Genomic DNA, 288,358 nt, shown 5'->3' with positions numbered 1-288,358 from the left:
AGATAAAATCTTGCATATTTTGATTTTATAAAACGATTTCGCAATACTAGATCTTCATAAATTACAATCCACTTAAACGTTCCACCACTAATGTATTTATAAAATAAAACTAAAACATTACTGGAAATAAGCAATGATTGTAGAAATATTATGCAAATAGTCATGTCTTACTATGCGTTATCTGATTAAAACTCGTAACCTCTTCTCCTTGGTGATAATTCGATATGGTGAAAACAAAATAGTAACATTTTTGAGAACAGACTGCTTTAGAAAATTTTTCAGGGGGGGAAATCAGGGGAAAATCAAAAAGAGGGTCCTGAATTTTCAACTTAGGGAATTCTCCTATTTTTCGTCTGACTTAATGAATAATGACGTCATAAAACAGTGACAGTATGACGTCATAGAATGGTGATTGCAAGACGTGATAGAAAAAACCCAGAAACAGCCAAATACGTCCAGTAAAAGCGAGCACGTGCGTCGTCGACAATTTTGCAATTTTGGTTTCGCATTAGATTAAGACGCGTGACCCAATTACTTTAAAAGCACGCCGCTTCGAACAGTTTGTTAAACCATGACAAAAACGATAATATCACTTCCAAAAAGGGGGTAAGAACTCCCACCCCTGGATACGCCCTTGCAATGGATAATGTATAATATTTTTAACCTTCATATACATATTACACTTATAAATAATACTAATAATCGCATTTTGAAATTCCAGGGGGGGGGGGTAAGTGCCCACCCTTGCCCCCCGTGCGGGCGCCCATGTGGTAGACTAATCGCTTTCACACTGAAAATCCAAAATATCGTAACAAAAATAATGTAAATTTATATTAAGTTTATTATTTTGTGTATGGCCTGCGCTTAAAACGTGGTAGTTTACTTACACTTATATAAACTGCGCGAAATGAACAGTGGCTTAAAGTCTGACTTAAAGTCTGACGGTGAACTTTGCACCGCAGCAACTCACACAAAGCGTTTACAATCGGGTGGCGTGACGCGTCAAGAGCGTGTGCCACTTGAGAGAGAACAACAATAAACTTTGTCTCTTTCGTTTCAATTTAGATGCGGTAGTGACAAGATGGCGTAAAATAAAAATAGCTTCGATCTTGTCGAAAGATATAATTAATGACAGACCCATAAATAGATTTATAGATCGCTCTTTAGACTATTTCTGATCTACAGTTGCAGTGTTTATAGGTTAGGATCATTGTCTAAAACGGGAAAAGCTGAGAAAGTAAACGCACTTACTTCGTCAAAACAAGTGTCCGTAAGTTGTGTGAGTGGTTGTTGTTCAGAAGGAAACTAGGTTGTAAGGATACATTAGCAACATCGGCCAACGTTTATACGTAACTATTTAATCACGAAACTAAAAAGTTTAACTTGTTAAAGTTCGTTGGAGGAAGATTATCAGGTATATGCATTAGTAACCTAGCAGACTGACGCGTATTAACGACAATGTTGCAAATAGTGTTGACAGCTTCTAACGGAAGCCTACTTCGCATTGTCGAATTAGAATTAGTATGAAATTACATACAAGTTAACCATTCACTAATACAATTTGTAAAACCAGAAGTATAAAGAATAGAATGCAATTGCAACTTAACTGAAGCCTAATTGGTTTAAGGCTCCATTAACAAAAGTAGGTTTAATGTTTAGGCCGCCAACCAGGATGGAGTACTGAAGGCTTACTTTACACATAAGTTTGCCTATGGCTACGGTTTTTTAAGCAAAGACCCTTGAGCAGCAAATACAACATCAGTTTATTTTTATTAGTTTAGATATTTATTAATAAATATTATGTAATGATTTCTGATGACGATACAAGTACGTATCGAAGCGTCTTTATCAAAATGATGTCGATTATTTCTACCTTTTTGGCTTCGAGATTCATTATCAAGCAAATATTATGAGCTATTTGCAATACAAATTGCAATACGAACTTGAGAAAACAGTATAGTAGTCTGTTTGCCTTGAAATCTATGTGCGTCTCGCAAAAATAAAATGTTTTGTAGTTGAGTAAATAAGGCTGCATAGACATTTTCAACTGGAGAGTGCAGCAGTTTAAGTTGTATACACAGTAAGACACTTCGGAAAAACAGCCTTGTAAGCGTTAGATCGTAATGATGGTTGTTGACCCAGTGGTCTACTTTCGGACTGTTCTTGTAAAAAATGATAAACTTCCTATAATGAGGATATTGTATGGAACATTGTATTGCTGTACTTATTATCCATTCTAGACTTGAAAACTAGTACAACAGTTACGCCGTTTCGTATATATTTAGTGTAGAAATGTTTAATTAAATAATATTGGCGCCAAATAACAAGGTGTGCCAAGTGCACTTGTGCCAGCGGCAGATAAGAGATTGTTTGTACAACTTGTCGCTCTTAGTTACTTTACGTTACACAAATTCGGGAAAAGTATATCACTTTCTTTAATTTAAATTGCGCAATGCGAATCTATTTTGAAATAAATATATTGAGGTTTTCGTATCAGCGCTTTATGGCATATATACAGTTGTAAATGGATGAGTACTATGCGACCCAATTACGCATTACAAAGGATTGTAATTTGACTCAACTTTGGCGAGCATTAGCAACGAATGTCCGAATGGGAAATAGTTGTTCATTAACCCTTCTTATATATGTTTTAATTTCTAATTTAAAATGGTACGAATAAGGTTATTGCAAGTAAATATCATTTATTTTAAAGTAGCACGCTTGTAAAGTTTATGTTTTGTTATGTAAAGAACATTTTTTTGTGATTTATTATATATTTCTACGTGTTCATTAGTTGTTTATAAGTTGCGATTTAAACTTGTTTATAAAGATATTATTGTAATGCGTTCTTGATATAAGTCGTACAAGCCAGATAAATGCAGTAATGTCTTCTAAAAGCTGTTGTCCTTACATAAACTAGCGACGAACACATAGATCTACTTACCTATTTCACAATATGTTTTAGATTAATACATAAAAATGGCCTACAAAGTTACTAACCGGCGAAAAAGCAAAATCGACCAGATCAAAAGATCACCTGATGGAGGTTGGGGCTGGGTTATCGTCATGGCCTCAATGGTTGGGATGTCCAACTGGTCAGCTGTTTCGAGGTGCTATTCTGTATTCTACATTCCACTAAAACGGCAATACGACACAGATTTCGCCGACGTGGCATGGCTCAATGGATTATTTCAAATCGGCTACGGAGTTTCGTGTAAGTTATTTGAAATATTAATGTTTTTTACTCTGTGACGTGACCGAATTAGAACCTTTAAGTTGACGCACGCCTTTTTGCGTTCTAAAATATTCCCGATACCCTTACTTTAGCAAAGTAACCGGTTCTAGATATCTTGATTTAATGTTTAAAAAAACGTATTTTTCCTAAATAATTCGACTTTTAGGTACCTTTGCTCACGTTCTGATTGACCGTTTTGGTTTTCGCACACTGACGATGGTTTCTGGTTTCATTGCCGGCTTTTCGATTTTTATCGGTTCCTTTGCTTCTGAGTTGCGACAAGCACAGCTATTCACAAGTCTTTTACCAGGTAGCAAGACGCAATTATTATTATGAAGTAAAAATCAGCAAAAATGCCTAACTTATTTATTTTAATTACAGTTTGCTTGAAATGTGTTGTAGTTCTACTTTCGCCTTTACGTTGATAAAATAGGTCTAAAAGGCCGATAAGGAAAATAAAGTGCTTACTTCCTCGCAGTCATTTGTTTTGCTAAGAAACCGTATTTCTTTTTGTGTCCTTTGTTTTTCCTTTACTCTTGAATTGTAATCACGAAACAATTGTAATTAAATTTTGTTTACAGTTCATAAACGTTTTATAAAGATACTATAATAGTGTGTAATGTCTTTAACATGTTTCTTTAGGCATTTGTATGGGCCAGGTTTCGGTCAGCTGTTTTACGATCGTAACAAGGTACTTCGACAGACGATTAAACTCCGCCACACAGCTGATGTGCGTCGGTATCACACTAGGGGCGTTTTTCTACTGTCCCATTTATCAAACCTTGATAGACACTTTTAGTTGGCGAGGCGCATTTCAGGTGAGTTTTTTTTATAAAAGTTAATAAATATGCTGTTCCTACCAGACATAGCATACTAAAAATAAGTTATTCTGGTATTTATTTGTATAGTATACTACCAGCAGAACTTATTATATAGAAATGAAATAGCAAAATTGTGATTTTTATTTGGACATTGAAGTAGAATGCAATAAATAGAGCAGAACAACTCTTACATTTTTTTTTCGAAAACAAAAATCGATCATTTTCTGACTTTAGGATTTTTTGTTTTTAGATAATCGCTGGTTTCTTCCTCAACATCGGGGTGGTAGGTTCTCTGATGCGACCCCTAGTGCTGAAAGAGGACTTCTCCCCGGAGTTGCTGGAAGCTTACGAGGAAGCAAAGAAACGAGTCCAAGATCGAAACAACAACGTGGAGTCCGAAATGGAGGAGCGAAACAAAGAGTGGTATGATTTCTATGAACCTGAGACTCCTTCAAAGCCCTTACAGGTACTAGGGAATATAGTGAATTTCAATACAATTATGACCGGTATTTCTTTCTTGGAAATCCTGGCTTATTGGTTGAACTTCGCTTGATGCGTTTAATTGTACTCAAAATTCAACACAGGTATTAATACTGCTTGTTGAATATCTTTATTTACTTACCACTTAATGTTTTGTACGTATTGTCATCCTATTTATGCAACACATATAATTTTGATTTCCAAAGAAAGACCTCAGATAACTTTCTTCAGGTGTTGTAATACAAATGAGTATATATAGTTCAGTTAATAAATGTTTGTTATAACATTACACGTCGTATTTAACCTGATTGCCTCTGGTGCCATTTCCCAGCTTTAAGCGCGAAAAATAGGGTACTTAATATAAGTTACGAAAAAACTATGGTAACTATTAGAAATACAACAAACATTTGCTAGCAAACGTTCAATTTATGTTTACGGCAAAAAAATGTCAGTTCGAAGCAATGCCGTGATACTAAAGTGTATATTTGTCCTACAGAAGGCAAACTACTGCAGGGCTTAACACGTTCTTTATACGCTTCGACTATTAAGTCTTTCATCAAACCTTTAATCAAACAGTCGAAATTTCGCCCGCGCATTGACATTAAGGCAGACTTTGTCAACAAAGGTTAAAAGGCAAACACAGTTGTTTTATGCTGCAGCATGTCGCCCGAACGTTGCGCCACACCGGACAAAGACCGCGCCGTGGGCGATGATGTATTACGCTATCAGAAGCAACAACAACAAAAGGCTCTGGCGAACTTGTCCAGAACCCAGCGTATCATCAAGCTATGCGTGGATCTGAACCTGAACGTTTACGTTATGTCCAGCTTCTACAGTTACACGTTTGCCTGGGTTTTGTTCGCGATGGCCTACTTCTCAACGTTGAGCTACCTCGTTCCATACGGCTCAAAGGGTATGATTGCTTAGTCGATAAGCGCACAGGACAAGCCCTTTGTCTTTTACTCGCCATTGATTTTTCATTTGTTGACTTACTTGCAGGGGATGACGACTTTATTATGGGTATAAAGACTTTTTCCAAGTGTTTTCATCAAATATTATTTAGTAAAATGTCGTAAGTTATCTAAATTTCTGCTTTTAATACAGTTTTTTGCTATATGTCCCGTTATTTTTGTTTGCTAATCAAAGATTCGGTCAGGATCGTACGAGTAAATTTAGTAGTTTAACGTTTTAACAATTTTGGTAGTTTAGCATTTAATGTGAATGGAACTTGAATTGTTATGATAAAGACTTGAAAAAACCTAATACCAATTGCAACTGATGGTTTTTTACCATTCATCATGAAAATGGTCCAGTATGACATCAATTTTTAAATTTGGCTATGGCATTTAAGAGTGACCAGATGTAGACGGTAAAGCCCACAATCGCAAAACATTTTATACCTTGATGATACAATGCACAACGTCGCTATGTGACGTCAGATGTCTTAAATATTTATCTTAAGGTAAAGTAACCATTCGAACAGGACAATCGGCTAAAATTGTGCCTTGTAGAGCTGAAATCGGTTCCATACAAAATAAAACTGTTGATCATGAAAAGTTTTAAGGCTTAATGTCACAAAATTATTTCATAACAAAATGTCCCAAAGCAAGAAACTCGGCTAGATCTGATATTCCAGGTTAAAGACATGCGTAAAAGCGAATAAATCTAGTCTGAAAACATCAGTTTAATTGCGGCAAAGGTTTAATTGCGTGTGATTACGTTGGCGACATATTCGCGTTGAAATAGCCATTAACCCAAATCTGTATTGCCACACAAAAACGATGTTGGAGAATCGCGCAAAACAGTATACTTTTATCTTTGTTTTTAGGGGAAGTTCCTGACACAGTTCTCCTCATGAATCAACAGAACTAAATTTAATTCTGTTTTAATTTGTTTGATTTTTTCACCTTATTTTTTTAAACCTACCATTTTTGGACGTATGCTGCCATCGATATCTATTATTAGTAACTTGACTCACTCGCCAATGCCCCACATGCTAACAACTTTAGAGTATAGGATTCGCATAGCAAAACCTATTTGATTTCTCATTACTTTTAATAATAATTATAGTTATGGGTCTCACCGACTTGGAAGCTTCCTCGTTGGTATCGGCTTTAATGGCTGGAGAGCTGCTATCCAGAATGGTGTACGGAGTTACGATGGATAGAGTGTCAAAATCACAACGATTCCTAGTGGCTGTAAGTACCTGAATACTTTAAAAGTATTATTAAAAAAAGTTTTTTGCGATTTCTCCCCAGTCAGAAATTATCTTGTTATACCTTGGCCACATTTATCATCTTGGTTTATGTTAGAATTAACAGTAGACAAGAAGATGTTTTGGCACATAAATATTAGTTTTGTTGTAAATGCAAAATACGGTTTTCAACTGTTTCTATGGTATGCTATGTCTCTATGTGATAACCCACAGGTAAATTGAAGATAGGCAAATTATATTGTCTGCGTTGTTTTTATTCTCATATCAACCCTTTCAAACAAAATAGAAAGATTTTGCGACATAAGTAGGTGTTTTTGTTGTAAGTACAAAAATTGCTAAGGTTTTTGTAAACTGTTTAAATGATAACCCACGTGTAACTCCAATATAGGCCAATGACATGTCCTGCATGTTTTTCAAGCTCATATCAATGATACTATATAACCTGATATGTAGTATCATTGCTCATATCAATCCATTTTTAAACAAAATTCAATACTTTATATTAATTGTGCAACATGCATTTTCATTTTTGAGCTTTAAGTTCGAAAAATCTAGTTTTACAATAAAGATAAGCTCAAACGGGTGATAATAAACTATAGTGGTGTCGAAAACTTGTGGTTTTACCAATGTGTTTTCTGGACCAAGCATGATAATGTTTATGTACTAATAATACATAACATGTTGGACACTTAAATTGACTGAGACTCCAGTAAGGGCATTGATTTTCAAATGAAAATCGACCGAGCGTAGCGGAACTAATTCGTCTTGACCACTACCATTGTTATTTATTTGAATGGTTTATAAATTATAATCCTAAAAAATACAAAAACTTTAGTTAAGTCATTTGAAATACACAAATTTTAAAAATACCGCAAACACTTTCAACTTAAGAAAAACTTGGCGCGAAATGTTACGTCACAATCACAAACGGCGTTGTTCGACCTATTTCAAAAAAAATGAACTGTTATCTTTTAAAAAACGGATGCACTGAAAAATTAGCGCAAGGATCTAAGTTTTTTTCTAATCAGAAAATTGTTATGAAACTAAGTGCAGTTGTAGCACAACGAAATTTACTATGTAATTAAGTGAAGTTGTGAGTCGCTGCTAAAATTCCTTTGAAAAGATTAGCAAGGTGAAGAAATGTAAAGTACACCTCAAACCATATCCACCTATGGTAAGTCAACATGCCTTTTGATTTTCACGATAAATTTGTATGTTAATGTGTTGTACATCGTTAAACTAGAAAAATACCCCAAAAGCACTTTATTTGCATTGCATCATATTATATATTAAAACGGATGTCAAGTCTTAGTTGGAGCTATTATGAGTTGATACGCTTGATTTTAGGTTTCAGTTTTTAAAGCTTATTTTCAAAAGAAAATTACTAAGTATAAAAATATACGTTCAAAAGGTGTTTCATATATAGATTGTGACTGTTTGTGTATTTTAAGAAACAATCATAGCCTACTCTTAATAATGGAAAGCGAAAACCACCTCAGAAAGAATTACAAAAAGTATGAAAGGTACTTAAAATTATGTTTTATATTTTTGTTATTATTTCAAGTCTTGTTTTTGATATTATGAGATAGATTTCTGGATTAAAGTGCTTGTCCCTCCACACATATTACATTGTGTTTATTCGCCAAATACTACCATAAGTTTATAACTCTACAAAAATATATAGCCAAGTCTGGAAAGTATGGCACGTTTTGCAACTTCACAGCCGGAATATTAGTGTTGACCGACTGCATCAAAAGTGCACCCCATTTGTGAATTGTACAGGCAGCTTGAGTCTGTTAATAAAAATTGTGTGTCGACTTGCCATACTTCAGTGACATATGGTTAAATACGTATGTCTGGGTGATTATTTGGAAGGTACAAGCACATCATTTATGTATAAATTGCAGCAGTTTAAATTGTTTTTGTTTAGTTTAGAACTTGACGTGCACCACTTTAACAAAAACTCATTTACAGACAAGCATTTTTACAACAACCATTTTGCTAAACAACATACTTCCTTCACAAAGGGGATGCAAGTATTACACAAATGGTATCAAAGAATAAAGAACAATTGACAAGTTACGGATTTTTTTTTAAATAAAGTGACTAACATAAAAATTTATTTTATATACCGGTCATGTTTAAATGGCGGATCGCGATCCGGTTCCGGATCTTTTCAGCGTTTTGTGCGGACCTTCTAATGTAGTCTTAAAAAACAAACTTTCTACAGTGTTTTTATGTGAATACCAATTGTCAGTGCTAATGAATTTTGTAAAAAATCAAGCATAGAACGAGGCTTCCAAATGCTAATCTTTGTAAGCGTTTGAGGATATCAGTCAGCGACAGAAACCCCCAACTCGATGCTAAGTCTAAAACAGGGGTTGGCAACCTACGACCCGCGGGCCGGGTGCACCCCGCCTATGTAATTCATTCGGCCCGACGCCTCTTTGACAAACTGGATACCAGTCCATTTCAAATACTTTTTCACTATTTTAACTACGTAAGTGCGAAAAATTTTCCCGCTTCGCGCGAATCATCTTTCTACGTCCGGCTTGTTGACGTTTTGATACGGTATTTTGAACTAGATCAGCGCTTCATTACCGTTAATGGAAAACTTATTCAAAAATATTGGACATAAATGTTTTGAACATTTTGTATTTTCGGCAATGTAATAAAAGCTTGCAAGAAATGTAAAAGAAATGCCGGTATACCTAAAAAAATCGCACTCGCTTCGCTCGCCACGTGCGCCCTGACTTAGAGAGATTAACAAACACTAAACAAGATTAACTATTAAAGTTATCGCGTTTACATAAATAAAAAATTAAAGCGTGTCCAATATGTTTACTATTCGTATTTGGTGGATTATCATGTTGTCAGGTTTGGCTGTGATGGATCATGGCAAAAATCATTTGAGCACCCCTGCTATGTACTAACACAAATTATATTATTACAGCTGTTACATATCCACACTCAACACTCGTAACTATGTTTGTAACTACCAAGAAACAATCACAAGTGGAAAAAAAATCAAAACTGAGGCATATACTGCATTATTATGCGTTCACTGTTCACTGATGAGTACTGTCAACAGTTACATTCAGCCATTAATTGTTTTACGAACCTCTTGGTTAGGCATTTTCATCAACTTTATTTTCTGTGAAAATAATGACCATACTTTTTTATTTTGAGCTAATTGTTCATTATTTTGCAGCTCATGTGATGTGCTTTATAAAATAGTTCTTTCCATATGTTTTTTTCTTTATTATTACAACAGTGTTTTTCAAAATTTAATTTCTAGTTGTGTTGTATTTAAATATTGCTATATTTTTAAAAGTTATGTTTTTTAAGCCATTTTCTTTTTTTTTCTTTAATTGACAGTTTAAATATTTGGTACGTGCTTTGTGCACCTGCGCTCGTCGATGTCAATAAATGTTGTTGCTTGCTATTTTTAAATTGGTGTAACGCAGTCTACGCAGGGATAACTTTGGTCAGTGTAATTTCACGTTTGACCCTTATATGGGATGCCACGTATGGAAAATCAGCGAAAATCTAACATGGGCTGATGTTTACCTTTCCGGTCTCCCAGCTGGTATATATTTATGAGGTTTTTATCAGGGCTGAGAAGTCGGTTAAAAACAACCAGAGTCCGACTCCTACCAAATGTATGGTTTCGTCGAGTCCCTAGTCCGGTTGCCACTCAACAGCCTGTATTTCACCTGTTTACGTAACTAAATAAAGCAAAATATCCTCCTTATGCTACTCAGCCTTTGCAATTTACATTTGGCGGCAAACTCAGTTGGTACTGCGCATGCGCACGTCGGACTCGGGGGTAGTTTTACGTGCGGTCTTACTCGAGTCCGACTCCGCATCCCTGGTTTCTATGGTAATCTGGTAGTGGGCCACAACACCAAAGATAGTTCCAGTAAGGTCCGCTTCAACATTACTGACTGGGTCAGTAATGTTGCAATTAAGAACATAGTTGATCGCGTGAACTTATACTCCAATAAAAAACTGCAGGATTGTGAGGTTTTATCACGTGACGCCCTTTTCGGCGATGAGTTGCTAACAGTCTACACAATAAAACATCTATATGTTTAATTAACAAACTGGAAAGCGGACAACTATTTGTGAATTCGCCTAATAAGTCATCACTCGTTAAACGAGGGGTATTTTGTTGTAGGACATTTTACAGCAATCGGGAAATTTTTCATTCCAGAGCGTCGTCATGCTGTGCGTTGCCGCCATTTTCTTGGTTCTTCCGTATCTGAAAAGCTACGCGAGTCTGCTGGTCGGGTGTGCAGCACTTGGAGCGTCCGGCGGAGGGATGGACGGCCTGTTTTCCGTATTTGCCGTCGACCTGTTCGGCATCAACCTGTACGCGGCAGTGTTCGGTTACGCAAACATCATCATCCACTCGCTCGGCATGTTAGCTACTGTGCTGACAGGTGCGAATTTTTATTGTAGTGTGTTCCGTGTTTTATTTTAAATTGGCAAGTGCGAAGCAAAACTGTCGCGCAGAGGTGTATATATCGCGTTGCCGCTCATAGCGTCACTGCAATTTTCGACAAGTGGCGTAAACAAACTAAAATAATAGGAGTTTATCGGGTTGTCGACGCATTACTAAATGTTGAATAATTGTTGTTTACATGATTTCAATATGTTATTGTGCTGAACAAAATGTACATATATTGCATGTTAGACTACTTACTAAGCAGTTAAATAGCGCCTGCTATACCTAAGTATATTTTCACTTTTTAGCGACCATGCAGAAAGAACAAAACCAGAAGAATTTGTACTTTTGTGACAGTTCACTTTTCGGCAAAACAATTTGTGAGACGACTTAGTTTAAGCCAGTGATTTTTAAACATTTCATGATTCGTGGTCCTCAGAAAATTCTCGGCCCAGTCGTGACTGCCAAATGTAATGTTCTTGAAGTTTTTTAACTAAAGCAAAAACAAGCAAGGCAAATCAAACTCGAATAGTTTTTCACCCGACGCGACTACTTATATCTTACCTATTCGATATTTAAGGCGAACAGCAACCAGCTGCTGATCTACTTCTAGTCGATCGTACGACTCGATGCGGTCACGTTACTCTACTTGATTTTGATTGATAACGGTTATTTTGTTTAGCTGAGGAAGGAAGTGCGAAATCCAATGTCCGATGCGGTACCCAGTAAAAATAGCTTAAAGCAAGTAACACAAATAGGTCTTTGTTGTATGAATTGCGTTTAGAAGTAAATTGCGCCAAATTAACATTTCTATTCATGATTTATGCCGTTCTGCATAAAACATATGGCCTACTTATTCTATCAGCGTAGGCCAGTATATAACGGCAGCTATATGCTTTATACAGTCACTGTTTTCAAATGACTTGACTTAGCCATCTGGGCAAAATTACTTGACTTAAGTCTTCTGGACAAAAGACTGGAGTTAAAAGGAAATGTCTCATTAAGTATAGTTTTTATAATATTGAGCTACTTATCCAAATTATTGCACATCAAACAATTTGCTTGGTATATGTTGCGTTTATAAAATCTTTTAATTGAGATATTGCTTATAATTGGACGTGTTTCAGTTTAACGGTATAATGTTTGAAAATGGCTTGACTTTCTCCAATTATGAGTTGATTGGGGACTTGACTTACGCAACTGATGAATTGGAGTGGGACTTGACTTAGATTTAAAAGACTTGACCGGAATTTAAGTCGTTTTAAAATATTACTTTTTCGTTTGTTTGTGAAATAACTTTTGCAGTCAAAATAGATTTTCAAAGGAAACCTGCTCTTTTGTTAGGTAAATGCGTGGACGCAACAGGAAACCTCGCTTCAGCCTTCTACATGGGCGCAGGCGCTGCCTTTCTTGGAGCAATGTTCACTCTACTAATGAGGCATCAAGCAATTAAGCGAATGAGGTTGGAGGAAGAGGACACCAAGGACTCCCCACAAGTCTAGTTTCTTAGTCGTTAAATACATATTTTTGTAGTAAGAGACTGGCGCCATATACGCCCCCAGCACCACTAGCCTACATCCCTCGTCACATCCTGTTTAGTGCTGTGGTCTGCTAAAATGCTTTGCGCTGCGTTGCCTTTTTAAACAAGCTATACACCGATGTTGTTGGCAAATGCATAACAACATTTAATTATAGTGTAGTGTTTTTTTTGGGGGTGGACTAAAATTATTCTTTTCTTTGTTTGTGTCCATACGTTTTAATAAAAATAAAACCGACTTACTTTTTCAATAATAAAACGTGCAATATAAAAAAGTAACTGAAAAAAATCCGCAGTTTTTACGTATTACTGTTTACCATTTAATCTTCACTTGCTATTAATAAGCGTTTTTGTAAAACGTCACTTTTACTATATTCCCTTACAATATAGGAAACAATGTTTCACATGTAGCCTGTTTTGAACTGTTTGGCCAATATTTGGCCATTATGAAGCCTTAATCAGGGCTGCAACCATTACGCGGCAAAATTACTTTTTTTACAGTCTTGCGTGACAAATAAATACATGAATATGCTATTGCTGCCAAGCATTGTTTCAAATGTAAAATGGTTCTTACGGCAAATTTTCTTAAATTGCCAACGTTTCGACCACCTATTCGGGCAACCTTCAATATGAGAGGGAAAAAAAACGTTGGTAGCCTACCGGTTACTTTAATAAAATTTTGCCGGACGAAAAATTTAAAAATTGAAATAAATACATTCGGCCCAAATAGGCTACCAGTGCTGACACAGCCAATGGTCGATATGCTTATAGTTATATGTGCGACCGGAGCCTTGGTTTTGTCCTGTAAAGTACATTGTGTAGATAAATGTAGCCTATGCCAAACATGCGTTAATTATTTCGTACATTTGCTATCAGCGACAATTTTTGTGGACTAAATTATTATTTCAACAAATTTGTTGCTAGCCATCATTGCTGTTGCACGTAGTGACTGTTTAAAATACCACAAGTAAAATTCTCACGATTGTAGAACATTTTAACTACTCTTTGTTACTGTGTGAAATTATAAATAAATGCATAATTTAATAAACTTTGAGCTTAGCTTTGTCATCAGTTGTATAACATGGAAACCGACTATGCAAATATCTTCCTCAAGTGGGCTATAACATTCTTTAGCGAAAACCTAACAACGCTAATTTCTTAAACAAAAAAAACTTTAACTTTGCTTTCCTGATAAAAGGTCTTCAAGTATTAGTTTGGCATCAAGTATTAGTTTGGCCTAAATTCGTTAATTTATATAAGACTTATGTAATACTTACAATGCAGTGTATATTTGAACCTCCTCTTTCGTTGACAGAAAGTAAGATAAAATAGCGTTTTTTTTTCATATTATTAATTAATAAAGCACAACAATTTCCAAGGATCGGATGTTGTCCTATTTCAGCTCATATCGTAACATACCACTTAAACAGAAGATGATTAACTATTTTTATAAATAACTGTTGATTTAACTTACGTTATATAACCCAACACACTTTGTATGCGACAGCGAACAATGGCTTCAGCTTTCATTTGCCATACAGTATACACAGAGTTTATCGTTCTCAAAATCACATCAAGAGAAGGGGTGGACAGTTATTTTTGACAGGGGTCGCATTGACATATAAAGTGTCATGGAGGCCGGGTCAGACATAAAAACAAAATTCGTTCAAAGGCGCGCTTCAGGCAAAAAATTGGACGTAAAGCTAAAATAAGACTTTATATCAGCGCCTAAACACGTCATTTATTGATCAGCAGAAAATATAATTCATTGGGCCATAATAAACAGCAGATTCAGGATTTTTTTAGGTGAAGCATGAAAAGTTTTAGAGATGATGGCCACAAACGTAAACAACAAATCATTGCTGTTCTTTGATTTGGTTAAACAATAACTAAGAGCATAGTTAAATTAGGAGTGGCGCATTAAGCGTACAAAAATAGTCGCATATTGCTAATTTTAGCCTATTTATTACTTTGACCTAAAAAATCACTTTTATCTATGCGTTGGGAGCAAGGCCATGTCACCCACAAACTAGGTCGTTTGCTCACTTTAACTACTTAAATGTCGCACTTTTCGCGCTTCGCGATAATATTATGAGCTTTTTGTATTGATCCAACTTTTAAAACAAGGTAAATGTAATGAATAGTTTTGCGATTTATTCGAAGCTGTGCAGTCAAAACAGTTCACTCTTAATGTGCATAATGCGTCAAGCTTCCTTCATAGGGAGTTGCTCGAAATAAAGCAATTTGCATGCCCTTTGTAACCGTGCCGTGCTTTTTGTATTGGTTTTAAGTTCACTAAAAGCAGGAGTAAACATAAGAATATGGTTTTACGGGACACAATGCAAATGTTCATGGATGATGTCACAAAGTTACCTCATTATGTGGCGTCAATAAACAGGCGACCTCTTAAAGCCTGCTGTTCTCGATCGAACCGTTGGTAAATAGGCAGCTGAATTCTTAGGATAAATATATTCAAGAGATGACGAAAAAGCATTTTGGCAAAGCGAACATTCGTTTATTGCATTTTTACTCAACTGGCGGACCACGGGTCCATATACGAGCCTTTGAAGTATTGATTGTAAACCTAAAAAATAAGTTAGTTTTAGCCAGGTGACAATACTCGCCTATATCGCAACATCTAACACAACTCGGGCTGCGCGTGCACGCTAAGACCGCTGGACGCCATGGTCGCACGGTCGGTGTGTTTAGCATTCCTACTCTCAACATTCTACTTTCGTTTCTACATATTTGATAATAGACAGAATAGGCCTATCAATGGTTTATGGGGTTATATTGCCAGGAAATTAATTAACAAGAGAAAACCACGAGAAAGTATAACGTATAAGTGCAAAAAAGCGTAGTTACAAAACTGTGTCATCTTGGAAAGTGCAATTTGCGCACGGGATTATGAGCAAAAAATATTATTTTAATAAAGGGTTAAACATACCAAAAAGCAAAATGACATCGCGCAAAAAAATTAGTTAGCGTTAGTCAGTGTTATTTAGCGTTAGTTAGCGTTTGGCAACTACATAACTAAAGTAGACCGAAATGGCATCGTGAAAAGAAAATATATTTTTACTGGTATTACGCTGTCCTGGACCGTTCAGATTTCACTTTCACTAGTGATTAAAAAAAGATCTTAAAAAATTAAGAGAATGATATATTTGCCGTATAAAAACAGGCATTGTCAGTTTATGTAAGAGTGAGCAAGTGGTAGAATGCCAAAAAATGTATTTAAAAAAATAGCTAATATTATCATAGAATTATATAATATCAGTTAAAATAGGAATTTTACTAAAACTGGAGAATTATATAATAGGCCTATAAATAAAATAGGTCTGTTATAAGCTGGTAACAAGCTTATTCGCGACGTTGAAGATTGTATGCACGAAAAATGTAAAAAAATGCATATCACAATGCAATTATAAAAAAAATCCACATTGTTTCACTTGAGTGCCCCCAGTCAGAAATTACCTTGGAGTTATCCCTGGGCCTTACTAGGCATGTTCGAACTAGCAGTGGCCTATCTTAGATAAACTAGGCATGTTCGAATTAGCAGTGGCCTATCTTAGATAAATTAAGATAACTTATCTTAACGAAATTTAGTGTAAGATGTTGTGTAGTACATGTTTTGATACATAAACGTTAGATTTTTGTTGTAAATTCAAAAATTGCTAAGATTTTTATGAGCTGTTTCTATGATATTCTATGATAGCCCACGGGTAAATCGAAGATTAGCCCATGATATTTCTTGCATGGTTTTTAAGCGCAAATAATTCACTTTAAACAAAGTAGAAAGATTTTTAGCGACAAAAAAGTTGTTTTTTATTGTAAGTGGAAAAATTGCTGAGGTTTTTGTAAACTGTTTCTATGATACTCTATGATAACCCGCGGAAAAATCGAAGATAGGTCAATGGTATTTCCTGCATGTTTTTTAAGCCCACATCAATGACTTTAAACAAATTGAATATCTAATATTACTTGTTCATCACGGGTTCCATTTTTTGAGCTTCCTAAGTTTTACCAAATTACGATGAGCTCAAAAGGGAGAGGATAAACTAGTTTTTTTGGAAAACATGTGATATAACCAATGTGTGTTTTATGGATCAAGTGTGAAAATGTCATTGTACTAATAATACCAAACATATTGGATACCTAAACTGTTCTTAATGAGACTCCGGCAGGAAATCGATTTTTAAATAAAAATCGACCGAGCGTAACGTAACATTTATGTGTAAGCTCTTGGCCACTACCAGGTGTAACATTTTTATTTATTTAAATGTTTTATAATCTTAAAAAAAAAAATTCGTCGTTATAAAATTTAAAATTACCAGCAACACTTTTTAAAATCACCGTTAACAAATTTAAAATTGTTGGCGGGAAACGTTACGTCACAATGACAACCATTGTTGCGGGTTATTCGACGTTTTTCAAAAAGTGAACTGTTTTCTTTTACCAAACGGATGCATTGAAGAAGCAGCGCAAGTTTTTAAGTTTTTGCGTATCGTGAAAATGTTATGAAACTAAGTGCAGTTGTAGCTTGTGGACAACGAAATTTGCTATGCAGCTAAGGAAGGTTGTAGGCTCGATGCTACATTGTCTTTGAACAAAAAAAATGATGAAGAAAGGTAAAGTCCATCTCAAACCAAATCCCCATATGGTAAGTCAAAATGTCTGTTGTTTTTCTTTTTTTTAATGTTAAATTTGTCTGTTAAAATGTTTAACTTGAAAATATCCCAATACCACTTAAAACTATATTGTTTCATCTTATGAGTTTTAGCTAAATTATGAGTTAATCCACTTGATTTTAAAGATTTTTTAACAGAAAAATACTAAGTATCCATAATGAAAGTTCATAAAAACTATTACTATGCCTATAAAATGAAGAAATAATTCTTACAAGGACCTCGTTTTAAGTTATAATTAAAGCAGTTTACACAAGAACAATTATTTTACTTCTGTATAAAAATATACATTCCTTAGATATTTCATGTATTTATTTTCAGAAAGTGGAATACTCTTTATAATTGAAAGCCAGAAAAAGGAATGAAAGGTACAAAAAGGTATGGTTTATTTTTTTGTTACTGTGAGGATTATTCCAAGTTTTGTTGTTTTATATCATTATATAAATATTTTGATTTAAATGATTGTCTCTACAAACATAATATATTGTGTTAAATGTGTTTATTGAATTTTTGGGTTCAATATAACCTACTCTGGAAAGTATGGCATGTTTTGATGAGTTCTCACAAGTGCACAAAATATTAAAATTCACCCCACTTATGAATCATAGGCAAATTGGGGTGCAGGTTAGGTCTATTAAAAAAATTGTGTGTACACTTGCCATACTTTCTCGAGTGCTATATTGTTAAATATGTGTTTTGTGTAATTATTTGGAGGGTACAACTAAGTCTACAAGCACATCATTTTTATATAAATTGTGGCCATTTAACTGTTTTTGTTTAGAACTTTAAGTGCACCACTTCAAAAAGTCATCTACAGACAAGCATTCCTGCAAGCACTATTTTGTTAATCAGGCTACATCCACACAGGGATGCAGAGATTACACGAATGCTATCAAAGAACAAAAATAAACTGCCAAGTTAAGGATTTTTTCTAAAATAAAGTGACTAACATAAATTTTAAATTATAATTACATGTTTTAAGAATTATTTTTATTAAGAAAAAGGCTTTGTTTGGTGTGTTGCTTTTGTAAACATAGTTAGTTCAAACGTTTTACTAGCACATAATTTTAATATATATATATATATACATGTATACACATACATTAACACTAATTATGTTATTACAGATGTTCCATATCCTCACTCAACACTCAATATTGTGTTTGTAACCACCAAGAAACAATTACAAGTGGATATGAAAACCAAAACTCAGGCATAAATTGCATTAATATGTGTTTACTTATGAGTATACTGTCAACAGTTACATTTAGCCATTTATTGTTTACGAACCTCTTGGTTAAGCATTCCATCAACTGTCAAAACTCTGAAAGAATTGGCCATAACTTATGATTTAATTGTTAAGTATTTTGCGGTTTGTAACTCGTGTGATGTCAAAAGTTCTATCCATGTTTTTTTTATTACAGCAATGTTTATAATTCTTTTTTTCTATTTGTGTTTATATTTAATCATTCCTAAGTTATTCTTTAAAGCAGTTTTCTTCAATTGTTTTTAACTTTTTTTTTTTGAATAACCGTTTGATATTTTTGTACGTGCTGTTATTGTGCTTCTGTGCGCGGAAATTTAGTGACAATAAATATTGATTGCTTGCTATTTTAAAATTGATGTAAAGCAGGAATATATTTGGCCAGGCTAGTTTCACGCTTGAACCATATGTGGGATGCCATGTATGGGAAATCAAAGAAAATCTAACATGGGCCGATGTTACCTTTCCGGTCTCCCAGCTGGGATATATCTATGGGGTTTCTGTGGTAATCTGGTAATGGGCCATACTAACACCGATGATAGTTCGAGTAAGGCCCGCATTAAAATTTTCTGACAAGATTTTGAAACTAACCGCGATTTAGCGCAGCAAGCTGATGCCTTATTTCTAGCAGCCCGAGAAAATACCTCACAACTTTCAATTTGCAAACTACAACGTCAAACCCCTCGATCAAGACTGAAGCCACTACGCGAACAAAGTGTAATTTGCTTTTATCATCGACGATTTAAAGGCAAAGCTCATCGATGTATCCCCCCCTGTTCATTCTCCCAGGTAAACTGGCAAGCCGACCATGTTTAGCTGCTACAATGGCCGGCCAAGCTACTAGCAGCCTTTTCTTTGTTTGGGATCGCTTAGCAGGTCGTAATTTTTTAGTGGATACGGGCGCAGAGATTAGCGTTTTGCCTCCCACAGGACCTGAGCGTCGCGCGAATCCTTCCGACAAAACTCTTGTCGCTGCTAATGGCACCAAAATTCGAACGTACGGTTCTCGTTCGATATCAATGGCTTTTCCTTCAGGCAGATTTAATTGGAAGTTTGTTTTGGCTGATGTTGCTCGGCCATTACTTGGCGCCGATTTTCTGAGGGCCCACGCACTACTCGTCGATCTCAAGCGCCAACGCCTAATCAACGCTGAAACGTTCTGCAGCTCTCCAATCAGAAGGGCGCCGCAATTAGCGCCTCGCCTCAATGCAATCGCTTCGGGCACATCAGTCTACACACGAATTTTGGCTGAGTTTCCAGGGATTGCAACGCCACACTTTTCGCAAGCACTACCTAAGCATGATGTACAACACTTCATTCCTACAAATGGACCACCGGTGCACTCTCGCGCTCGTCGACTGCCTCCCGAGAAACTCGCCCTCGCCAAAAAGGAGTTTCACAGTATGCTTCAAATGGGCATAATTCGACGTTCGTCTAGCCCTTGGGCATCGCCGTTACATATGGTTCCAAAGTCTTCAGGTGGATGGAGACCGTGCGGAGACTTTCGTCGACTAAACGAAGCTACAAGACCTGATCGCTATGCCATTCCTCACATTCAGGATTTTTCGGCGAGATTAGCAGGTTGTCGAATATTCTCAAAAATTGACCTTGTTCGAGGATACCACCAAGGTCCTGTAGCACCAGAAGACGTACCTAAAACTGCAGTCATCACGCCGTTTGGGCTTTTCGAATTTCTTCGAATGCCTTTTGGATTAAAGAATGCGGCGCAAGCGTTTCAACGTCTAATGGACACTGTCTGTCAGCCATTGGACTTTGTATTTGTTTACTTAGACGATATTTTAGTTTCAAGCAAGTCGCCTGCTGAACATATACATCATTTAAAGAAGCTTTTCAAACAACTTACCAATTATGGCCTTGTCATAAATTTAGGCAAGTGTCAATTTGGCTTACAACAACTTGATTTTCTTGGTCATCGGATAGACACGAACGGCGCAAGGCCACTCCCTAGCAAGGTGGAAGCAATTCAACATTTCCCGCGGCCCACATCAATCAAAGGACTCCAGGAATTTGCCGGTATGATTAATTTTTATTTCCGTTTTATTCCTGAAGCCGCACGTATTATGTCGCCTATATACGACGCACTCGCGGGAAAACCCTCAAAACTTACCTGGAATGACCGTTTGTGTTTGGCTTTCACGGAGGCTAAAAGCGCCCTTGCCAGTGCAACATTATTGCATCACCCTTTACCCGAGGCACCCACCGCAGTGACAACCAACGCTTCGCAGCATTCAATCGGCGCAGTTCTTCAACAGTTCATCGATGGTGCGTGGCAGCCATTGGCATTTTTCAGCAAACGACTGCGAACTCCTGAGCAAAGGTACAGTGCATTTGACAGGGAATTACTGGCATTACATCTCTCAATACGCCACTTTCGTTACTTTTTAGAGGGTAGAGTATTTACAGCTTACACAGACCACAAGCCGCTTACATTTGCTTTCTCTAAGGTTTCAGCTCCGTGGTCTGCACGACAGCAGCGCCATTTAACCGCAATCTCCGAGTTTACAACAGATGTTGTGTCACATCGAAGGCAAGCGAAACCATGTCGCCGACGCGCTCTCCCGCGGTTCCATCAGTACGTTACTACTCGACATGGACTACACCGCACTCGCGCGTGCACAGCTTGAACAGGAGGTCCAAGCTTACCGCACCGCAATTTCTGGTCTCAAACTGGAAGACATCCAACTTAACCAGTCCGGAACAACGATCCTGTGCGACGTATCCACCAAATCTCCGCGCCCTATTGTACCGAAGTCATGGCAACGAAACGTTTTCGACATAGTTCACGGACTTTCGCATCCTTCGGTTCGGGCTACGCTCAAACTAATCGCATCAAAGTTTGTATGGCACGGCCTGCATCGTCAAGTTGGTTTATGGGCTAAACAATGCGTGGACTGTCAAAAGGCCAAGGTTCACCAACACGTCCGCGCACCTTTGGTTAATTACCCGCTTTGCAAAGCTCGGTTTGCTCATGTCAATATCGACATCGTCGGTCCCTTACCACCTTCACAAGGGAACAAGTATCTGTTAACGATGGTCGATCGTTTTACTCGATGGCCGGAAGCCGTTCCCATGCCGGATGCGACAACCATCACGTGTGCACGAGCTTTCGCCTTCCACTGGGTTGCTCGATTCGGAGTTCCCTCCGACATCTCGTCAGATCGAGGTTTGCAGTTCATGTCGGAGTTGTGGACTATTTTCAACGAACTACTGGGCATCCGGCTACACCGTACGTGTTCATTTCATCCGCAAGCCAATGGATTGGTGGAACGCTTTCATCGCCACATGAAAACCGCTCTCATGTCACGACTAACAGGTCCTGAATGGATAGACGAGCTCCCATGGGTTTTGCTTGGTATCCGGACTACCCCGAAGGAAGATTTCCAAGCATCTTCAGCAGAGCTGGTGTATGGCTCGCCTATCGCCGTTACGGGTGATTTGGTAAGAACCAGGCAAACAACGCCATCGCCTGCTGATGTTTTACCATTGGTAAGATCCACAGTTCGTCAACTGACTCCAACACCGATGTCTCGCCACGGTTTTGTTCGAGTGAACATCCCGGAATCGTTGAACTCCAGCGCCTACGTTTTTATTCGCAGAGACGGTCATCGTCCCCCGTTAACCCCTCCATACGATGGTCCATACAAGGTTATCAAAAAAGGCGCCAAAGGGTTTACCCTCGACATGGGTGGCCGGCACAAACTGGTGAGCATCGACCGGTTAAAGCCAGCACATCTGGATCGTGGCTCAACCTCCACGCAGAGGGCGGCCAACAAAACCATCACCTCTACCTGATCCGCCACCGCCTTCAGATGCCCAGCAGCCGATGTCCGTTCGTCAGCCACCGGAGTCGTTACCTCCACCCTCGGACGAACAGTTCTTACGCACGCGCGCTCGCAGTTATTTTCGCTTTCCGTCGTCGTGATTTTGTATTCGCCTATTTTATGCAGTGTTATTGAGTTATTTGTCCGTTTCTGGAGGGGGGTTATGTAGCGGCGCTCTATGTTTACCGACGCACACAGTAATACTGCACCGAACCGGACATATTGCCTTTTTCCTTTCGTTCTTTTCCTCTGCATTGCAATGTGTAATCGTCTGCCCTTTTTCGCTGAACACGAACTCGAAGCAACACAGAAAGCGTCTCGCTTCACTATGTTATTTTTTGGAATTCCATAAATACGCTACAACAGTTCTGTATTGGGCAAAGCGTAGCGTGTTACAATAAAAGCCGTTCATTGATTCAGCTGATAGCAATGTTGTAATATAATGACAACTTACGATTTTGGTAGGCGAGGTCAACAGGTAGGGTACTTCTATTTTTACAAGATATGAGAGAAGTTAGAAGAAAAGTCATTTCTGATGACCCAAAACTGTGCTAGATTAAACTGGGTTTCACAGCAAAAGATATCTATACGATTGTACATCATCAATAATGGCCAACACAAACCGAAGCGCAAATTGAATTTAACATTGTCTAAAATGGTGAAAGCATGGTACAGATAAAATTTGTGCGAAATTACTTTAAAAGTTTAAATTTTCAACAGGATATTTAAGTTATTTTAAATGTTTTAAAATGAAAGTGAATTTAAAACACTTATTTGTTCTTGTTATAATCTTGGTATTGAGTTCATGCTGTAGAAGTAAAATCACTGTAAAGAGAAAAGGTGAGATAAAAGGACTAAGAAAAATCGAATATGTAAGATAAATATGACCTCTGGATATCTTATGTATAGGCCTATAAACATTCGCCGAACAAAAGTGTAGGCTAAGCGCTCCAATTTCCTGTTCGAAAAGACGTACCGTATCCTAGTTATTTTTTAGTTTAATGTCTGTAAAGGCGCCCCTTGTCCCCTGAACGCATTCAAGAACAAGGCTGTATATGGATATCAAGGGATGGTTGTACGAGTAGAAGAATACTTCATACCGTCTATGGTTCTTTTAAGCAAGTACGCTCAGGAATGCAACGTGAAGGTACATACGTAATTTTAGATACTGATTGTTGAATTCGTTAGGTGAAAGAGATTTTTTTTATCTTGTAGGTTGAGTAGCTTGCTTATTGTCACTGAAAAGAAATATGCCTCCTACCGATATTTACACATAAAGAAGCAATTAAATTATAATCGTTTGTTCATACCAGTGGTCGGCAAACTTTTTTTGTCGCGACCCAAAGTACTCTTTTCAGACCTATTGAAGGCTCACTATGTAAGATCAGTACAAAACAGTGGCGGATTCAGGATATTAGATTTTAAGGGGAAATATTACACGGCACCTTCATGCCTAGAACATTGCTATACCATAATGTAAAACATACTATAAAACTAAGAATATACGCGCGAAGCTCGAAATATGTTTCAGTTACATATAGTTTAAGTTGGCAGAAAATATAGTTCGACAGGCTTTTAAGACAACATTAGACAGGTGGGCCTTTCCAAGCTGAGCCAATTTTAATATTCTATGTCACACCAACTTTTAAAATAAAGAGCAATGATTGTGCGGCTATCACGAAAACTCGCGGCCCCTAAAATGGCTCTGCGGCCCACAGTTGGAGGTATCGCATTACTAACCCTTATACAAGCGCTTAATTTGCCTTTTTCGAAAGTTTGTGAAATGCCACAACTGTTTTTTTGTAAATGTTTGCCAAGACACCAGCATCCTTAGCCTTAAAGGCTGTCGTTGATTTCGTGCCATAGGCTAACTGCTGTCGTTTCTTATATTTAGGTATTAGTAACCAGTTCGTATCGAACCTATGGGGTTCCCATCAACGGTTCAATAGTACCACAAGCAAATCACTCAAACCATTACGTGGGTCATGCAATTGATATGAATCTTCTAACTGAAAATGGATTATGTAACTCCGTTTGTTTGAGATGTGAGTATCCTTTACCGCAGTTATAATTCGAAAGCGATTTGAAGTAAGGAATTGTCTTATTAATATGCTTTAGATACCTACTAGACTAGACTAAAGACTAAAATGATATGAATTTAAATGACCCTTTCTTAAACAGATAATAACTTCATAACAAGGGTTGTATCAGCCAAACCGCTTTCTAATAGTTAAAAAGTTCGCAGAATCGGTTCTTCACCAATTCCTTTGAGTAGATCAAATTATTCTACTATATAATCACGATATGTAGGGTTACCAGCTGTGCAGGGGCGCCCGCAGAAAATTTTCCAGGGGGGGGTGCAATCAGGGGCGTAACAAGAAATCAAAAAGGGGGGGTCCTGAATTTCCAACTTAGGGAATTCCCCTGTTTTTCGTCTGACGTCACAGAATGATGATTGCAAGACGTGATACAAAAACTAATCAGAAACAGCCAAATACGTCCAGCAAAAGCGACCACGTGCGACGTCGACAATCCTGTCAGGCGCCAGCTGCGAAACCACGGTGTACAATCGTTAACTTCAGGCAAAAAAAACAACACCAAGACCGTGAAATATGTGTAATTAATTGTGGTAGAATCACACATAATTCGACTATCAGCAACGCAGGTTTCAAGTTTCATGAACGGAACGAGCGCTAAATTACAAGCACGTCTTTCACCACCTGCAATACTAAACGAAGATCGTTTTTTCCGGGTGTTATTATGCCACGATTAGCGCAACATCTGCGCCGAGCTGTGTGCCAAGTCAGCTAAATTACAAGCTGCGGTTGAGGGGAAATAAGTTGTGTCCATTGCACACTTAGTACGTGGTCTTAGAGTATGCTTAAAGAGCATAATTTTGCGTTAACCATCATTACTTAAGAATGGAGACTTTGAAACGCGCACGACAGTCACCATTATACCTCCATTTAAGAATCTGCTTCAGTTAAACAAATGCCGATGTTACACCAACATCGGATATTAGCGCAGAGACCGAACAGCGAGGAACACTGCGTATAACTCGTTTTTTAGCGAGAAAAAAAGAAAGAAGGTTTGACTTAGCGTTGTCAATTGTCGAATACACACTTGCTAAGCATAGTCAACCTAAACAAATAACGAAAGAGAAAAACTTCCAGCGTTTACGGTCGACCAAACAAAAGACGAAAAACGGCGTTTTGCGCTCGATTTTGGTTTCGCATTAGATCAAAACGCGTGACCCAATTACCTAAAAAGCACGCCGCTTCGAACAGTTTGTTTAAATGACAAAAACGAACAAAAAACGATAATATCACTTACAAAAACGATGGTAAGAACTCCCGCCCACCTGGAAACGCCACTGGGGGCAATGGATAATGTACAATATTTTTAAGTAACACATATTACACTTATAAATAATACTAATAATCGAATTTTGAAATTCCAGGGGGGGGGGATGGGGGCAAGTGTCCCCCCTTGCGGGCGCCCATGCAGCTGTGGTATTAGTTTTTAGCCAAGGAGCTAAACTGTAGCCAGGCAATTAAAATTATTACATAAATAATTTCCATTATTAATATCCCTACAAAGCAAATGTTACAAGTTTACCAAATCGTTTATGAGTGTAATGGTTTATTTGTGGCCTAATACGCTAAAATTAGGGGGTTGTTAAGGTTTTCGAAAACTGGAATGGAGGTGGCGATAACAAAGGGTTGAGAACCACTGCTTTAAAGAATTATCGCACTCCTGTCGACTTTCCTGAAAATTAGATATACTATTGACTAATCCAACGGCATCATTTTCAGCGCACACCAATGAATGGGCAAACTGCTTCATCGCAAAAGTAAAAACGAAACTACGATGGGGAGGTGACTTTGAACCGAGCGACCCTGTTCACATCGACGACAACCTTTATCTTACAAACCCAGGAAGATGGTGGAAACTGTACGCAAAGTTGCAGCCGAAGTGTCAAAAAAAAAAATCTAAATTCACGGAAGTGAATTAATCGGATCAAAGAACAGGCATTGAATAATTTAACTTTCCTAAAAGTTTTTTTTATTCTATTGGCCCTATAACTCGCAACTATAATTAAAAATCATTTTAGGTTTTACCTTAATACCTAAATGTGATTTCATAGAGTAGGCCTATATATTTTTTCGTAAAATGTAAGGGTTATAGCACTCGTGTACATATCACATTCAAAAATTTAAAAGCAAGCCTGAAGTAACTACCAGTGATAAAGGGTAACATTTGTAGCATAGCCTAATGACCTATACGCAAGGGTATGCAACTGGTTACCCGTGAACGAAAAAAAGTATATATAAATGTGGCCCGCAGCAGGCTTTATAGTTTTAGGGTAGCAACCCGAATACCCTGACACATTTTTATAGTTTCATGTCCCGTTTAAACAAGACGTAGTAATTGCACATAACATTTCACAAATAATAATAATAGCTTGCTGTAAAATCGACAATTGTTTACCGAACATGGGTGAGCTTTTTCTCAACTGTAGGCTACAAGAAATTCCATCCTCAATCAATACTGACTAATTAACAACAAGACTAGAGCATTGGTCGCCGTGTAGAATTTCAAAAAGAAAATAGTAATAAGAATTAGGCAATATGAACTAAAAGTTTAGCAGTATAGAAGGAGAAAGCGCAACCGCAAGTCTAACGTTTGTCTTTAAGCGTCAGGTGTAGTACCGGTATAGGGCGCTTTAGTTCCAAATTGAAATTTAGGCCAACTTACAATAAAATTTGTGATAGGTTTACAATAGGTTACAGGCAAAGTATTTCTACTTTTCAACGGTATCATACCTTTTTCCAAAACATCCACATAATTCCGGTTAATCAAGTTTTGGTGTTGCAGTTTTGGAAAAAGGAAATAGAATTTACGGAAAGCTTTCTTATTGCACTGCTGTTAACGACTAACCGTTTTGTAAATTTGTAGGGAATTTTGGCCAGTCCCCAATTAACTCCATTAATTCCCTTTTTTGTCCGAATTTCACACCAACAATGTCCTAATCCTAAACCAAGCATCTGGTAACCCTGGCTCAAACCGTAACTTTAGCTTGTTGTTGTGCATAGTACATTTTAGCCAAATTTTAAAACAATCGTAGTCTAGATTTTTTCCCTATTTGAATTTTACTAATTTTAAAATGTGTTTTTATATACTTAAGTTTATTTATTATGCACCAGCACACTTGGCCCGTGGGCTGCTGATCCGAATATAAATATACGCCCACTGGTTTAAAAGGATGTAGAATGTAGACATTTAGTCAAATAAAGTAGGAGCTACACTCAATATTCGACGTTTTTAATACCAACTATTATACATTTTTTCTAAAAGCTTTGTTTTTTGTTAGTTGACCCTTCAGAGAAGGGTCAACAAGTGTGGATTTATATTATCTTTTTATTATTTTGACTTCGAAGATTTTTCTTGTAATGTTCTGTGACTCTTTTTAGACGTGAGTAGAAGGCTCACAGAGCTAGTAATCTACTTTTAGCGTGCAGTAGCTGTTTCGGATATAATTAGAGATTTTCTGTTCTTTGTATTTCAATATGACTCCCTTATATAAATCCTTCATGTAATTTTCTTTGTATTTTGCATTTTTTACGAGAACTAATGGTGCCACGGTTGGTGTGACGCATTCTGTGTGCATAAATAAAGTTGCTTATAGACATTTTAATCCTTTCGTGTTTTTTATTGAATGTCTAAATAGTAATTTAGTTTTATAATATTAAACAAACATAAAAATAACAACATGTTTTTTTAGGGATTACAAAACAAAATTAAAATAGTCATTGATAAACATTTTTATTTTATTGTTTTTTTTCTAAACAATTCGAGAATGTTTGGAAAACTACGTAAAACAGAACGACAATAAACATTTTCGCATTCATAAATATAAAATGCCTCCCTTGAAATTTCTTCCATCTATAATGGATAATTTCCCCCGGTCCTTTCGTGTATAATCAATACAGTACACCAATCGTAGGATTTAAACATTAAATACCATAAAACGTCCAGTTCAGCGCCATAATTAAAGATATATTTAAATCGCAATTGAAGTGAATATAACTTGTTTTGGCTTCCTATAAAAAAATAGTATACCAAAATAGTTTATGCTGATTGTCAGGAAATTTCGTTAGCATTTCATTAAGATACACAGCCAACAAAACCTGGTCAAATCAAATTTTGTAAGCATTTTTATCAGAAATATATTTTTAATTTTGCTTAAAAAGAATAAAATTTAAGGGGAATGTAAACTTGCACTTTTGCGTTTGTACCTGTCGGTACTCTTTTCAGTCTTAGCAACATGTGACCTGTCTTCGCAGTTTAGAAAAATAGGTATAGCAGCACAATTTGTATTTCTAAAAGAGTGTTTAAGTGTGTTTACATCGTGTGACGCACATCAACCATCTTGTTAGACAAGCAGTGAAATACACTTACTAGAAACTTTTACAACATTGTCCTTAGGACTTTTTAATGCTGGTTACTTTTGTGGGGTCAGAGGTGACAGGTATGACGGTGTTAAGGAGTATTTGCTGGCCCTGGCTACGTACCGGAAGTTGCTGGCCATTTCCCTGGACAAACAATGAAGATATTATTAATGAACATTAAAATTAAAAAAATAAAAGATAAATGTTTCAAGTCAATTGGCCCAACCATTTTTACGTATAGTAATTTTTGCCGTTATTTTAATTGTGATAGACGTATTGCTCTAAATATTAATATACGTTTCGTAGACAAAGTAGCCTAAAAACAGGTTTGTGTAAATAGTTTCCCATTTCTGCGATTTTTTTACCCTGAACGTGTCATCTTAACGAAAAACATATCCTAGAATATCACACCTGGAGAATTTGCACTGGCTGGTGAGCTCCGTTGCCGGCACGTAAGTTAAACATCTGCGCACGAGGGTTGATTGTAATTGTCGTCGATTTGTGGCCATCCAAGTGCTGAATAAGCTGAGGTGCCGACCTTGTTACACCGATTGTTCGATGTTGGGTCGGCTGCGACTGCTGCTGTATAGCCGAGAGTCCTTTAAAAAACCGTAACTAAAGTCAAGAATTCCACAAAAGCAAATGATAACAGCGAGTAGGTGCAAAACACAATTTCGGACATATAGCGTATGTCTAACTAACCAAATCTGATTTTAGATACTTTAGTATCCACGGCGTCCTAGAATGCGACCTACCAGTTGTTCCACCTTTGCTGATGATTGTGATGGGCGATGACGTTCCGGAATTACTCAAAGTTACCTGCTGGTGGGTAATCCCCGATCCGGTTAATTTGTCGTTTTGTTGCTGTTGTTGATGATTTACTATAGGACAACAAAAAAACGCATTCTGTCTTTTGTCGACCGTACAGTGAGAAAAAAGTACAATTAGACTCTTGCCACATGATAAAAAAAACATCATGTGGATTTGTCATTCTTCATGTCAATTCGCATGCGTTTTCAACAAAGTGCCATTGGTAAAGTACTCACGCTGAGCGGCCAATTGTACGGCTATGTTTGCAGGAATGGTGACCGTTCCCGAAGACGCCAGTCGTGATCCTGAGGTCAGCTGGATTTGCTGAAAGTTCTGTGAATTGTTTTGTACGTTTCGTCCTCCGCTACAACGTAAAAATCGTATTAACACAAATTAGGCTGGCCTGAGACTATAGCAAATAGAGTTTCTCTGCTAACCCATATTTCAAAGCAGATAACAGAAAAGCGAAATGCGATTTAATTGCTGCAAAATAACCTTGCTTTAACCACAGGCGTAATTAGGAAAATAAATAACGATTACCAGTAAACTTCCAATAATTCAAAGAAAGAAAATTGCTGACATAAATCACTAAATCCGAATAACAAACTTATAACAACAAGGAAACCAAAAATGTGCATTTATTTAAACTCAAATATGTCTTTTTCAACAGCAAACGTCATGCTAATGGCGTGTTACCTTAGTAGATTTAAAGTGGTGGCAGCACTGGCACTTGGAATAGACGCTGGCACCCTGACAATAGTGGCACCTGTCATATGCTGCTGTGCTGCGCCAGCGTTACTGATGTGCACCTTGCCACCTTCGTGTTGCTGCGCGGCAATTGTCATTGTCAGTGGCAGCTGAACACTGACACCGCCAGACTGCTGGTTGAAGTTTTTCGCCTGTTTATACATAAAGAAAAAACATAAAATGAATCGCACAAATCTAGCTTAAAGCTACTCCGACGTAGTGCAAACTTAACAATTTTTCTGCTGCGTATAATATTTTAAGTGCTCACAAAAATGCTTTTTAAAGTCAAAAAAGAGATAAATCAATAAACCAAATCAATAAACAAATACTTTAGAATTGGGCCGATTTTTTCTGAACTGTAACTGAACATATTTAATAATCGAACCAGAATGAAGCAATACAGTAAGCTGGACCTTACCCAACCCGAACCTGTTAAAATTATTATTTCAAGATGACATAACAAGTTACACTTTTATGAGAATCATGTTAGATTGAGGTGTTGTTTCATGCTGGTAAGGATAACTATTGAAGCAATAAGGGTTGTGAATTAACACCTCATCTTATTTAGAAGGTACATTTTGTAATAATTATTCGACAAGTAACTAGAATAACTATTTAAGATCTAGCCTAAATATTTTAAAAGGTTCGATTTTTGTCTAAAACAGTTGTGCAGTACATTTACGTTTCCGTCTAAAAGATTTCGGAGTGTCACCAACTTACCCCATCGACTGAGTGGATGACGTTGCTTAGTTTTTGGCCGCTCTCCGTTAGAAACGACGGTGTTTTGGCTTGGTTGACAACGTTAGTACCCTGTTGGACGCCTAGAAATCATAAGATAAATTAAACAGTGTGGTGTGTGCAGTTACAAATTCCGGAAATTTGTACGTTAATTGTCGGAAGAAAAACAGGTCTTAAAAAATAAACTTGAGATTGTATACATCACAAAGCGACGACCGTCATTTTTTTACAATATTATAAAAAAAATATTTCTGCGAACCTGCTTGGTTTAACTGCTGTTGTTTGGACTGTTGTGTGACAATCGTCAGGCGTGAATTATTGTCCTGACCCGAACCCTGAAGAAGTAACGTTTCGGTGCTCAGACGATGGCCGAGAACCCGAGATAAGGTTGGTGCAGTGCTCGCCGAATGCAGGCTTTGTTGCGCTTGACCTGCCAATTAAGCACTTTATGTAACGCCGCTGTCTAGGTTGGTAATATTGTAACAGAGCAAAACGTATGGTTGTTTCTTTGGATATATCGCGAAATGAATGTACAATCGCAGCAGCATCGATCACAATCTCGATAAACAAGAGACAGAATGCGTTCAGCGTCACAAATCCAGTTAAAGAGATCTTTATGGTACGGAAACACCAGTATGGACAATACTATAACTAACCAATTGAGATAGTTTGTTGGTTTTGGCCGAGGGTAACGGTCTGTTGCTGTTGTGTTTGCTGTTGTTGTAGTTGATGCCGTGGCATTGGAAACATAAACGCACTAAACAAAGACAACAAAAATAGCATTACAATAATTTGTCTTTTCAGCCAGATATGGCAAGCCAACTTCTAAAATTCAGAATACTTTTGGCGTAATTAAAAATATCTTGTAAATAATACCAATCATACCACAACCATTTTTGGCGTTATAAACATACTGAAGGAACTTAAGTTTAAAATTTACAAGACCTCTGAGATCCAGACTGCAAGGTAATGGTGTTCAGCGTTGGAGTGGTTACGATTGAAATTTGTGCTGGACCAGCTGATGATTGTAGCACTTTTTGTTGTTGATGTTGTTGCTGCTGTTGCTGTTGTTGTTGTTGCTGTTGTTGTTGCTGTAGTTGTTGTTGCTGTTTTTGTTGTTGTTGTTGGCGAACCTGGGCATTCTGTTGAGCGATTTGTGCGCGGTGAATATTGTCCTGCGATAGGCACAAAAACAAAAATTATTGTAATTTAGCGAGATTTTATAAAGATGCTCGACTTTACCAAAAGTATACGAGAATAGAACTTCTTAATGCTTCGGACAATGGGGTGTAATATACTGTTTTTCGGTGTCACGCTTTGCACGGAATACATCAGGGTCTCGACTTTTCGTGATTTCCCCATCTCATAGGGTCTTTAAACGGACCCTGCTTATCAATGAAAGCCTAGCTTTGTTTATAATAAATTTGTTTTATTTATTCTCAAATAAATAAAATCAATCGAGAAAGTCAAAAAATAAATGCAACACGTTTATAGAATTATACACCGATTCGATTCAATTCAATTAATGTATTGATATTTTTTAAAGAACGTTGAAAAAATGTAGAATCACAAACTAGTCGATGTAATAAAAACAACAATTTTGTTTTACTGACGAATAATTCATATCGTAACATTAGGGCACAAGAGTATCACGATCGAAGTAGGCTAACTAGTAAAACACGTGCAACCACTCGATATGAGGTAAAGAAGTCTACGACTATCGTAAGGGCTTTGCGATTGGCAATAATTAGGATTGCCAAAACACTACGGCACTACAACATACCAAGCAGGAAAGGTATAGATTCTAGCATAATGCTTCGAGGATGTTGTTAGATAAGGTACAAAATTAACCCTGTTCCCAATCGTCCCAAACCCTGTTCCTATGGTTTTTGATGTTAGGCCATTTATATCTTATTCTTAAGGGTTTAGGTCTTGCCAGCGAGTTCATATTGTATTATGTAGTAGATATTACTAAATAATTAGTTTTAATGCAATGTTGCTGTTAATACTACGGAATAATGGAAATACTTCCGGTTTAAATAATGTTGTTTTATAGGTCCTTTTTTGTACTGTATCCAATACCGCAAACGATAAAGATGTAAACCACAGACGGCTGTTTGCAAACTAAAATGAGAAAATCGTAGCAAGTCAAACCAAATCAAAACATGTTAAACTATCATTTTTAGATGTCAACTATACAAAGAGCAAGCTGCAGCAAAATTCGTTATTAGGTTAATGATCGGAAGTCTCGAACAACTTACGTTTGCTTTAAACTTGGTCCAGTGCTTTACAGGTAAGTTGTTGACCGAGCCCACTGCGTATAGGGCGCGGTCCTGCTCCAGCTGCCAAGGCTGCTGCAGTAGGGGAATCTGATATTTGGTGGTTTGTTGAAGCGGGCGACTCTGCGCAAAAACGGCCCGGTTAGAAAAGTTTGGTTCACAATCCCATGAACGTTTTGTTACTATGAAAAATAAAGTGTACTTTCTTGTTGAACACTATTGAAAATAAGTAAACGCAACGCCAAGACAACACCACTGGAAAAAATCTCTACGTGAAAAAGGGCGCAATACCATACAATAATAAACTACTGTCTCAAAATGTAAAAAAGTTCGCTACTGAATAATTTTGTTTTATTTTAATCAACTAAAAAATCCTATATATTAAATACCTATACCCACATTTAAAATATCATACCAACAAATTACCTAGCAAAGTTTAAACGGGCGAATGTTATTGTTCTGTTTGAAATAAATTAATTTATGTTAGATTGGGCCTTTTAATATAAAAATGATTGGTTTTACGGACCCTCCTTATACAACTTCACTGACTAGGGGTGATACAACTGATTACTATTAACAACTTAATTCTAGCTATTAGCACAAACAATTTTCTAAACATTTAGATACGCAATTTAGATTCTTCAAATAAAAAGGGAATTTATTGTCTCGCACTCTTCAACTAAACACGGGCTACAATGTCCGTTAGTACAATCGAGAAATACCCTAGATTTAAGCCACTGCCCAGTAATAAAAGTCACCAACTTACAACGGCAACAGTAGCGGGTCTCCTACCATCCTCTGCAAACAACTCTTGGTATTGGAGTATGTAAAGGTTTGCGCGATGCTCGGTGCCAAGAGCAAATCTACTGCAAGATGAAAAAACACACATTCGCACATTTCATACACCACTTTAAAAGCTAGCATTGAAACCCAATTTTTATGGATATACTGTAAATTGAAAGATGGTAAGCAAAAGGTCAGGGAAGTGGCTCTCAACCTTTCCCAAACCCATGTGTTGAAACAGTTTGCGCCCCAGCCCCTGACCAGTGGACACTTTTCAAAAAATGTCAAGGAACGTCTAAGGTAAACCTTAACCTATTTTTTTTATTTTAATGCAACAGTTTGGTTTAAGGTTACACTCATGCCACACGGAAGAAGGATTTAACGCACATATTTTTAGATTTCAAATACGCAGTAAAACAGGTGTGTCTTAAAATATATTTCGGGATTTAAAATGAGTAAAAACTATTTCTATTGGTCTCAACTGGCTACAGTGTCATAACCAGAAACAAAGCCGCAAAGATTGGATCTCGAACCTGCAGCTGTTAGCGACCGACGTTCCCTTATCAGCGGTATGCTGCTGGAAGTACTTGTTTGACTGCAGCTTGCCGAAGTAGTGCATGTCTGAGGGACGCTGTAGGATCGTGATGCGCGAGTAGACGTCGCGAGTCTGAGATTCAGACTTCAGATGGATTTGCTGGACTTCGATCTGCGTGTGTAAAAATCTGTTTTCGCTTTGCTGGACTTATAGTTGTAAATGAACCGACAATCATCCCTAAAACAACGCATTTGTGGCAGGTTTAGAATAACAATGGAAACAATTCATCGTTCTTAGTCGTATGTTCCAGTATTTCGCAGACCCGTTTTATAATCTGTTAAAAGCTAAATTACTTAATTGAGAGGCTGTACAGTGTACAATGTACATAGGCCTACACTTACAAAAAATGTATATAAATATCCAGTGGCGTATCCACGCCGTGGAGGGCTGCCAAGTGCGTCGCGGTCAAACGGAAAACGTATTCAAAAATATTGGACATGTTTTCATTTTTTTATCTTTTAGTTTCGGCAATGTACTAAAACTTGCAATACTTTTTTTTTTAATTTCTGGATACGCCCCTGTAACTATCTAAAACTAAAAGACTACCTCTGGCAATAATGCTTTTATAAAAAAATAACTATTTTTATTTCAATCTATTTAACTTTTACACTTTAAACTTAGGTTTGCACGTTTAGTAAAAAAAAAACACCACAATCACAAATATTGGATAAACAAATTGCTTATTTAACTGTAAGACATCCGTACAGTACATAATGACATTGACGTCTTACCAGGTCGTCTGACAACTGGGGTGGATGTGGTGACAACGGTTTGGCGCATTCATGAACCCCTATTCCACTGCTGGGATACTGGTGGGTTGGTGATTCCTTTGGCCACAAGTCTACAACCTAAACAATAAACAGTGTCAGCACAACGAAACAAACTGAAAAAAACTAGGATTGTACTTCGATAGGGCCTTTTTTCGTAGATGTTGGGTTTATATTTAAAAAAAGTAAACAATCGCATTTGCTAAAAAGATTGCCCCATACCAATCTAAAACATATCATAAATTTGGAAGTGGCCTCGTGCCCTTTGGATCCGACACAGTTCACACACGTGCCTATGTTGACCTAGAATTATCATAAATGTTGCACACAAAAATATTGAGTAGGCTATTTTACCGCAAATTGTTAATCACGCTGTATGACTTCTTGAATAAATTTCATTTTGCTGTCGAAGTTTCTAAAATTTATTGATTTTAAATTTATTGAAAAAAGTGGGATGGAACTGGAAAATAATGTTAACTTAGGCAAACGAAGTCGAGCTATATTTTATAAAACAAACTGAAATACAACATGAGCGTAACAGCTGCAAAAATCTAGAACAACATGCGGGTAGCGAGGCCTCGTTTCTAGTGAAGAGAAAGACCGCCACAACGCTATTTGCAGCTTTTTGTTAATGCGTCACCGATAAACAGGCGATTAAGTTCATAAAATTAGAAGTGTTATTCTTCGACGTTTTCTGTGCAATCTATATAGTATTTTATGTGCAATCTGCGGAGTATTTTATATGCAATGTATATAGTATTTTATGAGAAATCAGCCAGCGACTAATTGCGCCTACATTCTGCGGGAGTCTGATGTCGGCGCTTGAGGAAGGCGACTCTTTTGCCTTCTTCGCGTTTCTCTGTTGCACAAAGTCGAACAGCCTCAAACTGGAAGGAGCGGCCCTCTTTCGGCGTTCTTGCACCCTGCGTTGGGCAAGCAAGCCATGGCGACGAACTAACCTGCAAGGCGCAACATAAATTACGATTGAAAAAGTTCCTGGCTTTAATAAAAGTTTTTTACCATATTTAACCTGCTCACTTCTAGATTATTGTAACTTCCTTAAAATGCCACACATTGGCGAAAAAAATAACCTTGTCCTCCAATATAATAAATTACGTCGACGATAAAATTTAATCGAATGATTTAACTCAATTCGGAGAAACTGAAGATGCCACTGGCGAAATACATATTATAAGTTTTTAACATTTTGCTGGCTGATTTTTTTCAAAGCGGTCCATTGCTTAAACTTAACGTTAAATAGCATAATACATTTGCGCAAATTTTAAACCTTGATCACTTTCGCTAAAGGTATTATGCATATGACTACCGTACCTACCTTTTAAAAGGAGTTGAACTGAAGGGGCGTTTACGTTGTTGCGTAATGTTATTCAAAACGGCCACAGCAGGTGTCGGATCCAAACAAAGGGGATCGCTTGTACTGAGGATCATACAGCTTTCCAGTGCCAGCCTGTGGGTTGCAACGTGATGGGTTGTAACGTGATGAGTTACGATTTTATGTCTATATAATCATTATTAATTGCGTTTGAACATGAAACTTTACGCCCCATAGCAAAAGGATGTTTCCCGCACATATAACTATTATGTTTTTTACATACAGTTATTAGCAAATGCCTTGGCATGAGTTTCAGTGAAAATAACATACCACATTGTTAAAAAACAATTTTCATGGTATCAGCGGTTTAAAATATGTTTTTCGTTGTCATTGGTACAACCGATGCATGTAACAACATTTGGTTGAATCTACCATCCCTTTAAACCGGACAAATGTAGTAATAGAAAACATGCTGAGCCAAGCACTACCTGTCGTCGTTATTCCATTGATAAAGGTGAGAAGTGCTTTCTACAACATCATTCACATCGCCGAACAAGGTCTACCAAACAAAATGCTGACCGTTAAATACGACACAAACACATTCCCGTACCACTAATCCTACTTGAAATCGTTTTCTCAAGCAAACTTTGCTTGGTTTGGGCAACAAAAATGATGTTTTAACATGTATATACATGATGTAGGAAAACAAACTTCAATGTGCAATGAGAAGGATTAGGAAAACTATTATTACAATTGTAAGGCTTATATTAAACTTGGCAGACATTAAACATTAAACAATGAGCGGTGTTGGGGAAGAATATCGACAAAGCTGTCATTCACTGCAATTTGTATAGACTACACAATTTGAATAAGGCACAACACGGTGCCAAGTCTAGCTATACAGCGTAACTGGTAGTGGTATTTCAGACCTGTGCAATAACAGTATGTTTTTTGCATTACAGGTAAAATATTTCACATTTACAGCATTGCGTCAGCAATCGATAATTGTCATTCAATCTGTCCGACCCTCTATAGTCATATTTTTAAAATATGGACCGCAGAAATACATTTGTGCCGCTTCTATTGGCCCAACTTGTTATACTCGATATCGCAACATGAGTGGCTTTGAAGTGCTTGTGTAAGTGGAAGAGTTTAGCCATTTTTTCGGATACAAAGTTGGGGCCTGAATTTTCTTGGAACTGGGGGAGATCAATATGAATAATGTTTAAAAAGCACGATTTTATATCATATTAAACTATACATACTTGCAACACATAACCAATGAAACGACATTATTTATGTAAATATATAACGAAGGTTCAAATTGCATTTTTCATTGAAGTATAAACATGAAAACAGCTTGCCAATTTAAGGTTGTACGAATTGTACGCATTTTAGCTAGATTATTTTTGGAAAGGAAAACGTTTCAAAATAGATACAAACAAATTATGATCAAACTCTCACTACAATTCAGGCCTGCTGAAACAGCATTATTCGTATTTCGACAGTTTTCGAGATAAGGCTAACATTTTGAAAAACACACCACCCTCAGGGAAAAAGTTCGATGTACCTCAACGGGCGAGGCGCTACGTATATTAGCGAGTTAGGGATCGGGCTGAATTCAGCGGCCGAGGGTTGATGGTCACACGCCTATTTGGCCGCGTGCAGAAACCTAAGAAAACAAACGCGAGGACAAGCTATTGTGGTCTGCCTTCAAGGTACCGATTGCCGCCTTATCGTCCCGTAAGGAAAATAACAGTCCAGAAAACTTGTAGCCCATAGGATACTGTACAAAACTGACCGGATGTGCGCTTATGTGTTGGTGTTGTGAAAATATCAGTTGGAAGATTTAGTGTTACCGAGGCGGTTCTGTTGTTACAGGTTAGAACGCTAGTTTGAGGTGGTAATGTGTTAAATGTGCCTAAAATTTCTACACTGCAAACACATGCAAAAATTAACCCCTGTAAAACTATGTCAGAAATACCAAAACGATATTGTACCGTAACGCTTGCATTGAAGATTAGTAAACCCAAATAAATGTGTAGGATGTAGAAAACAGCTTAGCAGAGAAGTTAGCACTTCACCAGCGGAGGAAGACATTATAAAAAGCTATTAATATTAAAAAGGACCCAAAAAGGAAAACGCAATCATTTCGTCGTAACTTGATGATTTCATTAGTTGTACGAAATATGTCTAAACAAGTACTTAAAACAAAATTAATTTCAGCAACGTTGTGGAATCGCCTATTTACGAGTGTGAAAAACGTGGTAAAGTTGACCTAGAAGATGACTTATCCAATTGGAATGGCAACGAAATTATATGTGTCAGCAATAACACTGGCAATCTTAACCAGCCTCGCTGGAGCACAATCAACTGTAAACGATAATCTATGTCCGTCTGTGTGCATGTGCGACAATGTTGAGAGGTAAGTTGCACATGGTATAAATCACCTCTCTAAATTAAAATTAAAGGTTTGCTTATTGTCTTGTTTGGAATGATTAACAAAAATATAGCATCCGATCCTTAAACGACTGTGAGAAAGCTTCTACGCTGACACTGGCCATTAGATCGTTATATCCCCTTGCCAGTTAGGACACACGTGTGGATACAGGTTTTTTGTTTTGGGTATCAGCTGTAGCTTAAAAAACATCTGCTGTTCTCTAGCGAGCTCGTACGGAAATATAAACTGAAGTCATGAATTTTCGCGAAAGGCTCAACATATTATCATTTATTTGGTTTAAAACAGCACAATTTTTAATTTACCACAAAGCGTGACCAAATGGGGACATAAAATAGACCGCATTATTGGTTATATAAACGCATTTTTCATTTGGCTGAAAATGCACTTCGTAGAGTATGAGTATACAACAAACAACGTGCGATAGAATAAACGGCGCATTTGGACTCAAAAGATTTCTTTCAAAATGGGAAAGAACGTCACATCAGAAAATACATGGCGCCCCTCTAATCCGCCCACGTTCATAGTGAGGCTAATTAGAGATACGGATAGGAGCCGATACCCGATTTCAAGTGGTACTATTGGTACTCATTCGATACTAGGGTGGTATCGGTGCCGATCGGATTGACATATCAATTTCAGCCATGGTTTTCGATCACAGTGATTCTACCTTAAAGGTATTTTTTAGAAAATAGGATGTTAATACCTTAATGGGAACTAAACTCAATCACATTAAAGCAACTCATGGCGTTATAACCTAGTAAAAATGCCTTTGAACATTTCATCTATATTGCTTGTCTAAACTTCGTAATGACGTCATTGGTATCGGATCGGATCCGTTTTTTTTTGTCCAAAATATCGGGTATCGGTAACGGACTAAAATGGCTAGTATCGGACAACCCTAGTGCTAATTTAACAAAATTTCCTTTCCAGGTACGTAATTTGCGAGGAGAAGAAGCTGTCACATGTGCCCTTGCCCTTGCCAAAGGGAACAAAGCTACTTGGTCTATCTAAAAACCAAATCCGACAACTTAACCCCAGTACCTTTGCCAAAAGCGGTATCGGCGGCAGCCTAGAATCGCTCGTCTTGTACGACAACATGATCACCGACATAGTGCCAAGCGCATTTATCGGCTTCACAAAACTTAAATACTTGTGGCTTTTCGGCAATCGCCTGACCTCGCTACGGACCAACTCGTTCAGCCCGTTGGCGAGCGCTGTCGAGCTGGATCTCAGCAGAAACGGGTTGACCAATATAGAGAGCGGAGCGTTTTCCGGACTCGACAGTCTGCGCATCCTACAGCTTTGGGGAAATCAGCTGGAGAGCCTGGATGCAGGCGCGTTGGCCGGAATGCCCGCGCTTTGCAATCTCACGTTAGGTAGCAATTGGTTTTGACGTTGGTGCTTGTATAGGTCTACTTTTAAAACAATATATCAAAAGTAGGATATATACGTCTGGCGCTTGAAGGATAAGGGTTTTTTAGATAGCCAATAATGCTTACATAATAATTGGGATCAATCGACAAGCGATAGATCAGTGGTTAACAAACTTAAAAAACGTGGTTGGACGCCTTGCGAACGTTAAATAAAGACAGGTGTGAATTGTAAAAAAACGAGTGGGTTAACGCAAGCTAGTATTTTATAACGGTCAAATACCTTTTTAAAATGTAATCACAATAATGCTTAATAACGACGTAGCATCTAAAAACAATCATTTTCTGTAGGAGACAACAAATTTGAGGAAATTCCCACCGCCGGATTTCAGAATCTTAATAACCTAACTTCACTCGAGCTTCTTAACCTTCCAATCAGCGTGGTAAGGACTGATGCATTCAAGCCTTTAACCAACCTGCGTTGGCTACATATAGGGGATTGGCCACTCTTGCAAAGCATAGGTAAAGATTGTTAAAACATTTTTTTTGTCTAGGATATTATTATGCCAATCCAAAAACTATTAAAAAATGAGTAGCACTGGAATGCGGTTCATTCTGCTAATCGCAAAATTTTTCAAAAACAATTCAACTTGCAGACGACAACGCATTCAGAGGATTACATCAGCTGGAGTATATTTCGTTGCATGGGTGCAATCTGAACGAAGTGCCGTACAACGCTCTAGCACACGTTCCAAACTTAAGATATCTAATGCTCAGCAACAACGAACATATCAAACAGTAAGAAAAACATGCAAAACAGTAAGAAAATGAAACACTTCTTTTGACGACGACAGAACAAATCTTCCTCGGGTATTTGGAGTAATAATATAAACAGACGTTGAATTGATGTGCTTGGAAATTGCGTTTACTATAGCTTTTTGGTTTTGGATAACGAAATTAAGAAAAAGAACAATTTATAACTATGTAACACTTTGTTTAATGATTCTTCAACCTTTTTGGGTGTAATTCAGTAGGATACTCACCCCCAGTTTGGAAAGAACTATTTTAAAGTTTGAAAAAACATTGCTATTAACATTTCTAATCTAATGTTTACTGTTTACTGTTTAGCATAATGTCATCTAATAACTCAAGTGTATTTAATTTCAGCCTAAGGGCAGGTGACTTTTTGTTTGGTAAAAATTTGGAATCTCTTTACCTATCAAAAACTGGAATACACACAATCCAGGAAAGTCCTTTCAGAATGTTGACCAAACTGAAGCAGCTTGACTTGTCGCAGAACAAAATAACCACTCTGCCCAACCATGTCTTTTTACAGGTAATTTTGGTAATGTCAACCATACCATACTAAAGTAATCCAACCAACTGCTGAACAGAAAAAATGCGTTGCAGTTATATTTAAAACAAGGGTTATTGAACTTTCTTTAATTTAAATCCTTTAAAAATTGTTTTGGTTCACATTAAGTGTCGTCATGAAATTCAACTAAGATGTCATAAGCCAAGTAGAACAAAAAAACATCTGTTTTCAATCAAACAAAGATCAAACTAAAATAAAGTCTAAATCTATAAAAGGAAAAAGGCGACAAAACACTATTTTTATGCCCCACTATTCTTTAAAAAAATAATTCCATTTTTTAGCAATACACAAAATTTTAACTAGGCCTCCATGGACACTCTAAAACTAGTGCACACACAGACAGTTTTAAGCCCCCTTGACTTAAATAATGTAAGTCGAAGATTTTATCACTGTTAATCTGTTTTTTTGAGAAATTTATTCTTCCAAAATGCGCTATGCATACAATGGCATGTGGCACCACTGTGTGACTCAAACTCTACCAAGTCTTAATTTTAATAAATCATCATAAATGCTGTTATGTTGAACTTCATTTGAATCTCTTTATGTCCCTCATGCATCACATATATGTTTAAGTGAAGTCATGCCACAGCTGTATATTTGCACACCAGTTCTTTTTTTTTCAACATTGCACAATACAAATTTAGAGGACATTCAATAGCTCTTTGAAAGAGTATTTTGGGCTGCAACAAAAAAAGTTTGCTGACCACTTCTCTAAACAACGGTTTTTAGGTGGTAACTTGTAGCACAGCTCCAGGAGTATTGCAAAGCAACAGTTATAGTCAAAGTATTTGTTTGCTTTAAAATTGTTATTATATTACCAGTTGGAAAATCTGCGGGCTCTTAATTTATCGTACAACAACATAAAAGCCCTTTCCTCATCAGCATTTCTGGCTTTAAATCTGTTGAACGAAGTTGACCTGCTACAAAATCCAATTATCTGTGACTGTGATATCAAATGGCTTAAGGCACTGCAGGTGAAAATCGTTAATGAGCACAACAAAAATACATTAGTATATATTATAAAAGTTGGTCCTAATCTAAATAAAGTAATATAAGAAACATCATGACTTAAATCAAAATTCCCATGCTCTTTAAGTTCAATTTGCCTGATTATAAAATAAGAGGACTTTTGAAGATGAAAGTGGCAAATCGTCCATATTTTAAAATACAATATTCAACAGAGCAATGCCATTCGTTTCAAAATTGTCAAAAATTAAAGCTTATAAATAATAAATTTTATTCTTAAAAAAATAAAAAATAAATTGAAGGGACACTAAATCCTATTTTCAGGAGATGAAAATTCGGGAGCATTTTCGCCTTTCGGGCAAATGCAGTGACCCGCTTCTGCTCAATGGAACAGATATAGTGACTTTGTCAGCCAGTCATTTTATCTGCGAAAAGCCTTCATTTAAAAAGGGCGAAGAAAATATCACGGTTATTGTACAAGTTGGTAAAGCATCATGGTTGCCATGTACACCTAAGCACGGTGTACCAACACCAGTTATTCAATGGATTGGACCAAACAAGATTCAAACTGAGGTAAAGAGGTACACCATTTGTTCAACAGCAGGGGCATTCACTTTTAGCTAATTAATAGAAAATCCTGATTATTATATACAACAAAGTCCTAGCGTAAACAAAAATAATTCATAATTACTATAAATGTATAAGATATTAATGTTATATTAAAAGAAGAAATGTTTATTCACAAATGAAATAACACATTAAAATACACTTAGCTGCAACTAAACATTGGCCGTTGTTTTTTGGATAGTGTTATCCGATTTCTCTTTCAGAAAAACATTCACCTTCAACAACTAGCAAACGGAACCTTACGTATTGGTCGTGTTAAATCGAGTGATTATGGACACTATCTATGTACAGCAACTAACAAATTGGGAGAAGCTAATCGGACTGTGGTTTTACTTGAACATCTTCCAGAAGGTATAAAAAACAATGAAAAAGTACAAATTAATTTAGATTTTAGTTAAGAAAACAAATGTTGCCCAGTGCCCAGCTTCCAAATTATGTTGCTGCAATACCCAGAAAAAACTGAAAAATGATAGTAACTATTTATAATATATGTTAAGTTTACAAGAATAAAGGTTTAAAATGATTTCATAATACTGGATTTTTGTGAAGCACATGTCAAGTTTTGCCTGTGTATAAAATCTTGACAATGCCACAAATAATCCTACTTAACGATTCAATTTTGTACTTAATTATGATGATGCTATTATTCCTTATTTTTTTAGATGTAGCTCAAACATCAGGCAGGACTGCCGCAATTATTGTCACCCTTATAATTATCACTGCTATAATTGTGATAATTGTTGTTATTTACAAGAAAAGGTCATACAAAACTTTTCGAAATGGACTATATGGTAAGAAAAACAGCTTACTTTGAAGATTTAAAGAGCAATGCTTTTGTATTTCTTAGAAGTTAGAAGCAATTATATTTAAAGTACAACATTCTAACAGAGCATAATTTTACTTTTTATTTAGATGTTATGCTTGGTGATAATGAATCTCAACACTTGCCAGTGCACAAGCCAAAATCAAGATAGCTTTTACTTTTTATAAAAAATGTTGTTGTGCAATCCTAGCAAAAGCTTTATGGTCATGAAACTCTCTTGCTTTAAAAAACGCTGCCAATATTTAAAATATGTATATTAAAAAAAGTTAATTTTTTTCTTATTTAGAAACAAAATTTTAATGGTTTCCTAATTTGTGTAAGAGGGTAAGTTACAAAGCAGGGAAGAAAAGCACAGCTTATAAGCAAAAAAATATTTTTTACCTGTTGGCTTGGATGGAGAAGGGTATATTTTGTTTGAAAAGTATTTGGTCCAGCAGCAATTCTGTAGTCCCTTATTTCAGCAATAACACAACCAGAGTAAAATATTTCTATTTTCAAAGCTTCCAATGCACTAACCAGCAAGGGGGGGATCTGATTTAAAAAAAAAAAACGTTATAAACTTCATGTGGGTTTCTCAAAACTCGATAAACAAAGTGTACCAGTTTTTAACAATACATACAGAATGTTTAATGTAAAAAAAATATTACTTAATCTTCAATATTTTAGAATAAAGTAACTGAATACACAACATGCTTATTTATTAGTGGTGGCAAACTGTTGATAGTTGTTTTTGTGGTGACAATTATTATTGTCTTTGTGTATGTTTTATAAATGCTATTATGTACGTGCAACCTACTTTCCTTTAACATGAAGTTCTTCCTCAAAACTCATTCAAACACAGAAAAAAAAAAGAAAACTGCTATAAGAAATACAGTGGTCAGAGTTAACGACAGGGATTAAATCTATTGTAGGTGTCAGTATTTGCAACATTTTGTACCATCAAAGAAAAGTTGTTTAATGGCATAAAAAATATGAAAGGCACACAAGCACGCTTTTATAAATTGGGGCCGTTGTATTGTAGCTACAGTATCAAAATATAACTCTGCTAATATATATGCTACACAGTCCTAACAAAACATATTGATTCTGTGACATATGTGTATATTTTAGTAAACCATTGACTTTGAATGACATCAAAGCAATAGTTTTTAAATAAACGAATAGATTTAAAATCAAAATTATAGAGTATGTATATGATACTTAAAAATGGTAGACTTATTAATTTATACCCTGATAACTTAGCATGCATATTTAAACACCTCTTCATTGTCAATGTAGTCCAACATCTCATACTCTTCATAAGGAAGTGATATAGCCTCTGAATAATAATCATCACCCATCTTAAACATCAGCGAGTAGCCATTATTTAATGGGAACAAACTCACAATTATTCTATTGAGGTTCTTGGAAGTTTCACATAACTTTTTCAGAGGTTTGTTTAACAATGAATATCTCTGCAAAATAAATATTTGTATTAAAAATCAGTTTATTTGAAAATTGACAATAAATTTACATGATACATGAAAGTTTATCAAATTCTTTTTGAAATCAAAATGGGTCACAAAACACTCTTAAGTGGGGCCAGGGGCTTTGTTGCTTGTAAATTAGTTGTTGTTCATTTTTTTTGTAAACCCTATGCCTCTTTGTGTCTAAAATAGCAAGGTAGGATCAAGTAGTTAGTTGACACACTCAAAATGCAGAATAAAGAGGAAAATATACCAATGTTAGTTAAAGGTCTGTAAACCATCTCTATAGAAACTTCGGCTTTATTGCTTACATTTAATAACCTAAAGTCAAACGAAGGCAGGATCTTGGAAAAACAACATGCACATGACACTTTTAAATATAAGCTCACCCAATGCAATGAGAAATACAATTAAAATAATAAACTTGCTGGGTCTAGTAAAAGTTAAGTAGTGTACTGTATATGTATTATGTATGTTTAGGTCGAACACCAAAATCTTTAAATTACAAAAAAATCCTTTTAGATATTTTTGGGCACTGACTGGGTAACATTTAAAGGTGGTTGGACATTGTAGCCAAACATTAAAGTTTAAGCAAAATGAAATAAACAAATTTTCACATTGCCTCATTGATATGTAATTATTGAACAACAGTTTATACAGAATTGCTTAGTGGGCGCAAGTCACAGGACAATTTGAAACGCTAGGCAAGATAGAAAAAAGTTTAAGAGCAACAAGTGCAGAGCAGGGTCAACAAACTTTTTTCATAAAGGGCTGCAAAATTCTAAGGACTGGCAATTGCATGCCGAATAACTGTCAAATTCAAATGGGCTGAATAAAAAATTGTGAATTGACATTACCATTAACAAAAACTTATCAAAATATATAGTGAGCCTTATGAAATTTTCATTTAATTTATTATTTTATCAAAATTTGGCTTAGTTTTGCATGTCAAACATTTTTAGTAAAGTATTCATTTCATAACAGTATTTTGGAAACATTACAAAAATATGCCATGAGCTGGAAGAATTAGCCTGGTGGGTTCTAGGCCATAGTTTGCTGACCCCTGGTTTAGAGCAAGCGTCACACAATTTCTTTTATTTGAGCTACGTACCACCAAAAAATAGTCAAATTAGTTTTCTTTTCGAGCTACATACACAAAGAATTGCCCAAATTAGTTTTATTTGAGCTATTTACGGAACAAAAAGTGCCCAAATTTCTTTCATTTGATCTACATACGAATAAAAAATGCCCAAAATTCTTTTATTTGAGCTACGAACGACCAAAAAAGTGCCCAAATTAGTTTTATTTGAGCTATATATAGACAAGAATGTGCCCAAATTAGTTATGTTTTTGCTATGTTACTAGCAAAAAAAATGCCCAAATTAGTATTTTTTAAGCTAAGTACGGAAAAAAAAGTACCCAAATTTATTTTATCCGCACTACGTATGAACAAAAAATTTCCAAAATTAGTTTTATCCAAGCTATGTGTTACGTGTTCACTAACACATTAAACACCTGATTTAATTAATTGCCATAAGCCAAATCTTAGAGTTCATTAACTCATATTATGAATTGATAAATAGAGTTTTAAATTACGCGTTACAGCTTTCGTTTGCCAAACATTTTCTTCAGTTACATAATAACATTTTTGATGACGCAATGTTTCTGTGTTATTGTGCGGGTAAAGCAATTCGTCGATTTAATTGCAAAAATCCTGAGTTTTTGTGCGTTCCCTCGCCTCGTTTTAAACCTGTCATTTAACTTTTAATCTCTTAATCTATAAGCAGTCAGTCCTGCGGGCGGTGTTTTCACACCCTGCAAAACGAGCCACTTGTTTTGCTGGCATCTGATCCCGCTGCAAATTGGCCTTAGTATGGCCGCTGGAATCTTAAAAGAGTGCCTAGCTCTGTTTAAAAAGTTCAGGCCAGTCTTTTATGGCCAAATATGACATGTAACTTTCTCGCTTTTCATGCCGTGTCTCAGCGGTGTTTTAGTGCAGTCTATAGCGCATGTTTGGCACAGCGTTGAGCCGAGAGTGGCGACAAAAGGCCGTCGCTGTCACAGTAACTTTATATCAAATATTATATACGTTCATTAAAGCTATTTGACAACCTTTTACTTCACATTGTAACAATATACTTTTGATTGAAATTGTAGTTGTGGTTATGATAGGTAGCATATCTGACCAGAAACCTTCGCCAACCAATGAGAACTCACGCGGTTGCAACCTGCTGGGCAACTGTATGGGGGCAGGGGCCAGGCCCCAGTACACAAGTCACGGTCCGGCGTAACACTATGTATGGACAAAAAAACTGCCCAAATTAGTTTTATCTTGAGCTATGACCAAAAAAGTGTCTTAATTAGTTTGTTTTGAGATATACTGCGAAAAAAGTGGTTCTTAACTAGGGGAAGCAGGCGCTCCCCCCTAAAAAGTGCGCCGAAAAATTCTCAGGGCATTGCAAGAACGACTACAAATATTTTATATTTGACAGAAAATTTTGGTTACATGTTATGCCTGGTATGATTTTTGCCTTTATTCGGTGTCTTATGGTTTACTTTGAAATTACAATGATGTGTAGTTTCACCTGAATCGTCAGAAATTAGTGCAGTTCAGAGCAAAAATGTCTATGACAATTAGGGCATGCAAGTGTAGGAGACTTTTAGACTTTGAGGTTGTGGCAATGCACTAATTGGACCTTTAGGTAAACTCAAGGCAGAGATAAATTGAAAGTAATGCTCGAAAACTTACAAAAAAACTATGAGATAGAATTAATATTGCTTGATCCACCCGAACCCATCCACTTAACCATCACCCTAACTTAAATAATGTGCGTTGATTTAATAATTATTTGAATGGTGGGAAAAACTCGGGTGGGCATAAGATAATTTTTCATCCAGGTCAACGTTTTGGTTCTGGTGGGTTAAGTATTATTAAATTTAAAAGCAGATTTGTTAAGTCAAATTATTGCATTGTCCAAGACTTAAAAGTCAAAAAGTCAAACTTTTCCATCCTAATCGCGTAGACCATTTTGCTTAGAACCACAGTAATTTATGAAGGATCAGGTGGTAGTTTAGTAACTGCAAAATTTGGTGAAGTTTTTGTGATTGGCAAGATTTGGAGCTACTAATTTTGATAAGTTCACGGTGTCTTATATTCGCATTTTTACGGCGGATTTGGGCTTAGTTTGTCTGAACAATGTAGTACAGTTGACAGGGATCTAAGTTGTGCATATGGGTTAAGACACCAGGCCATGGTTCCAGTAACTGGAATTTCTTGCGATACACGCGAGTCATTCGTTTTACAACTTTCTTTTGTCCTAATTTATATATTTTTGCTCAATGTATATGTCTTTAGCACTGTATGTTTTTTGGTATTGGAAAGTAGTTGCTTCATACATAAAAAACTTCGCGTCGTAATAGCTTTAAACTTTTTCAAATAAAATTATTGCAATTATTTTGCGATCATGCTGTTGTTTAATGCTTTGAAGGTTAGGACTTTCCGAAGACAAAACTTTAGGCTCATTGTTTTGGTAAAACAGTGTACAATGCAAAATGACAATATACCAAAAAAACGCAATGTTGCATGTTGTGTCAACTTAAAGAGTAGCTTGAATTTAATGCTTACTGCTAAAACCGCTGCACTATGCGCAATAATTGCTTTGATCATTGGGCAGTTACACGGCACTATGCTTGACTAAGTCCGCCAGACAAACTACCAAGCGTAATCGTGTCTCAAGCGAGCGCAATACTGCAAATAAAGAGATTTTTATGGCTGGGAGCAAGGGCGTATCCAGAAATCAAAAAAGGGGGTTTCGAATTTTTAACTTAGGGAATTCCCCGTTTGTCCGTCTGACGTTAATGACGTCATAATATAGCGATGGATATGATGTCATGAAATAGCGATTGTAATGACGTCATATGCCTTTCATGGCGCAATGATAAAAAAGCGCTGATCTATTTCCCAAAACACCGTGCAGGCCGTAGGTTGCCGACCCCTGTCTCACACCGACATTTGATATTAACGCGGACAGCAAACAGCGAGAAACATCAGCACCGCCTAACTCGACATTTTTAGCAAGAAAAAGTGTTGCGACGCCCTAGAGGGGACACTGCTCGTGCTTCACATATTGGTTTTACCAAGCTGGTTTTGACAAACATGTTGTGAAGGCATTGACTTTACAGTTGTAAGGCTGCACAGGTACTACGTCAAAATACGGAATCGCAAAAAACTAAACATTGCGTTAATCATGTTTCGACAGATGTGATGACTAGGGCGAATATTTTTTGACCAAAAAAATAGAAAATTTTGACAAATTTTGACCTGATAATAATTTATTTTAACAAAATTTTGACCTGTTAGAAATACATTGATTTAAATAACCTAGGCATCGTTATTCACGCGTTTTTCATACCGTATATTGCTCTAATAAAGATATAATACGGTTAAAATGACTTTGAACTTATATCAAAACTAATTTTTTTTTTTGATGACAAGTCAAAAAATATTCGCCCTAGTGATGACGGATGACACATACTGTAAAGGCTATATATTGCAAATACCATTAAAAAATCATCGTGCAAAAAAATCTGGGTTTTTCCCAATTTCTGATATGTTAAATGTGATGTTTGCGCGAAGGGCAAAATTTTTTCTCAGTTTTGTTGTTAAAATTGGCTAAAACACAGTTAGTGCATAGGGTGCCATGGTGCTCAACCCCTTCGCGCAACTTAGTTAGTAGCTCAAAAGTTCGCAAGTCGCAAAATTATGAATGGTTTTTCCTCAGTTACTACACATGTGTAATTTTGATCTAAAGCATCGGACAACATAAAAGTAAAATAAACAAGAAACACAACATAAAACCAATAATATCATTATAAAAAGTTAAATATTGGAGTAGAGTTCGCACCCCTGTAAAAAATGTTTTATAATATTGATTAACATTTTTTAATACCTTTGAAAACGCTACTTCATCATTCTTGGCATTACTCGTAACAGCTTCAATAAGCATATTTTGCAGTGATTTCCACTTTGACGAAGTTTCGCTACATTTTGTCATGTTGTGATGTTGATTTGCACACTTCATTGTGTACTGCCCAAAAGTAAATTAAAATACATCTTAATTGGCATTACAAATACAGCAGACCTTGTTTTAAATTTGCTTGGCATATAAAAGTTTTGAATAGCATAGAATGCAACAGATAAATACATTGTGCAAATACCTCTGCTTTGTTGATGAATGCTTCCATGGTATTGGTCAAAATATCTAGTCAAGAAATATTGCCAAAGCTTTCTAACAATTATTTTGCCGGATACAATAATTCAGTTTTCTTATTAAAAACTACATTCTTTCTGTAAAAAGATTGGTAGTATAATAGTCTGAAAAACATGACACTTCTCAGTGAGACTTCGCTAACACAAAGTTAAAACTTTATGTTGAAGGTATGCAACCAACCTTAAATGTGATACGCCTGTAAGGGAAAATCGGGCGCTGGTCTAGAATCCTACAACAATGTGCATTATTTGGGTTAGGTTGCGGGATTAGCGTTTGGGTTAAGGTGGGTCAAGTAATATTATTAAATAAAGAATATAATAATACTTGACCCACCCACACCCGAACGCTAACCAGCAACCTAACTCAATTTTGTGCGTTGATTTCATAACTGTGGTAGGATTCTAGACCAGCTCCGAAAATCGGCCTAAATATTAAATTTTGCAGGTTTGGATGGACAAAAAGACCTGCAGGTGTAATTGTCATAAGTTTCTACTGTGGTAAATGTAAGGTAAAACACCCATTTTGTTGTCAGTCTGGATCCTACCACATTTTTAAGTGCAGTAACACAATCAGTATTTAAAGTTGGAATTGAATTGCAATCTGGCAGAATAAATATATTAATAATGTGCATGAACCTATTTCATTTATTTTGGCCATGACTCTAAACCCTGTATTACGCCAATTTACGTAACTAAAATAAAATGGAAATTTAGCAATCCGCTTATAGGGTTTTAGTATAATTTATTCACTCACATACTGACTGCATTCCATAATTTGTAGCCGCCAAAGATTTAGGCCAAACTTTTTTCGACTGAAATCCTACGCCAAAATAGAATGATATGTATGCCAAAAACAACAAATTTATTTGTTAAATTAACTAGGCCGGCAATATTCAACGACAAATGATGTTACTGGTATACTGGCGTGATTTTGTGCAAGCATTCCACGCCAAAGATCTCTGGTGGGAAGGCAGTGGAATGCAATCAGGACTCGACTGACATTACATGGTTTGAAAATTAATGATAAAATGATATAAATACAACACACAATAATTTAATAAACATGATAGTAATTATTTACTATATATTCAGTTAATGTAATTGTTGATCTTGTTGTTGCTCTGGCAATGTCTTAATTGCTGGTGGAAGAGCCTGCTGCATGTCATATTGAATAACACTGCGCAGCCTGTGCATTGTCTTCAGAATCAGAAGTAACATTGTTGAAAACCCACATTTACAACGATATGTTGATGGGAAAGGCAACAGAAATGGCATGACAATTTCATTAAGCTTCAAATTGTTCATGGGAACACCTGCTTCTGCTATAAAGGCTGCTATAGTATAAATAAAAGCGTAAGGGAAAACCCCTAAGATATATAATTTGTTGACATTAATTTATTGTCAACTTTTTTGAGCCAGCAGGCAAGATAAAGGTTTTTGTTAATTCATGACAAAAAAGTCTTTGGAACGCCTAACTCCAGCAAAAATATAGATGTATCTTAAAGAAACACGATATGGCATCATTACTACGTCACAGGTTTTAACTGTGTAAGTCAGTGGTCGGCAAACTCTTTTGTCGGGCCCAAAGTACTCTTTTCAGAACTATTGAACCACATTTGGGCCGCGGTCCACAGTTTGCCGATAACTGGTGTAAGTTAGCACCCGAACCGTTAGAAATTAGTGCATTTCTAAGCAAAAAGGTCTACGACAATTAGGGCATCCAATGGCAGAAAAGTCTAGACTTTTAGACCTTGAGGTCTTGGCAATGCACCAATTTGGACCTTTAGGTAAACTCCCGGCGTAGATAAATTGAAAATATTCGCTGAACATTCACAAAAGATTACGAAAAGTGTGAGATAGCATTAATAACACTTGACCCACCCTAACCCACACGCTAACCCGAACCCTAACTCAAATAATGTGCGTTAATGTAATAATTATTTGAATGCTGGTGAAAAAGCCCAAACTCGGGTGGGCACAAGGCTGCCACTCTAAATTTACATTTTGCCCTACCACACATGCCAGTTTTACCCTACGTTATCCCTACGCTTTTGCGGGTAAATCTAGGGGCCCTACAACAACTCCATTGGCGTAAGTGGGCTAAAAACAAAATAGGAAGAGGCAATTTGCCCGGCAACCCGCTTCCATACTTAAATTTTTTATTTTTTAAAGTTATTTTATTTAATTTTCTATTTTAGAAGAATGAGCCGGTCCCCAAAGCTTGAAATTTAAAGTTCGGTAAACGGCCAGTATAGTGCCTTCTTTCTGTAGGCCTAGTATTTTCACACCAAGTTCTATAATTTAATGTTATTTGGTAAATAACTCCATTGCACGTGTCTAAACCCCATAATTTTCTTTTTTACGAAAATTTTTTTACGAAACCCTACTTTCCCCTACAAAGTACGCTTTTCCCCGTAGGTATTCCCTACCCCCTACTTTAGGTGAAAATGCCCTACCGTAGGGTAATATCCCTACGAGTGGCAGCCTTGGGTGGGCATAAGATAGTTTCTCGTCTGGTACCATAGGATTGTTACGTCACAAATTGAGGTATTGGAGCCTAAAGCGTTTATGTAATTATTAATTCAATGCACGTTATTTAGTGTATGGTGCTGGTTAGCGTTTGGGTTTAGGTAGGTCAAGTATTATTAAACTTAATCTTTTAAGCACATTGTTAAGGCATTTAGTGCATTGTCCGTGACCTCAAAGTCTAAAAGTCGGACTTTTTGATCCCTTTTTGCTTAGAAACGCACTAATTTCTAACGGATCGGGTGAAGTTAAAGTAAAAAAGTCATGCATTAATTGCAAGTAATATTGCACTGTTACCTGAATTGTTTATGATTAATACACTTTTACCATTAAATGCTGCATTTCATTAACTGAACTGTAAAACCGATATAACCGTAACAATTCTAGGCTACATGTGCGTAATAGATCGTTATTTAGTTGCGTCGTTTAACCGCTAAGAAGGTTAGTGTCAATGCTTGGAAATCCGTCGAACCAGGGTTTGAAGTTCAACTTGATTTTTTTGGAAGTATTCCAATAACGTGTCTCAGAAAATTGTTATGGTGTATGGGAGAAAATTCAGGATAGAAAACTTTTTATAACATATTATCCTTAAATAGCGTGTTAGTGTTGTTTTTTTTTCTGAACTGAGTGCAACTGATGGTTATTGAAATCAACGTTTCCCGGTGAAATAATTTATATTTAAATCGTGTTTAATGTTGCGGTCAGCATCACTTGCAACCAATTAAGAAAACATGGGCGGATATCTGCACTCTGATAAAGTGTGTTTACAGTTTTTAGGATGTTTTAAAGAAACGAAACAGTCTCTTCGAGTAGGCCTATAGCCTACTTCTGTCACAATAGCAGATTAGCAGTTAGTATAGGTCGTAGTTGAAATACCTGCGGTTCTGTTGAATTGTTAGTGGTCAACAAAGACAAATTAAAAAATGGTACTAAATCATACCCAGAATTTCAGCAGAAATCAATTTAAATAGATTATTTTAACGCGCGTTGCGCAATTTTTTTACTTGGATTCACATAAATCTTTGCGTCAATGGTTGTTTAAACATGACGATTTCCCCATCGTAATAACATTGCAGAAATCCTTCAAAACAAATTGCATGAAAACGATTCTCTACTGGTGTAGGCAACAACAAGTGGATATTCAATACTACAGTCATAACGCATCTTTTAATGACAATAGGCCTAGCCTATATGATACCTTCGCCCCACGTTTCGTCAGTTTGGTTTAGTTCACTGTTTTAAACCTATAAGCCTTCATGAGGTTTCACACGTGAGGCTAAAACTTTATTAATTCTATATTACCTGAATATTTTCCAAAAAAAAATTGATAAAACTGATTAGTTATTACATAACAGATGATCCGCTATATACAGGGTTACCATCGGTACTTATTTTTAGGATTTGGGCTTATTTTTGAGTTGTGTGCTTGTGTGGCTTGTTTATGAATGTTTTGGGCCTTAATATTTTTTTATTGCATGTTTTTTTTTAAATTTTCTTTGATAATAATCACGTTAATAAAGTTCGACAAAAATATACCTGGTCCGCAATCGTAAATCGTAATATTCCGGCGCTCGATGGCCAGCAGACCTTACAATTATTTGGCCCTCTATGAAAAAAAGTTTGGTGAACCCTGGCCGAAGCTGTAACGTCATCTTTTAAATTAAAAATATTGCCAATTCAACCAAACAAACGCATTTATTTTCGAGCTTCGTGCAAGTAAACTGGCTGCCTTAGGCTGCATTTGGTGCAGATAACAACAGCTGCTTTAGGATTATTTGTATTTGGACCCCAACTCCCCATAAAATCTCGAATTAGCTCCGAGTTGTCACTACCGTGCTTGTTTTTTCGTTGTAGCGTGCTTATTTTTTGGTCTTAGTAGATGGTAACGCTGGCTATACATATGTGGGTAACATAGCACAATTGTGTAGAAGCTTGACACATTTACAAAAGGCAATGTAATTTTGAAACTACAAACGCCGGAAACTTTAATCCTAACAGACACATCGGCTGAACTGCTTGTCACAACGAATCAAAAAAGCCTGAGAGCAAAACCAATTGTTGTTGAACTACTTGTAAAATACCGGTACTAGTTTTAGTAAGATGAAGTAAAATAATCAAGAAGCTTTGTAAGCTAAGGTATTTTGTGACTCCATTAAAATTAGTTTCAACTGTCAGAATTTAGACAAATAAATTTAGTTTTTTTATTTAATATACAAAGTTGTTTTTCTATTTTGCTATATTATTCAGAGGGTGAATTGATGGTTTATAAGTTGTTCCTATCGTGCACGTATGTACGTCATTAAATTGTATATACATAACCGATAAATTTATATTGAAAACAGATAACTTCGATTGATAGATATTTCTTGTGAAGTTTAAAGGTACGATAGTTTGTTTCATGTCGGATGTTTGACAAAGAATGGCTTCGCTGAAGAAGATAGTGATAGCGATGGTCGGAACTTTCTTTTCCGTCACATTTTATCACTTCATATGTTGCTGCAGGTAAGTTTTGTATTATAGAACTCAATTATTTGTGTGCTATTGCCGTGTGAAAGCAAAAAAACAAAACTTACAAGTCATATGTATTATAAGAAGGATATTCAATATTGTGTTGTCAGAAATGAGCCAAATTCGATACCAGGTATTATCGTAAGTTGGGCACAAGTCCGATTTTAAGACTGTTTGCACTACAGCTGCGCTGAGCTGGGCGTGAAATTGTTTACACTAGGCCTACAGCTGAGCTGAGCTGGACGTGAAATTGAGTTTGTACTATGGCTGCGTAATAGTCTAATCAAAATCACGCTTCAATGGCAGTCAAGCAAAGCGTGAAAATCGCTCCTAAACAACTAAAATCGCTCCAACTTTTTGCTAGCTGCACGGGACTTGAGTTTAGCAAAGTGTGAAACGTTCGCCACAATAGAATTTAAATGCAAATCACATTTTGCTCAGTTTAGCGCAGCTTTAGTGTAAACGGGCCTTTTTATGGCAGTCGACTTGATACCAAACTTATAAAGCAGTGGTCTTCAACCTTTTTAACAAGCGACCACAATTTTAATAAAATGAAATCATAATTTACATTGCGACCCCATTTTTGTCAATTACGAATAAAAATATTTCAATTAGTTGTGGAACAAAGTAACTGAAGCAAATATGCGTAAATTAAACACAATTCAAGAGAAATGTGGCTACACATGTGTACCACAATTTTTGTGATATAATTGCCTTTAGAAAGTTTTGGTTAACAAATAAATGGGAATTTATGAAACGAACGAACGCAAAAATTCCAATTTGTTTCAACAGTGAATTGCATTCAAATGCGATCGTTGCGCCTGCACAGCATCCACTAGTTTTTGCAAACGCTGCTCCACCTTGCATAAGCACAACCGCATGTCATGCTTTTTTAACGGAATGAAAATTTCAATAACATAATTAGACAGCGTAGGGTACGTTGATTGCTTCGCATTTATTTGACAGCTCTTAAGAGCTAAAATCAGGAATTTTAAGTAGAAGAAACATAAGTTTGCCTCATTATGTTTATTAGTGTGACGTCATCGTAAAGCAAACAAAATACATTAATCCTACTAAAACAGCATAAATATGATGAGCGATGCCGACCCCACAAAAACTTTAGGCGACCCCATTCGGGGTCGCGACCCATAGGTTGGATACCACTGGTATAAAGGAACTCAAATTATGACTAAATACCATGTTTACGACGAAACCTATGCAACACAAACATTGGTTTCAATTGGCGTTAATTTTTTTGACAAAGAAATCGTGTAATTAGGTATAATAAGAGAAATCTAAATATTTGCGTTTGGGAATCTCCAAGCCTGTCGATTTTTATACTTATTTATAGTTGTGCTGTTATCTAACTTATTATTATCTTGTTGACATTGTCCAATCACGTGAAACTTGACAAACGATTGTTCAAGTCCAAAGTTAGGTGATGTGATGTGTTATGTCAAAAGACTTAGTTTTTAGCGTTGAAACAAATGTAAAACAGTCATTAACGACGTTCCGGCAAAACATGTTCTTTTGTTACTAAGACATGTCTTAGAAGTGTATTTTTGATTATTAATTTTTGGTAGAAAATAATACCACTATATCGAGGAATGTGCGAATATTTTTTGGGTTAAATGCGTTACGTCTTTTCTAGATTTTTGTGGCTATATTGAACTCAATAAACGAACTGTCTTGTCGTTCAAACGCTTTGTATCCATCTCCTTAAATGTAGGCTATTTTAAATTAAGATTTTAGTTTCATATTTGCGCAAAATATTGAACGATAACCTCAAGGTTTTAAGTTACTAGTTTTTGGTCTTCGTGGTATGACGTAACTTTGCTAAATAAAAATGCGTCACGCTATTTTTTTTTCTAGTTTCACCACTGGCCAAAAGTTGTAGTGGTGTTGTCTGTTTTTTGCCTAGTTATATAAACATCCGCAAAGCTTTTATATTAAATGCGAAAACGTTAAAATATTTAAGACCATGACTATTTTTTGCGTTTGGTGTGCTTTACAGATTTCCATCATCGGAAACAGAATCCAAGGTTGTTAACGACGAACTGAAAAATCTTGGCAAAAAAGTGCACAGTTATTTTGATGAAATTCAAGTAGGGAACAAGCCTTTCTTAAGTAAATTTTAAAAATATAAAGCGTATTTTTTATTTTCAGAAAAGCGCTAACAATCCAGGTGGTGACTTTGAAGTGTGTGAAAATATTAAGTGTGGTTTTGGGTGCAATTTACATTCGTTTATTTCCTGCTCCTACCGTATACTGAACGAAGGAAAAAGCTTTCGGTTAATCGAAAACGAAAAATCCTCCATGAATCAAAAGGCTTGGCAAAACGTATTTTACACGAATGTACACACAAGTAACAGAAATGAACTTGAGGGGAAAGGAAGGTATAATCAAGTGGAGAAAAATATAAACTTAAGAAGAAAACGATCGTCCGTGTTACAGGATTACAAGGATGGCAATAGTTTTCCCCGGATGACAAGTAAGTGCGAATGTATTGGTCACAACTTTAGGATGTTTGCCTTTTTGCTTTCGATGGCTCTTATGTTTAATTGTAATTTTTTAAATGGTAGCTATAATTAAGCGTTTTCGGTGCTGTTTTCTTTACGTCCTTGATGTAACGTCAGTTTCAGGTATGTCGACTTTAGCAAGGAACGGTTGCACCGATCCACAAAATATACCTTAAATGCAAAAAAAGATCTAACTAAAAAAAAACTCAAAAACACCATGCCTTCAGAAAAGGCTTACGAGATCACTCGGCTTATTCGGGATAATAGTATACTTTTTATTTCCCAGTATTATACTATTAGCCTGCTATTGTCCGGAATAAGCCGCCTGGTTTCGGTTTTAAGCCATTTGAAGGCATCCGTTGCGCGATATAATGTGTGCCGTTATCGTTGGCCATGGTATGACTCCACAAGGGCCTGGTCGCAGATTCAACTTTGCGTATGTCAGGTGTGGCCAACATATGTTTGATTGAAAAATATTTTTTAAAGACTCACGATCGACCAGTTCGGTAATAAAGTCACAAGAACAAACGCCCTAATGCACCCGTTTTTGTGTGAATCTTGTATTGTAAATAAATAGGTTTCGATTTATTAAACATTGTGAGCGGTAATCTTAAGTACAGTTACTTTGACACGGTTTACTTACTATTTGGTCAAACGAGCAACTGCTGATAGGCTACAGGGCAAGCAAGCGATAAAGTTCAATTTGTTAGGACGTCATAATGCGCTGCATTTGGCTTGTCCAGACACAAAAATTGGGCATTTTAAAGTTCCGCTTGTGCGCGATAGTTACTGTAATTACGTGACCAGTATTTTTCCACATAGCGCATCCGTGAGGTATACGGTGTTATAAAGCATATTGATACAAGCTGGTAGCCCACAGACCACCATATACTATAACTATACGCTATTTGTGCTGCTTGAATTTTCCAAGGTTTATGGACTGTTTTTTGTTCTAATTATATGAATATTGCTTAAAAACGCCTATTTTTGAAATACCAACATAATCAACGCGGTCGAACATCTGACACGTGCCGATCGACTGGTCGATCGTGACCAACCTGTTGGGGACCCCTGGCGTTTACTAACGTTTTAATCTCGACAAATGTATAGGCCTACTTTTTTATTAAGTGTTACAATTTAGGAAAGCATATCTACTAAAGGTTACCGGTTTATCTGGCCATATTGCAAAGTTAGTTAATCTTGTATACAAGTGTTTCAAACCTTTTTTCGCGGCGACCCAAATCTCTTTACTGAAATTTAGAAATCTAATAAATATAGGCCATTTCTTCGGTTTTGTCCCACAGTTTTCTTAATCTTTTTTAGAAATCTTGTTTTGGACCTATCTTAATAAATCTGACAATGTGAACTAACTGCAGTTGGTCACCCTATTTGGGGTTGCAGCCCATAAGTTGAAAAGCCCAGTTGCAGTCCTACCGCTGAGGTTTGAGAGAGCAAATGTGTTTTAGACAAGTTTGTTACAATTTTTTGAAGTTTTAAACTGAAAAAACTGTTTGAAATGGAAAAACAAATTTCTTGTATTTTACAAAGTCTTAAAATGTTTAGACTTTCCAATAATAAAATTGCTGATACATATTTATTTTCAAAACTTTTTATATAACTTTTAGTGAAAGAAATTACCTAAACAAAAATAACTCTAACATTTTAGATACCAACCCAATCGCTGCTCTTCAATTGAAGGGCATTCCTCAATCCGTCCACGACAAAGTAAACTTACTGCACTCTAACCCCACCGCATGGTGGATCGGCCAACTTGCGGGCTATCTACTTAAACTGAAGCCTGAACACCAGCAAACGGTGGAAGCGTTTCGTCGCGGACAGAGTGGACCAATTGTCGGGTATTAGTGTTTAACTTTGTTGAGGATAGTTTCCTTATGCTATACTTTTTGGCGCGTAAAGCTATTTTAATGATCACTTGAGTGCATACCTTGTAAAAACGGCACCAAAAAGATCACTGTTTTAAATTATTTGACTTGACGAAGTCTTTGGGGCAAAATTACTTTGGCAAATTACTTGGGCCAAATTTTTAGGAAAATGACGTGACTTAAACTTGTTTTGAATTAAATGCATTTTAATAACTCCGGTTATATAAGAGCACTATAGTAAATTAAACAAGATTTCAACTTGCTATATGGTTCGTTTTGGGGTAATTTTTTGTGAAACATTGCTTGTAATCAAAGGGATATTTTACTCAGGTTACAAGAATAAATTTTAACAACAATGGTTGTTACTAGTGATTTCCAATGGTATTGGAGCTGATTGTATATATCAAGTGGGTAAACACTAATGCTGGTCCAGAATTTTGTATTCATAGTTGACCTTACGAATTTACGTCTAAACGTGACATGACATAGAAGTTACCTTAAGAACAACATACAGTGTATTTATTTTGTTGACAGTTTTGTCTTATTCAGTGGTAGCAAACTTTGCTTGAGTCTAACGTAATAAATCTTCTCGTCGAAATCATGGCTGTAGAGAATAACGACGCCATTTCCTTTGTCCAGCTTAATTGCAGATGGATCGCCTTATATAAACCTAGATTGTAAAGGGCCGTTTAAAAAAATGTTAAGTATTTATATATGGCCTTCAATATTCCTACTTCGTTTAGTTAAGAATTCAGTTTAAGAAGGCATGGTCTCTCCCTGGTATCGGTTCTAGTGCGATACTTAGGTGGTATCGGTGCCGTTACCTGGAGTACAATATTCTAGTTTAGTTTCCAGCCACTTTTGATAAGTGGAGTTTATCCATTTCATCAATTGGCAATTTATCCCTATATGTGTGTCAAAGGAAGAATAAAATAAGCATAAGATGTACGCATAAAGTAAACTAAGAAGATGACTTTGATGACATTGTAAAATGATATATTTTTCTTAGTACCTTTTAAATTATATGAAATTAATGAAATCTATGTTTTTAATTTTGGTAACGTAAGAAGAGTTTAGTCGTTTATTTGTCTTGTTTTTTTTTTGTTTTTTTATTTTGTTGTGCCATATTTTCAGCATACATGTGCGTCGTGGTGACAAATTAAAACGGGAGAGCGGTTTTTTTGCCGTTGAAGAATACTTGTATCAAGTTGAGAGATGGTATGAAAGACACGAAAAGGTGTTGTCGATCAGGCATGGCCGTATCACTGTGGTTGAAAGAAACCTTTTTGTGGCAACCGACGATCCAACAGTTGTGGAAGAAATCCAAGAGAAGTAACCAATTTATGTTGATTGCCGTATTTGCTTAAGTTAAAATCTGAAAATCAAGTGGCTCATTTCAACAGACACGCGCTTGCAATTACGACATCGTGAAAAAAGCTTAACGGAATATCTGCGCGTAATAAAAAATATTGATGCCATTATTGCTACACTTAATCTTAATTTGAGTTTGGGGTCATATTATGCCGTATAGCACGCTTTCACTTACACCCAACGTGTACGATTGAGCGCAGACCTCCAGTAACGCTTTTTCCACGACCATGCAGGTAAATGCGAGGGCGTGCTTGTGGAAATTTGAGACTCGTATATCTTATCGCTATTTACTCGCGCGTGTGTCTTTATTTGGCGTGTTTTAAATTGCTTTGACACGTACTTTGACCTAAACAACCACGGTTGTGCGAAAGCCCATCAACATTGTAATACGATTTGAAAAAAAAAATTTGTTGAGACCCAAATTATAAAAAATACTTTGTTGAGACCAAAAGGATCACCATTAAGCAAATACTGCCACTTTACCTAAAAAACTAACTTTATTCTGTTTTGATGGGTCTACTGAAGTCTGTTATGTAGCAATATCCTATACTTTTTGTTTTATAGATATCCAAACTATCAAGTGTCTCACGACACCCAGCATACAGAAGTCGCGTCAAACAAAAGCCAAAGGCGATATAGCGACGGTTTGTTGTCTGTCGCTTTGGACCTCTACAAGATGGTTCATTGCGATTTCCTGGTGTGTACGTTTTCCTCAAACGTGAGTTTTGTAGTTTTTTTTTAAATGGTCGGAAAGCTCCGTGTTTGCATAACCGTTCCAGATAAACTTTTGACCTTAATAAATATGTCTGACTTAGCCGTCCATTTGCTAGTCCAAACGGTAAAACTGATATCCTATAAATATATAACGAAATAGTTAAAGTCAAGACGCTTATATACAGAAATGCAAAGTAGTGTTCGGAATTGTCTATTAAAAGTAATGTTAGTAACATTTTGGTTTGCGATTGGTTCTATATATAAAAGTAATCTGGTGTATTCTACCGACAACACAGGCTTCTAACCCTATTTATACTATATGGTTGGTTGAGCAGGCAGTGTACCTAACTAAAACACAATTTTAAACACAATAACTTGTTAAAAATTATTAATAGAATAACCTCATTAAACCCTATCAAACACAAATTGTGTTCTTAAAATTGTCATTATCATTTTGTACAGTTGTGCCGTTTGGCGCTGGAGTTAATGCAAGTCGAACATGGCGACGCGATGCACATGGTGAAGTCACTCGACATTGGTTACAACCTTTTCTATCGACAACAACCCATCTACCACGTGGCTGTATTTGAACAAACCGGCGATATTGAAGGTTTTTGTTTCTTTTTCAGTCTATATTGCGTCATAGTGGAGAAAAACGTTAACGTTTAAATTCTTATCCTTTGCTAAGTAAAGGGAAGTCTTGTTCCCATTCAGCATAAACTTGAGAAACTAAATTTTAGTAGGCAGCAAAAACTCGTCAGGCTTATATCGTACTATAAGTGGTAGGCCTACTGTTTTTGTTAAAATGTCAAACATAATAACTAGTATTTAATCTAAGTTCCACAAAGTATTAAAACAACAAGCAGCTCATTGTTGCAACCTCTTAACAAACAAATAACAAATTTTAGCTGACGAATTTATATTTTTTATAAATTTTTTGTATTGTTGCAGCGTAAATCACTTTTTGCTAGTTTCCGCAAATATACGGGTTCTTTTGTCAAAGACCTTTTTTAGTTTATTCATAAAATGTAGTTCTATAGCTGCATATATCTAATATTTATAACCAGCATAATAAAGTGGTTGGCTAAAAATTAAGACAGCACTTGGTCATAAAGATCCGGTTTGGGTTCGGTTCTGCTTCCTGCTAGAATAAGTTTTGCCTTGCGACGAATAGACATCAAACTTGAACATGCCGTGTTTTGATTGAAAAGGACAGTTTATTTTGCAACAAGAGATATTTTGTTTCATAAAAACCCAATAAGTCTATTCAGCCCAACGCTATGCATACGATGGGATGCTGCACCGGGAGACCTATAAACTCAAGTGCAATTTTCTCTGTAACTATAAAATCCGTTATTTCAAGAAATACTAGAATCTCTTTATGTACCCTATGCGACGTGTCCTTTTCATTAAGGTTTTACTATATCGAAATGAAAAAACTCATTTTTTTATGTTTGTACCTGAGTTTGCTCAACAACAACAGATGCCTTTAGTATTTATTGTTTTATAACGTCACATGTTGACGTAACTTTGTGACGTCATTTTAAAAATGTTCATTTTCCCTAAACAAAAATCCTTAACCCGTTCGTTTGTCGTAGTGGTTTCACGTAGCGGACCTGCAACAGCTCTTAAAAGAGTATTTTGGGCCGGTACAAAAAGTTTACTGCATTGAATATTTAGGTCTTGCAAAGTGCAACTTTCGTTACAAAATACCAAACTAGACCCAGTAATTGCTTGCAAGCAAAACATTAAACGTGACAATGATAATACGTATAAGCACACATTCAATTTAATGTGTAAATAAAACATTTTTTGTTTACTTTAGGAAGGTTAGTATTGGAAATACAAGATACAATAGTCCCGATCCACAAAATCTTCGGCCTTGAGATGTGGTACGGGGAGAATCGGAGGACAGGTGAACGCGGTCGATACCCGGCACACATCGTGGAACCACTATTCAGCTATACCTGAAACTCATTATTATTTAATTGGAATTCAAATAGAGTATCAAAACGCGATGTCTTTTGCGACATTTTTTCTTCATGTTGTAGACTAACCAAGAACTGTACTTTTCTCGTTTTTCTTCATATTGAAAACCAATACCCTGATGAAATCCGATGTTATTGCTTCTGTAGTGAATTAAAGTAATTCTACAGACTAGGGATCTATAATTACCCCCATCAGAGGTGACTTAACATTAATCTCACATTACTTAATACTTTTTTCAGCATTACTAGCACTTAACAAATGCGTTTCGTATCGCAGCCAAAATTTGTCCACTAATAAAAAAACTACACAAGGTAGCCTACACGAGAGGGGAGAAATAGTATATATGCCGTTACGCAAGTAAGAAAAGACGAAGGCAATGGAGTACATCGTACGGCCAAATAGTATCCCTATTTTTACGTTTGCCTAGGATAATATATGAAAACAAGACTCAACTGATTTGTGTAGTTTTGAGTCTATATATTAACCAACAAAAGTTCCATGCCGCCATTGTGGATTCTAAAAATCGACGCCATTCCTTGTCAATTTAACAGACCGTGTAACCAATGGTTTGATCAAAATCGTTGATGAATTGCGTAGAGCAAGCATTTTTGAGAAATACGAATCATTAAGTACCCCTAATCACTTCTATAACCGGATGTATGGCATTTTTCGTCAAGTCGTTTTTGTGCTCAGTAAAAGCGTAACTGAAAAAGTAAAAATTGATGTCTTATCACTAGAGCGATTATTTTTTTACTTCAAAATTTGTCAAAATTTACACGTTAGGTCAAAATTATTTCAAGTCAAAATCGAATATAAATGCACATAAAATCGTTTACAAACCCTATATTCCGCTTTTTGAAACTGTGGTTCAGTTAAAATTTCATCAAAAAAAATTAGTTTTAAGTTATATTCAACGACATTTTAATTGCATTATGTCTTCATTAGAGCAATATACGCCACGGTATACGTGAGCCGGCAGAAGGCAGGCCTTGCGTATCGTTTTATGTTCTGCTAAAAACTTCATTTTTAGTTGTTTATCTCTGATTTAAACAAATGTATTGAACAGTATTTGCTGTCTTTTTTTCGCTTGTGATTTGCCATTATCCCATTTCCTATTTCAATAAGTATAGGCAGAGTTGCCATACCGTCCTTATTTCTAAGATTTGTCCTTATTTTGAAGGGCTAGGTCTTAGAAAACTTAAATGTTCTATTTGTAAGAAATGTCCTTATTTTCGCCTTTTCAGCAACTAAAGAACTTCGATCGTTTTCCCCTGGTAACCAGTGTTGAATAATATCCTAAAATTATCCTTTTGTGCCGAGTTTCAAAAAAATGAAAAGGTACTCCCGTCCCCGTGGCGTAGAAGTCTCAGGATTTTACTGCTAATGAGTGAGATAGGTAGGGCAGTGGTCAGTTTTAGCTGCTATACCAGGATACAGTGACTAACGACATTTTAGCAGTAAACGGCAGTTAGGTACTGCTGTTTAGGCTACAGCAGAATAGGCTGCGGCGAAGGCAGCATTTTAAGTGGTTGATAATGGGGAAATGGGTGCAGTGCAGTCGACACTTCGATTAATCAGTAGAGTTATAACCAGGGGTGGCCAACACTTCAATCGCGAACGACCGTTTAATCGCCACATTTCACCTGGTCGATCGCGTTATGTGTCGGATATTTTAAATAGCGTTCTTTAAGAAACATTAACAGGATTAGACCGAAAAGCAAACCATAAACCTTGATAAATTGCTGGAGCAGATTGTTTCGGGCAAAAAGTATGGAATGTGATATGAAACAGCTCGTATAAATACAATGTATGTCCAAAAACGCTTTTTAAATGCTAATCTAATTTTTCGGTTGTCCTTGTTTTGTGTCCATGTCGATGGCAACCCTGACTATAGGACTAGGTCTTTGTTAATTTTTGGGATTAATTTTTACGTTGCATTTGAACTGTTTACACAACATTTTTCTAAAGATAACAGCGTTTTGCTTTTTTAGGCATTTTTACATTTGTTCGTCTTTTTCAAATGACAAAAATATCAACTAAGCATGTTTATAAGTTTTGCATAAACCCGATAAAATAACTGATTTGCGTTCGTCCGGTAGACAGTAAAACATCAAAAACGTGTGGATGCCCAGACACAACAGCAAAACTTCAAACAACAATATGTTGTTTAAACCAATTTATTTCTAATAGGCCAGAATTTTGTCTAAAAAACATATTTTTAGGTAAAAATTTCTTATTTTTTTCGGTCCAAAAATAATCGCCCTACCTATCACCTAGTCCTTGTAAGAATTATCAAAACCCATACAGAATTAGGTACTATTTAAACGTTACGAATAACTCTTTATTCACTTCCAACATAGTTTTCACCATGTTCAAAATGATATCTACTTCTTTATGGGCTTTGATATTCTTACTGCGTCTTATCAATGTATTATCAGTTTCTTGCATTTTTTCTGTCATATGACTTCCAATAAGGTTGAAATAAGTTGTAAACAAACACCAATGCTTGTGCGTTTGAAAAGTGGAATTTGTTATTTATTCGATTTCACTAGGCAGGTTGTTTATTGTCTAAAATTTTCAGCATAGTATGCACAATCATTTAAGACAAAAAATAATGTACTAAGCCTTTATTGAAAACCTATATTATCAATTTGGTTCAAATTGTCGAAATTGAAACATCTATTCGCACAGCATATAAGGTTTCAATAATTGAAACGTTAAAGGCTACAACAGAATATATATATTTGGAATTGCGGGTTACTTTAATAAGATTACACTGAGCGGGAAACACACAATAAAACCTTGTTAAAACAACACCTATAGCACAGGAGTATTATCTTTTACGTTATCGTATCAGGGTTGCCAGATAAAAAATTGAAAAAAAGCCAAACCGTGAATGAAAAAAGCCAGAAAAAGCCAAACGTTAATTAAATGAGTTCAAAACCCATAAAAGGCTGTTAAATAAACTATAAGTTGATTTGTATGAAAATAAATAACCTTCAAGGTTCAAACTTGTGTGGTATGGCAACATGACAAACATAAATGTTCATAACATACCAACCAAAATGAAAATTTTTATCTTTTGAAAAGCTCAGTTGTCCTACGATCTTTAGGCTGAAAATGTAATATTTTCGTCAAGCTTTCTATTGAAAAATACTTGGTTAGATGAGCTAACCCTAAAGCGCGTTTTTCTAAACCTTTTTGAGATGCCTGCCAAAAGTAATAAAGCGGGACTTTTAATCCACTTCACTGAACTGTTTAAGCGACCAATGCTTTGCGTAAAAATTAAAATTTTAAGTATGAACTATTGGCGCTGGTCTAGAATCCTACCACAGCGTTGCATCAATTTAGCAACACGCAATATTTAGGTTAAGGTGTCGGTTGGTGTTTGGGTGAGGGTGGGCCAAATATAATAATTTAAAAACATTGCCTAAGCCTACCCAAACCCGAAGGCTAACCAGCACACTAACCCAAATATTGTGCGTTGATTTAATAATTGTGGTAGGATTCTATAGAACAGCACCGAGCTATTTTATTTGTATTGCTTTCAATTTCCCAAGTGTGTAAAATATTTTGCTTAGAAGTTTAGAACCAATGCCAATCTGAAAAAATCTAAACGCGAACCAACCAAATCCAACGGGTTGGCAACCCAGGGGCTAAGAAACACTGCGGCCTGTAGAGTGGAGATGGAGACCTATAGTAGCGATTTTATTATATAAAAAATCAGGCAAGATGGGGCCTATACATATCTTAAAACGAATGTTTTCAGAAGAAAAACGTATAGACCTATGCCATTTGACTAGTTTTAGCAAGTTTTTGCAAAAAAAAACAGAAAAAAAGCCAAAAAGATAACCGAATTTTCTGACGCCAACCATGTTTATAAAGAGCCAAATTTGAATAATTTGGCGTCAAAAAAGCCAATCTGGCAACCCTGTATCGTATTACATTCAACGAATAATAAAATCATTTAAGCCTACGTGATAAATATCTATGACGCAATAAGACCTATAGTCGTTAAATTTAGATGAAAGCAGTTTAGGTGCTACTAACATAGATATTATTACGACTGATTTGCTAATCTAGTTTTGGCCTATTTATAATTTGGTTTTATTGAAATATTTGACTCCAACTTCCTCTGATCAAAGCACGACTAAAAGCTATTAAAAGCACGAAATTGAGGCGATAAAATGTAGTCAACCTCACATTTCCGCAGGCACACGATTGGTCAATGCGTGCAGTAGACCGACCCAAATACATGCGTAACCTGGTGGAGGTCTATATGGCTGCATGCTGTGCAATATGGTTCCGTGAAACCCAAATCAACATTTAGCGGTATTCGCATCAATTTTTTACAGCGCTCTTGTCACAAAAATATGAGGCTGACTACAATAATTATTTTTATCCTTTGCGCGTTCGCCTTTATTTCGGGATATAAATGCTTTTACTATTACTTTGATCTGATGAAGCACAGATGTCGAGGCAGGTTATGATTCGCGTCACAAAAGTAGTTACCTGTTTAAGGATTTGACTACCTAACAATTTGAGGTGTGTTTTATTAGCAGATACATGGCTCAGCCATGGATTCTCCTATATCGGTGGTGGTTACCAATATGTTCATTGTTCATGTAGTCTGTCAGGAAACGAGCTTGCGAGACTTTTTTCGACCCACCGAGATTTTGGCGACGCTATGTCGACGACGCTTTCGTCATCGTCAGGTTGAGGCGTTTCTTACGCATTGAACAGCTTGGAACAGAACTATGGAGATGTAGGTTTATGGAAGACTTAATATGGAGATGTGGGTTAATAAAAAATGGAGATGAAGGGTAATGGAAGACAGATGGTAAAGTGATGCGAACGAGTGACGACCACCTGAACTCTCGTGTGTACCCACAAATCCACGAGCACAAAGAGCTACTTGAATTTCGCATCTCACCATCCTGTATATCGGAAGCGGTAAGTGGTGACGACGTTGTTCGACCTGGCTAGACCAGTGGTTCTCAACCTTTTTTCTTTTTTGGCCCATTTACGTTGCAAAAATATTCTGTGGCCCAATACATTTTATGAAAGGAAAAAATGTAAAATAGGTTTAGAACAAAACACAGCAGAACATATTTCAAAACAGAATATTTATTCAACCGTGCATTAGTGAGATACTTGCGGCTGAACAATAAATTTACATTCCTTTTTAATTCCTCCCCAAGCCATTATTCCTGTAAAATTAAATATAGTGACACAAATGAAACTGAATCTAGCTTTTTAAAATTGGTCTGTGGCCCACCTCAAATGTTCTTATGGCCCACCATTGAGCCCTGGCCCACTGGTTGAGAACCGCTGGGGTGGACGGTTGACCTCGAAACTGAGCGCGTTGGAGGAAGAGATTCGACGGGTTCGCGAATCCCTACGCCTCAATGGATATCCATCGTTGTTACTAAGGCAAGAGCGTGTGGTCTCAAGGAGCAAATCGCCGACTAAACTGAAATGGTACATCAGGTTGCCGTATATTCCAGGTTTGATGAACGTGCTGCGCTGTATGTTGCGTGACTTCGGCATCGTAGTTCGTATAACGCCCATCACCACTTTGTGCCACTTGTTGGTGCATCCTGAAGACCCAATCGGCGCGTCAACAACGCAATGGGGGAGTTTATACCCTTGCGGGCGGAGATTGTTCCATGGTTTATATTGGTGAAACAGGTCGTTTGACACACGCCGGAAAGAACACGTTCGCGACGTTAAGAGCAACGACGCCAAGAAGTCAGCTTTAGGCGGAGCATAACAATTTTTTGGTGGTACTGTTATTGCGAAAGAGGGTGACTATCGTAAACGCCTGTTTCGTGAATCGTTGTATATCCAACGGCGGCTGGATACTGTGTAAATATAAAAAACGTTTTATTTCCAGCACTATAAACAGCTTTGTACAATTAACAAATTTTGAATTAACAAATAAAAATTAATTACGAAAAGTTCTAGACCAAATTGAGGTAAATCAAATCAACATTTACCAGTTTTTTTTTACGAATTATAAACTATACTTGCATTTATATCATATTTAAATCGACTGCTAGAAACTACAAATTTTCTCGATATCACATTTATCTGGGGATCCTGGCCAAAATTCGGGATAGATTTGAAGCACTTTATCCAGTCTACACAACTGGTACGGATTTTCTTCGCAGCCCGGGATCGGAACAATTTTCTCGTTCCAAAAAATCTGAACTTGGTAGTCACTTGACTGGTCACAGCGGCACAGAACAAACGACAAGTGACCTCCGGTTGGGGCCATCGTAGCGTAGCGGAACGTTCTGTTGAGTTGGGTTTCAAAGTTGTCAGGGGCGGGCGGTTCACCAAGCTGCGTATAGTTATTTTAACTTTTATTCTCAGGGCAACTCGAGATGTCTGATATTTTAGACAAAAATTATCACGATCCGATTTAAAATGACATTATTATTAGGGAACGATTAAAATTAATTAAAAGTAATTTGTTCTACACTATTATGTCCAAGTTTTCTTTAGTGTAACAAACCATCGATACTACCATTTTGCATCGCGTGTCGGCTCCGATCCGATATTATCGGACACCCAAAAGTACAACGATAAAAATGTACCCCAGGACATTCCGTCATTTTTAATCAGGTTTCACAAAGCAATTGATATAAACGTAACTGAGCCATGAAACCCAAGTTTGGTATTAACTATTATCGGCCCTGCTAAATTATAGGCCTATACCAGGGGTTCCCAACCTGTGGTACGCGTACCACTAATGGTACAGGGCCACACACAGACTAGTAAAATAACTAGAGTCGTCGACGTGCTTTGAAATCACAACCTCGGACATATCAAGGCCGCTCTACCAACTGAGCCCTTAGTTTGTCAGTATCACTTTAGCAGGACTAATCTCAGCATTACTCTTGTTAATTTCATGGCTCAGTTGCTTAACACAGGTCGATATAATCCCCTAACGAAGTTGTAGTACGAATATAGGATGCAGCAGGCAACGGTGCTATGGCCGTTTCTGGACTTCCTACTTGTAAACCTATTTAGATCATTGGTAGACCGTCGGACCAAATATTCCCTTTGGCGTAAGTTTAAAACTTATCGATATATTGATTAACTGATTTCAGAAATAGCCTTTCCGACGGTAGCCTACCTGGGAAATTAAATAGGCTAAATACACGTATGCATTTTAACTATATTGTATTGTTTAGCTTAAACCCTAAAACGGATAATTTAGGACACTGGAAGTCTTGAGAGGGGCTACTAGAATTCAGTCGACCAGTCAAGAACACTTTATCAGACCACTGAAACATCTAGAATGAATTTCCTACACATGTGATCTAGGTACAGCGGAGGTCGTAGTTTAAATCTCGTAGTAGGCTAGCGTTTTAAACATAAGAATGCCTTCCTTTATTTTGTTTTAAAAAAAGTCTACCTCGTAAAGATTTAGACTTGTAGCAAGTGTTCCAACATTAGAGGTGTGCGCCATGACAATCTTGCTGGTGTTGTAATCATCTCCTAATATGTCCGCGTCTCTAGCTTCCATAAGTGAGCCGAAGATGTGTTTGATCGCCAAACAGTTCTTCTCATAGGAAATGGGAAAACCAAATCCCCTACTTTCATGGTTTTTCAGGTCCAAAGCGTATTCCAATACTGTATATAAAACGAGAAGCCAAGCACTAATATCGCATAACATATATGGTACTATTTAAGAACAAGTTATATCGCAAGATGTTTTAAATCAAACCGTACTATCAAAGTCGTGCGAAAATGGAAAACACGAAGGCCCGTTGAAGCCATCAACTTGCTCCTGAAATGCGCAACCACTGTAGCTCATTAGGTCCAATAACGAGGGTTAACTGTTGTGCGGTTGAGACCTAATCTTGCGGAAACTCTATTACCAACTTCTTCAACAAGGATACCTATTACATAACAATCCGTATTACTTAACAAACAGACTTTAAATGCCGTTGAAGCAATAAATAAACAAAACAAATTTTCATCCCCTAATAATTTAAAAGATTATATTGGCAACTAAACCTTTGATTTATTCAAAATTGTATTCCAGTATTGTCAAAATATTTGTAAAGTTCAAAGTTTTGGCCGTCAAACAGTCATAAATCACAAGTGTAGCAAAATAAGTACATTGTGCCATTTAGTTTAAACTTAAAATAGTTTTTTCAACCAACTATTAAATCCTCAATTTTTTTGTAAGTTTATGCCGATAAAAAAAAAAAAATCTTGGTTCTATTTCTATGAGAGCCATATAATAATTTTTAACATCAAGTTTTAGGTTAAACTTTTAAAGGACACAACATGGTATGCATGAAAAATCAATTAGCTAAGTTTTGCGCAACTTTGATTACGGAGTTCCGTTAAAAGAAAAAAAGGTCTTTAGGATATTAAGGGATTCCTTCAAACTGGATAACAGTCTCCAAAAATAAATAGGATTCGCGAGAAACGCCGAAAATTTGCTAGGCCAATTATGTGTGTTAAAAAAAGGGAAGTTCGGAAAGCGGTCGCGGCAGCGTGCAGTTTTATTTGAGATCATGCTGAGAAACAAAAGTTTACATTTTTGTGCAAGCAAGATTCTCTCATCAAAAGAGATATGTCGTCACAAAAAGAGCCATATATGGCTCGCGAGCCATAGGTTCCCAGCCCCTGCTATAGGCTATACAATTTATCAAATCGAGATAGTCGGAGAAATTACTAAGGGTAACAAAAATATCTATTGGGCCAAATCGACTGGTTCAAGTACCTATATTTTTTGCCATTTTAAAGATCTCATGATACACTCAAAAAAAGGAATAATTTTATGCATTGCGCCTAATTTTTAACTTTTTTGAGTAGTTTCACTTTTCCTTAAAAATTAACTTTATAATGTATCACATGTGAGTCTATTGGTTTCACCTAATTGACATTTTCGTTCCAGCTAACTATATTTTTATACAAGATCAACGCCAAGTATTACATAGTTATTATGCTGTTTATATTTTAGCATATATTTGTAATGCTAAATAGTTTTTCACCTTTATTCACACATTTAAACGTGTGACGTAATAACGATATCATTCCCTATAATTACCGATTTACCAAATTAATATTTTGCAGTTGTAGCCTTTTCTCATATGGCCACTTCAAAACGCCTGCTCTAAACGTCAATTATACTGTAACAAGAAAAAAAGCTGATATAACAATGCAGTGCACAAGAAGTGCTTTGCGCGAGGAGGACGACGAGATTGATGTAGATCAAGATTTTGTGCAAGACGAGGTTAGTTCGGACATAATAAGTAGAGATGGTACCAGCTGGTCTGACATTCCAATTAGTAATGGACGAACACCTAAACGAAATATAATCAATACGATACCAGGTGCTAAACGGTTTATTCTTGCACGTGTAGACATTGCTAAAGATGTTTTTCAAGAGTTTTGGGGTCATAAAAATCTTAGTAACATTATTGAATTCACGTTAGGTGAAGCTCGTCGACAAGGAGATAACGCATTCTCTTTCCGCAAAGAAGAATTGGAAGGTTTTTTAGACCTGTGTCTTATTCGGGGAGTTTTGAAAGGAAGAAATGAACCGATACAAATTTCTGGGATACAGAATATGGAAGACCTATTTTTTCAGAAACTATGGCGAGGAACAAATTTGAGTCGATTGTTCGTTACCTACGTTTTGATGACGAACCTTCAAGGCGACTTCGCCGACAATCTGACAAGTTTGCAGCAATTCAAGATTTGTGGAATTCAGTAATGGACAGTTGCCAAAAGTCCTATTTTCCCCATTCTCATGTTACAGTTGATGAGCAACTTTTCCCTTGCAGATCAAGGTAAGCCTCTATATAGAGTTGCGTTTGTATTTTTATGGCCATGTCTTTAGTCTTTGTATTTTTTTTTCAGATGCCCATTCATACATTACATGCCTCAAAAGCCAAATAAATTTGGAATAAAGTTTTGGATGTTGCGTGATGCTACAACCTACTATACGTTTTACGAGCTTTACCTCACGTTGGAAAGGAAGATAGGACAGGTGGACTTGGGGAGCACATTGTGTTGTCGTTGATGGAGGCTTACAAAAACGGTGGGCTCAATGTAACTACTGACAACTTGTTTACATCTTTGGCTCTCACCAGAGAGTTACTTGCAAGGAACACTATAATCGTTAGCACTATAAGATCCCATCGACGAAAAATACCCTCTAATGTTCATCAAAAACACGCCTTTGTACACATCAAAATTCATTTTTACACTTACACCTGGAAGCATAATGCTTCTTAGTTATAAAGCGAAGAAGAACAAGGTAGTGTGAAATGCTTCGGGCTTACCATACTAAGGCAGAATCCCGAAGATAGCCACTTGCTTCATTTTTCAACCTGATAGATATTATGAAACTGGATGCATACATTATATGCAAAGATATGCAAATTACGACAAAAAGAGAAGAGATTTCATCATAGAACTGGCTGAAAAGAAAAGCTGTGCAAAGAAGAAACAGACAAAAGACGGAAAGTTCCTTATGTTTTGCATCTCAAACGTGTTCGAGAAGGTGCTGATGAGGACATACCACCCAATAAAAGAAACAAATGTAGAGTATGCTAGTAAAATAAAACAAGGGTAAAATGTTACAACTGTTGCAAGTTTGTTTGTGGAACTTGTTGTTTACCTGTATGTAAAAGTTGTTTCAAAATTTAATTTAATTGAACAGCACATTAATTTCTGGTTAGGGGTCATTTGACCCGCATGGTAGTTCACCGTTTTCCACTTCAAAACATTGTTTTAAAAAATAAATTCATTTTGTCGAGTTGATGAAAATCTTTCCGTCAAATTAAAAAAGAACCGCAAATGAGTCAATTGACCCGCATGGTAGTTCTAGGGTTAAGATCTCATGCCAGAGACCGACCCGACGAACATATGGCGACAATCGTCTGCCGGATAAACTATCCCATTTGTTAGAAGAGATGCCTCAATAACGATATAATTGGGCCTAACGATTTGGTCAAATATCACATTTTTTGTATAATCTCACTATATTATTAAGATGAGACCGATCTTGAGTTTTTTTGTCACGATATATTTTTCCGGGAAACTTTTTCGGAAAGTTTCGCGCACGGTTTTTGTAATGAATCAGCAAGAAAACTTGTGTTGCAATTTAAGGTTTTTTAAGCAGCAGAGTATAATTTATAATTTAGTTTTAAATTTTCAGTGTTTTGTTTTCTCAAAAACAAACAAACAAAAAAACGTTGAGTTAAGAGAGTTGAGTCGACAATGCTTTGCAGTTATGCTCACCCTTCGGATTTGGGTCGAGAAACACTGCTGTTATAGGCGGTGTTGATGTTGAGCTCCGGTTTTAATTTATTAATCAACAGAGACTTTAGCAAATAATATCTTTTAAGCTTGGTTAAATAAAAAATATCATACTGTGGCGAATCTACTGATGCGTCAACGTGCATTGAAGCATGCAGATCGCCATTTTTCTTGTCTCGCTACTATCAGCGATAATACACCGAAAAGCCATCGCAGACTCGCCGAATCTGTCGATCTATGATGCAAGCAGAGCAAGCCAGAAAAACAACTGGCCTGCAGTGAGGTTCGAACTCACGACCTCCGGTCAAGCCGGGACCGTCGCTCTACCAACTGAGCTATGCAGGCTCAGAGAGGAGCGAGTCGAGAAACAACCATGCGCCAATACTTGCACATTTTGTTAGTACAAGCAACTTCACACTGGGGGATCATCAGTCCGTATCAATCAATGAAAGACACACACAAACATATGTGTTTAATAACATCTGTGATCTAGCCCCCCGGAAGTTGCTTTATGACCAACGATTACGGCTTCCGTATCAATAGTACACAGCGATAAGTGCGTGTTTGTGTTTCACTACCCCTTAACTTTGCCATGTCACAGCAACGCAATAAAGCACCAACCGCTTTACTGGTGACAACGCGTTTCTTTTTTTTAATGTCTTTCATCTTTTCTACCTAGCTTTTCACGCTTTGGGCAACACAGTTAGAATTTTGCCTATATTAGCTCGAAATCCAGTACAGCGCAATCGAAGAAAGCTTGTATTCGGCATATGCGCTGTCCCGATAGAAACACGCAGCGCAGTAGCTAATTAGCATGCCTTCACTTTGGGACAACTATGACGCAATCCTCTTTATTTTAGTTGTTTACACTTTTCCGCAAGGAACGTGCAGTGTTACTGCTCAACTTGCCTACTCACTGGAAAATCAAGACGAAGCGTTCATTACTTTAACTTTCCATCCGTTTCAGGTAGAAACTTACAGGAAAATGTTTTAAGTTGCATATCAATGCTATAGAACAAAAGTTAGGAAAACCACAAACGTTTATAAGAAGGAAACATTGGAGCTTTTATAGAGTGTCCTCACTTTTTTATTTGGATTCGAGTAACGAAATTTGTCACAAATCTTTATATCCGCGAATCGTTTTGGTTCTCACATTTAGCCGTTGTTGTCGATTATAATCGGTGATGTTTACATTAAACTTAAAGGTTTCATTACATACCTCTAGAATAGATCATCGTTACACATTGTCGGTGTCCCAGCCTCACCGATTTTTTGAGCAACTACTAAAAGGTCCATAAGGGCTGTAACAGTCGATTCCCGGGGATATCTTGCTCCATGCCTCATCATCGTATACATATGAACCGGTTTACAATCTGTGTTAGCAGTGATTTAACCACAAAATTATAACAAAATAATATTAAACAATTCCTTTAATTAATAACGCTCTGAAAGTTCTTTCGAGGTGTATTTATGATTCTTGTAGATTTACCTTGCGGAGCACGTTGAGCAATTGTCGGCAATTTTCCTCCAACAAATTTGTACAGGGTTCGTTCAAAATGTAAATCGCAACCATACACAACTTGACCACCCCATCCGTCAGAAATCAGTGCAGTTCTAAGCAAAAAGGTCTACGACAATCAGTGCATTCAAAGGATCAAAAAGTCCGACTTTTAGACTTTGAGGTCTTGGACACTAATTTGCATTAACAAATGTGCAAAAGAAGATTAAGTTTAACAATACTTGACCCAACCAAACCCAAACGCTAACCAGCGCCCTAACCCAAATAATGTGCGATAATTTAATAATTATAACGCTTCAGGCCCCAATACCTCAATTTGTGACGTAATAATCTTAAATACAATGGACGAGAAACCATCCGAGTTTGCGCTTTTTTCCCCAGAATTTAAAGAATTATTAAAATAACGCACATTATTTGGGTTAGGATTCGGGTTAGCGTTAGGGTTTAGGTGGGTCAAGTGTTATTAATCCTATCTCATACTTTTTGTTATCTTTTCTGAACTTTTAATGAATATTTTTAATTTATCTACACCGGGAGTTTACCTAAAGGTCCAAATCAGTGCATTGCCAGGACCTCAAGGTCTAAAAGTCTAGACTTTTCTGCCATTGGATGCCCTGATTGTCGTAGACCTTTTTGCTTAGAAATGCACTGATTTCTAACGGATCGGGTGACTTGACACTCATACTTATGTCGTATGAGGTTACCAATTATAAAGTAAAGCACTACTGTAATCTTAATGTAAAAAGCTAAATGAAATTTAAAAACGGTCTCCTATTTGTAGTACAAATACATATATCATTTGCGGATTTAAGGTTGACTTATTACAACAAGCCCTCCGAAGTTAAAATTTTACATCAAACTAATCAATGTCACAATTGACTGCATGCAAGTATAGAAAAAAGAGAAAAGGTGTCAGATGTTTTGTTACTTTATAAGGAAGTGGTTCTCAAAGTATGGGTCGCGACTCAAATATGGGTCGCGTAGGGTCAACAATGGGTCGCTCTAAGCCACTGGTACTCAAACTGGGGTCCGCGGTCCTTTTGGGGTCCGCAAGACAATGTTCTGGGACCGCGAAGCACCTAACAAAAAATCAACACGACGCTCCTGATGTTTTTTTTGTTTAATAAACTTTTCAGGCGGCTTACTTTTCCAAACCAAGTTGATTATTAGTTGTCCATTGACGTCATTGCACGCTTCATGTTAAATTGTCCATTGTGACGTCATAGTGTTGTTGCGTTGTGCTAATGAGAATTACGTGTTTACAGCTTGCTGCCCTGCCACTGTGGGCCATACGGTCACGGTTTTAATACTGTTGGTGATTGCTTCACTTAATTTAAGTGATTTGTTAGAGGTTAACATAGCCGAGCTGATAGCAAAGAAGCGAGTGCATCCGTCCCATTGTTACCATTAAAAACAACGCGTTATTTTGTGTTAATTTGTGTATATTTTTAAGGGACTGTGGGCAATTAAAAAAATTGCTGGGGGACTGTTGCGTAATTTTTTTTTAAAAGTTGACGAACCACTGCTCTAAGCTAAGGTGATTCAATAAGGTACAGTTTCGTTTCTTATGATGCAAGCTATAGGTTCGCTTCTTTCAATGCGAGCTATAGGTTCGCTTCTTTCAATGCGAGCTATAGGTTCGCTTCTTTCAATGCGAGCTATAGGTTCGCTTCTTTCGATGCAAGCTATAGGTTCGTTCTTTTAATGCGAGCTATAGGTTTGTTTCTTTCAACTAGGTCAGGGATGGTGAACCACTGACTACAGATTTTTAATGACCCACTTGTCTCTTTAGAAATGTAATCAAACATTTTCAGAAAAGGATAAATGTAAAAATAAACAATTCTTTGTTAGATAGCACTGAGTAGGCCTACATTAACTGCATTTCAACAAATGCGTGCAGAAAAGCAGATATCTAAAATAATTTCGTTTATCGCTGTAAAACGGTGGTGATCCTTCAAGTTTAAGGGCTCGCAGATTAAAAATTCTGAAAACCCTGGTTAAACCAATAAACCATGCTTAAAAGCTTTCTGCTGAACTCCTATAACCCCATAAAAAATGTTGCAGCATTGGTTAACTATTTAGATTAGTAATATTTGTGTGAATCCGAATTTGAAATTGTCCAAAAAGTAACATATAACTGAATATATGACTCACCTTTGTAATAACAAATCATTGTTTCGGAACTGTGTAGACTGTAGACTAGGGTTTCCCAAACTGTGGTCCGCGGACCATTGGTGGTCCGCGACGACTGCACAGGTGGTCCGTGACGATATGACAAGAAATTAAAAAGTTACACATATACGTTGTACAGCAGGGGTCGACAATTTACGGTCCGCGAATGTAATTTATCCAACCCGCAGCCTCTTTAACAAACTAGACACGAGTAAATTTCTCATACTTTTTGACTATTTTAACTACATAAGTGCGAAAAGTTTTGCACAAACGGAAAACGTATTCAAAAATATTGGACATACATTTTTAACTTTTAATTTTGAAATGTAATAAAAATTTGCAAGAAATGCCGGCCTACGCAAAAAAAAATAGCGCTCGCTTAGCTCACCAGGTGCGCCCGGACTTAAATACATTAACAAACGCTGAACTAGGTTAAACATTAAGCTTATCGCGTTTTCTCAAAGTGGTTTTATTTCACTTTTCAATATGAATAACGACGTGTGGACTCGAATTTTAAACCAAACAAACGCCTTTTTCCGCTTTGCGTCAACACACTTTACTCTACTGCCTCCTTAAAAGTAGCTAAACGCGTTTTCAAGTGCAAAAATATATCCGAAGGCGGCCTGATTTACAGTTGTTCTAATTTTTAATAACATAATTCTTCGTTAACATTTTGTGCGGCCTGCAGAGACCTTTTTGAGTTTGTTTTTAGCCCGCGACTTGAAAAATGTTGCCGACCCCTGTTGTACAGTATGTGTACGCTTTCAAAGATAATTAAATTGCCGCAGTTATTCACAACTTATTGATTTCGAAAGCTTTTGCTGTCCAGTGTCGTAAATCTTACGTGTAGCGCTTTGAATTTATGATGAATTGATGATTTAAGCAGAGGGAAGGAATCCCATCCGTCCCATTGATTTTGTCAGTTTTGTAAATATATAAAATTTGGATTTATTTATTTTTTGCTTTGTATTGCGGTCCGCGAAAAAACAGATTTATAAATAGTGGTCCGTGGTCCAAAAAAGTTTGGGGAAACCCTGCTGTAGACTGCTACATCTGGTTGTGTGTGTCTTTTTCTATTTCATGCATGTCAGAAAAATACATTTTGATAATATTTATCGATGTTTGTTCTAGCAATTAGACCAAAGTTTCTTTTTAATTTTCTTGTTGAGCTATATTATTTTACATATATTTTACTGATTAGATCTAAGTATTGCATCACATCAAGACAAACACATTCCTAAGCTGTAAATTTAAAAAAAGAAAAGAATGCTATTAACATCTTTGACTATCAACGCGGAATGGTAAAAACACAGACCTCCTTTAACGGACCGGCAACCAGAAATTGGAGTATTGAACAGCGGTACTAGGTAATTTACATTGTTAGTTTTAAATTCAGAAATTTAAGGAAACATAGTGTGAAGCATCACAATTAAGACAACTTATTCAGATGGGCGGTCAAATTTACAAGAAAATTTGCTAAGTTTTATGGAATTATCTTTTACAGTAATCCACAATTGAAAAACTTAGAAATGCAAACTTGTAACACAGCAAGATGTGATATGGTAAGCCTTGAACAACTTTGGGGCAATTTTGTGCTGAAGAAACTATCCCAAAAGGGGATTAAGTAAACAGGACATGAAAATCGCGCAAAGCGCTAAGAATTTTTACACTTATGCTGTTAAACTTGCAAAAATAGTTTTGAACTGGAACTAAAGAAACCTTATGGCGGACCAGAAAAAACATATAGAAGACCAGTGGGTATAGGCTCTTCTTTAAACGATTTATTTTATACAGTAGGACATCTTTGATCAAGATCGACTTTTTTGGGCTTTTTGGCGCACCAATCCTTCATTTTTGTAGGAATGCTTTATCTTGATTACAGGATGTTTTCGTTACATGTTTCCGACTTTCCGTTCACGTTTACAGTTTCTGTTTATATTTCAATTTTTGCTAAATGGATAAACGAAAAAAGTTGTCCCGTTTCCCGAAAGTTTTTTCCTTTGTATTTTTATATGCAGCCTTGAAGCTGGTAAGTCAGTGAATATCACACCATGTTTGTCAAAATCATCCCAATAAATGTCATTATAAAGAGAAATATGCCAATTATTTTATTAATGCATTATGTGTGGAAATCAAAATTTTCCAATAAAACCAAATGAACACTAAATGTATCGCAGCTAGCGCGATTAAGAATTAACCAACAGTTGTTTTTTTAATAATTACTTGTTTTAACGCAAACCCCGCCCTCCTATAAATAGTATGCTTGGACCCGCCCATATGATGTTTAATTCAGTTTGATAAAACCATAGCATATTGATGTATGTTATACAGATTTGGTGTTACTATAAAATTTTTACGCAACACGCGTTCTTGGTATAAAACTTATTTAAAAGTAACCAAATTAAATTAAAACAATTGAAAGCAACAATCCTTCACTGCTTAACAAAACGATTTGCATAATAAAAGCGGCATGGACAGCCTATAAAAAACGTTCGTTCCGGCCCGAGGCCAATACACAACACTTTAAAGCACATCAGTTGAAACCCTCTAATAGCAGTTATAAACTATCTGCCAAACGACGATAAATAAATAACGCGCAAATCCCCAGTAAGCAGTTTATAAAAACATCCCGACGACATTGAAAAACAACCCCGGCGGCTGTTTACTATGCTACACCTAGTGTTGCAAGTTATTTATTGTAAATACTCTTGTGTTTAAAAGAATACAATTCTCACAAAGTAGTCGCATATAGTGAAAGCCTTTTCAATGAAAAAGGTTTACTGTTATGTGCATGTATAGACATTTATTTGTGGCTTTATCTACTAGCCTGTTCTAACTTTTATCGATTATACATTCTTGTCATAAAAAAGGTTTAATTTTGATTGTCGCTAGCACAGTTTGTGTTCTTAGTGAAAATTAATAAAACCATAGTGTAAGATACCAAAAAGGATGATCTTCTTTAAAGCATTTTTTGTCGCATTAGTGGCAACGGCAACGACAGTTAAAGGTAAGATACAAGAATGGATAAAGAAAAGTAAGGTTTCGCTCAAATCAATACTGCCATTAAACTAATTTTAGACCACTTTAAACTCAACAAGTTAAAAAAATTAACGTATTCTCGCAAACTACTCTTTTTACAAAAGTATCAGAACTTTTCTAAATATACCTACGGCGTTTTTCTTATAATTTGTTTTAAATTTTAACTTTAGTTTATATAGCATCGTTAATATCAAATTAACAGATATAAAGTACTTTTATTTTAAATATATATAAAGCGATGTGTTTGATTTCCGCTAAGGCATTTTACGATTACGACAACCTAAATTCAGTTAAGACAGATATATTTGTTTTACTTAGCGCACTATTTTACATAAAAATACTCTTTTAGGATTTTGGCTTAATCCGGATTGCAAACTAAAAGTTTTGTCCTTTTATCATACATTAACGCACTAAAACATTTTGCTTTTTGGCGACAACAACCTACAGGCGTTTTTTTATTAGGCCTGCAGTGCTGGAAATGCGAAAACGCGGTCAGCATGGCTGATTGCGTTACAAGAGGAAACTTGGAAACTTGTGCGTCGGAAGAGGTAAGATCGCAGAAAACAGGCTAATGGACCAAACTAAAAGAAGTAAAAAGGGCTAATACATTCTATATTGTATTATAAATGTGTTTAACTTGATTATTCCTATAAAAAATTGGTTTACTGATTGTGTTTTAAATGTGTTTCTAACCTGCACCATGAATGAAATATTCAATAAATTGGGGTAATGACAACTATGGTTTAGTCAAAATTAATACCCGTAAATGCAAAGTTCATTTTTCGTTTTTTGCTCAAAGTTGTTTTGACTTCTTATTGTATTTGCAGATTTTATTACAAAAAATCGCAAATTGCCTGTATGTTATAGACATAATTTTGTTTAGTGAAACAACATGTTTTGTTACGTTACGCGATTATTTAAAGACAATCATTACCGTTCCAATGTAGAAAGGTTTAAGCTGGTTCACAAACCATGAAACCGAAATTCTAATTGATATCACGTACCGGATTTGTGCTTTGGCATTGTAGTAACAAGTAGCTTAATTAGTCAAAGACACGTAAGACAAACACAAATATTATCGGTATTTTCAACTTTTAAGATGAGCAATCCAATGTTTGTGATTCCCCCTTTTTATTCCAATTTACCGACAATATTTTTTTCCAAAAATGAACCTTAATTAATGGAAGCCAAATTATTCGAGTCAGTGAATTTGTGCAAAGTGATTTGTTCAATAATGTCTTTGTAGAATTTTTTGTAATATGAGCAGGGTTGGATCTAGTAATTTTGCTAAGGGCGCATTAGAAAGTTCAGGGATGATGTGACAAAGCTATGCCAAAACCAATGGCTCGATTATGCAAAAAATACATAGGTCGAAATGATCGTATAGGACTATAGGTATTGCCAATGTGCTTATAAAGGCATCGCATCACAGGAAAGTACAAATTGTATTTAATGCAGGAATCATGCATGTCCTCTGAGCGAAAGGAAAACGGATTGACATTCATCACAAAGCAGTGCAAGCAAGAACAGGCCTGTCGTAATCACATGTTAGAGGTAATAGGTGTACTTATAAACGTATAGACGAAAAACCAGCGTTGTTTGAATTTTTAAGCCAAACAAGTGAGCCATCACATTTACCAGCTTTATTATATAAATGTACTTGTTTTCCTAAGTTTGAAATGATTAAAATTAGCAACGTGAATACATTTATTTAGCTTACCTGTGTTTTTTTCCTGCAACAAATTCACGAATTACATATTTATTTACTGGTAAACCTTAGAGAGCGTTCACTATTTAAGGGCTTAGTTTACCCAAGAACCCTTTCTGTGTTTGTTTTTCACCTTAACTCGAAAAAAAAAAGTATTTTACCCGATGGGAATTGAACATCGGTTATTTGGTGGAATAATAAAAATCGCTTACAGGAACGGGATTGCTGGAATGATAAGTTTTTCTGTTGGAATTACAATTTGAGATCGGTCCACTTGCCTTGTGTCTTTGATTTGCGTAAAATGATAGATACAAAACTGCGTTAATGGCTCAGATGTACAGTATACAATAGCGAAGTTGATTAGGCTACGTGAATATCAAATCCTTTCGTATAAATAAGTTGTTGTGCGGCCGTGAATGCTTGTTTGCTCCAGGAAGTTTTCCTTCATTGCCAACTATAAAGAATGACAGCCGTACGAAGCGGCTTTTAACTACCTCCTGAATACTAAATAAAAGTATGTGTGTTGACGTGTGTGTTTGAGATGGAATTAGGTCGTCTCTTTCATTGCATATCTCAAATGCCCTTTTTCCTTTTGGCGTTTCAAGTGTCAAACGGAACCACTCTGTTTGTCTGGGTCGGTTTACTCTTCTAAGGTTTTTTTAAAAATCGATATAATTTATTTTCTGTTTATTGGCCGGTCAATTTTTTAAGTGCTTTCTAATCGAACTATTGTTGCATGCCGAAACATATAGTGCCATGCTTTTCAACCTTTACAATTTCCATCCGCACTTTTTTATTTCGGTATATTTCCATTTGCACGAAACAAGCTCAGTAAGTTTGCAACGTTTAGTTTTATTTGTGAAATAACATTGAAAGGGTTTGGTATTAAAACCATGTGCATAAGCCTTGACCGATATAAACGATATAAGATAGCTTAGGCTGTATGAACCACTGAGAGACACTGTACCTGTAACGCATAAGGGAGCGCATCAGCTTATTTGATTACTGTATTGCACATAATAAAAAATAATAATAAGCACTATTTTCATCCGCACGACGTTATTCTTCCGCACAAGTGCGTACCATCCCACGGGTTGAAAAGCACTGATGTAGTGCATAATCTTACAATTTATTTCATTTAATTTAAACAATATTTTGAAACGTTGAACCTTTTTTAATGTTAAGAAAATCTAAGTTATTTGGGCCCTACAGATATTTTGAGTAACAAACCATAATACACTTGTTTTACAGTATTTCCTTTTTTTAGAATAAACTACGTTGCAATCCAAGAGACAATGCACCATCAGTTTGCCATTGTTGCTGTGAAACCAACTCTTGCAATATGGGAATGATGGATTGCATGAATAAAAGTATGTGTTTTTCACTAGCAAGCAAACCTTAGCAGTTCCTATAAACCAAGTGGTCTAAAACGCTTGTAATTCTATTTACCACTGTGAAAATAAAATAAGTCAAAGTAAAGCAACAGCATTTAAATGACACAAAAAAATGCATCATAATATCGAAAGAAGATACCAAACTACCAAATCGTTTGTTGATTATTACCTATCATCACAGTATCACACTGTACTAATTACCCTGTCACATCACCAACAATTGTAGTACTAAATATTGTATTTTACCCATTATTTCCTACACAATATTTATATAGATATATCGTTATATGTATGAGCCTCTAAATACGTGTGCATAATGAAAACGGCAAGTTTTCATAGATTTAGGCTAAATGAAACACCACCTAACTTGCCGAAAAGCTCACATCATACATCTTTCTGTTCTTTCTAGCCGTGTTGCGGGACCAATCCTGTCCAACACTTAAGCCTAACTTTCCTCATGGCAATATGCAATGTTCGGGAGGTATAAATGAAACCGGGACCGTTTGTGATTTTCAATGTACGGAGGAAAACTATTTGGTTCATCCCAGCACAAATGATCGCCTCGAATGCCTTTCTAATGGCCAATGGAATAAACCTGCGCCTTGTTGTGCATGTAAGTATAATTTTATGTTTACTGCTGAACTTGTATATCAGAATTTGATATTAGTCAAATAGAAAGACATAGGATACGGTTTATAAATTTTGAACTTTCACGACGTCCCTTTTTTTGTAGAAATGCCACAACGATAAGTAAGTCAATCACTTTATTTAAGTACACTTAAATCCTTGGTTTCAAATGACTTGATTTGGAAGAAACAACTTGACTTAAGTTAGTTTTTTTTGTTAAAACTCTGGTAGTTTACCACACCAATTTCTGCTTGTAAAACACTTTGCTCGCTATATGTTACGTTTTGGGCGCTGGTCCAGAATCCAACCACAGCGTTGAAACAATTATTAAAGTAACGCGCTAAATTTGGGTTAGCGTTTGGGTGTGTATTATTATTCAATAATATTACTCAACCTATACCCAAACTCAAACTTTAACCGCAACTTAACCTAAATAATATTCGTTGTGGTAGGATTTTAGTTCAGCGCCCGATATGTTACACATTTCGGTTTGGCTTGGACGAGCTTACATTTCAATTTAAAGCTCAAGAAATGACTAAGACTAGGACTTGCAGTTGCTTTTGCAGTTGGCATGATAGGACTTTCAAAGCCAGTTTCAATTTTTTTATTACAAAACTTTTACTACAACAAGAATATGCTTTGCTTTATCACCTTACTTTAATTGTCCCCAGTACCTTGTCCTCCCTACGTCCTTTTTGACGTCATTGCCTTGATTCACGCATCCAATAACGAAACGTACAAAGAAATCAGTACCGTTGGTGCAATGGGATACAGGTAAGGATAATTTTGTTCCCAAAGTAAATAGTAATGCATTAATTTTTTATCGTTTAGAGATTTGATAGTTTCACCGGAGAATGGAAACATGTACGCCAAGCTAGACTTTAGCGGAAATGTCCACAAAACAGGCATTATTTCGTTTAATGAAACCTTACTAGGAACGTTTAACCGCGCTCCTCAAGCTTACATCAATTCAGGTTTGTTGCTTAACTTCAATTCAGGTTTGTCCAGCATTTTAAGTGTGGCGTCACGCGAAAATAACATGCAATACATACGATGGTTGAGATTCGTGAGACCCTGTCTAAAACTATATGTGCCTATTTAATTTGGGAATAAGTTTTACACGTTTCGCTCAAATCTTGTCTGGTAATATGTTTATTTGTTTCAGGGCAATATTGTCAGCCAAAAGGCACATTTGCATTATGAAACTCTTTAATACTTATTCCTAATTTGGCAAATGATTTGTTTCAGGCTTCAAGTCGAAAGTTAAAAATTCCAACGTAAATCAGCATATTTGTTAACCTAGACCAGGGTTATCCAACCTAGCGACATCAATGTTAGTCGCCTGCGAAGTATACCGTTGAAATATTGTAACGCGTAGCTTTGAGAGGTTAATCAACGAAATATAAGTGACGGATGAACAGAAAGCATATATAAACTGTTGCTACCAGACATGGTAATATAAATCAAAAACAGCTCCTCTGGTAATTATAATTGCTAACCAACGTTTCGGCAACCTATACAAGCCGCCTTCGTCAGGGTGAATGACACTGAACGCTCGTACAACAAATGGAAAGCAAAAAAAAGGAAAAAAGCAGAAATAAACGCGAGCAACGAAACGATAAGAAAATAATTAGCGACTAAAACAGAAAGCAGAAAAGAGGAACAGAAAGCATGTTTAAATTGTTTGGTTGTAATATATGCGGGTTACACTATTAAACAAACGGGCTTCCTAACGCTCACCAAGTTTGGATCCAGTGAGTGGTAAGAATGTAAGTCGGTTTAAAGTAATGCGCAGTGCGTCCTACACAACACTTTAAAATGTTGTTTTACGAAAGTTATAGGCCTATTGCGCTTAACCTTGTAACGCACATATGTTTTCGACATTACAGACATCACATTTTGAAAATTTTCGCGAGCGATGCTGATGACCTTGGACCACCCTGAGTCCTAGACTATAGAAAATATAAACATTATTGTCTCTATAGTTTCAATTAGATATTTTTCCATAATATCATTGTCTACTCGCTTAAACTCTAAAAAAAAACTACATTTTTTCAAACTAATCCATAGTTAAGAGCAATTTCATTTGACGCTTTTCGCAACAACTTCTTTGCCCAAAACATCTCGCCTTACCTCTAAATAAAAAAGTTAAGCAATATAAACCAAATTACGCGTTTTGCGTGAAAGACCATGAAAAACAGGTTTCATAAAATTGCTTGTTTTTTATGTCGTTTAAAAAAATCACTTACTTTCTGACGTCATATCAAAACACCAATAATGCCTCCCTTCCTCAAACAAATATAGATAGACCTTTACTAACTTTTAAAGCGCACATACAGGCTATTCGCGAGAAACCTGGCGCGAAAAATTGACAAACTCTGTATGAATTATGATTAAACTTTAAGGTGAAGTGATATTTGAATGGACAACATCGAGTCACGCATTAGTTTTTTATGTTATGTAGAATATTCCTGTTGATTTTAAGGTAAGTATTTTCGTTTTGGGAGGCGATGATTCCACAAAAACTTTATGCTAACGCATTAATCACGTGATTAAGTTACCCACTCTGAACGGCCATTGGAGGAAAACATGGTGTGTGAGTGTGCCGCACGCACGCATGCGATTAAAAACGATATTTGTTTATACCAAAACTTGTTTAATTTTTTGTAATGTTGAATAGCTCAAATATTCAAACAGGGTAACTCGACAAGTACTAATACTACTGATTGTTTGAAAATACTGTTCATTGTTACGTCATAAACTACCAAGCTCATTGCTTTCTAATCATTTTTTTTTGCTTTTGAAGAGTTTTTGCGTATTGCGTTTTGTTCTATTAGGCTCAGTTAGAAACTTTTACCTAGCACGTTTTTTATGTTTGTACTGTTGGCAAAACAAACAAGCCTAAACAACATGATTATATATTTTTCTTTTTAGTAAATATGGAGTTGCAGGTAAACATTATTTGACTACCGCTAAACCTACTGTGAAAACTCACTTGTTTAGAGTTGTTTAAAATCTAATTTTAGCTACACACAACATTTTTATCTGGCCAAGCTGTTGTTTATTAGCCGAATTGTTATAATAAACTTGATCTATTTTAAAGATTCGAGCTAAGTTTGTTAAGATCTTAAACTTACTAAGGCTAAGAGAAAATGTAAATCCACGAGTGAAATACAAGTGGATTATCCAAATATCCATGCTTCAGAAATAGTAGAATTTGAATGGGAAGCAGAATGTTTAGATTACAACCTAGCGACATATATCTCAGTTTCATACAAAGGTAGCGCGAATTTCAAATGCACTTCAGTTCTGATAAACTTTGTTATATTATGTAAAATGAAAAGCGCGAAATATGTCTAACCCGTTTTGTTAAAATCAGATCAGCCAGAGTGCGCCGTGCGTCTCATCGCACCATCGAAAATGAAAATTTGGGTAACTTAAACTCTATACAAAGGCATTTTTCATGCAAGACACCATCGTTTCCAATCTTTTAATATTAAAAGTACGCTTTTAATATAAATTTTTTGACATAATTTCAAGGACCCTGATCTGGAGTTGGCCACTGTAACCGCCGTAAATTTGTCAGAAATTCAACTTTAAAATATGGCAACCCTATAGGTTAGGCTAGGTTAAAAAATAGTTACATCCTTGGCATTGATGCAATTTACCTGGAAATAAATTGCTGTTATGCTTATGTTTTTTTATTTTGAAACAGGGTGTGGCGCGAGTTTGGTTAAAATTGTAAAAGGGGGGCGTGTCTCAAAAAGTTTAAGAACCATTTCTTCAGATTATTCATCCTTTATCAAAGAGTCGCAAGAAAGCGGCAAACGAACTTATTTCGGGAAGTTTGTCATTGAAAACATTAAATTACTTTTTTTATGTTGAACACAGCGGACGGTAAGGTAAACATCGGCAACGCGATGAACTGGGCGCTTGACAACATGATGGGCCCTGGCACCGGGGATCGAGTACGTGTCCGCGATATTTTGCTCATTGGAACCGACAGCGCTTCGGACGATGACGTCACTGAAGCTGCAAAAAAGTGGGAAAGTCGAGGAGCACTGGTAAAATTGAGGCCTGCTCCGCAATGGTTATAATTAATTGGCGCTAATGAATTTCTATTTTAGATTGTTGAAAAAAATAAGCCAACGAAGCTTGATTGATAAACGTTTTTTGGAAAGAATACTGTAAACTATTGTGTTTTTATATAGTCTGAAACTACCACAATATGAAGTACATAAATCCTTTATTTAAAATCAAATGTATTGTGATAAAAACTAGGATTTAAAAAACCAAATGAACATTAATTAAACTAAAATTAGAAGTTTGTCGTATTAACAGCGGCAGAGAATGATCAATATCGCAATTTAAAAGTTTTTATTAATCGTCACTGAATCGCAAAACTATAAGCCAAGCATTTCCAGTAAGGGCATCCGCGATTTATTCAAGACTAAGTTTCTTTGATCCCAGCCATAAGACAGTAATCTGAACAAACACAACTTCGGCGCAAATAATTCGGTGCCAAAACACCGGCGTCCCAACGGCACCGTTCAACTTAGGGCGCCTAAACGTCCACAAGAAAAAGGCTGATGCCACACCGTTTCCTCCATTCGTCCCATATCTTCTTCCCACATTTTTAAGCTCATTTGGTTGCCTTAGTCCTTATTTTGATGAATTAGAACTTAGAGACTGGTTTAGGTCTAATTCAGAAGATTTTTGATCCTCACTGTCGGGGATGTTACTGTTTATTTTTAGTTGTTGATTTTTTTTATTATGTCGTTTTGTTTTAGGTCTATGTTATGGTCTTTCCTAATGAAAAAGGTGAATTTCCTCTATACGAGAAGATGCTTGAGATAACCAGAGATCCAGAGCACGTTTACTATTTTGAGCGTGGCAATGTCGACGCAGTAAAAAATATCTTCGACGACACCATTGGACATTTTTGCACCAACATTTGTAACCACGTTCTTCATGACCACGAATAGAAAATTAACTTTTGTGAAAATTAAAACTAGTTATTTTTTGGTTATATTTTTCCAAGATCTGTCGTTATGTTTAAACTTTTTATATAAAGAGTTATGTGTTGTTTATCCTTTTACGTAACAGTAATAATCCTATTTCCTACCGAAAATACGATTTTTTTATTAAATAAAGCAATTTTCAAACTACTGTGCAAGAACTAATTTAGTCTAATAATGAATCCAAACATAGTGTTTTTGTGACAAGTTATTTAGATCATTTAGGGAAGCAACTTCTAGACATAACAAGTGCTTTTATTTTGGAAATAAAACAATTAGAGTTGGGAATGATTTATTTGCGACACCAAGACATCACATTGTAAATAATTTTGCGAAAAGCGATTTTGCATTAACAAATTACACTAAATAAACAAGTTGCCACAAATTTATTTCCCAGATAGTGCGTGATTTTTGTTATAATTTATAGTTAGGGTGACAAAAAAATCGAATTTAAATAGGACTATGCCCTTCACATAAAAAAATTAGATATTTTAAAATTTTAACGCTCTATTGCAGAGCCTCTTAAACTGGGGGCGTGAAGGCTTTGAAAAGGGGGCGACAGGGGCTCGTTCAGAAAGAACATTTTTATACATTTAGTAAAATCTTCGGATAACACAAATCGATTTTTTAATTTTTTCCTCTATAAAACATTAGTTTAGTCCTTTCTTTCTTAACCTGGGGTCAATTTACCCCAGGGGGGAATTTTCTCGTTTTAAGGGGTAAATGAGCTACCAATCAAAATATCCACATCAAGCTGACGGGACACAAAAAATGTGCTAGCTGAAGGCATTGGTGACCTACTTCCCTATTTCAGATTAACTGCCAATTCGAAGTTAGTATCTATATAGATTCTATATAGTATCGGTAACGTTATTTTTGAGCTAATGGACACAATTTTTTAGTTAATTGGCAACATCCTTATTTTTAGTTACTTCATTTTTACGTCATAACTGATGTAATTTGTTACTTTCGTAATTTTACAAAATGAGAACCATTTTGTATATTGGGGGTAAATCTGATATTCATCTTTATTAAACAGGTAAAACATACAAAAAAGGTTAAAAACCCTCGTTTAGTCCAATCACTTAATCTATTCCCTTAGTCATATGAATCTTTTGTCGCCGTTTATTGTATAAAGTTGCAGTGTCCTAATTGTAAAATGACACTTACTATAGGCTACATCAGCGCTTCATAACTGGTACGCCATAGAAGGAGGCCACGTTAGCTTAGCTCACTTCAACGGTACTTTCAATGGGAATACACAATAAAACCTACAAAGCAACAATATCTAATTTATAATACCATAGCAATAAGACTATCGACATAATAAAGCCAAATTTGCAGTAATAACCACGACAGAAGATTTAAAATCGCCATAACAATACCTTGGCCTACACATGTCGGAATAAATTAATCGAAATAAGGCCTAAATCGGACAAAATAATACCTAAGACTGTAGTGTAGGGAGTATGAGATACCTGTCGCTTTCTGGCATCGGCCGATTTGCTGTCGACGTTTTGGGGCCCCAGTTTGAGTGGCGCTTTTTTGGCAACGGATATTTTTGCCCGTGTGGGGTTAGGGCGGGTAATGACTAGGATTAGAAATTAAGTTAGGGTTGAAATTAGTAGGGTAGTCAGCGTTAAAGTTAGGGGTGGGGTTTGGGGTTAGATAAAAGGTGTATAAGCCTGATTCTGGCCCTTTAAGTATTGTTCCGATTTTAGACGTTGAACGTTAACAGGCTGATCAGAAACTTATTAAGTCTCCCTTTGTTGTTAGACAAATGGTATCAAGGAACAAAAATGTTTATAATATTTAAAAACCTTAGGTTGATCAATATGCACAATAGCCGGGCACTATCTGTTTTGTAAAACAAATAGGGTCACGGAATGAAAAAGTTCTGGAACCACTTTAGGGGATGGGTACGGGTAAAACCAAGGTTGGGGAAACCGCGACTTTTCTCCCAACATATATTTTTTTGCCGCGTTTTTCTTTGTAAACGCTTTTTCGCGTTCGAGGACTTTTTTGGCTTTTCATTTTTGGTCAGATTAAGGAATTTTTAGCCCCAACGCGCCGTATACACGTACTCAAGAAGGATAATTTTGCCAAATTAGTACTTTCAGTTGCATGTTAAAGCACTTTAAGATTAGGTGTTTTATGAATTCACAGTATGACGCAACTTTCTGAAATCATCTCTTTATAAAACTGCGGAGATAAAACTACCGAAGATGATAGATAAAGAAAAACATTGAGGTATACTAGTACTAAGTTGTTCGTCAACTATAGTATTAGTACTATATTGGACATAAAATAATAGGTGCTAGTTTACATAATTACATTGTCAAACCAACGTATGCCCAACGAAAACCAGAGATTTCAAACAATATTTGGAGTAATGTTGCAGTTTAGCATTTAAGCGTCATATTTCACACAGCTATGTTTATATTGATATAAATACACTGCCTGTATACTGCAGATCATTATAAATTGAAACTTAGATTTGAAGCACGTGGGCTTTGCACTGAAACTTAACATTCGGAAAGGGGAGGGCAAGATTCGGTAAATAGCGTCAAAGGGGAACGGCCTAAAAAGTTTAGGAGCCCCTGCTGTATTGGTAAGCATCTTTTTACAATTTTGGTGTACGATCTGATTTTACTAATTGCTTTTTTGATTTGCACCCTTATATGTTTTGGGTTTATATGACATTCCTATTACGAATGCAATGCAATGTTGGGCAGTAAAGTTGATGGATTCGGGTCAATATCAGTTAAGTTTAATGATACTTAAAGAGGTATAACCTTGGAGCACATATAACATGTTTTATGCAAATATTTTTCTGGCCGCATAAAAAAATCGAGTTTACTGAACTTAGGCGTAATTACACAGGCTACTTTTCAGAACTTAACGCTACTTTATGTAAACGATACTTTAAATGCACTTAATGCGCAAATTGGCAAATTTTTATTGGCTCAAGATTTTACTTTTAAACCAGTTTATCACTCGTGACATGCCCCGTGGCAATCTATAAATTTCTACACCTTTCTTTGCCAAACGCTTTTATGTTTATATGGGTTGTTTGGCATACATTTGTGGTAGAACTGGGTTGATCAGTGTTGGTGTTACTGGGTTGCTCAGTCGTTTATAGATTTAAATATAAGCCACAAAGTGTTCGCAGAAGAACGTTGTATAGAACGAAAAGTCAAACCAAAGGTGATCGCAAAAAAATTAAACTTAAAGAGCTGCATAAAACATTATGAATTATAAGGGAAGAATGTTTTTTATTGACAAAAATAAAAACTGGACGGAAAATCGAACCGAATGTTACAGTACCGGTTTTATGTTAATGTAAGCTGAACGTTAGTATTAAAACTTTGCATAGTGTTAAAATTATAGATCTTTACGCATTAATTATTATCACACAACAAAGTTAAACGCACCGACAATTGCGCAAACTTTTTTATATTTAATGGATTAAACAGTGTAGATTTATGAGACGACTGTTTTAATATATCTAACTGTATGCTTTTAATTATTATTACCTCTTGAAAAGGCAAAACAGAAGCAAAATACCTCGGAATTATTTAAATAGCCGTTTTAGCTTTAGGATGGGGAATTCTGCGTTTATAGGGTATAGTTAATTTATCCTTCGTCAAAGTCTTGTAAAATCCATGCAACGCACTATAATATTGATGTGAAATATTTTCCGATTTGATATTAGCAAACCTGGCGATTTATATTTAATTCATCGTTTAAGTATATATTTATAATGACGCCAAACTTTCTTAAAATTGTTATACGGTTATCATCTGCAATATTAATGACTTAACTGGCGCCAGATTTCTTGCGGCCTGCAGTGTTTAGTAAGTTTCTCACCCTGCTTTAGAGCTTACTGATATCGAATCCTTTTATGCAAACAACTTGTTACTTTAGAATCAAAAATACTTGCGAAAATAAAAAAAGACAAGATGTTTTTGAATATATGTATTCTGGTTGTCGTGGCCATGCCAACGGTTAAAGGTGGGTAAAATATGTCTATATTAACAAGTGTTGCATGAAAACGTTTATTTGACATTTCGATTTCCTATTTAAATTACCATACGTGCTATAGTTAATGCAAATAATGTAGACCGGTCATGTTCAAATGGCGGATCGCGATCCGGTTCCGGATCATTTCAGCGTTTTGTGCGGATCTTGTAATGTAGTCTTAAGAAAATAAACTTTCTACAGTGTTTTCATGTGAATACAAATTGTCAGCGTTAATGAATTTTATAAAAAATCAAGCATAGAATGAGACTCCCAAATGCTAATCTTTGTGAGCGTTTGAGGATATCAGTCAGCGACAGAAAGCCCCAATTCGATGCTATTGTAAGACCTAAAGTCTAAAACAGGGGTCGGCAACCTCCGGCCCGCGGGCTGGATGCGCCTCGCCAATGTAATTCATTCGGCCCGCCGCCTCTTTGACAAACTAGATACGAGTCCATTTCAAATACTTTTTGACTATTTTAACTGGTAAGTGCGAAAAAATTTTCCGCTTCGCGCGAATCATCGTTCTGCGTCCGGCTTGTTTACGTTTTGATGCGGTCTTTTGAACTAGATCAGCGCTTCGTTACCGTTAATGGAAAACGCATTAAAAAGTGTTGGACATATATTTTTAACATTTTGAATTTTCGGTAATGTAATAAAAACTTGCAAGAAATTTAAAATAAATGCCGGTGTACATTTGAACACCCCTGATGTAGACTGTCAAAAAGCACCAACAAATAACAATTGTAATAATGACACTTGCTTAGTAAATCATGCGTGATTATGACTTTACTACCACTATTGTTTTAATCAATGGTGAAAGCATACGGGGACAGACTTATGGCCTTGTCCAGAATAAATAGGAACGGTGGCCTGGCAATTTGACCAACGAAGACCCTTTGCGACGCTCGATAACTATACGAAAAAATATATTATAAAAAAATAACATACATAGAAACAAGGCTTTCAAATATGTAGACAGAGAGCCATCGCAGACTCACCGAATCTGTTGATCAATGATGCAGGCAAGACAGCTAGGGAACTAGAAACTGCAGCGAGGTTCAAACTCACGACCTCCGGTTATACCAGCACCGTCGCTCTACCAACTGAGCTACACAGGCTCAGAGGGAAGTGAGTCGAGAAAACCCAAACGGCAATGCTTGCTACATTCTGTTAGTACAAGTCACTTCATATTGAAGGTGGATGTACATTCTATAGAACTATATCATAATAAATGAAACATGCACAGTTGCACACACATATCTGTGTTGAAAAAAAAAACTGTGATCTAGCCCTTCTGATGCAACGAGTACGGCTTACATATCATTAGTACAATGAAAGCCATCGCAGACTCTCCGACTCTGTCGATCAATGATGCAAGCAGGGCGGGCTAGAAAAATAACCAGCCTGTAGTGAGGTTCGAACTTACGACCCTCCGGTCAGGACGGTTGAGCTACACAGGCTTAGAGAGAAGCGAGTCGAGCGAACTGAACCTAATACAATAAACCAGGCTTCTGTGGTCAATTCTGCCGGCTCGAGAAAGTCAAAATAATCTCCCTAATAACAACCAACAAGCCAATAGTTATTTTATTACTATAACTAAAAAAATCATATGCTGCTAATCTGCTATGCATATTTGGGTTATGTATATTTGACCTTGTATTGAGTCAATTGATATCGGATCGGCTGTAAAATAGCTTCTTAGTCTATTGTTACGCACTAATGTTTCAGAGGGCAAAAACACACTGCAAGTGTATAGCGATTGCTTACCAATATACATGATACAGATGACTTGCGTAACAACTCTTTTCAAGTGTAGTAATGTGCTTAACAGCAAACGTAACGTTAAAATCTATATTTTTTGCTAAGATAAAAACAAAATTACTTGAAAATATCCAGTAAAGAAAAAATAATCAAGGAAGGAGTACAAAAAGTTTTTCGAAGTATTTACTTAACTTTAACCCACCCCTAATTGTATCAACAAAAAAAATAGTGCAAAAAGTTTCTTATTGGATGTGGTGTTTATTTTTCTTCCTTTTCAAGCTCTCGACTGTTGGAGATGCGACAATGCAATAAGCAACGCTGATTGTCTTACTAGAGGAAGGTTGGAAACATGCACATCTCATGAGGTAGGCTATGAGGTAGTTATCGTAATGCATAACGTTTTGAGAGATGATTCACAAATTTATGTCGTAATGCACCGGTTTCGGTCAGGGTGTCACTTCTAGTGCTCAAGGATGCCGGGAGATATTGTAAATTATTTTGGATTCCAAGTTTTGCTCTATTAGTAAGCTTCTTGATAAATTATAGTGTACGTTTAGAGCGCAATAAATCATGAAAGTTTTTCAACAGTGTGCACGTGATGTGCGATGATTCAATCACGTTTATTTTACCTGGGTCTTTTACACAGCAAACACCTAGATGGTAAAAAAATTAAAAAACTTATACCGCAATACTAAGAATTGTCTATATATTTTTCAAATATTAAATAAAATTATAAAAATGATGAAGAATATTTATATTCAACATTCATATTCATATTTGCAATAAAATGAGAAAAAATGTTTGATCTAAGATTTCAACTAACAAATTCGGGTTGCGCAATAGGGATATAAAACTTTCTATAAGTTCAGAATTTGTAATCCTAGCAACATCCGGCCAAAATGATTCGATACTGCTCACTCCCCCAGTTGGACCTATCTTTTTATACAGACATTTGTCACACCTTTACAACGATACCACATTTGCGATAAACTATTCTTGTATAAGTGGTCCAATCGGCCATAATAGATCTTAATATATCGGGCCGTTAACATTTTACATAAATATAGAGCATTGTTAGTATTGTGGTAAACAGTTTTTCTCTAAATTTTTTTACAATATATGTGCTAACATTGGGTGCTGTACAGCTACATTCGTTTATTTTGACGTAACAGTAGTAAACACTAGGAGGTATTCCGCGAACTATAGTTTCTATATAGGGTGCCACAAGCAAATACGGTTGAAAACCACTGTCGTATATTAGGGTGCATTACAACAGGCAGCAAACCTGATATTCTATACTGCAAACCTTAACCACATCCAAGCACTTCAAAACAAATCAATAAGAATAATTACGAACACCCACATTACAACGCCAATCAAACCTATTTACAATAGACTCGCCATACTCCAAATTCACCAGTTAGTAGAATTATAAATCTTTAAGTTCATGTATAAATTTGAAAAACAAGGCTTACCTTTAGTTTTCAATTCATATTTTTGTCAAACTTCCAACATCCACGGTCATAACACAAGGCAAAATAAATCAAAAAACTATTTCCATCCCCAAATTAAAACCGATGCAGGGAAAATAAGCTTAAAATTTGTTGAAGTTTATCTATGGAAACTCATACCAAACACGGCCAAACAACTACCATACAAAAAATTTGTTTCCTTTATAAAATATGACTTTCTTAATAATTAAACTTCGTAAAAACACATTGTGAGCACGTGTGTTGTCATGGAAACCTGCGCAAGTTAAAAAAATCCTATGCGACAAGCAAATTTTGTTTAATGTTGCTTCTTTCTCCTTATTTCGTAATATTGAGCCTGCTATAATTATTGTTGTGTTTTATCGAAAATCTTTTGTTTGTCATGTTTTCTTTGGTATTTTCTTTTTCTCTATAGTTTTGTGTTTCTTTGCAGTACCCGTACCCGTATACATTATACAATATATCATGTTTTAAGGGGTGGCTGACTTGGTGACCTTCGGGTCTTTCGTCACCCTGCACGATTATTTCTTCGTTTCTTTGAATTTGTTTTCCCAAATCACTACAAAACGTGCAAATAAAATATCTATCTACGGTATCTATCTATCTCGGTCGATCCCGTGCGTAACATACTGCTCAAAACAAAAACAAATGAATTTAAGGAGATGGCGACGAAACATAAACGCGAAGCAATGATGTTCCACTCAACTGGCGGACCTCGGTCGGCTTCCAAACCTTCAATGTATTAAACGCACGCCTAAAAAACTGTTAAGTTTACAGAACAAAAATAGTTATAATAAAAAAAATAAATTATCGTGTGCTATCGTTGCATTCCACAATATTTTAATGTATTAAACTGCAATAACTGAACTTAAATAATTGTCTACTTTCATAATTACTATAATAATAAATAATTAAAAGGGCACATAAGCCACCTAAACAGTTAAGTTCAAAACCCGCTTGGACAAAACTGTTATTTTAGAAAGTGCATTTAGACGCACAAAATTTTGAATTTTAAAAAAGACAAAAACATAAGAAAAACCCAAATAGGATTCGCACAGAACAAAACAAGCTGTCTTTAGATAAATAAAACGCGCAAATATAGATTTTGTACATGGCCACGTGAAAACAGCTTACATGTCCGCCGTTCCGGAAGTAATTGTTTTACCAGGACGCCGTTCTAGACAGTTATGACTTTGTAGGTAAAAAAAAATCGTTTAACTATATATAGCTGTGCATTTAAAACAGACATTTCTAGGTTTCTTAAATTAATTTTATGTTATATCTTTACAGGACACATGTCAGTCGGTGCTGCGTCAGGAAAACGGTATGACATTTATTTCGAAACAGTGCAAGCAAACACAAGCCTGTCACAACAGTTTAAATGACGTGAGCATGGTTATGGGTTGATAAGCTGCATGGCCAAATGTTTTGCACCGAAGATTCAGTATTGTTTTATATTACGGTAAAATTCGGAAAATTGTGAGCGAAATGAATTAAAAAGAAAAAAAAAGTCTATATTGACATTTATATAAAATAAGGTTATTCAATAAAGCTTCAGGTTTTTTTTATTTTACAGTTTTTTAAACCAATAACTGCATTGTTTGCCGATATTTTAAACAATTTAATCATATTCTTTTGTAATTAATTTAAACTTTTGCACGTATCGTTTGTAACTGGATTAAGTTTTGGTATTCCAAAGTTAAAAAGTCTACAAAAAATTGGTCAAAGCAAAACAACATTTTTTTAAACTTTAGCAAAATAAAAATGTTAAAAAAAGTGTGACTTGGGCTGTTTAAGGTAGATCAAGTGTGGCTTCTCTAGTGAGAAAACTTACAAGCCTTCAAAAGATTGTTATAGTTAAGTGCTTTAGACCACTTGCAAAAAAAGTTAAAAATTACAGCTGTATATTAGGATTCTTAAGTTAATTAACAGGTCCCAAAATATGCAGCCTGTGGGTCAAATCCCAATTAATTTTTGTCCAATAAAATCTTTCAGAATGAAAAACGTTGCAATACTCAAAGCGACAATTCATTATGTACTTGTTGCTGCAACACCGATTCATGTAACACTGGAATGTTGGATTGTTTTGATCAAGGTAAGCGGGCGGATCGAGGTGTGAACGTATTTCAGTCAAGGGCGAAATAGAACAGAACATCATTTCGTTTGTTTTTTAATTTCATTTGCTTTCGTAAATGTTTAAAAAAAAAAACTTCTTACTAAGTTTAAAACCTTTTACAAAAGATGTACGACACTATACGTCGATTATGTGTGGGGTTGTGAAGGGGTATATAGACTTTTCCGGTAATAAAATGCTTACAGGTAGTATTATTGCCTGATAGGTGCGTTTGATTTAATTGTATTAATGAAATATATTTAGGCAACAGGCCGTGGCTTCCCACAAATTATTTCTATGCCACCTTTTACTTTACGCATATAATTTTTTTCTTTCAATAATATAGGAACATAACTTCAAAAGGTGAACTTAATATTATAAAAAAATCCCCTGTTTCATAAATTTGTCTTCCAACAGCTCCTATCAAAAAGGTGCTATTGTTATTTGGTGTTTCCAATACGTCCAGTCTACTTGTAAGCCCACTTCCGAGTTTATAATTTTATACTCAATCAATGCCAGCTTTTGTCAATATCGCAAAACTATTGCAAAAGATGGAACCAAACATCGCCATATCTTTGGAAAATGGCCGTTTTTGATGTCCAACGTTTTTATAAACATCTGCCTCTTTTAGGTTTTTTACCCTCTGTGATATTTATTTTACGCCCTAAAGTAAACATTGGTTTACAATACTTTATAAATGTTGTTTACGTTAAAGAATGTTAGTTTTAGGTTTAGTGTGATATATTTACATTGACAAGTCAAACGTTCCGACTCCTCCTTAAAGCTGCTTGTTGGAGCTTTGCAGTAGTAGTGATGTATTGTTTCGCCTAAAACATTTTTACCAAGACATTTTTTGAAACATAAAGTGGTTGAATGATGTCTTAAAGCAGAAATTATTTGTTTTCATAAAAATACGCTTAGTTGGACTGGAGATGGCGAGCCAGATATAAGATTTGTGTCTAACGTCTTTAATTTCAAAAAGTAATTTTTATCAAAACATGTATTGATCGTTATAAAGTGATCGTTTCTACCGTTAAAAAGGTATAAATGGCGACGTTTTATGTCAATGCGTATAATAAAAAACGGCATTCTACAGCACTAACATTCTACAGCACTGGAATTGTCAAAACACTGCCAATCCACCCTTTGTTCAAATATTGCTAAAAGGTAAACTCTGTTAAAAATCCCCCTCGAGAAGTTTCGTATCTAATATTTTAAATAAGTGTCTGTTATTGTTTTCAGATATTTTAGGCACGCAATCTTGCCCCATCATCCGTTCGACTTTACCCCACGGTAAAATGGAATGCTCGGAAGATTCGAACAAACCAGGGAGCGTTTGTCAATTTCAATGCACGGAAGACAAGTATGAAGTTTATCCCAACGCCAGCGAAAGATTGGAGTGTCTCCCTACTGGCCAGTGGAGTAAGCCAGAGCCTTGCTGCGCTCGTAAGTGTTCATTTGATGTATATTAATTAATTGCCGCTTTATTTTGCAATTGCACCACAAAACTAGTAGAGACAAATCTTGTTGACCAGACAAATTGTTTAAAAAAATTTGGTTTCCTCTCTATTCAATGCTAAAGCTATATTTCGAGTTGTGGGAATATTATAGCAACATATGTAAAAACAAATGTGTCGTTCAAAGTCCAGTGATAGATGGGGAATATAAGGAAGTTCTAACATCACTGCAGTTTATACTATCGCCATAACAGTGGCTATTGGTTCTTAACCATAGGTTTGTCTAATAGAAGTAGTTTAGTTTTTTAGTGGACTGACAAATAAAATTGTTTCAATTTGCTTACCTTAATTGTAACTTTATAGGCCCGCGAAAAAAATGTGGTTGTTCGAATGTACCTCAAATATACGTATACGAAGTTTTAAATACAAATTTTTAATATATAATTCCAGACATCTTTCGTACTATTATTTGGACTGATTGCGTACAACTCAGTTTGTAATGATGGTTTGAAATGATTTAATGATTTGAGTTATTGTTTAGCGTACTTTGTTTCTTGTTTTAAAATTAATGGGCCCCGCCATATTTTCAAGTAAGCGATATGTACTAACCAATAAGTGGAGAATCTCTTTTTATAAATAATCATAGTTAAAGTTACAAATTTCATAGTGGGAGGCTGGCATTTGTCACTTTGCATTATGAAATGTATAAATTAATTGCTATTGGAAAACGTGGCGAATAAACACTTATATATGAGTTATATTCCTAAAAACGAAATTTGGTTTTATTTTTGACAGATCTGGGCCTCCGACAAATGTCTTATTACGTGTGTATAAAACAATAACGCAACCAAGTATTTTCGGTAGGCTACCCCTTTTTTGCAGTTAACAAACAATCTGTTTGATTGCTGTGCACATAAACGTTGTCATCTACCAAAACAACACCGATTAGTCCATTTATCATAATGTAAATGCTTCAGGTTTCTCTTTTTTTTGTAAATTGCTACTGGCAAATTAGAGAATGCTGTATATTTAATGTTTTAATTTATTCTATGTACTGTTTTTTTTTTTTTAGCAAAACTCTGTATATTAGAAATATAGCATTTTTTTATCTTTAAGGAATATAGGCCTATGTTGACATTTTTCGCATTTCTTGGAAACCCGACCTTAACATTTTAGATTATAATTTTTGTAAATCGAATATAGGAAATTGTGTCTAGCAATTAACAGAAACAATTCAATTTGCCCAATAAATCACACTTACTTTGTATTTGCAGTACCTTGCCCACCATACGTCTTGTTTGATGTCCTAGTAATGATTCACGCGTCAAGCAACAAAACTTTTATGGAGATCGCTAAAGTCGGTAGGATGGGATACAGGTAAATCTCCCATAGGCAAACCAAGATCCATTAAGTCTCAGATCATATAGTTTGTGTAGACAAGGGGTCACAAATATCAAACTATTGCCTGTAACATATTGTCACTAAAAATATAAAATACCGATGGAATGTAGGGGGATGCATATCCAAATAAAACAATGCTGGATTTTGTAAACTGAACGAAATCATTACGAAGATACGTATAGCTTTAAGAAAGTTTTATGAAAAAAACTTATATCCGCCTCACGACGGTCTATTCTTATATAGTTAGAGTTTGGTCGCTCCTGGTGTAGACCTAAGGCTCTACGTGTTTTGAACGAAATTGGAGGCTATGATCTGAGGCGGATCCAAGGAGGACATGGTCACGCTCCCTACAAACTTTTTTTTTACCTATTTTTAACTGGGTAAATTTCGCGACTTTTGATAACGTTTCTTATACGTTTTACCCAATTTTTTTAACCCAAAGCCGTCGTACGTCTTATAACACCATCTAAAATAAAGCATTTGGCAACTTAAACAATATAAAGACGATTTTGTCGCTTTGTGTGCATCTACAGCACCTTTTTATAAAGTTTTTGTATGAAAAGTAAAACCTCTTCAATTAAAACTTCAACAAAATAAGCGAACTCTGTAGATATTTATTTATGATAAAGTGCGAGATCCGCGCCTGGCTAGAATGCATGACTTATGTAACGAATGCAGAAAGTAGAGTAAATCTTTACCATAAGACTTCGTAACACAATAAAAAACGTGAATAGTTCAATTTTATTATGCATAGATGCTTTTTTCGGGACCCTCTAAATCAGGGATGTCCAGCGCGGGCCGCATTGCGGGGCCCGCCTGATACTTGCGTGCGGCCCACCACTTATTCTCACGTTCAGTAGCCTTTATTCAAAAAAATTATTTCGACTATCGTTTTTGATAAAGGCCTAATCTCATATGTTTTTCTGAGACTCTAATTGAATCTAATGCAGCATTTTAACAGCCATCGAACGCTTGTGCACCCATCATTGCTAAGCAAGGTGTGTGTTTTTCCGAGTGTGTGTTTTTGCGGACCGATTTAAGGAAAATATATCAGCCTAAAGGTGTCGTACCATGGCATGATATGGCATGTAAATTCAATTTGTCGCGCTTTCTGACATTCACTTGCATATTTGCGCACAAGTTCACTCTCGAAGAGAGGATGTTTATAAGTGAAATTCTTTTATGACGTTTTATGTCACGAAATGACGTAGCTTATGACGCCACCTCTTTAATTTAATGGGTTTTGCGGCCCATCTAAATTTCTAAAGTGGCACATTGCGGCCCATTCAGTTAAAAGGTTGGACATCCCTGTTTTAAATCCTTGATTAAAGTATCCCTAACTTTCCAGCAACTCTCCTTGCCATTCGGAACGACGTAGAGTTGTGCATTGCATTGCATTAAAGCCGAGCGTTGTTGATTGTTTTGTTTGCAGTCAACGACACCGCATTTTAAACGAACCGAAATTTTGCCAGAATGCATAAATTCGTTTAGTTTACATACACAAAAGGGATGCTTTTGGGCCTAGCGTTTTCTTTTTTAATGCAGCAATTTAATTGTATCACCGGAGATTGGAAACATGTACGCCCATATGGAGTTTAGCGGAAACGTCCACGATATTGGCATCATCACGTTTAACGACACTCTAACCGCTACGTTTTCCTTTGAACGGGAACCCTATATGAACACAGGTAATAGCCTAGGTCAATGGTTCTTAATCCGTGGAACCGCAGCACCCTGGGGGGCCATTTCCAACGCTCAAGGGTGCCAAGAGATGTTTGTGAATCTGATTTTTGCTCAACTCTTACAAATTTTTTTTTTGTAAAGATTATAGTTGCATAAATTCAATTATAACTTTCTATATTTTGTAGAGTTTATGGGTATTGTTCCAGTTCCGTTTATTTAGCGACATTCTATAGTGAATTACCTACGGAAAAATCTTGTAGGGGTGCCGCAATCTATTCATTATTTCTGAGGGGTGCCGCTAGCCATAAAAGCTTAAGAAACACTGGCCTAATATCAAAATATGTCAAAATGATTCATTTAAACATCAAGTGATCAGCCTAATAATGAATCTCAAAGCCAAAAAGGACGAATAAACGGACATCATCTTGATAAAGACGGTTTTGACCAGGGAGTCGAACCGGAACCAAACCGGAACTTTATGAACCGGTTTTGGGTCAATTTTTTCCGAACCGTAACCGAACCTGAACCGGTGTTTATAAGATTTTAGGGAGCCGAACCGGAACTGAACCGAATAATTTGAAAGTACCTGAACCTTAACCGAACCCGAACCTGTAAATAAAAGCGGTTCGCTCCTGCATGACGTCACAACCTCTATTTTACAGAGTCAAGTTACGCCATGTTTGAAATTTTATGAAAAAAAATATGAATATTGAATGAAAAAATCGTTCATTTTTTATTTTTAGATATTTCAATAATGGTTGCTGTAAGTCACTTAGATTAAATGAATTACAATTCAAACATTATTCTCTACATTTATCGACCCACGTTTTGAGATTTAACGCAAATTATATTGTATCCGAACCGGAACTTAATGAACTGGTTTTGAAATCACGATGTTCGAACCGGAACTGAACCGGAACTTTTAAATTCCTCCGAACCGAAACCGGAACTGAACCGTATTCCTAAAAAATCCTTGAACCCGAACCGAACCTGAACCGGAAAAGTCAAACGGTTCGACTCCCTGGTTTTGATACGCACTTGTATCATCATATCGAACGTCTTTTAACTAATCTAGCGATCAAATGTACAAATCATTTTTTACTATCGCGCTTTGTGGGTATCCTTTGCTGCAATCTCCTTAAATGTGTATGGAACCGTTCGGCGCCCCACTTGTTCGTTTTGACACAATAATGTTCTTTAGGCTAGTTTTGGTAACATCAAAATATAAAACAATATGTGATGTCATATTTTAAACTTGATATGGATGGATCAGCATCCGGGAAAACGGATTTGTCCTTAACCGTATTTATAATTTCTAAATAGATTTCTAAATATGACATTATAGCCAAGAGCGCTACGAAAAGGGTGGACAATGACACATTGTGGTTTACAAAAGTGACCAGCAATCAGAGAAATAATTGCTAGCTGTTTGGCTTTAAAGAAACAATAAGTAACCAAAAACTTGCCAGTGTTGGTCCAATAATAAACATTTTATTCCATTACAGCGGACGGCAAGGTAAACATCGGCAACGCGATGAACTGGGCGCTTGACAACATGATGGGCCCTGGCACCGGGGATCGAGCCCGAGTCCGCGATATTTTGCTCATTGGAACCGACAGCGCTTCGGATGATGACGTCACTGAAGCTGTTAGAAATTGGAAAGGGAGAGAAGCTCTGGTAAAAAAATACCAATAAACATTAGAGAACTAAGTTTACGTCGAAATAATGATATACAGCCACAGGTAGCATTCACACCCCAGCAAAAATAATTATGACAAATTAGTACTAAACAACCCTTACCGGCTTGCCACAGAATTTTTAAAAGGTCGATCGCAAGTGCATACCTGTTTATTATTTGTACAACGAAAGGTAGATAGTATGGTATTGTAAAAAAAAAAGCTCAGCGCTCTAATTAGGAAAAAAATAAAATTAAAAACGTAAATAAAACCGCGTTTTTCAACATTTGTCCATCAGATTTATATCATGGTTTTCCCCAACGATGATGGAAAATTTCATCAGTACGACAAGCTTTTGGAAATCACTCAAAACCCCAATCACATATACTACTTCGAGCCCGGAAAACTCGACTCGACAAAGAAGATATTTGACGACACCATCAAGCATTTTTGCTCCAATATTTGCAATCACGTTCTCCACGACCACGAATAAATGCAATTAAGCTCCAAGTGCCAATAAAACATGCACACACACACACACACATATGTGTGTTAACAACTGAAATCTAGCTCTTCCCAAGCTTCTTTTTTGACCAACGACTACGGCTTGCGTATCATTAGTACACCGAAAGCCATTGCAGACTCACCGAACCTGTGGATCTATGATGCAAGCAGGGCAGGCTAGAAGTTGTTTTTCTAGCCGGCCCTGCTTGCATCACAGATCAACAGGTTCGGTGAGTCTTCAATGGCTTTCGGTGTACTAAATTATAAGTGTTCAGGTTTTAATATAGCAAAGGCTCAATGTCGTTTCACTTAATGCGATAATATGAACAACATTTCGCCTATATTGGTTTCGTAAGTCCCTTAAAAAGTGTTATATCAGAATAATTACTTTGTATATTTTACACCAGTGTTTCTTAACCTTTTATATCTGCGCTCATCTGTGTATGTGTAACAATAAAAATGTATGTTTGATTATTTTTGTTGGCTTGCGGCGGATTTAGCAAACCTTTTGTGGCGCACCGGCTGGAAAACGCGGTCTCACAATTCTTTACATTGTTATGTAGGAGAAACCATTCTAAAACAATACTTTTTAACCAGGGTTCGATCGAACCCTTGGGGTTCGACGCAGCTGTTTCAAGAGTTCGGCGAGAACGTCTTCTGAAATATAAATGCCGCTATTTTAAGCTAAATTCGAAACTCTTTTATGCGCCAAGATGTCATGCAACGTTATAAATTGAAAGTTCTAATTTAACCTGTATAAATTCAAGTTTATAATTTGACTATGCCCAGTTTCAGCTGCTAGGGGGGAGAAACGAATACTGATCGAAAATTTGAGGTTCGACAAACGCTTGCCGAATAACATAGGGGTTCGACAGGTTACCAAAGGTTAAGAACCACTGGTCTAAACTTTAATGATCTATTGTGACTTGTTTTAAGCTATATTTCGGCAATCAAAAGGGTTAAAAACCTGCGCATTCTTAAACGAAGGTTCGTGAACCGCTGTATTTTACCAATCGTTTCAAGATATGCCAGCCTACAAAACAGTGGTTCTAAAATTGAAATCTACGTGTAAAGGGTACCGCGAATGTAAGGCATAAATGCCACGACGACGGATGGCAAAACAACAACGCCTGGCAATCTAAACCATATGCTGACAGTTAGTTTGGCGGTTTAGAACCTGGTCATGCGTTTAAATTTATTTTGCCCGGTTACGTCTTATTCCGTCATAGATATCATTTTGCATTTTAATATTTTGTTGCTACATAGGTCGTATGGTGTGTGCCCTTAGTATACCCTAGTATGGGGATGGCGAACCTTTTCATCGCGCGGGCCACAAACACGACCTTAAACTGTACAAGGTGCTCAAGTGGGTCATATTTTAATTATATGCTAATTTTAAGAGAAACTTCTGCTGCGTCGCTATAGGTGTTATTGTCTGGGTTGATAATTCAAGGTTTTCGGTCAATTTCCAAATTCGGATTCGAAAGAATATTAAGAACCAAAATAGTTAACAAATGCTGTACCATTTTTTATGCGATTACACAAGTTCAACAGAAAGCTTTTCAGCATGGTTTAACCAGGATTTTCAGAATTTCTATTGTCTGCGAGCTCTTAATTTTTCTCCCTTTTGCTACCCTTTTCGTTTTTTAGCCATTTTAACAAAGTGCCTAACTCTTGATATCCCGTTACCATTAATATGAGAAATATAACGGTCAACTTTTCGTTTTTACAGTAGCCATGCTTTAAAAAGGGTCGAATTTAAAGGTCGATGTGCCAATCAACAACTATATTTTAATTAATAAAATCTACATCACGGATCAATAAACGATGGCCTTTTACGGCCACCACGGCCACCTGGGAATACTTTCCGGCATATGGCCGTAATAAAGCTAAAACGCGTCATTAATATTATAAGTAGAAAGGTTTAATGCAAACACGATAATAGTTTTTGCATAAAATGCTGTATACAAATTAATAAGCTGGAGAGAAAATTCTTCTCGGACAACGATTAGATGTCTGCTCACCGGAAAATAAATAAGTCGTATTTGTGCGTGTTGCGTATCTAAATAATCTGTGTTTAGCATACAAAAGTCTGTTGACAGTATAAGCCTGCAACAAAAAAACAATTGTCGGGAAATTAGGTGGTTGCATTTTTTGTCAAACGGTCTTCCGAAAACTATAAAGTAAAAGTACATACAACCAATTTTTAGTTCAATCCAATGAGAAAAATAAACTAAATCGCAGTTCCAGAAATAAAGACAAGGTTCGTCGCCCGCTGGGCACAACCAAATATTTTGGTGTCGGTGCCTTATTAGAACGTTAGCACATCTTAAACTATTAAGCACCTCATTGTATGTTGTAAGGATTCTAACCTTTTTATCAATCTTACCATTATAAGCCAATGACTAGAAAACCTTTTTTTTAACATTATTTAGGCAAAGTTGTTCTAAAAGTCATTTACAAAAGAACAACACTTAAACTAAAGCTTATGATAATTAAAAACAACACCGCGAACCAAATAAGTATAGTAAGCAAATTACCTAATCAAAGAATATGAAAACTGTGGTGTTAATTTGTATACTCCGTGCGTGCATACTTTTTGAATGAAGGGCAAAATTTGCATTTGAAACATGTTCGAGGGCCAGAATCGTAGGGATAGGATTCCTTTTACAAAAATATTGATTTTGTTTTTTCTAACGTACCCGGTAATAGAAATACGCAGAGATTTTTCTGGGTGACTAATAAACATGGTTGATCTAGCAGGGGATTGATTTGACCGAAAAAATAGTGATCTCAAAATAGTAATTTCGTAAACCGCGTGCTTGTAAATCGGTGGGTAATTTTGCATTGAAGCAAACTTTTGAATTAATAGAGAACTTTTCCTTTAACTGCTTTAGATTCACACTGGAGTCGTCTGCTAACTACATTCGCAAGTCTGGTTTGTTACAGGAACGACGTAAAACTGTTTTTAAATCTTACAGTGAAAGTATAACCGAACAATTTACAGCCTTGTTTGCCTTATTATGTAAAAAAGTAAAAAACTGTAGATTACCGCACAATTCGCAAATGTAGCTGAGGTTTTATTTGTTTTTTCGCCTCAAAGGTTGCTTAAAACTAATTTCGGTCTGTTGAAAATTGCCATAACAGCTTTCAACTTTCGTTTGGTTTTGGCTTCTAAGGCTGTCATAATAGATAGTTATTAATAATTGAAATACACACACAAAAAATGAAAACTATAGTACTAAATAATTCCAAACTCTTAGGCGCGACGCAATATGCTTTATACCTGAAACAACATTTTTTCTAATTTATTTTATACTTAACGACATTGTTGTTGTTATTTGCAACATTTAAAAAATAGCAAGTCAAATCCGTGTCAAGCCATAATTAGAGAAAATCAACTGAAACTTTACCAAATGCATTTCACCAAATTTGGGCGAAGTTAAGTTAGTTGTCCAAAAGACGTAAGTCAAGTCTAGTCATTTTGTTCAAGGGACTTAAGTCATTATAACACAACACTGCTAAATGACACTCTAAATAGGACAATATAAACTACAGGCCTATAGTTATAGTTGCAACAGCAAATGTCAGTTCAACGAAAACTTGGTATAAAACATTGGTTGTCAAACAAGTCCTTTTTTACGTTCGCAAATTTTTTTACGCATGTATTTATACAGGTAACACCATATATTCATTCAAGCAAAAACCCATTAAGAAAACTAGTGATTTCATAATATACGTGCGTACAAGAATATATCTTTCAGCCACTGTACATTGGCACTAAAAGTCTGTTAACAACATTTGCAAATCTTGCTTGTTAGGACATGAAAGTCTACAATCCATTTTCGAATTAATTATTTTACTGTTGTGTTTTAAAAGTTATATCAACAGAAAAAAGTTTTCGAAAGTTATATTAACAGGAAAAGTGAGGTAGTAATAAATTAAGCGAAACGCTAAATTTTAAAAATGTTTCAAAACTTTTACACGATTAAGCCGTACACGCACAAAAATGTATAACTATGTGTAGTACAGTATATTGTTTGTTTGTACTTTCATCAATAGTCAAGAAACCAAATATAAAAATATACAGCTTGTATAGCAAGGCTTTTAATAATCGAAATATTAACTCTTATAGACGCGACACACAATAATATGTTTTTAAATTGCTTATCGACATACTAACGAACCGCCTTGCTGTGACATTCCAACTAATATACTGGGTGCAGCAACAGATTCTTGTCAAAGAAACCTTGCTAAACAATATATTTGTACGTTGGTGCACGATTCTTTAATATAACCGTTATCCGTAATATATCTCTGCAACTTTGAACTGTTTGCACATATAACCCTCTCTAAGTATAAATCGAATGTTACTGACTCGTGTTTGTCATATTCTCGTTGTTTGCCATATGTGGTGGTTATAAACAAAAGCAAAATATCGGATTGACTTAAATATAGTTTATTTTGACACCGTCTACATTTCTGTTGTTCTAACCTTTTTTACACAGGGCAATAGTCAAACCACCAAAGAAAGAAAAATCTGATTCAGTCTTCCGAGTATATATTAAGTGCAAACGTAAGACGTGTATCGAGCCACTTTTGATGTTTTGGAAAGCCACATTGGGCCTGCGGTTCGCAGGTTAGACGCCTCTGCAGTATTGTATTTTTAAAATATAAACTGTTTAAAAACCATACAACATACGGTGAAAAAAAATTATGGCGTTATTGGGTACATATTCTGTCGTCATTGGAAGGTGGTGATAGGCACGGGCGAGGCCTATCTTGCTAGCATTTTTCGCTTCGTTTAAGTTAGCAGATGAGCCCAATCGTCGAATGGCCAGCATTCGCCAGACTTTTTGCAAACTAAGTACAAAGACGAGGACAAAGTGCCCGACGAGTGTTTCCCAACCGTTTCTCGACAGATTATTAGGACGCCCCCGTGTGCTCTCTTTCTTACCACACACGTAAGGGGTGGCGTAACAACCTTAAAATAAAAGGCGACATACCTTTACATTTTTAAAGGACCTTTTTTACGATATGCCTTATTTTTCGTTGCAAAGAAACTTCATTAAAAATCTCGCTTTAAATAGAATGTAACTGTTTAAACAATGATTTCAATTCGTTCGGGCATGGGTCAATGCTACAATACCAAAATAAGATAAGCGGCACACACCATTGAGTTAAATGTTTTACCATAAATAACTAGATTCCTATGTCAAGGTTGATAGTAATATTTCGTTATAGTAATCCGTTATATCATAAACTCGCCGACCTCGGCAATACAAAAATACTTTACATACTTTTTGCTCCGCCCGGATGTCGAGGTTAACGGCCGCGGAATTAATGCTACGATGGTGCTTCCTTTCGCTGCAACGAGCTCCAGCTTTCTTGCGATACATTCTTGTCGCAGAAACAACACTAAAACTATCACCGGAGTCCACGAGGTACCGCTGCCCAGTGGTGCGATCATAACGTGCAGAACCCGACGAGAACAACCAGCGGCACAAACCGCCATTAGTGGTTGGTTGAGGCGTTTCACTTGTACTCGCTTTTGTGCTTTAGGACCAAATCGCCTGTGATACCAGCGCAGTCAGTTAACTTCGTGCAGGTTTTCTTGCTCTTGTATGAAGTGCTACATTCGTGTCTTTGCGTCGCGAGTCATTTGTTTTGTGATTTCACTGACGACCGGTGGAACACAAATCAGTTATTTGAGGGATTATATACAAACTCTTAAAAACGCCTAATTGATAGTTTTGCCATATTAAAAACACAATCAACTATAAAAATGCCCGATTTGCGTAATATACAGTTTATTGCTGAAATAAAGACGTTATGCAGTTAAAATGTTGTTGAATGTAAATCAAAACTAAATTTGGACAAAAATTTCAATTGAACGATAATTTCATAAAGCTCACCACAGTTTTTGTTCATTTTGCGAGCGAATGGTCTCTGCGGGCCGCACAAAATGATAACTAAGAATTGTGTTAGTAGGCGGGCCTCGGATCGTTTTTGCACATAGAAACGGTCCGAAAAAATGCGTTTGTTTGGTTTAAAATTCGAGTTCACACGTCGTCATCCATACTACCAATGAAAAGTAAAATAAAACTACTTTGAGGGAACGCGATAACATTTGAGGGAAACGCGATAACAAGTTAATCTATAGCTCTGTGTTTGTAAACATTTTTAAGTCAAGCGATTTTTTTGGTATACCGGCATTTCTTTAAGTTTTTATTACATTGCCGAAAATAAAAATAAAAAATGTTATAAAAGATATGTGCACAACGGTAAAGAAGTGCTGATCTAGTTGGAAAGACAGAATCAAAACGTAAACAAACCGCGGGACGTAGAGAGATCATTCGCGCGAAACCGCACTTATGTAGTTAAAATATTCAAAAAGTATGTGAAATGGACTCGTGACTAACTAGTCAAAGAGGCGGCGGGCCGAATAAATTACATCGGCGGGCAGTAGGTTGCCGACCCCTGTTTAGAGGCTACCTTTTTCTAGTGTAATTTTTTTTACCAACGTAAACAAGACCAATGTATGTTTAACTGGGCGAACCAGATTTCTTGAACTCTTTTTGCTATGTTTTTCGTGATGTATGGACATTTTTATGTCGTTCGAAAAAATATCTTAAAATGACCAAAGTGATTGCTTGTTTTTTTGTTTTCAGTTCCCTGCCCTCCGTACGTACTTTTCGACATTGTCACACTGGTTCATGCTTCAAACAACACAACCTTAGCTGATATTGTCAGGGTCGGACTGGTCGGTTTCAGGTCTCTACTTTACGAGAGACAAAAATCTAAAATAACATTATTGTGTAAAATTATGGTTAACATTTCTTAATTTATTTATGCCCAACATAGGCAAACGAGCAAATTGCCTATTAAAATAATTCGTCAAGTAAAAAAATAGCAAGAAAATCATGCAACAAAGTTTCCAGAACGCTTGATCCGCTAACGATTAAAATGTATGAAGAAATTAGTTATTTGGCTTATTACAGGAATTTGGTCGTATCGCCAGAGAACGGCAACATGCACGCAAAGTTTGAATTCAGTGGCAATGTTCACGAGAAAGGAAGAATAACATTAAACGATTCCCCCCTATCTTACCAACTAAAGGTTGAACCTTATATTAACACAGGTCGGTTGAAAATCCTTTCTTACTATTACGCTAAGCTTTCGCGGCATATCCATGAGAAATCTTTGTAAGATTTACAAACACAAAGGCGAAATACGTTACCAATACACCCAAAAATACAGTTATTATAATGACAGCAAAAACAGGTTTAAGACACGTTTTTACCATGTTTAGTAAAATCAGATAAAACTCAATTAAAAACACAGCGAACCTATCCATTACACTACAAAATGGCATTTCGTCATTTTTGTTGTGTGTTATTATATGTTTTTTAGACTAGTTAAATAGACCTAAACATTGATCGCCGTAGCAAGTTCGCTTCAACTTCCAAAATATCTCATTTAATAAATCAACATCAATATAGATAATAACTAATACTTTTTTTAGAAACACTGTTTATGTCCATCGAAAAATGATCTACACCTAGACGTCACCGAAACATTCATACACGTGTCGTTTATGGCAACTTCGATCTAGCCCTTAAAAAACATATTGACCAACGATAACAGAACACATTTATTTTAGAGTACACCGTGCTCCTTTAGAGAGCCTAACGAAATATTTGAACCAGCGAGGATTTTTGACCAAGTACACCCAGACTGAACAAATCCAACCTTCCGTAATATGCGCACTTACCTTGCCAATTAACGAAGTAAGCGTAAAAAAGAATACAGCCGACTATGGTGCTATACTAGTTGCGCCACCGTTGCTCTGTTGAGCGTTAGTCCCGGCATGGCTGAAGTCGTGGCCTTGCTTACACGAAAATCCGTGATTTATGTGGGCCTAATACAAAATCTAAATCACTTTTCTTATTGTAAAAAAATGGTTTGTGTATAACACTGCATTTTGCTTCAGATTGTTTATCCTTTATCAAAATGTCGCAAGAAAGCCGCAAACGAACTTATTTCGGGAAGTTTGTCATTGAAAACATTAAATTACTTTTTTGATGTTGAACACAGCGGACGGCAAGGTAAACATCGGCAACGCGATGAACTGGGCGCTTGACAACATGATGGGCCCTGGCACCGGGGATCGAGCCCGTGTCCGCGATATTTTGCTCATTGGAACCGACAGCGCTTCGTACGATGACGTCACTGAGGCAGTGCAGAAGTGGATTGATAGAGGAGCGATGGTTAGTTTGAGCATAAAACTATAACTTCACCAATTGAAACATTTATTCCCAAGTATGTGTACAACTGTGTGTTCTGGTATTTACGACCAAAATTTTAGAAAAAAAATTATGATAAATATTAATATTCAATATTAATATTCGTCATAAATGACAAGATGAAAAGATTTCCTACCGTTTATTTAACAAATTGTTGTAGACCTTGAGCGCACCTTTCCAGTGATACCACACTCGATGCCTTTAAGAAATTTCATATTTATTACTGTATTTGAACAGTGTCGCGATTTTTGCTCCCAGCAACATCCCCCCCCCCCCCAAAAAAGATATTTTTTCTAAAATTTTGATCGTAAATACGTTTATTTTTACTTTACTTTTTGGACATACATTGTATTTATACGAGCCGTTTCATATCACATTCCATACTTTTTGCTAGAAACAATCTGCTCCAGCAATTTATTAAAGTTTATGGTTTGTTTGGTGTTGCTTAAAAAACGCTATTTTAGAATCCGACACATAATAATCAACGCGATCGACCAGGTGAGATGTGGCGATAAAACGATCGATCGCGATCGAAATGTTGGCCCTCCTGCTTATAGCTTTACTGATTTCATCGAAGTGTTGCCTGCACTGCACACATTTCCCCATTAACAACCACTACGCAAAAAAATGTTGCCTTCGCCGCATCCTATTTTGCTGTAGCCTAAACAGCAGTAACAGTAACTGCTGTTTACTGCTAAAATGTCGTTAGCTTCTTTATCCTGGTACACCATTGCCCTAGCCCCTAGCTATCTCACCATTTAGAAGTAAAATCCCGAGACTTAAACGCCACGGGTGTCTCTTCATTTATGATGTCATAAAAACTCGCAAAAGCATAATTATAGAATATTATTCAACACTAGTTACCAGAGGAAAACGATCGAAGTTCTTTAGTTGTTGAAAATCTAACAAAATAAGGACGCAATTCGAAAATAAGGACATTTCTTAGAAATAAGGACGGTATGGCAACCCTGCCTATAGCTGTCCCGGTAAAAAATCGTGTCTTCGAAATTCTAGTTACCAGTTAATTGCCTATATACCGGCCCGCAAGTTTCAAAGGTTGAAAACTACTTATGTAGCCTATACCAGTGCTCTTCAACCTTTTTGGGTTTGGTGAACCCTTAAAGTTGTTGTGACGAACTCATGCACCCTGTTTACTTAAAAGGTAAACTGAGGTGAAAAGCGGTATGAAAAATCATTATGCAATCAATATCATAATGTCAATTGAACCTAGCGGAGCTGCCGAAGTTTTAAACACTGTCGGTGAGAGTTTGATTTTGGCTGCAGGCTGCTTGCGAGTACTATAGCATGTCATACAACAGCATTCAACGTCAAATATTAATGATTCATTAAAAGTTTGTGATGCACCCTTGTATACCTTTTAGTAATGGTGCACCCCAAGCATATTTTGATGCACACTAGGGTGCACCGTGCACACCGTTGAAGAGCACTGGCCTACACTACTTTAAATATCATCCGTGTTAAAATAAAAATAAATGCCTTATGGTCCATATCATTCGCAGGGACATGTGTAAGCACGTTGGTCAAACTAATACTTTTTTTGCAACATGAAGCAGTTGTGCGCAATTGACACTCTTTGGCCACCGCGATTACAGGAAACAATTGCAAATCAAACGATGTGGAACAAATTCGGCATTCGTTACGTTGAAGTGTCGGCTTTTAAACAGCACGTTGTGTAACAAATCAGGTCATCTTGTTTAGGAGAGACAGTTTTTACAGTTTCCAAAATTGTCCCTTGCGGAAATAATGTGAAAGCATCGCGCAAAGTTGCGCAGCATAATAATCTGAACGTTAAGGCGAAAAACATTTGTTGTGAAGTCTTGAAAATGCGTATGAGTGGTATATTATTGCTACTCTTGCTTTATCACTTGCAGCTGGCAATATTAAATCAAAGATTTACAATGAAATTAGGTATAATAGCACGCCCCTTAACTCGCAACAAAAATGTGGCGGGGTCATCAGGTATAGGGTGATTCTCCGTACGGAAGCGCTGTCAAGGTGGCCTGAAGATTTAGTTGTGGCACCAGTTTATTGCACAACTTTGTTATTGTCAACTTTTGATTGTTATTGAAAACTTTTTCTTTCCTTTATTTACACAGGGATCAAATAATTATTATGTTTCAGCTTATCTACTATCACTGTTATTTGCTTCGAACTATGGGTGCTAGGCAATATACAATTATAGGCCTGTTCGTTTTATGCAATATTTTTGCAACGCCCTGCAGCAGCTTTTGTTCCACGAATCGGGAGCCACGTCTTTTCCATAATGATCGAACTCTATACAAATATGTTGGAGGGAAACTACCATTGTTTGATCAAAGAGCCCCTCAAGGTAACGCTATAATTAAGCAATGGGATTACAGCAGTACATTATATTGAGAGGAAATAAAGGCAAAAAGTCCATATATTTAGTTTTTAAATGAGAGGTAATACATTTTTTAGTTTTTAGATTATAACGTACCTTCATAATCTACAAGCTGATTTCAAAAAGCAAAATGGTTTTATATTTGAAACAAATAATGCAGTCTACCGTTCATTTCTACAAAATAGCAAATTAGAGGTCTTTATGTAAACAGCTGCTTTTAAATGTAGACTCTGGTTACAGTGAGATATACCTTCGCTTAAACTGGAACACAACATATCTGTAAAAAAACACAAATAATACAAGTTAACAAACTAACGAAAGGTATGTAGATAAATATGTATTGTGCAATAAAACGCTGTGTACAAATCCCATTTTTAAAGTGTAATTGTCCATAGTTTGTACCGGGAGCCAGATGGGTTAAGCGAAATCACTTAAATAATAAAGAAATTTCACGCAAGCAAGGCTAGGCTAAAAACCTCTCACGTGTAGTGAGGCTCGACCTAATGACCTCGTCATACCAGGACCGTGAGAAATGTTTCATTTGTTTTTTGGTAATTCACCTTGTTTTATTAGACTTTTCTTTCAGAGAATTTTGTCCTTTCATGTTTGTAGTTAGGCCTCCTTATTCTTGCCAATTTTTAACAGATTGCCATCCGGTTCATATTTATTCTATGGTGAGACATGGAGCACGATATCCCGACTTAAAGGTTATCAGCGTTCTAGAAGAGCTACAGTCACTTACACAACAACTCGGCCAGGCTAGAACACCAACTTTGTGCAAGAAAGATCTAAAGGTGATAGTATACGTACTTAGGGTTTAATAGGAAACAGAAAAATCACTTTTAGCGATATTCTAAGTGAAGAAAATATCTTATAAAATAATAGTTCTAAAAAATTATTAGATTATCAATAATGAACTAAACAGCATTATTGGAATTAACGATGCACTTATAGGTTACGAAGATTTGTAAAATTGCTTGCATGTGAGTATTACATTCCACAGGCATTACGAAAGTGGAAAGTTTACGTCAACTCATCCAACGTAGCTCAAGAAAGTGCAATTGGAACTAAAGAAATTAACAAAATTGCTGCGAACTACAAGATATTATTTCCAGAATTGCTTGGGTCCAGAGTTCCTGTGGATAAATTTTGGTCAGTGTCCTTTTTCAGATTTTTAATTTTATAGATGTTTTTTTTAGTTTTAAAACCAATTGTGTATACGTTTTAATGTTTGTTTATTGTGTTCAAATAAAAACGTTGTTTATATTGACTACAGACGAAACATCCGACATGCCCTATATACTATTTCCAGTTTTATTGCTGTCACCTCAAACTTTGTATGAAAAATATTGCAACTCGGTTCGGTTGTGCTTTGGCGATTTAAAGGAATTATATATACCCCAAATGTGATAAACGTGTAACGTACAGCTATACATATTTGGTAAAGTACGAAATAATCCAACAGTTTGCGGCGCAATTACCTTTACAAAAAAAACCTCGTTACACAGGATCTGTGGACAGCGAGTCGAGAAACAACCGTGCTCCAATGCTTGCTACACCTCAATTTAACAATGTAGGGGATCTACGGTACAAACACATGTCATACCCGAACAAAAACTTTAATGTACAGCATTCCGAAGTCGCTTTTTACAAACGATAACGGCTTACGTATCAGTTCACCGAAAGCCATCGCAGACTAACCGACTCTGTCGATCGATGATGCAAGACAGGCTAGTAGCAAAACAAAACTGGCCTGCAATGAGGTTCGAACTAAAAAAAAAACAAGCGCCGGCTACACTAAAGCTTTTAATGTCCTACATTGATGTGAGTAAAGCCGGTACAAAGGGGCGTCTCAGTGATGTTTGGTTAAAGTTATCCGGCCTTGTAATCTTGTTATGGAATAGATGTTGTTCCTTATTGGCGAGACGACTTAAACATAATGTGCCACCATGCTCAGCGGACAGGATGCCTGCTAGAATCGAAAGTTCTTTGACTGGCGTTGGCGTAGGAAGCCAGTGACAATGCTCTGCAAGGTAGTCTGACATGAAATAGTCTACACGTCCTAACTATAAGAGTCCTCTCCTTACTCACTTCCCGCCAGCATGCTAAATCGCTAAATGCTAAATTATCAGCAAATGCTTTGTTTTGGCAACTGTGGCGGGCAGGTTACTGATCAGATGTAAAATGGGAGAGGAGCCAGATTGTTCCCTGAGACACGCCGGTCTCAAGGTGTCATAACCTGCTTTGACGGGAGCCGTTGTTGGTCTTTAGAACAAAGCTGCGATTATAGATATGTGCTTGTCCAGAAGCATACGGAGCAATTTGCAAGTGAGGGATCGTGCCAGCCTTAAAATCTTTCAACGCGAAACCGGTCTTCCTTTTTGCTTTAAATCTATCCTTAAATCTCAAATCTAGCCAGAGTAGGGCTGCGGAGTTGAACTCGTGACTCGGGACTCGAGTTAGACCACGTAAAACTACCCGAGTCCCGAGTCCGACCTGCGCATGCGCAGTACCAAATTTTAAAACTGGTATGGCAGCCAACTGGAAACTGTAAAGGTGGAATAGCATATGGTGGAACATTTTTTAACCATATGTATTGTGAGTGAATGAATTATACGACACCTCTATAAGTGGATTGCTGAATATCCATGTTATTTTAGTTACCTAAATTGGCGGAATGGGCTGTAGACTAGAGTCAGGGTCGGACTCGGGACTCGACTAAATCACACATTTGACCGGAGTCGGGACTCGGGTTTATTTTTTTAGCCGGAGTCGGACTTGGGTTATTTTTAACCGACTCCGCAGCCCTGAAAGAGAGTGACTTGATCCACAGCTAATCTGCTCACTCTTAATCATGAATGCCCCTGAGGAAATTGTTCGTAGAAACCGGAATCGACGCGGTCGGTACATTTGTTAAGCGCTTTTTGAGTTTTGCAGAGGACTTAGACCTGTAACAAAGAGGTCACGTGAAGGCTACATCGTTCACTCTTGTGCCAAGTAATACGGTCATTGCCAAGTCTTGGTATGATTGATTTATAAGAGTGCCGTGATTTTTCGAGTTTCGTAGTGTGCCGCAAGGTAAAATTGTAAAATAAGTTGGTATTTTTCGGTATGTTTTCCTTATTTTTTCTATACCGCCAGTTTATCTAATATACTTGTTTTATATCGCTTTTAATTATCACCAACAAATGAAAATTACTGTCATCCCAGGGATAATGTTGGACTAAATCAGATAAATTTGCTCATCTTTCTAAAAGGTACTTGACCGTAATAGAGAAGGATAATAAGCTTGGCTTGATATGAAAATCAACTGTTGACTGGCCGTATAGTAAAACTATTTAAAGTAAAATCAATTGGTAAAGCTGCATAAAATTAAGAGATCATTCATAGCTCAACCTACTTAAACAAAACTTTCAGTTCATCATTTTTTTATAGGTTTTCCAGTACCAATGTTACTCAAACCAAATCTTCATTAGAAACGTGGAAGAAGGCGATCCTTGATGTGCCATCTGATCCTACTCTTTCTCAAGAGAGGTTAGACGAAGCGATCGTCAGCATTCCACCTAAGCATGAGGATCCTGTTTATCAAAGAAACTGTGATAAATACAGGGAAAAAATTCTTAACAACGCATCTGCATCACCGATGTATAACGAATTTATGGCGGGTATGTTGGACGAACGGCAATAAGTGTTCGATGAAAGATACACACACACATGCATGTTCAGCAATTGTGATCTAGTCCTTGTGAAGCTACCAACGATTACGGCTTACGTATCGAAATTTGTCGATTAATGTTGCAAGGAAGGCAGGTTAGAAAAACAACTATATAGCCTGTAGTTAGGGTCGAACTCACGACCTCCGACCATACCTGGACCGTCGCTTTACCAACTGAGCATCAATGTGAAGTTGCTTATACTAACAAAATGCAGTTGGCGTTTTAAAATTGACTATGTCGTAGACGTAGATGCATTAGAATAGATAAAACTAATGGGAACATAAATAACGCCCCTATGTTGTTTCGCCAAAATGTTACTCACAGTTAATTTCAGACAGTTGAAAGTTGTCAAACAGCTAAACTCACTGCTTTTTGTGGGGCCTTTCAAGAGAGATCAGGATAGCTAATAGCAACCCCGCACTACTCCCAACTAGTGATCGAACTTCCGACACGTTGGGTTACATCAATAACCAACACGTCATATTAACTGGAAACACTACATTAGATTCTAAAGTCTTATACTTCCGAAGCGTTAGATATAAAGTTTGAAATTAAATAATTAGGCAACTGAAACTTAGTCCTACATCTTTCAGTCGTATATTTGTTAAGCATGGTTTTTAATATGTTGAGCTTATATGTATATATGTTTCATTTAAAATTTCCTAATTTTATCTGTCATTTAGCAGCTAAGCTAAAATAAAGTATAGTTGTTTATCGTCTTATCATGGTTGACTAATTTTGAAATAATATTTTGTTGAAGGTCCTTTGGTCCGCAAGGTTGGGGATAGGGTGGCCGCAAGATTAGGACTTGATCGATCCATGGTAACTCCGTCGTTTCTGAGAAAAATTTGGTTTTATGGGTGCAGCTATCAGCAACAAGTCCATGAGTTTAACGATTCTTACTGGTGCCTTCCATTTACAAATGAGGACTTTGAAGGCAAGTTTTTCAACTAGTGACGCCATTTAAATCAGGGGTTCTTAAACTTTTTTCACCGGACCCTTAAAAACTTTTTTTGCTTTGCATGGACCCCCGTAGGCAAGAAATTTTCCAAAATGACGTCATAAATTTACGTCACAATCAAATAGCCCGTCAGAAATATGATGATGATTTAAGTAAAATGGAGTCTAACATTCAGTGGTAAAACGTCTTATTTTTAATTAAACTATTTTTTTAATTTAATTACTTTTTAAATATACACTAATATTTCAATTTGGCCTTCAAGGACCCCCTAAAATTAGTTCACGGACCCCCAAGGGGTCCATGGACCCCAGTTTAAGAACCCCTGATTTAAATAGAGTGTATTTGACGAAATGTTGACTAAGTGTAATACTTGGACGTCTTTGTCGTTCCAGTATTGGAATACGCATTGGACTTGAAAAACTATGAGACGAAAGGATACGGGTCAAACCTAGCCTCTAAAAAGAACTGTTATGTGGCCAAGGACATCATTAGTTCCCTTGTTGAGGCTAAAAATGAGGATCGGGACGTAGGTGAATACTACTTCAGCAAAGCGCGAATATTGCACACTTCGAACATCGCAACACTGGCTTCAAGCTTTCGCTTTTACCAGGTAGGCTAATGTAAGTGCTTGTTTTACAGAATACGACTTTTGTTAATTGTGCTTATTAAACTCCTTACAAGGCCGGTTGAAAACTTTTATTTAGGAAGCGAACTATTTAAAGTAGCTACTAACAGGAAGTTCGACACTTTTTCGAATCAGGGTCAGTCGAAATATTTTTCAGTGAGTGAAAAGACTCAGTTTAACTCCAGTTGAAAGAAAGTTGTTTTAAAACCCGTGTAAAAAGTTGTAGTTCGTTAAAAAGTCTTATGACACACCTAAAACAGTTCATTCAGTAATAAAGATTATTATAAATCTACGACCTTAACAGTATTCAACTCATAAATAGTCTAAATTTCAAGAACAAATAGCAATCAAAACAAGGATATAATCTTCGAAACAGATATACTTAATGGTTCGGGTTCGTCTAGGACAGGGATTCCCAACTTTTTACCATCACGTATCACTTGAACGCTGCGTTATACCGTGCGTACCACTTCTTGCAGAACAACTAATTTGATCAAATCATATTTTAGCTTACAACTAGCATTATTCAACGCTATTTGTAGATTCCGCTATAAAACAGTAGATTATATCTATCAAGAGCAATCATTTGACATAATTAACGCCCACTGTCCCACAGCGTTGTACGGCTTTACAAAGCTGCTGTGGCGTGCTGTGCTCCTCGTCAACAACAATTGAGATCGTCAACAACAATTTGAGACCCCTGGTCTAGGAGCATTGAGCATACTTATAAAATTAGTTTAGAATTTCTTGAAACTCGCTAAATTGCAAAATCAATTTGGATTCGGTTGAGAATGGTTTTAACAGGTAGGAAAAAATCGGTTGTAGTTCGATTGGAGTAGGGACAAAAGGTTTTCCAAATCCTTCAGCTCGCTATTTCCGCCTCTCTGATGAAGCAAATTTGTTACATTTTATTTTACTTTTTACTTTTTACAACGTACGCTTTTTCTTATGAAAGAAAATGTTAACCAGGTGCATAGTGAAAGCCATATTTATTACCTTCAAGAAGTGTTTCACTTTTCTTAAGTATTGGATGTCCCCAATAGTTTCGTTTTTCTTTCCTGAGAAGCCAAGTCATTAATCTTTTCTTTAACAAAAGAAGCAGCCACAGCACTTTTTTCTTTTAGCAGTAACTTTTTTACCATCTTATAATATTGTAAGTCATACACGTCTGTAAAACTTAAAAGACAAAACACGGTATAAAACGTCGATCATTTGTGCAATATTGCTTAATTTGGCCTAAAGAAAACAAAAATTTGTTTGATCTGGTGAAACACGGATTAGCGACAGCTGTCAAGCTCACGAGGACAATTTGTCCACAACAATCTCACCTAATTAACATTTTTATGAAATAAATTGGGTTACATTCTATTAGTATATCGTTGTTCAACTTTCAACCAAACAAATTGGATGCAACGTTTAGCTTCTGTACAACACAAAGGGGGTAATCCCCTTCCTTAGTTCGCAAGCGCATAAATTTAGATCGCGTCCACACAGAACAATGCTGGCGTTTGTGCTGAGTGGATAGGCCTTTAGCATGATCTACTTTTTCGATAAGACTGGATTAATGGAAGGACTGGTAATCGCGTGGCGGATTTAAAATTTTGTGTTGAACTTAATTGACTTGAATATATACGCAAAACATAGAAAACAATGTATCAACAATCTAACAAATATAGTGAGCTTTGTAAAAATGCGGTTTAGTTCTAAATTTCGTCAAAGTTTAGTTTATGTTTTCTATCCGGAAGGAAATATGCCATGCTGGGCCGGGATAATTAACCCGTCGGGCGGCAAAGGTTAATATTTATACAACTGTAATTTTTAGTCTTTTAGCTCAAATAAACTTTCATGGAATTTATTTATGCTTTTCAAAATGTGTATATTATTATACATTTAATCGACAACTGTGTTATCTTATCTCAACAATGCATAACAGTTATATATATAGGCCTACCCAAGTATAAAACTATATAGGTAGGCTAAAACCAGAAAAAAAGTTGGCTATTTTTAACTTGAACTTGTAGGTTGATGAGCCGTTGAACGCAAACAACTTTGAAAGTCGGCGCAACCGACAATTCCGCTTCAGCAAGATGATCCCCACCGGAGGTCACCTCATGTTTGTGCTTTACCGATGTGGCCAGCAGACAAATAACAACAACTATAAAGTCCAAGTGTTCTGGAACGAACGTATTGTGCATATTCCACATTGTGGGGAACATCCCTACTGGCTGTGTAGTTTAGATCAGCTGCTCGAAATTTATCCCGAATTTGTCACTGGGTCGTCTAATGAATGCGATCAAGAAGAGATTTGCCGCTTGTAACTCATGAGTGGTATTACCTTAAGAAAAATATATTCTTGACATAATATGTCAACTATAATCGATCAGTCGCAACTGCTTTGAGTTTTACTTCGTTGGCATCAGTTTATTCTTTTCTCTCCTTCATAATGTCATGTGTAATCGCTATGGAAATCATAAGCATTTTATATTTAAATTGTTAACTAAATAAAATTTGAACCACAGTTAAATAAGCCACAGTTTGCAATGAATTGTTTAGAGATGACATCACAGAGTTAGATCCTACTATAGCGTTACAAAGTAAGGAAAATAATGTTAAGTCATGAAGAAGTTACTTTAAAATCACCGCAGTTATACGTATTGTTTTACGTTTTAGGTTAGAAAGCTATTACTTGCAATACAAAAGCTAAGTATTACAAGGTGTTGTCGATTAACGCAAAGGGAAAATACTCCAATATGTTGTTTACCAAAGCTTTTATTTTTTGTTTGCCAAACCTTTCTTTTTTAGAATTTTTTGTTTTTTAATTTTTTAGATTTTCACCCTTTTGGCAAATACTAACAAGAAACATAATTTGGATTCTCTACGAAACAAAATACCATATATGAAGATCTAGTTGTCGGAAACCTTTTTAGCTAAGGGAGCCATCTAACCCAAATATTCTTGGTTATATTTTCATGAGAGCCATATAATACTTGTTTAACATCTAGTTATAGATTGGCAAAAACTAGTAAATTCAGCAGGGCTTATTTTGCATGCTATGCAACAAAAATAAATTAGCTTAGTTTGCGCAACTTTATTTACGAAGTTCCGTTGAAAAAAATAAGGCCTTTTGGATATTAAGAATTTCTTCAAACGGGATAACTGTTTCGAAAAATAAACAGGATTCGCGCGAAGCGCCGAAAATTTGCTATTATGTAGTTAAAACAAGAAATATACAGTAAAGTTAGGAAAGCGGCCGGTCATGGTCGCGTGCAGTTTTGTTTATTTTTCTGCAAGCTAGATTCTTTCATCAAAAGAGCCATATGGCGTCACAAAAAGAGCCATATATGACTCTCGAGCAATAGCTTCCCGACCCCTGATCTAGTCCATCGTCTAAAATTAATGATTTTTGTTCCTTCGTTTCTATTTTGTTCAATTGTTAAATAAGCAGAATGTGTTTTACGCTGATAGCAAGTTGTCCAAAAAAAACCATGAATGCACGAACAATTTGAACATACCGTCGTTTTTGTATTTTATATTTTAAAGGAACCGTAATCCTACCTTTTTTAACGGAGAATTGGCCTGTTTAGTGAAGCAAAATTTATGTACATATCTCGTCGAAGAAAGAAATTCTAGACCAGGGTTGGGCAAACTGCGGCTCTCGGACATGTTTTTTTAAGCTCTTCTAGTTGAATCGTAAAATTTTAAAAAACTGTAAAGGCTACCAAGAGTACCCTCTATGGACGTTTCTCTCTTTGTTTTCTTTATTTAAGCCAGCATTTCGTTTATGACGTAACACTAGACATAGAGTCCGAACAGTTATAGTTAACAAAAGATTGGTATTAATAAATATTTTGCGTGTTATTTAGCTATTACTGTTATTATTGCGTTGATTATTACCGTTTTGTATTTTCTGCAAATGGCTCTTTCATTGAATACATTTGCCCACCCCTGTTCTAGACAATTAGAGAAAACGTACGAGCCATACCTGGTCTCCCCTAAAGTTGACTGTGGCAAGTGAATCAAATTAAAATGATAAATTTGAAAAACGCTTTGCAATAGTTTTAATAAATAACGCCTTTTGGAAACATTAGAAAGCTACCAAAGTGTTTTGTTTTATCAACCAAAACGTTACGCTTTCCACATTCGGTTAATTATATTCGGCTCCACGCTTGCCAAAGGTTCTAGCGTTATTTAGGACTAAAAATAAAATAAAAAGTTTGTTCTACAAAGTAAGCACAATTGCTGCTCGTTTTAATTATACAAACGAAAGGTAGACATAATGTCCTCAAGTCTTAAAAATATTGTACTAACGGCAGACTCTTTTCATTTTCATTTGGTCACCTTTCGCACATCGCTATTAACTAGGCTTGCCATACGTCCCGGTTTAGCCGGGACAGTCCCGGTTTGAAGGCCTTGTACCGGTGTCCCGGCCGGTTAACCAATTTGTCCCGGATTTTCAATTTGAGATTTACAAACAAAATTTATAAAATGTAAAAACTTTGAGTTAGCCATTTTAGTCTTTCTCAAAACTATGTAATACTTTTTACTTTTTATTTTTGGTTGGTAAGGCTTGCCAAGCTGCCTTTTTACCATAAATTAATTATTTTTCAGCGGCTGTTAAGAAATCATTTTCTGGGGGTAAGGTTGCTGGGGCTAGCTTATTTTTTGTGTGTGGTGAGTAAACATTTTTTTCTCACGTATGACGCAGTTTGGTGCCGGTATTATTTGCTTGAATATTACGCAAGTCTAAACAAATATGCTGTTACAAAGTTTAACGTTAGTTAGTAATTCTGGATCGATAAATGTCGCGGGTTACAGCATTACAAATCAAATTAAAGTCATAACATACTGATTGCCCTAATAGAAATAAGTTTTAATGTTTCCAACTTAAGACTTATATGTTTAAAAACTTCTTGATGTCTGTTATCGCGAAAAATGTAGGTAGAGTTCGCAAAATTTCGCATTTAATGCGGCGGTTTTAATAGCAAACAGTTTTCCGTTTCAAACGAGGTTTTATTTAATAAATATAAATCGCTCTTCTGGGCGTAAGGTTTTACTTACGTTGGACGCAATATTGTACAGGGATTACGTATTGAAGTAGCTTTAAAATTGCTTTTTGGTTACATACTTTATTGCATTGTACAAAAAAACTGTGTAAAGATAGTAATTTAATCTCACAAGACGCAGAATTGAATTTGTTTCTTTAAAAATTGCTTTTTGGCTACATACTTTGTTGCATTGTATAAAAAAAACTTTAATAGCAATTATCTGCGTGGACTAGGTATATATTGCCTTTATTAAAATTAATTAGATTTAGGTTTAAGAACTTCTTGAAGTACGCATTAATGCGGCAGTTTTAATCATAATCAATTTTCAGTTTCAAACGAGATTTTACTTACGTTGAACGAAGTATGGTACAGGGATTACGCGTTTGCTGAATATCACGCAATGCGAACAATGGCTGTCACAACTTAGGTTTTACGTTAGTGAGTGGTTTCCTATTGATATATGTCACTAGTTTTCGTTACGTAAAATATGTTTGACGTGCTTAGCCGTTGGGTATTGAGTCGTTTCATTTTAAGTAAGCGCACATTATTAGCAATTTTAATTTGCGAAGACGAACAATTAGATGTTTCACAGTCACGCAGATAAATGCGATAATTTATAACACGGCATGCGATTAAATGCTGCTTCCACACAGGTTAAAGAATGTGACTCCATTTCAAGCCAGGATACTACGCTATTCTCGTAACATTACTTTTTAGTAATATGATAAATTACTTTTTTAGATCATCGGCAATAACACGCGGCTCAAGCAAATGAAGCAGAGTACATCATAATGTGTAATAGTTTTAAGAGGCCATCTTGATGGAATCTTACATTTTGTTTAACCTATGCTTGATAATGATTTGGTCCGGGGAATGCGCATTTGTTATGGACACAGCGCCTTTGCCAATGTACGGCCTAATATTGTTGCTGCTTTCACAAGGGTAGCATCCTACTTTAATTATAGAAAGTATTTACCCGACTCATTTTATACACAATACAGGGCATTACTTTTGGTTGCGATTTAAATTACTTAGACAAACCACCCATAATGAGGCCCTAAAAAATACCCCCTGAAAAAATATAAAACAACCGCAACCCCGTTAAGTTAATTAGTTGCATTAAATCATTTTGTATTAGGTCAACATTAAGTTTATTTGCAGCTTTTAATATGCGTCCCGGATTTACGTTTCCAAAAAATGGTAGGCCTACTATGTAGAATGATAATGTTTAGCAATATTATATTTATTTAACAGTATAGTATAACTTTGACAATTACAACAAATAAAACCAAATTTAAATTTATACCATGTGATACAAATTTTAATTTTGATATATATTAATTTTCGAAAGTGCAATAGAGTGCCATTTTTAAATACGGCGCGTGCCATATTAGACACGCGTTGTAGTTTCGGTAACCAATGGCTTAAAGCTAGTCACGTTTTACACAATTACGTATGATTTAAAAACTTAGAGCTAAATACCTTTTACACAATTTTTATGATTTTAAAACTAATCGATACAAAATGTTTCAACATGTTTTTTTTTCATTAGGTGCCCACCTTACATGAAAAATGTGGAACATTTGATGTCCAACCTGCCACTTATTGCACTTAGTACGCGTCGAAACCGTAAACCGCGATTACGAAACTGGAACATGAAATATATTTAGTGCTTTGTGTAATCCCCAACCAACGGATAATAAAATAAGGTCGATATTACTTATGTGACAGTCTAGTAGCGAAGACGCCCTGAAGGCAAAATTGTTTTCACATAGACCCAAAGGGAAAAAATACAGCGAGAGAAAAATGGATTTAAAAAATTCAAACGCTCGTTGCAGTGATTTTAATTCAAATAGAAATACTTTCTAGCTTCAAAAAGAAATCTACCTTCATAACGACACAGAATAATATCAGAGGCAAAAAGCAAATTGCAGTTTTAGTATTTAAAAAACAGAAAAATGACAGGTGAAGCAAACAAACATATTATGACTATTGTCTGCTGGTTAATTTGCCTTGTTTTAACGACAAATGCAATAGACCAAGGTGAGTCTGTTACATTTATTTTTAAATAATATTAAAGGTTGACAGCGTTACACTAAAAAAGACATCAAAGTTGGAAATCGCGAATGGTTATGGTAAAAAATAAAATATTTGCATGTGGAATTCGGATTGTTTTTGTAACGCATTTTATGCTTTTTTTAATTTTTTTTAAATTTTTTAAAAAGAAATTTAAAGAAGCGTATTATTTGTCGTTGATCGTTTAACTAACATTATTGCTAAATTATCGTTTTTCATAACACATAGGTTCTTATTTGTAGACTGCAACTGTTGGGAAAACATCGTGTTTCGCCAGCCTTGTCCATTCGGGGGCATGATTGACAAGACCTCGTGTCATAATGCAGGCTGTTGCTACGACAACAACGCTACTACAGTTTATGGCATACCACATAGCCCATTCTGTTATATTAAGAAAGGTGGTTCTAAAGAACTATTGTAATACCTGTTTATAAAGTAATATACTACGTTTTACATAATAGTCCGACCATTTGCTATATTATAAACTGACCCTCAATTGTAAGTCTAGGGGTGTAGACAAAATTTATTTTGGTCGTAATGTCTACTTTAAGTAAAAGCATAGCATGGTCAAAATGCTGGACAAATTTATTTTTACCTATCATCTGCAATCCTTTGTAAATCAGTTTAACTTAACGGTAAATTAATACACTGATTTAGGGTCTGTGTATAAGCTATTCTATATAATATATATCCTGGTTTTCAAATACATTACGTGATTTGTTACAAACAGGCACATGCCCTAAACGTGAAAAGTGCATAGTTTACGGAGAACGCGAGGTTTGTGGTCATCGTGCCCTGGACAGGACGCCTTGTGAATTTCGTGGATGCTGCTTCGACAACAGTCGATATCCTTTCTGCTATCGCCCTAAGCGTGAGTTTGTAATAAAACTATACAACAGGCGAAGCAATACCTGTTATTATTTAAGAATATTCTTAAAAACCTTTTATTTTGGATGTTAAAAACTCTTGTGCGGGTCGAAATAACGAAGTCCGAATAAAATAAAACACATATTGAGATACGGGTAAATAAATATATGTTGTTTTCTTTGATAATGAAAGTGAAAAGGGTCGGCATTATTGACAATATTAATTTATGTTTATTTAAACTCTGAAAATATGTAAATCATTTGTATATAAAATTAAAGTATTGACCGGCATGTCACCCATAAGTGGAATTGTATAATAGACCGATCATATAAAAAAGTATATACCGATCATATAAAAAAGTAGCTAATATAAAAGTACCCCGCTCGACATAGGTTCTCTTGCATCACGAACGGCCTTTGGAAAAATATATTCGGAACAGTGCGCCGCCTAAATAATGTTGTTAGAGTAATATTATTTGAATGCTTGTAAAACATGCCCTCTAAGATTACTTGCAAGCACGTTTTACCATGATGTAAAGGCAATAATTGGTTAGTTGAAAAACATCTAACACAAGTGGTACGAGTTAAAAAGGCTACTGGAGAATTTCCTTTCCTTACAATAACATTCTTTCAAACTATAGTTGAAAAGCCCACATCGAAGAAAGTGACGGTGAAATAAACATGTCGGTGTGTTGTCTTTTAAGTTACACATGTTTTCGAATCAGGGAACGGGACTAATCCGATACAAACCATTCCGACCGCGCCCACTTAGTCGTAGAGCATAACAACGCGACACGCGACAGGCAACGTCAAGACTACACGCGACGATTGATCAGTGTTTAAATTTGTTTGTTTTCAGCTGCCACAACTACTACTAGTCAAGTGTGGACGCCATCAACGACATCAGCCAAAACACAAACTTTGACGCCTGTCGCGACAACCAGCTTCACGTATTTCAGCACGCCCAGCACGCCCAGCACGCCAACCGCAACAAAAGAAACCACAAGAGCAACGACAACCCAAACACAAAGGGCGTCATCGACAGTTACATCAAAAGATACAACCTCACAAAGCTCGACCTTTAAGTCGACAACAAGATATTCAACTGAAACCTCAACATCTGAATCAACAACTTACATGCCAACGTCAATGCCTTTAATTCCGATAAGAACAACTGGATTTAATAAACTCACTAAAACATCGAGCATTTCCACGGAAACAATGTCAACTATAACAAAACAAGCAGTAACAAGTGATCCGAGCACTACAGCACCCTCAGAACCGCCGAAGCCAACTACAACAGCGGTTCCTTACTCTTATCAGGGAGGTCCATTCGGTTTTTTTCAGCTCGGTACCATATTAATATATTCACAATGTCCTGAATACGGAAGGAACGCCTGTTTGGTCAATGGGACAATTATAACAGACAGGTAAATTAAGTTAATTTTTTTGAAATTTAAATATTTTAGGCACAAAATAAGTATTCAGTGATCATGAAAGCACATATGAGTTCTAGCATTTAATTATATTATGAGCAAATGTGGGCGAAGTCGTCTTTTTGTTTAATGATTTTTCCACAAAATTTAAGAATAGTAGCCAATGCATTTTGAATTCAACCTGCTACAAACTTAGTGTCGTTTGTCGCTTAAATGTGCATGTTCGTTGAAAATCACACTTGTGCATTACACGCGTTGTCTCAATTTTGCCCACCATTAACATCACTTAATAGCCTGTATGTGCCCGCCCATTTTCAACACCCGATCTCTCGTTAGACTTAATTGCACGCTGAACTATTGTTGCTGGAACGGCGCGCTCACATCACTCCCACTTTACGACGCCTGCTACCAGCCTTCTATTCACCTGATCAACCTCCCCACTGCCACAACAACTGCAAGTGGTGGAAACACCAACGGTGAGGGTCTTAATCCGATTCGGGACGAAACTTTTGTTTGTTCTGCTGCGCTTGCCAGCACGCGACCAAACTTTTGCAATCGAACATACTCAACGGCACCATTTCACTAATGTACGCCAAGGAGAGTCTCATTGTAAATTTAAAAAGCACATTTATGTATGTACTCAACTTTTGTTCTAAAACTGTGTAGGAAAAACAACATGGTGATATGTCTGTTTTCTTCATAATTTAAAATTTACATGTATTAGCTTTTGTTTGTTTGATTAATTCTGTTTGTGTTCCTTGAGTGTAGTTTTAGTTATCGTAGTAATGTGCTTATGATTTGAAATTGATGAAAATGTTTGTTGAATAAAAAGAACAAAAAATATTAAACATTTATCATTTTGGTCGACTATTACAGTTGCTGTAAAAAAACATAGAAACTTAATAACGTTTTAAAGCTCCGCGCACAATCCTAAGTCTCTTAACACTCTACGATATAAAAAAAAACACACACACACAAATCAGACGAGCCAGGTCTAATTAACCAGCCATAAAAATGTGTTTAGGTAGCAGCTTTTCGACGGTATCACCAACGCCGCCTAGTTGGGGAAATTGGGGCTCGTGGGGCGAGTGTGAGGGCGATCCTTGTGTGGACGGAAAGCGTGTCAGAAAAAGAGAATGCAAGAATGCCAAGGCGGGGTTTGGATGTTTTGGCGACGACACGCAGAGCGTATTGTGCGAATGGAAGTGCCAAAGGACCTGGAGCACCTGGTCTGTGTGGTCGCTTTGCGATGCAACGTGCAGTGCTGGATACAAGCAACGGGTGCGAGTTTGCATTGAACAAGGTAATGGCAGCCTAAAATTGCGTGATATCAATGCCTGCTGCGTATATGGAAAAATAATTTCAACATATATAATCATTGTAATCGTATTACGAAATACCAAAATTGTACCATTTTAACACTTTAAAAGAATAGTTTGCAATGTAAAATGATTATGCCCTTAGGGTAAAAACGAAGTGCCCTTCTTAATCTATACAAAATTAACTCTTTAAAGTTATTTCTAAATCTGTGCTAACTACGTTGAAACATTAAAAATACAATGCGGTAGCATATTTTTTATACACTTTAGGCACAGTGCAGAATTCTACCGACTGTCCCGGAGGTGATTTAAACTCGCGCGAGAAGGAATCTTGCAACGAAGATTACTGTTCGATGTGGTCACCTTGGATAACACAACCATGTTCAAGTTCATGTGGGGAAGGCATAAGAAACAACACGAGGTTAAAAATGGTTATTTTGCGCTTTGTATTGTTAAATGCTGTTCAGTTTTTTCTTTATTTTTTAAAAAGACTGGGTTTGGGAGAATATCGGGTAAACACTAAATGCATGCGTGTAAAATCCAATCATGTCAATAATGCGATGATAACCCAGAGGTATTATTTGATGTTATGCTTAGTTTGCCAGAGCAATGTTTAATATTGTCCGGGGTAAACTTAATTGTTACTGATGTAAAACAAAGAGCAAGCCCTTAATTATATTTTTAAACGTATAGGATTTGTTACGGAGAAGAAGAAAATAAATCACCACCGGAATGTTATTACGTGACAGAGAAGTGCAACGACAGCCCTTGTCTAGTTCCGCAGGCGTCAGTTGTAGAATGGGCGCCATGGACCCCTTGGAGCCGCTGCTCGGACCCTTGTGGGGCCGGAGTACGTTCACGTGTTCGCCTTTGCTACAATCAGTTTTCCGGCCAAGCTTTAGATCAAGATTCGAGAAATTATTGTGGTACAGACCCGATGGAGGGTCTGGATATAAGTGATTGCAACAAAGGTAAGGTTGTACTAACAGTAACCAAAGATCGATTTTCGCCTTCATTCCGAAAGTGTAACCCCAGGCAAATTTAATTTTAATTTTGTTATACAACCCTTGGTGGTGTATGTTATGCGGTTAGTAGTTCTACGTCACAAAATCAGTAGGACTGAATATTTTTTGTGTGTTAAACGTCGAATACTTATTTTTGTTAAATACTTCAGCTTTAAACTGAACATGATATCAATGATTTTAACAATTTATGCAGACATATGCTCTTCTTGGTCCACGTGGTCCTCGATATCGCGCTGTAGCGCTTCGTGTGACGAAAAGCAGACGCGATATTGTGTAGGCAACTCCACAGCGCCGCCTCCATTTGCGTGTTTGAAACGCACCACTCGATGCAGTAATTCGACGAATGTTTGCTGAATATTTTGTATGTGCGAATTGTTTTTTACCTTTTCAATAAACAAAAGTTTTAAAACTGTGTGTCCATCTCTTAGAAAAAACGAAATTTATTTTAGTATAATATAAAGACATTAGTCGTATTTTGATTTTGCAGTGTAAGAAAAGCTTTCAATTAGGCACATTCATGTACCCAATAAATAAGCTTTTTGAAAAATCCAGTGCGCGCTAATATGAGCGAGCTCCAGTCTGCAAATCTAGGGTGAGCTAAAATGAAAATCAAGTGCGCGCTATATTGTACACATCAACGTAACCATACTGGGAACCTTTTTATAGACCAGGGGTTATCAAACTTTTTGGGTCGCACCCCCTTAACACAATTTATCGAAACTCGCGCCTCTTTTCGAAAAACGTTTCGTCATAAAGCACATATGCTTTTGCTATCACGTTAAAATGTAGAACAATTAAACAGGCAATTTTTTAGATAAATAGCAACAACGCAAAGTGCCAAGAGTTTCTTAAAGTGTAAAACTCGCAATTTTAACAAAACGTTGCTAGGTATCCGTGACTTTCTTTACCTAGATATTAGTTTGACAATGTAAATGTAAATCAGCAACTATATCACATTCAGCTTGTTTATTATGTCACAATTTCTGTTCCTTCGCATGATACTTATTGACGTGGCCGAGGACAGCCCATGCAGGTAAAAGCTTAATACAATCAGACGAGTGAAAGACGCAATTTTCTATTAAGAAAACGAAGGGGCGTCAAAGAAAAATTACCACATGTAACAAGTAACACAAATACACCTTAACCATGATCTGTTGAGCCACAATCGACGCAGATGCAAAGTGCTGCAATAAAAAAGGGCATCAGTAAAATAAGAGCAAAATAAACCTTTCGTTACATAATATAGCACTATCCCAAACCAGGCAAAATAACTCTACCCAAACAAAACAACAAACGTAACAATGATTGTACGTCAGCAAGGTGATTATTACATTCGGACTACCTTCCCGGCACCCGTAGAACAGGTTGAGAAGTAAATTAGAGGCGAGAAATCTAACAATTACTAAGTGTATCAAAAGGAGTTGCATATGACTAATTATGTCAAATCTAAATATAATATTAGGTGAAAAATAATATTCCAAGTCAAATATCAGCAGCTAGCAGCTCCAGAGCCGCCGAGAACGGCAACTGACCCGGGGATTGTCCTGGCAGTTATACTTAGTAGATCTGTTTATAAGGGCAGAGATTAAATTCCAGCTGTGTTGTATTAATTGCCTTCTTCTTGTTTGTGCTGAAATCATTTGTACCTGCTCTCTTCAAAAGAGTCGGGCCTTCTGTCTCCCGATAATGCTGGAACAGTGGAACACCCTCTCTGGTCTCTTCGCTTTCCCTCTACTGAGTAGAGGGAAATAGTTTATTGCATAACAGAAGGTCGAGTAGAGTCTACTCGACCTTCTGTTATGCAATAAACTATACAAGCTAACAGTAAACCAGTAGTCTGCAATATACGTTATGATATGGTTTGCACCCTTATTGTGAACCAACTAGCAAAATAGCACAAGCTTAAAGTTTCGCTTTAGAGAGAATTAGTAATAAAATTCATTTGTATATACCGTAATTGCAACTTAGGAGCTCAAAGTGGAATTTTTCATCCAAACCACCCTTTATAGAATATATAAGAACCTCCGAAAAAGCTCAAACAACATTGGAAGAGTCCCTGGGTATTGGTTGTGCGTAAGCCTTATGATAGATTTTTGCACCTTGCAATGTAAGAAGGCAGTGACTAAGTAACTGTCAACATCTGGCCAAGCGAAAGTTATATCAAAGAGATGGAAATATTATTTGCTAAAGTAGTAAACATTTGACGTCAAAGCTGTGCCTCTCTTCAGATCACATAACTTCCAAACGCTGTATTATGCGTGCCTTTTTCTTTCGCAAAATCGCCCATAAAATGATGAACAATTTAGCTTCGCCAAGCTAGAAATGCCCGCATAGGACGTGTACGGTACAGTGACTTCTTGGAGTGTAAAGGATTTTTTTTTCAAATTAAAATGGGGGAAAGATTTAGCATCTATACGCTGAAAGATTTTTCAAAACTAAACTTTAATCTAAAGTTGAAGTCATAAATAAAGGAAGACCTGTTCCAGATTTAAAAGGTTTTGCATCAGGCCAGGTAGATTGGTACTCAAAAAAGGAGTGACTGTGACTGTATTTAAAACATCGCCCTTTCTGCTTTTCCTGTCTCTTTTTGTTAATTTTTACACCAATGTGAAAGCATGCTGCTAATTTTTTTTATTAGTACGATACCGTTTTTGTAGTTGTTAAAGAAGAATTACTGTAAACGTGAAAAAAAATTAGAAGCTCACCGCACGTCGCTGGAAAGGTCTCTGACGAGTCCCGGAGCAATTTTTGCGCTGATCGCATTAATCTAGTTTTGTGACTCTTATTATTAAAAGACCGACATTTTTTTGTTCAATTACTCATTCACGGAACCAGAATAATGTACGCCTGTTAATAGGAATCATGTTTAGCAAATATTACATTCTTACAACAGAGTAAACTCCATTTAAATGAATGTCTTGAGATCTATTGATACGCTCAGTTGCGGCTTCTAAATTTTATTACTATGGTTTCATGTCGGTTTTCTGACAAGACTCCCATTAAGCCTGGCATAGAAACAGGTTTGAATAATGTGAATGCGGTTTTAAGGTTGTATATGTTGCGTTTTGTTGGGCGGGAGCAGATGTTGAGGTTTCTAGGTTTTTGTTTGTTAAAAGACAGAAGTGGCTAACAATGGTTCATTGTTACCTCTATTGTTGTGTTTATTGAACGGTCTTAGCAGTCACAGTTGTGATGCCATAAAGGCCATTGTCGCCTGTACGAATAGGCGCGATGTTGTGGCATACGATGTGAAATTGTTGGCTTAGCAAATTTACTTTCAAGCAAAGAAAGCAAATTAAATAAAGCAGGCGTATGTGACATTTGAAGTTAGTTCCAATTACAAACGCGAGACAAGTATTGTGGTAATCCATGAGATAGAATGTTCCTATAATCCTTTTTGAAGGTCTATATAAACATAGAAAACTAGTGATACCAGATTTGAATTTTTGTACGAATTACAAATTAAGTAGCAGTCTATCAGGTACCCGTAGATCTAATGAAAATGACTTGTTTATACAAATTTGTTGCGTATTTACGACGTTTTGTTAAGGCAAGGCAACAGTTATCATACACTAAACTAGTGTTTTTCAACTTTTGTTTTGTGACGACCTTAAAAAACTTTGTTAGATGCTTCGAGCAACAGGCATTTTACTAATATTTACTCAAATTTAAACACCTTTTTTGTGTAAGAAAATCATAATTTTATGCAGTATTTTTTCGAAATTATAACTTCTTAAGCAAATTTCAGGAGATAATATGTACAAGCATTAAGTTAGCGCAATGTTTTGCAGAAATCGAAACGACCCACCAGGGCGAGGTGACGTACAGTTCGAGAAAATGTGCGATTAACAAATTCAATGTAAATCATAACAGGAGTATTAACCGTCTAAGCAAGCAAATTACAACGAACGCGAATATGATCTATATAATATCCACTTCACTATGACAGCTCTGTGGCGGCGGCCATTGTGTGCATTTCGCCATTTAGAAACAACGCTGTTACCAAGGTGATTACAGGGCAATTTGGGTCAGCAGTCATCCTTCGCTATTGTGGTTTTCAACGAACACATTTCTACGGCGCGTTAAATCAACAGGGCGCTTGGGCGTGATCGCAATAACGTCGTTTTTGGTTGAAAGGTTTTATGACAAGCGGACATAGCTCGCTTTTAAGACATGTTGTCAAAAGGCATTGTTGTTGTCAGTATGTTAAGGAACAGCAATTTGATGATTTCGAGTGAGATAAAAGCTTAAAAGGAAATTTGCGGTATGTTTTTTCTGTAGTTGAAGCAATGAATTTATGAATTATGATTTCCTCTTTTTTTCACAAACTTGTAAATAGTAATCATAAAATTTGTAACTTCTGGGCTTGCACTGTGGATATATATATACGATATACCGATCAGAAATATAATAAAAGCAATATACAGTCGCCATTAACCATACAGAATTCCGAAAAACAAATATAATACGAAGTAAATTTACCTATATCTTAATGCTAACATTTGACCGCGGTTGAAAAAACGTAGCTGGCAATCTTTTGAATAAGGTTTTAGATTTACTGCTAACTTCACAAAAGTACTGACATTGTTAAAACAAAATTACGTTTGCTAGTTACCAGCAGGATCACTCATGTCTATATTGGTTTTGGCGAAATAATAAAACGAAAACGATTCGTCTGGCCTACTTGGCAAACAACCCATCCCACATGTCGGCGCATCGCTTCTATGTGTTGAACTTTTGGTTGATAATTAACTAATTCTTGCAGGTTGCTATAGCGACGCGCTCCAACAACGCATTTTCATGCGAGCTCTGTCTATGTAGTGAAACCGTTTTTTAGTTTAAAACAGAAAAAGGCATTGCCTGTTACCCCAGATAAAGTGTACACCCTTGTGGGGTTGAGTGCAAGAAATGATTTGGGACTTATAGCTGCTGGTAAATTGCTTTGTTGATTGTAATTGAGCATTTAGGAGATTTTCGTGAAAGTTAACAGTTAACTGAAGATGATACAAGCTCGTATCGTAACGTCTTAATCAAGATGATGTCGATCTACCTGATCTTTTTTGCTTTGCAATTCCTTATCAAACTGCATGACGTCGTGCATAGTGTTCCCAAGTACCAATAGTGGACTATCGATTTGTTTATTACTATAACATGACATTTAGATGAATTTTAATGAAAAAATTAGTAGACGCTGCGTATGACGCTAGGAAATAAACCCATACATAATTTAATTACTACACATTTTGTTTCCTATTTAATCAAGCCCGGCAGTACATTTTAGCGAAGCATTTTAGCATCGAACGTCTGTCTTATCGAGCTTATTTATTACGTCATCTATTTATATAACCAATCAAACGGATAAAGACTAAAGTTGTTATTAAACATACCACAGCATATTGTAATACGGAAAAAACAACAATTAATGTGATGTTTAAAGTTAACAGCAGCGTTTTGCTACGTTTCTAAATAATATTCGATTTTAGTTGCAAGGACTTGTGAAAGCGCACGTTATTTACAAGTAGCAGGTAAACAAATGCCTGTTGGCCTTTCACTAGAAAAGGCCCTTCAAGTTTCAAGGAGGGTCGAGCGGTTGGCTAGTCAGTAAACAGCAACTCAGCTTAAGGCAAAGGATCGGCAGTTGTGCCCGCTTCCCCACTTACAGTTGCGATATTTGTCAGTGCGAAAACACCGCCAGTTAATGTTATTGGAATTCTCCTACAAGTGGTACTCGGGTGGTCGCGACTGAATTTCCAGTCTCGTCTGATAATAATAATGCGGCCCAGGCCGTATGCTACGCTGTTTGGGATATGTGCGGGCGACAAACATTGGAAAATGTGCGACAAACAATAACATGTACTGTACTTCTTAGCTGGACAGTGACGGGCAGACAGAAAATTGTTGCTATAGGTTACCGTTTCATTGCAGATGAACCGCACCAATAAATAAAAAAGACTAGTTAATGATCACCGATGAATATGGCATCTGCCTATACATTTAAAGCACCAATTCGATTATTACAAGTACCAGCTCTTTTTGAGAAGCGAATATTTTTTGTAATACAACTGCGGTTGAGTTTAATAATTGTCGATATAATTTAACTAATTTTGAGAGCTGTTAAATTCCATTTAAAACATATGATTTATTTCATAAGTAACAGGAATAATTTTACGGTAACGATTTGACTTTTTAACGAATCGAGATTGTCTACAAAATGACAAAGAGCGGCGGGAAACTGCTGGAGGAATTTCTGAACGGCGACGATGACCAAGTATGTATATACAAATTGTAGGCTACTATGCTTCTATAATGCTATCCAATAGTATAAAAACGCATATTTTATAAAATAATTAAAAAAGCACTATAGGGTTGACATTGAATTAAGTTTGCACTCGCCAGTCGGGTAAGTGTCTATTAATAAGCACTCACAAGGACTAAATACCACTTACAAAAATGCCGGAACGCGGTCTGCGAATTTTCGTCCTATACATAACAAAATTATTTAACCTGCCCTTTTTCGGTACGTTAACACGGCAGTTCTTGTATAGTCGGTCTTAATCGTAGTAAATGTTTACTGAGCTACCTACAGTGACCGTATTGACCAATGACCCTCGGGTTAATCATATGGATTTATTTAGCCCTTTTCTGGAAAACACAGTGATTCTTGAAGTTTGGTAGCCTGCGGTACACTAACAAGTCGAAACGAAATCGCGGAAAGCGTTCTGCAAAAAACAATCTATAATTAATTACACGTTGGTTAGGTAAACAACCTAATATTATCAGTTTCCATTAAATAGTGTACATTCAAGTTTCTCAAGACTGAAATGGGTTATTTTGCTAATCTATAAAAGTTCGGCGGCACATTTCTAATCACTTCGAGGCCCTGGCACTTCTATCTTGTAATGATACCGCGATCGAGTTAGTCATTGTATACAACAGCTGGCAAAACAGCTCGTCTGGTATCTTTACTTGGTTTTGCCAAGTACACTCGCGCCTCTATGAACTCACATTTATTATTAATTATTATAAGTATTTTCTAATTATTTTCTTATCGTTTCGTTGCTCGCGTTTTTGCTTGCATTTTTCCTTTGTGTGTTTTACATTTATTGTACTAGCGTTCAGTGTCAAACCGTTGGTAGAATAATTATAATTACCAGACGAGCTGTTTTGTTTTATTTATATCACATTTATTATTGTTTGCAGGGCGATTCCGACATGGAAATGTCGTCTGACGATCCACGACTCGAGTTCATTCAAGAGTTCGTGAGCACCGCGTTGAAGGTCAAGCCTGATAAATGGCGGAAGGCGATCGGACTTGACGAAAACCGCCAGACTATTCAAAAGTTCTTTGATGATTCCTCCGCACTCATTCTCATGTTTTCCGCGCCGGTATGGTATCTTTATCGAAAGAGTTGTTTAAACTGTGTAAAACTAATGAAATAAATTATACTTTCATTTCCAATGTAGGTAGCGTTTCAGTTTGATTTACGTCCTGTAGTACATTTGTGACACACGGTAATTACTTGGTCCATGACGAGTTACCATTTTTAATTCGGACTTAATATTAAGCAAGGCAGGCAGGAGTATGGTGGCACTTATTGCATTTCTTAAAAAGTATTTTTTTAGCAAATAGGATCATTACATTTTTTCGGAGTGTCACGTTGGCTAAATGTGTCAAGGTTGAAACGTGCTTTGAACATGCATTTGGTGTATTTTTTGTGTAATTATACTTATTTTGAGTCTATAACCCTGTTTTAAGGTGATTTAGTTGAATCACGTTTTAAACAATGTAAGAAAGAATGGATAACATCACACTTGTCAACTTCTATGCGCGATGCTTAGTAACAGCAGCTGTTGGAAACTTTGCTAAACAATACCATATTGCAGATCGGTGGCGCTGTGGTTATATCACGTGAGTTCAGCGAAGCGATGAAACACAAGACAGTATACCTAATGCGAAAACACACAGTTCCGATTCAACGTGAAAACTTCCGAAATGTGCTGGTGGTTGGCGATCTTTCAAACACAACGTTTAACCACTTGACGTCATTTGTCCACGAGGTATGGCGGCTGCAATGCATTACAATGAATCATATTAAAGTCACAATTTGCAGCAGTTTTAAAGCTTACACTTTTTAATGTAGGAAAATATTATTATTTTTTGGTTAGTTTAATATGGTTGTAAAAATACATACAGACCTGGGGAGCATTGTTGTGTATATACAGACCTGGGGAGCATTGTTGTGTATACCCTCCTAGAAATACAATTTGGGTAATTGTAAAGTCTTGAATGCCTAAATAGCGATATATTTTACTCATAGTCCAAAATCAGAGCAAAAACAAAGCAGTTAATCCTACGCATATTTGGTGAATATCCACCGATGTATCTATTTTATTGTGAAGTTTTACTCTATCGTTGCCTCTCCAGATCGCGTTCACGTTGCTTGGCAACACAGGAAACCACTCCTCCTGGCCTGGCGTGGTTTCTGATGACGTCACACGCCACGTGAACTCCCTGGTTGGACGCGTTGACGTTTCGGAGGGACTTGTGTCCGGAAGGACCGTGCTTCCGATGCCGGTTGAGTCCAGGAGAATCTTGGGAGCGGATGCAGATGATGAGGAACAAAAGATGTTGAGCGGAAGAGGAAGTTCGGCATCCCAGAGCAGACCGACATCGAGCGAGAGTGATACGGAATATAACAAGTAAGTTATGTATTCAAAGAGATGCTTTATGATATTGGGCGAGGCCAACTTGTCGCTGTTTGAATAGAAATTGCGCCATTTTAACTCCGATCCTGAAAATATTTTGGTAAAAGTTAAACGCTTTCGAAAACCCACCAGCGTAATTTAAGATACATTACTGCTCTGAAGTTTTGTGGGACTATTTGTCATATGTTAAAAGACCTAAAACGGTTCGTTGTTACTTTATTCACGAGTTTTCTTAGAACTTTTAAACATTGTTAAAATAAGGGTAGATTTGGCAATGAGTATAATGTTGCACAATAATGTTAAATGCCAACAGATGTTAAGTTTTACTTGTAAATCCATTGAACAGTTTTACGTATAAACCAGGCCTTCGTGGTAAGTTCTGCCGGCTACTTTATACCGTATTCAGCTCCAGTAAAGATATAATACAGTTGAAATGTTGCTATAGCTATAATTTAAAACAGAACTTTAATAAAATCTTAATCTAGACGTCAATTTAAAAAAGTTCACTACAGTTTGTGTTAGTTTGTGAACGATTTAACAAAATTTGACGTTTTTTGCCAGGATGCTCCGATGCTTAAGCAAACAGTTTTTTGCGCTAGAATTATAGTTTTTGCTTGAAAAATCTAATTTGATCGCAGTTGGTATGCATTATTACCAGTTGTTCAGCTTGCAAAAATTATCAGAAGGTATTATTGTAAAAATTTAGACTGTATAGGTGTATATGCAATGCATACAAACAGAAAACTAAAACAAACTATTACCTTACATTCACCCCTATGTGTTGGCTAACCATTGGAAAAAATAATCCCACCTGTGTAAACCATTTACCAGTTTAAGAAATACTAAAAACATTATTGATATGTAAGTAGCCTGATATGCATTTTGAAACAATTTAATAAGTTTGCTATTTTTACAGAAGGCTTCACTCCTCACAACGTCCAGTAATTCATGCAATTGAGTCAACGGTGATTGAATGGGCGCATCAGATTGACGCTGTTGTTAAACAAGATTCATCGGAACAGCTTTTGGCTGGTAGAAACCCCTGGCCTAACACCGAGCTTAGTTTCTGGAGGGTCAAGGCAAAGAACCTACAGTGAGAGAGATATGTTGTTCAACTTTTATCTGATTTCGCGTGATCACTCGATACCATACGTATACGAACTTATTTCTTACATTTCCCACTTGCCAGTGCTTGCTGTGTGTAAAATTTATGTATAACACTAGCCGTTTGCTGATGTTAGACTGTTTTGAGGATGTTAAAGTGTTTATGGTGTCATTTTTTCGATTGTGTTTTCTAATTATCTTACAATTTTACGAAAAATTTAACGTTGTTCACAGAAAACTTAAACGCTGGTTAAAACACCTTATCTTGATCTAATTGAGGCGTTTCTTAAACTTGGGTCGGCCCTTGGGAATCCGTGAACTAGTTTTATGGAGTTCATGAAAGCATTGAAACATAGTGTATATTTAAGTATTCAATTTTTTAAAGAAACTTTTTTTGATCTGAATGTATTTATATTTATTTATTTCACTTTCAGATTTTTTGAACCGAAATTACCAGATTTATGAAATCTATTTCTATTTTGACGTCATTTTAGGACGTTATTTTCTTGCGTAGGCAACATCCACGCAAAGCAAAAAAGAGCGTGGTCCACGCAAAGCAAAACAAAAAATTAGGGATCCGCGGTAAAATTAAGTTTGAGAAACCCTTTTCTAATTGAACGTTCTCTCTGTTATTCTTTGTTAAATAGTCTACCAGCTCTTCTATGTATTGTTGCGTAAACTAAATTTTAATCATATAATTTTGACGCATATTTCGATAAGATTTTTAATTCATATTCTTGTGGCAATAGAACCAGCGAAATATTCCCTTTATGCGTTAAGATCGATCCAAGACCAGCTTGACAACCCGAAGATAGCGAAGATGTCCCGACTCTTGCAGACCTCCGGTAGTAGCTACTGGCCGACCTTCAAAAAGCTGTTCGACGACGTCAGATATTGTGTGTAATATTTTGATGGTGGTTTTGACCTAAAATCTTTTTCATTTCTAGTGCGCACTGAAAATTTTGCCTTCTGTTAGTTTGTGTATTTATAAGCAGTTGGGTAATTTTACTAGTTTTGACCGCTGGATAAAGGGGGGGGGGGGGGGGGGGCTTTGTTTGCTTGACATTAGTTTAAACACCTATCTTTTGAACAAAACAGGTTTAGAAAAAACATTGCTAGAAACCGACTTTGCTTCGTACCTTGCAAGAAGAAGTCTTTTTGCATTTAGCGTTGGCTTTTGACAAACAAACTGGTAACCCATTAGGGCGGCACAAATATATGTTTCTCACGGCATATATAGCTCTCGACATGTTAATGTGTTTCCTTCAATGGGTATAATTATTGATAAACATTTACTTGATGCTCAAAGGCCTTTGGTATTAACTTAATTCCTTTTCTGCTGCGTAATAGCACTCGACGAAGCCAACGACATCAACACTCATCTTAAATCAATGAGATCGCTTGTCGAAGAGATGGAGCAGGCGTCGTTCACAGATTTGCGAGGCTACCTTACAGCCACTATGAGACTGGTTGAACTCATTTGGCAGCACTCGCGATATTACTGTAAGGCTCCTCGGGTTATCGTGTTACTCCAGGAGGTCAACAACATGCTCATTGACCAGGTATATTCACGTTAGCATTGATTGAGCTCTGTGGTTCTAGACATACGTGTCATATTTAAAAAAGCCAAGCAAGGGATTTTAACTCCTGGCAAACGGCCGCAAAAAATCACCTTATGTTATAACGCTTGCTGTCCAGTCTCATCAAATTTACTAAAGTATTACTGATTAGTCATCTTTACCTTTAGCAAAACAAACAATGTCCGCGTTTTAGGCTCGTGTGTACATCGCTGCGGACGAGATCTTCAAGTCGGAGTTGGAGGACGTTCAGGAGCGCCTTGAAGTTGCAGTGCGAGTCTTCCGACACTTCAGGCAGGTATACGACCGCACCAAGCATCAGATCGCAGCATTCGCCAAGCCACAGCGCAACGGCGACCTACCTCAAGACTGGGACTTTCCCTCCAGTATGGTGTTCGCGAGGGCTGACGTATTTCTGTCCAGGATCGTCGACATCAAGGTGCGCAAGAAGTGTTTTGTTTTTGAGTATTGCAGATGAAACGGAATATTTTTGTAAAGTTTGCCCTGGTTGTAAACAGAGTTGGAACAATTACATTAATTTAGTTTAATTACAACTACTCCCTTAAATGTTTCAATTATATATATACTAACATTACAATAACATTAAAAACGACAATTAATTACATCAATTATAATTTTCGGCATTGAAACTTATTATCAATGTATTGATCCAAACTTTTATCAAATTACAATTACAAATAGAATTGCACAGAATAAAAAAAGCCTCAATTTCATTACAATAACATTAAAACTTGTAATTAATTACATCAATTACAATTGATCCAACTCTAGTTGTAAAGCTATTTTAAAGTTTACGTCCTATCATAAGCATAAGTATTACCTTTGGTATTAATTGGGAGATATCACAGTCTTGTTTATTCTTTAAAATCGATGAATACATTTATTTTATGTTAGCTGTATGAAGAAAAACATACACCTGCTATTTTCGACAGACCATTATCGACACGTGCTTGGAGATGGGAAAGCTTGAGAAGCTGGAGTTTGGCGGAATGAAGGGACGTTCGTTAAGCGAGCAAGTCGCCATCTTGAGTCACGAGTTCACCGAGCATTGGAAAATTTTCAAGGAGAGCACCTATGACAGCTTAGATCCACGCAACGAGGTACAAGAAAAATGTTTTTAAGTTAACAAAGTTATAAACTGATGCAAAACTTATGTTTTTAATATCTACGCTTTAACATTGTAAACCAGTGGTTCTCAACCGGGGTGCCGCGGCACACTCGGGTGCCATTTCTAATGTCCAAGGATGACGGGAGATATTTGAAAATCTTTAGGAATATAATTTTGCTCAACTCTTGCAATTTTTGTGTAAGATTAGTGTGAAATAAATCCATTTAAAACTTCCTACGTTGTGCAGAGTTGATGTGTGTCGTTTAAGTTCCGTTTATTGTGACATTCTAGTGATTTACCTACGGAAAAATATTGTAGCGGTGCCCAAATGTGTTTATTATTGCTGAGGAGTGCCGCGACTCGAGCCACAAAAGGTTGAGAACCACGGTTGTAAACTAATATGAACCAATTGACACTAAGGGTGAAATTTGCGCAGGAATTTGAAAACGACTTTTACAATTTTGAGCGCAAAGTAGAGGAACTGGAGAATCGGATCGCCACCATCATATTACAGGCGTTCAACGACTGTTCGGGAATCGAGGCCATGTTTAAAGTGAGTCCGAGTTTCCGAATTTACTGTGTAAACTTATGCTCGTATTTCATGCGCTTATAACGAAAATCACATCTATCATTTAAAAATGAATTTCTATGTCACCAACACATACACTAGACTTTAAATTATTTTACTTTTCACAGCTTTTGGCAATCTTTGGACCTCTGCGCGGCCGACCGCGCATTAGCAGCGAAACTGGGAACATATTTTATATTCTGCTCGCCCAATTCGAGGCAGAATTGGACAAATGCAAGGTAAATATACACATTCTATGCGTTGTAATGTTATTTTCAGAATCGTTCTACAATTATGTCTTTTATTCGATTTTAAGTCAGGACAGTTTGAAAAATTTGTCGTCAGAAAGTTTTTTGTTTTTTTTGAAAATTTTAAAAATAACTCATTTAGCAAATATTTCGCGTAATTCGGTCATTTTCTGAACAGGTTTTGTTCGATGAGTTTGTGGACAATATTGGTGATGCTAATAGCAAGAACATGCCGCCGGTGTCTGGCACCATCCAGCGGATAACCCAACTAAGGAGCAGAATCGAAATGCAGCATGAGCAGTTTCGTTTCTTTAATCACCCGTAAGTGATTTATAAAGAAGTTAATCACAATTAATTAAAATGTGATGCCTGACTTGCAGTCGTCAGTCCCTACAGCTATTGTTATTTTTATTGTTTATATTGGGACCTCAGCCTGTTCCAACTCTTCTAGTTGTTTTATTTTATCCATTTAATAAACTGTAAGATTGTCCCACAACAAAAATGAAGGGATGTGTTTTTTTTTATATTTCAGCCATCACAAAATATTTTATAAAAGCCGACCAAACTCGGCATTCTTGGCTGTAATAAATAATATGAGTTGTTAATTATTTCACAGCATGGATGTATTATAATAAATTGTTGCTGTATGTTTTAGGGTTTTGAAATCTGATGAATCGGTTCGTATTTTCAAAAAGTACGACGAAATGCTACGTCTACTTAAGCTGTAAGTGTTTCCTGAATTAAAGGATTATAACTGTGTTTTAAATTTCTGCTGCTTCCGTTTTTATGGGGTGGAGATCAAACTCAAAAACATAAACGTTATGATTAAAGATCAAAGCTGTGTGATAGCACTTAATAGCGCGCAGTTTATACCTCGTTTTGGCATTTTTCGTCGAAATTGGAAACTTTTACTTATGTTATCACGAAAGATGATACTAATTTTTACAATTTAAGCATGATTTTTTTAAACAAATTACACCGGTTGGGATTTCTGCTTCGCAGCTACGAAGACGACACATACAGCAAGTGGCGCGTCACAGCAGATGACGTGTGCAACGTGAACCTTGACCTTCCACTAATATCACGTGATCCAGACTCGCAGTTGATTTCGGTTAACTTTAGTCCACAGGTATTTTGCATGGAGTTGTTTTTTGCTTAAGTAATTCAATGTTGTGTTCGAGGTTTTGTCATTCATGTCACTATACTTGACTAGCTGTTTACAGTTGTTTTTTTAAATCTTATTTTTATAAATAACTTGATTGTACGAAACACTATAGGAATTTGGAGGTATATTAATTAGTTGATTCGTCAGGTTCCATTTTTCCTGAATAATATTCTAACATGCCGTAGGTTTTTTTTTGTTAACACTTCACTGAATTTTAATTTTAGTTGGCTTCAGTGCTTCGAGAAGTTAAGTACCTGAGCACACTTGGCGTGGACTCTATACCTCCTAATGCAGCTTCCGTCTACGAGAAGAACGAAACTTTGTGGAAATATCATGCCAAATTAGAGATTACGTCTGTGCTGTACAACAAGGTGTGTTTTTAGTTACCCCTGGTGAATTGATATGAAAAATAAACTCTATCATATCGAGGACCAAAATAACTCTATCACACACTGTTACGACCAACTTTTGATTATTATCTATAATGCTTGCAGATCAAGGAAACAGTAATTGACGTGGAAGCGCCTCTAATTAGCGGACAACTACTGCATATTGACGAGCAACTGAAGGAAGCAGAAGATGGAACTCGCACCTGGAGTGAAGGAGGTAAAATAAGTTTTACAAATCACTTTTAACTGATCCAGAAACAAAACATAGCATAAGTCTTAGAAACTGGTATACGCGGTCATCCTAAAACACCAAGGTGACTGTGTGTTCCGATTTTTTTGCAGAAACATGGGATTACATCCGCAAGTGTTACGAATCGGTGAGTCACCTGGAAAGCAGGGTGCAAAAGTCCAAAGACAACGTCGCAAGCATTCACGACATAATGTCGAAGGTAATGCCTTTTTTTTATAACTTGCTATGTTTTTGCCCAGTGTTTTTAGAGATTCGAGATATATATTCGACCAACTTTATAACCACTTTGGTAAAAAACTCAAGTAGGGAAAGCTTTGTAACGTCATCCCCCCAAAATTGTCATTTAACTTCAGATGCGGCCCTTGTAATATTAAGTTTTTCAATATTGTGTATTGAGTTGTGTTTTTTACTATCATATCGCTTACAGTGGCGCCAGATTCCCTTGTTCGAGAGAAAGGATGACAGGAAAGACGTCCTTCTGCATCTTGAGGATCGCGACGATCGACTTGATAAGAGATACCTTGCCATTCGATCCGACGGCGAAGCGATCCATAAACTTGTTGAGGTAGAAGTCGCCGATTTACTTTAATTGTGATCTTTTTTATAGGTCAAGGTTTTAATGATACGCGAACTGACGTGCGGATTTCAACGCAAGTGGGTCGGTCAACTTTACTAGTTCTGTAATTGCTGGACTGCTGAGGATACGTCTGCCTTGGGCCAAATTTTGTAAATAAAACTGTTTGCAGCGCGGTAAACAAGAAACCAAAGAAAAGTGTTTAGTCTAAAGACGAAACTCCAAAGCAAAAAAGTTTTTTGTTAAAATCAAAAATGATGTTATGTTGTAATGTCTCGCAAATGCAATAATGTGCTTGTCCAAAAATTACAATAAAAGTTGCGATTTTACTTATTTATATATAATTATTAACAGAATCAGGGACCCGCTATGCAGGGGCGTATCCACAAATTCAAAAAGGGGGGGGTTACGAATTTTCAACTTAGGGAATTCCCCGTTGTTTTTTCGTCTGACGTTAATGACGTCGTAAAATTTTGACGGATAGGACGTCATAAAATAGCGATGGTAATGACGTCATAAACAAGAAAAAAATCATCCGAAACAGCCAATTAACGTCCAGCAAAAGCGAACATTTAGACGCAAAGCGAACACGTGCGTTGTCGACAATCCTGCCAGGCGCCAGCTGCGAAACCGCTTAGTGTGCAATCGTTAACTTCAGGCGAAAAACTAAACCAAGACCGTGAAATATGTGTGATTGATTTTGGTAGATCCATTTACGGGACTATAGGCTATATTACAAGCACGTCTTTCGCCACCTGCAATACTAAACGGAGATCGTTTTTCCCGGATGTTTTTTCGATTAGGGCGACATATAAAACTATTTCGAAAAAACGGTTTAACTTTAATAGTTAGTTAATTTAGTTCAGCGTTTGATAACCGTTTTAAGTTTGGGCGCACCTGGCGAGCGAAGAGAGCGCGATTTTTTTTTTTTTGGTATAACGGCGTTTGTTTTAAATTTCAAGTTTTCATACATTGCCGAAAATGAAAAATGTTAAAAAATATATGTCAAATATTTTTGAATACGTTTTCGGTTCGTCCGCGACGCAATTGGCAGCTTTCAATGGCGCAACGGTAAAGAAGCGCTGATCTTGTTCAAAATACAGCATCAAAACGTTAACAAATGGGACTTAGTAAGATCATTCGCGCGGAGCGCGAAAAATTTTCGCACTTGCGTAGTTAAAATAGTCAAAAAGTATTTGAAATGAACTCGTGTATAGTTTGTCAAAGAGGCGACGGGCCCGATACAGTAGGTTGCCGACCCCAGTCTTACACCAACATCTGATATTAACGCAGATAACAAACAGCGAGAAACATCAGCACCGTCTAACTCGACGTTTTCAGAGAGAAAAAAGCGGAAACCAAAAAAAAAAAAAAAAAAAAAAAAAAAAAAAAAAAAAGAGAAAAAAGCTTGATTTATATTATTAATTGTCGAACACACACTTGCTGATTAGCCAACCTGAACGAATAACGAAAGGCGAAAGAGAAAAACTATCTAGCGTTTACGGTCGACCAAACAAAAGAAGAAAAACGGCGTTTTGTTTTTGATTTTGGTTTCGCATAACCTCAAGACACGTGACCCAATTACATTTAAAAACACGCAGCTTCGGACGGTGAGTAAAACTCCGACAAAAACGAACAAAAAACGATAATGTCACTTACGAAAAGGACCCCCCCCCTGGATACGCCACTGCAGCTATGTTTTATAACAATATAATTTATATCTAAAGACGTTTGTAAAAAATATTTTGATAACAGTTTACGATTTATTATTAGAAACTGATGGATAGATACAAAGTTAAAGAGTACAAACATTAGCTTATTACATCGTTTTCGAATTGTATTATTGTTAATGTTTATAGAAGGAACGAAAAATTAATTTGCTTGAAATTATTTGCGCTAATTTTTTTAATAAAGGTATTTATTTAATTAAACTAGTTTTTAGGCAATATGGAGATATACTTGAGTGTCTAATGCTGTGCATTGCATAATCAGGTTTGCATGTTTGATAGCACTGTAGTGTATATACCAGATATACAACGTCAAAGTATTGTGGGTTTTTTTAAATCAATGACAACGTGTTTTCGTTCCAGGAAAACTTGACTTACCTACAAGCAGACGTGTCTTCGTCTGATTGGGCGAGCTATCTGGAATACGTTGACGACGCTGTGATCGATGGAATGTATAGCGCCCTCTACTGTTCGCTTGAATATCTTGTTGCCAATACGGGTAATTCCTTAAAAACAATCTATCACATCGTTATCAAAATATTTATTGAATTATCACTCCGTAAAATCCTTCACATACCGTAACTGCTACATCACTTTTCACGCGCTATATTACCATATACACACTGCAATCTTGTACGACCGTTATGTGAATTTTACGCCATATAACTATAGTGATACCCGATACTTGAAATTTATTACTATACGATACCCAATATTTTTTATTAAAAGTACCGCGATCCAATTTGATACCTAATGACGATATTACTATAATTAAACAAGCAAAACAGATAATTGTCCTGAAGAAGATACCCCAATAGGCGGTCGAAACGTTGGACTTAATAAAATGTTGCCGGAAGAACAATTTTACAACTGATGCACTTCTCATTGAAAGTTTTCTTAAATTAGATAACAGTCAGCATCCCCCACCACTTCTTGAATGTAATCTACTACTCAATCCTCCGGATGTTGTTTTTGATCCTCCTCTCGACTACGACATGCAAGGTGGATTCTACGACCTCATCGAGTCAATCGTATCGGAAATTTACGGGGTATGGAGAAGAATAACAAAATTAATTTAAACAATCGTGTGCTACTTTATTAGATTTGTTACTAATGAAAAGAGAAATGTTAAAAAAGTAATTAACACCGTTTCTACGTTGTTTTGTCAGGCAACACAATTTTTGTGCGATATGTGTTGCCCTAAAAACGGCAATGCATGATATAAAGACACAATTTGCATGATGTAAACATTTAGATTTGCATTAAAATTGCCCAAAAATCTCGGGTGACCCGCCAAAGAATGCAACTTGCCCACAAACACCTAATTTTAACCCTTTCTAGATGGGAACACTGGTGGAACGAGTGGCCTCTCACCTGGAACGACCCCACTACGTCAGCGACATGGAAGCGATGATGGCGCTGGCGAATATGCGTAGCGAGGTACTGGATCGGGCACAGAACGTCATTGAAAGCTCCGTGGAGTACAGGGCTACCTTCGACAAGTGAGTTGGAAATAGCTATAGAAGGTTAAATTTTGGTACGTTCAGGTCTCCGCCTCGCCAAAAGGAGTCAGGTGGCTATTCTAGATAAATAATGCCCCATACTATAAGAGGCCTAATATGTAAAGTTGACCGTTTACTTTATAACAAAAAACAATCTTGTTTCAAAATAAATATTTTGAATTTATCATTTCTTTCATGAGAAATCTGTACCTATTTAAACACGGGCAAACAAAAAATTAAAGCCGGAGTCACAAACTATAGACACAGCCCTAAGTGGTCCCAACTGTATAATCTTACTTCAGTATTTAACTGCACCTCCATTGTAAAACGGCATTTTGGACGAACTCAACCTGAAAACCTTTTTTGTAAAGAATCATTAAATTACTATACATCATGGGTTGGGTGAATTCAGGCCCACTTTTAAGGGTCATGGCGAAAAGTAGTTAGTTTGAAAACCACCAGCAGCAAAAAAAATCTCTAAATTGTATTTTGACTACCCAATTCAACATCATATAGTAATCGAATTATCATTTTGCTTCGACAGGTACGCTTACCTATGGGTGGATGACCGAAAAGAATTTATGCGACAATTCCTGCTTTACAACCACGTGCTCACAGCGGAAGAAATCGAGGCTCACGCAGAATCTGGTGTTCCGGAGTCTCCCCCATCCCTGGAGCAGTTCCGAAGTCAGATCGACTCATACGAAATGCTTTATAACGAAGTTTCGGCTCTGCCAGAGTTCAAGGTACAAATTATGACACTGGAAGAATTTCTTAAAATAACTTTTCATGCTTTAATTATAATTTTTCCAGGTATTTTCGTCGTGGTTTCGCGTAGATATCCGTCCTTTCAAACAGTCCCTACTAAACTTTATAAAGCGGTGGAGCTTCATGTTCAAAGACTACCTCATGACTCATGTTATCGAGAGGTTAGTCACGATAAAAATGTTCTACAAATTTTACAAAAAAAAACATATTGCAATTTTAATATAGTCGTTGGATTAAACAATTTAATCGATTTGTGTTGTGTCGCGCAAAGGCATATTTCTCAATCCTGACATAAAATATTAATGATAAATATTATGAATAAATTTGCCGACAAGTCAAAAAAAAAATTAAAATAAAAAAAATTTTCGTTTAGTTTGCAAGAACTTGAGGAATTTATCCAAGCTACCGAAACAGGCCTGGAAGAAGAAGTAAAGGAAGGAGACTACAACGCTTTAGTGCGGGTGATGGCAAACCTTGTAGCCGTAAGAGACAGGCAACAGGTAAAAGCTTTAGGTTTTTCCAAGAAATTAAAAAAAAACTACACTTTATTGCATTACCCGTCTTTCACCTTGTTATAGGCGACTGACAACATGTTCGAGCCTCTCAAGGAAACCATCGAGTTGCTTCACTTCTATGAGCAAGAATTACCAGAAGAAAGTCATAAGCAACTGGAAGAGCTGCCAGAAAAATGGGAGGCAACTAAGAAACAGGTATACTGATATAACAGATTAAGTTCGGGGTTGCAACTTATTGATCGATGTATACCAAGTGCTATTAGAAGCCTGGACAGAAAAATTATTCACCGGATCCACTAAAGATATCGCCATACGCAGTGAAAATGGCTTAAATAAAAATCTAGTGCAAATAAGGCATGTTTAAAGCAATAAGGCATCTTAAAGCTATGCAAGTGGCAGGACGAACATAAAAGTAATCTGCAAAGGATTTAAGCTAATTGTAAAAAAATGCTTTCCAGGCTACCGCTGTTCGTCACAATGTCAGTCCATTACAAGCAAATGAAGTGTCTGTTATAAGACGGCGTTGCCAGGCCTTTGATGTCAAACAGCATGGATTCAGAGAGCATTTCCGAAAGTGAGTAAAGAGTTGACAGATAAATGATATTTTAGCAATTTTTTTAGACCATTGCTCAAACTTGTGCTAGCGCAGCGGTCGCGAGAAGTCCCGTATCTATTTTACATATATCTATTTAATTAACCTTCACTTCTGGTTATTTCCTTATATGTAAAGCACTATGGCATATCATTCTTTTAGATTCGCTCCGTTTTTATACAATTCCGAGAAACCGTACGTCACGCTGGATTCAATCGAGCGTGAAACGTGTGACATGGAAGAAGAGATGGCCGCACTGCAGGTGAGAAGCATTGTCTAACTAATATCAGATGGAAAACACGGCGGTCCCGGTGTAATGCATGTAACAACCGCGTAGGAATGCGCCAATTGACTTTCTAACAACGGACGGGCTATTATCAGTTGCTTACAAACATATTGAAATTTTAAAAAATCTTTTTGTTTTCTAATGTTTACTTTTTTATGAAAAAAACTTCATTTAAGATAATAAAGAATTCTTCTGATTTATATAGACTTCTGCTGATCTATTCGAAGTAAATAGACCGGACTTCAAACAGCTAAGAGCGTGCCGAAGAGAGCTGAAGCAACTTAAGGTAAGGTTTGATTTCGACATTTGTGTTACAACGTATCGTACTGCCAATGCGAGCATTAGGGGAATTCATATTTCTCGACCAGATACTAAACATATTTGCGTATGGATGTGGTTTGTGGTGCAGAGTAATGGTTCATTTTAGGCGATAAAGTGGCAAAGTAAGCCGTACGTACATAACTACATTTAAACGTTGACAGCAAATAAAAATTTTGCCGCTAATACTAACACTAAATGTTTGATTCCTTAGCCGTTTTGTTACTATTCGAAATAGTTTATTTTATCTGGGCGTCGATATAATTTGCCAACTTATTTTAGTAGATTTGAAGTCACTTTAAATACGAAGGTTTTTTGTTGATTTCATCCATAGCAACTTTGGGACATGATTATCCTGGTCCGCACAAGTCTAGATGATTGGACGCTCACTAGTTGGCGCCAGATCAACGTGGATGACATGGACTTGGAACTGAGAAGATTTCTTAAGGATATAAGAACGCTCGATAAAGGTTTATCGAACAGACTTTATGTTTATGCGACTGATAACTATATGTAAATCGTCAGATTATTATATGCTATTCAGCTTAATAAATAAGTGCGTTGTTCACAGTTATTTTGTCACATTGATATAAAAAATATAAAGGCAACTCATTTAGACTAATTTTATTTTACTGTTGCTTTGTATATCTTGTCCCCAATAAAATTGGTCAAATGCGTTGTTGTTTAGTCATTTTAAATTACTGCAACGAGACTTGGTCTTATTGCTGCACTCATTGGTTTAAAAAACCTAAGCTAATTGCTTTACCCTTTATCGGTTTAAGAATGCAGGGGGTGGGACGCTTACAACGGCCTCGACTCGATGGTAAAGAACATGATCACCTCGCTGAGAGCGGTGGTGGAACTTCAAAGCCCGGCTATCCGGGACAGACACTGGCAGCAGCTCATGAGCGCCACTGGTGTCCGATTCGAAATGGGCGACGACACGACCTTGGCTGACCTTCTGGCTTTGCAGCTCCACCGCGTGGAGGATGAGGTAACGCAACAACCTTTATTTCACCCGCCATCGCATTTAAATTCTCATTCAAATATTCGCATGTTTTAGATAAACGTTTTTGGATGACAAACCAATTGTACCATAAAAGCTAGTTTTGTATATGTCAACATATACTATCAAACTCAAAAGTATGGCAACAGAAAAAAAAAACCTTCGATAATAAACGACACTAACTCTTAACTAATAACAAAGCAAAGTACAGATTCAGTTTCATGCTTTTTTTACACAAATTTATTTTATTTGAATATGGAATCGCTATTTCGGCCAACACATTATTGCATGTCCACTTTATTACATTTACAGGTCAAGAGCATCGTAGACAAAGCGAAGAAAGAAATGGGAATTGAGAAGGTTCTCCAGGAGATGCGAGCCACCTGGTCGTCTGTCGAGTTTCAATACGAGCGTCATCACACAACTGGCACTGCCATGCTCGTGTCCGACGAAGAACTGATTGAGACTCTCGAGGATAATCAGGTTTTTGTCTTTTTATAAATGTTGGTAAGCTCGAGTTGCCACACGCCAAAATGTTATCGTATATGATAAAGATATATCGGTAAATCACATTTGTTTTAGATTAAAATGGTAACACATATTAAATATCAACGAACCCAACGCCTTTAAGATAAACTAATACATTTTTTTTCCTGTTTTAATTAGGTTCAACTTCAAAACATGCTCATGTCCAAGTTCGTTGAATACTTCCGGGAAGAAGTGACGTCATGGCAGCGTAAGTTGGTGACAGCTGACACGGTGATCCAGGCGTGGTTGGAAGTACAGCGAACCTGGTCTCATTTGGAGAGCATCTTTATTGGATCAGAGGTGCTCATTCGTTGCCGACATGTTATATTTCTGAGCGTTTAATGCGTGAAGAATCATTTGTAACACTTTTAGTTTTGACCAAGACGATGATATTATCATAAATGATACAAATTGTCTTTTTCTCGTCATCTATGTGTATTTAATCAGTTCTGTACTACTTTATTTACAAATACAATTAAACAATTATGACGCAGCCTCCAGGCCCAATTATTTTTTAAACAAGCGCAACCTTCTTAAACCAAGCTGCAAAACGAAGAGATTAAGTCCGTAGCAAACATCAACACGAAGGAACTATTGTAGACAAACAAAATGCGGCAATTGTGTCTTATCTAGGATATTCGCTCCCAACTTCCGGAAGACACAAAGCGCTTTGAGACTATTGACCAAGACCTCAAGGAACTTATGCAGGATTCAGAGAGGGTTAAGAACGTTATTGAGTCTACGAACCGACCTGGACTTTTTGAGAAAATGGAAAACCTGCTAGAAAGGTAAATAATCTAGAAGCCAAAAAAGGTTAAAGTACATTTTTTTTGGAAAATTATATTACTAAAACTAAATGATGTTTACCTGTTTGATAAACAATTGAAATCTCAAAATACTTAAATTGAACTACTAGGAATACATGACAAATTGTTTTCGTGTGTAAGTTTTAAAACGTCAAAAGGTCTGTGATGTTTTAAGCGATTAGTTTCGACAAAGGTGCCACTTAATTGTAGAAACTAATGTAATTGTGCCCAGGTTATCGGTGTGCGAGAAATCCCTGGCTGAGTATCTCGAGAAAAAGCGCCTTATGTTTCCGCGGTTTTACTTCGTCTCATCCGCCGACCTGCTCGACATTTTGTCTAAGGGAACACAGCCGACCATGGTAAAACTTCTTTATGACTTTTTATACAAGTAAAAATAGTTTATTAAGGCTAGTTTTTTGAGCTCTTAGCTTGAGCTATAAAAAGCACTACCATCAAAACATTAGTTTTGGAAAAAATAATATAAATTTGATGTTACTTATGGGTAGTTCAGTCATGAACAATGCCGCTACCAGTAAAAAGGTATTTAAACTTTAATTTTTTCACATAGCGTTAAATTCTGTTGTGGAAAAGAACGAAGCCTGAAAGAAGAGTTAATGCTTTTTAAACGTCCAATGTTTTTAGGTCACGTAAAGTAACAATATTTGCTGTACCCAGGTGACCAGACATTTGCGCAAACTGTTCGACAACATCAATGACCTTAAGTTTGAAGTTGACCAGAACGGCGAGCCTACCAAGACTGTCTTGGGGATGTTCAGCAAAGAAAAGGAGTATGTGGAGTTTGACAAGCCATGTGATCTTGTCGGGCAGGTAACTGACTGTAAATTGAGGAATCAGGTGGCGCTGACTGTAAATTGCATTAGTAAACTACACATTGGTACACAACTTTAGTTTTACCCTATATATCGATGTAACCAATATCGAAGTGAGAATATCTCAATACGACTGATCATATTGAACTTCTATTCCGAAATATCATCTTATAATTACAACCAGTGAAATATATAGCCAGTGCCAAATAATAACGACGAAATATAATATAAAATAAAAAGTCATACGTCAGCCCAAAACACAAACTGAAGCACAAAAATACTAACCAAGTCAAGCACGCGTTTCTGCTCAGGTCGAAACCTGGCTAAACCGCTTACAAGACACGCAGCGCAGCACCATACGTCATCAGATTCAGGAGGGGGTCGTGGCATACGAGGATAAGGCACGTGACCTATGGCTGTTCGATTACCCGGCTCAAGTGGCGCTCACCGGGTCGCAAATCTGGTGGACTACCGATGTAAGATACGAAACTAGTTTTTAATTTAATTATACATGCTTTTAAATTTGTACCGGAGACATTTAACTAACGCACTTTCGCATAAGGTCGGAATCGCATTTGAAAAACTCGAGGAAGGCTTCGAAAACGCTATGAAAGATTACAACAAGAAACAAGTGACTCAACTGAACGCGCTCATCAACCACTTGCTTGGCGATCTGCACCCGCTCGATAGGTAGTTGTTTTGTTTTTGCTTGGGGAGTCACTCGTAGGACTCTGAACTGAGACTTTCATTGTCTTTCTGTTTTACAACGTAATTACAGGCTACGTAATAAACTGCATCTTTTATAAATGTTTTTTCAGCAGTACGCCCTTAGCCAGCGCAAATAAAAATCTGTCTAATAGGCTTGTGAGAGTGAATTCTGATAAAAAAAACTTGACCCTTTTACAAATTAAATGGTTAGTCGTGCAATCTTTTCAAAAACGCTTTTTACAGGCAAAAGATCATGACGATCTGCACGATTGACGTGCACAGTCGTGACGTGGTGGCAAAGCTCATTGCCGAGAAGGTCGTGTCGTCACAAGCTTTCACCTGGCTCTCTCAACTACGTCACCGGTGGGACGATGACGTCACGCACTGCTTCGCCAATATTTGCAACGCGCAGTTCCGCTACCAGTACGAGTACCTTGGCAACACCCCGCGACTCGTCATCACTCCTTTGACAGACAGGTCAGTCAAAGACTGATTACATTCTTAACAATTCTTACCTTTGATTTTGCTGGTTGAACAACCTTATAAAAAAGTTTTAAAACTTACAACCAATTTTGAAAATGAAATTGTACAAGAATAACTAAGAAAAGTACTTAAGTAACGCTATATAATATATATGTTAGCGGTGAACAGTAACTTAATGGTAAAAAGAGTTAACAGAGACTAACGTTCTGCAGTCTCGGAAGTCAACTTCTTCATAATACTTAATTTTCGTATATGAAGGCGTAATGCACAGGACCACTACAAAACAGACATGGGGTAAATTTACGAATTTTTACAATTAGCTTACTTTTTAGCCTTCTTTTAAAGTTATTGCAATCATTGTTTGATGTCATACATTTCAGGTGCTACATCACACTGACGCAGTCGCTGAATCTCACTATGAGCGGGGCGCCGGCCGGTCCTGCCGGAACCGGTAAGACCGAGACCACCAAAGACCTGGGCCGCGCTCTGGGAATCCCCGTCTACGTGTTCAATTGTTCCGAGCAGATGGATTACAAGTCAATCGGCAACATCTACAAGGGACTCTCCCAGACTGGGGCCTGGGGCTGCTTCGATGAGTTCAACAGGATTGCCATTGAAGTGCTGTCAGTGGTGGCTGTGCAGGTTAGTAACATGCCGATGCGCTAAAGCATTGATGCCGGCTATCTTATAATAATTTTACCCGATTAGATTAGTTCCTTATTCTTTAAGAGGTTCTTATTTTCTTTAGTATTTTTTATCCGGCCGCGTTTAGCAATCGATACCAAGTGCACCGAAAGCCATCGCAGACTCACCGAATCTGTCGATCAATGATGCAAGCAGGGAAGGCTAGTAAAACAACTAGCCTGCAGTGAGGTTCGAACCCACGACACAGGCTCAGAGAGGAGCGAGTTTAAGAAACAACCATGCGTCAATGCTTTGCTAAAACATAGCCCTTCTGAAGCCGTCTTTTGACCTTCAGAAGGGCTAGATGACAGTTGTAAACACACATATGTGTGTGCATCTTTCATTGAATGATGATATGGTTTTGCAGATCCACTTCAATATGAAGTTGCTTGTACTTACAGATTGTAGCAAGCATTGGCGTATTGTTGTTTTTCGACTTGTTACTCTCTAAGCCATTGCAGCTCAGTTCGGAGAGCGACGGTCCCGGTATGTCCGGAAGTCGTGAGTTCGAACCTCACGGCAGGCCAGTTGCTTTTCAAGCCTGTCCTGCTTTCATCATTTATCGACAAATTCGGCTTGCATCATTGATTTAAGTCTGCGCTTTCGGTGAACTAATGATACGTAAGCCGTAATCGTTGGTCAAAAAAACAGCTTTAGAATACTACAGTTGTTAAACATATGAGTGTACATTTATCATTGATTATAGATACCAATTGTCAATGTTTTGCCTAGTATTTACACTGATTAATATTTGTAGGTGAAGATGATACAGGATGCACTGAAGGCCAAGAAAGAACGGTTCGTGTTCCTTGGCGATAACATCAACTTGTCACCCAGCGTCGGCATCTTCATCACCATGAACCCCGGTTATGCCGGAAGGACTGAATTGCCAGAGAATCTGAAAGCACTTTTCAGGTTTGATTTTTTTGACAAAAATGTTTTCGAGCATAGCGATTTCTTAGTAGGTTGTGTACCCATTATTGTTAACGTAGACTACATTATTGCTTTGATTTTTCAGTGTGAGCGATAATTCCTTGAAATAGCCTTTTTTATTCACAGACCATGCGCCATGGTTGTTCCGGATACAGCAATGATTTGCGAAAATATGCTCGTGTCGGAAGGCTTTACTGAGGCAAAGCTCCTGGCCAGAAAGTTTATCACGCTTTACAACCTGTGCAAGGAGCTATGCTCAAAACAGGTTCTTATTTTGAGGATCTTTACCGTGATAATGTTAAAATTTTAATGAAGTGGTGTCTAGTCTGGTAAAGTTATTGTTTGTTTACCTGGAGTATCCATTAGTTGGATAACTTGGATTTAGAGCAGTGATTCTCAACCTTTTTTAGAGCAAGAGCCGCATTTCAAACCTAAGGTTTGCAAGGAGCCGCATAAAAAACAACAATAGGCATATAATTAAAAAACATTAAGAAAGCAACTAGAAAACAACAAATGTACATTACGCTAGCCTAGGCTAACTAATGGCTAAATATATTGTGACGTAACAAACCACAAAATTATTTTAAAGAGCCGGATGGAAGTACCCGGTAACATTAGTACTTCGTACTCGGGATCCTTGCTGATACAATTCATTAATTCTTGATTTCTCTTACTTACTTTGTTGCAATTCTGCTACTTCTAACTAATTTTTCACTCGGTTAGAGAGCCGCAAAATGTTCAGTTGAGAGCCGCATGCGGCTCTGAGAGCCGCGGTTGAGAATCACTGATTTAGAGTAAATATATATCGCCTTATATGACACACAAGGATGGATAAAACTAATGGGACATATTGTATTTATCATAACATTTGAATAAAATTTTGCCCATTTTACAATCAAAATTTTATTTGTTTGTTGTTTAGTTCGTTTTTCAGCAATATTTGGTAATATTTCGGAGAGCATACTTTTTTTTACTTGTTGTAGAATGCTTTTGATAGGTATTTTGGTAATAACAAAACTCTTTTCGTCACAGTACCACTATGACTGGGGACTGCGGGCTGTAAAAAGTGTTCTCGTGGTTGCCGGTGCCCTGAGAAGAGCAGACAGGCAACGACCGGAGGAAGAAGTGCTGATGCGAGCATTACGGGACTTTAACCTCCCCAAGATCGTCACCGAAGACGTTCCCGTTTTCATGGGCCTCATTGGTAATTAATTATCTGTAGTACAATTTCGTCCAGTGGGTCCCAACCTTTTTGTTCTCGCAATCACTTTTAAGCTTTCGAAAACTTGCGCGACCTCCAAATTATAGTGTATGATACAGAAACCAGAGTCAATAAAAAACACATTTCAAAATTGGCAAAATTCACATTGGGCAAAAAACCTATACGGATTGTATCAAAATTTAGCTAAAATGTTCGGATTTAAGCAGGGAGTCGAACCGGAACCGAACCGGAACTTCATGAACCGGTTTTGGGTCAATTTTATCCGAACCGTAACCGAACCTGAACCGGTTTTTATAAGATTTTAAGGAGCCGAACCGGAATTGAACCGAATAATTTGAAAGTACCTGAACCTTAACCGAACCCGAACCTGTAAATAAAAGCGGTTCGCCCCTGCATGACGTCACAACTTATATTGTACAGAGTCAAGTTACGCCATGTTCGAAATTTTATGACAAAAATGTGAACATTGAATGAAAAAATCGTTTATTTTTTTATATTTTATATATTTGAATAATGAGTTGCTGTTTTTTTAATAAGTCACGTAACTTAGATTAAATGACTTACAATCGACCCACATTTTGAGATTTAACGCAAATTATATTGTATCTGAACCGGAACTTTATGAACCGGTTTTGAAATAACGATGGTTGAACCGGAGCTGAACCGGAACTTTTAAATTCCTCCGAACCGAGACCGGAACTGAACCGGATTCCGAAAAAATCCGTGAACCCGAACTGAACCTGAACCGGAAAAGTCAAACGGTTCGACTCCCTGGATTTAAGTATGCACAACAAGATTGGGTGTTCACCGTTCATTCATTTTTATTAGACATTGTTTGACTGAAGCTACGTGTAATGGTGACGTCATAAACACGACTGGGTTGCTGCAGCAAATGCCACATAAACACAAATGCTAGACAGGCGGTTCCTTTTGCTCCTTCTAAACTGCTAAACTTTTAGTTCATATTGATAACCCCTTGGGGGTCGCGACCCCCAGGTTGGGAACCACTGACACTGGTTTTGTCAAAATGTATTTATATTTTGTATGTATGTATGCATATTAGGGTTAGTATTCAAAAAAACACTTTTTTGTCAAATTTCAGTGGGGTTGCATCTAAAAACCCCACAAACCAAATCTGAGCACGTTTGGTTCATTATTGACCGTGCTACGTCAGTTTGAAAATTCAGATTTGGGCTAATTTTTTTGAAAAAACATAAATTGTCCTTCACCTAAAAAAATGTTTTTTCTTCTTTTTTTGCATTGCTTCGCACTTGAATAGCCATAAATAAACCTGTTTTGCAGTAAAAAAGTGAGTAGTCATGGTACAAATGTCACATTTCAACAACATCTGTTAGGCTTTTTTGTATTAAAAATGGCTTTAAATGTTAAAATATAGTAGATGCAGCATACATGACATCAAATTAATAAAATAGTGCATTTAGTCTTCACACAATTATATCAATTACTTATCTAAAGTTCAAAAAAATGTGCTAAAAAGCCATTTTTCTTACAAAACAGCCTAATAAATGTTGTTTAAATGTGACATTTGTACCATGATTACTCACTTTTATTTATAGCTATTCAATTGCAAAGCAATGCAAAAAAAGAAGAAAAAAAAACTTTTTAGGGGGAGGACAATTTATGTTTTTCAAAAATTTTAGCCCAAATCTGAATTTTCAAATTGACGTAGCACGGTCAATACTGAACCAAACGTGTCCAGATTTGGTTTGTGGGGTTTTCAGACGCAACCTAAAAATTCCAGGGGTCCCCACTGAAATTTGACAAAAAAGTGTTTTTTTTGAACAACCCTAATTTATATTGTATATAACTATTGTGTTGTGCTGCAAAGCGCACCCCAGCAAGGCTACATTGTTGTGTGGTGCGTTCTGGGACGAAAAAAAACCCCAAACATTCCCCAAATATTAGCAGCTCAGGTTAAACGTTAGCTTTTTTATGTTTGAGACTTTCTCAATAAATTTACTAGGGATAGCCATATCGAACAGGGGCATTCAACTTTTTTAAACTATTATCAGGTGATCTGTTTCCTTTGCTGAACGTACCAAGAAAACGCGATGAAGATTTCGAAAAATCCATCAAGAAAACCATCATTAACCTCAAGCTTCAACCCGAAGATAATTTCATTCTCAAGGTAAGGTCAAAACAATTTTTTTTTGTTGACCGACGACCAACTTTTTAGGCTTGTTGAAACTAGTTTTATTACAACTTTATAGTGACGTGTCCATTTAATTAAATATTCGCCGTGGCGTTATCTGAGTTGTTTGCCTTTTACCATTATTCGTTTCGTGGTAATTACTCTTACTCGCTACTCCTCTGTTTTTCTTGTTACTCTCACTTTCTCGCATGTGCCTTCGGCAGTCTGACCTGGGCGCCTTCCGTGAGCAGTCGCCTTTGCTAATGCTAATACATCGGACTGATGAACAAGTAGTCTTTGTGTAGATGTTAACCTTCTGATAGGAATCTGATATAAGGAGTCATAGGGAACTAACAATAGTCCCAATAAACTTCTAAGACATCCCCAAACAGCTACAACTTGATTTAAATTCCTTCAAAATATTTTATTTATCTAGGTCGTTCAACTGGAGGAGCTGTTGGCCGTGCGGCATTCGGTGTTTGTTATAGGAAACGCCGGAGCCGGCAAATCTAAGATCCTCCGAACCTTACACGAGACCCACAAAGTGCTGGGCAAGCGGCCTGTCTGGAACGACATCAACCCAAAGGCTCTCACTACCGATGAACTTTTCGGCTTCATTCATTCCGCGACTAGAGAGTGGAAAGACGGTGGGTGTTGGTTGGTCATTGCACCTAATGTGGGTAGGGCACAGGGGGGGTTCTTTTATATGATTTCTTAGAGGGCCGCGTAAAAAATAGGATCTTGATTCACAAAATATAAAGTGTAAATATTTTTCCAAAAATGTTGTAAAAACATTGTTTTGACAAGCTGGTAAGAGAGGGGAATTATGAGATTGCTTTACATGTGTAATTTTGATTTAATAACGTATTATAATATAAAAGTAAAAACGTTAAGGCTCATTTTACTTGAAATAAACGTTTTACACGGGCGGGATTAAATTGCTTCACGGGGCCTTAGTTTGCTTAGGTCTCGTAGAGAACTTTGTTGTAAACACTGAATAGTCAAGTTAAATGTTTTTGTAAAATAAGCTGGGATGTAAAGTGATTTTACGTAATAAAGCAATAATAGAAATAACATTTTTGAGTGTGTGGACATTTCGTCGTAACATTTTATTAACTAGGTTGGTCTTTTTTAGGTTTGTTTTCCAGCACGATGCGCGACCAGTCAAATATTAACCACGATGGTTCAAAATGGATTGTTCTGGATGGAGACATTGATCCCATGTGGATCGAATCGCTTAACACAGTCATGGACGATAACAAGGTACGGATTTGTAGCATACCATAAGGACACTGGTTCCCAACGTAGCACACCAAGAAAGTTCCAATCCGCCATGTTGACAGCGAAAGACTTTTAACTCACGATTCCATCTGGTTTGAATCAATGTCACACTTTTGGCATTAATTTATCTAGTGCGATTTCTAAATTTATAAAATCGTTGTTTTATAGAAAGTGCGCCGCCAGTAATTTTTAATTTGGTTGAAAGCTAAAAAAATGGGAGAACTAGTCTAGAGCATAGCTTAAGAACATTATGTGGAAGGATTTGTTTAACTTTGATGCTAATAACACCGCATTTCAATATTGATCAACCCCGCGAACTGTGTGTGTCGCAAACCTTTGCACGTCCAATGGTACAATAGTGTGTGAAAGAGTTTAATTCAGTTTTCCGTCAACCTTCAACTCGACGTTTTAAAATATTTGTTTCTCCTCGAAAGATGTTGACGCTCGCAAGCAACGAAAGGATTCCTCTCACTGATTCCATGCGACTACTCTTCGAGATCTACCACCTGAAGTCGGCCACACCGGCCACCGTTTCTAGAGCCGGCATTCTTTTCGTCAATCCCCAAGATCTGGGATGGAATCCGTAAGTTTAGGGTAGTATTGTGAAATGGTGAGTTTACTGTGGTTGAAATTTAACGATAAAGACGGCGTCGTGCCAGTCACTCTATGCACATTAAATCAAAACAAAAAACTTTTTAAGTTAGTTAAATGATGGAGGTTTTCAGCTTAAAGGGGCGTAAATAAGTTGTTGTAACCACAAATGTACTTCAAATCAAAACTTGCAGTCGGTATAGTGACATTTTATGTGTGCAATACAGCGTGCTGTTGTTTTACAATCAATCATTGATTAAAGCTAACATTTAAATCCAGTATGTACAGTATGATAATGGAAATAACGATTTAAGACTCTAACCGATCGGTCTTAAAAATGTGCATGTTTTGTTATAGGTCGTCCATGGGCAAAATTTGTGGAAGCCTATTGCACGAGGCTTCATAAATGTAAATGCTTGTTGTCGTTATTTTAGACCAGTAACAAGTTGGATCGACAGTCGTTCGGTTCAGTCCGAACGTGCCAACCTGACCATCCTCTTTGATAAATACGTCCCCACTTGTTTGGAGGCAATGAGGTTGCAGTTTAAAACCATTACGCCCATACCTGACAACACAATGGTACAGGTAAGACTTACATCCCGAATCGAGATATTGATACCAGGATATTTTCGGTATGTAAAGGGACCTATTAAGTTTCTGGCCTTTTTGTAACTAGAACTATTTTATAAGTATAAAATTAGAAACACACACACACACACACACACACACAATATTTTGAAATTAACTAAGCGCTGTTGTGCACTCAGACCTTGTGTTACCTGCTGGAGTGTCTACTGACCCCGGAAACTGTGGCACCCGACTCGCCAAGGGAACTGTATGAACTCTTCTTTGTGTTTGCGGCGGTTTGGGCGTTCGGTGGCGCAACACTACAAGATCATGTAAGTTCTATTTTTATAAAAAAATCGAAGGTTTCTATAAATCTGTTAAAAATTAGCTGTGTCACATGCATTAAGCTTTAAGAAAACATCTACATTTCGACGCAATTAACTAAAGCTTTCCCATAAACAAAAATCAGATAATAACTCCGCATAACGATAAGTATTTCTCAACAAAATATAAAATTTTAAAGGTAACGTTGCCCGTTATACATCTTTTGAAAGAAAGCGAACATCAGTTCTTAAACTAGTAAATTTGTGCTGTTTTGTTAAACTACTTTATTTTCTAAACATTTAACTTTTTTACTACAAAGATGACCGACTACCGACAGGAGTTCAGCCGCTGGTGGGTGAAAGAGTTTAAACACATAAAATTCCCCTCAACCGGCACCGTTTTTGATTTCTGTGTTGACCCGGCCACTAAAAAGTTCGTCCCCTGGACTGAGAAGGTTCCGAAATTCGAAATGGACGCTGACCTACCAATACAGGTATGTGAAAACACTTCATACGTCAATACGTTGACCACCTTAACAGTATGGTTTGCTGTTTTTGTCCACTGTGATGTTAACAAAACTTAATAGATATAATATCTGAAATGTCATATAAGCTTTGCGCGATGCTAATTTACTCTAAAAGTGCCTAGAAAGCGTTGTGTTGCTGAACATAGTGCAACTACAACTATGTTGTTCCAGCCTTATCGTCTATTGAATATATTTTACCCTATAAATTTTGGTTTTCAGCTTGCAAATAAACTTTTGCATTCCGATTTTTTTTCATTTGAGAAAGGCGTTTTCTTTCGAGAAATAATAACACAAACGTAATGTGCCCATAACCCCTCCTTAGTCGATCTTGGTTCACACCGTGGAGACGACTCGCATACGTCATTTTGTCGACATGCTGGTCGAAAACGGAAGGCCGGTGATGCTTGTGGGAAACGCCGGTTGCGGGAAAACGCTGCTGGTGTCCGACACGCTTAAACGTCTCACCGACGAGTACATGGTCGCAAACGTGCCATTCAACTACTACACGACCCCGGCCATGCTGCAACGTATGTCGACAGTTTTAAAGTTGTTTGTATTTGACTCTATCATTTAGGTCAGTCCATGGCAGTTTTGTAGTCAGTCGTCAAGATTTCTCTAATGTTCCAATGTACGGGCCCCATCTTTTAAAGCGTTTCGCTGGAAGTTGTATGACTTTAGAGCACCACCCAGGGACATGCGTCGCTTCTTGTCGCTTTTGTGCTAAAATGGCAATCAATTGCTCTTAAAAAAAGTAAAAAAGCATTTTTCTAAGCGGTTGTATACTATGAGCCCATTAATTTATAAACTATACATCCGGGGTGGATTCCCCATCAAGGTGATTTTTTTTAATTTGTTAGAAGAAATCTGTTGTTTATGTAAACAATCATTATTTAGTTACTATTTTATTGTCAGTGGGCTTTAAACATTTTTATGAATAGATTTTTGACTAATGAGTATTTTATTATAGTTTTAGACTCATCTTAGAATTTCCACACACTTCACCGTTTTGCTTAATATCCTTGCCTGTTTTACCGTACGTAAGACTTCGGTTTATATCTTGTGCGAGATTAATCGATTATTAGAAAGGGGCTATGTTATTAGCCAAGAGGGGCAAATGCATGTAGTCCTGTAAAACGTGCGCCCTTGAGTCGCAACTAACCATCTACTAAACTTTTTGTAAGTTTCTTACCTGAAATTCGTAGGCTATCCTAAAAATATGTGTTGCATAAAAGTAACAAAGCATATTGATGAGAGTATTCGCCCATCAACGTTAGTATGAAAGTTCCTGGAAACACTGCTGTATAAATATGTAAAACCGAAATTCTTGTAATTGTGGACCAATAAACTGAAACGACCGGAAATCTACATTTCCGTTAAGTTTTAGTTTGTTTAACAGGTTTGCTGGAGAAACATTTGGAGAAAAAAGCAGGACGGAATTACGGCCCGGTGGGAACTAAGAAGCTAATTTACTTCCTTGATGACGTCAATATGCCCGAAGTAGACACCTATGGAACTGTTGGCCCACATACTCTTATAAGACAACACATCGACTACGGCCATTGGTAATTTACATTAAACAGTGCCACCCGACATTTCAATATGTCACAAACAGTAACAGCGTCCGTTCGTTATTACGAATAGCGTTCCAATAGGTGCAACCAATTTTTGATGCAAATTGCTCATCTTTATTTCAACTTTAAAGCTGCTTCTTCGAACGGTAATTTTAGGTTAGATATGTAAAATCAATCCTAAAATATCCTGTCGAAAAGAAAGTATAAAAGCATATAATAATATTTCGACCCTTGTCTTTAAAAATTTGCAATTCCAGGTACGACAGAAACAAGCTAACTCTAAAGGATATTAACAGCACTCAATACATCGCCTGTATGAACCCAACGGCTGGAAGCTTCACTATAAATCCCAGGCTTCAGGTAAAGATTCGATCGTTTAACACAAATCGACTGTTTGCCCTTGTTTAGGGTTTGACTGGTTTGGGATGTGTAATGGGTATAGAGTTAGAGATTTGATTTAGTGATGAAGTTCGGGGTGGGTTTTTTGTTTAGGTAATGTTATTATATGGGCCGAAAATTTATTTTCGGGGCATATCTTGTTTTTGTCGCTATTTATATGGGCCGAAAATTTATTTTCGGGACATATCTTGCTTTTCCTCGCATCCTTTTTTGGTTTGCTATGGCATGTTGCAGACTGATTTTTGTCCGAAGCTTTATACAAAAAGTGTACATTCATCGTTTCAATTTGCTGTAGCTATCTAATCCCATCTAGCGGTTGAAAAGATTCAATACCCAATTCGTCCATATTCGATTGCTTTGTTTAGCTTGCGAAGCGAAGAAGCACCATGCTGTGTGTTTTATTGTCACTTTACACCATGCTGTGTGTTTTATTGTCACTTTACACCATGCTGTGTGTTTTATTGTCACTAGGGAAATAAGCCGCGCGTGCGACTGGCCTTTTAGAGAGAGGCTTCTCTAAGTAAAAAAACTTATTGCTCGTACAACACAACATATTTTATCACCGCAAATTTAAACGCGAAATCTGGAGGCGATGTCTCTGTTAGCACCTGTTGTGCATGTTGCTACAACCAAACATATAAACACCAGGCATAAACAAATTAAAATTGTACAAGGGCCGCAGCAAGCAAAATGCTAAAGTTAAATGCATTTTTAGCGACGACATTACAAAGCTACGTCATAACCTGGCGTCATACAAAAATAATTTTTGAGAACACTGCGTTTATTTGGTTTAAATTGCCAAAATTTTTAATTTAAAAGGTGGCGTATTAGGCACATAAAAAACACAACAGATTTAAAGTCTGTTTTAATAGTGATTGCTCGGACCAAGCCATGGTAAAAATTTACCGAGTAAAAGCTGGCAAAATATAGCAAACCATAGGCGTTAAACCGTTTTAATACAATGATTATATTGCTTTTTAGTTTATGTCTAATTTAGCTTAGGCTTATAAGGGCAGGTTTAGATCTTATCCGACTATTAGCTAGTAGTCCTGTTTTGGTCTTATTCCGAAGTGATTTACTGCAAAGTTGATAGTAAACCAATTACGTTCTTTTGATCGGAGTACCCTTTTTGCCCACAATTTTAGGTCATTTACTCATTACTGTATTACCAAGTGCACTAAACGAGAAACTCGTTTATCAAAGTCAATGAGTACAGGATATAAAAAGGAAGCAGTTCATTTGCGAACAATGGTTCGACCTACTCACATTTTGCGAACAATGCGAACTTTAATGAATTTAAAAAGCATGACGTGATGTATTGACTCCCCGTTGATGTTTTGACATAGTATTTAGGTTATTTGAAATCGAGGTTCTGCAGTTGGAAATGATATTAATGATATTACAACTGTATCAGTATTAAAACAATAAATGTTTTAAGGATTTATGCGTTAGTCTCCCAAACTAGGTGTATAAATATGTTGCCAAATATGTAAGAGGCTCAATTAAACCGTTACCTTGTGTGCCTATGGTAGTTTATAAACGGAAATTTTGGACGGCTGCGAATCCGAGTTTTGCGAAATTTCAAACTAAACGACATTTTCATAAGCTCGCCATATTTTCATTTTAATTATTTTATGTTTTTTCCGTTTAATTACAATAATTAAATCAAAAAAAATTCGACATAACATGTTATACCCGGACCAATATATATTCTATACATCTGGCCCTTACTGAAAAAAGTTTGAAGGCCACTGGAATAAGCCAACGTTGACGTGTATTACGTACCTGAAACGATATTTATACGTCTAAAATTTTATAGAAAATAACCTATTAAAAGTTTCGTGTTTAAGTATTTTTAAATTCATAGAACAACATTTTTCAAGTTAGATTTAATAGATTTGTTACATGCGAAATTAATAATATACACCGATTGTGATATCCCAAAAGTGCGACTCGGTCGTTTAGGTCCCGTTCCAATTACGCAGATTAGCGGCATTCTAATTGAGTGCCAAGGTAGTAGCGTTTGCTGATTGTTGTTAAACAGCCGGGGCACACAGCAGCACATCGGCGCCAATCATATGCCCAAACCTGCAGTATTTTCCGTATACGACTTATTATTCTAAGCTATTGACAAACTAATGTCAGTTTAGCGCAGAAATAGTTCAGAATTAGGCAAAAAGTCGTCAAGCAATCTCGGGGACGCCATCATACCAACACAACCGTTAAAAACAAATGACAAAAAGCCTATCAACGTCCACCGTTCAGAAGAAAAATAGTAAAAAAACGTCTTTCGGTTTTTGCATTTCAAAGGCTTGCACTAACTCAGTGGTTAAAGTTTAATCTATATAAATTATTTATTTACAGCGCCACTTCTGCGTCTTTGCAGTCAACTTCCCTTCCAATGAAGCGCTCGAGAGCATCTACACCGCTATTCTTGGATGGCACTTTGCAGGCGGATCAGGTAACAATTTCGTTATTTCATTTTTGCGTTTCAAAGGCAAGACACCACAAGTTAATACTCGTGGCAACAATATTTATATGGTGTTTCAACATTTTATTTTATGTCTTGGTTAGGTAAACTGATGAGTCTTGACTGTTCTATGTAAAAAACTCTTCGATGTTAATCTGTGTTTATTGCAATATTTGCAGTTACTTACTGTCGAAAGTTTGTGCTTAATACTTTAGGCTTTGCTAAAAGTTTATTTTGAACATTATTCTTAAACCAGTCGCAATTTTTTCGCCTAGCCGATCAATTGCAGATTTAATCGAAAAATATTCGTATTTCCTTTATATTTGACAAAACGGTATTGATGCACAAATGAGATATATACGATCCCTGGAAGAAACAGCATGTTCTGTGTTGCTTTATGGTACACACAACTTATACGGCACAATTCGATCACAAATTTATTTCGTGACCTTTGACCGATGCTCATAATCAAAACAACTTCGGATTACAAGTTGCTCCGTTATAACGTACTATCAAGCGTCCCTTTAAAAGCCGTTACCCGAAGTAGTCAAATATGTTCAGAAAACACATGTAGTCGACTTCTCACGTTTTTTAATTTGACAAATGTAGAGCTTCTGAAAGCATCAAGTCTTTAACGTAGTTTAAAGCTTATCTTGAAAAATACACTAAATCAATACACACTACGTATTATTTGCAAATTATGCAAAAGAAACATAAATAATTTTACAAATTAAGAAAATACACGGAAATGACATTGTCGTAAGTATAAGTTTCGGTTATCGGGTATGTCTTTTGCATTCAACAAACTTTAGTCGCTTGTCTATATATTTTGTAGTCAAGACTTGTAAACCCCCAAAAATTTGTAAACCCCAAAAAATCGAAATACACCTGTAGTACCTAACAACTATAATGAGTTAAAAACAAAACGTTCGTAAAAAACGCCGTTCATGAATGTGATATATAGTCTAAACTCTAAAGTAAACTGTAACAACTTTTGGCAACTGGTTATTCCGCGTTATGGCGAACCGCAATATGGCCACATGTTCAAAAAAATGAAAAAACATTCTTTTGCAGCCTTTAGTTTTCAAATATCTGCAGATAAAAGTTTTTGTATTTTTGCGTCTTGTGTCGTCAGGTTTGCCATGTATCTTTTCCGAACCACTCTCTTAGCATCCACAAATCCCCTGGGTTATCTTTTCACTGACAAACGTCGCAGGGCGAAATTTTCGTTCGCCTCGTAAAAATCTTAAAGAGGGTCGTTGGTTTTGGGCGATTTCAAACGGACACGCAGGCTGTTTTGTTTAGACTTTAGCAACATGGCGTTTGGTTTGCTGCTGACAAATTTGTCTCGACTCTACTTTCCGTTGCAAGTGGTACGTCAATTTATGACGTCATCTCCAAAAAGTTTTTGCCTATCGTGGCAAAAAATAATTGGGGGGTTCGTGGTAAAAAAGTTTAAACCCCTGCAGTAATGGTTACTATTACTTGACAATTGCGCTGTGACGTTCACCTCGCTGAATATTCGCATCACCTTGAGTAACCAGTAGCGTACTTAGCGCATTTTACGACAAAATGTTACTTTGCAACGCCTTGTAGAAAAACTAAATTGCAAACTCTACCCATGGCATAAACACGTTAGCCGCTCGCCCAATAACATTTGATTGACATTTGACAATAAGGCGGAGGTTATCGGCAACGCTGACGCCACACTACTGGGCTACATTTAAAACCAGCACAGTAATTGTTTCGCCACCGATACAGGCTTTAGTTTAAACGTTTCACTTGGCGTATGTTCACATTTAGATGAAACTGTCCGCTATAAAACGAATAAATAAATAAATATTGGTTCAAATTACCCGATATAAACGGCAAACTTGGATCAGATATTGTACTTTAAACATCCCTACTCATCAACATGGGCCACTAGTGCGACATCTACCATTACTGACATAAATAATCACCTTAGCCCACTCTTAGAAATTATACCTTTGCTGAACCTTCACCTCCCATCTTATCACCCCGTCCAAAATAAAAAGAAGCTCTATATATGCGTATTCCATTTTCAGTACATGCAGTTCTAGCAAAGGTCAATTTTATAGCTTTTATCCAAAATTTAGCATTATATGTAGGCTAAATTCCATAGTCGTTGCAAAAACATCTACAACTAGACAGGTGATTGTATTTCATCCTGGTTGTATTTTGTCAGGAGGGTTTAGCGCGTCGATACTATATTCTGTCAGGGGTATTGTGTAGTTATACTATATTCATCCAACAGAATTATTTGTTAATGTCCGTGTACTCTTTGTCATACAACAGTGTGGGAATTTCCGCGCCGACGCTCTGTATTCGCTTCGACAGGAAAACAGTAGGCCTATTCTTTGCAATATTGCTGGAAAATTGACATTTATTGGCATAGATATGATTACTAAAACGGCAAAACACATTTCCAAACTAGAATTGACTTTTATCGAAGAATTTCAAAACATAAATTGCGTTTCATGAGATCAAATTTAACATTCTACCAATTTTTACAAAAATGTAATGAATGTGATTGGCAAAAAGTATACACCTATATTTTCATGTTTCCCACATGTCCAACTCGCCTGCTTGGCTACACATTGATAAACGCATTCGGACAAAATAGTGCTTTATAAAAAAGGTTTAGAACAAAACTTGAAGGACCTAAATGTTTCTTTTCCATTTAACGTAGAATGTTTATCAAAGAAATGGCCTTTGGACCTTTTTGTTGTTCATTTCAACAGTTTGCAACTATAGCTTCCAAATCGAAAACCGATTAACTTGTCCGTGACACGTATTGGTTCTAACATGTCACAAAATTCGACGATTAGGCTATAGTATAAAAAAAACATCTTAGTAAGCACAATTAATCTGAAGTTTGGTATCTGTACAATTACGAGAAAGTGTTGCACAGCTGTCAATCCGTGGACAACTCGAAGTGTCTGTGTGCCGTCAAACAAAACACACATTTTAGATTTAAAAAGATTAACCATGTGTATCAAAATGCTGGTGGATATGTGATATAGTAATGATTAGTGAATAAACTAAGATTTGCATTACCTTTGAAGGTTTTACCCTTGGGTATTTTTTTTGCGTGTCACAAAAAGTATTCCGTGTCACAAATAGGCGTATGCACGTTTAGTACAACATTTCAACATTGAAGGAACCACTGTTAGGGTTGTAACTTGCATGCATTAGATACAACTTGCTACACAATAAAGTACCCAAAAATGCCAACTGTATAGAATTTTATTATTATGCTAAAGCACCATAATACTGTTCCGTAACCTACATTTACATACAATAAATAGAAACACATTTTTAAACAGATTTGCAGAGCTTTAGCGACGCGTTATTTTGACATGTAGGCCTAAACATCCGTAAAATAGTCTAGTCTAGTAATATGTCTACACAATATTAGTTATTCGGTTAGTATGATGTAGGAGAACTAAATAAGAAATAGCCTAAAACACTGGTTCTCAACCTTTCGTACACTACCCCTCCAATGGGCTCTCAACTCCTTTGTACTTCGTGGATATGAATTCATAATAAAACACATGAATTCATAATAAAAAAACTTGGTTCAACTGGTTAATTAAAAAAGGAGGCTGCTCCGTTGAAAACCCTGACTCTCGGTTGAAAAAAACAGCACCCGAGTCGATCAGAACGTTTTGCAAATTATAAAAGAAAATAATGAATGCTGTCGTAACAGATTTGTTCGGCCACATATGTTGTAGCACTTGAAATCAAACTCTGTCCACAAGTCATATATATGCTTCGGATCAAGTTACTCTGCGCATACAATCATATCGCGTTTATGTTGAAAGCAGACTTCCACATCCGATTGTCATGTATTGGCAATTAATTTGGCCCAATATGGCGCGTTCATATCCTGCATAAACCTTTTCATGTTGTATAAAGTTTGAGGCCAGGGATTCCCAAACCATTTAGAATATTACAAATTTTAATTTAGCAAACCTTTCTGCTACCATTAATGTTTGTTCGAAAACATAACATGTAACTTCTGCTTTGGTGAATTAATTTGCAACTAATTTGTGATAGCAATTTGCATTAGTTACCGAAAGTAAAAAAGGGTACAATTTAAATAGATAGGCCTACAACACGTAACAGCTAAAATATATTTGATATTATGACTGGCAGCATGTGTTTCTATATTATGTAACACTTTTAAAAGTGACGTGATTAGGCTTACTTCTTGACCCTAATACGCGACCCCGAGTTTAGAAAGCTTTGAGTATTTTACTGTAGCCTACCACTTTACCGATCAAGATAAAACAAAGCAACAAAATCATCTTCCACAAACAACGATTAATCTAGTAAAAACTGACAGATCAATAATTAAACAATGTGTCAAGTTTCGTGCTGCTTCACAAATAACAATAACCAATCACGTCTTTGTGGATGATGTTGCGCCAACAGCAAAAAAATGGAGCACAGAGACAAAATCAACCACCATTATATTTCTCAAACTTTGACAATTACGAATAATAATTTATGTCGAAGCGACAAATAGCATCGTCCATATGTTTGCCCTTGTAGCGACGTTTTATACGCACCTCACAGCACACAAACATCTTGACATTGTAATATTTTATTTGTAGTAATTAAATTTAACAAATGAATATTACTAATTAAAATATTAATGTCATTTAACTATGGGTGTCGGTTTCCACGTTTAAATGGTGTGAGATTCCACGTTAAAAAAATCACGTTTTTGTGCTATCGGGTGGAAATTTCTACCTTAACCATCAATTGCTGGGAATTACACCATGATTTTTGGACGGGGTGGGGTTCTCCACGCTTTCATGGTCTAAGGATGGATATTCCACGCTATGAATCTCATGCTTTTGTGTTGGTGGAAAATTCCATGCTTAGGAGTTTTATTTCCACCTCTTTTCACATGATGGTGGAATTTACCACCATTTTTCACGAATTTCTACCCTAAAGTGGATAATGACTACCCTAAATTTTACAGTGTGGATAAGGACTGCTATTTTTTAAAAGGCGTAAGTCCGCGGCAAGTCTTGTAGTTGGTGCAACATTTTCGGACTTGCGTTCTCTCGAGCATATACTTGTATATTTATACTTTTTTTTACTTGTTTAGATAAGATTAGAACTAATTTAACAAAATTCCGTTTGTCCACATCGATTAAATTAAAGATTAAAGAATTCGATTTACGAAATTCGAAAAACTAGAAAAAAATACAAATTTAAATATAATTTCCTTTAATATAAACAATTGAAAAACAAAAGTTATACGAAATTCGATTTACGAATTCGCAAAACTGGAAAAAACTACAACTTTAACTATAATTTCCTTTAATATAAACAATGAAACTTTTGTTGCTAGCACTGTAAATAATAAAGATTTGTACCTTTTCAGACTGATGTATAATTTCCCTGCGAGGACGAAAAGTTGTTTCGACTGACAAACTAAAAAACACCTCTGACCAAATAGCAGTTTTAGTAAATTCGGGAATTAAATGAGGGTTATATTTAAGCAACAACTTAAATTAGAAATAGCAGCTAATCGCTTTTTTGTCTTAATTAGTCAAGTCTTATTCTGCTCTACCTAGATGCTGGTATGCGTTTAATTATATTATTAAAATCAACTACATTGCTGATATAAAAATGCAAAAATTTCCAAAAAATTAAAAAACTACAGCTTTTAGTGTATATTTTTTATATATATTTTTCAATGAATGCATAAAGAAGGGCACTTGGTTCCAATATCCTATCAACACTTTTTCCGCGTATAGTATTTGGGCGTAATACGCAGAAGGACGTAAAGAAAGCGAAACGAATAACGAACGAAATGAACTTATAAAAACATTAACAAAAACAACGATTAAAACTGACGACATATTATACACCGGAGAAAGTGTTCCGAGCACAGTAACGTAATATTCCCTGAGAATCGGTTTTAGTATAAAATTGTTGCATAAAAATCTCGTGAAGCGGTTTTAGGATAGTGACCGAGGAGGTTCCAGTGTTTGAATTTTACATAAAAATCTGCAACGAATTAGGCAGAAGATTTGTGTAGGCACCACTATAGGCCATCCTGATCAATCTCGATATACAGAAAAGATTTTACTTTTTTTTTGTTTGTACGTAGAACATTTTTAACATTATGTTGGCACAGATATTAGAATAGTAAATAATGGTTTTACATACTTTTTACAGCTAACTTTCACGTGAAGGTATTCACCATTTCTTGCTCTTTGACGCTCTTTTTTAGAGCTTCAACAAGAACCGGGCAGTTGTAGTTTCCATGGGTCGGCACTCGGCAACTACCGCAGATATGTTTAAAGTCACAATTGCCGCCTTTAAAGCAACCGTTCTTCTTTTCATTAAAAAAATGACATATCTTGCGGTGATTGTTGTAGCCGTACCCGTTATGACCCTGGGCGTAGTTTCCAGCCTTATTATTGTTAGTGAAAGCTCCTTGACTTCGCTGGAAGGTTTTTGGCTTATTTTTTTTCATATTGTTTTGATCCGGGGCGCGTTCGTAACTGTTTCTGGCTGCTCTTCGCGGATCTTTTGGTGGCGAATATACGCTCTCGTCATACTTGTGGCGTTTTTGTCGGACCGGTGACAGGGATTCGGCAGGAACCGAACCTTGTCTTTTTGACATTCTCCTTTCTTCGGGCGAGGAAGCCGAGTCATCTTTGCAGGAATAAGCGGGGGATGTCCCGTTCGTTGCGTTCCCCCCCGCTTTAAGTGGAAGCTTACTACGTTTGTGACCCCGGTCGGACGATTTTGAGCGCATACCCGGCCTGTTTTGTCCGGGCTTATATCTGTCTCCAGCCAATTGAAGTTTGCTCACAGCGTGCAGGCTGTCTTCACTTTCTTGTCGATTAAACACTGTCACACGCCGAGACTCTTCGCCTTCGCTTTGCGTGGACAGGCGTCTCTCAGTCGAATGTTTTCTATGTCCTTGATCTCGAAACGCCGAACCAGCTTTTTCCAAAGCAGGTCTAAACGACCAGTTTCGCTCGTTTTTGGCGATGGCAAGTGCCTTTTGGTATAAGTTAATTACCCGATCCGGTCGACTTGAATCATCGATGAAATCGGTTGCAAGACGTTCCAAAAGCCAAGCGAAGCGTTTCAGCAACTTGGTGCTAGCTGTGGATTGTTCCGCATGCAAAACGCGTAGAAGCACATTCAGAAAGCGTTGCATATAGCTCATCGGATTTAGCTTCATTAAGTCGCTGATTGTCTCTCTGTCTTTCATCACGACAACGTTTCTTAACTCTGCGGGGATTTTTCGAAAGTGCTCTTCGAGACTGTCCTCTGTTGGAGAACCCATTGTCGAGCTGAACGACTGGTAATCAGGTGAACGTGTTTCCATTTTGCGACTAAGACTCCCTTTACACTTTTGGCAGAGAGCTTCTGGCATGGTGTACGACTGAGTTGAGGCGCATTTCATTTCTGGCCGTTTTGTTTTTCCACTTTCAGGTTTGATTGCTTCATCAGTACAGGTCGCAATCGATTTGGTCTCAATTTCTTTTTTCACTGGCACCGCTTCAGTTTTTAACTCGGACACAGTTTGCACCTGTCGGCTTTCAGTCTCTGTTTTAACCACGACGGTTTGCGTTTCGGCGGTCGCTTTCTTGCTTGTAGCGCTCACTATGCTCAAGCACTTTAAAGCGGCCAAAAACTTGTCGGCAGTCATTGTGATAAGCTTTCCATTTTGCGGATCTAACTTGCCACTTGGACAGTCGCGCGGTTTGATAAGAATGTAATAGCCATCTAGTATGTTGGTCATACAGCTAGCAACTTTTTCTGCACCCATCTTTACTTTCACAACACAACAACATAGACCAGTTTTATTTGTTGGGATCCTTTTATAATCAATTTTTTTTAGTCAATGGGGTGTCAGCGTTATCTCATACCCTAGACTTTTTTATTTCTTCCTGTCGCAGTTGCCTGAAATGAATAGTAGCATTATATTAGACCTAGACGTCTTATCTAAGGCGGATACAGATTATATACACAAGCGCCACTAACGCCTTTATAAACAAACAATGAAAAATCCCCTTTTACATTGCAACAAACAAAAGGTAAATCCGTTGGATTTTTATCGACAACAAGTTAGTATTGTAACCCTTTTACAAAACGATCATTAGTTCTCGTTATTGGTATAAAAAACTTATGCTCCTTATATACAGGATCCTTGGAAAAATGATTAGCATACTTTTAACTGTATAGTTGTTAAGAGTTAAGCCAAATGAGTTGTTATAATGTGGTTTTTATAGTTACTTTTTTTTCCAACTCTTGTTGTTGAAAAATGTAGAATGTACGTTTGAAATGTGTCAACATATGTTCCTCAGGAAAAAAAGTTTTGCTTAAATGCCCAACATTTCCCAAGTTAGGCAATATGGATATGTCAAGCAAAACCTATTGCACAGGTCGTGTCATTACATTTACTTTCGTTTTTTTTTCATGCATACATAATTAGGTATGGGTTACAAAGTCCCTACTTTGAACATATGTTTTGTGTTATGCCTGGCGGAAGTACTAAATACTAAGCACTGGTGACGCTGGTAAAAACTATGACGGTTTTATTTCCACGGGTCCCAACAGCATTAGGTCATCTAACCTATTCACTATCCTACTACCTTAGTCGTCTGAAATAAATACAAACGTTAAATTAAAAACTAGGAAGTATTATCCAAATTTCTTCCCAAGTTTTTAAAAGCAACTGAGATAACCGCACTGGCGTCTTGCTAAACAAGTGACTGAAAAATCCAGAAGAAAACAAAATAAAGTTTTGTATAGCAAAACAGTTGTTCAAAACAAAGAAGGTTATATTGGTTAATTTAGCACGATATTTGTCCTTTTATTGATGCTTTGTTGTTGTGGCTCGTTAACACGTTTCTTTAATTAAGAAAACAATACACAAAATTATTTTTTTGAGCGGGTAATGTCGTTATCATAATAACGGAATGGCGTAAATAAACTGGGCACTGCTACTAAAAATTTAAACCCAAATTTCGTTTAACATTTAGTAAAACAAAATATTTTAACAATTTTAGTTGACGTATATAGGTATTATTCAAAAGCTCAACACCAGCTACATGGTTGCCAATATACATGTCAAAACAGGTCAACATCAATATACAGTTCATCAAGAGTGCAGCCTGATTTTCATCTCAAGGCATTATATCAAAGCCTGAGCTAAGGTAGCCGGTCTATGTTCGACGAAACTTCTTATTAAAAGTGAAGACTTTCAAACTTCCTGGTGGCTTACCAAAATAAAACCGTCTTTCTCAATTCAGTTGCGAGCGCGTCTATTTTCCTGTGAAAGAAAAACGACCAGTCACCGATGAAACAATGGTTAAATAGGGAGTAGTGTTGCGTATCACAATCGCTGCTGCGTCGCGCGTATCCGCGCTTTCAAAGGACGAAATTCGTTTAACATTGTTTTCCCACGGCTTGGACGGGCCAAAAGCAAGGAAACGGATTGTTGACGCACACAATGCACAGCAAGTAAAACCTTCCTAAATTTGAACACATTAGGCAAAATTAATCTATTTAATACATACAAACATTTGTGTGTAACGATGTTGTAGCGGACTTATGAGGAACACACAATAAGACCCACTAACAACAATATCTAAAGCAGGGTTATATATAATACATCAGACGATTAAAACATAATAGGCCAAATACGCAGCAATATTGAAAACAGAAAAATATGTAAAATCGTCTGAATAAAACTCTAAACCTGCTGTACAAAAGGCCTAAATGGAAAAATGACGTATAAAACTGCAGGGAGGTGTTAAATCTTTTGTGCTCCTGCAATCACCTCAACCTTCGCTGTGGGTCTATTTTTGACTCAAAAAAATATATATTTCGCCTGACTAAAGTGATGTGTTCGCCTGAAAAGCGTTAGTTAGTAAGGGGTCAAGATTTATGAGATGAATTGTTAAGCAACCCCGTAAACCACTACATTTGGGCTAAAGAATTAGCAAGGTTTAGGGTTGTAGGCTAAGATGCCCGCCTCGGACAGCCGTTCGAACGTTCGAACTACGGTAAATACACCCATCGAGTGCCAGTAAAGCACGGGGTTTGGGCAGCAAGTTTTTGAGGCTACCAGCCGTGTGACAAAGGTTAAAAGGATGTAATCTAAACAATTATAAATTCCCTTAAGTTCCGAGGCAGCTAATCAGGCGTTCTATTTCAAAAAGGTCATTTCCATACAAATCGTATCGATGAGATGATTATTCCAGTCTAAATAGAATGCAGAAATAAGATTTTTTCAGTTATAAATGTTTTTTGTCCGTTTTACATAATTAAATGCAAGTAAATGTAGTAAATATTTTGTTTACGATTTACGCAAATTTATTGAGTTCTTACGTAACTCTAAAGCATTAAAGGATAACAGGAAAACCGCACAATAGGTTTTGTGCGCTTGGCGCGAATTACTTGACGTGGTTTCTGTAGCGGTGTGGGGTCAATGGTCCTGGCAATTTCTTATTTTAGTTGAACGTTTGTCATTTAACGAAAGTTATTTTTTTATTACTTGAATTATAGCGTCAATTTTGGACGCAAATTTGTGGTCTCAAAAAAATTCCCTCGCCAAACTAAAATCCTAGGTCCTTCCCAGCTGTATACAGGCCTGGACATGTACAACAAAGCGCAAACAAATTTGGATACGGTATCACTTGGCACTACTTTACTCTTAAAAGTATATACTAGTATTGGGTGCCCACAGTTTTTGGAGTTTATGTTTCATAAACTTACTTATATTCCCAATTGTTACGCCATATCTGTTATTAATAACTGCCGCTACCCTATTTTGTAGAGAATACTTTATCCGCCCACAGCTTTGTTACGCGTTGAAAACCTATTTGTAAGGCAATTAATTACAACTTAAACAGGGCAATTCACGTTTCCGCACCTGTCGATGTTTAAATGCAGAAAATTTGACTGGGTAACGCACACGTTTACAAAAAAGTTTATAAGCAGCCGGCCGAAAGTGCTTGGCTACGTGAGTTGACTAGCCCTGTTTACTTTTCGTACAGGTTTCACCTTCGCGCCTTCAATTACGAAATCGATCGAGACCGTTGTGAAGGCTTCAAGCCACTTACATCAGCGCGTGGTCTCCTCATTTCTGCCCACTGCTGTTAAGTTTCACTACATCTTCAACCTACGTGATCTCTCCAACGTCTTTCAGGTTTGTTCGCGTTTCCGTAGGCTTAATAATACCGTGATTACATTTTAGGTCGGATTAGCAATATTCTAATTAGACAACTGAAACAAACGTAAAGCAATGCCAAAAGAGCAATAAAACACTACTTTCTGGCCAACTTTAAAACTTGAACGACTATTTGCTAACGAGTAAAAATGTATTTTTCCCGTATCCTAAACTAAAACTCTGTCAGAACATCTATTGCTACGCGTGGCCATGGCAAACAGCACTGAAAGCCTACCTAGGAAGCAGGTCATGCAACACCGCTCAAAAGTGTCTGGCGTTGTGGCCAGCGCGTTTTTCTCAAAACGACAGTGCGCTGGAATGCCCATCAGCCCATGAGCTTTATGTGTGCAATGATTGCCGATTACAAGCCGGAGGACCGTTAACTTCTATAGCATAGCTTAAAGATTCCCTGAGGCTTTCTGCTCAGGGGAAAGGCGTTGTTGGCAGCGGGTGGCATTTTTTGCGACTGTACAATTCCAGCTGTACTTTGGTATGTTAACATCCACAAGTAGATGTTTACTGGAAAAGCCCCTTTTTCAGTTAATCTAATCATTAATAGTTTAAAACAAACCTTATATTAACCTTTGTGCTACTTGTCAAACCAGACAACTGCTTATAAAAAGTCAAGGGCTGTCACAACATAAGACTAAGTCAATTTTTTAAACAAACATTTGAAAGAAAATATTGCACACTCAGATTTTAAACCAGCAACACTGTGTGTCGGCCTAAACGCTGGAACGTGACGTCTCTGTGTTTCCGTTGTTTTTCATTGTACTACACAATATATTAATGTTGCTTGAAGGCGTTTAGTAGTGTAAATTTGGCGTATTGATTGCTTTTATAAATCAAACATTTTGGTTCCGTTAAGGCTGGATTTATCTGTCAATTATTACCTCGGCCTAGTCAACTATAAATATTGACTCAACGGTTAATAGTAACGTATCACAATGCCAAAGTGTGACATGCGGTTCTCTCACTTTGTCGTGGTTCTCTCACTTTCTCAGCTTGTGGCGCATCAAGAAAAATTTTTGGAACCATTTTATCATTACATAACAATCCAATTCAATAATAACTGGACAACTACATTACTATACGATTGGTAAAAAAGTTGAAGAACATAAAAGTATCTAATTTGATAGATATCGTTGGGGCAAATCTCGCATGCTTGTTGCCTACATGTCATCCCTATAGGTAAATTTTCCACACTTGGAAGTTGTTCTAGCCCAGTGGTCGGCAAACTTTTTTTGTCGCGGCCCAAAGCACACTACGAAAACAGTGGCGGATTCGGGATATTTGCTTTTGAGGGGAAATATTACACGGCGCCTTGATGCCCAAAACATTGCCATGCGAGGAATATATAAAAAAAAATTACGTTTTATATATAATTAAAGTTATCGTATATAGTTCGACAGGCTCAAAAAATATACCGTAGTTCGACAATCTCTCAGGAGCACATTTGTCTGACAGCGGGACAATATAAAAACAGCGGGACAATATAAAAACAGCGGGACAATATAAAAACAGCGGGACAATATAAAAACAGCGGTACAATATAAAAACACAGCGGGACAATATAAAAATTCTTAGCCACACTAACTTTGAAAATAAATAAGTGCAATGAATGTACGGCTATCACGCGGTCCCCAACTAAAAGATAACACTAAGCTGTGCAAAAGAACTCGCGACCAACTAAAAATGGCTCAGCGGCCCACATTTAGGCCGCGACCCACAGTTTGCCGACCATTGTTCTAGCCACTGGATTCATGCTTTTTACCGCTAAGACAAATCAGTAAGTTTTACGTGGAATCATTAATTCGGGTTAATCTAATTTAAGCTGTCAAAATCTACACATTAAATCTTTCAATTTTTCAACGAGACTATTAGATATACTACAATATTTTTACAAGCAATATTACATAATAAACAAGCACTAACTTCCAATAGGCATGTACTAACTTCCAATAGGCACATCATAAAGAGCTCTGAAAAACGATGACCAGGCTAATTGCTAGCTATATGCACATATTAAAATGTGCTTGTGACACCACCATAAAAGCGTTGTCAGGCAACGGGAAAGAGCAAACAGCGGTAATACGTGTCGTTCGTCAAATCGCCCCACTACAAACGGCCATATGGTCAATAAAGGCACCTTTCAACTAAAAAACGACTGGGTGCTAACAACTTCAAAAACTAACTTTAAAGCTGTTTGTTTTGAAACGTTTCGTTGATTTTATTCACTTATGACCCAACAGTATTTGATTGTCTTTGCTTGTTAACTAATACGCTTGCATGTTAAGTCAATAAACAAGGCATATCTGATAACACCAGTGGGTGATATAGTATCAATAAATCACACCGACAACAGAAAATGTTTTTTTTTCATGGAGGCAAAATTATTCTGTATTTTTTTAACTAATTTTGGGACACTTATTTAAAAAGACTAATTATTTTTTCCCAAGGGGGTACCCCACTTTTAGTAAAAAACATTAAGTTCATAAATAATGGCCATTTCTGCGATAATATTTTATTTAAAAAAAGAGAATTACAAAAGTGATTTGTGTAGAAAAGCAACGATAATGCCTAAGAAACTATCAGTAAAAAGTAAGAGCAATATTATAGTACTGTTATACAAGAAGATTAAAAAAGACATAAAGTCTTAGTAATGATTATCGGCACGTCACGTCCAATAAAATAAATGAAAATTTACCATGACCGAAATACATATCATAAAGTTATGACAATCTGTCTAAAAAATAAAAAATATCTTTTAATAATTCCAGCTTTTAGTTTTTCAGTCAACAAATATAAAAGCTCATAAATATGAAGCCCGAACATAATGTTTGCTCATACGCAGGCCAGCTTTTTTTGTCTAATGCTGGGCTCTGTGTTTGCTTTCCCACCAGCACGTAAAAATATTTATAGCCTTTCTGATGTCCAAGTAAAAGTTGAACACATATGTCCCATTTGTGAATTTGTTCTGATAGTAGGACTAGGATGATATGTTCTGTAAAACAAGTTTAGTTCTGACATATTTTTCATGTATTTTTAATCAAAATATGCCCTATAGTGTCAGCAATAAATTGCAAAAACACTTTGCTAACCTATTAAAAAATATTTCTAATAACTTCCATTTGAAGCAGTTGTGGAACTGCATTGTATAACTAGATAAAAAAATGTTTGCCCATAAAGTGAATGCAATGCAACACAATGAACCCATCAGCAATTCAATCCGTTTTGTTAGCATTGCTGTGTTTTATTTCTACTTCACAATAAATGACAAATGTGATATGCAGTCAAATAATACAAAATGTACTAAAGCCAGGGTTGCGTTACTATTACTTGACAATTACGCTGTAGCAGAACCTCGTTGAATGTTGGCCTAAAGTTCCATAAATAACCCCGTAGCGTACTTTGCGTGTTTTAAGATAGAACGTAACTTTTGCAACTTAACGCATTTAAGGAAATTGCAAACTCTGCACCTAGCATTACACGTAAATCAAAAAATCCCAATTTGATTTAAATCTAAGGATACGATATTCTACTTTGAATATCCCTAATCGCAACTATACGCTGCAAAAGGTCATTGGTATAAGTTTTACATAAATAATGAAAAATACGCATAAAGAGATATTCGTTTTTTCTAACTACGAACAAATGCTATACGTAGGAACGTCCGATGATATAATCAGATTACATATTATGATGTAATTGTCGTTGGTAATTCATCGTCTGTCTACATTGCTTTGAACAATAAAAAAAATGCATATATATAACAATCACGGCGGTTTGGGTATTTGTCTATATAAGCCCTGGCTTGCCAATCTTTACACTGCCTAACATGCCGAAACGAATAAAAGAGGCTTCTCAGTTCCCTTCAGGATTGGTTTCTCGTTGTGCCTATAGTTACAATTCAGAAACTTTTAGATCTTGCTTGCCAAACTCGCATTCTCTGGAACAGAAAGCAAAACAATATTATGCTAATATATGTTTGGGCAGCGCAAAAATTATTCATTCCAAGTAACTTTTTTGAAGTTAATGTTACCTCGTATGAACGACTACAAATGTATGAACTTGTTTTTTCGTAGGGTCTGTTGTTTGCGACCCCCGACTGCGTGAAAAGTAATGTTGACGTCATCCGGCTGTGGTTTCACGAGAGCTTCAGAGTTTATGGAGACAAGATGGTGGACGGCAAAGACGCAGCTTCTTTTGAGAAAATTCTCGGTGAAGCAATGAAACGTGTTTTTGAGGTATAAAGTAAGAAATTAGTGTCATTATGTCTCAAAGGCCTATAGGTTAACAACACGTTTGCTACTCTGGTTTTAAACATGTAGCGCACGCTAAAATATAGCTGTTACGGCTTTCTCGTATCTAATTTATATATCATGAAAAATATCCTGACAACAACAACGTTTAACCCACTATACAAATTTATTAGGTATCATCGCACGTCAGACAATCGTTGCAAATTAAACACAACGTTAATTACAATTTAAACGTAAAACATAACATTAAACCGCGAAACTCAACTAATTTTAACTGAAAGTATATTGCTAACAATGTGAGGTAAAACGTTATAAAAAGGCATTAATGGACGTAATTTGTTTGTTGAGATCACCCAGTCACCACCTGTTAATGCGATTGTCGGCTAACGACGGAGCAAAACCAACTGAACTGTAGGCAGAAATTTATTTCTTATAAACACAGAATCGAACGGCTTACAAACGGTCATTTTAAAAGCGTCGATTGACATTAGTCATTACAAACATCTAAAGGTAATGGTCATTTCTGGCGTCACGCGAGAAATGTCTTGACCGGTTTATTGTTGAGAAAGACCGGGAAATATTTATACAGAAATGGACCATATAACGTCCAGCGCCCACACAACGAACTGTTCGTATTTTATTGGCTAAAGGTTAAATTAGAAACGCAGTGAAAATACATAACGACATAACTAACTTTTTACAATAGTACAGCCTTAAGTCCTAAATTCACAATTTTATCATTTAAGTTGGAAAATATGTTAAAGTCCAAGTGACGAACTTGGGTTTTTAATGAAAAGTCTCAATAATACACCAAGGCAAAGACAATTCTATATGGTAGATCGTTCAACATAAACGGCAATTTTACCGTATGATTAAACGTCAATATAGATTTTCACATGTTGTGTTTCTTTAACTCCAAGCTAACCAACGCGCATTTCAGGGAGGTGACGAATTTCATGACAAGATTTTGGTGAAGCCAAACATTTTTTGTCACTTCGCGGATGGAGTTGGTGAGCCAAGGTGAGAAAACCATGGACACAATTTTGCTAATTGGCATTGCAAAATATGCTTGCTTGTGAAAAGCTTTATACATTCACCATACCCAAAGTCGATTATTCCTAACAAGTTCTGGCATGAGGTATAGCCTAAATTAATTTTCTGTTGACAAGCCATCATCGCAGCTTTCAAAGTAACAAAAATAATATTAAAATGTTGAAAAAGCTGTTTATGTTTTTTAAACACTTCCTCCATCACTCTGACTTAATGACCAACAAGTATAAGCATATATTGTTTTGTGTTGATGTTGTTTTGGCATCCCCACGATTCGCAAATTTTCAGTAAGTTGTTTAGTTCTTGGCGTTTGTAATTTTATTTGTTCGTTTGATGTGAATGTAAAAGAGACTAAAATGCTGTTTATTGCTTTTCTAATGAATGTGTTCGTTTTAACATAAAGTGACAGTGGTGGTCTGGTGTTAGGTAAAGAAATGCAAATTTCACTAATATTTTTATATATGTTTTACCTGTATGGTATAGTGCCCTTTAATTAATTTATTTGGAAACCGGTATATACCCGGCATCAAGTTTAAATAAGGTGTTTACCAGTTTTATTGCTATGTTGCCTTAAATTTGGTACGAAAAATTTACAACTTGTCCTAGTGGTTTTGTACCGATGTTGAAAAGGCCTGATCATTAAATTGTTGTTGTATTTTTACTTTTAAATTTAAGCCTCGATCTTTGTTTAAGGTACATGCCTGTAAAAAAGTGGGACGGGCTGCACCAGGTGCTGGTAGAAGCATTGGACAACCACAACGACGTGCTTCCAGTAATGAACCTTGTCCTCTTCGAAGATGCTATCATGCATATGTAAGTTTCATATGATTTCAGACTATTTTTACTCCTTTTGGAAAACATGTAGACTGCATGTAAAAAAGTAAAACACGGTTTTTAATTAACTGTTGATAACTGGAAGAAACATTGTTTATTTAATCCATTGTAAAACTTCGACTTGCGTGATGTTCAAAACAAAACCGCTGAAGTTTTTCGCTGTTACGTCAAGAAGTTTTAAGCTGTTAACAATATCGCTGTCACCAAGAATAGCGAAACCTTAGGTATAAAGATTACCAGAGCAGGTATGATCGAAGTGGGTTGTATATAATATATACATATGTGAATTCCATCGCTCAGTTGAATCGAGCTCTTGATTCCCTGACTAGGCCAACTGCTTTCGTTCTTTCCGAAGGTACCCGGTGCAAAATAAATATGACTTTAAATCGAACTTACATATAACTAAAAAAAAATGTTCGACTGACTGAGAACAACTGACCGACACACATATTATAATCGGCAGATTAAACAATAAAACATCTATGCAAACACCATTTTCGCATATATAATATACAAGACTGAATAACACAAAAAATATTTTCGCGTTTATAAGCGTCTAAAATCGAAGTTAAATTGTAGTGAAGTTGATACTTTTCTAACAAGTCGTTCCGGAATGGTCAAAATTCTCATTTAAAAAATTTTGGCAGTAGGTGTGTGTGGTTATATGCCGATAGCGGATCACGGGCTGGTCACTTGGTTTAGTAACCTGCCGTCGTATGTAGTACGTAATTTTTCCAGTTATTTGGCAACGAGTCTAATTTAGATATAATTCTCGTAAATAATTTGGGACAAAGTTTACAATACATTTTTTTAGTAAAGGTTACTAAGCATTATATTTGATATTACAAAGGAAAATTGCTAAACAAATATATTTTACGGTTGAATAGATTTGTAATGTTTTTTATCTTTAATTTAATAAATTGTTAAGCTTCCTGTTACAAAATGGCATATATCGCTATGAAAATATTATTTTCAACATTTTAAAGATGCCGTATCAACCGAATACTTGAATCGCCACGTGGCAACGCCTTATTGGTGGGAGTCGGTGGGAGTGGCAAACAGAGTCTGTCGCGATTGGCTGCTTTTATATCTGGCCTCGATGTTTTCCAGTTGACTTTGAAAAAGGGTTACAGCATCCAAGACTTGAAGGCAAGAAATGAATATGTAGTTGGTTGCTTGCAATTTATAATTTTTTGATGGAAATTAAAATTTATTTGCTCAACAACTCAACGACTATAAATATCTCAAAACTTTTTTTACTATTTTTTTCATTAGAGTAAAAACGGGCACTCCATTAAACCAATAAAGGCTGGTTAATTGTTTGATACAAGCTTGACATGTGTTTTAAAGGGTGACTGACATGGTGACCTTGAGGTGTTTCGTCACCCTGCAGCAGTGCATTTGATCACCGTTTTTTTTTTCACAGACCGACTTGGCAGGCCTGTATATACGGGCTGGCGTGAAATGTATTGGAACGGTGTTCCTTATGACCGACGCACATGTTCCAGATGAACGATTTCTCGTGCTTATCAACGACCATCTCGCCACAGGTTATTGTTTTGGTTTCGGTATACTCTTGAGCCTTGTTGTTTTCTGTTATAGCTTTTCCGGACAAATAACATGCATCATACATTAAATTGAGACACCAGGGTGCAATATTTACACTAAGTTCGATTTTAGGTGAAATATCTGACCTATTCAACGAAGAAGAAACGGAAGAAATAATAAGCGGTGTACGCAACGAAGTAAGAGCCACGGGCATGTTTGACTCCCGGGAAAACTGCTGGAACTTCTTTCTGGATAGGGTTCGAAACCAACTCAAGGTAAAAAAATAAGAAAAAAATAACAACTTAAAGTTATGTGAATACCCAGCGACATTTACAGATACTCATAACTTTTATAAGATTAAAACGTTATATAGGATTGGTTATGCGAAACATTTCGTTCCATTTAATTGAAAATTTTCGTAAAAACACAAGATTTAAAATATTTAGGAAATTGGCTTATATATACGCCTGCGAACTTTGTGTATTGCACACCAGAAGTTCAGTAGCCCAGCTCTAAAAACTGCTTCAAAATTGCCTATAGAGCAAGTCACTTGGCGGTGTAGAACACATTTGAGATTAACTCCTAAAACTGTACCCCATGTATATATTTTGGTGTGTGATCGACAAGGACCTTTAGTGAAATACACCAAAATCAGTTGTCAGGTATAAATACCAGTTTATTACATTTTACCGCAACAACCAAAATTGCACCACGTTTAACGCTTTACGAAACAACGTGGGCCGAAAATCATCTCTGAAAATCGTTTCTTGTTTTGAACAGATGCAACATAAACCGAAAATTCCCCCTTACGATTTTTGCTTAATCCTAAACACTTCGTTGAAGATCAGACTAATTTTTTTTCAGATTGTGCTTTGCTTTTCGCCGGTCGGATCCACACTGCGGGTGCGCGGACGAAAGTTTCCAGCACTTGTAAATTGCTGCTCAATCGATTGGTTCCACGCGTGGCCACATGATGCGCTCGTGAGCGTGAGTCGCCGCTTTGTGGCCGATATCGAGGAGGTCGCCGTTCATGTTCCAGGTTCGTGATATTTTATGAAGCAGTGGTTCTCTAACTGTGTGGGTGGGGAATCCTGTGAAAAGTTTCGATTGAATCTCATCATAGGGACAACACTAATTATTTCGGCGGGGGGGTGACCAGTCGGGCACGTTGTCACAGGAAATATTTTTCCACTAGTTTTTTCATAACGTCAACTGTGATCCATTATGAAACTGATTTGTACGCTTTTGTCGCACCACGTAATTGCTAACTGACTATGCTCCTTTCGATGTTGTCCTTAAGTAGAAGTAATGCAGTTGTTTGCAGTTCCTAAAACCAACTATAGCCTGTCTCTTTTTATCTATAGAACCTACTCCTGAAACAGAGGGCGAGGAGAACTTGATTGACAGCATCGCCAAGTTCATGGCGCACGCTCACGTCACTGTCAACGAGTCTAGTCAACGATACAAGTTGCACGACAGAAGGTACAAATTACCTTACGATGCATACCATTTTTGTGAACCGGTTTAACACCTGACCGTATAGGTTAAGTTACTAAACAACGGTAATATTAAAACGTAACTCTAAACCCATTAGCCTACATATTTGAGTGAATGCCATGCAGCACTATGTAGTAGCGGTTCATACAACTAAAAGCTTTAAGATCAACTCGTATAAATGACAGATTTTAGGCATAAACCGAATAAAAGCCTAACAAGGCTAAACTTATTACACATGTTAGTATAGGCCTACTGTTTTACATATTTATTAAAACCAGGAAAATGACTTCAAAGAAAAGTCATTTTTCAAAGAAATTTCAGTTAAGGAAATAAATCTTAACAACGTATACCAAGTATGTTACGTCACTTTTTTATAATAAATGCAACTATTTATTTTCAGACATAACTACACGACGCCCAAGAGCTTCCTTGAGCAGATCGACCTTTACAAGCATCTCATTTTCCACACTAGTACCGAACTCACCAAAAAGATGGATAGGTTGGATAACGGACTACTTAAATTGCTTAACACTTCAGAGCAGGTGACAGTTTTAAACAATTTTTTTTTTATAATGGATATCATTTACGAAAATTCACCAAAGACTCAGTAATTGAATTTCTTTCGATGTCAGCTGGCAAAACTCAATACCGAAAAAATACGCTACGAAGAAATGCAAAATTTAAAAATGTTTTTAGAAACACATAAAGACTGTACTATAAAATATAGCAAAACCCGAGCATTACTCAAGCCCTGATATACCATTCTAGCTCATTTTAAAAAAGGGTTTGCCTATATTTTGCTGGCAAAAAAGCGTACATTTAATTTTAACTTTTTTTGTAATTATTTGTCTTTTTGTGCTGTACGAAATCGTTTCCTGATGTTATACGAAACATTCACTTCAATCATGTGCTTTATTTTGCGATGAATCAAAACTATGTAAAAAGTAATAAATCGAAAAATATGGAAAAATATAATAATTGTATACAACTAATCATGAAACAATCCGACAGGTTGACGACCTGAAAGCAAAGCTGGCAGCTCAAGAGGTTGAGTTGAAGTCCAGGAGTGAAACAACCGAGAAGCTGCTTACCGGGGTCGGAAAACAAACCGAAAAAGTGGGAGCCGAGAAGGAACAAGCCGACGAGGAGGAGAAAAAGGTAGAACATGTCGCAAATGTCAAAATATGTTTACATTGGTGTTAAATTGGAAACTAACCACCCAAAACTGACTGATTAGATTAGTTTCTTTTTTGAAGATGTTTGAAAATGATAGTGTTCTAAAAATTTATTTTGATGTTTTTCGTGTTATAGCTTCTGCTTTAAAAGTGAAAAATAAATGTACAAGCACTACATTTTGACTAAAGCTATTTATTTCAACTTATTTACTTTACTGGCTGATAAAACCTAATAAAATAGGAAATATAACAAACAAAGGAATTTTCTCTAGTTTATAAAAATAGCTGTTTTTTCAAATATTTCCCAGCACATCTTTCTGCTCCTGCTAAACAAAGGTTTAAAACTGTACTTTAAGGTTGCTGTGATTGCTGCCGAAGTGGCCGAAACGCAGCGTCAATGCGAGGAAGAGTTGGTCAAGGCGGAACCGGTTTTACAGGCAGCAACCGAGGCTCTTAACACCCTCAACAGAAACAACTTGACCGAGTTAAAGTCGTTCGCCACTCCCCCCGAGGCCGTCTCCAACGTCACAGCTGCTGTGATGTGCCTGTGCGCCCCAGACGGGAAAATCCCTAGAGACAGGAGCTGGAAAGCGTCACGGGTTTTTATGGGACGGGTGAGCTTTTCTTCAACATAATACAATTTTTGTCTTTAATTTCGGCATATTGAAGGCAAGTAAAAGGTTAATGATGTCAAGTCAGAAAATTGCTAAAATCAGGTTATGGGGCAACAGAGCAAACTGAATCAATGATCTTTTTGACGCTTTTTACTGTTCCGCATTCAGGATTTGTGTATTTTGCAGTATTGTAAACAGCACATAGATTGTAGTAAACATTTAACCTTAAATATAGGAATGTTAAAGCTATTTATCAATAAATCTTTACTAAGCACACTTTCAGAGCGCAACTAGGTTTCCCATCCATAATAAATATTTATATATACAGTAGGTTAACGTGAATGATAGAGATGGCAAAATGCCGAATAGGAAATTTGGAAAGGGTTAACGTGATATATAATTGTAATACCAAATTTGAAAAGAGCGTGATAACAGTGGTGAGTAAATTCATGAAGCATTATCTAGTATTTGGTAATTTTCAACTGTTTCGGTTTAATAAACAAGCTTTTTCCTACAAATGGCTTAGCAACAAGGCAACTTCAACCCTATTCCAACTTTAGTAGCCAATGAATACTTTTACTATGCTCCCCTTGTATTAAACTCCTCTAAAACACACTAACCCCTCCGTTTTTTGTTCGACAGTCACACTTCAGGAAACAAATCTTGGCCCTGGCAATTTTCGTTCATAAAAAAAGTTAAAGGTCCGTTTTGTCCGCTTTCCCTTATATTTGTTTTAATATTAGACAATTCACCAACGTAAGTAATATTGATCAATGCAACCGGTTAAGGATTTCGTTTTTTGCTCGTTTTGTGTTGAAAATATTGTGTATTTAGTGAAATTTAATATACGGCCTTGACTTGCAGATAATAAAATATGTATCACATGTCGTGAAATTAATTGTACTATTTATTAAACAGTTAGGATGCTTCATTTTAGGAGGATCGGTCGTCACGAAAACATTGTATGTTCGCTGTTTGGGTAAAATCAAATTTAATATAAATATAAATGTTTAGAAAGTGTATTTCTCCTTGTTTACTTCGTTTATGCCGCCTGCCTCAGCAGTATATACATATACTTAGAATAAATGCCTTCTCACTGTGTTGAAAGGAATACACAGTTATTCGAAATGTTACTTCTGCATGGGCTTTGCTATTCTTACTACGTCGTATATGAATATAGTTAGTAGAAAGAAATCAAACATATAGCTTTGTTAAGAACGTGTTTTTTTCAAACCCTTACCACAATAACGGATTCCTATCAGGTGTAATAAACCCTGAGTGTGTAAAGTTCGCTTAGAAAAATTACCATGGTTCACCGGTCGCAGGTCGAACAATTCCTCGAGTCGCTCGTCAACTACGACAAAGAGAACATCCATGAGAACAACTTGCGTGCCACTCGTCAATACATGGCTGACCCGGAGTTCAATCCGGACACGGTCAGAACCAAGTCTTTTGCGGCCGCAGGACTTAGCGCCTGGGTCATAAATATTGTCAAATGGTAAGCTTACAATTAATATTGAAGGCAAATGGCTACTGTCAATATAACCAAAAGCAGCTCATCTGGTAATTGTAATTGTTAACCAACGTGTGAAGTGCAGTACACCCCCCAAAATAGTACAGGAGTCGACTTGAAACTATTACATGATTTTGTTTGGAAAATGTTTTTATTTTAAAACAGCGTTTTTAAAGTATATGTGTTTGTCAAATTTTGCATTTAGTTTTTCGCAATCAGCAAATCAATAGGTATTTAATTCAACATTAAACATTGGCTATTTTAATGTTTCCAATGTCATACGAATTGTGGAATTTTATTCTAAGTGTGTTTTAAATTGTAGTACAAATCGCGTTTTAAAATACAAGGTATCGCGTTATTTGACGTGATAATGTTAGCTTCTTAATAACTTTAAACGATGTAAATTGAAATGAAATACAGCAGGTGACGATTAATCGATTAATCAAAGGTACGAGGTGTTTTGTGACGTGGAACCGAAGCGTCGCGCGCTTGCCACAGCAAATGCAGAGTTGGCATCAGCCCAAGGAAAGCTAACAAGCATCAGGAACAAAATTGCCAAACTGGACAAGGAGCTTGGCGAACTGACCAGGAATTTTGAGGAGGCGACTGCTGAGAAAATTCGCTGCAGTAACGAGGTGGCGACCACTGCAAAGACTATTACGCTGGCTAACAGGTGAGAAGATGTTGTCGTCGGACATCCAGTGTTATAATATTGTTGATGAAGTTCACTCATTTGTCTGAATTAAAGTGTAGTACGTCTTCATGTGTTTTGCAAGGTCAAGCAGAATACAGTTAGCAGTATAAATATTAGAAAACAAAATATTTTTTTGGGAAAAGGTTACTTGGTAAATCAGTTTTGCTCGAATAAGCCCTGTCATTCTACTAAACAACTCCAAGCTTGGATATAAATAATTCCAACTTTTACTTGAATATAAATAATTTTCAACAATTACTACTTTAAACATCTGCAATCTTTTGTAAAACACAGGTTCTACATTTATATAAAAATATATTCTATATTTATAAAAAGACACACTTAATTTCTTCAACAACTTCCACGTCAAATAATTGTTTATAGAACACTACTTTAACGGCCTGCCGGATACCTGGCTGCTACAATAGGCGTCTTGGCTATTGTATTACAAAACGAATAAATAAAGACAAGATAATAATAAGTCGTAAAACAATAGAAGCGGTTAGCGATTAAATCGGAATATTATCGAAAACGAATAAACTTTGAGTGGCTCCAACGCTTCACAGTTCGACTCTGTCACCATGTGTTCCACCCCACAACCACAATAAGGAGAAAATGCTGCGAGTGCCCAATGTAATTAATGATAAGATGTCAACGAAAAACGTAATAAAATAAAAAAAATAAAACGTGAAAGGCGAGGTGCAATCGTGAGAAGAAGCGACGTAAAGTCACTTGAGTGAAAAGGCAAGATTAAAAATAATGAAGTAAAAACAACAGACATACAAACGATAAAATATCTGTGCAACATGACACCGCTTTTTGGCCAACAATTGCCGTTTATTTGGCCAACCAATTATTGAAGCTTTTCTATCCACTCTTAAAACGTAGCTAACTGTTGTTTTGCTCCAGACTCGTGAAAGGCCTTGAGAGCGAAAAGGTGCGATGGTCGTCTTCCGTTAAGTCACTTCAAGTAAAGAAGCAGACACTGAGCGGCGACGTTCTGCTCACCGCCGCTTTCGTGTCTTACCTGGGCTACTTTACCAAGCCCTACCGACAGGAGCTGCTCAACAAGGAATGGCTGCCGTACATGAGAAAGCAAAAAGTTAAAATTCCAATTACCGAAGGTACGTTCAGTAGGTTAAGCAAGTACTTATATTCGACAGGAATAGTGCACTAATTATTTTGGCAGCTATATGTTATCACTTAGAGACAATACACACGCGTATAAATACAAAAAAGCTACACCGATCTTTAAAATTTGACGACTGTTATATTTGCACGAATAGATAATAATTATATAAATGAACATTGACGAATTAGGCCTCGATCCGATTGACTTGCTGGTCGACGACGCAACAATCGCGTCATGGAACAACGAGGGACTCCCATCCGACCGAATGTCAAGTGAAAACGCGGCAATCCTCTCGAATTGCAAGAGATGGCCACTTGTGGTTGACCCACAACTTCAGGTAAGCTTGGTTATTTGCGATTCTGGTGCTCCAATAAATGAATTTTAACATCGTGTACTAAAATGTGGCAATGTATATCTTCGCATTGGATATGATGTAGGCTCGATTTTTACCTTAACTATTCGAGTTATTTTCGTGTTTAATGGGAAGCTGTTGCCAACCTGATTAATTTCGCAGCTCGGTCTCTAGCTTATTTCCGTCGTTTGCACTAATTGCGAAAATTATAATACGACTGTTTTGCAGGACCCAACGTATTTGACAACATTTTAAAAAGGAAATAGTATTTTTATCCTTGCCATAAAATTTTGTTTATGCTCTAACTGTAAAATCTCATATTCCAGGGTTTAAAGTGGATCAAGGGGCACTTCGGCGACGACCTTTATGTTGTTCAAATGGGACAAAAGGGTTATCTCGATGTGATTGAAAAGTGCCTGTCTGAGGGTAAGTATATTTTAATAAATCAGAAACAATATTATACCCTGATAATAAATTGCAAAGCCAAAAAGGTCAAGTAGATCGACATCATCCTGATTAAGAAAAATCTACACGACCTTTTGGGCTTTGCAATTTATTAACAAGCTACATAACTGATCCGTTCATAGTGTACACAAATATGATACCCACATTGACAAAATGTGTTGACTTGTTACGTCACCATTTTTGTTAACACAAGCCTTGGATTTCAGGCGACAAGGTTATGATTGAGAACATTGGTGAAAGCATCGATCCGGTGCTGGAGCCACTGCTTGGCCGCAACACGATAAAGAAGGGAAAGTTCATTCGAATCGGCGACAAAGAGTGCGAATACCACCCTGAGTTCAAGTAAATTACTTGTTTTCTGACTTTACCTGACCACGTAGTTCGACAAGCAGTTCACTCTGTTTAAATTTCGGGGATTGAACCTATTCGTCATATTTAAGTATAAATATCTAAATAAAAATATGTTGTCTTTTACTCGTCGTTATCCTTTTGAAATGTTTAAAATATTCAGCTTTATTCTACTTTTTATACTTTCTGCCAATCAATCTGTGCAATTTGTAAGTATAACAAGCGTCTTACAACTTTCGTTGAGAATTTTAAAACACAAATATAACTGGGAGGACTACAGAATTACCCACTTGTAAAAATATTTTTTTTTTAATTTAAATGCCTTTCTGTTTATGAGTAGTTTTGAGTCACCTTAAAAAAATATAACTTTTCAAAAGGTTGATACTTCAAACGAAGTTGGCTAATCCCCATTACAAACCCGAGATGCAAGCCCAGACCACTTTAATCAATTTCACGGTGACCAGGGATGGGTTGGAAGATCAATTGCTCGCCAACGTCGTCAGCACCGAAAGGCCCGACCTCGAACAACTAAAGGTGTGTTATATACTTTCGATCCTGAAACCATGCATTATGTATTGTATATAGACTTCACATATTGTTTATGTTTGTTTTAGGGTTTAATTGAAAAAATTAACGACTTAAATCGTAAATCGTATTTTGCTGAAAAGAACCAATATGGACAATGTCGTTTTACTAAAACATGATTGAAACTTCTCACAAAATCTAGATAAAAAAATCGCTCTGCATCTTAAGCGCAATTATGTCTTTTATATTGGTAACTTTTCAATGTTGTTTTTAAATAGGTCGACTTAACGAAGCAGCAAAACGACTTTAAGATAACCTTGAAGAGACTTGAAGACAACCTCCTGAGTCGTCTCTCGGCGGCTGAGGGTAACTTTCTCGGGGACACCGAGCTCGTGGAAAACCTGGAGCACACCAAGCGCACCTCTGAGGAAATTGAGGCAAGAACGAAGTCGTTTTTATATAATAAGTTGGACCATTTATTTAAAATGAATAAAGAGATTAAAGAGATATTTGAAATGTTCACAATGCTATACATACTTGTTTATAGACATATTCCTACTACGTCCAATTAAAACCTTCAAACGTTATGCTCCAATGTTGGCGTAATATAAACGTTACTTAGGAGCCCCTTATAAGTTTTTTCGATAGCTCAGTTGGTCTAAAAAGGTAGATCGTAGCCGTATAAACTTCAGACCACTCCAAGATTTTTGTTTTTAAAACGCGGTAAGATTCAAAATTTACAATTGACGAACATAAAAATAGCCGATTCACTGCCGAACATCTAACAAAAAATTGGTGGCGGCACTTTATCGGCACTTTTTTTCTTCGATGAAAAACATCTGAAGGCAACGTACGGAGTTCATCGAACTGGGTGACGATGCTGCCTATATAAAGAAAATTGTTTTCTTCATTAGATCAAAGTGAAAGAGGCTAAGCACAACGAAGTTAAGATCAATGACGCCAGGGAGCATTACCGACCAGTTGCTACCCGAGCATCTTTGCTCTATTTCATTCTCAACGACCTGCACAAGATAAATCCCATTTACCAGTTCTCTCTAAAGGTAACTTAATTTGTTCACGAAAAGTAACTTAACTCTTCTTAATGTAACATAAAATCTAAGCCGGTCGTCAAGTTGTTTTAACTCAAACTGTAGTAAAATATTCGCTATTGCTTGGTCTAGACGTAAATACTTTATGAATCCAATTTTTAGGCGTTCAACGTAGTATTCCTGCGTGCCATAGACCAAACACCACAGTTTGACAGCGTGGACGAGCGAGTTTTGAATCTTATCGACTCGGTCACTTACGATACCTTTGCTTACACCAGTAGGGGTCTGTTCGAGAAAGATAAGCTGATTTTCACTTCTCTTGTAAGTACATTACTTGCTTTTGGCTGTAGGCTTTTAAAGTGATTCCTGACAAGCGCTGTAAAGACTTAACAGTTAGTTAAAATTAAAAAAAATTTTAAATGCATAAATGTTTATAGATTAAACTTTAAATTTTTAATCTTGTAGCAATCACCGTTTAGTTTTAAATCGGTTAAGCAACCGAAAATACGTTTAACAATTTTTGCTTATCTAATGTCCGCCCACTTTTATTATCAAACGTTCCATACAATACCGGAATGCGCTTTACAAAACGATTTTCGCTAAATTGGAAGCAATCACAAAAACAATGTTTTGTCAAATTTCAATGGGGACCCCCTGGAATTGTTAGGTTACGTCTAAAAAACCCACAAACCAAATCTGGACACGTTTGGTTCAGTATTGACCGTGCTACGTCAATTAGAAAATTCAGATTTAGGCTAAAATTTTTGAAAAAATTAGATTATCCTCCCCCCTCAAAAAATGTTTTCATTTTATCTTTTGCATTGCTTTGCAATTGAATAGCTATAAATAAACCTGTTTTGCAGTAAACAAGTGAGTAGTCATGGAACTTAGGCTGTTTTGTACGAAAAATGGGTTAAAATTCTAAAATAAAGTAGATGCAGCACACACTTCATCAAATCAATAAAATAGTGCATTTAGTCTTCACACAATTATATCAACTACTTATCTAAAGTTCAAAAAAACGTGTTAAAAAGTTTTAATAGCTTTTTGTAGGCTAAAATATTTTATGTTATAATTAATTGATTGTTTTTGTTATAATTAATTTGAGTTCTGCTATTATGGTGCTATATGTTTATATATTCATCTGTTGACTATACACTACAGGATTTATTCAAGCCCATAAACTATTTTTACACGTTTCAATTAATCTACCGTTTACAGTGGTTCGCTGTGTTAGACTGAATAACGTGTTATACGCAGGTTGCTTTTCAAGTTCTTCAAATGCGTGGCGACTTGAATGCCAATGACCTTGACATCTTACTTCGTTTCCCAACTAGCCAGCCGATGACGAGTCCAGTGGATTTTCTAACAAATCAAGTAATTTTCCTGTTTACTGTCACGTCGGTTTAAATATTATACCTTGTGCTTTTTGGTGTTTCCATTGAAAGCCTCAAGTTGTATTTCAGTAATTAATAAACATACAGCTTCTTCACGCTACACGCTCGGTAATCAAAATGAATTTACTCTTTAGTAAAAAAAAATGCCTCATCGCGGTTCCCAAGCCCACGCCTTTCGACTTTCGCTAACAACATAAATTTATTTGCCGCTAGTACTCAATTACAAAATTCAGAGACTTTCTTTTTCGGGTAAAATGGTTAAAGCGGTCTTAAATTATATAGCAGAATTTTCTCGAAAAATCCATCGTGTTTTTGCAACAGGCATGGGGAGTTATTAAGGCGATATCTTTGCTGGACGAGTTCCTTAATTTGGACCGTGACATCGAAGGCTCACCAAAACGCTGGAAGAAGCTTGTCGATAGCGAGGCCCCAGAGAAGGAAAAGCTGCCGCAGGAATGGAAGACCAAGCCTCTGGTGCAGCAAATGTGCATCTTGAGGACTCTGCGACCGGACAGGATGACATATGCACTCAGGTATAGCTGTGAAAGACAGCAGGACATCAGATGCGTTGTACGCTTGTCTCGTTAACATTTTAATAATAGGCTACAGGGTCCAAGAAAAAATAAACGGTTTTGTTAGATATTATGTAAACTTCCTCGATTGGCCAACTGAAACGCTCTGCTAAAACTATTCTTTTTAACAGGCATAAGCTAATTGCACCTAAATAGATTTTAGGTAAGTAAATGGAACGTAATTTTTTTCTTCGCGTTTTTTAATGTTTCTGGCGGATCCTGTTAACTAAAAAAATAAATTTCTATGGTGTTTGAAGAACAATACGTTTAACAACTGCTCTGTGGTGGCAAGGCAGAAGTGCATCATTTTTTGACCGATTTTTTTATATCAAGATCGAATAACACCTTATGCATTCCTCTTCCAAACATAAAAATATCCATGCTAAAATTGTTTTATTCTTTTTGAACATTTTTCTCTCATTCGTGTTTTTTTCTGTTTTAAATAAAGACGTTGACATATTACTTTTGGCGGAAATGGAGAGCAAGAAAGTTACTAATTACTTGTAAAAATGAGTTTTGTTCTAAAATAAAGTTCATAACAGTTCGGTTGCCTTACTTCTAAACCACCTATGTTGTAAAACAGTTTTTTTTATTTCCAGTTCCAGTGCAGGTTCATAACTGACGAGAACGAATTTTTAGTCAACTGTTTTGACTTAGCGAATTTCGAAACGCCTAACTATAGTTTGCATTTGTGACACAGGAACTTCATTGAAACGCAGCTGGGCTCCAAGTACGTTGAAAACCGGGGCATCGAGTTCATGAAGACGTTCGAGGAGAGTTCGCGCAGCACACCGGTCTTCTTCGTACTTTCGCCTGGAGTAGACCCACTCAAAAACGTGGAGGCTCTAGGTATGTTCTCTACAGCCAAAGTTATGGCCTAAGTTCGATGCCCGCACATCATACAGCAACGCAACCCCTTTCACACTTTTTAAGTAGCTGAACAGCAAGTGGCGCTGTGGAAAATACTTATACAATTTTGCCTAAAGTACCTAATATAAAAGTTTATAATTTAAATCTTTATCTATGGGACTTTATCGTATACAAGAAAATTGCATACAAAATCGATGTAATCGCTTAAACGTTATTGACATTTACTTCAATATATACATATTTTATATTTTTTCACTCAAGGTATTAGTTTCAAGTAATTTTAATCAAACCTATGCGTAAACTAATATAAATTGGTTTATAGACATTATCAGCCATTTTCGGGTTCGTTGTTTCTAAGGAAATTTTGTTGCAATCGTAATATTATATTCTTCTGTATTGTTCATTTGTCACTTTTACAGTTCAAATTTCATTTAGTTTACTTGCGTTATTAAGAGGTCATGTTATATTTAATACAAGCATAAGTTCAGCGGGGTTTCTGCAAAAAAACTTTACATCAACGATTTAATTTTAATCTCACCTAAAACAACAATCATCTACTTTTGATTGAATAAAAAATCCAAATTGTTCTTAACCAGGTCGCCGCTTGGGCTACTCCACTGATCAGGATAATCTCCACAGCGTTTCGCTCGGTCAAGGTCAAGAGGTCGTAGCAGAAAAAGCGTTGGAAGTTGCTGCTGAGAACGGCCACTGGGTCATTCTGCAGAACGTTCACCTTGTCGGTGGGTATAGTTGCTCATTTTTGTCTTGATGTTTTACATATTAGGAAAATTAGTGCCACTCATAAAACAATCAGATGCATCATGTTTTTTTAATATAAATAGAAGTCTGTAATTGGAGAGAGATTTGAATTAAGTTTTTTTTTTACTTTTTAATGCACTGTTTCGAATCCATTTTCCTACAACGCCTTGTTTTTTTGACTCGCTCCTGGTTCCACAGTTCTATAAGGTTCTTTTTAATTTATTTTCTTAAATATACTTTTGCAGCCAAGTGGCTTCCTCGTCTTGAACGAGCGGTCGAAGCGAACGCCGTAAATGCGCATGAAAATTACCGGGTGTTCATCAGTGCTGAACCTCCCCCAACCCAGGAACAGCACATCATCCCACAAGGAATCCTGGAGAACTCCATCAAGATAACAAGCGAGCCTCCGACCGGAATGCATGCCAACCTGCACGCCGCACTCGATAACTTTAATCAGGTATAAAAGTGCATAACAACAGTATCAGGTAGTAAGTACCTGTTTTAAGGCAGCGCTTAGAACGACCAAGTTTTATTTTAATCTAAGTATAACTGTTTGGTTGCTGTTTTAATGAAGTAGAGCGATTTTGGTTTCAAACGAGTTTGATTGGAATATTTAAACCTATAGTTTGGACTTTTGAGTATAAACAACGCTTAAATAATGTTGAAATTCCTTCTACCGGAACAATCGAGTATAATTATTGAAATATTTGAAGTTGACCAGCTTTTCAAATATTAAAACCTTAATCGTTACAATTTCTCTCTAGGACACACTTGAAATGTGCGTGCGGGAGACCGAGTTTAAGTCCATCCTCTTTTCTCTCTGCTATTTCCATTCGGCTGTGGCTGAACGAAGAAAGTTCGGGCCGCAGGTATAATTTGTAAGCCTTAATATCATTTGTAAACGAAATGTTAGTTAGGGCTTATGGCATTGTTTGCAATGTATTAATATCAATGAAACCGAAAATCAAGTATACGAAATTTGTCAAATAAGTAAACGAAATTTATATTTTTATCAGTAATTGAGTTGTACGTAAAAAAAATTGTGTATATTTGTCATGATTTTTATTTACTTCTTATTTCGTTTGTAAATTATTTGTGGGCAAATTTTTTATGTTTGGCATTGGTAGACGGTAAAAAAGTTAGAAGATACAACATATGTCTTAAAAAAATATGGAAAATAAACACTCGAGTTGCCAAAACGAATTTTGGCCTATATTTTGATATAACGCTGGAAAAAATTGAGAGACATTTTCGTTCCAACAAAACGACCTAAAGGCACATAGCTTGAGTGTTCTGTACTAAATTTATGTTTTCACGCCAGGGTTGGAACCGAAGCTATCCGTTCAATACAGGAGACCTCACCATTTCAGTTAATGTGCTCTACAACTATTTGGAAGTCAACCCAAAGGTTCAGTGATGAGTGTTTTAACAAAATCTTCATCAAAGTCTAAAATACTTTAAATTGTGAATAGTATTGTTAGTAACCACTGTCTTTGGTTAGGATCCCTTTAATATGATGTAGAATTGTAGATGAACTAAGTTTATCTTTATAACGTAAAATAAAAACCTGTTAGTAAAACAACAATACCTTACGGAGATACTGGGCAAAAAATGTGAGCTTTCACGTAATAAAATATTGATTACTTTAATCATCGAAACCGTACACAAGTAATTCATTTATGCATGCATGCCAGTTAGTTGGATGGGTCAAACATACAAGCTCGACATTAGTTTTATCAAATATTGTCGCATAGCTGAACAATTTATAACGACAGGTCTTTTAAACAATAATTTTTAATTAAGATGGATAATTAATCTGGCTTTAAATTCTCAAAGATTTGCTAACGGCCATGTTTACCAAATCACCATATTAGTTTGTTTTCAACTCTATATTAATGAGTGTAACTTCAAAACGAAATACAACACCGTAGTAATGAGATTTTCAAACATAGGTACCTTGGACCGATCTTCGTTATTTATTTGGCGAGATTATGTACGGCGGTCACATCACCGACGACTGGGACAGAAGATTATGCAGAACCTACTTGGAAGTGTATATGGATCAGGAACAGGTACATTCCCGTTATTTTGTTCACATTTTATCCGAATTACATATCAATTTGAGGAGTATAATCTACTACCTTTTCGGGCGCTTTTTTCTGGTTGCCATAATATGTATCTTGGAGACTTAATAGTTATACAAACAAGACACAGATTTATTAGCTAGAGTTTCTCGAACGGGACCCTTATACTAACTATTCGCCGATTAAACTGTTATTTGTATTTTTTATTTTGACTTCATACACTAGTTCGTAATATTCCCTGGCGCATATGTTATGGAATGTTGTTAAAATATTTCCTATGTAAGAGAAACCATGAAAGGTACCCTAGTCTAGGTTATTAGTGAATAAAAAAATCCATTTTAATGGTTAAAATCCGGATGTGTTTGTTTTAAAAGAACGAATATTTTTAAATGCTATGGGCAAAAAATGCAATCTTCAGTAAACTTAGATTGCCGTTAAGTTGCAAAAAACGATCGCCTCATAACTAAAACCTTTTCAAATATAGAACAGATAACACTGCTACAGCCTTATCGAATGTAATATTGTAACGACAAAAGGGGTTCTTCAAATGTTAGACTGCTGACAAGAAGATAAAAAGATGTATAAGATTATTTTAGGCGAGTTCTCACCAGAAGTGATATTTTTTTAAATACAAATTTCAGCACAATTTGTGCTTCCTGCGTAGCAAATTTTGGTGACTTGTTTTAGTTGGACGGCGAGCTTTACCTATGTCCTGGCTTCCCGGTTCCTCCCAACCTCGACTACAAGGGCTATCACACCTACATCGATGAGATGCTGCCTCCCGAGAGCCCAATACTCTACGGTCTGCATCCTAATGCGGAAGTAGGTATCCTCACAGTGACATCTGATCATCTCTTCCGGACGGTTCTCGAAATGCAGCCGCGTGGCGGAGGACAAGCCGGTGAAAGAGGATCAACTATGGAGGAAATGGTTAAAGCCTCGTTAGACGAAATCTTGGAGAAGTTGCCGGAGGAATTTGCAATGAACGAGATTATGGCGAAGACGCTGGAGAGGTCGCCTTTCATTCTCGTATGCTTCCAGGAGTGCGAGCGAATGAACATCCTTATCAGAGAAATAAGGTAAAGTGAATTTAAATCAGTTAAATTTACATATGTTATTCCCAAATTGGTACATTCAAAAAAGTGATTTTTAAGATTCCTTCCAATGTTATGTTAAAAATATAAAATACAAGACTGAATTGCTTGGTTTTTAGACGTTCATTGAAGGAACTTGATCTCGGCTTGAAAGGAGAACTAACAATTTCATCGGAAATGGAAGAAATTCAAAACGCATTGTTCCTTGATAAGGTTCCAGTGTCTTGGACCAAAATTGCTTTTCCTTCCTTATACAGTCTTGGACTGTGGTAAGTCATGCAAGACCTATCCTTTTTCTGCAGCGCATTGCTTTGAAAATAGTATATTCCAACCAGTTTATAAGTTTGTCTGAGGTGATTACAAACAGGAGACGCGCCATGTCCTCCAAACTGTATTTTAGGATATTTTGGCAGCTTCATTTTTGTGACGTCATCTTGAAATTATTAATGCCGCCGAACTAAAAACACCCTTTGATTGAAATTTAAACCGTTACGTTAACCTCACGTTAATCAAAGTTCTAAAGCTAAATAGGGTGTACCCATCAATTGCTTAAATAAAAAACATCGGATTAATACTATTTTAGAGATTTTCGATAAAAATACAGAACCCGGCATATAAGAGTTTTTTAACAGGTACACAGACGTCCTTGTGCGTTGCCGAGAACTGGACACTTGGACCCATGACTTAATGTTACCGGCTGTCGTCTGGCTGGGAGGACTATTCAATCCACAATCTTTCCTCACCGCTATTATGCAGGTACGTCAAATATTTCCGCAGTCAAACCATGTAGGAGTATGAGACTGCAGGTAGGAAACAACGAAAACAAATCCACGACACGCTTTAGCAAATTATATATAAAACTTAACAATCACCCAACTACACATAACGTAGGTAGAAGGTAAATTCCATTAGTATTACCACTAAACATTTTCCGCCCCATTGACAATCTTTCGTCGTAGTTCCGCGGCACACAGTTTGATAATCACTCGACTAGATCCAGGTTACGGCACGGGTAAACGCTGATTTGTTAATGTCGAGGCAAATTTGATTGTTTAGCAACCTATGTTGACCTCCATGGGGTAGAGTGTCGGTACGTTGTAATATATAGCTTGGCGTTTACTAGGTTATGTTTTCCATATGGTGGTCACCATGCATAAGCACTTTTATTATTATCAGCGATACCACAGCGAAACATAGTGCTGTATTGGTTGCGTCAAAAAGCATTTTAAAGGATGGACTCTTACGAGTTGTTACTAGAATCTAAGGCTACTTGGCGATTCAGTGTGGAATATAACGGATGTTGTGAAAAACAATGTGTTTTGTTTGTAGTGTGTTATTTAGGTTGAGGTGCTACTAGGCTACTAATATGCATTATACACGGATTTGTTAACTACAATTTATATTTATTTAGAGCATGGCTCGTAAAAATGAGTGGCCGTTAGACAAGATGGTTTTGTCGGTTGATATCACGAAAAAATCCAAGGATGACTTCAGTCATCCACCACGCGAGGGCGCATATATTCACGGTTTATTTCTGGAAGGAGCTAAGTGGGACGCACAAGCAGGTAAATTTATTTTAAATTCTGGATTAAAATAAGTCCTTAAACCAGCCAAACTATGTCTTTTTTAAAAGTTGGGCAACATTGTCCGTTTTGAATGAAACTTAAAGATAAACGCAAATATGTTAAAATTTTGATATTTTTAGGTATTCTTGCTGAGGCTAAGCTTAAGGAGCTTACCGCACCAGTTCCGGTAATGTTTGTCAAAGCAATTCCAGTGGACAGACAAGAGACTAAAAACATATACGAATGTCCCCTTTACCGTACCAGGGAGAGGGGTCCAACCTTTATATGGACCTTCAACATTAAATCGAAGGAAAGCAAATCCAAGTGGATATTAGCTGGCGTGGCCTTGTTGCTTCAAGTGTAAGATTTCATCAAAAAGAAAACGAGCAATTCTTGAGCAAAGTATGCCACTGACAATTGGCTTACTATAATGCAGGGTTTAAATAACAAAATGACTTTTAATTAACTTTGTGGTAGGCACAAGGTAATTTCCAAACACTTCTTAATTCTAAATATATTTCTCATCTGTGTTTACAAATCCAGCCTTATATGATTTTGATTAATTTAATAAAATTTCCTTTTTAAAAAAAAACTGCGTATCGATAAAGAAACTGTTTGTGACGTTTTGAAACTGAAATAACCTGAACTTGACTATATATAAATATTTTTCTGATATATTTTTAACATGTCAGCAATCTAATTGTTGTTTTGTATCTAAGTTTTAATGCAGCAGTCGTCATTTTTTAATATATAGCTCACTGTGCACACAAAAAGTGTTTTTGCCTGTATGAAAGTTGACATTTTTATTAAGACGTAATAAAATATATGAACTCGAAGATAAAAGTTGATATCCTTATTAAGACGTAATAGGCTTTATAAACATTCTAAAATTGCGCGATTTTTAGGTTTTAAAAATGTTGTACTTTTACAGAATGTTATAACATGTGTCTACTGCTTTTTATACTTTAGAACGTGATTTTGGGCGTGTTCGATCATTGTGCGCTTCTCCTCAAAACTACATAACCTCAATTAATCGTGCAATTTCTTTATAAAATCCTAAAATGCTATAATAAAATGTTCGTAAGTTTTAAGTTTCCTGTAAGTTACCGTATGAAAAAAACTATTTTGATTTCTAAACAATATAGCGATTTATGGTTTTAACACAGTTTTGTTCAAACAGGTGCGCTTTTTAAGCTTATTAAATTTATAGAACTTTCAACGTCGACGTAGCCTAATCTGTTTTGTTGGAGGTCAAGATTTTGTTGTTAAAAAACCTATCAAGCTTTTATAAAGATTTCTTTGGTAATTGTGAAATGTTTTCTAAAGCACATCAATATTACTTTTTAAATATGTAGCCTTACACTGTTCGTAACATTGCAATCTTTGAATGTTGTAATTAAAACAGATATGCGTATTAAATATCTTATGCGATTAACTTTTACATGTGGTAGACTACGTTGTTTTGTATTTTAAACTGTGAAACGTGAGAACATAACACAGACGCCTTAGTCATTTATGCGCCCCTAAATAAGAAAAATAAAAGCTGTGTAAAAGAGGTGACATTTACTGGATTTTTGATATAAATTTATTGCTGTTCGATTAGTTTAAACTACACCGCAAAATCGCTATTTTATAAACTTTCAATAGGCGAGTAAGATTCCAATTTTCGTATCTGAATCTTTGATAAAACTAGTGTCGAGAACATAACAGCATATGCAGGTTTATAACCCTGGGGATAAGGAAAGTAAACCGAAACCATCGTCAACTAACTACGTGATGCACTTAGTAAGCCATACATAGGTCTGACTTAAAATAAAATACTTGACTGAGGACACATACGTTTAGCATCCATATGATCCGCAATAATAGCAGGGTGGATCACGTCTCTGCGAAACAAATTTGTCTTAATTATACACTCCGTGCTCGCTTATCATCTCAAAATCGCGTGCTGCTTGCGTTAAATGCCTAGGTGTAGCCATATAGAGTTACTTTATGCCTTGTGTTGCATCCTGTGGGCGAAGCTGTTACAAAGCGCTGATTATGAAAAGGCGCTGATTGATAGTTTTAAGGCGACAACCTAAAAAACGGAGTTTTAACAGGCAGCGAAAGATTAAATGTGTTTTACTTTAGCGTTTCTTAAATTTAGAGTCTGCCGCCTTATTAGATTAACTAAAACTTTAACCGCGAAAAAACATAAATTACAAGATAATCGTTACACGAACGTTACATTAAATATAGTTTTCTTTTAGTCTTTGAGTGTGGCAAATTTTTAGATCTACTTAGATTTAGCCTTAAAATGAGCTAAAGGAAGGATTGTATGGAATATTTATAATCGTTTAATCACAACTCTAATAACATCAAATATGTAATGTAGCAATTTTTAGGCACAAAGTGTTGAAAATAGTTTTAAGATATTTCGGGTCCCCTGAGCCCGAAAATCCCTCCATTCTTTTCGAATTGGCTTTAGTTTTTGAGATTCTCGACAACCAACCTTTTTTAATATTGTCATCGTTTTTCTTAACAATGGTTAAAATAGTAGATTTTACAAATCACTTAAGTGTTGAGTCAAGAAGGTGCGGTTACATAAGGCTGCCACGTAAAGCAAAATGCAACCTCAGGAAACATATGGTTCGGTTGCCCGATATGGAATGGTAACGACGTTCCCCGGTGAAACTTGTCGACCACATTGCAGTCCTGACACAAAAGAAAAACAAAATTAAATTTGTGACAAAATTGTAGGAAACTTCAAAACACTGGCAAGAGATAAATTGTACTAAACGGTCAGGTATGAAAAGGAAGAATCAATTTGATCAGAGAAGGGTTGATCAGTACATCACATATGTGTAGCCTTTATACTACTTTTAGTGGAAAATATTGTGGAACTGTTACTTGCAAAACTACACTTTTATGATTTGCTGATGCCAGCGTATCAATATTGACTTCACTTGAAGAGCATGCCTAGATTACTTTGGCGTTGAGCTCCAAGATTTCGATAAGTTTTGTGTGCACAAATGCTGCACTGACACAATTCTTTGAAGGACTCTGACTGCATTTTAATATTTGTGCCGCCAAAATCCCTTCCAATTTTTTCTTTCTAAATCCTACGCCAAAATTTTGCGATACACTCGCAAAAATGACTATTTTTCATTGAAACACCGTGATATAATACGCTCAATTAAGTTTCTGACGGTTTTCTTGGCAGGAAGGAACTGAAATTCAGTCGGGACTGGACCCAAGGCCAACTCCCAAGCTCTTAGGCCTGGAATGACCACAATATTACATTTCATGTTCAGCCGGTTAGATCTTTGTGTAATTGCACCCAGAAATATCACGGTAAAAATCACAATAAAGGGCTTTCCACTCATATATACGACATTTCGTATTTTGAGGTACTTTAACTTCAACTTGTTAAGAACCAGACAGTGCTTTAATTTATTAGAAATGCACCCTGGGCCTACTTCACAGTTTGCCTACGTAATGTGTAAGGCGATGTTTACATATTCGGAGACAAAAATTTAGATTTACAATATCTTAAACTAAAGCCAATTTAAACAATCATTTTTTTTCGAATAAAATTTGAAATCAGGGCTCCTAAAATATTTTAAAGTGACTCTGATAATTCGTGCCTTAAATAGGTGTATATGTGTTTCAAGACTAGTGATTCTATCGTGGGTTTTTTGTAAAGTATATGTCTAAGACTATGACGACTGACGTTGGAAGTGGATATGAAGACTTTCTATCAACAACAGTATTGCAGTCGGATGCTAATGAGACATCGTATGTGTTTTCGTCCCTTTCTATAGCTAAAACTCGTTTGCTGCAATACACAATCATAATACCTTACATATTGTTCACTAATGAGATTGTTTTTATTTCAGGATGTACCGCAACCCTTTTGATGTGACGGCTGTTGTTGTAAGTTCACTCATAATTTTGCCACTTGCAGTGTTTGGGATCCTCGCAAATCTGCTCACAATTTATGTTGTTGCACAGGCGCCAAAACTAAGGTAACGTTGTCGACAAAAAATCGTTGTGTTGTAGAGCGGCTTAAAAATGCATCACAATCAATTTGAAAGGCCAACTAATTTTAGGAGGCACGCTTTGTATCATTTATTTTTGTGATGTATTTTCGAATAATAAATCATTTTCGTTTTGTTTTTGTTTTTAGGTCAATTTTTAACTACTTCATTGCCAGCCTGTGCGTATCCGATTTGATTTCAGCGATACTCAGTCCGTTATTCCTTTACAGGCGAACATGGGGCTATGATCATTGGATAATATCAAATTTTTTATGCAAGGTATTAAACTGCAACTTTATAGGTACTCATAAGTAGAGGTACTCATAAGTTTTAATTAAACTCTTCTCAAAAGTTTCTGAATCTTTAAGTCAATTAACTTTTTTTTTTAATGTTTTTTTGTCATTAGTTTAAACTAAATTGGTTTGATAAACTTTATTGACGTAATATATGTGTGCCATTTTGAGTTAAGTCTGTGTTTGTCACTTATTTCGTTGCGTTTAAAAAAAAAAAAAAAACGACAAAGCGAATATCGATATGGTCGAGGGCCTTTCATATTTGATTTCGTTTTTCAAGGTTTTCTGGGGTGGCGATAATGGGACTTCGGTTGCGACAGCCTTGCACATTCTTTGTTTTGCCTTCTTTCGGCTCTACACAATAACTTGGCCTCATCAATACAAGAACATCAAAAGCGTCCACGCAAAGGTAAGAGAAGATGTCGAAATTCATACCGTAATTTAAAGTATGCACCAGGGTGGTTCAAAACTGGAATGAACACGCGGGCCAAACGCGCAACATCAATATTTTTGCCCGCGCGGAATTGAAAATGAGTAGCTAAAAACTTGCAAATGGCAAAATAATGAACTATATTTTCAACTTTTGAACAACTTTTGAACTAAAAATTTTATTAAACATTTCTACATTCCTAGTGTAAGCATATATTTATCATAATGCTTAAACCTTGTTTTGCAGATTTGTATTATATGGATCTGGATTATTTCACTTGGGTGTGGATTTATACCGTTTGCGAATTGGATGAACGCCAGAAAGATGAACCGAATGGTTATAAGCCGCGAAACTGCTTGGCCGTCATGTACAATAAGTCTTTACTGGTTCGTGCGACAAAGTAAAATTTTATAGAAACTATAGTAATCTGAAAGGGAGTAGGGTCTATGATTAAGTCATCTGGCCTAAAATTGAATGCAATTCCTGAAAGATACAATTCGTCTACAGTAATATCATTATGTTTCAACTAGCTAACCCTACCGGCCCTACACCAATAGCTCTTAAATTAGGGGGGCACGTAAAGGGTTAGCAAGGGGTGACAAGGGGTGATATTAATCAGTGTTGTCAATACGGTCACTTTTCTAAAATTGAGGTGATTGTTGCAAACGCCAATCAACTATACTCCTCGGTAATAAAACTTTAAACATCCTGTTTTTTACATTCGCGGTTACAGTGACCAGAATGTACAATACATGTTGACCTGTACAAATAGTACACTTTTGCAAAGCGGCGATTTTTAGGAGTGCTACTTTTTACTTCCTTTATTTTATATAGCCTACAATAAGGCATCCAGAACTGTCAAGAAGAGGATTAATCACGGCAACTGCCAGGGACACAATCCTCTCATCGCTGTTTAAGCATTTAAAGCTAAAATGGTTAACAACTGGATGTAAAAATTTAAATGTTTTGTACAAAGTTGCAATGAACGAAACCTGTACATCTTATGCAACCTAAAAAAATTACAGTACGCTGTTTTGCTCGGAGTAACAATAATGCTGTCAGCACAAATCCTTGTTGCTTTTTTCAGCGGCCTGGTGGCGTCTGTTCACACAATCCATGTAGGACTGCTACCTTTAAATGTTGCCAAAATGTCAAATGGTCAATAATCTGAGTTTTTAGCAACCGTCCAACTAAAGTTCGACATTATTTTGCGTTTCGTATTCGAGCCGAAATTGTTAACAACCCCTACAATATATAATGGTAATTTTTTCTACAACCAACAATGTTTGTGAACGTATAGTAGGCCTACCTTTGTCATGAAGAACGTGTTTTGTAAACCCTATAAATATATTTTGACCAGATATTTTTTGTTGATTTAACTAAAATTGTAATCATCTACGTATAGTTGCTTTCAGGGTCAACTGACTTGATAACCACTTTGTGGTTCATCGTTGATCCTTTGCTACTGTGTTCGCATTGTAGCACCAAATAAACATTTATCTTAATCTTATAAGGTGTTGCTGCTTGTTGATGTATCTTTTCACAGTAGCCTATTATAATAATTCAGGTTTTCTCAGTTTAAAGCCTACGCAGTGATAGGATACGCCACCTTCTTCTACACACCCTTTGCTCTTATATCGATATTCTCGTTGGCGGTGGCGGGAGTTATGTACTTGAGAAGACGCCGAAGAACAAGTAAGCTTGAAAATTAGCAGTGTTGTAATGATTAAAGGAATAATAAAAGTATGTGGGTCTCTTAAGCTATTTAAAATCGAAAACCAACAGTCCCTATACACACTATCTATTGTAACAATTGCTTGCAATATCGATAAGCACTGGCACTGTGACTAAGCAGTGATATATATATATATATAAGAAATGCGATTGTTGAATCATTATCAACTTGTACAGTTTTGTAATATGAGTTAAAATGGTCTCATCAAGGAATAATAATATCTGTAAACATTTTATTACCACAGTCGTGCGACGCCCTCCGGTGATTAAAACTACGCACCACTGGGTCGCGAAGCACAGTACCTCTGCGTTAAGGAAAACATGTTTAAATCGGTTGATTTAATGTTTTGTAGTTTGCCTGAAGGAACGTTTTGTATGTATAATGCGTTTGTGCGTTTTTAACACCAATGTTCTGCCATTAATTACCTACAGCCTATCGTTATCCGTGTACTGGCATACACCCAAAAGGAGCCGAGGCTATACGACAAAGAAAAGAACGCCAAGCCATAATTCAGCTCGTCCTAATTGTCGGTTCATTTATGATCGGGTATATACCGCACACAGGTAGGAGGTTAGAAAGATAGCGACACCGCAGCAAAATCAAATGAATTAAATCAGATTGTTATTTTAACTTAAAATGCTGGACCACTATTATTTTAACAACTTGTTGTGTAATTTTGCAAAATTGACATTTTAATTATAATACGAGTAAGAAAATATCTATCGTAAGGCAACTATTTATTTTTTAAAACTTGTCATAAAAAGTATACCGGTATAGGGAAAGTTAGCGAATCCACGCAAATAAGCGACTTACAAATGACAAAATAAGGCTTCTTCTTCTTTAAATACAATATTCTATTAAAATGTAAATTGTTTTGCCGTATAAAGTAAGGTAAATTGTATTAATGTAATAGAAAATGTGGTTAAACATGGAGAATGGGGCGCAAATTTTATAGTTTGCCCCAGGGCGGAAAATACCCTCGCTACGCCTCTGCATCCACGTTATTTTTGTATTACGCTGGTTGCCAAACGAAGCTCTTTGTTCAGCTTATCATATATATGCCACCACTACGAAAGCAGTCACGCATTCCGAAGAAGTCTTTCACTGGTGGTTTGGCATGTCAGAGTACATGTGCCTGCGACTAAGCGAATGCCTTAACCCGATCTTTTACAACCTTGGATCGAGGTAAGCGAATTACCGCAGAAGTTGCGTTGTAAGTCTGGGCATTATATCAATGCAGTAATGCCTTGGATATATATTCTTGCTACTGTTTAATATTTTAATAATCATACTCATTTGCGTTGTCAAAAGATACTCATTCACGTCGCCTAATTTAACGCCTATAAACAAGCAAACGTTTTGAAATCAGCTTAGCTTTTTGCGAAATCTATTAAACCGTTAACCGTGCGTATAACCCTTTGCTGCCATGACTGTTGCTCGTTTATTTTTATTCCTCTGATATTTTGCAGATTACACCAACCATATACCTTTCTACTAATCTACATATATGTAGAAATTCATGATATCACGAAACTACATTATATTGTCCAAAACACGAAAATGCAAACCGAAGGTAATCGTGGTTTCTTCATTACAACCCAGGACAGTTTCGGTCATCTTTAATGCAGATAAGCAAAAGAATGACGGCTAATAAATCAACAAGCGTTCAACTCTAAGTTATGTCTAGGGCAGAGGCGTGCAACGCACAGCCCGCGGCACCTATTTTTGACTCACACACTCCTTCTCGAGTATAGTCCATTATTGTCATATAGTTTTAGATCGTACGACGTTGTAACGGCATCATTTGCATCACACAGTATTTATTAGTTTGCCCGGCAGTTACCAACATGTTGCGTCAAGACGTTCATGCAACAATTTTTAACAAATTGCGGGCTGCGGAAACGTTTAAAATCTTTCATGTGCAACCACAGCCAGATATATCACAAGTTGCCGACAAGACACTTGCTCGAAAAATTTCGTATAGATGTTAACACACCATGCACATTGCAAAAGCTTGCAATTGTTTATGTTACCTAAATACACAGTTATAAAAATCGACACTGAAGTTATAAAACACAATGCAGCCCGCATCAACATTTAGCTTTTCGTTGTCATTATCAAAATTACGACCTATAATATTTAACATCGCTAGTTCTTCGTCACAGACTCAGTTTTTGCAAAGTACCTTTGGCGCCAAATTTTGCATTGTATTTACAAGTTCGATGCGCAAAGAAACGATGTTGGTGTTACGGCGTATTAATCCATGTCCCAAGCTTGCGAGCAACAGAGAAGAGAGAAGCAGCAGCAGCATAAAAATTTCGGTGCTGGTCAGTTCACAAGGCACTCAACAGAATCATCCAGTGGTCTCACGTTAATCGGTCATTGACGGCGAATACAAAAAGAAAAAAGGGCGCTTGTTGTAATAAGCGTGCATTCAAAATGTACTATGTTGCAACAAACGTAATTACAATACCTTTATCGCGTAGTTTTTTATGAATTACCGAAACAACACATACATTTGTTATTTCCAATTTCGGGGCTTCTTAACGGCCTGTCACTGGTCTCGTGTACAAACACAACTGTAAAACTTTATTATTGGATTCGTCGTTGATTTGATTGCACTGTATGCAGTAATCTCAAATGGGGGAATTCCCTCACTTGGGTTAGTTTTAGTTCGAAGTGGGTGTTTAGTATATGTGTAAGAAATCGTAATTATGTGAGATGTTCACCGTTAGTGTTGTATTAATGATAAATCATGTATTTTATTCTATTATATTTTATCCTGGCAAGCGCCATCCTTTGTGTTTTGATGCATATGTCGTTTCGCTTGGTTGATTCCTCATAAAATAATCCATATTCATTTTTTACGCAATACGTCAGGTTAACTCCTAAATCGTTTTTTTGAAACCGGTGTGCCGAGTCCATACAGTGTAACTGAAGCAAATAAACCTTTTGATTGCGTAAAGTTTAAGATCCTATTTTTGACCTCGCCCGCCACAATATTTTATGTATCTCATGCGCCCGCGGAAAAAATAAAAGCCCACCCTGTCCAATTTCTATAGCCACGTTTGACGATGATGATAACTTTTTTCACGCTTTTGGCGAATTTTTAACCGTTTTATAAATCTATTCAGTCCAAAAGCGCTATGCAAAGCACATGCATGTCATTTAGCAAAGTTAATTGAGCACGACACATATATTAAACCAGGGATGGTGAACCACTGACCCGCGGGTCAAGATGTGACCCACCACAGATTTTTAATGACCCATATGTCTCTCTTGAAATACCGAAATGTTCTCAATCATTTTCAGGAAAGGGTAAAGGTAAAAACAAATTCTTTGTTGTATAGCACTATACTGTTTAAAACCGGACTGCCCCATCTGTGGGTCGTGCAAAACAGTTTTAGGGGTGACGAGTAAGCGTATATTAACTGCACTTCAACAAATGCGTGCAGAAAAGCAGACAATTAAAACCATTTGGTTTATCGCTGTGAAACGTAAAGGGTGGTGATCCTTTAATGAGGGGTGATTGACTTTTATTGAAATAAAGACGTATTTCTAATCTTCCGTTTATTAAGTTTATATGTTTTTTCATAAAATATTGGATACATAATAAACAGTTGAGCAACTGAACAAGTCTGATTTAATCAGATCTTTGCATGCTAAAACAGATTATCGTTCATTAAAACTAAGTTAAGCCCATGCAAAACTTTCCACAACATAATAAGAAGTTTAAGTAATATTTATTGTAATTTATACCTAATTTAACTTAATAGTTACAAAGCAACTAATCCACTTAATTATCTACCCATTAATCACTTAGACAGCACCATCTGCCTGACTTTAATTCCAACAGCAGTATATGAATTCAGTTTAGATTATACTGAGGAACTCAAACAAGAAAGATGTTATGAGGAAGTTATTAGACCATAAGTGACAAAACGCACCCCATTCAGCAAAGGTCGTAGCAAGAACCCCCTGAAAAGTGATTAACACTTTTTTGACAACTTTCAATGCATAAATTTTGACGTAAATAAACTTACAGCAACAACGAACCCGCCAGGGTTGCCAGACGGTTTAAATGCTGTTAGCCGTGGCTCAGCAAAAATGGCTAAAAATAGCCAGTTTTGTTGAATATATGCTTTATAATTGCTAAATTTTAACCTTATTTAATTTATTGATTAATGGTATTATTATATGAAAAAAAACACAGTAAAATAAAAAAAATGACTTTTTATTCATTATAAATCTTGTTTTATAGTCTCCTCAAGTTCGTAATCAATTTCTTTTTCACAACTAACTTTAATGCTTCCAGGTTGATATTTCTCAAAAAAAAAATACATATTACAAGTTAACAGACTTGGCATTTTTGTCAGTTGGAAATGCAAAAAGCTTGACATCGCTTCATTCACATGGTTAAAACGATTACATTAACTGTATATTGATTGGTATATGCATGGTAGGCTAGCCGAAACATATCCAAACGGACAAAACTTTCAATTTAAAAGTGACGCCACCGAAAAGAGATTTCAATTTACCTTGTAATAACGTAATTTATATTGTTTAACTTAACATAAGTTGCACTTCATAGTGTTGATGAGCAACACGACGCAACATGCAATAATTAGGACAGCGCATATCGGCTGATATGGCTGAATAGATTTCTTTAAACGGACAAAATCATAGTAAAATAGGGATGAAGTTTCGCACGGAGCACAAAAACTCGCATTTGCATAGTTAAAATTGGCCAAAAACATAGTTTATGGCCCATTTAAAAAAATCCTTGATATATCTTTTTAGTAGGCCGTGTGGTATTGTTTCAGAGGACGTTTATGCCAAACCCTGAAACAGCTTCGTAGAACCCTGGTTAAGAACCACTGGTTTAAGTGAAAAGTGAACTGTGCAGTTATATAGTTTGAATCCACAGGATAGAAAAAAGGTAGAGAACTAATGCACGAGTATTTATTTTTTGTAAAACGTTTCCATAAGCTAAGGTTACATAGCAAAACAGCCCGATTCCATTCTACCAAGATCATCCAAATGATGCAGATTTATAAAATCGTAATTAAACGAACATCTACGCCCAGCACTTAACTAAATGACAAACGAAAGCACATTAGCAAACATCGACTGCACTTAGTCTGCTCAATGTAATTGGCACACTTCAGAACAACACTAACAACATCCATATGAAGTTTTAAAAAGTTTAAGATTTAAATAAATTTTTAATTTACAGCTTTTGGGCTTTCAGACTAGAGGTTCTTGACTTTTGTTATTCTGCCCCTTTTATGTATTAACTAAGTAGTGCACGTTGGCGAAAATTGCGATTTTGATGAAGACACCAAGGCTTAGTCTATGTTGTAAAAATTTGACAGAATTGCGTTTTCAGCGAAAAGTTGTTTACCTATAGCATCTAGGTTAGGTTTGCAGAACTTTCAGTCAAAAGAGTGCGACGTGCTCACGACGCTTAGACTAAAGAGAAAGGGTTATTTTGATATATATAAATCCTAAATAAAACATACTAGGAAGCAAAATAAGATTCCTGCTAACCTAAAAAGTTTATTAGTTAAGTAGTTCTAGGTGGCCGAAATTATAATTCAGGATGCATTTTTTATAGTTTCCTCCACCTGGATCAAAGGTCAGCACGTCATTTTAGGAGGCTTAATGTGTCGTGTTACAATGCGCAATTAAAATAGACGGGCTTTAAACGGACCTTACTGTAACTAAAACTAATAGAAGAGATGACACTCGTTCATTCTTTTGTGTACTAATTCAAAACTGAAAACTTATTTAAAAAGCGCCATAACGCCAATATAATTAGGGTTTTCTTGACTAAAAGTAAATGGTCTCACAAACCCATTAATTGCGGACCGCTGCCTGAGATGACAATGTCAACGAGACAGACTAATTAATAATTATATTATGATGTTGCCGTAATGTTTTATAATATTTCTTTTCAACGAATATAAACAGTGTCAATTGATTTTATTTATTTTATATAATTAAAAGTGAGGCGTTATAAAGACATAATGTCTTGTTTCATCAAGTTAAAAGCAATGTTTTGTGCTTGAGTTTATGCAATAAAGTTGCTACAACGAGGTCAGTACGTCATAAAATACAATTTAATTCACCTGTAGCAATTTTTATTGGTGACACTTCCATGACGTCATAAGTAGGGCTAATCGATTTGGTTCAATTAACTTTTTCGCGACCCTTAATAAATTATTTTATATAAAGCTATGCTAGACTACTTATTGGCACTTCAAAATTATTTAGACTTCAACGAATATGAACGACGTAATTATCACGCCTTTTCAAAAAAATAAAACTTTTTATGGCTGTTTATTTGAATTTTACCTTGTTTACTCGCCTATTAGCGATGACAAAGAAAATATCAACTTTATTTTTCTCTAGCGAATATAAGCTAATATATATTTGATCAATTATCTTTAATTAAATGCTGTCAAAATTGCAAATAATCGACGGTAATGGTTCCATGGTAGATTAAAACATGCATCTAATCGGTATAGTGTGGTACACATTAATAATACATTGAACAATTATTCCCGTTATAGTGCGAGAAAAGAATTTTAAAAAAATTCGGTGACGTTTATCTTCAGTAATCTAAAAAACTAGTCATATACCCCATTACAAAACGAAGTTGGTTAGAAGGTGCAGAAGAGCCGTGTAAGGGCTGAACAATGTTTTATAATGTGTGATTACGATCAAAGTTTCTAGTAATTTTCAGCTTTGCTGAGGTTCACTGATTCTGTCATCTGCACATCACGCTTTCACGTCAACCAGGCCATTTCGATAAGATAAAAGTTTGCGTTAACCTTTATGAAGGTTGTGGTTTAGATGAAAGGAGATAAGTAGTGCGTGCTAAAAATTTTGCCACAATAAACCTGTAGAGACCGAGTTCAGGCGATTCCATGTCAATTCATCATGGAAAGGAACGCCAGTTTGCAGACCGACGTTAGTTTTGTTTCATCAAGTTACATCAACCTAACCAGGTAAGTGCAGGCGTATAGCAATAAGGGTGTTATACAGTTTCAGTCAGGTATGCCTTAAAGTCGTCTAAAAAGCTACGTATAAACGCTAGTGATATATTACAAATCAGCTTAAACGTCTTACTATAAATACAAGCGTTTATTCTAATTACGAACAACTTATTGTATCCCAAACTTATCAAAAACCGTAACATACCTAAATCTGCAGCAGCATCAGTCCTTCAACTTTTGTTTACCGTCCACCTTTTCAACAACAAGACGTGATCGCCTGCGGTGTGGTTTTGATTTTTCTTGCTGTGTTTGGTGTGTTGGCGAATCTCCTTACTATATACGTCACGTCAACCTCGACCAAGCTAAAGTAGGTGAAAATGTTTAAATAGTAATAATAATATTTAACAGTTGAATACAGGGTTCATTTAACATTCAGCGAGTCAATTTTTGAAAAAAATGTGGTACGATGACCAAGACACAACAAAACGTTTTAACGTTTTTTATGGTCTATATTATATAACATTTTGGTAATAAAATGGAAAATCGGTCATTCAATAATTTGTAAAAAAGTAGTTTATTATGAGTATGTAACCGTACTGCCAGTTATCCGTTAAGTAGGGATAACTTGAAACTAATCCGTTATTGTCCGACTTGGCCGGGCAAAAAATAAAACACATTGGATTAAAAAACAGCTATACCCAAAGTCTTCTACCTTGTAAGTCTTTTATTTGAAACGATGTTATGAAATTTCGAATCTCACTGTATTACTTTTTTTTAAAACTATTTATTTCCACCGTAAACACGTTTTTTTTATAAAATTTTGAGCGAATAGGTATATTTATTGTTCACTTTTGGCGAGCTAAGCAAAAATTTTGAGTCATAAAAATACATTTTGTTTTGCCTTTTAGTCATCCGAAAGGGTCTTTGGGGCAAAATATAAGTGTAATTTGAACGATTTTCGTTGTTTATTTGCCGATTAAGATAAAAACCGAATAAGTTAACACGAAACAAAAGAATCAAGACTAACCAAGGGAAAACCCTGTTTGAAAAAATAAACCACTCAATAAAACTTTGAGATTATATAATGCAGAATAGTTTTTAAAAATAAAATAAATGATCGAAAACAACCAATAAATGAAGAAAAAAAGTTAACTTTTAAGATTTGTTTTGTTACTAGGTCAATATTCAACTACTTCGTGTTGAGTCTGAGCGTGTCGGATTTCCTCTCAGCATGCCTGAGTCCTTTATTTTTGTACCGAAAAACGTGGGGATTCGGTCATTGGCAGGCTTCGAACTTTCTTTGCAAGGTAGACTACCTGTATATGTGACATCGTCATCCGATAAGCGATTTAAATAAAATGGCAAACTGTTATAGTAAATTGCAACGTTGAAGTAGTGCACCATTCGTATATAGCGGATGAAACAAGATTAAACCAGCACGAATGCTCTTTTTTGAGAGAATCCACCAACATGGTCAAATACTTCCGCCGTTCTAAGTTCGGTAAATGCTTGGACGAACAAGTCGTTGTTTCACGATGTACCGTAATGCAGTTATAAGCCACTTATTCAATAAACAAAAACCTTTTTAGTAAAAAGGTATATAGAGAGATTTTGTTTTCTCTTTTAGGTGTTTTGGGCAGGGGATATTGGAACATCAATTTCAACTGCTCTTCACATTATGGTATTTTCACTGTTAAGATTGATTACCATTCGCTGGCCACACAAACACAGGCTGATACAAAATAAGCACGCACAGGTAAAACATCTTTACATTATATCGACCCATGGACGGATTTAGGGGGCATTTGGCGTGACGTCACAAAGATACGCCATCTCTAAAAATTGTTACGTTCAGCCCAAAAGCAAAATTAATATGCAAAAATCGCCTGCATTTTCAAAGGTGAAAAATCTTATTTTTGCCATAAATTGCGTTGATATTAGATCCTATATAGCAGTGCTTGTTTTATTTTTTTTAATTGTCTTTGCACGTGTTACAGAAAGCTGCATTCTATTGACACAAAGGCAAAGCAAATATGACTACTGTCTTCTAAAATCGAAAAAATGTGTCACAAAATTAATGATTTACTAATACAGTACGTACCTGTTTTAAGATGCATCTATTCTGTGCTGACATTCGATGTAAATCTCATTCATTTTCATATCGATACAAATGTGTCGGACTGTTGTTTTAAGGCTAATCTCTTTGCAGTTTCTATAATATTTACGACTTAACATTCGCATATCCCTATCGATTCCATCTTGCAAATTGATATTCACCTTGGGACAGTGGTACGTTACGAAACAGTAAACGAATAATATTGCTGGAGCAGCATGCTCTTTCCCCCAAAACTTAACATAGGTGTCCAACCAAAGTTTAATTTTGGTAACACGCTTTAAATGCAAAAATTGGCAGAACGAGCAAGTATGCATATGAGTAAGCGGTTTTCCTAATTTAACATACTACTGTATACAGAGATTTTTTACGCGACAATAAGTTACACGGCGGATAAAAACACGCACGAGAGTTAAAGATAGATATTAGATAGCAACCAGGGGCGCCCGCAGAAAATTTTCCAGCGGGGGGAAATCAGGGGCGTTACCAGAAAATCAAAAAGGGGGGTCCTGAATTTTCAACTTAGGGAATTCCCCTATTTTTCGTCTGACGTTTATGAATAATGACGTCATAAAACAGTGACAGCATGACGTCATAGAATGGGGATTGCAAGACGTGTAAAAAAACTAATCAGAAACAGACAAATACGTCCAGCAAAAGCGACCACGTGCGTTGTCGACAATCCTGGTAGGTGCCAGCTGCGAAATCACGGTGTGCAATCGTTAACTTCAAGCAAAAAAACATACCAAGACCGTGAAATATGTGTGATTAATTGTGGTAGCATCACACATATTTCGACTATCAGCAGCGTAGTTTTCAAGTTCCATGAACGGAACGAGCGCTAAATTACAAGCACGTCTTTCACCACCTGCAATACTAAAACAAAGATCGTTTTTTTTCGGGTGTTATTTTGCCACGATTAGCTTAACATCTGCGCCGAGCTGTGTGCCAAACAGGGGCGCCCGCAGAAAATTTTCCAGGGGGGGGCAATCAGGGGTGTACCCAGAAAATCAAAAAGGGGGGTCCTGAATTTTCAACTTAGGGAATTCCCCTATTTTTCCTTTGACGTTAATGAATAATGACGTCATAAAACAGTGACAGTATGACGTCATAGAATGGTGATTGCAAGACGTAATAAAAAAACTAATCAGAAACAGCCAAATACGTCCAGCAAATGCGACCACTTGCTAATCAGTCAACCTAAACAAATAACAAAAGAGAAAAACTTCCAGCGTTTACGGTCGACCAAACAAAAGACGAAAAACGGCGTTTTGCACTCAATTTTGGTTTCGCATTAGATTAGATTAAGACGCGTGACTCAATTACTTAAAAAGCACGCCGCTTCGAACAGTTTGTTAAACCATGACAAAAACGATAATATCACTTACAAAAAGAGGGTAAGAACTCCCGCCCCCTGGATACGCCACTGGGGGCAATGGATATTGTATAATATTTTTAACCTTCATAAGTAATACATATATTATACTTATAAATAATACTAATAATCGTATTTTGAATTTCCAGGGGGGGCAAGCCCCCTCTTGACCCCCCGTGCGGGCGCCCATGATAGCAACTAATAAGAAGCGACAGATATACGTTTACAGACTGGCCCATTTAACTCGAAATGCTGCGAAATTCTTATTTCCTAGCGCAATATGGTATTCTGATTTTTCACTATTTTACCGTGTTCTTGAAAAAAACTTGCAACATTTTTACAACCGAAAAACACATGGGAAATTGTTTGAACAATTAAATTGCACAAAACACATCGGTTGGTTTCATTTATATTAAATGAGAATTGCACATGGTTGGTCACAATCGCACGAAGATTAAGTTTAATTTGAAAGTATTGAAGTTTAGTTTGAATTTTGGCTTTACACGTGTTTTTATATAACTTGTCCCAAGGAGTTTTGTGAGGTAGGCTACAAGATTGAAATCCCATTCCAACTTCCGTTGTTCATTATACGGACGATCAGTAGTGTATCTTTTTTATCCCATTGTATAAGTCTTTAGGTGAGTTATGTGCTTGAAGTAGCTGCCTTAAAGTGTTGAGTAATTTAGCACCGGCTGGGGAGCCTTCCGTGGTGTGGTCCTTTGTAGGTCATATAGTGCAGGGGTCGGCAACCTTTTTGGCACTGCGGACCGACTGAAAACTAAAATTTTGTCGCGGACCGGCCTTAAAAATCGGGAAATTTATTACAACTTTCAATGCCATCTTATGCTTGTTTTGCCGCAAAGAGATGCTCCCATCTAGGAATTATTGAACTTACTGAAACCCGCGGGCGGCATCCGGCCCGCCAAGCAATTTAACCCAGCCCGCTGCTCATTTCAATAAAACTTTTAGGCCTTCACGTTTTTCTTAAATTACACTTGTATATCATTATTATCAATATCTATATTCTTACCAGATTGTCAAAATAAGGATATTTGAAGCATTCTTTCAAAAGAAGTCACTCTTTGGTATAACATATAATAGTGTGTGATCCCATTTTTGACCAAGCTCTATTACATGACACTTTCAATAGTTAAGATGCTATAGTTTCGCAAATAGTCTTTTAAAAAACATAGGATCGTCTTTGTTTGGGGCGTACACATTGCACAATTTAAATCATTTGCCTCCAAACGTTAACGCGGCAACCAGGTACCTCCCATCGGAGTCTATTTTTAGCTCCGTAATCAAAATCGAGGTATTTTGTCAATAAAATGGCAACTCCTTTACTGTGAGTAGAGCCATGTGCCAATAATATTTCCCTTGAAAAAATAGAAAAATTGTCTTTCGTTTGCGGGGATTTCGAATACCCCCCACATTAAATTATGCAATATTGATGCCCATTATACAACAAAAAAGTATACACCAATAATAATAACCGTAACGTTTCTAATTGTTCTTATGTTCTCCTGATCCAATATCTCATTAATATTCAAATCCGCATCAATTGCAGTTATATGGCCGGCTCGGTTCAATAACCTCGGCGGATATTTTTCCGTAACTGCAGTGTATTAGTTTATATTTGCATAGATAATTTAGAACATTCCTTAGACATGGTAACGTTTAAAAGGGCTTCAACAGTGTTAAACACTCACGCTATTGCGTACCTCTTGCATTGGATGCACTCGAACATATTGCCGTCCATTCGGAACTCCGGTTGGATTTCCTCACAGCAGGGCATAACTCTCATTTTTGGCCTGACACGCCATTGTGTACTCCAAAGGCACTAAAAGCAGGATGGTGTCATCACAGCATACATTAGTAACCCTGTATTCATGCTTGCATTTGTTTGTTTGTGTGTTCGGGTTTATTTGGTGCAATAGACAACCAACAGGGTCAATTTTGCACCTATAGCTGAAAAACAACCTTCAGTCTAAACTGAAAAACAAGGGAAAAACTACATCACGTTATTCGATTAGTCACAATCTGCGACCAGAGTTTAGTACAAATTCAGTTGGTAACTTAATACTATTTTCATTAACTTTGCTTAAGCTTCCTGATTTACTGTCAGGGAGAGAAGGCGGGCTGTTGTGGAGTCGCTTCCGGGAAGTTGTTAGTTGTAAGCTCGGTGATTCCGCTTTGTTTTGGTAATCAACGAGGATTGTTTCAACCACGGGCAGTCAGTCGTTTTTTATGATCAGGAGTTTGCGTTGTAGTTTTGTCACCCGATTGGAGCGCAGAGGCGCTAATGAGCTGGTAATCTTGCCTGGCGCAATATTATCGGCGGTTGAGTTGCTTATTGGTTTGCCTTACTTTGAAGCTGTGGATAATCTGCTTTTAGTTTGGCGCAATCAGCTTGTTGGTGGTCAGTTTCGCCACAATAGTTGTAAGTAATCTTTTATCCGTGGTAGGTAACATAAAATTCACAACCCATCATTCTTATATAACTTGGTATTGGATTTTTTACTAAGTCCACTTATTGATTGTTGCTATCCTTATTCCCGTTAACAAACCTTCTTTGTCTTTTCTAGGTGTCATTTTTTCACTTCATTTTGCTTCGTGCTCTAGGAGCATCAGTCTCGAATGTGTAGAAAGAGATATGTTTACATTTGCATCTCCAGCAGCAGTCAACACCCTGTGGCTGTTAATTAAAACTTTTGCGGCCGCGCACGTGTTTGGGAAAATACAAGTAGGCTATTGCTAACCATACGTTAAATAAAACACACACACACATATATGTGTTTATGAACAACTGTGAGATAGCCTTGGAAGGTGCTTTGAGTTGCTATGAATTGTTTATACGTTGAAACGTTGATACGAACTTTAATCATGCGAAATGCCAGTAAGACGTAATCCTTCAATTGTTGACCATCAGAGTGGCTCACAGCATTGTGAGCAATGGCGGATTCAGGAAGGTACACCAGGCCATGTCGCTTTCTAACTTTTATCTAGTAAATAGCCTACATTTTTCCTCGTTCGCGCCAACTTTTATCTGTGTTTAATGTCTATTTTTAAGAAAGTGCATTACACTGCAAAACAGTACGATTTACGGTTGAAATTCACCAAGATTTTGAAATGGCCATTGTCGGTCACACTGCGGAGTGCCGACATGTTTCTTGTGGCGTAGTTTAGTTAAAAAAACATACCTGGTCAAACTACGGCCGCAAGTCGGATCAGGTAAGCGGCGTATTTTCCAACTGAAGTTCAAGTTTTACAGAATCATACTTCATATTATGTGTACTTCAGATCCAATTTTTGACCTGGCCCGTTAAGGCATTTTCTGTTCCTGATGCGGCTAAAAAACATCATAATAAGTCACCACTAACTTACCACTTGTTGCCATAATTTTCTTACAGTGGTGCATTTGTGCTATCTGGATAATAGCAGTTTGCTGCGGGTCACTTCCATTTGCATTGTGGACACAAAGTAAAAAAAGGGACAGAAGCAAAAAGGGCAGGTCGGCCATTCAGCCATCATGTTCAGTTAATCTAAACTGGTAAGTATACATTTAAAGCAGGGGTAGGCAACCTTTTTCTAGTCCGGGCCAAAACCAAACTCAGAAAGGTCTCTGCGGACCGCACAAAATGTTAACGAAGAATTGTGTTATAAAATGTTGAAACTGTGAATCAGACAGGCGTCTTTTTTTGGACGTAAAAACGTGTTGAATTACATTTATGAAAGCGTTGGCTCAAAGCGCAAAAAAAGTGTTTGTTTTTTTAAAAATTCGAGTCCACACGTCGTCATCCAACTACTATAAAATAAAAAGTGTCATAAAACTACTTTGAGGAAACGCGATAACTTTATAGTTAATCTAGTTTAGTGTTTGTTAACCTTTTGAAGTCCGGGCGCACCCGGCGAGCAAAGGCAGCGCGATTTTGTTGTTAGGTATACGGGCATTTCTTTTAAATTTTTTGTAATTTGTAATTGCATTGCCGAAAATAAAAAAATAAAATAATTAAAAAACCGTCCGAGTTTTTTCAAAACGTTTTCCGTTTGTCCGCGAAGCACTTGGCAGCCTTCCACGCCGCAACAGTAGAGTTGCGTTGATCTGTTCAAAAGACAGCATCAAAACGTAAACCAACCGTGAAAAGATCATTTGCGCGAAGCGCGAAAATTTTTAGCTCTTATGTGGTTAAAATAGTCAAAATGTATTTGAAATGAATTCGTGTCTAGTTGGTCAAAGGGACGGCGGGCCGGATGAATTATATTGGCAGGCCATAGGTTGCCGACCCTTGCTGATGTAAAGCCCAATACAAATTTTAATTTTGTCAAGTTGTTTTATTACCTAAGATTGATGGAAAAGGTTTTCCATTTGTTTGATGCAGACATTCTAAAAAGAGTAAACCGGCGTTATTCTACTCGCTGCACAGAATTAAGACAATATGTGTATTTTGTACACCCTAAACCTTAATGAAAGTTCTTTCTACAGGCTACAACAATTCAAAACCTACTCAATTACAAGTTACAGCGCATTCTTTTACTGTCCACTGGTGATAATCGCTATGACAGCCATCGGAACATCGTTTACAATGTACTCACAAAGAAAAGCCAGAATTGCTGGTTAGTAAAAAAAAAATTAGAGCACAACACGAGAATCCAATAAAATGTTTTTTTCCGAAAATGTTTACTCATTCTCTGATAGTTCCTAAATATGCATTTAACACATTCGACAAAAAAGGATCTTTATCAATTTCTCTACGGTTTCTAAAAATAAATTCTTCTATAGTATTTCTTTCTTTTTCCGACGTTTCGTCTAACTATGCAGGAAATCTTCGTCAAGAAATGTAAAGTCGGACAAGCAAATAAATTAAACTTTTTTTTGCCAGAACGGAAAAAGAGAAATGTAACCGTCATAAGTGAAACAGAAGAAAATCGCCAACGTAAAGAAAACCAAGCCTTCCTCCAACTGTTACTTATAGTTGGCTCTTTCATGCTTGGTTATATTCCATATACAGGTAGATTTATTTGTAAATTACACAATAAATGTTAGTGCCTATCCAGCTTGGAGAAGATAGAAACCAAGCTTAAAAGACATTTATTACATATTTGCAAACGAGAAATGTTGGCAATAAAAGCCTAAAAATATAATATTTATTCAGCGTTTCATCTGTACATCAGTAGTGTGCCCTCTAAAGGCACATATGAAGACGGCGCGTTGAGATGGTGGTTTGGGATGGGCGAATACATTTGCATGCGAACCAGCGAGTGTCTCAATCCCGTCTTTTACAATCTGGCCTCGAGGTAAATTGCAACATAACTAAATACAAAGATAAAGCATTGGATTACAAAAAGTCACACAAACAATGTTTTACCACTATAACACACATTGAATATTTTACATAAGATGTAAGACTTTTCTGTTAAATTTTATCCTACTCTTAAGCTAGAAGAAATGCATGAAACATGTCGGCAATCCGCATTGTGACCAAAAATGGCTATTTTTAAATCTATTTGAATTTTAACCTTGAATCGTACTGTTTTGCAGTGTAATGCGTGGCGAAACCAAATCTGCTATCACAAAGATTTTTTGCTGGAAATCAAGGCGGCATCCTCAGCAGAATGCCGAAAATGCTATACCTATATAAATTGTTTTGCATAGCAGTACCGAAACTTTTAACGCAACGCAAGCATTTTTTTGAAGCCTGTAAAATAATTGTCTAAAGTTAAACCCATTTTGTTTAAGTGTGGCATCAGTTTGTTTTTTCTTTGATAATGATTGCAATTTTTGCGTTAACACTTATAATAGTTTTACATTTTGATTTGTTTCAATTTCGTTCAGTCGGCCTATTATTTAAAAAAAATAGTGTATCGCAATTTAAGCAAATCTAAACTATCTGACCAACAAAAAAATACCGTACTTAAAAGGACAAAAGACGGGTGGACACTGGACACGTATTAAAGGCAGCCAAAAGCAAAAAAGAGTTGCCATATTTAATGCGTCTTTGTCGCATTTAACAAAACTTCGAATTTTATTCGATTGCTTATCAAAGCTGTTGCGTAACGACGTAAATATTATTTTTTGAACGCTTAAAATTGCTATACTGCAGCTTATTTATATACAATGTTTGGTGTGTGTGCATACATAACATGTGTAGTGTGTACAAAAAATAGCTACTATTGTACAAAAAAAAAACATCGAACCGTAAAACGGGGCTGTTCAGTTGGAGTGGGATTAGTGACACGGGGCTCAAGCAAAGACTAGTCTCGAGACCGATGCGCATGCAAAGCACCAAATTTAAAACTGTAAAATATTAAGTTGGAAAAGCATATAGCCTACTCGATTCTTTTCCAAAAAATTGTTGTGTTTGGGTGAGTTGTAGACAACCTTATAATGATACTGCTGAATGAGTGAATATTCACCCATATTTGTTTTCGTAAAGGAGGAAAAAGCTGTATAGTATTTAAGAAAACAGAAAATTTGTCCGTAGTCGGTCTCGGTAGTCGTAGACTTTTATTTTTAACCGAATATACAAACCTGCTATATAGCACACACCATTTTGAACCGTTTTTTTGTAAGTAACACTCAAGTAGCCTAACCGGAACTGAACCGATTGTTTTAAACGAACCTGAACTTGTCAATAAACGGTTCAGCTAATACGTTACAACACATATTAGAGGAGTTAAGTTATACTATGTGTGAAATTAGAGCCGTTTAATAATAAAAATAAATATAATAACAAAATAAATGTACTTTGTCGGTCAATGTATGAAAGTGCTCATGTTAAACGTTAACCTATTTTAACCTGGTTAATTGTGTAATAAATGAAATCATAACATCGCTTTAACTTTGACCTCTTAAGTAACACTTTTTAATATTACAACAGTGTTTGTCTAACACAGCTTCTCTTGTGTATTAATAAAATACCTTTATAAAAGATAATTATCTTCAACAGGTTCCAATGAGAGATAGATCGTAAACCAGGTAACAAAAAAGATGCAACAGTGTGATAAATTATAAAAAAAAACTGCGTGTTTATTAAATAAAACGTATCATTGTAAATGTTCAGATTTTAATAATTATAGCTGTTTTATTTTTACCACCTAATGTAATCTTAGTTTAAACACGAGAACGGACACTTATGAATCGGTTTTGAAGCATCATTTAACTTGCAGAAGCTGAACAGAATCGTTTAAATTGTTCTGAACCGAAACTTGAACGGATTCTGAAAAAAATAATCCAACTCGAAACATACCTGACCGGACAAATTACCATTTGCACCACATGGGTCAAACTGCTCATAGTTAGTGAAAAAACAACATCTACACAGTGGCGTAAAAATATTTTACTTAACTGATTCTTATTAGAATATATCCATTCCACATAAAATTGTTAAACCGACCAAACAGAAGTGTTGTGAGAAGTGGGGCGTGTAATACAGTATGACGTGCCTAAGGTAGCGCTGTACAATAAAATAGGAAAACACTCATGTAAGCATGGGGTCAAAGCCAGACTTGGACAGTTAGATAACTAGTATTCTAATTAAAATTTTGCTAATTTTAAGTAAAAAGAAGGCAATAAAAGAAAAATATCTACATGTTTATTGTTTTAAACACTAGAATCGTGCTTTCACTTGCAAGTACAATACAAGGTTTGTGCGACTGTGCGCGTTGGCCGTTTGTTAGTTTCTGCCCGAATACCAAAGTTCTGTACCTTAAATTTAACACTATAATATATAGGTAAAATGAGTACAACGTGTAATTGCATGTAATTGTTAAGATTCCATAAGGTAAATTATTTTCGTTTATTCGCGAGAGAGAAAAGCGCGAAAAACGCAACGACTTCCACATGCTTTTAGGCCGCAGCGCTCCCCAAGGCTATGCTAAAAAGTACAAAAATTAGCAGAGAAATATTTGCAAATCGCATTCTTATAGAAATAAATTTCCATTTAAACTAAATTAATTTTGAAAAATAAAATGTACTGTAATTAAATTATATAGTTTGTACCAGTGTTGTAAACAAGTCATTTTGAAATGACTTAAGTCCCAGTCAAGTTTTTTTGAATAAAATAACAAGTCAAGTCCCAGTCAAGTCATAGTTAGAGCAAGTCAATTTCAAGTCCAGCCCTTGTCAAAAAAAAAAACTTTAAATTATGAAAACCGACAAACTCTTTCGATTATTATGGGCAACTCAAGTAAAAAATAACATAAAAGCAACATATAACAAGCAAATTCTTTTATGTGCAAAGATTGGGGTAAATAACGCAATTTTATAAATAATTGCTTAATTAAAACAATTTGTTTTAACCCAAGTCATTTGTCCAAATGAATTAAGTCAAGTCAAGTCATTTTGCCCAAAAGACTAAGTCAAGTCAAGTCATTTTGCCCAAAAGACTAAGTCAAGTCAAGTCATTTTGCCCAAAAGACCTAAGTCAAGTCAAGTCATTTAAAAACAGTGACTTAAGTGCACTTATGTCAAGTCATTGACTTAAGTCATTACAACACTGGTTTGCACCCTAGTTCTCAAACATTCACAGTAATTCTAACTCTATAATCCAATTTTAGAAAGGTAAAATAAATCTAGTTGTCCGAGTCTGATCAAAGTATATGTTGGTAATGTGTCCGTGGTTTCGCATGAGTTGTTGATAGTGTCGTGCCAATTGCCTGTTAGGTTTATCCTAAAAAATTATTTCAAAATGACCATGTTGGGTGATTAAATGTAAGCACAGCTCTTCAAATATTTTCAACAAAATTCAACAATAATTTGACCCACTGTAATGTGTGACTTTTATTTTTATTTAAGTTTGGAAAAATCTTAGGAATGTCTTGGATTTCTTAATGTCGCTTCTCATCAGGATTGCAGGCCCTCCGTGTAAATTGAATGCCGCGATAATTTCGCCACATACTACATCCTTTGAATAAATTATGACAAATAATTATAATGAATTTTATATTGCGCTTTGGGCCTGTAAATTCTTAATCCTGTTCAAGCTACGAAATGGCAACCTGTTCAAACAATGCATCGTTATGAAATAGAAAATATCTCTCATACAAAGAGCAAATTGCCTTTGAAAACTGGGCGGTCAAATTTAAACAAAGATGTTTAATGCAGCCTATTTTGAAATGTACGTGAACAATTAAAAGCGTTGTTTTTCAGAACAGTTTGTTTATAGGAAGGTGACCCTAAATTGCAACAAAAAGGTTTTTTAACTGATTTGGGCAGTACTAGGTGTCTATTATCACATATTAAAAATATTAAGGATTCCAACTCCCGGAAAGTGGTTATTTTCAAGATGACTTCCAAGATGGCCGCCAAACCAAACAGTAAATTGGCCATAACTCGGTCATCATATGACCAAAATATGTAGTTTTGGTGTCTATATGTAGATTTTTGTACCCTGTGAAGTCGATGAGACCATTCTTAAAATTGTTGAAATATCTGATAGCCTATAAATATAATATGGCAATGCAAGATGGCTACCAAAACAATTAAAATGAACAATAATAATGTATTGGTTATTAAAAAAAACGGTGTATTTCTATATATATTTGGGCAAAACGGGCAATAAAGAGTAAAAAGAGTTCATACAATGTGGTCATGTAAACTTTTGACCTAATCAGCGTAAAGAAAGCACATAGATCAAGTATTACTGAAGCTCGTCTCTGTCACTCTCGATGTCATCGTCTGTAATTATGTGATTGCTGTATGGGTTGGAACATAAACCATGGTCCACATCCTGCATGGCATTGCAGCCCACATCTCCGGCAACTACAGTGAGGTGGACACGATTCGCAATTGCAGTGTTTCATTTTCAGTAGGTTGTCCGGGGAAGCTTTCATGTCCGTCATGATTGGAACCATCTGATTATTGTCTACTTTCTATACCCATTCTATAGAACATCCATACCATTCAGTAACCATCCAGACCATGATCTGGTAGTAAACTTTGAAACAAATATATTCAAGGTCCGTATCTCTCCCAATTAAAGTCGTACTTTGTCGATGAGAGTTGTCCACTGCCGTCTTAACGATGTCAACATCTACATCGCCTGGTGCGTTGATCACATTTTGAACTTAGATAAAATAATCCTTTCTTGTTGGAAGCTCGGGACAAGAACGGCTCCTTCTTTTCAATAAACTCAGTGTCTGCAGTAAAGTGAAGAACCAGGTGGACGTCTATGCCGCGTTTTGATGGGTATTGTCTTTGAAAGATTTATCTATCAAACATATCTATCAAACAACACTGTTGCTAAGCCATAATGACGAATGGTAAAATCTGCATACGACTGTGCAGTTAAATAAACCCATAACTTAGATCGTGAATCGAACAGCAACTCATGAGGTCTCTCAAAAACATTGGAGGCTTGCCACATGGTTGCTGGATGAATGAAGAACAGCGCTCACTCTGGACAATGTCCATGCGAGTTACAGCAATGTACAACATGACAATGTAAGAGTTTAACAACATGACATATACCATCAATGACAACACAAGGAAACTACAGATGCACGCCTAATGCTCTTTCCAAGACCATTAGTAAGGATAAGGCTAAAACCCTTGACATTCGTATTCCGTGCCATTTGCCCCAGACCGCACGACCAATCCCGACTTGTTGTTTCGGAGATTCATCGTCGTATCCTAAACAGGTGATCTCTCCTTGCGGGAAGTGATGAAGCACGGGCTCAGTACATACCCTCCCGCCTTCTTTTAAAGCTAGTCACCGATAAGATGAGCCTCAAATAACTTCCGCCATCAAAGAACATGCCAGCAGTGTGACATCAGGCCATTATAAAATAGCGAAAGAATCCGCCTCAAAAACCGATCACTATATGTCCTTGATGGAGGGTCCTTGTTGCATCGAGTGCCATGGGTAGCTACTAGCTAGAGATAGTTATGGGTCTATTGTACTGTCGTATGCAGATTTTACCATTCGTCATTATGGCTTAGCAACGGTGGTCTTTGATGGATATGCTGATCTGTCTATCAAAGACATACCTATCAAAGACGCGGGATGAACATCCACCTGGTTGTTCACTTTTCTGCAGACACCGAGATGACCGTTTATCTTCTTTACAACAGAAATTATCCCCGAACGTTTGCCACCTACATCATCCTCTACTGTCCAAAAATTTACTACCAGATTATGCTGGTCTGGATGAGTACTGACGATCGCATGGATGCTCTAGACTGGGGATGGAAAGTAATGAATATTCAGATGGTTCAAATCATGACGGACATGAAAGCTTCCCCGGACAACCTACTGAAAACGATACACTTTTTTCTAATCACCAATACTTATTGTTAATTTTTAATTGTTTTGGGTCTGAGAATGGTCTCATCGACTTCACAGGGTATAAAAACCTAATACTAATCAAATCTACTAATCAAATCTACTAATCAAATCCGTTCAAAAACCCTTTGTTGCAATTTTTTTGGGGTAAGCGTACCATATGTCATAAATGCCCTGACCTATTATTAGAAAAAGCCGACGAAGTATTTATATTTATTGTAATCCTATTTGAGAACAAATATTTATATTTTGTAAAAACAAAACCAACACTTCGCCGCCGGTGCTGGTATTTTTGCATTCCTAAGCGATATTTCTAAGTGGACGCCTTGTTTTATGGATAAAAACTTGTTATTTTAACACAAGGTTGAATTAGATGATTTGTTTATTTGCCGTTGAACTGCGTTACTGCAGTGACCTTTGGAGTTTCCTGATACATTGCTTCAGGTTGCTTCCAGCAGAATAATCTCCTCAGAACGTTTGTAGTGGCTCTCCTCATTTTACTAAATAAATAAGTGTGAATTTTACAGCAAGAAATGTAGAAAAGTATTATTATAACTTCTCGTATTTTTTATAAACACTTTTACATTATTTCCAATCTTTTAGGATTTAAATGACCTCCGTAAAACTTTGGACATGGGTAAATGTTATTCGGGTCATAGTTGCAGTTTTCACCCTAGGCCAGCGCTTCTCAACCGGTGCGCCATGAAAGGTTACCAGGTGCGCCGCGAGCAAATGGAAAAATATTGTGATATTTTACTTTCCTATTAGGCTTAGCTTATTGATTCCACAGTACTTTCAAGTAGAAAACACAATAATACCTTCGAAACAACATCATCTAAATCAGATAATCTATAATACCTTAATAGTATTAAGATCACTGACATAATAACGCCAACTTCGTAGTAATAACCACGACAGAATAAGATTTAAAATGATCTACTTAAGATCCTAAACATGTCGAAATAAGTCCAAAATTAATCGGAAAAAGACTTAAATGGACAACATTAGGTCGTAGACTGTAGGGAAAGGGTCTAGGATGATTGGGGGACACCTGTCTGGCATTGGCTGTTTGCGACATTTGGCGGAAGCTGTTTTGGCCCTGCATTTATTGCCCTTGTTTGGGCTTATGAGCGGGTAGTTTGTCGTGTTAGCAATTGGGTTAGGGTTGAAAATATTAGGGGAGTTGGTGATAGTTCTTGGTGGGGCTTGGGGTTAGATAAGAGTAGGCATTATTTTGGTAATTTAGGTCTGATTTCGATTTTGTAATTATTACGACTATTAGGTAGTCCGATTTTCGCCTTTTTTCTAACTGTCTTTCATCCGAAGTTGCTGTTGTTCTTATTTTGGTTTCAAGGCTAGTAAAGTCCCCTTAAAGATATGCAACTATAAAGCCTACATAACAAAAAATTGCAAGCAATTTCAAAGAAATACCGGAAGGCCTACATATCAAAAATTTCGCGCTCGCTTCGCTCGCAAGCTGCGCCGCGACGCTTTCAAATGTCTCTAAGGTGCGCCACACAGTAAAAAAGGTTAAGAAACACTTCCCTAGGCTATGTGATTTGTGTGCACCATAGGAAGAATTACTAATATCTGTATTTTCAATTTACACGGGGCCTATCAGTAATTCGGGACAAACTGAATAAAATTTGAAACAAAGGCAATGCTAATGTCTTCTTAATTTACTCGTCCTGAAACAGCACATTATCTTCATAGATTTTCGAGTCAGTGTGTGCGCCCACAAAAATGCAGCAAGGAAAAATCATTCGCCCAAAGACAGGCGCCCAGCGGGAATAGAAAACAAAGCTTTTTTCGCGACTAAACGTGGATATCGATTTATGCTTACCGAGCGACATCTAAAGCAACTTTTAAACAAACACGCATTATCTTCATTTGAATCACGAAAACACAGTGTTAATGTTACGTGATTTTGTCCCCAAGGCTTGTTCACACGCGGATTTAGCATTTTTAGAAATTCCTAAAAGTTTTAGAATTCCAACCCTTTCAATAAGTAATATTTTTTTTTTTAGTGTGCGACTTGAGCTACCAGTGATCGAATTCGACTTAAGGTTCCATTCGACTCGCGAGCTGTGTGTTAGCCATACTTTAAATCAGGAATCGTGGTATCTTAGAACATAAATACCCAGCTCTTTTTTTATTTCAGGTTTTCAAAATATCCCACCTGGAAGCTAGATTGTAGAAAATCGGGTTGAGACATTCCGTTATTCGCAGACACATATAAGAGACAACTCCGAAAACCCAATGAAACTGACGATCAGCGTGGCTTTTAGCAGGCGCTGCAGTGGCGTATATATTATAAGCTGTAAAGCAAATAAACTTATTTTAAGGTGTTATATGGATAGACCAAAACTTCGTTTTTTCTTCTCGTGCAATTTTCATTAAAACGTCGCAACAAACCGAATCCCCGTATTGTCGATCTTTTCCGGCCACATAACAAATTTGCCCAAATTTATGCTTATTAAAGCCGTAAATCGCAGATTTTAGACTAGAAGGTTGATCGATTCAATTATTATTTATTGATGCAAAAACGAAAAATAAATAAAACTACTGCAGACACAATAAGGTTACACGACTTCAGCATGTACCAGTTTATGTTATATTATCTCTGTTTTTTGTTCTTTAACCAGAGTTCGCACAAATATCGCGTCACTTTTTTAGATGTAATTCAAATTCGGTATCTATTTAATTTAAATTATTTATTTACTTAACTATATCAATAATACTACAGCATACCTGTAATAGGAATATATCCGATCATATATGAACCTACGATGAGAGACAATTGCAATACTGCTTGATTTTCTTTGCTTTGTCGTTGGACTTCTGTTACATTGAGTTCACCGTGAGTTTGACCTTTTCCTGTAACATTTATTTAGGTTAATTATCTGCAGTCAAGCGCTTCGCCCATGTTCTTTTATGAGAAATCTCATATAAATTATAAAATAAGTATAATGTGTGAGAAGTAGAAATAAACATGCCAGGATGTATTTAGCAAAAACCTGCAGTAATTATCATAATTTGTTAAATTCGAGGTAAACCATGGTTTGGTAAATATGAAAAGTTTTTATGGATTTATTAGCACGTTTTTGTCCGATTTTTTTATTAACGTCACTTTGTAGCGTAACCAAGCTTTACGATGGTTCTACTTATGTAAATTTTACTTCATTTTGTAGTCAATTAACTAAATGTCATGTTTTCTAGATAAGGGAAAAATATTCTATGGAATTATGATCAATAAAACGTTAAAGATGCATTTCTTAAAACATATTTCAAATGCATCGTTAAAACCGCCATTTTAAGCGCTCGAGGAAATCAATTACATAATACGAAGAAATATTTATAATCGTATGACGATAATAGTTAACGAATGAGAGTACTTGAATATTTCCCATCAAATACAAACTTTATGTCTTCCGCGTAAGTTTGAGGTCGTTTATTACCGTTAGTAGCTTTACAAACCTTTGATTCTTTCTCTTCGTCTCTTAAACATGACAGCAGCTACTGCAGCGGAGCAGCAGGTTATCATCACAAAAGGGATGTAGAAAAATATGCTGTAGCCAATATATGTATACGCTCGAAACTGGTGGACCCTTATAAAAAGTAAAACAAATACAAGTTAGCGAATTGTAGGTTTTGAAATACATTAAAATACAAGGCGTTGTTGGTAAGGTATTTTCAAAGGAATTGTTTGGCTTGTATCCACATAAGGCTAGTGATATGTCCAACGTGATACCCTATCCAGATAAGATGTTAGCAATCAGTGTTATCACTAGGGCGATTATTTTTTTTACTTGGCAAAAAAAAAAAAAAAAAAAAATTTACATGTGAGAAAAAAAAAAAAAAAAAAAAAATTTGTCAAAATTATTTCAAGTCACAATCGAATATAAATGCACATAAATCGTTAACAAAACTATAAAACTATATTCACATTTTGAAGTTGTCATTCAGTTTTAATTAGACGATACCCTTATATGGTAAACGCGAGCTTGCAGAATTAACCACCCCGCAGGCCTAGTTTATCGCATGATAGGATTAGCTCGAACTTCGTTTTTGCATTATATAGTTCTTTATTTCCGATTTGGACAAATGCACAGTATTTGCTGACTTTTTTCGCTTGTGATTTGCAATTATCATATTTTATATTTCGCTAACTATATACGTGTTTGTTAATTTTCTGAAAATATTCTTACGTTGTATTTTAACTGTTTACACGACATTTTTTATATAACCAGCGTCTTGTTCGTTTGTTCTTTGCTTTTTTGTGCATTTTTATGTCAAAATTTCTTATTTTTAGAGTAAAAATAAAAACAGCCCTATAGTTATCACGAATATATAAATTCAATACAAAATCAAGCATAAATCGAAACTTATAAATAAATTTTAGTTTAACCTGCATATGCCAACTTACCAGTTAATATCAATCGTACACGACGGCCAGGCACGTTCCACTCCTGGAATTTCCCTGTTGATTTTCATCACCCTGAAGAATAAGGCAAACGGGACAGCACCGCAACCAGCCGCAATGACCCACATTACAGCAATACTGATCTAACAAATAATACAATCTCAACTAAATATAACTAAAAAAATGAGAGAGGAAATATTAAAGCATAATCGACTATCTACCTTAGCATGAATTATCTTGACCGATTTGTAGCGATGTGGTTTTAAAACAGAAAACAGACGAAGCAATGCAAATATAACAATGTGCAAAGAGGTTGATACAGATGTTCCATTATCGCCCAACCAAAATAGCTACAAAAAGATTTCACAATAAAACATAAACGCAAATCATAAGCAATATAGGTCATGGGTTATCAAACTTAATGCCTTGTAAATTTTTCAAGAGTTCCACAAAGCAGCTTGCGTGAGAAGTTTTCTACGAGTGGGCCTATAATTTAAATTTTACTTAATTAATTTGGATTTTTCAAATTGGTTAGAATCTTTATTATTACGAGGAAGCGTAAGATGTCACCACTCAAAAAATTGAACCATTAATACAGTATACATTACAAAATAAACCTGTTAAAATATTTATTAATTGGAAGTTGTCATTTGCCAAAATCCATTTTTCTATACATCAAATATAACTCTACTCCGCTCTTTTAGTGTTAACTAACAAATTTTTTTTACAAGTTATCCGAAATATATCCCACAACAAACCAATACGTTTTACCCAATCAAAATTGCGAAACGCCTTGTGCTTGATGAAAATACGCGCTCACGTATGTTTACATTTCGGACTAAGTTAAAAGGTTTTATTCGCAACAAATTTGTAAGAAACAACTAAACCATCGTGTGTTACATGTGGGGCCTCCCAAAAGGGTCAAACTAGAATACGAAAACAAATGATTACTTGACGGGCAGAAAGTGTTTAGTGATTAATTATCGATTACACGAACAACGTTTTAACTACTTGTTTTTAACACTGTTAAGTTTCGTTCTTTAAGTTCTCACCTTACACAGAAATTCTGAAATGGTCCAATCCATGAAACCCCAAGTGCGCCGGTACACGAAAAGTGGGGTTAGACTTGCCGAAATAAAATCAGAGACACATAGGCTCATAATCAAGCAGTTGAAAACGGATCTGTTATTAGTGTGGTATGTGTGACACAAGATTAAATACAACAATACACAACAATAACACTATTTGAAAAAAACGACCGAACCAGGGCTCGAGTCTTTACGAGGTGGACAGAGTGGCAAATACTGGGCTGGAGTGCATTTAGGAAAAGCCAATAAATTTGGTATAATAAAATTGGATTATTAACGCTGATAATTAAATGCAACATTTTTTGTTTTTTTACGTGTGCTTTATGTCTAAAAGTTTTGACTTAACTTGCTATCTTGTGAAAAAGACTTGGCATGACTTAAATTATTTTGCGAATGGATGGAATAAGACTTAGGTAAAAAAAAAAAAAAAAAAAAAAAAAAAAAAAACTTGGGAGAAAGAACAGTGGCTGTTAATAAAAGAAATATTACATACTCTCCCAACTTCGCACAAGTGGACATGTTATTTGGAAATTTGAAAACGCTAATTAACGGTTATTATTATGATTGTAGTGTCCACACTCCACGGGCTCCATGGGGCGTGTCGCAACTTTCAGCGGCCATGCAAAAATTGCGTTTGTTCATTGTTGGGTAATTTCTCTTAAATATAGAGACTTATACCTTTCATACAATGCCAATCGTCAAAGTGAATTCTGAAAAAGGCAAATCCGATTTACATCTCGCACTATTAACATACTTACTGCAAATTTGGTGTTTTGTATATCACGTACATGGTGATAATATTCGCAACGACTCCAAATGCGGCTGGTGGAAAAAGGACCACGGAGCTGACAATTACACCGACTTCATCGAAAGGAGGTCTGTAAGGTCTAAAAAATATTGTTTTCATTAAAATCACGTATCTTATTATGTTTTCGTCGAAAAGTTTATTTTAGGTTGGATATTGTAAGTTGGTATTTTAATATATGCTTTTTTATTGTTGGTTTAACTCAAAATAGCATAAAAAAGGGTGGGTAAAAGCTAGTGAGTCGCATTTTGAATTTATCATTTAAAAAGGCAACACAACAAACTCATTAGAACCAGGGCTGCGGAGTCGGAGTCGGACTCGGGACTCGGGACTCGAGTAAGACCTTGTAAAGCTACCCGAGTCCCGAGTCCCGAGTCCGACATGCGCATGCGCAGTAATTTTAAAACTGACATGGCCTCCAAATGGAAATTGTAAAGGTGGAATATTATACGGCGGAATATTTTCCAACCATGTATTGTGAGTGAATGAATTATACGACACCCCTATAAATGGTGGGGATTATCGACGATTGAACGCTGCGACACAGCCCGATAGATACGCAATACCCCACGTCCAGAACTTTTCTGCTCGTTTAGCGGAACGCAACGTTTTCTCCAAGATCGACCTTGTGCGTTGGTATCATCAAGTACCTGTGGCACCGGTAGACATTCCAAAGACGGCCGTCGTAACGCCTTTTGGATTGTTCGCCTTTTGGATTGTTCGAGTTTACCCGAATGCCCTTTGGTCTTAAAAACGCCGCCCAAGCTTTCCAGCGACTGATGGACACTGTCTGTCAACCTTTGGATTTCGTGTTCGTCTACTTGGACGATATCCTGGTGGCCAGCAGCTCGATTGAAGAGCACCTAATGCATTTAAGGAAACTTTTCATACAGCTTACAAGCCATGGTTTGGTCATTGACGTTGGCAAATGTCAATTCGGCGATCCGAAATTGATTTTCTGGGGCGCAAAATAACGAAAGATTGTGCACGGCCGCTTCCCGAAAAAGTTGAGGCTGTACAGAAGTTTCCACGACCAACGACCATCAAGGGCCTCCAGCAGTTCGCAGGTATGATAAACTTTTATCATCGGTTTATTCCCAACTCTGCAAAAATCATGTCCCCGATATATTCCGTATTTTCGGGAAAACCTAAAAATCTTGTTTGGAACAAATCTCTAGATTTAGCTTTTCGACATGCAAAACAGGCTCTAGCCAATGCAACTCTTCTGCACCACCCGTTACCTCAGGCCCCGACTGCCCTCACCAGGGATGCATCGGAATATGCCGCTGGCGCCGTTTTACAGCAATTTATAGACGGTGGGTGGCGCCCACTGGCTTTTTTCAGTGAAAGGTTTCGGCTACCGGAAACCAAATATAGCGCATTTGACCGAGAATTACTTGCACTGTATCTTTCTGTGCGGCATTTCAGGTATTTTCATAAAGGTCGTCTTTGTGTTGCTTATACCGACCACAATCCATTGACTTTTGCGTTTACTAAAGTTTCATCACCATGGTCTGCCAGTCAACAACGACACCTAAGCGCCGTTTCGGAATTCACCACTGATGTACGTCACGTAGCCGGTAAGCAAAATTGTGTGGCTGATACCTTATCTCGTGGAGCGCTTAACGTTGTTTATTTACCACTCGACATGGATTACATCGCGTTCGCCAAAGCCCAGCTTTACCCGGAGGTTCAAGCTTATCGTACAGCAGTGACCAACCTTCAGTTTGAGGACATTGAGGTGGGACGGTCAGGTACTAAACTTATCTGCGATACGACTCAAGGCTCGCCACGCCCGATAGTACCAAAATCGTGGCAGCGTAAAGTGTTCGACATGATACATGCTGGTCTTTCCCAGCCATCCATACGAACAACGAGGAAGCTAATGTCTTCGAAGTTCGTATGGCACGGGCTTCTGAAGCAAGTTGGTTCATGGGTAAAGAATGTGTTCATTGTCAACGTTCGAAGATCCAGAGACAACGCGCACCCTTGTCAAACTATCCGACGTGTAGCGGTCGTTTCACCCACGTCAACATTGACATCGTCGGGCCACTTCCGCCGTCACAAGGTAACGTGTATCTTCTTACAATGGTTGACCGTTTTACACGTTGGCCAGAGGCGATACCAATGCCAGAAGCAACGACAATCACGTGTGAGCGCGCTTTGTTTCTAATTGGATTTCGCGTTTTGGAGTTCCGCAGGATATTTTGTCCGACAGAGGCGCTCAATTCACCTCAGCCATGTGGACATCGTTCAACGACTTGCTGGGCATTAAGGTGCATCGGACAACAAGTTTCCATCCACAAGCGAATGGCCTCGTGGAGCGTTTTCACCGGCATCTCAAAACGTCGCTGATGGCTCGTTTACAGGGTCCTAACTGGATGGACGAGTTACCGTGGGTAATGCTAGGAATTCGCACTAGTTCTAATGAAGATTTACTAACATCTTCCGCGGAACTAGTTTATGGTTCAACCTTGTCCATTCCAGGTGATTTTTTCTCATCTAGGCCTGACAGCCCACAGGAGCGTTTGCCAGCTTTGCGAGATTTCTTTGGACGCCTGGCGCCGATGTCGCGTCACGGTAGAGCAAAGACAGACGTTCCTACATCACTTCGCACGAGTAATTACGTTTTCGTACGAGTTGACAAGCATCGCCCGCCGCTTACGCCGCCGTACAACGGGCCATTTCGAGTAATTCAGCGCAGTGACAAGACGTTCACGGTGGATATAGAAGGGCGAAACCAAACGATTTCCATTGATCGCTTGAAGCCAGCATACATCGACGAGACACAACCGATCGAGGTACTTCAAGCACCCCGCCGAGGAAACACCTCCTACGCGCAGCATACACCAGGGGCGGCATTATGAACAGTTCCTCGCTCACTAAGTTAACGAGCTCGTTTTAGCGAGGGATGAGCGAGCGAGAATCTCGCGAACGCATTTGGTATTACGAACGATCCTCGCCAACACCACGCTATAACGAGACGCGCATGCGAGAGAAGGCGTCAAAAAAAGAAAATGGACGACTGACTCAAAATTGTCGCAGAAACGTAGTTTGGCGCTTTATTTTGGAAATCGTTAGCTGCTTTTGAATGTTAAATTTATTATGAAACAATTTTCAAGGTGAACCGCATGAATTTAATTCCTAATTAGTCCTGTAAATTATAGAAACCGATCGAGATACACCAGCTTTGCCCAACGAATTGGAGCAAACATTCGTACAAACGCGCGCTGGTTGTGTGATTCAGCCCCCTGATCCTTTTTGATAGGTTCACTTTTGGGACGGGGTCATGTAGCGGCCCTTTATTTTCCTATATACGTGTATACGAAGTGAACCTTTTTCTAATTTTCTCTTCTCTCGTTTTTTATGCGCGCTGTTACCGCTCGTTTGGCCTTTTCGTTTTGGTCGCTAAATAAACTGGTTGTCGCCTTAATAACAAGATTAAAATAAGAATTATTTAACGGTTTGGTAAAAAAGTTCGACAAACACCAAAAAAAATAACTTTATAATGAGAAAGTAATGACACCAGCAATACTCGTGCGCGAATTTTGCAATTTAAATGCATTCTTGAATAATTCGTTGCAGGGTGTTAGCGACGTATGTAACTCAAACAATTAGGTAAATTGCGTTTATAGGATATCAAAATGAACACATAGGCTACACAATTACAACTTATCCTACTCAGCAGTGGTTACAGAAGAGTTGTCAACGAGAGTTTCATTTGTAGCAGGTTTAATGGAACTGTCCAACGTTGACAAGTCTTGCCAGTCAGAGGTGGTTTCGGTTATTTCCATTATCACAACAGTTGCCTTAAGGTTAAAAAATAAAAATAAAACTATGTGTAACCTATACCTTACTTTTGAAGTCACGGAAAAAGTGTTTAACGTTTAAGAGACAAAATAGATTTATTATGTTAACTTGCCAAAGCTTTTAAACAGTTTTAGCTAATTTGCCAGAACAAAGCATCCGACAAATATATAAAGTATGTAACCTACTTTTGCATTATTAAAACATAATTTTCCAATAATAATTTAGTTTTTAAAGCGTGTAATATATCAGCTAAAGGTATCTAAATATGGGGTCTCCTAGTTCAACACTCGTTTTTTAAAGTTGGTCTAAGCTTATTTTGCAATACTCGTTTAATTCCTAACATCCATGACGTCCTGTTAAAATCAACAAGTCTTGCAAAGTAATTGTATTTATCTAACAGTAAAATGTCATCATTATTTACTGAGAATAGTTAGTCTTTACTAAAATTGCCGCTTTATGATTCTTTAATCCATCGCATTACAAAAATTCTTCGTAATCAAAGCTGTGCTCAAGAGAACGAATTGACATATTGTAATAAGTTATATTTACAACGTGTTTTGCGTGATGTAAAAGCCTTTTAAGAATTCATTAGCCACCACCAATTAACTCACTTAGAGCGATGCGTTAATGGAACCAGAAATGCGCCTGTTACATAACTTAAAGTGGTTTACCTTAATAATGAAATATTAAGTATTTGCATTTATATTGTAATATGTGTTTGCCAGAAAAAAACGTTCGACGAACCTTTTGTGACATATAAGGACGGTAATCGGTTTTAGTAAACTTTATATAAAAAACACATTTAAACTGCGGTATAAAAACCTTAATAATGTTTAGTGAAACACACAATGAAACGAATCTCTAGTTTTATTAAAAAAAAAAAAATGTTTTGCAAGAAATTAAATTACATTTTTTTTTAAGTTTCAGCGGAAATATTTTTTTTTTACCATTAAAAAGTTCGTTGCGAATTTTTTTTAATATTATCTGAATACGGAATTTAAAACAAGGCGTTCTATCGTTTTTTTAGACACATTTATTCTTATTTTAGCTATTGTCAGTACACATGTAATTGCAATCAATGATTTTCTTCCTCATAAATCTTATTTGCTAATTTACCTAAAAATGTATGGGCACACAGAGCTTTAGACTATGTATTGGAGTAATGTTCGCGCAGATTTTTTTACAAATATTTGCTCAATTCATGCGAATCTTTTCAACTGGCGCCGTGTACCACTTTTCGCTTATCCATGTGTCCAACAGCCGAGTTTTGAATTAAACTCTTTACGACATCCATATTTGCCAAATAAACTAGTTATTGCAATTGACGTTGCAGTTGTACACGTTTTTTTATATTATTTAACTATGTCGTTTTTGTCGTAGCTTGTGACGTAATATTTAAACACAATTATGTTTCCCCCAAAAAATAAATACTAGATCCCCCCTGGTTGTAAATAAACACTTAGTATCAATTCTGCCACATTGTAAAGTCGCTAATAATAAGTATCTGCAAATTTGGATTGACAGCAATACACAGAAGTAGAAAAAAAAACGTTTAAAAACACGTGTCTAACACGTCGCTGTGGTTTATACATTCGGAGATTTCTTTACTTTCGACAGCACTTCAATTTAAAATTTTAACAGTTCAGTATATTTTTGTCGTTTTTTCTAAGCAGTTAAACGAATCTCACAACGCACTGTTCTAAAGACAAATTATAAATTTAGTATACACTACACAAGGGAATTGTACCTCTACACAAAAATCTGTAAACCCTGATGATGTAGGTCTAGGCCTACTGAGAGTAGTAACTAACATAAGAACATAGAGAACACATTGGAATGTACTATAGCGTGTGAATCTGTCTGATTATTTACCGATAAATTATTCACCGAAGCAAATTAATAATTGATTATCTTAAGAGTAATATGGACAAGATTTCAGGATTTTTTCTGATTCTGTTATGTTTAATTCAACTTCAGTTAATCTTGTTTATCACATAACGCAGCTCGATTTAGTTAGGTTTAAGAGTAAATGTTTTTCCGCTGGGCAAGGCAAACTAACGACTGCTAAACCATAAGCGTGGAGGCCTATTCGTTTTTACAGAGTGATTCCACAAGGCAAAATAAAAACATTGGAAGCTTCGTAAAAAGTGTAAAATAAAACGTTATAAAACATGTAACATAATGTGTCATAATGTGTTTCGAAAACACGAAGGATAAGGCGTATTATCATTGAAAAAACAACTTCATTTGAAACGTACATATTTATCGTATTCAAACGGCATTTAGTGGAACATTGTTATTATTAGTGGAAACTTTCGCACAATTTGCAAATAGTACACCTCTTATAGGTACGCTATATGCATAGATCTGTAACGCAGCTTTATAATGAATTTGAAAGTCAAAACGTCGAGTAGATCGACATCATTGATTAAGACGTTTCGATACAAACTTTACCTTTCATTTAATGTGATCTTCAATTATTATGTCAAGTTTGTATCGAAACGCCTTAATTAAGATGATGTCAATCTCGATCGTTTTATCTTTGAAATTCAGTAACAAGCTACATTTCATAGTTTGAATTGTGTTTCGCACAAAATAATTTAATACTAAATAGTTTGTCGCAAACGATGAGAATACAATTACTTATATTTATTCGTCTTATTTATGTACTAGTATGTCGATCAGTATGTTGGACAAATTAGGAGAGTTGATATGGGAGCTACAAGCTTGAGTAGGAATTTAGTTTCACTATCAATTCGGGTCTTCGTTTCTGATTGATGTTTCGGAAAACAATACTTTATCGCATTGTAGAAATTTACCTGCATATCGTTTCGTTAAGGCGCAATTAAGAGATGTTGACTTAACCAATGAAGCGTTGGATGGTCCTAGAATGCTTCTTAAATAGGAGTTTTTTCACTAAAACGCTGGACCCAGGGAAAATATGGAGAAATGTTATTCAAAGTAGCAAATCACCATTATTTGAAAGCTTTTTGACAAAAACGACGACTTACAATTATATTGTGACTTCCTTCATGTACAACTCGCATGGCGGATTTAATTTACATCTACTAAACACATTTGCGGTTGTACGACATAGCATGTAAAATTTACCAAAAGAAAGCATTGGTTTAGAGCAGGGAGTCGAATTGTTTGACTTTTCCGGTTTAGGTTTAGTTCGGGTCAAAGGATTTTTTCGAAATCCTGTTCAACTCCTGTTTCGGTTCGGAGTAATTCATAGGTTCCGGTTCAACTCCGATTCGACTAAACTAATTTACAAATCTGGTGTATAAAGTTTCCGTTCGGATGAATATGTGAGTTGTGTTTAACCTAAAAATCTGAGTCAATAAAAGTGAAGAATTATAAAATTGTAATTCGTTTTTAATCTAGGTTTCGTGACGCATGAAAAAACAATTACATCATTATTGAAATATTTGAAAGTAAAAAAGCAAAGTTGTACTTTAATAACTATTCATTTTTTTACGAAAATTGACGAAGTAATCCTCTTTTTTGACAGGTTCGGTTTCGGTTTCGGTTTCGGTTCTTTTAAAACATTCGATTCAGTTCCGTTTGACCTTCTTAAAGTCTAACAAAGAACGGTTCAGGTTCGGTTACGATTGGGAGAAATTGGCCTAAAACCGGTCCTTAAAGTTCCGGTTCGGCTTGACTACCTGCGGCTAGGTATTGCCTAACAAGTGATAACGTTTCATGATATAAAGCCCAGAGCTTTGATGTTCTTGACAGGGCTGCAGAGTCGGAGTCGGACTCGGGACTCGGGACTCGACGGAGTCGGTTTGTTTTGCCGGAGTCGGACTCGGGTCTCGGGACTCGGGTAAGACCACGTAAAACTACCCGAGTCCCGACGAGGTGCGCATGCGCAGTGTCAAACTTTAAAATTGCTAAGGCGGCAAAATGTAAGTTGTAAAAGTGTAATAGCAAATGGTGAAATATTTTTAAACCATGTAATGCGGGTGGATCAACTATGACATCAATATGAGTGGATTGCAAAAAAATCCACCTTAATTTAGTTGCGTAAATGCGTAAAATACAAGCTGTAGAGTAGGGCTGCCATATTTTCAGCACCTTAAAAGAGGACATTTTCTTGCCTGCAAGTAAAACGAAAGTAGAATTGTTACGTTTAAGAAAAACGTGCCATCTAAGTATTGCATTCAGCTTCGAAATTAACACGTCCTTTTCTGAAACACGGATACTTCTGGCGTAGCTCATCAGTAAACAGAGTTTTCCTTTTTAGCATTATAATTTATAGCTTATATTTTGCTTTATTGTTGTCTTAATTTAAAGAAAGCGTCTGCTGAAAACCACCTGATGCCAGACAAAGTGGTTCCTACTTTTTTTCAGCCGTGTCCCCCTTGGTAATTTTCCCATGCCTTGCGTCCCTCCTCTCTACGAAAAGCCATTCGGCATTTTTAATTAAATATCACTGAGACAACTTGAAAATAGTGACGTTTGTCGTCGGTCGCGAAAACGCGAAAAAAATTGGGTTTAATTAGCGCTAAACTGTAAATTCAGGAGGATTTTAGCATTGGACACACAATAAATTGCTCGTGCACGAGATGATTTTGACAAACGTGTCGTGAAGGCATTCACTCCACGATTGTAAGGCTGCGATGTCAGCGCAAATAAAAAAAGTAAGCGCAAAAATTAAACTTCGCGTTATCGTGTTTCAAAAGATGTGATAACACACAACAACAGCAGCAATATTGCAAAAACATTATCGATTCGCGCGAAAAAGTTTGAGTCCCCTGTTGCTAGTCGGACTGGGGACTCGGGAGTCGGACTCGGGTTTATTTTTTTGGCCAAAGTCGGACTCGGGTTTATTTTAACCGACTCCGCAGCCCTGGTTCTTGATACTTGCTTTCTCAATTGTTCTATTTACTGTATCGATATACTTAGACAAAACATTTTCATCTTGTGTCATCATTTTACGATAAACAGCTGCATCCGCTAAAAATGGAGTCGTAGCGATTTTGAATATGCAGCTCCCTTTAAAGTATGAGTGACGGTATGCGGGCCATATAAAAGGCCAAGTACATATTACAAATCTGAACCCGCCATTATAAGTCAATTCAAAACGCTTTTTAGGAGATGAAATCCTCCGAGTCAGTTGCCATTCTTTAACTATCTGTATTGCTTTAATCCACAATGGCTGATCGAAGTTTGTTATTGCGGGAATATTATTTGAACAGCTAGATATACATTTTCTGAGTGTAGCATAAACTGTTGACATCATTTGGAGTCATTTGGATCATTAAGAATGAACGGCAGAAACTCGATCGTCGACTTCTTCACCGATCCAGTACGATACTTGTGCATAAATCCAGACCAGTTAGGATGCCTTATGCTGGTCTAAAGTGCATTAGGTAATCTTACATTTAGCCATATAAGATCTATTGTTTTAAATGAAATCTCCGTTTTCATATCTATAAGTTGTTTGATTGGAATATACCAAACTGAAAGTAGGCCATGTTTCGCAGCCATACTTAAAGCATAATAAAGGTCAAGCGAAACAACACGTGCACACATACTTCTACTGATAGTAAATTGAAAACAAATTTGGCCTAAATAGCTAGTTTTAAATACAAATATTACAAACACCAACGATCTGAAATCTAAATAAATAAATAAATAAATAAATATGTAGTTCCACCTGATGGGGAAATCCCGCACCACCACACCCCGTCTATAGTCTTCACGTCTAACTAAGGTTTAAAATGCTCTATTTGGTTCCTTAACCCTCAAACCATTTACTTTAACAACATAATCTCTTTTATAAATAATGTAGAAGCTTAGATATGAGCAAAAACCTATATTTTATGGCGGCCATTTTGAAAATCCAAAATGGGGACTTTCCCCAGGCCGGATGAGCTGGAATTTTTTTGGGTTGATATGTAGTCCCGAACTGATACAAATTCGTTGAGAAACACTTGTATCTAATTTTTTCCAAGATTGGTCTTTTTTCCGCGAAAATAAGGATACTATCAAGCTAAACGGGATATCTAGTGATCCACTAATGGATGCCAGTAGGTTATTTCGACAACCCTAACCCTCACGAACCTCGGTGAAAAGGGTTTACCGGCAAACAGCTGACGGGAAAAGCATTTTTTTAATGAACTAAGGAAAGGCAAAGGTAATCTAGCGTATACAATATTGTTGTGCGTTGATTTAATAATCACATTATACGGGTAAGGGTTCCGATGGGTCAAGTACGGTATTATATTTATTCTCCCAGTTTGTTTTGTACGGGTGCCGGGAAGGTTACCTAAACGTAATAATTGTATACGTATTGTCATTGTTACGTTTGCTGTTTTGTTTGTTAGAGCGGTTTGCAGTTATTTTGCGTAGTTCAGTGTATTTGTAAGGACTCCTGCCATAAGACCGAGATAAGAACAACACCAACTTCAGAATAAAACACAATTCGGAATAAGGCCAAAACAGGACTAATACCTAATAGGTATCACCGTCTAAATCGGAATAAGTCCTAAATCCGTCGGAATAAGACCTAAAAGGTCAGAATCAGGCCTAAACAACACTTTAACTAACCTCAAACCCCGACCCTGAGCACATCACTAACTCCCCTAATAATTTCAACACTAACCCATTTTCGAACCACAGCCATTACCCACCAATAACCCCAAACAGGACCAAAAATCTGGTGCCAAAACAGCGGTGCCCTGACGGCGCCGGACAGACTAGGGCGTGCAAACGTAGTCACCAAAACAGCCGATGCCACACCGATGGCTCCCGATCGTCCCATACCCTCTACCCACAGGTTCGGGCGTTATTTTGGCCATTGAAGCCTTTATCCGATGAATTTAGGACTTATTCCGATGAATTTTGGACTTATTCCGATGAATTTAGGCCTTATTCCGATGAATTTAGGCCTTATCTTGATGAATTTAGGATTAATTCCGATGAATTTAGGCCTTATTCCGATGAATTTAGGCCTTATCTTGATGAATTTAGGATTAATTCCGATGAATTTAGGCCTTATTCCGACAGATTTATAGGTCTTGTTCAGACGATTTCGATCTTATGCTGTTCTGGATATTACTGCGTATTTAGCTGTATTATGTCGTTGGTCTTAATACTATGGTTTTATAGATTTTGCTGCTTTAGGTATTATTGCTTTTTAGGTCATGTGTTCCCTGACAAATATGTGTTCCCTGACAAATATCCGCCAAACTATGACATTTTTATGGGAGGGTAAATTTTATACCAAAAAGCATGCAAAGGCATTAAAAGTTGTTCTAGTTAAGCTGGATCCCACCAATTAATCCAAAAAGCCATGTGGTGGCCTAAATTCCCTCACACTATTTTACTGTATGGAATAAAATCTTACAAATGTCAGTACCGTTGTCAGTTTCACATCATAAATTCCAATTTCCGTTACTTCCGGGGTAAATAACCCGATTACATTTCCAAAATCCCCTACTTTTCCCTACAAGTGCAATTTTCCATGTAGGTATCCCTTACCACCAGGGCCGGATTAAGGGTACTGTAGGCCCAAGGCTAATTACCAGGGAAGGGCCTAATTTTGCAAACGAAGCTACAAAAAGTAGTAAAAATACATACATGAAATTTGAAATTATTTACTGCAAAATAACACAAACATTCATAGACTCAGTGTAGGGGAGATGTGGGACCAGTGGATCACTTTTTATGTTTTTGCATCTGCGGGTTTTATTTGCGTCCTAAAATAGGATTTAGAGGCCGTAACGTGAAGTTTAATCTATACCCTTCAACATACCACAGCATTTAACTCAAAATGTAAGAAGAGAAAAGTTGAATAAATGCACCTAATTTCTAATTATTTAACATATCATTCATCCAATCTTGCCACTCGCAAACGTACGATTATGCGTAAAACTTTGCGAAAAAACGTAATAAAAGGATACAATATTTTACTTTGAACATCCCCACTTGCGACTAGATCAAAAAACGTGGCAGAAAAATGAGTTACAATGCACTACAATAAAGGTCATAATTAAATGAACAAATTTAATCTAAGAGGCAAATTTTAAGACACTTGTGTAGTTTGGCACAGCTGGTTAAATCAGGTGGACTGACAAAAGACTAAGGTCTATAGAGTCTATACTAGCGAGAGTTTATATAAGGTGTTGAAAAGGTGTTGAAATATATAAGGTGTTGAAACTGAGAGCACCAGTATTAAAAAATTTCCAGAGCTCAAATAATTTCACAAATAATATTTCTGCCTAACCATATAAGTTATCTTAAAAGCTAAGATTGAGCCAAAGTCTTATGCAAATATAAATAAACACTTTAAAACTCGATTAAAAATAATCATTTTCTAAAGGTTGTTTTAGTTTTACAGCCTGATTAATATGTTTGTAATACACAAAATTACAAAAATTACCAGTTATTAAAACTATATATATCTTAACATAATAAAATGAAAAGTTTTCGGCAGTCGGCAAACATAAAATGTTATGAAATTTATTGTAACCGAACGTGTGCAACGTTCCCAGTAAAGACTCAAGTTTAAAACTTTTAACAGTATATTCAACCACGCAAGATTTAGACAGAGTTAGCAAAGCATTGCATTTGTTGTCGAATTTTGAACATTGAAGAAGATTTACTTTTCAAACGAGGTTTTCTTTCGTTGGACGTCAAATACTGCTACCACACGGGTCGGATACTAAACATACTTTAAAAAACATCAGGAAACCTACGCGTATATCGTACAACAAGCCTTCCCAGCAATGTTGTGATGTTAATTGAGGCCAAAGTCTAATGACTTCTTACAATGGGTTTAAAACCACGCAATACTTTCTTGGCAGATGTCGCGAAATATTGCGTTCATTGCAGCAGTTTAACAGAAAGCATTTGTTTTTTCAATGAGGATTTCTTACGTTTGACGCAGTTTAGCACCGGGATTACGTATTTGCTTAAATATCACGCTATCAAGCAAGTCTAAACAAATTGCTGCTACAACCTGAAGTTTTACGTTTGAGAGTTATTGTCAATTGAAAAATGTCAAGGGTTAAAGATGTATGACATGCTTAGCCAAGTGTTGTGTGCTATAGTCGATTATTTAGTCGTACCATTGAAAAAACATCTCACAACAGTGGTTGCATGTTAACTCGAAAATGGGCGGGGCGTGCGACTTCTCGCAAAACCTCTTGACGAAAAGGGTAAAGCGTTTTCACACATTTATAAGGCAATAACCTGCGTAAAGTGCATTGTTAAAATAAAGTTTCATGTGGCAAAGTTTATACTTTTATGTTTGATAGCTTTTTGCAGTTTGTTTAACCACGTAAAAGATAGTATAAGTTTCGCAAATTATTGCGTTTTATGAGGCAAGACACTTACACAGAAAACTTATAACAACCCTAACCGAGTTTAAACTACGCAACATTTGGACTGAGTTAGCAAAATATCGCGTTTGTTGCAGCGGTTTAAACACTAAGCAAATTTACTTTTCAAACGGGATTTTTTTTCGTTGGATGCAGAATGGTAATTACCGTGATGACTTATTTGCTTGAATTTCGCGGAATTTGAACAATTGCTGCTACGAATTTTTTACGTTTGTTAGTAATTTTTGATCGACATATGTCACGGGTTTTCGTTACGTAAATTATGCAATACGTCTTTAGCCAAGGTTGTGTGTTTAGCAGCTCCATTTTAAAAAGCACATAACGTTGCAATTTGGTTTGATGTTAAATACTCCATGTTTTTTTAAACCATCGGCTATATCATGCGGCTTCAGCAAGCTAACACAATGCTGGTAGCACGTGAATTAGTAATTAAATGGTCACAGCGCGTTTGCGACTTTCCTTTAGTGACCTATTTCGGACACAAAACTGCTTTTTAGGTTATACGTTAATTTTTTATCCTTAGATTGTTTCAACCAAATGAAAAAAGTAGAAATTGCGGAGACAAAGAATTAGATCTTTAGAGCCACACAAATAAGTCAAAGAATTAGACCCACGATATGACATGATTTGATGTTTTTATTTAGTAACACGCAGTAAAAACGTTTAGGCATAAGCAAATTTGTTATGACATTAAAAAAAATATGTTTGCATTATTTATGCCACTTACGAAGATCTTACGCTATCCGTAACATTACTTTCGGGCTGTATGCTTATTACCGAACTTAGCTTCCATAATTATGGGCTATAACATGAGGCTATTAGTTTAACATGTTACAACGTAATGTGCAATAGTAATAAAGAGCCACAGTATTATGGATTGTTTCATTTTGTTTCACCAGATAAAATTCTGGTAGACTTCGTACATTATGATGGCAAATATTCTATTTAACCTGGGCAACGCCGGGTATTTCGTCTAGTGCAATATATATTTATAGAAAGTAAAATATGTATTTATGAAATTTACCTAAACAGCAATAAAAGAACAAATAACACGTTCCTTGTTATATCTGACTCGCAAGGAGCAGACGCTAAAACACCTGTCCTTAACTTTTTAAACCAGGGGTTCTTAACCTTTTTTGTATATTTTACCCCTTTAGCAAAAATGAATATCAGATTTACCCCCCATTATATAAAATAGTTCTCATCTATTAGAAAAAGGAAAGTAACAAATTACATCAGGTATAATCAATGCGACGGGTTTCCTTGCTTTTGGCAAAAACACTCCAGTTTGGTCTATTTTTTTCATTTCAGACTGGACAGTTTTGACTAAAAAACGCCAGTTTTTGCTCATCATAATTGGATGAGAATTTGCTAGGTGCCTTTTTATAGGAGCCGGTTTCATGGTACTGTTTAAAAATGTTTCCACGCACGAGGCACACTGAGGAACTTAAAGAACATTCTCATTAAAATATGTAAATCTAAAATTAAAATAGTTCTTTCTCTTCTTTTGGGACACGCTATTTTTAAGATTACATTTTTTATTACTTTTACAGAAGTATAATAATCAGTCAATGAATTGTTTAAAGCCTTAATCATTGGACTAAAAAGATCAACCATAAACTAACTTGGCCAGTTAAGCCGTACCCAGTGACAAAATTAGGCAATCAGATGTATAACCAGCACTGAAATTTCAAAAAGTGTATCGGAACTTTCAAATTGCTCGCAGACACGTTACCTTAATCCAGTGGTTTCCAATCTTTGAAATAAGCGAAATTTTCCCCAATTTAAATAAGATGTAATCAGAATTTACATTGCGCCCCCATTTTAGAGACAATTATAGGCAATGTTAAAACAAGTGCTAGAATGCAGCAGAACTGGCACCTACTTCGCCGGGGAATGTATTCATAATGACAAGTAAAAAATGTTTTTAGCGATAAGCCTCTTCGCCTGTTTGTGTTTCTAAGTGAATATGCTTTCTAATTTGGCCCGTGGAATGCAACCTGAGAAAACACGAATGTTTTACTAGAAATCAACAGCATTTGTTATGATGTTACAAATGAGGGGCGATTTTAAACATCTCCGTCTACTGTCTACGTTTGACACACGCTGCGCTAAATCAAAAAACACAAATTTTGTCAAATGTACGTTAACTGATATAGCAGCTCTTTTGGTAACCATGTTGCTTGCAGTGTCAAGTATCTTGCTGTTAACATTTGGCAAGCAAGTAAATAGAGTTATTTAAAAGAAGAAAATATCATGCTTTTATAACTTAAATTTTTGTAATTTAAAACAATTTAGAGTCATTTAAGGATAGGATATTACTCTGGGGTTCCTCGAGCCAGTGGAATTATTGCACCGGGGTTCCTCGAGCCAGTAAAATGTTTCCATAGGGTCTTTGGGGCAAAACATAAGTGTAATTTGAACGATTTTCGTTGTTTATTTGCCGATTAAGATAAAAACCGAATAAGTTAACACGAAACAAAAGAATCAAGACTAAACAACGGAAAACCCTGTTTTAAAAAATAAACCACTCAATAAAACTTTGAGATAATACAATGCAGTATGTTTTTAAAAAATGAAATTAAAGATCGAAAACAACAAATAAATGAAGAAAAAAGTTAACTTTTAAGATTTGTTTTGTTACTAGGTCAATATTCAACTATACTTTGTGTTGAGTCTGAGCGTGTCGGATTTCGTCTCAGCATGCCTGAGTCCTTTAATTTTGTACCGAAAAACGCGGGGATTCGGCCATTGGCAGGCTTCGAACTTTCTCTGCAAGGTAGACTACCTGTATATGTGGCATTGGTATCGAATTAAGATAGAATGGCAAAATGTTATAGTAAGTTGCAACGTTTCGTAAATAGCGTATGGAACAAGATTAAACTATCGCGACTGCTTGTGTATAGTTAACCGACATGGTCACTTATGGCTAATATAAAAATGGGATGTGGCTATGTTTTTGTATAACATCTCCACAGTTCTCAGTTCAGGTAAATGCTTGGACGAACAAGCATTTCTTTCACGATGTGCCATAATACAGTTGTAAGTCACTTATTCAATAAACAAAACCATTTTTAGTACAAACGAATAAAAAGCTATTTTGTTTATGTTTTTTTGGCACGGGATATTGGAACATCAATTGCCACTGCTCTTCACATTATGGTATTTTCACTCTTAAGATTGATTACCATTCGATGGCCACACAAACACAGGCTGATACAAAATAAGCATGCACAGGTAAAACATCTTTAAATTATACCCTATAGACAGATTTAAGGGGCATTTGGCAGGTACGTAACAAAGGTGCGTCATCTCTAAAAAATTGTCATACCCCGCCCAAAAACAAATTTCCTAGAACCGACCCTGTACCTGCCTTGTCAAAAATGTATTTTCAAGAGTGAAAAATCTTATTTTTGCCATGAATATCATTTATTTTAGATCCTATAGCAGTTCTTGTTTTATCTTTTTTTAAATTTTTTTTGCACGTATTAAAAAAAAATTGCATTCTAATTACACAAGGGCAAAGCAAATATGACTACTATGTTCACAAATCGAGCAAATGTATTTTAAATTTAATGTTTTACCAATACAGTACGTAGCTGTTTTAAGATACATCTATTCTATCTTGAGATTCGATGTAAATCTCATTCATTTTCACAGCGATACAAATGCCTCGGACTGTTGTTTTAAGGCTAATTGCTTTGCAGTTGCTATACTATTTACGACTTAGCGTTCCCATATCCCTATCGATTTCATCTTGCAAAAGTGATGTTTTTCGGAAGAAAAATATTTTTCGGAAGAAGACACGCACGAGAGATAAAAGATAGATAGCGCCTAATAAGAAGCGACAGATATACGTTTACAGACTGGCCTGTTTAACGCGAAATGCTGCGAGATTCTTATTTCCTAGCGCAACATTGTATTCTGAATTTTTACTATTTTTACCGTGTTCTTGAACATCACAAGTTTGGATAAAATACAGGCAGTGGCTTCTTCCCAAAACTTGCAACATGTTCAAACGAAAAACACATGAGAAATTGTGTGAACATTTAAATTGCAAAAAAAACACGCCGGATGGTTTCACTTATATTAAATGAGAATACAATCGCACAAAGATTAAGTTTACTTTGAAAGGATCGCAGTTTAGTTTCAATTGTGGATTTACAAATATTTTTGTATAACCTGTCCCAAGGAGTTGTGTTGGGTACAAGATTGAAATCCCGTTCCCACTTGTGTTGTTCTTTGTGTGAACGATCAGTAGTGTATGTTTTATATCCAATTGTATAAGGCTTTTGGTGAGTTGTATTTCAATAGCTGCCTTAAAGTGTTGAGTAATTTAGCACAGGCTGGGGAGCCTGCCGTGGTGTGGTCCTTTGTAGGTCATATAGTGTATCGTTTAGTAGATCATTGTGGTCAATAACTTTCGCATTGATAAGTGGCTTTAAATAAAAAGTTTCTGTCTTGAGTCGGACGTTTTTGTTAACATGATCACATACTTCCTACAGTCTTATATTGCCTTTCTAGTAGTGCGTAAAGGGATTAGTTTGGAACATTGCCTCGATGCGGTAGATGAATCTCCTCGCAGCCAGCATTCAAATTGTCAGCATGCAAATTCTCGCCCTTTTCAAGCCTTTCCACGGGGCATTATAATCGTCGTCAAAAAGTTTTGACACCCATTTAATATTCAGGGAAATGATATATGCGTCAACGTCCAACATATTTGCTCCTCCGTGTTCAGTATTGGCGCATATTTTCGTTCGCTTAACTTTCTTTCATCTAGATCAGCGGTTCTTAACCTATGGGTAATTACCCACATGTGGGAAATTTCAGCATAGCAGGTGGGTAATTAGCTGAACCAGAGCAAAGTCTCTATAGAAATCACAAGTTGCGCAGCTAACTCGCTCTTAGTTATAGCGACATTGACGCCATCTTGTTTCCCAAATGACAATAGACGCTTATGGCGGAAGAGCAAAAAATAGCAATTTATTAACGACAAATTAAAAACATTTGGATGAGTGGCAATAATTAATACTAGTCAAACTAAACATTTTAGATCAAAATAAATATAATTTGCCTAAAAATGGCCGAAATATAGTCGATATTAGCGTGTCGTGTCAGGATCATGATTTGTCGTCCTCAATACTTTGGTTAATCATGCACACAAAAATATGAGAAACTAATGTAAAGTGTAATGAAAATAAAGAAAATGTTTGATTGGTGCTATTGGTTGAACAAGAATTTAAATTTTTAAGTAATTGTTCCTATTTAAAGCCTGCATGAAGGACACCTAATACATTAAAAGGAAGTGCGGTCCATTGGAATAGATTTAATTATTGGTTTGTTAATGGATAAGAGCTTTGTGTGTGTTGTAAGTAAACTTTTATTTTTCATCTTTTTACAGCGGGATTGAAAAATCGATGGATTTACAACTTGATAATAGGGTAATGGAAACAATATTTTTTATATGAAATTTCCACCCGATCCGTCAGAAATCAGTGCATTTCTAAGCAAAAAGGTCTACGACAATCAGGGCATCCAATGGCAGAAAAGTCTAGACTTTTAGACCTTGAGGTCCTGGCAATGCACTGATTTGGACCTTTAGGTAAACTCCCGGCGAAAATAAATTAAAAATATTCATTAAAAGTTCAGAAAAGATAACAAAAAATGTGAGATAGGATTAATAACACTTGACCCACCTAAACCCTAACGCTAACCCGAATCCTAACCCAAATAATGTGCGTTATTTTAATAATTCTTTAAATGCTGGGGAAAAAAGCCCAAACTCGGATGGTTTCTCGTCCATTGTATTTAAGATTATTACGTCACAAATTGAGGTATTGGGGCCTGATGCGTTATAATTATTAAATTATCGCACATTATTTGGGTTAGGGCGCTGGTTAGCGTTTGGGTTTGATTGGGTCAAGTATTGTTAAACTTAATCTTCTTATGCACATTTGTTAATGCAAATTAGTGCATTGTCCAAGACCTCAAAGTCTAAAAGTCGGACTTTTTGATCCTTTGAATGCACTGATTGTCGTAGACCTTTTTGCTTAGAACTGCACTGATTTCTGACGGATCGGGTGAAATTTCTCTAAAAATGAAACAATTTTGAAAACTGAATTTATGGACGACATATCTCTGAAGGTTAATCGCACAGTGTCTTCTGTTTCTAGTCAACCTTTGCAGCATATTTTTCTGTCTAACAAGATTATTTAGTTATTGGCATAAGCTTGCTTCAAAGTGTAAACAAAGTGGAATTTGCACAGCACAACACTCCTAAATTACAAAGGGTGTGGCCAAAGCAAGCATCAAGTAATTGAACAAATAGACCCTATCACTAGGAAACAATTTATCAACTGAGGTATGAGTGCAATGTTAATTTCTCCCACACCAAACTGAAGTTATATGTTGTGGGTTTACCTTGCCAGCTATGCTTGTTGTCAACAATGTCTATTGCAACTGATTTTATACCACACCACTTCTGTAGTCATTTGGTTTCCCCTTATTTAGTTTGTTTTGCATTTTGTTTTTGTTATTTATTTTGTGCATTGTTTTTACTATTTGTAAAAGAATAGAATTTAAAATAAAATGAACCAAAAAAATTGTTTTTTCTTTTTAACAGTCTTTGGTAAGTGCTTTTATATTGGCAAGTTTTAATCTTTAACTAAAATAAATATAACGAAATCACAATAATTGCAAACATTTATTATAATTTCACATAAACACACAATTTTAGTAAAAATGAATTTTCAAGAATGTAAATAAACACCAAAAATCCAACTTAAATAAAGGAACTTTACTTTTCATGTTTACAGTGTAGCTCAAAAACAATTTGAACAATTTTTTGGTTAAATTATAATTTCCTTTAAAAAATCCTCTTGATGCAGTAAAGATATCTTGCAAATCTTAGAGCAGGGAGTCCGGTAACAGCAGGATTTTAAATATTTTTACTATTCTGTTAAAAACAGGGGTACATCTGCTGTAAGACAATGTGCTAAGTTTTATTTTAAATATATTCAGATATTTTGTTATCGATTCATAGGAAAACTACAAAAATAATTGGCCATTTTAATTTTCCGATAATTGCATTATTTTCATGATTAATTTTCCAACACATTTAAGTAATTTCTTAGCCGGGTAAATAACCAAAACTGTACATATTGGCTATTAGCCTGGCACGCCACACTGGAGTACGCATACACTATAATCCTACCACAGTAATGCAATTAACGCACAAAATTTGGGTTAAGGTGTGAGTTAGCGTTTGGGTGTAGGTGGGTCAAATATTATTTATTTAATTATAATACTTGACCCACCCTAACCCCAACGCTAATCCGCACCCTAACCCAAATAATGCTTCTTGTGGTAGGATTCTAGACCAACGCCCCACTTGTAATTATATATGCATTTACCTACTTAGTAATCCGGGTAAATAGCGTCTTACCTAACTAAAATGCCTAATCCTATAGTTGCTATTTTTTCGTTCGAACGCCAATCTAACCAAATTAATGCGATATAACCACTGATCTCTATGAAACCTGGATAGCGCAACTAGTGGTTGAAAATTGAAGCCAATTAGAAGGCTTCTACGCCATCTTGTAAGGTTGCAAAAGTGCGTAAATTTTGCATTACGGCTTATGGGAGAGGTATCTTAAAATTGTCTTTATGGCAATATTTGGTGATTATTTTACCGATTTTTTTAAGGGATTAGTGATGTATTGGTATGCTTGGTACTATACACAATACTAATAAAGCAGAATAACTTGATTTTAGCTCCTGCTAATAGAAATATACTTCGTTTTTACTGGCACCAGAAAATATTTTTTTTGCAACAAGGCAACGTCAAGTTATGTAAAATCAACTTATATGATATTTGCCTTGTTGCAATGTCACAGCTGTAAGTGGTAAAGTTGTTTTATTACATTTTTTTGATTTTTTGAGTGATTTTAAAACAACCAAACAAGCACAGTGATATTTTATCATTTTCAGAATTGTTTCGTCATAGTGAAATTATTTTTGTCGGCGGTTTTATATATTTTACTTTTATGTAGCGTAATAGTATTCCGCTAGGCTTACTTTTTTATAATCCGTTTAGTTAAAGCTGTTTTATAAGCAAGCTTGATGGCTGCGTTGCTGTTAGTGTTTATTTTTTAAGATATTCTGAGTGGAGTTGTATAGTATAGCTAAGTGTACATTTAGAGTTAGTGTTGAGACAATCTAGCTATATTTTGTTAAATAACGGTTGTCGCAGACTAGATCGGGACACAATCCCCAAAGTAGCTGCTAAGGATAGGAATGACTTTACTTTCTCGAGCAAGACGTTTATTGGACAGAACGACAATCAGTTTACGGCAAATAACCATGCACACCAAGTGCTCGCATTAGGCTACAGCTTGTCTCTAACCAACGAAATTGCAAACTGTGCTCAAAATGCGTCCGATTCTCTCGGTATCCACCTGACGAATAATACCAAAACGACACGACGCAATAGCGAACAAAATCGACACAAAGATATCACGCAGCGCTGAGAAAAGCGAGGCTACGAAACTCACACAAAGTTCTATCCCTGAGGGGAAACCGAGGCGGCGGGTAGCCGACCCGGACGGCAGTTCCCGCGGCCTAAAATGGTTACAATAATTAAATTTGTGACAACGGTGTTTTATATTTTTAGTACAGTAAATTAGCAATATAGTTAAAATGAGATTTGGGATAATGGGACTTTGATCTGGACAGAAATGGGTAAATGGGAAAAAAGGTTAAGAACCCCTAAACTAGATACCTATATAAACTGAAATAATTTCGTTAAGTTCACGCACTCATGATTCGGGCAAATTGACCGAATGAACATTAATTTTGTAAATTAGTGAGGGAATCACCAAGCTTTTTAAGATGCATATTCGTCCCAATAGGACCAAATATTGAAAACTGCTATAATTTTATTTATAACCTCACCAAAGTTAAGCATAAACAGTGCCTTTGGGTTATGTAGTGGAATTTTTAATAGCTAAGTACTTAAATGAGTGTTCTGGCCACTCGAGGCCTTCGAAAGGTTTTTGTCTCGAAGAACGATTGAAACCTACATGGAATGCAAGCGATTTTTGCATATTAATTTTACATCCAGGCATGTTTCCGAATTTATCTAGCACAGCAAATGTTCGATCGAAATCGATTTGTTCGCTTGTTAAGAAGAATAAAGTATCGTCAGCGAGTAGAGATACTTTATATTCCTCGTCCTTCAATTGGAATCCTACAAATTTGTCGTTACGCAACGCCGTTGCTAAACTTTCAATACATCACAAAAAGCGTCGGAGATAATGGGTGGCCTTGTCAGACACTTCTTTCGATTTTAAATTCGCGCGACAAAAATTTGTTGTTGGTTATTTTTAGGTTCCGCATAAAAACATTTTATCCAGCTTATTATGTTATTCCCAAAGCCAAAATTTCCTAATGCTGAGTAAATGTAATCCCAACTATAACAGTTTTAAACGCTTTGTGACCGCTTCGTGAAAAAAAGTATGGAGCGCGGAATTTTATAAAGATCGGAGGAATCCACAATATAAAAGTAGGCGGAGATAATCCCCAATATATCTGCCCTCCATGAAGTCATTTTGGTCTCGACTGATTAGGTACTTTAGCTTTAATTCTGTCGTTTATAACTTTTGACATATTTTGTAGTCTGCATTGAGAAGAGAGATAGGGCAGTGATTGGTTATTTGCGAAGGGTTTTTATGTGGTTCGGGGATCAACGTTACAACACCTTGCGCGTCAATAAGTGTAGGTTGATTTGTGTCTTAGTATATTTAGAATCGCATCGTTTGTATAGACTTTCAAAAAAATCGGCCAGTTTTTTCAAAATATCGTTTTGTTCTATTTGGATTTGATTACCCACTTTTAGGCGGTTAAAGTTTTATTTTGGCGCTATGTTTAATGGACTCCCCAGGGATTACTGCTTTAAGAGCATCCCACCGAATGTGTGGATTCGCCTCATGTTTAGGATTGTTGGCCACATAATCTCGTATTGTGCGTTTCGTGCTTTTTATGTATTCGTCATTTAGCAAGAGATTTGTGTTTAATTTCCAGTATTATCTGCCACGAGGAGAACTCGGGACTGTCATCGAAAGGGTTATTATTTTATGATCTGATTAAATGGCTTGTGTGATGTTTGTGGAACTTAGGTAATTTAGTAATGACTCCGATATAAAAAAAACAAACAATACGCGTGGCGGTCCTGTGGTTGGCCTGAACCCGTGAGTATTGTCGGGCGGTTGGGTGCAAATATCGAAACGCATCACACAACTTGTAGAATTACATGTGCGATAGAACTTTGGCACGAAAGTTTCGGTTAGAATGAGAGTGACCCTGGTTTTTATCTATATCACCCTGCAAATTGTATTAAAATCAGCCCCCCCCCCCCCCCCCCCAAAAAAAAAAAAATTAACTTTGAGTTGTCAATAGAAGCTAGTTTCGCAAATATTCTATCAAAAAACATAAATTATTTGCATTCAACCGTTCACGAGCAACCAGGTACCTTCCTTCGGGGTCTATTTCTAGCTCCGTAATCAAAATCGAGGTATTTTTGTCAATAAAATGGCAACTATACTTTACTGCGAGTACAGTCATGCGCCCATTATATTTTTAGTCCCCTCTCCATTTCCCCATATCGTTTTCTTAAAAGATTGACTTTCGTTTGTGAGGATTTCGAATAGACCCCACATTAAATGATGCTATATTTATGCCCATTCTACAACAAAAAAAGTATACACCAATAATAATAACCGTAGCGTTTCTGACTGTTCTTTTGCACTCATCCTAATCCTATATACATATTTTTTCGCAACTGCAGTGTATGAGTTTATATTTGGATAGATAATTCAGACTTGGTAACGTTTGAAAGGGCTTCAACAGTGTTACACACTCACGCTATTGCGTACCTCTTGCATTGGATGCACTCGAACATATTGCCGTCCATTCGGAACTCCGGTTGGATTTCCTCACAGCAGGGCATAACTCTCATTTTGGCCTGACACTTTAGCCATTGTCTACTCCAAAGGCACTAAAAGCAGGATGGTGTCATCACAGCATACATTAGTAACCCTGTATTCATGTTTGCATTTGTAGCAGTAAAACTGTTGGCACTGTGGGTCCTGAATACTGTCAGTGTGACAATTTGGGCAATCCAGTAAAACGGTAACTTTGCTTGTTTGTTTGTTTGTTTGTTTGGGTTTATTTGGTGCAATAGACAACCAACCGGGTCAATTTTGCATCTATAGCTGAAAAACAACCTTCAGTCTAAACTGAAGAAGGTAAAAAATAAATCATGTTATTCGATTAGTCACAATCTGCGACCAGAGTTTAGTACAAATTCAGTTGGTAACTTGATGCTATTTTCATTAACTTTGCTTAAGCTTCCTGATTTACTGTCAAGGAGAGAAGGCGGGCTGTTGTGGATTCGCTTCCGGGAAGTTGTTAGTTGTAATCTCGGAGATTCCGCTTTGTTTTGGTAATCAACGGGGATTGCTTCAACCCTGGTAGTCGGTTGTTTTTAAGATTAAGTATTTGCGCTGCAGTTTTGTCACCCGCTTTTGAGCGCAGAGGTGTTGATGAGCAGGTAAACTTGCCTGGTGCAATTATCGGCGGTTGAAATGCTTATTGGTTTACTAATTACATTGAAGCTGTGGATAATCTGCTTTTAGTTTGGCGCAATCAGCTTGTTTGTGGCTTGATAAGTAATCTTTTGTCCGTAGTTTTGGTAACATAAAATTCACAACCGTTCATTCTTATATAACTTGGTATTGGATTTTTGACGTCACTATACACGTGACCGTTATTCACTGACGCGTGACCTAAAGCCGAACTGTGCTTTTTCAGCGTTTCGCATTCATTCTATTTTAAACGTCTTACTGAATAGCGGCTTGAATCACCGCTCCGTTTATGGTGTATATCTGAGATTTGTGAATATACTCGACGGGCAACATCTACTGAGTGAAGTGTCTTTGCCTAGAATACAAGAAGTTAAGGACAGGTATTCTAGCGGCCTGCTCCTTTGGAGTAGAAAGAGAATTAGGCAGCCGTCGGCTCTCGTCTTCAGAGCCAGCAGCCTTCTTACCCCTAACTAAACACCCCGATTCGATACAGTCCACTTTATTCATTGTTGCTTATTCCCGTTAATAAACCTTCTTTGTCTTTTTTAGGTCTCATTTTTTCACTTGTCCAAACTGTTCTTAAATCCGGCTTTTAATTGCTTCATTCGGAAGTGGAATTGGTACCTAACCAATAAATCTTCTTTTTTAAATTGATTGACTTCCCTTAAGTCTAAACCAGGGGTCGGCAACCTTTTTCTAGTCGCGGGCCAAAACCAAACCCTGAAAAGTCTCTGCGGGCCGCACAAAATGTTAACTAAGAATTATGTTATTGAAATGTTGGAACACATGTGAATCAGGCGGGGCTCGGATATTTTTTGCACTTAAGAAAGTGCATTACACTGCAAAACAGTACGATTTACGGTTAAAACTCACCAAGATTTTAAAATGGCCATTGTCGGTCACACTGCGGATTGCCGACATGTTTCTTGTGGCGTAGTTTAGTTAAAACAACCCATACCTGGACAAACTACGGCCGCAAGTCGGATCAGACCAGCGGCCTATTTTCCACAAAACTGTAGTTCAAGTTTTACAGAATCATGGCCCGTAAAGGCATTTTCTGTTACTAATGTGGCCAAAAAACATCATAATAAGTCACCACTAACTTAACCACTTGTTGCCATAATTTTCTTACAGTGGTGCATTTGTGCTATCTGGATAATAGCAGTTTGCTGCGGGTCACTTCCATTTGCATTTATTACATGTTTTTATATTATGTTTGTGTTATTTTGCAGTAACCTAAATAATTTCAATTTTCAATGGATGTATTTTTACTACTTTTTGTGACTTCGTTTGCAAAATTAGGCCCTTCTCTAGTAAATAGCCTTAGGCCCAAAGTATAGCATTAATCCGGCCCTGGTTCGGGGCTGCAGTCTTGGATAGATAGCGACTCGAGTTGCCGCGATCTAGAAACGTCTGAAGCCCAACCAAAAACTTCGGGTTTGACAAAATCAACCTTGTGATCGGAATTTTGCAGATGATGCCTGAAAACCTCTGATTTCTCATTGACCCTATGTTCTTTGACCCTTGTTAACAGGTTCCGTCGGGTTTGGCCAATGTAAGAAGCACCACATGAACAACTTAATTTGTACACGACACTAGATCGCTGTAAATGTTCTTAGCGATCCTTGATTGTAAAGCATTTCGTCAACTTAATTGTTTCATGAATTAACCGAAATTCAACTTTGCCAGCAGTAGAGCAGAGTGCAAGCCTATGTAATTCACGACGTATATGATGTGAAGCTGGGCCTAAGTATGGTAGCCGCATCATATAGAGCAGTGGTTCCCAAACTGTGGTACGCGTACCACCGGTGGTACGCGAGAGTCTTTCAGGTGGTACGCGACTACGTATAAATCTTGCGAAAACTTTTTAAAGCATCTATATAAATTTCCGAAAACTTTCAACTTTTAAAACTTTCAGATTGGGTAATTTGCAATGTTTCGTTTTAGTTACCTTCAATTTGAGGTTTCACATGGTTATGACGTAACACTTATCTTGTTCAAGATAATAAAACGTTAATTGTTAGCAGCTGGTGGAGAAAAAACAACTACATCCATCGCATTAAAACTATTTGCTGTGTTTTGTTTAATTTATGGCGTTTATGTCTTCTTGGAATGACATTTGATGAACTTTAATACAGCTACATGCTCATTTTCTTATCTATATACCAAAATAGTTGTAGTTTGAGATATTCTAGTCGGATGTAAGTTAGGTGGTACATGAACACTGTACGTAAGCACAAAATGGTACGCGAGAAAAAAAGTTTGGGAATCACTGATATAGAGTAATGGGTTGTCCTTGCACTGTATTGAAGGTGCTTTTTCGAGTCGGTGTTTGTTATTAAAGAAGTGCTCGATGCACTTGTCGAGAAACTCCAACGGATATCCGTTACGTCAGTGGTCTCCAACCTGTGGGTCGCGACCCCAAGTGGGGTCGCCTAAAAGTTTTATGGGGTCGCCATAACTCACCATATTCCTGCGGATTTAGTACAATTTACGTATTTCTTTGCAACGACGTCACACTAAAAAACGTTGCTGAGTGCACCTTTCTACATAAAATGGTTGTTTTGAGCTCTCAAGAGCTGCTAAATAACGCGAAATAAAAAAAAATAGGTTTTTTTGATTCAGCGCAGCGAATATTGCACTTTATATTCTAATTATGATAGCGGACTCGTAAATTACTCAAAAAGGTTTTTTTCGCGCTCCGCGCAAATCTTCCGTTTTCTAGTTTTGTTTATTTTTTTAGCACAAAGTCTCTTTAAGTGCCATTGCACGTTTTCTGTCTATTAGTAATACACATACCATCAAAGGTATAACTGCCCTATTTTATTACAGTTTTGCTTAATTTATAGATAAACAATAAAAGTTATCCACCTTTCGAACTATTTTTTATCCATATTTTAGTAGTATTGCTGTTCTATTGTGTGTCGTCGCTTCTTTTGAAACACGATAAAGCAATATTTAATTTTTGCGCTAGACATCACAGCCTTACAACTGTGGAGTCAATGCCCTCACAACACGTTTGTCAAAATCAGCTTGTGTCGAGCACGAGCAATTTGTTTTGTGCCAAATGCGAAAAGCCTCCTGAATTAAGGTTTAGCCTATATTCAACCAAATAAAACTCATTTTTTCGCGCTTCAAGCGACCTACAATACCCTTCGCCATTTTAATGTTGGCTCAGTGATGCCTGCGACACCTGTTGTCCTGTTAATGAACCGAAGTGCAGCCTACGAAGTATCGTCGCTCGGCAAGAGGTGTCTTCGACACTCGAGTTCAGGAAGTTGTTCCCTTTACGCTTTGTTTCTGTTGTACTGAAGCACAACGCCTGAAGTCTCGTTTCACAACGCATCGTGCAGGGTTCCGCTTAATTTCCTGCAGCAGCAAGTTTTTCGTTGCACTCTGTTCTACGCTCTGACCCGAGGCTTAATTTATTTGATCTGTCCTACTGTTTTCTCTGTTGTTACCTGAAGTACAGAACATTGCGCATACACCATGGATCCCATTATTGTTGCATGACAAGCGCTAAACCGATTGTACGTAGACGTCGAAAGCGAGATGAAACAAGCCGAAGGTCGCTCTACAGTCATCTCGTTATTACCGGATGTCAACGCCCAATACCTTCACCTTATGTCTCTATGCGGCAATATCCTGGACAACCAAGTCGTTCCAAGATCCAGCTCTACAAAAGCACAGTGCATTATTGGCTACACTGAATTTCAAAAGCACGTTCAAGAGTGGTTCGATCGCGTGAGAAGTTCTTCCGCAGGCCCGTTGCATACGCCGTTGCTTGACATCCCCGCTGACGATGCAGCTCGTCGTTCAGTCAGAGGAAGTATTACGACTGTAGCAACCTCTAGGCCAGTGTTTCTCAACCTTTTCACCCCAGGGCGCACTTGTAAACCTTTCAAAACCTGGCGGCGCACCTAACGAGCGAGTCGACTGCAAACTTTGTTTGGATATTTTGTTTTTTGCTGGCAGTTTTTATTACATCAGGTCCCTAGTTTTATTATCTATAAAGAAGCTTGCGGAGTCGGTTAAAAATAACCCGACTCCAACTCCCGAGTCCGACTCCGGCTAAATGTGCGATTTCGCCATATTCTGAGTCCGGCGGCCACCCTACGGACTTTATTTCACCCATTTACGTAACTAAATTAAAATGGATTTTCAACTATCCGCTCATAGGGGTGTCATATATCTCATCCACCCACAAACCATTGCTGGAATATCCACGATATGCTATTCCGCCTTTTCAATTTGCAGTTGGCGGCATTATCAGGCTTAAAATTGGTACTCCGCACGTCGGACGGGACTCGGGCAGTCCGACTTCAGCAAAACAAATTAACTGCGGTACCTCGAGTCCCAAATCTGACTGCGACTCCACAGCCCTGCTATTAAATTCGATGTGCTCAATAAGACAAGCCTAAAGAAAAATAAAATAAAATAGGGCTTTCGTGTTGAAAATTATGAAAACACACGGTATGTTTAGTTAGTGTTCAAAGGAAACACAAAATAAGCCCCCAAAGCAAAAACATCTAACTCGGAATAAATTCAAAACTTAACGGAATAAGTCCTAAATGGACAAAATAACGATAAAAACTGTAAACAGGGTATGGGACGGTTAAAAGACATCTTCTTGGCATCGGCCGATTTGGTGTCGACGTTTGGGTACCCTAGTTTAAAAGGCGTCGTAAGGGCGCCGCTGTCTTGACACTGGATTGTTTGCCTCTGTTTGGGATTAGGCGCGAGTAATGGATAGAATTAGAATTAGTCAGTGGTTCAAATTAATAGGGGCGTTAGTGTTAAAGTTATGGGGTGGGGTTTGGGGTTAAGTAAAAGGTTGTAAAAGCTGTATTCATGCAATTTAGGCCTTATTCAGACGAATTTAGGTCTTATTTTGATTTAAACATTATTACGAGTATTAGGTATAAGTTCTATTTTGGTCTTATTTCGAACTGTTTTTAATGCCGAAGCTGATGTTGTTTTAATTGCAGTCTTATGGCAGAAGCCCCGCTAGATATGTTGCAATAGTTCCTCTTTCTTTGTTAGCGAAGAGCCAACATCACCCACCGGGACTTCAATAAGGGCTACGTATCCAATCATATTGCTCAGTGTTTATTCACAGAAAATAGTGACTAGAGTTTATTTACAGACATAGTCCTTTATTAAAAAATATAAATCTGAATGGTCATTTTTGATGGAGGAATCATCTCCAAACAGCCTAATTTAACTTTCCCTCTACTATTTTTTAAGAAAAGCTTTAATTTTATCTGTGGATTTTTTAGTTTGATACCGCATTGACAATTTTAACTATTACTATTCAAATGTTGGAATATGTCATTTAAGTTTTTATTAACTATTCAAATGTTGGAAAATGTCATTGAAATTTTTAACTTTCAATTCCAAAATTGACCAACGCCATAATAAAACCCAATATATTTTTGGTATAAGATCTAAGTGGCCTAAATAATCTTGATCCGCAGGAAATTGGTATCGATTAGGCGCCGCCACTGCCTTATTATGGCCATGTTTATTGTTAAAAGGCGGCGTTTGTAGACGATAGGGGCTTGGGTTTGTTATCTATTGGTCCTCTTTCGATCTTATTTCGAACTGTGTTATATTCCGACCTGCGACGAGGACGAATCGAATTGCGGCTCTAGCCGTCGAAGAGGGGTCTCTCGGTGCGATTATTCGGACTCCATAAACTCGATTAACCCTCCACTGTCAAGAAAAGAAGGAGCTGCGCAGTCAAATTGCGGTTCAACCCGCCGAAGAGGCCTCTCGCAACGCAACTTTTCGGGTTCTATAACTCCGCTTCTTCCTGGTATCGAGCTTCCGAACATTTCATCTTCTTCTACTCCCAGATTGAGCGGTCCGGCTAGTCTTACCCATGTTCCCCGTTCATCTCTTTCCGCTTCCGCTGCAATTGCGACGTCAGGACAGTCGACAGTTCCGGTTTTCTCTACGAGCCACGTACCGGATTTCCGCAACGTGACCCAACTCTCGACCAGATTTCATCCCAGTGTCGACACTTTTCGTTATAGTCCCCGAATGAACCACGACAACTTCAAGCCCCCATGGAGAGCTTGTACAATACAGATTCACACCCACATGATCCAGCTAATCATTGTTGCAGAGGTGAAGTGGGCGAACGCTTTTTACCGAAGTTGGAGCTTCATCAATCAATAAACCATACATATGGGCAGCAAGGTCGATTCGTTTGACTTGAAGCTCAACTACCTTCTGCAGCAATGCCAAAAACATGTTTGCGATAAGGTAAAGCATCATGCTGTAAACCGGAACCCGCAGGATGCCTTCGAAAGTACTCTACAAGATTTATACAACCGCTACGGGCAGCCACACATAGTAGCTCGTCGCTGTGAAAGCCTTCTAAACGAACAACGAAAGCTACCTGCTAACGACGCCGAAGGTCTGGAGAAATTCGCCGTCCTTCTAACCAACTGCTGCGCCGCTCTTGAGCAAATACGCGGCGCCTCTACAGTCGATTCTGTTGGCTTTATAACGGCCATAGCGGCAAAATTGCCAACTAAATTGAAGGAGCGTTGGGTGACCTTTTCTCTACAAGTACAAAATACACCCAGTCGAGTTGCAGCGTTTTCAGACTTTTCGGAATTCGTCAACCTCCAGAGTAAGGAGGCCAACTCAACTTATGGAAGAAGTCTTTTTCATTTGGCGGATCAATGCAACAAAGATGTCGCCCCGCATGGCAACAAAGCTGCCACATCCAAGTATAAGCGACAATCTGCTACAACTTACACCACCGTCGTCGCACCAACTTCTACTGAGCACGAGTCTGTTCGACAATGTCCGCTTTGTGAAAAATCCCATCGCCTGGAGAACTGCGAAGAATTTCGTCGAAAAGCCATCTCCGACCGAGAAGAGTACTTGCGAACTGCATTTCGCTGCTACAGATGCTTGCGCCACGGCCATACTGTTCGAAACTGCCGCAGTGACGTCACTTCCAGTCAAAGTGGCTGTAAAAGCCGTTTTCATCATTTTTTGTTGCATTTCGTCAAGACTGAACGTCCCAATATCACAGAAAAAAAACGCAGCTCGTCAAAGCTCTGCACGAAGTAACTGCTTACATTTTTTATCGAAGGATGCGGATACGAAGCAACTTTCTGCTTATCTAGACATGGTTCCAATATGCGTTCGCTATGAAGAAAAATAAGTTCAAACCTATTCTTTATCGAAGGATGCGGATACGAAGCAACTTTCTGCTTATCTAGACATGGTTCCAATATGCGTTCGCTATGAAGAAAAAGAAGTTCAAACCTATGCGCTGTTAGACTCCGGTTCTAACACGACGTTTTGCCAACGAAAGTTGGCCAGCTTACTGAACGCTACATCTACTGAAAGGTCAACAAGCATCCATCTAAGCACGTTGGGTTCCGAAAAGCGGAAAGTCAATACAGCGTCAGTATCGCTATCAATACGCCCCTTGGAAGGCAGTGGGGAGATCTTTTTACCAGATGTGTTGCTCATTGACCAAATATCCGCAAAGCCAACTGTCGCCCCACCTCAATACGAATTGGATCGACATGAATCCGCGGTGTTAATTTGCCACGCATTACTGGCGGGTCGGCAATGCTACTGATCGGTAACGACAACGCCCTTGCTGATCGTTGCCTGGAGAGTCGTTTCGCACCAAACCCTTGTCATCTTCCAGACTACTCCTTCGCCACACGAAACCGATGTAACGCACATGGATTCTCTAATGCGCTGGATAAACAACCATACGGAAGCGGCGGAATTCGGTTTACAGTATTCCAGAGAAGACGTTGTAGCTTACAACACGATGTCTAGACTGGTGGAACTTATAAACGGCCATTCCCAGCTCCCTCTTCCATGCAAGAACGACTCTGCAATCCTCCCCGACAGTATACAGATGGCACGTCGACGTTTAACAAGTTTAAAGAAACGCTTATCAAACGACGCACGCTTCGCCAACAATATATCGAACAAATAAAGTGTCTAATCGGTAAATGATATGCAGAAGAAGTACCCTTCGATCAAATTGAAACAACAAGTCGCACTTGGTATTTACCGCACCATCCAGTCATAAATCTACGGAAGCCGGACAAGGTTCGAGTCGTCTTCGACTGCGCTGCAAGATGCCAGGGAATCGCCATCAACGATATGCTATAATGAAGGGTCCGGATTTAGTGAACTCACTGGTTGGTGTACTGATGAGATTTCGGAAAGGCCGAATTGCAATAGTGGCAGACATAGAGACCATGTTTCATCAAGTTCTCGTCGCGCCTCGAGACCGTGACGCTCTGCGGTTCCTTTGGTGGCCAGGAGGAGATATGTCCAAAACGCCCTCCCCACATCGCATGACCGTCCATATTTTCGGCGCCCGGTCTTCTCCCAGCTGTGCAACACTTTGCTTGCGCCAAACCGCCAAACAGTTCGGCAAATTATTTCACCCTGGAGTTGCGCAAACCGTATGGAAGGGTTTTTACGTAGACGACTGCCTTGCCACAACAAACGGCTCGACTACAGGAGTCCAACTAGTGAAAGACTTACGAAAGCTACTTGCTAAAGGCGAATTTAAACTGACAAAATGGTTGTCAACAAGTGACGACGTCATGAAAAAACTGGAAGTAAAACTGGACGAAGCAACGCAGCAGCGTGTATTGGGAATAATATGGAACGTAAAGGACGATGAGTTCCAGTTCGAAATCAGCTTCCCCAAAAAACCTCTAACACGCCGTGTCATGTTGTCCATCACGAACTCCTTATTTGACCCGTTGGGGTTCGTTGCGCTGGTCATCCTCGAAGCAAGGCTAATCTACAGAGACCTGTTCCAAAAGAAGGTTGATAACAGACTCTGACGAACAGCGATGGAACACATGGCGCCACAGCTTACGTCATCTTCATGACGTAAGGGTTCCTCGTTGCTATGAACCATAGAATATCCGTCCATGGACAGGAACACAACTTCACTTTTTCGCCGACGCTTCCAATTCTGCACGTGGCGCAGCCTGCTACTTACGGAAGTTTAATGAACAAGGTGACGTCAAATGTTCACTAGTTATGGGAAAGTCCTTGCTGCCAGGCGCAGGAAAACACACTATTCCAAGATTAGAATTAGAGGCTGCACTGGACGCCGTGAAGCTATCCCGCCGTATCAAGGAAGAATTGGAAATCCACGATTGTCCATGTATTTGTTGGACAGATTCTTCCATCGTTCTACAATCGGTAAGAGCAAAAACCAAGAATTTTCCGACATTTGCACGAAATCGTCTGTCGCAAATCATCGAACATACAAAATCCTACGACTGGATGCACGTCCCAACCGAATTAAATCCGGCCGATCAAGGTTCACGAGGAATGTGCGCACAAGCTCTGCTAAAGTCTGGTATGTGGTTCAACGGTCCGCCCTTCCTACAGCTTTCTCCCGACAACTGGCCGAACCGCTTTTCCCAACTGCCGAACGCTTCCCCGCAATATGAAGGCTTCAACCTCGATAAGACACCAAAGCAAGTGTTTCTGTGTACATCCGACAGCTACCGATCCGGCTACCGATCGCATAATTTTATACTTTTCTTTCCTCTACCGCCTGAAGGTTGCCGCAGCGTGGTTCTGACGAGTCAAGTCATTTCTATTGTCCCGAAAACGAAACGAACCCGAAGCCATACATGATTGCTCACCCCTTCCTGTTGAAGAGTTACAGAGAGAAGAAGAAGCTCTAGTCAAAAATGTACAACGGGAAAGCTTCCCGCAGTGGATGAAGTCAGCGGTACCAAGACGAATTGGAAAGCCCTCGCCTCTCTACAAACTTATCCCAAAATTGGGGAACGGGGTATTACGCGTTGGAGGAAGGCTGCAAAAGGCACAAATTCCATTCGATTCAAAACACTCCGCAATTCTACAACAGGTCTCGCGCCTCACATACTTAATCATCGACCACACGCATCGAAACATAACCGGTCACTCTGGCGTCAATCACACACTGAAAGCTCTGTGTCAAGAATATTGGATCTTGAACGCCAGAGTAGAAGTCAGTCGCGTCATACGCGAGTGTTTGTTTGCATGAGAAGAGGTGCCAAACCAGGGGAGCAGTTAATGGCCGACTTACCCACTGCTAGACTTCAAATCAGACAGCCACCTTTCTACTATACCGGAGTAGACTACTTCGGACCGTTCAAAGTTAAACATCGAAAAAGTACTTTGAAACGATATGGTTGTATCTTTACATGCATGACCACTCGTGCGATACATTTGGAAGTCGCCCTAGACCTCACTACGGACTCTCTTATTAACGCGATGAGACGCTTCATTTCCAGACGAGGTCCAGGTCACCAACATATATTCCGATAACGGAACTAACCTGGTGGGAGGAGAAAGAGAACTGCGTGAAGCAATACGAAAATGGAATCTGGTTCACGTACAGACCTTCTTCAGGCAATGTGAGATTAATTGGCACTTCAATCCTCCGAGTGCTAGTCATTTTGGAGGCGCTTGGGAGCGTATGTTTCGATCGGTACGCCGAGTTCTATTGGCGGTGGTGTCCGACAAGCAACTTTACGACGACGCAATACACACACTGTTCATAGAAGTTAAAGATGTCGTGAACTCCCGCCCATTGACGAAAGTTCCATTGGAAGCCGGAGAAGACCTATCTCTTCTTACTCCAAATCACTTGCTGAAGATTAACCCTGCGATCGGCCTTCCGCCGCTCGTCACCCATGCAAGCGACTGCTACAGCCGACAACGCTACCGACTTGTACAGTACGTCGCCGACGCATTTTGGAGGCGCTGGGTGATCGAGTATCCGCGTACTATAATTGCGAGAGGAAAGTGGCTCGACAGAAACGAAAACTTGCGACAGAACGACATCGTTCTAATAATGGACCACTCCACTCCTCGTGGTCGTTGGCCTTTGGGCCGTACCGTTAAATTGCACCCGGACAAACACGGAGTTGTCCGCAGCGTTGATGTTACCACATCTGGATCAACGTTGACACGACCAATCGCAAAACTTTGCGTCATCCTTCCAGCAGCCGCAGACGATGACCAGTGACAATGATCGGCAACGGTGATCCCCGATGTACATCCCTGATCCCCCGATGTCCATCCATGCTACTCCAAGAGTAGCAAATCTCTACGCTACCTCCGTAGCAACGAACATTACACTAGCCGAGAGTGAACATTACACTAGCCGCGAGTGGGCCAATTTAGTTGCTATATAAAGCTTTTGTTTTGCGGTGCTTGGTGCAGTCATCACCAGCATTGTACGTTCTCTATTGTCCTTGTAGACGCAAGCAATAATAGCAAGAAGTGCTGAGTATTGCAAAGCTTGATTTCTACAATACGTTATAAAAAACGTGTGAATAACGACGCCTAGGTTATTTCAATAAATTTTTTTCTAACAGGTCAAAATTTTGTCAAAATAAATTATTTGTAGGTCAAATTTGTCAAAATATTAATTTTTTAGGTCAAAATTTTTCAATTTTTAGGTTAAAAATGTTTGCTCTACTGATAAAAATTACGTCCCATCTCTTATAAGTGATGCTGAATGTGCTTCTCAGTCACATCGACTGAAGATGATACAAGCTCGTATCGAAACGTCTTAATCAAGATGCTGTCGATCTACTCGACCTATTTGGCTTTGCAATTTATTATCACGGGTTGCATATGCTTTTTGAAAGGAGATCTAATGAAATATCGATACATTTCTCAGCCTCCATTGTTCGTAAACATGCGAGATGCATTTGTATTATCAACCAATTAGAGATTTATTATACAATTGTACTTGTTGCTTAAGAAAATTATTAAAAGCCGCGGAACACAATCTGCCGTTGGGCAAAAGCTTATATTCTGCTTTGCACAATGGGCCAAAAAGCGCGGATCTATTTTATATGGTAAAACCTACCATTTTGACATTAACAATGGGCATTATTTTGAGGTTTTACTACTCGGTTGAAAGAAAGCCAAAAAATAAAAATATTCTTATGGAAATAACTTGCGATTTAAACTAAGTTTTGTTAAATAAAATGTATTTTAATTCAAATTATATAATTTGTACTAAAGTTGTCAAACATTCACAGTAATTCTAACTCTATAATCTAATTTTCAAAAGCTAAAATAAATCTAGTTTTCCAAGTCTATTCCAGGTAGATTGGTAATGTGTCCGTGGTTTCGCATGGGTTGTTGATAGAGTTGCGTCAATTGCCAGGACTATCCTAAAAAAATATTTTGAAATGACCACGTTGGGCGGTAAAACGTAAGCACAGCTCTTAAAATGTTTTCAACAAAATTAAAAAATAGTTTGGCCCACTGTAAAGAGACTTTTATTTAAGGGTTGAAAAATCTTTGGAATGTCTTGGATTTCTTAATGTCGCTTCTCATCAGGATTGCAGGCCCTCCGTGTAAATTGAATGCCGCGATAATTTCGCCACATACTACATCCTTTGAATAAATTATGACAAATAATTATAATGAGTTTTATATTGCGCTTTGGGCCTGTAAATTCTTAATCCTGTTCATGCTACGAAATGGCAATCTGTTCAAACAACGCATCGTTCTAAGATAGAAAATATCTCTCATACAAAGAAAAAATTGCCTGTAAAACTGTGCGGTCAAATTTAAACAAAGTCTGTTGTCACAAAAACATATATTTTTTTATATAGCATTACGCTTTTTCAATGTACAGTCTTAATAATATTCGATATACAAATATTACACGCTATTGTCTTCAAACAAAGATCTTTAATGCAGCCTTTTTTTAAATGTGCGTGAACAATTAAAAGCGTTGTTTTTCAGCACAGTTTGTTTATTAGAAAAAGCCGTTGAAGTATTTATATTTACTGTAATCCTATTTGAAAACAAATATTTATATTTTGTAAAAACAAAACCAACACTTAACCGCCGGTGTCGGTACTTTTGCATGCCTAAGCGATATTTCTAAGTGGACGCCTTGTTTTATGGATAAAAACTTGTTATTTTAACAAAAAGTTGAATTAGATGATATGTTTATTTGCCGTTGAACTGCGTTACTGCAGTGACCTTTGAAGTTTCCTGATACATTGCTTCAGGTTGCTTACAGCAGAATAATCTCCTCAGAACGTTTGTAGTGGCTCTCCTCATTTTACTAAATAAACAAGTGTGAATTTTACAGCAATAAGCGTAGAAAAGTATTATTATAACTTCTCGTATTTTTTACAAACACATTTACATTATTTCCAATCGTTTTAGGATTTAAATAACTTCCTTGGACTTGGTTAAATGTTATTCGGGTCATAGTTACAGTGTCGCAGACAGATCGGGACACGATCCCAAATGCAGCTGCTAAGGATAGGAATGACTTTTCTTTCTCGAGCAAGACGTTTATTGGACAGAACGATAATAATCAGTATACGGCAAATAACCATGCACACCAAGTGCTCGCATAAGGCTACAGCTTGTCTCTAACCAACGAGATTGCAAACTGTGCGTCCGATTCTCTCGGTAGCCACCCGAAGAAATGATCATCAAAACGACATCACGCAATAGCAAACGAAATCGACACAAAGATATCACGGAGCGCTGAGAAAACGGAGGCTACGAAACTCACACAAAGTTCTATCCCTGAGGGGAAACCGTGGCGGCGGGTAGCCGACTCGAACGGCAGTTCCCGCAGCCTAACAAATTAGTTATGCTTCAAAAAGTCTGCAATAATTAAAATTTGTGACATACAGTTTTCACCCTAATTTAGGAATTTTAATTATTGCAGACTTTTTTTGGTACCAATGCCTATAGGCCAGCGCTTCCGCGGCGCACTGGTGCGCCATGAAAGTTTGCCAGGTGCGCCGCGAGCAAAAGGAAAAATATTGTGATATTTTACTTTCCTATTAGGCTTAGCTTATTGATTCCACATTACTTTTAAGTAGAAAACACAATAATACCTTCAAAGCAACATCATCTAAATCAGATAATCTATAATACCATAGTACTATTAAGACCACCGACATAATAACGCCAACTTCGTAGTAATAACCACGACAGAATAAGATCTAAAATAGTCTACATAAGATCCTAAACATGTCGAAATAAGTCCAAAATTAATCGGAAAAATACTTAAATGGACAACATTAAGTCCTACACTGTAGGGAAAGGGTATGGGATGATTGGGGGACAGCTGTCTGGCATTGGCCGTTTGCTGTCGACATTTGGCGGACGATGTTTTGGCCCTGGATTTTTTGCCCCTGTTTGGGCTTATGAGCGGGTAGTTTGTGGTGTTAGCAATTGGGTTAGGGTTGAAAATATTAGGGGAGTTGGTGATAGTTCTTGGTGGGGCTTGGGGTTAGATAAGAGTAGGCATTATTTTGGTAATTTAGGTCTGATTTCGATTTTGGCATTATTACGACTATTCCTATTTTCGCCTTTTTTCTCACTGTCTTTCATTCCGAAGTTGCTGTTGTTCTTATTTTGGTTTCAAGGCTAGTAGAGTCCCCTTAAAGATATGCAACTACAAAGCCTATATAACAAAAAATTGCAAGCAATTTTAAAGAAATACCGGTACACATCAAAAATTTCGCACTCGCTTCGCTCGCAAGCTGCGCCGCGACGTTTTCAAATGTCTCTAAGGTGCGCCACCTAGTAAAAAAGGTTAAGAAACACTTCCCTAGGCTATGTGATTTGTGTGCACTATAGGGGGAATTACCAGTGTTGTAAACAAGTCATTTTAAAATGACTTAAGTCCTAGTCAAGTTATTTGTAAAATAACTTAAGTCCAAGTCAAGTCTTTTCGAATAAATAACAAGTCAAGTCCCAGTCCAAGTCATCAGTTGCGCAAGTCAAGTCCCAGTCAAGTCATAATTAGAGCAAGTCAATTTCAAGTCATGTCCTTGTCATAAAAACGAAACGTTAAACTATTAGAATTTTTAAACTCGCATGATTATTAACAATAACTGAACTAAAAAATAAGGAAAATGGAATATATAGCAAGAAATTTGTTTTTCGTGCAAAAATTTGACGAATAGCTCAATTTTATAAAAAAAACATACTTAAAAAAATGCTTTATTTCAACCAAAGTCATTTGTTCAAAAAACTTAAGTCAAGTCAAGTCATTTGTCCGAAAGACTTAAGTCAAGTCAAGTCATTTTGCCCAAATGACTTAAGTCAAGTCAAGTCATTGACTTAAGTCATTACAACACTGGGAATTACTAATATCTGTATTTTCAATTTACATGGGGCCTATCAGTAATTCGGAAGAAGCCATACTTTAAATCAGGAATCGTGGTGTCTTAGAACATATATACCCAGCTCTTTTTTATTTCAGGTTTTCAAAATATCCCACCTGGATGCTAGATTGTAGAAAATCGGGTTGAGACATTCCGTTATTCGCAGACACATATAAGAGACAACTCCGAAAACCCAATGAAACTGACGATCAGCGTGGCTTTTAGCAGGCGCTGCAGTGGCGTATATATTATAAGCTGTAAAGCAAACAAACGTATTTAAGGTGTTATATGGATAGACCAGAACTTCGTTTTTTTCTTCTCGTGCAATTGTCATTAAAACGTCGCAACAAACCGAATCCCCGTGGTTGTCAATCTTTTCCGACCGCATAACAACTTTGCCCAAATTTATGCTTATTAAAGCCGTAAATCGCAGATTTTAGACTACAAGGTTGATCGATTCAATTATTATTTATTGATGCAAAAACGGAAAATAAAAAAATATACTGCAGACACAATAAGGTTACACGACTTCAGCATGTATCAGTTTATGTTATACTATCCAATCTGTTTTTTGTTTTTTTTGTTCTTTAACCAGAGTTCGCACAAATATCGCGTCACTTTTTTAGATGTAATTTAAATTCTTTATTTACTTAACAATAATATATCAATAATACTACAGCATACCTGTAATAGGAATATATCCGATCATATATGAACCTACGATGAGAGACAATTGCAATACTGCTTGATTTTCTTTGCTTTGTCGTTGGACTTCTGCTACATTGGGTTCACCATGAGTTTTACCTTTTTTTTCATATAAATTACAAAATAAGTACAATGTGTGAGAAGTAAAAAAAAACATGCCAGGATGTATTTAGAAAAAAACACGTACCTACAATAATTATCATAATTTGTTAAATTCGAGGTAAACCATGGTTTGGTAAATATGAAAAGTTTTTTATGGATTTATTCGCACGTTTTTGTCCGATGTTCTTATTAAAGTTCACTTTGTAGCGTAACCAAGCTTTATGATTGTTCGACTTCTGTAAATTTTACTTTATTTTGTAGTCAATTAACTAAATGTCATGTTTTTTAGATCAAGGAAAAATATTCCATGGAAAATATGATCAATAAAACGTTAAAGATGCATTTCTTAAAACATATTTCAAATGCATCGTTAAAACCGCCATTTTAAGCGCTCGAGGAAATCAATTACATAATACGAAGAAATATTTATAATCGTATGACGATAATAGTTAACGAATGAGAGTACTTGAATATTTCCCATCAAATACAAACTTTATGTCTTCCACGTAAGTTAGAGATCATTTATTACCGTTAGTAGCTTTACAAACCTTGGATTCTTTCTCTTCGTCTCATAAAAATGACAGCAGCTACTGCAGCGGAGCAACAGGTTATCACCACAAAAGGCATATAGAAAAATATGCTGTAGCCAATATATGTATACGCTCGAAACTGGTGGAGCCTTATAAAAAGTAAAACAAATACAAGTTAGCGAATTGTAGGTTTTGAAATACATTAAAATACAAGGCGTTGTTGGTAAGGTATTTTCAAAGGAATTGTTTGGCTTGTATCCACATAAGTCTAGTGATATGTCCAACGTGATACCCTATCCAGACAACATGTTAGCAATCAGCGTTATCACTAGGGCGATTATTTTTTTACTTGTCAAAAAATGTCAAAATTTTGTCAAAATTTACACGTGCGGTTTAAATTTGTCAACAGATTATTTCAAGTCACAATCCAATATAAATGCACATAAATCGTTTACACAACATTTTTTTAAATAACCAGCGTCTTGATTGTTTGTTTGTTTGTTCTTTTTGTGCATTTTGATGTCAAAATTTCTCATTTTTAAAGTAAAAAAATAATCGCCCTAGTTATCACGAATATATAAATACAAAACGAAATCAAGTAAGCATAAATCTAAACTTATAAATAAATTTTAGCTTAACTTGGATAGGCCTACAGTCTACCAGTTAATATCAAGGGTGCATGACGGCCAGGCACGTTCCACTCCTGGAATTTCCCTGTTGATTTTCATCACCCTGAAGAATAAGGCAAACGGGACAGCACCGCAACCAGTCGCAATGACCCACATTACAGCAATACTGATCTAATAAATAATACAATCTCAACTAAATATAACTAAAAAAATGAGAGAGGAAATATTAAAGCATAATCGACTATCTACCTTAGCATGAATTATCTTGACCGATTTGTAGCGATGTGGTTTTGAAACAGAAAACAGACGAAGCAATGCAAATATAACAATGTGCAAAGAGGTTGATACAGATGTTCCATTATCGCCCAACCAAAATAGCTACAAAAAAAATCACAATAAAACATAAACGCAAATCATAAATTACCTTATTTAGAAACAAACAAGTATATAATACTAAAACCAATATAGACCTATATATTATACATATATTTTTTTGTCATAAGCAATATAGGTCATGGGTTATCAAACTTAATGCCTTGTGAAAGTTTCAAGAGTCCCACAAAGCACATGGTAAATTTATTGACTAACATTAGCTGGAGAACCTACTTTATATTAAGTTCCCAAATTAATAAATATATTTACAGCTTGCGTAAAAAGTTTTCTATGAGTGGGCCTTTAATTTTAATTTAATTTTTATTTAATTTATTTGCATTTTTCAAATTGATTGAAACCTTCATTATTACAAGGAAGCATAAGATGTCACCACTCGAAAAATTGAACCATTAATACAAAATAAACCTGTTAAAATATTTATTAATTGGAAGTTGTCATTTGCCAAAATCCATTTTTCTATTCAATAAATATAATTCTACTGGGCAAGTTTACACCTAGTGTGAACTAACAAATTATTTTACAAGTTATCCGAAATATATCCCACAACAAACCAATACGTGTTACCCAATTAAAATTGCGAAACGCCATGCGCTTGATGAAAATACGCGCTCACGTATGTTTACATTTCGGACTAAGTTAAAAAGTTTTATTCGCAACAAATTTGTAAGAAACAACTAAAGCATCGTATGTTACATGTGGGGCCTCCCAAAAGGGTCAAACTAGAATACGAACACAAATGATTACTTGACGGGCAGAAAGTGTTTAG

General features: G+C 36.8%; 17 protein-coding genes across 17 annotated transcripts in view; 14 read left to right on the top strand and 3 right to left on the bottom strand.

The window, feature by feature from the left end:
- Nucleotides 1-2,969: 2,969 nt before the first annotated feature.
- Nucleotides 2,970-13,691, top strand: LOC146136343 (monocarboxylate transporter 12-like). The gene is made up of 8 exons (XM_083396211.1): nucleotides 2,970-3,214; nucleotides 3,402-3,545; nucleotides 3,878-4,053; nucleotides 4,307-4,522; nucleotides 5,170-5,449; nucleotides 6,607-6,734; nucleotides 10,968-11,196; nucleotides 12,546-13,691. Exons 1-8 carry the CDS (start codon nucleotides 2,980-2,982, stop codon nucleotides 12,701-12,703), a joined length of 1,566 nt encoding a protein of 521 aa, XP_083252337.1. The 5' UTR covers nucleotides 2,970-2,979; the 3' UTR covers nucleotides 12,704-13,691.
- Nucleotides 13,692-23,253: 9,562 nt separating this feature from the next.
- On the top strand, nucleotides 23,254-26,544 carry LOC146136342 (uncharacterized). The gene is made up of 4 exons (XM_083395973.1): nucleotides 23,254-23,369; nucleotides 23,543-23,676; nucleotides 24,424-24,574; nucleotides 26,345-26,544. The coding sequence occupies exons 1-4, from the start codon at nucleotides 23,279-23,281 to the stop codon at nucleotides 26,542-26,544; spliced, it is 576 nt and encodes a 191-aa protein (XP_083252099.1). The 5' UTR covers nucleotides 23,254-23,278.
- Nucleotides 26,545-28,390: 1,846 nt separating this feature from the next.
- Nucleotides 28,391-51,468, bottom strand: LOC146136340 (uncharacterized). The gene is made up of 20 exons (XM_083396210.1): nucleotides 51,339-51,468; nucleotides 51,071-51,208; nucleotides 45,915-46,109; nucleotides 45,037-45,186; nucleotides 37,522-37,592; nucleotides 37,037-37,168; nucleotides 36,497-36,659; nucleotides 35,665-35,781; nucleotides 34,872-35,044; nucleotides 34,322-34,418; nucleotides 33,538-33,678; nucleotides 32,222-32,451; nucleotides 31,933-32,033; nucleotides 31,536-31,706; nucleotides 31,259-31,359; nucleotides 30,488-30,690; nucleotides 30,028-30,155; nucleotides 29,737-29,862; nucleotides 29,392-29,580; nucleotides 28,391-29,136 (listed from the first exon to the last, which is right to left on the bottom strand). The coding sequence occupies exons 1-20, from the start codon at nucleotides 51,363-51,365 to the stop codon at nucleotides 29,015-29,017; spliced, it is 2,775 nt and encodes a 924-aa protein (XP_083252336.1). The 5' UTR covers nucleotides 51,366-51,468; the 3' UTR covers nucleotides 28,391-29,014.
- On the top strand, nucleotides 39,319-44,806 carry LOC146136341 (uncharacterized). Its single transcript, XM_083395592.1, has 10 exons — nucleotides 39,319-39,458; nucleotides 40,425-40,870; nucleotides 41,216-41,386; nucleotides 41,521-41,662; nucleotides 42,032-42,200; nucleotides 43,061-43,213; nucleotides 43,530-43,778; nucleotides 44,036-44,183; nucleotides 44,501-44,623; nucleotides 44,745-44,806. Exons 1-10 carry the CDS (start codon nucleotides 39,319-39,321, stop codon nucleotides 44,804-44,806), a joined length of 1,803 nt encoding a protein of 600 aa, XP_083251718.1.
- Nucleotides 51,469-56,319: 4,851 nt separating the features above from the next.
- LOC146136339 (alpha-(1,6)-fucosyltransferase-like) lies at nucleotides 56,320-65,081 on the top strand. Its single transcript, XM_083395933.1, has 8 exons — nucleotides 56,320-56,418; nucleotides 58,439-58,529; nucleotides 58,591-58,915; nucleotides 60,610-60,799; nucleotides 61,961-62,158; nucleotides 62,762-62,915; nucleotides 63,374-63,521; nucleotides 64,737-65,081. Exons 1-8 carry the CDS (start codon nucleotides 56,336-56,338, stop codon nucleotides 64,880-64,882), a joined length of 1,335 nt encoding a protein of 444 aa, XP_083252059.1. The 5' UTR covers nucleotides 56,320-56,335; the 3' UTR covers nucleotides 64,883-65,081.
- An 18,314-nt stretch (nucleotides 65,082-83,395) lies between these two features.
- LOC146136338 (uncharacterized) lies at nucleotides 83,396-91,639 on the top strand. Its single transcript, XM_083396209.1, has 8 exons — nucleotides 83,396-83,473; nucleotides 84,384-84,479; nucleotides 85,901-86,003; nucleotides 86,437-86,640; nucleotides 87,326-87,428; nucleotides 87,486-87,628; nucleotides 90,546-90,718; nucleotides 91,445-91,639. The coding sequence occupies exons 1-8, from the start codon at nucleotides 83,423-83,425 to the stop codon at nucleotides 91,637-91,639; spliced, it is 1,068 nt and encodes a 355-aa protein (XP_083252335.1). The 5' UTR covers nucleotides 83,396-83,422.
- Nucleotides 91,640-101,019: 9,380 nt separating this feature from the next.
- On the top strand, nucleotides 101,020-107,770 carry LOC146136337 (uncharacterized). The gene is made up of 6 exons (XM_083396208.1): nucleotides 101,020-101,041; nucleotides 102,302-102,505; nucleotides 103,791-103,893; nucleotides 105,463-105,605; nucleotides 107,106-107,278; nucleotides 107,576-107,770. The coding sequence occupies exons 1-6, from the start codon at nucleotides 101,020-101,022 to the stop codon at nucleotides 107,768-107,770; spliced, it is 840 nt and encodes a 279-aa protein (XP_083252334.1).
- Nucleotides 107,771-118,209: 10,439 nt separating this feature from the next.
- LOC146136336 (multiple inositol polyphosphate phosphatase 1-like) lies at nucleotides 118,210-126,246 on the top strand. Its single transcript, XM_083395560.1, has 7 exons — nucleotides 118,210-118,437; nucleotides 119,116-119,264; nucleotides 119,474-119,622; nucleotides 121,906-122,135; nucleotides 122,947-123,123; nucleotides 123,540-123,757; nucleotides 125,794-126,246. Exons 1-7 carry the CDS (start codon nucleotides 118,221-118,223, stop codon nucleotides 126,088-126,090), a joined length of 1,437 nt encoding a protein of 478 aa, XP_083251686.1. The 5' UTR covers nucleotides 118,210-118,220; the 3' UTR covers nucleotides 126,091-126,246.
- A 4,529-nt stretch (nucleotides 126,247-130,775) lies between these two features.
- LOC146136335 (uncharacterized) lies at nucleotides 130,776-135,893 on the top strand. Its single transcript, XM_083396207.1, has 10 exons — nucleotides 130,776-130,782; nucleotides 131,136-131,291; nucleotides 131,624-131,772; nucleotides 132,638-132,803; nucleotides 133,006-133,189; nucleotides 133,532-133,671; nucleotides 134,220-134,498; nucleotides 134,785-134,935; nucleotides 135,208-135,485; nucleotides 135,733-135,893. The coding sequence occupies exons 1-10, from the start codon at nucleotides 130,776-130,778 to the stop codon at nucleotides 135,891-135,893; spliced, it is 1,671 nt and encodes a 556-aa protein (XP_083252333.1).
- Nucleotides 135,894-141,730: 5,837 nt separating this feature from the next.
- On the top strand, nucleotides 141,731-212,124 carry LOC146136334 (dynein beta chain, ciliary-like). The gene is made up of 88 exons (XM_083396065.1): nucleotides 141,731-141,807; nucleotides 142,740-142,925; nucleotides 143,424-143,597; nucleotides 143,965-144,239; nucleotides 145,165-145,338; nucleotides 146,130-146,245; nucleotides 146,700-146,911; nucleotides 147,123-147,365; nucleotides 147,880-148,047; nucleotides 148,492-148,608; nucleotides 148,752-148,862; nucleotides 149,050-149,192; nucleotides 149,527-149,595; nucleotides 149,874-150,000; nucleotides 150,261-150,407; nucleotides 150,531-150,642; nucleotides 150,768-150,874; nucleotides 151,103-151,240; nucleotides 153,340-153,475; nucleotides 153,883-154,025; nucleotides 154,318-154,478; nucleotides 155,023-155,224; nucleotides 155,292-155,407; nucleotides 155,620-155,746; nucleotides 155,825-155,956; nucleotides 156,220-156,335; nucleotides 156,516-156,615; nucleotides 156,845-156,925; nucleotides 157,292-157,427; nucleotides 157,740-157,951; nucleotides 158,276-158,446; nucleotides 158,630-158,791; nucleotides 159,125-159,279; nucleotides 159,530-159,656; nucleotides 159,973-160,125; nucleotides 160,439-160,603; nucleotides 160,690-160,817; nucleotides 161,079-161,312; nucleotides 161,699-161,960; nucleotides 162,760-162,917; nucleotides 163,062-163,200; nucleotides 163,968-164,139; nucleotides 166,191-166,306; nucleotides 166,746-166,956; nucleotides 167,445-167,572; nucleotides 168,025-168,173; nucleotides 168,616-168,766; nucleotides 168,949-169,080; nucleotides 169,392-169,565; nucleotides 169,921-170,125; nucleotides 170,995-171,160; nucleotides 171,427-171,529; nucleotides 173,933-174,029; nucleotides 185,108-185,259; nucleotides 189,366-189,527; nucleotides 190,483-190,562; nucleotides 191,286-191,405; nucleotides 192,413-192,575; nucleotides 192,853-192,976; nucleotides 193,107-193,249; nucleotides 193,839-194,013; nucleotides 194,339-194,456; nucleotides 194,872-195,013; nucleotides 195,483-195,629; nucleotides 196,003-196,260; nucleotides 197,586-197,758; nucleotides 198,222-198,446; nucleotides 199,377-199,591; nucleotides 199,788-199,936; nucleotides 200,278-200,377; nucleotides 200,623-200,758; nucleotides 201,142-201,298; nucleotides 201,568-201,726; nucleotides 202,204-202,350; nucleotides 202,501-202,659; nucleotides 203,599-203,715; nucleotides 204,057-204,268; nucleotides 205,008-205,156; nucleotides 205,774-205,917; nucleotides 206,182-206,393; nucleotides 206,701-206,805; nucleotides 207,258-207,344; nucleotides 207,889-208,008; nucleotides 208,708-209,099; nucleotides 209,234-209,383; nucleotides 209,747-209,870; nucleotides 210,526-210,679; nucleotides 210,820-212,124. Exons 1-88 carry the CDS (start codon nucleotides 141,751-141,753, stop codon nucleotides 211,041-211,043), a joined length of 13,590 nt encoding a protein of 4,529 aa, XP_083252191.1. The 5' UTR covers nucleotides 141,731-141,750; the 3' UTR covers nucleotides 211,044-212,124.
- Nucleotides 212,125-214,379: 2,255 nt separating this feature from the next.
- LOC146136333 (growth hormone secretagogue receptor type 1-like) lies at nucleotides 214,380-219,531 on the top strand. Its single transcript, XM_083396206.1, has 9 exons — nucleotides 214,380-214,456; nucleotides 214,558-214,686; nucleotides 214,848-214,977; nucleotides 215,272-215,400; nucleotides 215,668-215,807; nucleotides 216,989-217,116; nucleotides 217,588-217,719; nucleotides 218,203-218,341; nucleotides 219,375-219,531. The coding sequence occupies exons 1-9, from the start codon at nucleotides 214,380-214,382 to the stop codon at nucleotides 219,529-219,531; spliced, it is 1,161 nt and encodes a 386-aa protein (XP_083252332.1).
- A 4,570-nt stretch (nucleotides 219,532-224,101) lies between these two features.
- On the top strand, nucleotides 224,102-233,284 carry LOC146136332 (histamine H2 receptor-like). The gene is made up of 9 exons (XM_083396205.1): nucleotides 224,102-224,169; nucleotides 224,375-224,524; nucleotides 225,335-225,464; nucleotides 225,785-225,913; nucleotides 231,056-231,195; nucleotides 232,129-232,259; nucleotides 232,526-232,654; nucleotides 232,799-232,940; nucleotides 233,185-233,284. Exons 1-9 carry the CDS (start codon nucleotides 224,102-224,104, stop codon nucleotides 233,282-233,284), a joined length of 1,119 nt encoding a protein of 372 aa, XP_083252331.1.
- Nucleotides 233,285-239,309: 6,025 nt separating this feature from the next.
- Nucleotides 239,310-246,148, bottom strand: LOC146136331 (growth hormone secretagogue receptor type 1-like). The gene is made up of 9 exons (XM_083396204.1): nucleotides 246,135-246,148; nucleotides 245,197-245,325; nucleotides 244,403-244,532; nucleotides 243,572-243,700; nucleotides 243,354-243,493; nucleotides 242,405-242,535; nucleotides 241,679-241,804; nucleotides 241,107-241,245; nucleotides 239,310-239,427 (listed from the first exon to the last, which is right to left on the bottom strand). Exons 1-9 carry the CDS (start codon nucleotides 246,146-246,148, stop codon nucleotides 239,310-239,312), a joined length of 1,056 nt encoding a protein of 351 aa, XP_083252330.1.
- A 743-nt stretch (nucleotides 246,149-246,891) lies between these two features.
- Nucleotides 246,892-248,110, top strand: LOC146136330 (uncharacterized). The gene is made up of 3 exons (XM_083396203.1): nucleotides 246,892-247,311; nucleotides 247,445-247,638; nucleotides 247,750-248,110. Exons 1-3 carry the CDS (start codon nucleotides 246,892-246,894, stop codon nucleotides 248,108-248,110), a joined length of 975 nt encoding a protein of 324 aa, XP_083252329.1.
- Nucleotides 248,111-278,210: 30,100 nt separating this feature from the next.
- Nucleotides 278,211-278,900, top strand: LOC146136329 (uncharacterized). Its single transcript, XM_083396202.1, has one exon. It carries the CDS (start codon nucleotides 278,211-278,213, stop codon nucleotides 278,898-278,900), a length of 690 nt encoding a protein of 229 aa, XP_083252328.1.
- A 202-nt stretch (nucleotides 278,901-279,102) lies between these two features.
- LOC146136328 (uncharacterized) lies at nucleotides 279,103-281,092 on the top strand. Its single transcript, XM_083396201.1, has 3 exons — nucleotides 279,103-279,552; nucleotides 279,947-280,091; nucleotides 280,356-281,092. Exons 1-3 carry the CDS (start codon nucleotides 279,103-279,105, stop codon nucleotides 281,090-281,092), a joined length of 1,332 nt encoding a protein of 443 aa, XP_083252327.1.
- A 1,952-nt stretch (nucleotides 281,093-283,044) lies between these two features.
- LOC146136327 (growth hormone secretagogue receptor type 1-like) overlaps nucleotides 283,045-288,358 on the bottom strand; it is a 7,993-nt gene continuing 2,679 nt past the window's right edge. Inside the window, exons 4-9 of the mRNA XM_083396200.1 lie at nucleotides 287,449-287,577; nucleotides 287,231-287,370; nucleotides 286,589-286,719; nucleotides 285,918-286,037; nucleotides 285,350-285,488; nucleotides 283,045-283,162 (exon numbers count right to left, since the gene is read on the bottom strand). Of these exons, the coding sequence (XP_083252326.1) occupies nucleotides 283,045-283,162; nucleotides 285,350-285,488; nucleotides 285,918-286,037; nucleotides 286,589-286,719; nucleotides 287,231-287,370; nucleotides 287,449-287,577 (777 nt within the window). The remainder of the gene's footprint in view (nucleotides 283,163-285,349; nucleotides 285,489-285,917; nucleotides 286,038-286,588; nucleotides 286,720-287,230; nucleotides 287,371-287,448; nucleotides 287,578-288,358) is intronic.

The sequence above is a fragment of the Ascidiella aspersa genome, chromosome 8 (assembly GCF_963924565.1).
Source record: "Ascidiella aspersa chromosome 8, kaAscAspe10.2, whole genome shotgun sequence".
NCBI classification, from domain to species: domain Eukaryota; kingdom Metazoa; phylum Chordata; class Ascidiacea; order Phlebobranchia; family Ascidiidae; genus Ascidiella; species Ascidiella aspersa.
This window is presented reverse-complemented; position numbering and strand designations above follow the sequence as displayed.

What these genes read in the sequence shown, in the direction of transcription:
- LOC146136342 (XM_083395973.1), top strand. Translation starts at nt 23,279, where the DNA reads ATGAAAGTGAATTTAAAACACTTATTTGTTCTTGTTATAATCTTGGTA. An exon ending in CTCAGGAATGCAACGTGAAG is followed by an intron (nt 23,677 to 24,423) that starts GTACATACGTAA and finishes TCTTATATTTAG; the next exon opens with GTATTAGTAACCAGTTCGTA. An exon ending in TAACTCCGTTTGTTTGAGAT is followed by an intron (nt 24,575 to 26,344) that starts GTGAGTATCCTT and finishes CATCATTTTCAG; the next exon opens with CGCACACCAATGAATGGGCA.
- LOC146136339 (XM_083395933.1), top strand. Translation starts at nt 56,336, where the DNA reads ATGGCTTCGCTGAAGAAGATAGTGATAGCGATGGTCGGAACTTTCTTT. An exon ending in TAGTTTTCCCCGGATGACAA is followed by an intron (nt 58,916 to 60,609) that starts GTAAGTGCGAAT and finishes CTAACATTTTAG; the next exon opens with ATACCAACCCAATCGCTGCT. An exon ending in ACAAACCGGCGATATTGAAG is followed by an intron (nt 63,522 to 64,736) that starts GTTTTTGTTTCT and finishes TGTTTACTTTAG; the next exon opens with GAAGGTTAGTATTGGAAATA.
- LOC146136333 (XM_083396206.1), top strand. Translation starts at nt 214,380, where the DNA reads ATGACGACTGACGTTGGAAGTGGATATGAAGACTTTCTATCAACAACA. An exon ending in TATCAAATTTTTTATGCAAG is followed by an intron (nt 214,978 to 215,271) that starts GTATTAAACTGC and finishes TCGTTTTTCAAG; the next exon opens with GTTTTCTGGGGTGGCGATAA. An exon ending in TCAAAAGCGTCCACGCAAAG is followed by an intron (nt 215,401 to 215,667) that starts GTAAGAGAAGAT and finishes CTTGTTTTGCAG; the next exon opens with ATTTGTATTATATGGATCTG.
- LOC146136329 (XM_083396202.1), top strand. Translation starts at nt 278,211, where the DNA reads ATGAAGGGTCCGGATTTAGTGAACTCACTGGTTGGTGTACTGATGAGA.
- LOC146136337 (XM_083396208.1), top strand. Translation starts at nt 101,020, where the DNA reads ATGTTGGATTGTTTTGATCAAG. An exon ending in GTTGGATTGTTTTGATCAAG is followed by an intron (nt 101,042 to 102,301) that starts GTAAGCGGGCGG and finishes TATTGTTTTCAG; the next exon opens with ATATTTTAGGCACGCAATCT. An exon ending in GCCAGAGCCTTGCTGCGCTC is followed by an intron (nt 102,506 to 103,790) that starts GTAAGTGTTCAT and finishes TTGTATTTGCAG; the next exon opens with TACCTTGCCCACCATACGTC.
- LOC146136330 (XM_083396203.1), top strand. Translation starts at nt 246,892, where the DNA reads ATGGATTACATCGCGTTCGCCAAAGCCCAGCTTTACCCGGAGGTTCAA. An exon ending in GCCACTTCCGCCGTCACAAG is followed by an intron (nt 247,312 to 247,444) that starts GTAACGTGTATC and finishes GGAGTTCCGCAG; the next exon opens with GATATTTTGTCCGACAGAGG. An exon ending in AACTGGATGGACGAGTTACC is followed by an intron (nt 247,639 to 247,749) that starts GTGGGTAATGCT and finishes TTTCTCATCTAG; the next exon opens with GCCTGACAGCCCACAGGAGC.
- LOC146136328 (XM_083396201.1), top strand. Translation starts at nt 279,103, where the DNA reads ATGGGAAAGTCCTTGCTGCCAGGCGCAGGAAAACACACTATTCCAAGA. An exon ending in TCGATAAGACACCAAAGCAA is followed by an intron (nt 279,553 to 279,946) that starts GTGTTTCTGTGT and finishes ATTCTACAACAG; the next exon opens with GTCTCGCGCCTCACATACTT. An exon ending in CAGTCGCGTCATACGCGAGT is followed by an intron (nt 280,092 to 280,355) that starts GTTTGTTTGCAT and finishes CTTCATTTCCAG; the next exon opens with ACGAGGTCCAGGTCACCAAC.
- LOC146136338 (XM_083396209.1), top strand. Translation starts at nt 83,423, where the DNA reads ATGGCTGATTGCGTTACAAGAGGAAACTTGGAAACTTGTGCGTCGGAA. An exon ending in GATGGATTGCATGAATAAAA is followed by an intron (nt 86,004 to 86,436) that starts GTATGTGTTTTT and finishes TGTTCTTTCTAG; the next exon opens with CCGTGTTGCGGGACCAATCC. An exon ending in TCAAGCTTACATCAATTCAG is followed by an intron (nt 87,629 to 90,545) that starts GTTTGTTGCTTA and finishes TGTTGAACACAG; the next exon opens with CGGACGGTAAGGTAAACATC.
- LOC146136334 (XM_083396065.1), top strand. Translation starts at nt 141,751, where the DNA reads ATGACAAAGAGCGGCGGGAAACTGCTGGAGGAATTTCTGAACGGCGAC. An exon ending in AAGAGATGGCCGCACTGCAG is followed by an intron (nt 156,616 to 156,844) that starts GTGAGAAGCATT and finishes TGATTTATATAG; the next exon opens with ACTTCTGCTGATCTATTCGA. An exon ending in ATCCTTATCAGAGAAATAAG is followed by an intron (nt 209,100 to 209,233) that starts GTAAAGTGAATT and finishes CTTGGTTTTTAG; the next exon opens with ACGTTCATTGAAGGAACTTG.
- LOC146136343 (XM_083396211.1), top strand. Translation starts at nt 2,980, where the DNA reads ATGGCCTACAAAGTTACTAACCGGCGAAAAAGCAAAATCGACCAGATC. An exon ending in GTTGGCGAGGCGCATTTCAG is followed by an intron (nt 4,054 to 4,306) that starts GTGAGTTTTTTT and finishes TTTTGTTTTTAG; the next exon opens with ATAATCGCTGGTTTCTTCCT. An exon ending in GTTAGCTACTGTGCTGACAG is followed by an intron (nt 11,197 to 12,545) that starts GTGCGAATTTTT and finishes CTCTTTTGTTAG; the next exon opens with GTAAATGCGTGGACGCAACA.
- LOC146136335 (XM_083396207.1), top strand. An exon ending in GGGACAATTATAACAGACAG is followed by an intron (nt 133,190 to 133,531) that starts GTAAATTAAGTT and finishes ATCTCTCGTTAG; the next exon opens with ACTTAATTGCACGCTGAACT. An exon ending in GCGAGTTTGCATTGAACAAG is followed by an intron (nt 134,499 to 134,784) that starts GTAATGGCAGCC and finishes TATACACTTTAG; the next exon opens with GCACAGTGCAGAATTCTACC.
- LOC146136331 (XM_083396204.1), bottom strand. An exon ending in TACAAAACACCAAATTTGCA is followed by an intron (nt 244,533 to 245,196) that starts GTAAGTATGTTA and finishes CACTAATAACAG; the next exon opens with ATCCGTTTTCAACTGCTTGA. An exon ending in TTTCAGAATTTCTGTGTAAG is followed by an intron (nt 243,701 to 244,402) that starts GTGAGAACTTAA and finishes ATCTTTTTGTAG; the next exon opens with CTATTTTGGTTGGGCGATAA.
- LOC146136341 (XM_083395592.1), top strand. Translation starts at nt 39,319, where the DNA reads ATGACTTATCCAATTGGAATGGCAACGAAATTATATGTGTCAGCAATA. An exon ending in GCTTTGCAATCTCACGTTAG is followed by an intron (nt 40,871 to 41,215) that starts GTAGCAATTGGT and finishes CATTTTCTGTAG; the next exon opens with GAGACAACAAATTTGAGGAA. An exon ending in CCAACCATGTCTTTTTACAG is followed by an intron (nt 42,201 to 43,060) that starts GTAATTTTGGTA and finishes TTATATTACCAG; the next exon opens with TTGGAAAATCTGCGGGCTCT.
- LOC146136332 (XM_083396205.1), top strand. Translation starts at nt 224,102, where the DNA reads ATGGAAAGGAACGCCAGTTTGCAGACCGACGTTAGTTTTGTTTCATCA. An exon ending in TCAACCTCGACCAAGCTAAA is followed by an intron (nt 224,525 to 225,334) that starts GTAGGTGAAAAT and finishes TTTTGTTACTAG; the next exon opens with GTCAATATTCAACTACTTCG. An exon ending in TACAAAATAAGCACGCACAG is followed by an intron (nt 225,914 to 231,055) that starts GTAAAACATCTT and finishes ATTTTCTTACAG; the next exon opens with TGGTGCATTTGTGCTATCTG.
- LOC146136336 (XM_083395560.1), top strand. Translation starts at nt 118,221, where the DNA reads ATGTTTCAGCTTATCTACTATCACTGTTATTTGCTTCGAACTATGGGT. An exon ending in GTTCCTGTGGATAAATTTTG is followed by an intron (nt 119,623 to 121,905) that starts GTCAGTGTCCTT and finishes ATTTTTTTATAG; the next exon opens with GTTTTCCAGTACCAATGTTA. An exon ending in GTATAACGAATTTATGGCGG is followed by an intron (nt 122,136 to 122,946) that starts GTATGTTGGACG and finishes ATTTTGTTGAAG; the next exon opens with GTCCTTTGGTCCGCAAGGTT.
- LOC146136340 (XM_083396210.1), bottom strand. Translation starts at nt 51,365, where the DNA reads ATGGAAGCATTCATCAACAAAGCAGAG. An exon ending in CCCAGTTGTCAGACGACCTG is followed by an intron (nt 35,045 to 35,664) that starts GTAAGACGTCAA and finishes TTACACACGCAG; the next exon opens with ATCGAAGTCCAGCAAATCCA. An exon ending in GCCAGTGCAAATTCTCCAGG is followed by an intron (nt 29,137 to 29,391) that starts TGTGATATTCTA and finishes TAATATCTTCAT; the next exon opens with TGTTTGTCCAGGGAAATGGC.